At 46.0% G+C, this 286,935-nt stretch overlaps 6 protein-coding genes and 1 pseudogene across 11 annotated transcripts; 4 read left to right on the top strand and 3 right to left on the bottom strand.

The window, feature by feature from the left end:
* Nucleotides 1-4,503: 4,503 nt before the first annotated feature.
* Nucleotides 4,504-6,021, top strand: LOC307110141 (ATP synthase F(0) complex subunit B1, mitochondrial-like; annotated as a pseudogene). The gene is made up of 3 exons: nt 4,504-4,541; nt 5,015-5,385; nt 5,628-6,021. The product of its transcript is annotated as an ATP synthase F(0) complex subunit B1, mitochondrial-like (transcript).
* A 15,077-nt stretch (nt 6,022-21,098) lies between these two features.
* On the top strand, nt 21,099-22,064 carry OR2AT4 (olfactory receptor family 2 subfamily AT member 4; the record flags this gene model as incomplete). Its single annotated transcript, XM_079787972.1, has 1 exon — nt 21,099-22,064. One exon carries the CDS (start codon nt 21,099-21,101, stop codon nt 22,062-22,064), a length of 966 nt encoding a protein of 321 aa, XP_079644098.1.
* A 30,140-nt stretch (nt 22,065-52,204) lies between these two features.
* NEU3 (neuraminidase 3) lies at nt 52,205-64,378 on the bottom strand. 2 transcript variants are annotated; one of them, XM_079788907.1, is made up of 3 exons: nt 64,249-64,378; nt 59,431-59,642; nt 52,205-53,420 (listed from the first exon to the last, which is right to left on the bottom strand). In XM_079788907.1, the coding sequence occupies exons 2-3, from the start codon at nt 59,635-59,637 to the stop codon at nt 52,344-52,346; spliced, it is 1,284 nt and encodes a 427-aa protein (XP_079645033.1). In that variant the 5' UTR covers nt 59,638-59,642; nt 64,249-64,378; the 3' UTR covers nt 52,205-52,343. The 2 variants fall into 2 exon arrangements, with proteins under 2 accessions (XP_079645033.1, XP_079645034.1); XM_079788908.1 differs by having other exon boundaries at nt 59,437-59,642.
* A 12,609-nt stretch (nt 64,379-76,987) lies between these two features.
* SPCS2 (signal peptidase complex subunit 2) lies at nt 76,988-94,627 on the bottom strand. The gene is made up of 5 exons (XM_079787581.1): nt 94,508-94,627; nt 86,327-86,410; nt 85,580-85,739; nt 83,434-83,569; nt 76,988-77,722 (listed from the first exon to the last, which is right to left on the bottom strand). The coding sequence occupies exons 1-5, from the start codon at nt 94,616-94,618 to the stop codon at nt 77,536-77,538; spliced, it is 678 nt and encodes a 225-aa protein (XP_079643707.1). The 5' UTR covers nt 94,619-94,627; the 3' UTR covers nt 76,988-77,535.
* A 231-nt stretch (nt 94,628-94,858) lies between these two features.
* On the top strand, nt 94,859-153,108 carry XRRA1 (X-ray radiation resistance associated 1). Its single transcript, XM_079788999.1, has 20 exons — nt 94,859-94,980; nt 95,737-95,835; nt 98,053-98,108; nt 99,809-99,906; nt 104,801-104,982; nt 107,261-107,332; nt 108,620-108,692; nt 112,242-112,339; nt 117,702-117,835; nt 124,852-124,980; nt 125,663-125,880; nt 128,202-128,242; nt 129,592-129,717; nt 143,261-143,354; nt 144,094-144,209; nt 147,175-147,516; nt 149,765-149,966; nt 150,695-150,810; nt 151,026-151,125; nt 151,548-153,108. The coding sequence occupies exons 4-20, from the start codon at nt 99,813-99,815 to the stop codon at nt 151,790-151,792; spliced, it is 2,382 nt and encodes a 793-aa protein (XP_079645125.1). The 5' UTR covers nt 94,859-94,980; nt 95,737-95,835; nt 98,053-98,108; nt 99,809-99,812; the 3' UTR covers nt 151,793-153,108.
* A 5,410-nt stretch (nt 153,109-158,518) lies between these two features.
* RNF169 (ring finger protein 169) lies at nt 158,519-214,439 on the bottom strand. The gene is made up of 6 exons (XM_079789481.1): nt 213,923-214,439; nt 196,113-196,186; nt 179,878-180,024; nt 173,280-173,398; nt 164,518-164,611; nt 158,519-164,078 (listed from the first exon to the last, which is right to left on the bottom strand). The coding sequence occupies exons 1-6, from the start codon at nt 214,413-214,415 to the stop codon at nt 162,897-162,899; spliced, it is 2,109 nt and encodes a 702-aa protein (XP_079645607.1). The 5' UTR covers nt 214,416-214,439; the 3' UTR covers nt 158,519-162,896.
* A 14,939-nt stretch (nt 214,440-229,378) lies between these two features.
* Nucleotides 229,379-260,925, top strand: CHRDL2 (chordin like 2). Of its 4 annotated transcripts, none has more exons than XM_079788183.1 (12): nt 229,379-230,121; nt 240,797-240,909; nt 244,834-244,927; nt 246,872-247,014; nt 249,126-249,273; nt 249,999-250,054; nt 251,809-251,977; nt 252,845-253,039; nt 255,194-255,367; nt 256,238-256,292; nt 259,750-259,842; nt 260,768-260,925. In XM_079788183.1, exons 1-12 carry the CDS (start codon nt 229,473-229,475, stop codon nt 260,856-260,858), a joined length of 1,980 nt encoding a protein of 659 aa, XP_079644309.1. In that variant the 5' UTR covers nt 229,379-229,472; the 3' UTR covers nt 260,859-260,925. The 4 variants fall into 4 exon arrangements, with proteins under 4 accessions (XP_079644309.1, XP_079644311.1, XP_079644310.1 ...); XM_079788184.1 differs by having other exon boundaries at nt 229,384-230,121; nt 249,180-249,273; XM_079788185.1 differs by lacking the exon at nt 256,238-256,292 and having other exon boundaries at nt 229,381-230,121.
* Nucleotides 260,926-286,935: the final 26,010 nt, after the last annotated feature.

Raw genomic sequence — 286,935 nt, 5'->3', positions numbered from 1 at the left:
GGTCACCAGGATGGGAAGCCCCAGGTGCCCAACAACGGACAATCAATTGTAGGGGGGACCTCACCCCCCTCCACCCCAGGGTGACTTTTCCTCCCCCAGCATATCTCTGGTCATGAGGTTTAGACCCCCTGACCTTTCCTCCCTAGAGATAACAACTAGGCCTCAGTTGTATTTCAGCTCTAGGCCCAGAAAACCAATAAAACCAGACCAGTGACTCTAGGGCTGCCCTCAGGACCAGCTGCATTGAATAATGACCCCCTCCCCGGGTGCTGACCAATCAATCAGTGGAGACCACAATCCTGAAAGGACACACCTGGTTAACTACTGAACATTCTATGAACATTGCGGACGGATCACGAGAATTCTCGCTTCATATGACACAGTGTTTTACAAAGTATCATACTTTAAAAAGATATTAGCCTGTAAGAACATGTAATAAATAACTTCAAAATGCAATGGGTATTTAATTTTAAAGCGTGCCTTTAACATTTATGTAAAACGTGTTTTGTACTCATTCAATAGAAACTTATCTGGCCACTGGGTAAAGCTAGCAATAAAACTACTGGTCCACAATGTGTTAAGATCTTCCCCTGGGACCGGCCCTAAACTCTCCACCTTTAAACCCTTAGGAAGGAGGACCCAGTGCACTCTCCCTCCAGGGAGTACGCTTGAGCCTTTTCCTTCCCTTTACCTTTTCCTTTCCCCGCCCCCTCCCCAGTCGAGTTACCAATAGCTTCCTCACTCCCATGCTCCAAGGGCCCTTCTTTTACCTTCAGAACTTGTTTGCTAAGCTCATTTCTTCTAGGAATTACTTTTTCTACCTCTGTGATTTACCCAGTAAATGTTCTCTTACAGTTTGGGTCTGGACTTTGAGTTCTTTCCTAGCCCGAACCCAAATAATGAGGTTGCTGAACCCAGGTTTGGTCTGAGCCCCACCAGTCAGACACCTGGTGCCATTCCCTCCTACACTAGGACTAACTTGCCTGATAAAGTTCACCTCAATGCATAGCACCCCACGGGGCATGGAAGACACAGGAACGGTCTTCATTTACCACCTCAGCCTCCCCATGCTGACACATCCTGGTCCAAGAATAACCCTGAACTCACCTGTGGACTTGGAGCAAGGGTCATGTACCCAGGAGCCTCTGGGAGTTGGGCTGACAAGCCCTGGAATGGCTCTTGGGCTAATCCTGCATTGAGGCCCCACTGTGGGCGGCCCAGGCTGAGGTCTGACCAACGTGTTTGCACTCCAGCTCTGCCACTTGCCAGTGTGGTGTTCGCTGAGCCCTGTGCACTTTACAGAGCCCCGCGATATGTGCGGATTGCAACACCATCTGCGAATTCCCCAGTTTGCAAACTTGATGCCTTTTTTGAGTCCTGTGCTGTCGGCAAAGCCTGGCACAGCGTGCAGCTTCCAGGCCCCATGACGTTCACACAGTCCCCTGTCCTCGTGCCGAGCCTGACGCTGTTAGTAAAACCTCAGGGAGTTTGCAGAACCCAAGCCCTTCCCCTCTTTGCATCAACCCACATAAGAAAATGTTTTTTGATGTTTTGTTTTTGTGTGTGTGTGTGTGTGTGTGTGTGTGTGTGTGTGTTTTGCAAACTAGGCAAAATAGGAGACTTCATTTTCTAGAACTCGCTAAGCTTGGGTACAAGGGAAGAATCCTGGGCTCCGGGCTCAAGACCTCAGTTCTGGTCCCAGCTCTGCCACTGCCTTGCAGTGGCCCTTTAAGCAAGTCCTTTCTCCTCTCTGAGTCTCGGTCTTTGCATCTGTTTAATGGAGATTGTGAGGTCAAGATGCCGACCTTCTGAACTGTTATGAGAATCGCTGTGAGGATGCCCAGAAGAGGGGGTTGGGGGGGCAGGAGGAAGACTGGCCAGAGGCTCCTTCCTGAAAAGGTTCCAAACTGCCCGCTCAGCACCTTTGCTCCCACTTCCCCCTGGCCTGGCAGCCAGGGAGCGGATATCTATAAATGAGCCCTTGTCTGAGCAGACAAGTGAGAGCCTCAGCCAGAGCCTCAGCCTTCCCCACCCCCAGGTGCTGCCTGGGGGTCAGACCCCAAGCTGTGTAGACGTGCCCCCATGCATGGCTCTTTAAATCTGTCCAAGGAAGGCGAAGTCATCATTATTCCACTCATGAGGACTCTGACCCTCAGCGACGCTGGTTACTTGCCCAGGGCTACCTGTCAGGTATACGCACAGCAGAGGTTGGGATCTGAGGCAAGGACAGCAAAGATGGATGCACGGCACTCAGGAGGTCAGAGCTGGAAGGAACTTCAAGTTCATTTCATTCAACCCTTCCCTTTTTGAGATTGGGAGACTGAGGGCCGAGGAGAGGCCGGCTCTGCTGTATGTGTCGTGACTGTCTGTCCTTAGGTTTCAATTTCTCTCTGTGGTGGATGAGAAACAGACCCCGTCCTGCCAACAGTTCAGGACTTCCCCATCTTTGTTGGCACGCTTCTTGGGTCAGAACCCAGGAAATGTCCCAACCCTGTGAGGAGAAGCTCAGGTTGGCAGGCAGGCGGGTATCTGGCCTGGCTCCGCAGCCCCACCACCTTGGCTCAGCACAGCCAGCCCTGCACATCTTAACCCCTCTGGGAGGTTCCTCTCAGGAAGCCCTTTTGCCCAACTGCCTCCACTTCCCACCAGCCTCTCGCTCCAGCCTAGAGAGAATGCATATCATGCTAGAAGCTCTGGCACCCCTCCCTGAACATGGCAGCCCTGTGCCCCAGAAAGAGCATGAGCTTTTCCGTCAGAGAGTTCAATCCTAACCCAGTAAGAAGATCTGAGACTCCGTTTCCCCATCTGTAAAATGGAGATGACAGGAAACCTCCTGGAAGAACTGCACTAAATTCTATCATCTCGCCCTTTCGTCAGCGTGGTACGTGCATAGCTTCTCTCTCCCAGGAGAGTGTAAGCTCCCCGGAGGCCTCGCTGGGGAACCCGAGGCTGGTTACTTGCCCTTTCTGATCCTCAGTGCCCTTGTCTGTGAAATACTTCCCATGGCTGCTCTAAGGCTCAGATGAGCTGATGGATGGATTAGTCCTTGCTAAGTTCTGGAGAGCTGAGCAAACGCACGCCATTATTTATATGGAGATGATGACAATGGCAATGACTTATAATTCTGGAAGCAGAGGAAAGGGAGAAGTAAATCAGGGGTGTGCCAGGTGGGTCTGACCTCACTGACAATCCCATGAAAATAAGTCATAGGAAAAGGCCTCCTGAGGTGGGAGGGAGCTCAAGGGCAAGTTTGGGTTCAGCGGGCAGGTTGGGTATTAGCAGGCCATTGTTAGCAGCCATTGTTCTGTGGGTGCTACAGGGTGGTCCCTCTCAGAGGTCCAGACTCGCTGGCCTGTGGCCCCAGCCCCGGCTCTGCCACCAGCACATTGGCATTGGTCAGGTTCCACTTCCTGCCTGGTCCTCAGTTTCCTTATTATAAAATGTGTGTGTGGCGGCACGGTGCGGGGGGAGGGGGGGGGGTTAAGAGGAAACGTCTCATTGTGCTCCATCCCTGCCTTTTGGGAGGGACCGTGGGAGGTTGGCGTTTGTAAAGTGCCACGTTCGGGACGTGAGGGATTACAGTAATTAATAATTAAGCTCCTGGGAGAGAGGGCATGGGGGCGGGGATGCTGGGAAGGCTGGGAGAGAAGACCAGGAGCAAGCATATGCCCCTGGCTGCAGGTAGTTTGGAGCAAGAGCCCCAATTTCCTGAAGACTTTGCAACACTGCCCCCTGGGGGCCAGAGAAGAGACTTGTGCTCGGGCTTTTTCTGCAAGATGACAATCAGGGAAAGGGGGCTGGAAGGACTACAGTCAGAAGAGGCTGACATGGACAGGCCAGAAGCAGCCCAGGAAGAGCAATCACTGCCTGCTCCTCACTCTCCCTCCCCTCCACACAGTCTACTCCTCTTCACACGCCTCTCAAACCGGCCCACTTCCTCCCACCACCAGCAGCTCTGGCTGGCCAAGCCCCAGCCTCCTCTCCACCTCTGGCCTTACCTTCCAGCCCATCTTCTTGGGAACCAGGAGAAACTTTCCAGCCATTAAATCTAATCATACTCCTCCTCCCTGCTTAAGACCCTGTCCCTGCCCCCGACCCCGGCCCTCGGGATAAGCCCATCATTCTAAGCCTGCTCTAGAGGGCCCTTGTCCCGCTGTCACTGTCTTCTGCAAGTTCAGTGTCTTCACTTGCAAGTGAGGTGAAATAGTGGGTGGTCAAGAACAAGGCTTTGGGGCTGGACCATGAGGGTGTAACTCCTGGCTTCTCCACTTGGGAGCTATGCTACTTAATTCTCCATAGGTATTTTTGTTGTGGTAAATGCCCATAACATCAAATTTGCCATTTTAACCATTTTAAGTATACAGTTCAGTGGCATTAAGTACATCCACATTGTTGTGCAACCATCACCGCCATCCCTCTCCAGAAATTCTTCGTCTTCCCAAACGGAAACTCTATATCCATGTGTTACTTCATTCTTTATGCCTCTGTTTTCTCGCCTGTAGGATGGGGCTAAAAAATGGACATGCTTGGCACAGTGCCTGGTAGGTAGGTGCTCAACAATGAGTACTGTAATTTTTTCTATCTCTTTATCTTTAACAGACAAAATAGACTTTATTTTTTTACTTTTTTATTGAATTTATATAGAATTATATAGGTTTCAGGTGTACAAATCCATAATACATTATCTGTATATTGTATTGTATGTTTACCACCCTAAGTCAAGTCTCCTTCCTTCACCATTTATCCCCCTGTACTGTCTTTTACCTTCCCCCACCCCTCTTTCCCTCTGGTCATCATCATACTGTGGTCTATGAGTTTTTGTTTGTTTGTTTTTTGCTTAATCCCTTCACCCTTTTCACCCAGGAAACTGCTCTGGAAAGGAAGTGAAGCAGCACACATGGGTTATCTAAAGAAATCCAAAGGCCAGTCCCGCCCATCACTGGGACGCCAAGACCACCAAGCAGACCCTCGCTGACCTTGTTGTCTCGGCTGGGACTTCCTGCTGCCACCACAGCAGGCCCTCTCTGAAGAATGCAGCCGTCCTCTGTCCAGGGTATTTCAGGCAACTAGGATCTTTCAACTGGGCACCAAGTCTTGCCCCTGTGCCACCTCTTCCTACATATGGAGGAAAGGCTTGTCATGGGCTGATCCCTGAGGAATTCTTCCAGTTCCTTTATCCTAAAACCAGTGTACCAGGACCCAGTGTGCTCAGAACTGGGCTGAGCCTATATTTTCTGCTCAAAGAAATACATGTGATTACTCCAGACACCATCTCTGCCGTATCAACAATAGGGTTGATTGTCTGTGTGATTTAAAAATATGGCACCTCGATTGGGGGATTTACTGATAAACTCAATGAGCAAAAAACGCCCGACTGCTATAGACGTTGAGAAACAGGCTTCCATCAAAAACATCCAGGATGTGCCCTAACCGGATTAACTCAGTGGATAGAGCGTCAGCCTGCGGACTGAAAGGTCCCAGGTTCGATTCCGGTCAAGGGCATGTACCTTGGTTGCAGGCACATACCCAGTAGGGGGTGTGCAGAAGGCAATTGATTGATGTTTCTCTCTCATCGATGTTTCTAACTCTCTACCCGTCTCCCTTCCTCTCTGTAAAAAAAAAATCAGTAAAATATATATTTTTTAAAAACATCCAGGATGCAATTGACCTGGAGAAGTGACAGCAGGCAGTGCTCAAAAGCACCACTGCCTTTTTCATGTCCAGAGGACTAACAGTGCTATGGCCTGGAAAGGTTACTTACCGGAAACGGCTGCATCGAGTGTACAAGGAGGCGAAGAATCGCCTGGACTGTCACATCTCTGTGCAGAACACGGTGCGTCGAAAGGAACAAGAGCACATGGCACGATGGGTGGAGAAGCACGTGGTGCCGAGCATCTGGGCACAGCAGGAAAAGGGGCGGCTGCCAAGTGCACTGCAGTTCTGAAGCTGCTGGCAAAGCAGGCTCAGGCCAGCCAGTCCCGTAAACGCATCTATCCCGATGGAGACCGCGAGGAACAGTGACTAAATGGAAACTGAGCCTTGTGACAAAATCTTTCTGTATCACCGTTTTGCTGGAGTTACAGTTTACCCCACATAAAAACGAAAAGTTGGAGTTTCATAGACTCTCGATTCCAATAATTACAGGCTGTTGTTCCTTGTGTTAAGCCCCTATCCCAGTGGTCAGCAAACTCATTAGTCAACAGAGCGGCAAACCGCGGCTCTCGAGCCGCATGTGGCTCTCGAGCTGCAGTTTGCTGACCGCTGATCTAGTGAGAGAATTAAAACAATCTATTGGCCAGTGAGCAAAAGAAAAAAAGAAATCCATAGGCCGTTACTGCCTGATTCATTGCTGTGACGGGGGTGTTTAGGAGAGCTGCTGGGGCAGCCTGCCGCATGCTTCATCCAGCAAGATGAGTCACTTCCTCTCCTGGTGGGGCTGTGAGCCTGAGATGGGGAAGGTAGGAAGCAGAGTGCGTGTAGGCAGCTGCTTCTCCGCCAGGCTGGCCCTCCACCAGTGAGAAGTGCGCGGGCAGGGAGAATTCTGCCTGGCATCGGGCCCAGGCTGGGCTGGTGCAAGACCCCCAGCTTGCCTCTGTTCTCTTTCCGGAGTGGCTGGAACAAGCTAACTTGTTTTCATCAGTGTTGTTAGTTGGAACATTGTCAGCTTGCATTTTGCTTAATTCTCTCCTTCCCGTGTTCCACCCCAAACACTACTCCCTCCACTCCACACACACTATTCCTAGATTTGTTCACTCCAGCTGTTCCTGGCACTCATGTCTATAATCTTCTCACCATCCGAGTGGTTCCGCCCTTGTGTAAATGCCTGCTTTTTTCTTTTTTCCTCTGGATGGAAGATAGATCTGTCTATCTAGGGGCGGGGAGAGCCCAGGCCCAAGGTGCGCCATGCGGAGCAGGCCTGGTCTCTGGCAAGGGCAGGAGTGGATCTCTCTAGCACACAGGCTTCCTGGTGGTGGTGTTACCAGACAGGGACTGGGCTTGGAGTGGGCCTGCCTTGGCTGGCCTGTAGTGTGTGGGTTCCTCCCTTTGTGTAGGAAAAATTTCACAGCACGAGTCCAGGTGATTTTGAGAGTATGTTTATTACAGCTGGGGGCAGTGAAACAAAAAGGGCCGAGGATAGAAGCTACAGGAGAGAGCTCTAGCGATGTTAGAGGAAAGAAGTGAGCCACACTGGGCTGCGTGAATTCACTGAAAAGTGAAAGTCACAGTGCAGAAGTGAGCCAAGGGGGGCTGCTTTTAGCTCACTGGAAAGTCAGAGAAAAAGGGGCCTGGGAGACAGGTTCAGAGGATAAGCCCAGGATGAGCTGCTGCTGCCCATTGCTCCCCTGCTTGAAAGTCTTGCGGGGAACCTTAGTGTTTAGGAAAAGAAAGTAAAAAAATTGGTGCCCAAGTAAAGGCGTGGGTGTGCTCCAGAGAGAGCCTGTGCTGGGTCCTTTGTCCTGAGGCTTTTATCTCTCTTCTGAAGGGCATCCTAGGGAAGGTCTCCAGGGAGGGTGATAACGGAATATATTAGTTTTTCAGGTGTGTCCTTCAATATGTTGATTCATCAAAATGAGTGTATAGAGGAGTCAGGGTCATTCTCTGGTTAGTTTTATCTTTTTATTTTATTTTTTCTGGTTAGTTTTATCTTTACAGAGTGTCATTGGAGAGGGATGGGAGGAGATGGGCCTGCCCCTGCATGGTCTAGAATGTGAAAATCATTGCTACTAAGTGTCCTTGGTTAGGAAAGGCAGCCCTTGTGATTCACTAGCTGACTGCAAATTACTTACATTGATGGGCTTTATTGAATTATTTTGTCTCAATTTCCCTCATTGCACTTTCGAAAGAATTTTCCTAGCTTCTTACCATCCTGCCTCACTGTCAGAATCAGAGCTCGGCCCTGACAGGGAGCCGAGAGGGCCACAGAATCTCCTCTAAGAGTCTTTAAGTTGGGTACTCCTGTCTCTTGAGTTAAAAACACCAACCATCTTCCAGAAATGACCACAAGAGAAGGCACTTCCGCATAAGCAAACCAATGCAGTCTTTGGAGTCACGCAGGCCTGAGCTGTGCCAACTGTGTGGCGTTGGGCAGTTAGTTCACCTTTCTAAGCCTCAGTTTCAACTATAAAATGGATACGATATTAGGACCAACATTCATATATGTCAAGCACTGTTCCAAGTATTTTACTTGCATTAACTCAGTTAACAATTCCCAACTACCCATTATATTTTCAGGCTTCCAATAACATCCACTTTCCCCTTCAAGATGGCGCGGTCTCTGCTTCTGAGCCGGTGGCTCCGGGAGGGAACCCACCAGCAGTGGGGGCTTCCCGGTCAGGGGAACCCCATCCAGCAGTCCCCCACCTTCTCCTGGAGTATAGCTGTCCCTTAACTCGCCAACAAACACTCCCTGTGCGACCCTCAGCTGTTCTTTCTTTCTTCTCTGGGAAAAGGCTCGGGACCCGTCTATCTATTCCGCTGCCATTTTTTCCGTCTCCCCAACTACACATTATAACCCCCAGTTTACAAATCAGGAAGCTGAGGCACGCAGAGGTTAGGAGACTTGCCCCAGGCTACACAGCTGGTAAGAGGCAGAACCAGGATTTAATCTAGACACCCTGGCCCTAGAATTCATGAACAATGGGGCTTCGCTGTCTCCAAGGTCCTAGTCATCTGCCCCCCAATCCCTGAGTCATGGGGTTGATACGGAGTTGAGTACTAAGCTGAGCACCTTCAGCTGGGTCCCAGGCCTCTTCTGCGGATGACCATCTGAGTGACTTTCGTACGTCACTTTCTTCCTCAAATCTCATGTTTCCCTCCCACAACAGGAAGAGCCTGAACCCCAGCTGGTGACTCCTCGATTCTGCTCTAGCTGACAGCCTCCTGATGTCCACTCCTGTCTTGGTGCTGTATGTGCAGTTCCCCCTGGTCAGATGCCCTTCCTCCCTTGGTCAGAGAATTAGCACTTACCCTTCAAGGACCACCTCCAAGTCTCCACCAATTCCCCCTGCCCCCGAGTGTTTCCTGACTCCTCCAGAAAGAAAACGGACAAGGTCAGGATCATATCCTAGTTTTCTACATGGCCTTGGGCAGCGAGCATTGCACAGGTTGACCAGACTCTCCGGGAACTTTTCATCAGCCCGTTCCTCTGCCTCCAGCCAAAAGGCAGCCTTGAGGGTGAAAAACCACCGAGGTGAAGAAAGACATCCAGGGGGTGACTATGGTGCTGATGACAATGGAAATCTTCACAGCACTTCACGGTTTGCAAAGTACTCTCACCCAGAGTATCTTAACCTTCACGCTAGCCCATATTGCTGGTACCTTCACCCTATTCACAAAGGGAGACAGCAGCAGAGACAAGTGAAGTTACCTGTCGAAGTGGAGCTGGTAAATGGAGGAGCTGGGATTTGAACCCCTGTGTTTGGTCCCCAAAGCTGATGCCACTCTGCCTCCTCATGGCAGGAAGGATGATGCCAGTGATGAGCATGTGGGAGGCCCCAACAGTGGTCCCTGATTTTAGACTCCTCTCCGCAGAGCTCCGTGGGCCGTCTGCCCACAGCCAGGAAGGCAGTGTGGGCTCTTCCTGGACGTTTTTATAACTTCCCTTTCCTCCTTGGTACTTTTCTTTCTAGCCTCTCGTGTCCATTGGAGCCTCACGCTGCTGAGGATGAGGAGCAATGCTGGTGAGATGGAGAGGGACAGAGCGTCACCGATGACTTTGCAGGGCAGGCAGCTGGCCTCCACTCTGGTGGGACCTTCAGAGTTGTTTTCTGTTCTGAGCTCAGAAATGTTCCTGAAATACACGGATTTCCTCCTGGAGCCATTTCTGGACCTCCCCATTCTCTGAGGAGGGTGAGACCTGGACTGTGAATGCTATGGACCTTCCATGACCCCAGGATAGAGAGACAGGGCTTGTCCAATTTCAGTGGGCAACGCTAATGACACCTGCTTGTTTCCTTCACTTTTTTTTCAACCTGCACCACACTAGCACAGAGCTTGCTCACAAGAGATACTTACTCAATGAACAAACCCATTTTACAGATGAAACAGAGTCTTCAAGAGCTAAATGCTAGGCTTGGATCTATATCAGTCTGGCACTAGGATCTGAGTATGTATTTACCATACGGCCTCCCGTTAGGTGGAGAACAAACTCTCCTACAATCTCAGCATCTTCACAAAACCTTCCCACCACTTCTGTCTTAAGTGAGACTTCTCCTCAACCTGGGCCACTAGATTTACAAACTTGTCTTTATCCCCCCCCCCCCCGCCCCACTTTTTTACCTTCTTCTCTCTCACCAGACTCATGAGAAGTCTAGATTCTGGGCTCAGAAGCTTCTCTTCTTCTCTGTTAACCATCCCTTCCTCTCCCATTCCTTCCACTGGCTAATTCCCATCAACAAATGGTGGGAAATCTGCTCAAACATCTCTGATTTAAAAATACAACAAAATCCTCCCTCACTCCTCATTGCCCTACAACCATTCACTTCTCTTCACAGCCAAACATCTTGAAAATGTTATCTACTCTCTCTCTATCTACTCATTCGCTCACCTTCCATACCCCCCTTTCCACTGGACCTGTTCACCAGTGACCAAAGCAGGAGGGACCAAAGCAGGCTTGGTTACTTAACCTCTCTGAGCTTCCTCATCTATAAAGCAAGAGTAATAAAAACCACTGCTCAGATAGACTGACATGAAATATGTGACCACCTGGACACAGTCATTAGCATAAGCAAGCACTCAGTAAAGGGCAGCGGCTTCTGTTATCGGAATCATGATTACTTCTCCCTGTTCCTCGCCTTGCTATCCAGCTCTCTGCTGGGTTTTCCTATTTCTAGAATCCTCTCCCACTCACATTTTTTCTCATTTGTCTGGTTAGTTGTTTCAGAGCTAGACCGAGAGTTAGCAAATCTGAGACCAGATCCTGCCCTGTCCTTGGCTTGCTGTGGCATGGGCCATTCCTTTCACATCGGAGCCTCGGTTTTCTCATCTGTCACATGTTGAGATACCAATTGCTGCTCAACAGGTGGGAAAGGCTTCATAGACCACAGAGTTCTGTGCCCCAGGGAGGACTATTCATCTTGTTGTTCTAATATCAGTAAATCCCAGTGGTAGCTGCTAATCAGCCACTTGGGAATCCCCAGAAAAACATTACTCAGGGCCCCAGGAGAAGGGGATGTCAATGGGCAGGGCCCCAGCAGGCTAAGGATGGGCAAGGCCTAGGGGTTTAATGGGACCTGGCTCAGCCCCACTATGCTCCTCCCCATTGAGGCTGCGTTGGCTTGGGGAGAGGAGGGAGCAGCTGGAGTGGCCTGGGTTGCAGGTGAGCTGGGCCACCTTGCAGAGATCTCGGGTATGAAAGCTACTGAGAAAGTGCCCAGAGCTGGTCAGAGCCCAAGGAGGGACAAGGTTCTGGGAGAGCAGGGTGTAGGGGGGCAGTTAAGGACCCTCACACCACCATGATAGGAGCTCTAAGAGAAGGGAGATGGGCTGAAATAGTTCTGCCCCAATTACAGCATTCTGGCTGGCTGGCTCTGCTGCTGTCTTGCTAACTGTGATGTTGGCCAGGTCATGGCCCCTCTCTGGGCCTCCCTCACCCTGTCAGCAACAGCAAGGAAGCAGGACCAGAAGCTCTCCATAAAGTCAAGCATTGTCTCCCTGCAGGGATGCTAGAGAGGGAGGCCTGGAACCTCAGGCCAGCCCTGCTCCCGTCTCTGCCTGTGGAAACACGGAGAAGCAAGGTGCCCCCCTGCGACTCCGGTTTTATAGGGGAGGAGGCAGAGCCAACCTCCAGCCCCAGCGAACCCCCAGGCAGGTGAGGGGAACACTCAGAATGATCTGTGCTGCCAGACAGGGCTGCTTCAGTGCCTCTCCCACGGTGGGCCCTCAGGAGCCCTGGCTTCTCGTGCAGCAGCTCTGCCAACAGCTCCCTGTGTGACCTTGAGCAAGTCACTCCCTTCTCCAAGCCCTTTTTATTTGAAAAATAGGGGAAATGGGGATTGGACGACATTGCCTGCAATTTAAGGACAATTCTGGCTCTGACACTGTGATTGCCCAGCAAAGCCTGCACCACCAGCTTCATGGGCCCAGTGAGTGGAGGGAACGGCCTCTCAGGGAAATGCAGTTTGTGTCCATTTAGATGCTAAAATAAAAGAAAATAAAAATCCCTTCTGACTAGTCCACTAAGGGGGAAAGTTCAGTTTAACCCAGGTTAACCCATTCATTCCTTAATTGATTTACTTAAAAATATTTGCTGAGGGTCCATTGTGAGCTGGGTTTCCCCGGTTTTTTAGAAAACCAAGTAGAACTGCTCCAGGGTATGTGGGGGCGGAGAGGCGGTGATCTGAATGTCAGCACAGCCTGGCCCTGGATCGCTCCATCAAGGTAAAGAATGAGTCACACTCCCCTCAGCTCAATTCCGTGGGTTGGAAAGTCTCACTTCGGAGGTCTTGTGCTGCCACGATGCGCGGGGACTTCTTCACTGCCGAGCGCTTGGTCTTCTCTCCTGACACTGGTTCTGGGACGTCTCAGTTCTCTGTGCTGCCCTGTGAGCTGGGGCCACTGCAGGGAGTGGGCATGAAATGGCTAAATAGTAACACCTGCCAAGCTGCAGCAGTCGGGAGAAGAGAGACATATGGAGTGACGCGGGAGGGACCCTGGAGTCTGTTTTTCCCCAATAGAAGGAGAATGCACCTTCAATTTGGATTCCATTTGGGAAATGTCTCCTTCTGCCAAAGGCATACACAATGCCTCTACCCTCCCAGGGTGACCAATATCCGGGTTTGCTGGGAACCGAGTGATTTCTTGGAACATGGGGCTTCCAGTGCTAAAACTAGGCAGTTCTGGGAAAATCAGGATGGTTAGTCCCTAAATATTACCAAGAAACAGAATACAAACACAGGTCACAGGGCACCCAGGTTAGACTGAGGCAGATGGAGAACCCGGCAACAGCTTAACTCGTTCTGTGCTAAGCAGACAGCATCCTGGTGAACTCCGTGGAGGAGGAGGCCCTCCTCTCAGCACCACCACATCATATCACAGAATGGGAACCCTCAAGTGAATGGGAATGTAGAGACAAAGAATGCTGATTCAGGAGACACGGCACCCTAGCTCAGAAGGAGTGGGACGAGAATGGCCTGGGGCATGGAAGAGGAACTAAATCCCGAGCTGCACAGGGTGGTTCTTGCAGCCATCCCTGAAGAAGGGTCCCACCGGCACCTTGAGAGCTCCCGAGCTGGAAGTCCTTATCAGAGGCCACTGACAATCACCTAGGCTCAGAGGTACATGAGTAGAGTCAACAGAACCTTCAAGTACATGGAGTTTTCTTTCACTCCTGGGATTAGCTTCATTACTCTCAACCAGTCATCCTGGTGTCTTCACCAGGCCTCAAGTTAAAGAGCTCCATCCAGGAACTGCTGTGTAGATATATCTGGACGGACTGGACTGGTGCCAAAGGACAGCAGTCAGGATTCCGGTGCTGATAGCGGACAAAGTCTGGTAAGTGGTCCATCAACATTATCACACCCAGAGTGTTCCTCTGCCTGTGGGAGCAGGAACGAGGCTACCACATCGGACATCCTTAAAGGAGCCACATGAACTAATAAAGAAGCTACTTGATTTTTTACATTTGAATTTAAATGGGTGCTTCTCAAGAATATTTCTCTCAGATAGAATAAATTTGTCCCCCAAAACCTGCAATCTGATTGATGTGGTTCATTTATGTTACTTAAAAAAAAGAGAGAGAAAAGAAAAAGAATCAATGGATCCAGGTTTAGAAGGTTGCTTAAAGGTCTTTACTTTGGCTCCTATCCAAATATTGAACTTCCTATGTAGCATTTCAGTCAAAAAGATCCGGGCCTTCCATACCTCTAGGTACATGAAATTCACTAATTTTGAAGCCACTCTTTTGCTTAATGGGCTAGTTCTGATGATAAGAAACGTATCCATATCTGGGCCCCTAGAGCTGCTAATCCTGGCTCTAGTTCTCTGTAAGTGTCGTTCCTGCCCTTTGACAGCCCTGCAGGGGTTCACCAGACAGGACCAGCTCTTGCAACCATTGCTCACTAGACACTTCGCTATCCTGGGCACCTCAGTTGTGCAATGAAATTCCAGGCACAAAGAAACTGTCAGGATTGAGATCCAGGCGTGGAAAGAAAAGGGATGCATGCTCTAGTTCATGTTTCCTGGGTTGATCTGACTTCCAGATGTGCTGATGTTCCAGTAGCTGATTTAGGTTCCGTGGGATTTTTAAAAATTCTTCTTCTTTTTTTTTGTTTAAATCCTCACCCGAAGACATGCTTAGAGAGAAGAAGGGGGCTGGGGCGGGAGAGAGAGGGAAACATCAATGTGAGAAAGAAACATCGATTGGTTGCCTTCCATACATGCCCTGACCGGGGACTGAACGAGCAACCCAGGTATGTGTCCTGAATGGAACTGGCAGCCTTTCAGTGCACAGGACAACGCTCAACCAACTGAGCCACTCCATCTGGGCATGTCATTTATGAATAACGACTTTTATCTATTCCTTTCCGATACTTACGCCTTTTATTTCTTTACTTACCTTTTTTGCACTGGCTCAGACGTCCAGCACAATGTTGAATAAAAGTGGTGAAAGAAGATAGACTGTCTACTTCCTGGTCTGAGAGTAAAAGGCATTCAGTTTTACACCATTAAATATGCTAGCTGTGGATTTTTCATATATGCCCTTTATTAAGCTGGGGATGTTCTTTTCTATTTCCCATTTTTCTGAGAGACTTTAATATGAACTCTACTTTGGAATTCTAATAGGATATCTTGGTGAGTATAAAATTCTAGGCTAGGAGGGTTTTTTTTCTGTTAACATTGTAATGATGTTATCCCATAGTCTGTTGGCTTCCAGAGTTTCTATTGAAAAGACAGCTCTCAGCCCTATTGTTGCTACATTAAAAGAAAAGTTTCTTACTTTCTGTGGCTATTTTTTAGTTTTTCCCTTTCACATAGGTTTTTAGAAGTTTGACTATGATGCAATGTGGTTCCTTTATGGGTTTTTGTTGGTTTATTTTTTTGGCTTGGGATTTGCTGAGCTTCTTAAATCTGTAGGTTGATTTGTCACCAGTTTTGGAGAATTCTCAGACATTATTCTATACAAATTGTTTCTGCATCATTCTTTTCTCTCCTACTCCGGGGACTTAAAATGCATGTATGTTAGATCTTTTGAACAGGTGCCACAATCATTTGTGCTCTTTTACATTTCTAATTATTTTTTTCTCTGTGGTTCACTTTGGTTATTTTCTATTTATCTGTCTTCCTTTCATTGATCCTTTCCTTTGTATACCCGTTCAAAAAAAGTGAAGTTCACATATTATATTTTTCAGTTCTGAAATGTTCATTCATTCTTTTCTATAGATTCCAATTCTCTCTTGAAATTCCCCATTTCTTATATTTTGTCTATCTTTTCCTCTATGTGGTGAAGGGGAAGACTATATTCATCACAGTTCATTCAGGGGCCCTGTCTGCTAATTGGGATACCTAAATCATCTGTGTCTTTGCTCCTACTGTTTAATTTCTCCTCATTTGGTCTGATTTAACTTTTTTAACCTTGACTCATACTTTTTGATTGGGTGCTGGACATTGAAGATGAAAACGTTTTAAAGCTCTAAATGATTTATCTTCCTCCAAGAAGGATTGTATTCTTCTAGCAAACTGATTACCAATAGATCATCCTTGTTGTGGCTTGATTGTAGGCTATGTGATGCCTCATCTACTCTAATTTGGTTTGTATATTTAGGGTTTAGCCATTATTCCTAGAGTCTGGCATTTCCAGGGTCTCAACGGAAGTCCTGGGGAACTTACCAAGGTCCATCCACTTAGATAGGGCTTGGGTTCCAACCTCTGACTCTCCAACATCATGTGGCTGCTCAAATCTTTCTGCAGCTCTGTAGCCTCCCAGCTGCCATATTCTCCTAGTTTCTCCAGGTCTTTCCCTATACATGCACTTTAGGAGTTGGTCAAGGACTTGAAGGGAATTTGTATACAGATTGGAATCTTCTTTCTTTCTGTAAGTACCCTGCTCTCCAGGATTTTGCCCCTCAAGCGTCAGTCACTTAGATTACCCAAATTCCAACTCCATATCTCCTCATCAAGGGAGACTTCCCTTGTCTAATTCAGCTCTATTCTCCAGTCCTGCAAATTGGGAAATGCCCTCAGGTAAAAAGCTGGAGTCCTCTGGAACTCACCTCATGAGCCTTCCTTCTTTCAAGGACTGCAATTCTTCAAGACCTGCCCTTGGTTGTTCTCTGAAGCCTTCAAACAATTGTTTTATATCTTGTCCAGCTTTTCTAGTTGTTTTCACCAGGAAGGTTAGTTAAAACAAGTTATTCTGTCATAGCCAAAACTTTAAAATCCTCTTTGAATTTTTGAGGTAACACATGCTAGTAATAGGAGAATCATAGCACTGGACCTAGAATTTTAGAGTGAACCCGCACTTTTTTCTGTAGACAACTATTCTCCATTTGAAAAATAATTCCTGGTGCAGACTGAATGCCTGACCAGGGAACACTTAATGACTATGGGACCCTAAGCTGTCCCTTATGTATTGGGTATGAATTTGAACAAACAAAGTATAAAACTGGATATATACAGAAACATCCCATCATCAATTGCAAATAATAAATGTTGTATTAGGTCAAGCAGATCTCAAAGGCATAAGTAAACTGCATGAGCTGTTGTCTTAGACTCCCATGACACACAATCTTGCTATTTTGACACCTTTTCATCAACTCTAACATACAGCCTCATGGAAAATATCCTATAACCAACTCCCTCAAGAAGAAAAACATTCAGGCCTGACTTACAGTTTTTCAAAATATGCTGAATCCACCCAAAAGCGGACTGCTGCTGCATTATGGCCCCATTCAGAAGGGCCTGAACGATCAACAAGAAGGTAAATCCTGTCAGTGGGCAGAATCTTGGGCAGTGCATCTGGCTTTTTTCCTGGTAGGTGTAGAAGGTGCAATGGAAAGAGGTAAGGCTCTATACAAATTTATGGGCAGTGCCTAATGGTTTGGCTGGAATATGAAGGAACTTGGAAAGAACAAGATGAGAGGATTCATAAAGAGGGAATCTGGCCCTAACTGGGTTGGCTCAGTGGATAGGGCATTGGCTTGTGGACTGAAGGGTCCCAGATTCAATTCTGGTCAAGGGCATGTACGTTGATTGCAGGCACATCCCCAGTAGGGGGTGTGCAGGAGGCAGCTGACCGATGTTTTTCTCTCATTGATGTTTCTAACTCTCTATTTCTCTCCCTTCCTCTCTGTAAAAAATCAATAAAATATATATTTTTTTAAAGAGGGAATCTGGAGAAGAGATAAGGTATTAGATCTCTCAGAAGGGGTACAAATTGTGAAGATACTTGAGTCCTATTTAGATGCTAAAATAAAAAAAAATAACTATTTACCAAAAGGTATCCATGGTAGAAAAAGCTCTCCAAAATCATCAAGAGTAGGCAAAGTCAGGTAGACAAGATGATTGTCCCATGGAGATCAATCAGACTCATAATGAGAATGAAGGTTACACCATTGGAGTAAAGTGTTGGGCCACTGAGGGCTGTTAAAGATATTCTCCTCATTATCAGCAAAGCCTGGGGACATCCTTGCCCCCTCTCATTAGGAGATGTGAGGGAGTCCATCCCTGAGGAATGGTGGGTGCTGTGGCCCATAGGAGCATCATCTCAAGGGAAGTACCCCAGGAGGCCTCCTCGAAAGGAGGGGCTGTGGGTTGAATGGGCTATGACTCAGCCTTCAACAAGGGCTTGCACAGAGACACCACCGGGAACACCAGCATGGACAAAGCTTAACAGGTGAGAAGAGTTAGGGACGGAGTGCCCAGAGATAGGCAGAGAAAACTGGGGTGGGGAGGCAGGGGCAGGGAGGCCAGAGCCTATAAACCAGGGATCAAGAAGACTTATTGGGTGTGCACAAAAGGCAGGGAACTAGGATCCAGGGTGGCTGTGCATGCATGGGCTGTGAGATCTTAGACCACATATTCTGGCAGGTCTGAGTAAGAGAGGGTGCTCACCGGTGGGATTCGAATCACCTTGGCCAACAGCTTCCCACAGGAAAGCAAGACTGATGACAGTGGTAACCATTGGAAACACTAGCAAACTTTGCACTCTTACATGTTCCAGGTTCTGGTGTAAGCTTTGTCCAGAACTCTCTCTGTAAAGACTCACAACAACCCCAGGAGGTCACAATGAGGGAAACGGGCTGAGGGGGGGCGGGGGGGGGGGGAATGGCTTGCCCAAGGTTACACAGCTGAAGGCAGGAGTTGGGATTGTAATTCAGTCCTTTCTGACTCACAAATCCACACCCTTAAGCACTAAGGTCCACGTGACATAATGAATGTAAAGAACCCACTGGCGGCAGATGCTCACTAGGTGGACTTTTCCTCTAAGCTCCTCACTGAACCAATGAGAAGACCAAGGCTCAGGGCCCCAAAGTCACAGCAATGAGTGGCAGAACTGGCTCAGGAGCCAGCACTCACAGCTGCCAGGCGGGGCTCAGTCTCTTACAGCAGGTCGGCTAAGGAACAGCCTCTCCCCAGCCATGGCCTTGGACAATTGCCTGTCATTTTCTGATCCCTAGTTTCTCATTTGTTGAAGGGGGATAACGACACCCTGGCAGGGCTGGATGAGAAGCGATGATGTACATAAAGTATGTAAAGTGCACACTCGGGTGATTGGTTGTCTGTCCTTCTCTGTCCCCACCAGCACCGGAGCTGGCTCACAGACCATCCTGACGAGGAGAACCTGCTGGGGCAAGTTCTGTGCCCTGAGAAGCAGCGCCCTTTAGGCCCTAAGCACGGGCTGCGTCACTCAGGTGCAGTATGTAATTCCAAATAAAACAAGAATGGTGCTTTGAAATATCAAAAGTGAAATTCTTTCAGGAAGTGTTTTTGGTGCCCCTGCCTTGTGATGCCCCAGCACATGTCTGCTCTACCTGTTGGGTAGTCCAGCCCCACCTGGCAGTGAGTAGCATGTGCCACCTCCCCATCAGGGCCTCAGCATCCCTACCTCCATCTATAAAGCAGTGGGACAGAGGAGGCAGGAGAGAGGCAGAGCTGGACTGGATGGCCCCTTAGGACTCCTCTGGCTTTGGCCCTCTTTGTTTCTGCCCCTCAGACCCCCTACTCTGCCTCACCTGGAACCGTCAGCATGACTGCCTCTCTGAGAACAGAACTGTCCGGGGCAGGGCAGTTTGCACCCCTTTGGGTGGGAGTCAAACCTGGTCACGAACTTGTTGGATGGGGTTTGGTTAACTAAGGGATAACCCTTTCAATTTGGGACAAAGCAGCTTCACTCTTTTGCTAGGTCTGGAGGGGGAGCCGACTTCTGGATCATTGTTTCAAACAAGGATTTGCATTGTCAGGTACCGATTCTCAACTTAGTACTTACCATATACAGACTCAGATAAAATTCTGAAATAGAGATTTGTCTTATGTTATCCATGGGGAAAAAAAACACACACAAAAACACACAGGAAGGGAAATAGAAAACCTTGGTCCTAATATTTTCTCTCCTGTAAACTTGAAATTCTGGATTCTCCGGGGGGGGGGGGGGGGGCGGGGGAGAGAGAGTGGGGGGAAGGGGAAATGACATAGAAGAAAGAGTCCTGTCCTAAGAATCAGAGACCTGAGTTCTGGTGGTGACTCTGCAATGCAGGTGGCACCCGAGAAAGACCCTGCTCAGTCCCTGGCCTTCAGGGGAAATTGGTTGGCCTTGAAAATAAAATAAAATAAAAAAGATTTTTCCATTTTTTACGTTGGTGGTTTTATGCATAAGAGGTGTTGTGAGAAGAGAAAGAAATTAGAGGTGACTCCAGGAAAATCACAGGGACACTGCTCATGGAATCACCAGGATCAAAGAGGCAGTCATACCACTGTCAACATGAACTTGCCGGGGGTGGGGATGGGGTAGTTGCTTAGTCTGAGGGACAAGTCTAAAGTGGAGGGGGGTGGATCAGCACTTCCTTTAGCTCAAGTCCCCCAGGTCTGTGGGTTGAAAACACTCCCTTCTGATTCCTCTGGGAAGAGTTCTTTGGCTTTGAGCAGCTACTGCAAACGGATCTTCAGTTCCTATTAACCATGCCTCCCAAGCCTTCCCAGGTCACATGACAACTTCTGACCAGGGACTTGGGAAGCCTGCTGGGCAGTGGGCACTCGATGGTTAAACAGGAGCATCTGCTGGGCTGCAGCAGCCAGTAGGGAGGTGAATTCAATGGAGCAACACAGACATTGTCTTGGATTCTCTGTTGCTACCCAACTGCGGGAGAACCCATTCTGAGTTCAGACTCTAATCAGAAATGACCCTTCCCACCAAGAGCATGTTCATTGTCATTCCCCTCACTGTAACATGACAAAGGCCCCACACCCAGAGACAAGATACAGAGTACTCAACTTAGATGGAGACAAGCAGAGCCATAGCACCAAGCAAACGAGAGAGAAAGAAGCCATTCCCTGGTTAGTAACTACGGTGGGAAGGCAACATGTCGCTGTAAACCTTGGAGAAATCAGCCCTCCCTAGCAACGTGGTGACAAAGATGTCACCTTTTTTAAAACTTAAAGTAAATGCCCAAAGAGAAAGGAGTGTAGAGGCCTGGTTTAAGAGATCTGATATCCCCAAAAGGATCAGATGGGATGTGGAAAGAGGGCCAGTGGAAGTTCTTCCATAACACTTAACACAATTGCAGTTAAGTAATGATGTAATTTATTGCTTAATGTCTTTCTCTGCCACTAGAATTTCAGCTCCATGAGGTTGGAGCTCTCTGTCTTGTTCAATGTGACTACTACAAAACCATGTGTTATATGTGCCAGCATATAACACATGGTTTTGTATATCATAGGTGCTTTTTCCATACTGGGTTCAAAAAGAAAACAGAGATTCTGGGATGGGATGAAGAGAAGGCCCATCATGTTTCCTTGAAAGTCACTGTAAATAAATATGGTTACATTAACTATACAGTGATCATTATTTAACTCTCATTCCAGAATCACTGATTATTCTGGTTGCCAGATGTGCCTGGCTCCCACGTTTTCACTACCCGCCTTCTGGGCATCCAGCTTAACCCATCATGCAGACCACAGCCTGTAATGGATCAGAGGATTCCTCGACCATCTTCTACCTAACAGGCATCCCCTCTCTGCCGAAATCTCTCTTCCTTCCTATCTTCTGTGTCTTTCTCCTCCTCTATCTGCTCATTGTTGCAGGTAACACCCTGATCCTGGTGGCTGTGGTGGCAGAGCCCAGCCTCCACAAGCCCATGTACTTTTTCCTGATCAATCTCTCTGTCTTGGACATCCTTTTCACCACAACCACCGTCCCCAAGATGCTGTCCCTGTTTCTGCTTGGGGACCACTTCCTCAGCTTCCCTGCCTGCTTCCTGCAGATGTACCTCTTCCAAAGCTTCTCCTGCTCTGAAGCCTTCATCCTGGTGATCATGGCCTATGACCGCTATGTGGCTATCTGCCGCCCACTACACTACCCTGTCCTCATGACCCCACAGACCAATGGGGCACTAGCAGCCGGTGCCTGGCTCACTGCCCTCCTCCTGCCCATCCCAGCAGTGGTGCAGACATCCCACATGGCTTTTAGTTCTGTGGCCCAGGTCTACCACTGCTTCTGTGACCACCTGGCTGTGGTCCAGGCTTCCTGCTCTGACACCACGGGCCAGACCCTCATGGGCTTCTGCATCGCCATGGTGGTGTCCTTCCTGCCCCTTCTGCTGGTGTTGCTCTCCTATGCCCATATTCTGGCCTCCGTTCTTCGCATCAGCTCCCGAGAAGGACGTTCAAAAGCCTTCTCCACCTGCAGCTCCCACCTCCTGGTGGTTGGCACGTACTACTCCTCTATTGCCATAGCCTATGTGGCCTACAGAGTTAATCTGCCCCTGGACTTCCACATTATGGGCAATGTGGTTTATGCTGTTCTCACACCTGTCCTCAACCCTTTCATCTACACGCTGAGGAATAAGGATGTCAAAGCAGCCATCACCAAAATGGGATGTCCCAAGGGCCTAAAGAATGCTGGGAAACCCTGATTCATAGGTACAACTTGATCTATTCACAAACACCAATAACAATAGAGGGAAAAGTTGACAATTGAAGCAGCCAGATAGTTAGAACAATAATTCTCAAAATACAGTCTTAAGTATTCCTCCGCTGTAATAGAATAATAATTTTTTTTCCTTAATTCACAGACAAAATGGATGGAAGTTTTCTATTTCATTTTTAAGCTGTGAATCCCACCTTCACTAGATTGTGAATACAATTGTGGTCACATTTCCATTAATTCAAAGTATTTTGATTCTCTGAGACTCCAAGTATTTGACCAGCAATAAATTCAGTCTTTTTCCTTGTATCCCTTCTTCCAGTATTTCTAAACATCCCCAGGATTGTTGACACCTACACACGAATCTGTCTTGCCCTTAGTGTTAGAACGGCACCTTAGAAACCCCCTTCAGGGATACAGTCTGACTGCTACCATTTCAACCCTTGTTGCCTAAAAATTCACTGCCACTACCAATATTTCAACACCAGTCACACAAGATATTTACCTCTAGACCCTCATGGGGTCATTCAAGAGCAGGCCCTTCCTTTAGCTTATGCTTAGGCAAGTGGTGTTCCCCTTACCAAACCTGTGTGGGCACCAAAGCATTACAGTTCTTTTGGTTCTCAGCCACACCATAGTTTTCCCATCCATGACAATGGGAGGCTTAGTAGAGAAGTTTGCCCTTATCAGTAGGATCCTGGGTCCAGGACCTCTACTCTTTCTCAAAACACTGTCCTACAAAGTCTTCTGTCTGGCTTAGTGGCCAGCCCCGTCTCCTTGTTCCCTTCCCCTATGTCTCATTTCCTCTTGAAAACCTGTTGAATTTAACCTAAGGGCTTGGAGAGAAATTGTTTCGCTCTCTCCTCCACTACTACCCAATAAACAACTTCAAAAGTACCCTCACGTCACCACTGAAGTTCTGCTTTGTGCAACTCTCTTCTGGTATCTATTTCCATTTCAATTCAGGGATTTGGTTTCCTGGATGAGCCTCATGACATCCTTTCATGTTCAGTTCCCTTTCTAGATGGAACATGAGTTAATCACATGAAGACTGGATCAGAGCAACATGGAATCCCAGGCTAGTTCCACCCCACACACATTTTCCATGAGTGGACATGAAATAACAACAACAATGACAACAATAATAATGTTTTTAACCTGGAGCTTTATCTGCTAATTGGCAAGTCTCTCTGTATTTCCAAATTTTAAAAAACTGTTTTAACTTCATGCATCAAAGGACACCACCAAGAGAGTGTGAGAAGACAACACACAGAAAGGGAGAAAATACATCTAATGTATTTTCTTGCAAATCACATATCTGATAAGGTATTAATATCCAGAATATATAAAGAACTCCTACAACTCAACAACAACAAAAAACAAACAACCTAACTTAACTCTAAAAATGGGCAAAAGACTTGAATAAATACTTCTACAAAACAGATATACAAATGCCCAATAAGAACATAAGAAGATGCTTAACATCACCAGCCATCAGGTAAATTAAAACCATAATGAGATACCACTTTGAACCCATTAGGATGGCTATTATAAAAAATAGAAAATAATAAGCATTGGTGAGGATATGGAGAAATTGGAACCCTTGGAAAAAAATGGTGCAGGCACTGAGGAAAACAATACAGAGACTCCTAAAAAAAACCCCAAAATAAACATAGAAATACCAAATGATCCATCAATTCCTCTTCTGGGTATATATTCAAAAGAATTGAAAGCAGGGCCCTATGAGATATCTGTAAACCTATGTTTATAGTGGCTTTATTCACCATAACCAACTATCCATCAACAGATGAACAAATAAGCAAAATGTGGTATTATACATACACTAGAATATAATTTAGGCTTAATAAAATTTGAAAATATATTAAAATAATAAAATCCTGATACATGCTACAACATGGGTAAAACCCAAAGATATTATGCTAAGTAAAATAAGCCAGACACAAAAGGACACATCATATGATTCCACTTTTTTGAGGCGCGAGGAATAATCAAATCATAAAGACCGAGAGGAAAACAATCGTTACAGGAGCTGGGGGTGGAGAGGGGGAGGGAGAGTTCCTGTTTTATGTCTATGGAGTTTCCATTTGGAATGATGAAACGCTTCTGGAAATAGTGGTGATAGCTGCACAACATTGTGAGTGGATTTAATGTCACTGTAGATTATATTAAAAAACTGTAAATGTTATGTTACATATATTTTGCCACAATAAAAATATATTTAAAAAAACAGTTTCACCAGGCCCTAGGTCCCAGGCCCCTGAGTAGCCGGGGGTCTGGCTGCTCGTTGTCAGATGCCCACCCCTGGGTCATAAGCTGTGGCCAGAGGGAGGTATGCTGTTCAATCACATGGCTTAACGCGGACACAAACAGTAGAGGAGCAGCTTGCCGTAAAACGTGGGGTGGGAAGAAAGGCATTGACACCTGCTGCACTTAGGGGAGTCCTTTCCCCACCTGCACCAGGAGATTGTTGTGAAGATCTGAGTGAGAGCAGGTAATTTCATCCCCCCAATATCTTGAGGCTGCATCTGCTCCTCTCCATCCCCACTTCATCAACCCTGGGGCAGATGTTACCACCACCTTCTCTCTCCTGAATGAGCACAACCGTCTCCTCACTGTTCCCCCCGCCTGTGTGCCCGCCCTCCATTCCATAAGTGGGCAGAATGGGTTTTCCGACAGACAAATCTGGTTACCTGACCACCCTCCACATAACTGGAAGGCTCTCGCTAAGGTGGCCTGAAACGACCTCTTTGACCCCAAATCTCACCATTGCCTCTCTCACGGCAATTCTGAACTTCCTTCAGTTTCTCCAACACACCAAGTCCTCATTCTCACCAATGACTCACTCTTCTCTCTCCCCAAAGCCCTCTTCCTCTTTGTCTATGTCAGCTGGAATTTTTACTCGGGCTTCTCCTGAAACATCATCTTCTCAGGGGAGCCTGCCCTGGCACCTCACCCTGAAATGCGAGGTGGGTGCCATTCACATGTTCTCCCTCAGCAGTTTATAACTCCCCCCGCCTCCCCCCATGTGGCACTTTTTCATTTCTGGACCTTAGGAGAAGAGAGCTCTGAGCACATTATACCCATTAGTCTGTGCACGCTCCTCGCTTGTTTTATTCGTCTTCCTCTTTATCTCCATCCCCCCAATTCCCATCCCATTCTCCTTTCCCCATTTACGCATCCATTCCGATGTGTTGGATGTACATCCATAAATATAAACACATCTTTGTAAAATATGTAATGTGCTATGTATGTATGTACACTTTTAATTTATATATGATGTTACACACCTCAGCTTATTTCTTACATTTGCATTCAGTTGCAAGTTTTAGATCTGCCTATGTTGCTGTTTATACATCTAGTTTCATTGGTACCAATTGATGTATAATATTTCCATAGTATGATTTCATCACATATTACTTCTCTCTTCTCCCAGTGGGGGACACTGAAACTACCTCCAACGCTTTGCTACTGCAATGTCTTCATAAATGTCCTTGTGTATGTCCTTTCACGGACCCCTGGAGGGTTTTCCCTGGAACATAGGACAAGGAGTCGGGTTAGTCATCGGGTATGCATAGACTTGAGCTAAACATAGTCTCTCCTCATTATTTGCAGATTCTGTATTTGCAAATTTGCTTACTCACTAAACCCAAAACCAATACTCACGACACTTTCAGGGTCACTCATGGACATGCTCAGAGCAGCAAAATATCTGAGCCACCCACGTCCATGCTCCCAGCTGAGGTCTAACAAGGCAACACTCTGCTTTCTTTTTCAGCTTCTACTGCATACAAGTGTCCTTTTCATAGTGAATTTAGGACCATGGTTTTTTGTTTTTGTTTTGCATTTTTTGTGCTCTTGGCGTGGGGTTGGTGGTGGGGGGGGGGGGGGTGATTTTGCTATATAAAATGTTACTCAAGCATAGTACTGAAGTGCTGCCTAGTGTTCCTAAGCACAAAAAGTGTGTGATGTGCCTTATAGAGAGAATACACGTGTTAGGTAAGCTTCATTCAGGCATGAGTTACAGTGCTATTGGCCGAGTTCAATGTTAATGAATTGTAGTGAACCCCTTTCATGTCCTGCGTGGTTCAGGGTTCAGGTTCAGGGTTTGGGCTCTGGAGGAGGCTGCATACAAATGAAAGAGACTAGACAAGAAAGTATAAATTTGGAAATATTGGGGGCCAGGCGGGAGCCCAACTCAAGGGGAAGGACTCCACCCCACTCTGGCCTTGCTATCCCTTTTATTAAGACTATGGGATCCACCCAAAGCCTTTAGGCAGGCAATTCCAATAATAGCCAATCAGCAGGAATTTACATAAAACTAGAAGGTGGAAGTTGCTTTAGCTACCATTGTCTCAACTAAACAGTGTGTGGTTGGCTCTGACCTTTCAGAGCTTCAAGGTTGACCAGCCTTCTGGGTTTCTTGTCCACACCTCTCTGCTAGTGAGGACAATGGGCGGCTTCCAACAATGAATCAACAATATATTAACTAAGATGCTTTTAAATAGAAACACACATAAAACAAGGGTATGTATTTGATCAGCTGATGATGTTGTGACCAGAGGCTCACAAGAAAATAACCCTGTATTTTCCCTAGAAGAATAATTCAGTATTCACTAATTCAGTGTTCACTGCTACTTTATAGCACGTAACTACTACAAATAATGAGAATTGACTTTACTTTAATATTGTTTTCTAGAATAGTTGTACCATTTACACTCGCAGCAACAATGGACTATGAAGTTCCCATCTTCCCACATACTGACATTTGGTATTATCCAACTTTCTCATTTTTTGCCATCCTTATCAGGCTAAAGTGGTACCTCATTCCATTGAATCTGCATCTCTATAATTACTAATGCATCATCTCTGTAAATACTTGTTAGCAACCAGCATTTATCCTTACGTGAATTGCTTATTGAGAACATTTGCTCCTTTTCTTTGGAATTCCTGTATTATTTTATTGCCTTCAGGACTTCTCTATGTTTGTTCCTTGGTAACTTTAAATATTGCAAATATATTTTCAAATTTGTGATCTGTCCTTCATGTAGCAGACATTCTTAATTTTGATATATTCAATTCCATCACATTTTTTACCTTTTGGTATGTGAGTTTTCGCTTTTTTTACCACTATTTCACCAAGATATTTCCCAATGTTTTCTTTCATTAGCTTCCTAGTTTATCTTTCACATGTATACTTCAATCCATGTGGAATTCCTGTCTGTTTAACATGTAAGGTAGCAATTCTGTTTTATTTTTCCTCATGCTGAAAGCTATTTTTTTTCCCAATCTATCTTTAAAAATATGTTCTTCCTCATTGTTGTATAGTGCCATCTTTATTAATTTCAAATTCCTATACACCTTGTCTACTTCTGAGCTATTTAGTTCTATTATCTATTTGCCTATGGCTAGACCAGTACCATATTATTTTATTATTGTAGCTTTGCAGTATGTCTTTTTACCTACCTGATTCACCATATACATATTTAAATATATTTTAATTTATTTCAGAGAGAAAGGGAGAGGGATAGAGAGAGATAGAAACATCAATGATGAGAGAGAATCATTGATCAGCTACCTCCTGCACACCCCACACTAGGGATCGAGCCTGCAACCTGGTCATGTGTCCTGACTGGGAATCGAACCATGACCTCCTAGTTCATAGATCAACACTCAACCACTGAGCCATGCCAGCCAGGATACATATAAAATCTTCTTTTATGTCTTTCCTTTAAATTTCTAGATTTTTTTCAACAAACATGGTAGTCATTTTTGACTTTATAACATTGTTACTACTATAAAAGGCATTACAATTTTTGTTCTAGTTAATATGCTAGAAAAAGAACACAGTTTCTAGCTAATATAAAAGCTTCCCAATCATAGCCCTTATCACAGTGAATTATAATTCCCTTTTTGTTACTTGTATGTATTCTTCATTAGACGCCAAGCTACATGAAGATTGGCACGGGGCCTGCCTTTTCTATCTTTGCATGCCCAGCACCTCTCAGAGGGCTGGCACACAGCAGCAGCTTAACAAATGGCTCAGCCCTTGACACATGCTGTCATTCAGCAATAGTTCCCTTCCACTCTCTAAACAATCATCTCATCAGATGCCACGTTGTGGAGATGGATGGCCTTACAGCCAGAGAGAGGGGGTGTATTTTCCAAGGACTCAGAGTAAATGAAAGGAAAAGCCACAGCCCAGTTTCCTCCCTGAGATCCATTTAGCTGATCCATTGCGTGCCCTTCTTAACGCCGCGGGGAGAACAGACAGCAGATTCTTTGAAAGATGGAGCAAAGAGAGCAAAGTTATCACTTGGATCCCTAGGTCAGCCTCACCAGAAGCCAAACTATGCCCTTGGACTTCCTGGCTAATGGCACAACAGACCCACGTTTTATGCAAGCTGCTGTGTCAGACATGTGTTATTATGTTGGACAGCAGGAGAACGGGGTTCCAATGGCACTTGTCACAGCCCTGCTATGTGCCCCTCACCAAATCCTTACCCATCTCTCCTCTCCCTGTAAGACGAGGGGATTGGACCAAGATATCCTAAGGGCCCTTCTAAGGCAGACCCTCTACGATGCTAAACATTGCTTAAAGTTCAGGGGATCTCAATGCTTTGAAAAGGGCTGCCTTCAGGGGACATTCTGAATTTACTACTTTCCTCACTGCCTTTTCCTTTGGGCAAATTGGTAACATTCTTTCATTCAACAAACATCTATGAGGAAAAGACTATAGCTAGGCATTGGAAACAAAGATGAACAAGAAAAAGTTCTTGTCCTTGTATAGTGCACATTCAAGTGAGAGCACACACAAGAAGTAAATAAATAAACAAGATAATTACAGTTTATGTAATGCTATTAATAAAACAAGCCATCAGACACATAGGTGGCAGACCTAGCTAACAGTGCGTCTTCAGGTAAGTCACTTTCCCATTATGGGCCTTATTTCTTTTTCTGGAAGGGGGCAAGGGGAGGGCATGAGCACAGGGTGAGTTTCCTGCTACACAGCTGTGAGAGTGGGAGGGAGAGAATCACAGTTGTTGGAAGGAACACACACATGCTGTGGTTAAGGAGAGCACACTCGTTCAGGACGCAGAGGGAAGAGGGAATGGGTGGGGGAAGAGGGAGAGAAGGAGAAAGAACCTATAACGAATGTCACTGAGCACTTGCCGGAGTTTTAGGTCATTGTAAGTCTCACAACAAACCAGCCATGTAAGCATTGCTGTCCCCATTTTACAGAGGAAGAAACTGAGGTTCTGAAAGATGATGTGATGTTACAAAGTAGCAGAAAGAGGATTCAAGATCAGGTTTCTCTGAAGCCAAATCTGATGCTGATTCCGATATGACAACTGTATTGAGATGAAAAGAGGTATGATATTGCAACTCTACATTCTGTGGGAAGAGAAGAGAAGAGATGTGTGAGGGCTGAAAGGTTAGGAAAGTCTGGAGTAAGTGGGTTGTTAGCTGTGCCTTTGAATGTGAGTGGGTTTGAGAAAAAGAAGAAGAAAGACGTAGAGAGCATGGGGCATTGAACTGAGTTCTGGGTCAAGTTATGGGTACATAAAGGTGGTTCAGGAAAGATGAGGCTGGGAAGGTAGACTGGCCCAAATAAAGAGCCTGGTGTGCCTTATTGAGGAGTGTGGTCTTGGTTCTTGGGCCTTCGGGAACTGCAGGAGACATGCAAACAGGCGAAGGGTATGGCACAGGAGAGTAGATTTGGTGTCAAAAGACCTAGAGTGGTCCTGATTCTCCACTTATTAGCTATGTGGCCTTAGACAGTTTACTTCATTTCTCTGAGCCTCAAATCCCTCATCTAAAACATGCCTGACTTAAAGAGTTGTATTCATCATTGTATTCTCAAGCACCAGGATCCATCATTTAGAAGGTGTTCCATAGATGTTTACTAAATGAAGTCAGATTAAAAACTGCCTCTCCCAAAGACCTAAACACAAGAGCTAAAAGTATAAAACTTTTAGAAGAAAACACTGAAGAAAAGCTTCGTGACACTGGATTTGGCAATGATTTCTTTCATATGACAGCAAAAGCATAGGCAACAAAAGAAATATATAGATAAATTGGGCTTCATCAAAATGAAAGTCTTTTCTTCATCATAGGATGCTATCAAGAGAGTAAAAAGGCAACCCACAGAACAGGAGAAAATATCTGATAAGGCATTAATTCTCAAGATATATAAAGAACCCACCACCATCAACAAAACAAAACAACCCAATTTAAAAGTGGGCAAATTAATACACATTTCTCTAAAGAACATACACAAATGGCCAATGAGTACATAAAATGATGCTCAAAATGCAAATCAAACCACAACGAAATACCACTTCACACCCATTAGGATGGCTAGTATCAAAAAACAGAGAACAACAAGTGTTGGTGAGGATGTGGGAAAATTGGGACCCTGTGCATTGCTGGTGGATCAAGAATGTAAAGGACTAGCCCAGGGCTTGGACCCTAGTGAATGCCCATTACAGGATTACGGAGGGGAGGGTGATTTCTGTGGTGAGGACAATGCACTTCATACAGTTCTTAGATGATGAAAAGTTCTGTGATTATCTTTGCACTTGCACGTTTCCTCTAAGTGGACAGGGTGCCCCTGAGGCCTACTCTCCCCCGAGAGGGACCCAGGCCAGCAGAGTGGAGATGGGTCTGCCTCAAGCACATACACACATACCCCGCCCCCCCACCACCCAAGTTTCCAGATATCCTAATTGGCCTCCAGAGAGGAAACAGATCTCATTGGCAGGCCCTAATTAATTCCTAGGGATCTGGGTCCCCACATTCTCCTCTCATTCCACTCCAACTCCCCAGTGATGTGTTTCAGACAAGAAAGGAAGGTTGCAGACTCCCCAAGGAAAGAGAGGCCTTGGGAGGGTCTCATGTGTGGTCTGTGCCGACTGTCATAATGAGGCCTCAGGAGAGCCTGCCTCATCAAGGCAGACCCAGAACTTGGAAAGTAAATGCTAAGTACCCTTTCCTTCCCAGCACCTGTTCCAGTTGCACGCCCACACCCACCTTTGCCCCGTGTTATAGACATGTGTATTCTCACCTGGCTTCCCCAGGGGCATCTAATTTGGGCATCTCTGTTCATATAGCTCTTTCCACCCCATGGTTCTGGAGCCATGGTCTGGGTCACTGCCCTGTCTTGTTCTTAGGGACTCTGATTGCCTCACCGATCCTGTGCAGAAATCTTACAGATGGGGAAACTGAGACCTGGAGGTGGCCCTGTCCAAAGTCACACCGTGAGGTAGTGGTTAAGACTGTTCCGTGTCCAGGCGTCCTTTTCCCCACAATAGCACAAACAGCAGTAGGACCATGCAGGTCTCACAGAGCCTTGAATGCCAAGCCTGTGAATTTGGGCCATTCTCATGAGCAATTGGGAGCCATGGCATCTTCTTAATATTTGGCAGCATTCCCTTCCTTCCTTCCTTCCTTCCTTCCTTCCTTCCTTCCTTCCTTCCTTCCTTCCTTCTTTTCTTCCTTCTTTTCTTCCTTCTTTTCTTCCTTCCTTCCTTCCTTCCTTCCTTCCTTCCTTCCTTCCTTCCTTCCTTCTTTTCTTCCTTCCTTCCTTCCTTCCTTCCTTCCTTCCTTCCTTCCTTCCTTCCTTCCTTTCTTTCTTTCTTTCTTTCTTTCTTTCTTTCTTTCTTTCTTTCTTTCTTTCTATCTTTCTTTCTTTTGCCTTCCCCCAACAGAAGCTGGGTGTCACTACTAGAGATCTTGTCCTCACAAGAGCTATTTCTGCTCATCCTTCGAGGCCCAGAACAAACATTCCTCCATCAAGTGTTAGCCGAGTGCCAGGCCACCTGGTCTACCCTGGGGCACCCATTGTTTCTGGCTCCAGGCAGAGCTGATAGCACTGTGGGCCCTGCAGCAGAACTGGTCATTTGCATATCATTCTTCCTGGCCAGACCCCAGATCCACAAGTGAGGAGAAGCTGGATCGGAGGCAGAGGAGGCCTCAGGCTTGGTTCTACTCTACTATTGTCTTCACTCCAAAGTGGATGTCTGCATAGTGTCATGGCTGTTATTGAAAAACAGGTTCTGTCATCAAATAAAATTAGGAAACGAGGCATAAAGGTTTACTTCCTGCAGAACTCCTCGGAGCCTTCGCTATGTGCATGTCCATGGTGAATCTCTAACAAGGCTCTGGGGTGCAGCAGTCCCTCAACATTTTTGACTACAGATCTTTTTGACTCCTGCACGTCTTATAGGACCAGTATTCTGTAGAAACACTCTGGAAAATTCTGACCTAGATTGCAGTTCACATGTACACAGTCCAACTTGGGAAAATCGTTTTAGAGTTTCGCTTTATATCATATGCCCACGTAAACCCTAAGCGAGTTAAAGAACGAAATATCAAATGAAATGATAAAAACTAAAAGAAATGAAAGCATGGACTGTGGGCCCCCCCAAGCCTGGCACTCAGTCTCGCCCACGGTGCTCTCATTATTTGCAGAATGAACACAGGGTTCTGATTCACGGACAGACATGCTATGTAGGTAACATTTGATTTTGCATCTTGAATAGGCTGCTTCAGCTGTTGGCCATATTCTCCCTATGAAATTACATCTAGGAAACTAATAACCTCACACTTGGAAAAGCTCCCTAACGGTGTCACTTAATGCAACCATCACATTGGGCCTGCATAAAATAGCCTTCCACGCAAAGCAGTGACTTCAGCCCCGAGACAATGGCTCCCGGGAAGGTGGAGAGGGGCCTGGGAAGAACCTGCCAGCCCTTCCCCTATTGGCCAGTTTGGGGAAAGCCCAGGCCTGGTGTCGGAGCTGGAGAGAGGGCAGGGAAGGGTGCAGGAGAACAGCCTGAGCAAAGGCGTGGAAGAGGGATGCGGAGGCCGGCCTGAAAGGTGCAGACAGTGGTGGGGATAGAAAGACAAGGCAGGGCCAGGTCCTGCAGGATCTTTAATACCAGTCTAAGGAGGTTGACAGGACAGTGAGTCGCTGAGGAAGAGCTTGGCACAGTGAAGGGGGCGGCATGGGCAGATATATGCTTTGACTAGAGTATGGACTGGGGTGGGTGGAGACCCTTTGCTATGAGACCAGCAAAGAGGCTACTGGCCCGGGAGAAAAGAGGAGTGCTGAGGGAAGGCACGGCCATGATTGGAGGAAAGGGATGGAGTAGGGGACACTTGGAGAGACAACAGAACTTAGTCATTGACTGGTTCTTAGGGACCCTGATTGCCAGGGATCCTGTGCAGAAATCTTACCGATGGGGAAACTGAGACCTGGAGACGGCCCTGTCCAAAGTCACACCGTGAGGCAGTGGTAAGACTGTTCCATGTCCAGGCGTCCTTTCCCCCACAATAGCACAAACAGCAGTAGGACCATGCAGGTCTCACAGAGCCTTGAATGCCAAGCCTGTGAATTTGGACCATTCTCATGAGCAACTGGGAGCCATGGCAGGTTCTTAATATTTGGCAGCATTTTTTTTTCTTTTTTTGCCTTCCCCCAACAGAAGCCTTCCAGTGTTGTTGCTAAAATGCACAATCTGGCTGCTTGTAGGCCAACCCAACTCCCTCAGTCTTTCTGTAGAGGAAAGAGTCACCCTCTCCTCTTTACAAGGAGAAAGCACAAAGTCCAGAGAAGTACAGAGATTCACCTAAAGCCACACAGCAAGTTAGCAGTCCAGACCTCCCCCACCCTCAACACAGCTCTCCCATAGCCTGGTTTTAAAAAAGCAACACCTGGGAGCCTGAAATTATGGGCTTGGAGAGGAAGGGTCTGATCGAGGTCATCACAAATGGTGGCAGAAGCAGGACCTGGGTCTGGGTCCGAGGCCTGGGGCCAGTGCAGCCAGCTATCTGCCTTCCCTTCTCTAGCCTCCCCTCCATGGCTGCAGTCCCGTGAGGCGGTCTGTGTCCTGACTCCCTCCTTCACAGTCATTGTGCCCATCTGTCTTGCTGGGTGCCAGTGCTGGGACGTCTCCAGGCTGCCTTCAATTACGAGCCAATAAATATGGGATGTGCTGTGCCACAGCAGTCCCGCCCCCACGCACCCCTGCCAGCCTTTGCACCAAGGAAGATTGGATTTTGTGTCGTTCATTTTTCATCTCCAGTCCATGTCGGATGGGAAGGTACAGGACGTGGGCAGTGGATCATTTCATCCTTCCCCCACTCACCAGGCACAGCACTGAGATGAGGTGTGTCATGTCCTCAGGTCGCCTGCTGCCCTCACGTGGAGAGGTTCTCCACCCCAAGCCACCCACCCTGGGCTCCTGCTCTCTGCTGCGAGGAAAGAGTCCGGGGCAGGAAGACAAGGGACCTGGGTTCAAGCCTGGGTCCTGCTGCTCACCGACTGTGTGACCATGGGCAAGTGTCTGAAGACATTCTGTGAGGCCCTTCTCTGAGCCAAGCCCTATGCCGCCAGGCGGGGGCCACAAAGAAGGATCCAGCCTGCTCCCTGTCCTCAAGGAGCTGGCCGCCAACTCCAAGGAAAGGGACACCCCAGGGGGGTAGGGGGCGGGCGTTGGCACAGGGCATGAGGGTGGGGATTTTCTAGGTAGGGTGTGAGTAAATGGAGGGAAAGAAACATACAGGCAGAGGCAGAGGGAGTTGAATAAAACATGGCAGAAGGCAGTGAGTGGCCGTGTGCTTAGAGACCTGAGAGTATGGCTGGGGCATAGGGCAAGACGAAATGGGGGAGAGAAGAGGTTTAGGCAGGTAAGTGTCATTATCATATTTGCATGTTCAAGAAATAATCTCTTCAACTACTTTCTGAGAAGCGGATTTGGGGATAGTGATGGAGAATGAAGGCAGAGGGTTCAGTGAGGAGGCTGATGCAATGGTCTAGAAGAGAGAAGATATCCTAGATTAGGGCAATAACAGTGAATCCAGAAATAATAATAATAATTATCATCATCATTATGATGATGAATACCATTATTAAGTGTTACTATTGGACAGGCACAGTGCTAGGTATTTACATCATTGTTTATAATCCTCACAACTCTTCAAAGTGGTTAGTACCCCATTTTGTAGATAAGGAAATTGAGCCCTGGGTAAATTAAGAGAGTCACCAAAAGTCATATAGGCAATAAGTGACAGGGGCAGGATTTCAAGCCAGGCCTGTCTAACCCTAAAGCCCATACTCTTTCTAATGTGTTGTTCTTCCTAGAAAGTTTGCAGAGTCCAAGGGAGTGTGAAATCCATCTGATTTCTGATCTTGGTTGGATGTGGAAAGCAAAGGACAGAGAGGATTCAAGGAAGCCATGAAGGCTTCTGACCAGGGAGGCCAGGTGGAGAGAGAGAGCACAGGAGGAGGAGCAGGTTTGGGAGCAACAGAGGGGTGTGGTCTTGGCCGGTTGAATTAGAGCAGGCGTCCTCAAACTACGGCCTGCGGGCCACATGCGGGTGTTTTTGCCGTTTTGTGTTTTTACTTCAAAATAAGATATGTGCAGTGTGCATAGGAATTTGTTCATAGTTTTTTTTAAACTATAGTCCGGCCCTCCAACGGTCTGAGGGACAGTGAACTGGTCCCCTGTTTAAAAAGTTTGAGGACCCCTGAATTAGAGGGTAGTTGAACATCTGCATGTAGAGGCAAGGCCTAGCCTGGAGAGAGACTTGGGAGTCATTCACCAACAGGTAGTCACAGTTGTGTGAGTGGAGTAGATCATTAGGGGGAGTGTGTACAGTGAATGGAAGATGGAGGCTGGAACTTCAGAGAATTCCACCCCGTAGAGGAGGATAGACAGGGAATTAGAGTGAGGCAATGTGCCGTCAGCCCAGGGGGAATGGAATTGCTTCAGGAAGGTCAAAAAGTAGGTGGTCGCTGGTCTGCCCAGCGGTCAGTCACATGAAAGCTAAAAACTGGTCCAGGGACCAGCAGGCACCAGGGCAGTGGGTGCTCCGTGGAGCAGTCACTGGGAACCTTGGCAAAGCAGTTTTCAAGGGCCCAGTGCAACCAAATGGTTGATAGGACCTATACCTGCCCTACCCATGGTCCTGAGTTATCTCTCTGACTAGGCTTCAGATAGCCAAGGGTGGTCTTTTGACCCTGGCACACTAGTGATTCTTATCCCACCTCTCACAGAAATCCCAAGCCAGGTGAGGAAAAAAAAATGTGAAGGGAAGGAAACAATAAGATTATAGGAGGAAGAGAGAAAGGCTGAGGAATGCATACCAACGGTTAGGGAGGTGTGGTAGCCGAGAACCCACAAAGAAAAGGGGACTTTATTTTTAGTGCTACTTTCTAATAATTTTAGTTAACAAGAAAGAAGCCACGATCCACCATGGCTGGATGTTAAATAAGTGAAGAAGAGTAAGACCTGTGTGTACGCAGGGAAATAGATCACTCCAAGTGTCAGTTCTGTTGCTTTTAAAGACACTTGGGCTGTTGCCTTTACACTTGAATGACACATTGGCTGGGTATAATATTAGAATGCATGTGAGCAGAAAAGCAAAACTTGAGCTAGAAGGAGAAGACTTGGCTCCAGTGTCATCATCAATTGAGTTATGCCAAAGTACTCAGTGTTTGTCTTTGCAACTCTTTTCAATCTTGATGAAAATGTTGTCTAGCAACGTAACATGTTTTACACTTTACATAGCTGATTTCATGCTTAATTGACAGTTCTTTTAGGCTATTGATGGGCATACAATTTTTTTCCCTACAATCTACCTATGCTTAGGATGGAGTTTAGGTGGAGTGGGAGGGGTGGAAGCCAGTGTGAAGAGGGGTGAGGAAGTGTAGAGAGCATGTAGAAAAACCCAAGAAAAATATACTGTGCTGTGACAGTGAGGAAAGAGTAGCTGTAGAGTAACATGGGATGGAGGCCATTTCTGAGATGGGAAAGGTATAGAAATGTTGAATGCTAAGGAGCCAGTGGAGAGAGAGAGCTTAAAGAGGCAAGGCAGTGATTGGTGGAACCAGTTCCTGCAGGAAGTGGGCTCCAGGGCCCTAAACTGGAGTGGGGGCAGCTTTGAGGCCACTATACTATATAGCATGTGCGTAAGAGGTTGGGGTGTGTAGCAGATGATCTGGCTTGAAACCTGTTTCCATCAGGATGGCGTGGCTTTAGTCAAGTTACTTAAGCTCAGGCTGAAGTTAAGTATTCCAAAATGGGGATAGTGACAATACTGATCCCATATCCTATCTAATAAAGAGGGAATATGCAAATTGACTGTCATGCCATAACAAGATGGCTACACCCACAGCAGAGGCCAAGTTCCCCTAAGGAGCATTAACCCTTTGCACTCACTTGCTTTTTTCTCGATTCCTTTATTCTAATGCTAACCGTGTCAAGTCACACTCGACATCCGAGTGCAAAAGGTTAACAAGCAATCAGCAGGGACCTGAGGCTGCATGGCACTGGGCCGGGGCAGGGGACCTGAGGCTGCGCCCCCTGCCTGGTGGGGCTTGACAGGGGACCTTAGGCCACGCCCCCACCCCGGCGCCAGGCCGGGAGACCTCAGGCCGCACCCCCCATCTGGCGGAGCTTGACAGGGGACCTTAGGCTGCACCCCCTGCCCCAGTGCCGGGCCGAGGGACCTCAGGCCGCATCCCCTGCCCCGGCACCAGGCCAAAGGACCTGAGGCCACGCCCCCCACCCAGTGGGGCTTGATGGTGGACCTCAGGCTGCATCCCCACCCCAGTGCTGGGCCAGGGGATCTGAGGCTGCACCCCCACCTGTTGGGGCTTGACAGGGGACCTCAGGCCACGCCCCTGCCCTGGCACCAGTCCAGGGGACCTGAGGCCACGCCCCCCACCCAGTGGGGCTTGACGGTGGACCTCAGGCTGCATCCCCACCCCAGTGCTGGGCCAGGGGATCTGAGGCTGCACCCCCACCTGTTGGGGCTTGACAGGGGACCTCAGGCCACGCCCCTGCCCTGGCACCAGTCCAGGGGACCTGAGGCCATGCCCCCCACCCAGCAGGGCTTGACAGTGGTGGGGCCGGCCAGGTCTGGATCTAGCCCAATGGGGTGGGGCCGGCCGGGTCTGAGTCTCGTGTGATTTCAAGGCGCACGTGGGTCGGTGGGGACTTGACTCTGGTTCCTGTGGCATGCCCCAGACTCTGACAGGAGGAAGATTTTCATATACATTTTACTAATTTTCTTTTATCTCTGACACTTCTATTATAGAGAAAGGGCAAATAGCAATATTAAAATATTTCCTCTAATTAATTCCCTTTTAATGTGCACAAATTTCATGCACCAGACCACTAGTAGTTATTATAAAGATCAAAGGAGTTGATACATGAAAAGTGCCTAGGACAGTACATGGTACATATTAAGTGCTTGATCAAAGTTAGCTGTTAGTGGTCAACAAAATTAGCTGTTAGTGAACTCATCTTGTAAAGCTATAGAAAGGGGGAAGTTGGGGGGTGGGGGTAATGGGGGAATAAGGACACATATGTAATACCTTAATCAATAAAGAAATTAAAAAAAAGAAAGGGGGAAGTATTAGCATGGCCTATGGAAACTCCACTTAGAAGGTAGGAATGATGACAAAGCTCACACCTTATCTCTTGAGCCAAGTTTTGGAGATAGAGCTGGGTTCACCCCATTTTACCATGCCAAACCTCAGTTCCTTCATCTGTTCAGAGTCCATCCGAAGGGGGATTGTGAGAGCCAGGCACTTATAGGTGTTCAATGAATGGTAGCGACTTGCAATTATCACCTACTTCCTTCCCAGTGACATAGACTTTGGGAAGAGGAAGAGCAGAGCTGGGGTTTGGAGCTTTAAGTGTGAGAAGGTTTGTGGGGGGTAGGGTGGTGAGTGCTGGACCCTGCAGGGGGTCTGCATGGGATGATCTCCAGGATGCCAGGAGAGGAAAAGAAGCCAAGGAAAGTATCAGAGGTGAAGGGATCCAAGGCTCAAGACCTTCATGAAGGTGAAGGCAGAGGAAGAGGCCAGGAGAGGGGTCTATGGTGTGGGAGGAGGGTTACTGAGCTTCACTCAGTCCAACTTTTCTGAGCACTTACAAGTACAGCACTTATGTACATGAAGTCATCTAACCCCAAATCCACCCCCACCTCCACCCAGGACCAGGCATGTCAGTAAGTCCAGGGGCCTATCTCTCCCACAGATCTGTGAGGGCCTTCTGACCCCCTGATCGGGTGCAGACCACAAAAGATTCTACAGTGTCCGGCAAGGATGGCAGGACAAATGAACAGGGCCAATCAGATTCCCTGTCATGCATATGAATTGGGGATGTTGGGGCATCTGGTAGTAAGACGTGAGAACTGCAAGGTGGCCCAGCGGAGGAGGCATGGAGTTGAGTTGTAGCCATAAAAGGTCATGTGTACACAGAAGCCGGGGGGTGGGGGGTGGGGTACAGGGCCTCTGAGGAAGGAGAAGGTGTGAGGCAGAGCGGAGAGTAAAGGAACCAGCCAGTGAGTCTGGGAGGTAAGCAGAGAGCAACAGAGACCCACTAAGAGGTGGGGAGAAGCACCAGCTTCCAAGTGGCCTCGGTTCTTCTCAATGTTTAGGTCCAGTTCCAGCCCCCAGAGCTGGCTCCTTCCCTAACCCCCTCCCTGCTTCGTCTAAATGGACTCAAGTGATTTTCTGTTCTTTGCAACTAAAGGAATCCCCATTTTAATGTGCAAATAAAGTATATCCCATTTTGTAGATGAGAAAACTAAGGCTGAGATAGGAAATGAATTGTGAAGTCACACACAGCTAGCTGGCTAATGGGCAGAGCTAGAATTAGACTCCACGAGACTTCTTTCTCCAGAGCACACTGCTACTCCTTCCTTAGCCCCGAGTAAGCCAGGCCCCTTCTCTTTATCGCCCGCTCTTACCCTCAGACCCTGTTACTTCTGAAAGAGGGGGATGACAAACCCCTGTAAACCCAGCCAGAGTCCTGCTGAGAGAGCGACATCTGCCAGCAAGAGGCTTGCCTACCTGGGAGGTTCTCTAGATTTGCCTTCCCCCCAGGGCCTCTTCTTGGGATCCCCCAAGCCCTAGTCCCTTTTGGGTTACCCCATCCCACTGGGAACATTTGCCATTCGTATAGAAAGTGCCCAGAGTGGCTGGGCATCACATTTTAGGGCTCTGGGGCGGGGGGGGGGGGGGGGGCGGGGAAGGGGGCTTGCAGGACCCAGGCAGGGGGGTCAGGGCCAGATCTGAGCGGTGGGAGTGAAAATGAATTTCCCCAGAGTAGATCCCAAGTCGACATAGGTAGATCCCCACAATCTCCTTCGATCCTCACAACTTCCATTTGACAGCTGGGGAAATTGAGGCTCCGAGATTTCCTCTCTGGACTCAATGCCCAGGCCCCCCGCTGCTGCTGTCGCTGCCCATCTTTCCCAGGAACCAGGCCCGCTCGGAGGAGAGCTCTCACCCAGCTCTGCTGTGGAAAGGCTTGGCTCGGGGCCAGTCGCCTCCCTCACTGGGTCTCAGCTCGCGTGGGCAGGGGTCCATTGATTTCTGAGGTCTGCCCGCCTGCTCTCCGGATGGGTGACAGTCTCCACGGCCGACACCACCCAGGCCACTCCCCCTCCTCCCCAACAAACTCGGGCAAACAGCCCCAGCTGCAGTGCTCTCCTCATCCAATTACCGGAGGAGCTGGCACAATACATCTTGGTCACACAGATGCAGGCAAATCTGCAGCTATTTTCATGGCCATTACTGTGCATAGGACATTGAGACTCAGGTCATTTGCCTTTTGGATGTGGAGTCTTGCCTGCCCCCTCCTCCAACCCCATCAATCCCCATCTTCCCTGCCTTCTTTCATTTCTCACTGGTAGCTGCCCCATCCCCCATCCTCCGTCTATCCCCCCCCCCCCCCATCCTCTCCCTGAGCACACACACTCCTCTCTTCCCCTCTCCTAGCGTAGGCAGTGGGGCCAAGATCAGAAGACTGTGTGACCTCAGCCAAGTCAGTTCATCTCTCTGAGCCTCTATTTCTTCACCGGGGAAACAGAAATAACATTACTCATCTCGTAGGGTTTTATAAAAATTAAATAACCGAAGTGTGGTATACACCTCACTGGCGGTACATAGGATGTTTGTTGGTGGTCTCTGCTATTTCTTAAATACCTACATATTTATTTTAACGTGTATTAGGAAAAACGTGACTAAGATATCAAGCCTGTGATCTCCTGAGTACCTAAGAGACAATGGCATTGGGTATATACATAGAATAGGTTAAAGAAAAATATGAAGAATAATACATGGCTTTAGCTACAATGGTGGGAGAGGAATGAGACTAAGAAAAGCTTGGAAACCTTGAAATAATGGCTGTGCGATGCTTACCTCCATAAATATTTGTTCCGCTCTCCACCCCCTTCCTGTGGAGGGGAACGTGGAGAACTACGCTGAGGACAAAAGGCTCTAAGACCACACACTGTAAAGAGATATAAAGGAACACACACACACACACACACACACACACACACACACATACACACACACACACACACACACACACACACACACACACGCGGGAAAGGTCGGCCGGAGCCTCCTGAGGAGTGCCCTGCTCACGCTGAGAAGTGACTGCCCTGAGGGAGGGCGGGGAGTGTTCCCAAGCTCCTCACAGACCCTGGGCATGCCAGCCAGGAGCACCGCACCTCATCCAGGCAGAAAGCTTGCTGAGCTGGAGCCCAGGGGCACGCCCTAGGGCTGCCACTGAGCAGCACAGGGCCTGGGCCGGTTTGGGGAGAGCTAGCCCGTGCAGCACTCCCACCGGGAGGAGGGGGTGGGGGTCCATTCCGGCCCGGAGCAGAGAAAGGAGCACGGTGAGGTGCTCCCCGTGTTTCCTGGATGCAGCAGTTCCCACGCTCCACACAAAGAGCACGCAGGAGAACACACACACACACACACACACACACACACACACACAGAGGAAAACTCAGCTGCCATCTCTGAGCCGGGCCTTGGCAACAGAGGGGGCCGAGGGGAAAGAATTCTGTGCCAAGAAAATCTTGCCCGTCATCTCTCCGCTCATGCACACACACAGAACTCTGTCCTCTGGAAAGCCATGCCCCCTCGCTGGCATCAGTTTCTCCTTGGGGACAACAAAACTAATACACGATGCCTGGGGCAGTATTGAAAGACTGACAGATGGCGGCTCTGTCACCAACTCCAGGCGCTTCTGTTTAAGCTTCCAGGTTGTCTGTGGCCAGCAGGGAGTTGGGGGAGATTGCCACCTGGTGGTCAATGTTGGCAGTGCCACCGAGCTACAGGCGAAACTCGTATTGGAAACCCCAAGCCTGACTTCAATTGAGTGAACTTGGGCAAGTCACTGCCACTCTCTGAGCCTCACATTTCTCATCTCAAATGTGAGACAAGTATGCCAACCGCGCAGGGCGACAGTGAGCATTAAACTAGACAATTTCACTGATGTACCTGGTCTTGGGCAAGTCCTCTGAGTTCCGGCAGAACTGAGAGCAAGGGTCAGCCCCGGGAGACAGAGGGCAGGGGAGGCACTCACAGAGATCCCGCTCCTGGGGTTCCCTCGCTGGCCCCTCCAGGATTGCCATTCTCTGGACCTAACAGTTCATTTTAGGGAGCTGTTCGTAAGCCACACCCACACAGCTCCTGGGGTTACAGAAGTTCAGAACATTGAAATTCGGCTCAGACGGTCTCTGGACCACCTGGTTCCGGCTTCAGCCCACCACTAAGTTGTTGTGTGACCTTCAGCAAGGCACCTGGTCGGTCTAAGCCTCCACTTCCTCTCTGTACAAAGCAGGCAATCACTCCTGCCCTGGAGGAGCAGCGAGGAGGGATTAGGCAACCCTGACAGGACATGGTGGGGCCCGCAGCCTTCTGGTGCCAGGGCCCCCCACAGGGAGAGGGAGGAGGAGCCCACCCGGGTCTCTGTGCCTTGCATCACATAAGCACACTCTGAATCCTCATGTTATTGTGTCCACTTTACAGAGAACAAAGAGGGGATATTCAAGTAATGATATTTTCTTTTAAAATGGTATTTCTTCTTTTTTAAATCTATGCTTCAATTACAGTTGACAAACAATATTACATTAGTGTCAGGTATACAACATAGTGATGAGACATTTATATACCTTATAAAGTAATTACAATAAATTGCCCAAAGTCTCACTCAGCTGGATTTTTTAGTTTGTTTTTCTTGTGTGTGTGTGTGTTTTCTTTTCTTTTCTTTCTTTCTTTCTTTTCTTTTCTTTTCTTTTTTTTTTTTTTTTTTTTTTTTTAGTTAGAAAGGAAGGCAGGAGGGAGGTAAGAGAGGGAGGGCTAAAAATGAAAGAGCCAGCACCTAATTTAGCCTCTGCTCCAAGCTGCCTCTTGATTCCCAGTCTAACCCTACTCTACTATCATTTTTGCTCTATTCAATGAATTACATTTTCCTAAATGTCACCTAAGTGTTACCCTCCCTACTTCTGAGTCTTCAAAGAAAAAATGTTTTACTTATCCCAACCCACAAGCCAGAGGTCCCATTGTCAAGTACAAAGGCCTCTTTTGAGAGTGGTCTAGAGCACCCACCTTTAGATACAAGGCAGGCAAATCCCTGGCCCAGGACAACCTCAAACAGGGCGAGGAGGAGAGCCAGCCCGTGGCCCCAGCTCCCCAGCCAGAGCTTAGCCCCACCTCAGACACCCAAACCCAAGCTTTCCCATGGACTAATCTGTGCTAATGAGAAGAAGATGCACTCTCTGGGCACCTATATGTATGGCTTGGGGAGCTCCATGTGGCTGGATGTTGGGCCCCAGTTGTCCCTTGCCCAGGCACTTTTGTATGGTACAGCCCTCCCTAAACACATCACCTACCTGAGCTCTGAATCTGGAACCCATCTGTCCCTGGCTGGCAGGATCGGCCTCAGCTTCCCAGCAAGTGTAACTGCATTTGCATTGTGGATCCTTGCCAGGCCTTGCTGGGCTCAGGGAGGTCTGAGGAGGCTCTGCCCCACCTCCTGACTCTGGGCTGTGCCTCCCACTCTGAAACACTGGGACACCCACCAGCCTGGAAAGTAAATGTGAAGCCCCACCCCCCAACCCCACACTCCCCTCCTGAGTTACTTTCCTACAAGAGTGACTGCACGTGAGAGGTAGAAGGTAGATGGCACACCAGGCTCTGACCGCACTTCAACTTCCCCTTTAGAGCTTCTCTCACCGAGCCCTGCTGCCACCACCAGGGTGGCCTTTGAGAAACTCGCCCTCCACTGCCAAGGCCCCCGGTCAAGTGCGCCCACCCAACCACCCCTCAATGCCGACAGCGCCGTGCACACCAGGCCGCAGTGCGCTGGGCAGGCTGTAGGAAAGCGTGTGAGGAACAACAGGATGTGGAATGAACCTGGATTACTGAATGGCAAAGGTGTTCCTCCGCACAAGCCTGGAATCCTCTTATGGTCCCTCCCTAGGTCCAGGGTTCACTGTAACTCGGGCTACCAGGGATCGCTCCTTGGGTCACTTGGATGCCACGAAGTTTCAAGCTAAAGAAGTGAGGTTGGGAAAAGCAGGAGTGGCCCATCTGCCTAAGCCACTTTCCCAAGTGATTGAAACTGGAGTGGCCATTGGTTCATTAACTCAAAAATACAGGGTGGGGCAAAAGTAGGTTTACAGTTGTTCATATGGAAAAATGTAATAATTAATAAATAATACAAAGAATAAACTGTGTTTCACGTACTCACAACTGCAGACCTACTTTGCCCCGCCCTGTATTATTAAGAACCTACTATGCGAGGGGATAAAATAATACCAACAACAAATGGGCATGGCACCCTCCCCTCAAACTCCAAGTCTATAATCATGGCCTTAACCCAAACTCCATGGCCTATAACCATCATTTAATTGCAATTAAAACAAACAAAATAACCCTGCCCTGGCTGGGTGGCTCACGATGGGCTAATGTGATTACTACAGGGAAAAATAACAATTATGGCCGCTGCCATTTTTTACTATCTATTATGTGCCAGATATTTTTAAATTTGTATCTACTTTTAATACATGATCGCATATAACCTTCACAACAACCCCATGAGATACTTTTCTTGTCCTAGTTTTTACAGATGAAGAAATTATAGGTAAGATTCTTGCCCAAGTTATTTAACCTTTCCAAGGCTCCGTTGCCTTGCCTGTGGGTTAGGGACAATGATGCCTCGCTCCCTGGTGGTTGTGAGGTTTGTGAACAATGTGTGGAAGACCATCCACATTGCATAAAGGCTGAGGCAGAGTTGCTATCCCCAACTTGTGGCTCAATCAGAGACCTGCCCGGTGCCTGCAGCCTCTGACCTTCTCACTTAGCACTCAGCAGCTTCACCTGCTATCAAGTTCTATGTTTACCTCTCAAGGGAATCTGTACTCTCATTTCTGATTCTATTCCTAGTGGGTGACAACAAAGTCTATGTTTAGGATAACTCTGGGTCTTGGAAGGAAAATGCCTGAAGGTTGGGGGTACTGGAAAGTAATCTCCAGCTGGGCTTCCAAGGAAGAGAAACTGTTTCTTGTGGATGAAACAGAAGGGGAAGAACTTGGTTGGAGACGCCACCCAGTGCAGCTGTGAGACATGTTCCTATAGGGAGGATCACCAGTCTCTCGCCAGCTGCTGAACGCCCCCATGTTGCAAGGACTTAGGCACTAACTTTGCCTCATCAATCTACAAGGTCTTACCCTCAGTCTGTCTCTTAGCTGCCATGTGACAAAAATATAGGTTTGGAATCATATCAGGCTTCATCGCTTACAGGTGTGTGACATTGGGAACATGGCATGTAACCTTGTTGAGTCTCAACTTTCCTCTCTCTAAAATGAGCTGTTGAATTACATAACAGTACATATAACTCACAAGTAGGTACTTTTAAAATGTTACTCCCCTTGCCCGGCTGGAGTGGCTCAGTGGATTGAGCATCGTCCCATGGACCAAGAGGTCCCGGGTCCGATTCCTGGTCAGGGCACATGCCCAAGTGCAAGCTTAATCCCATGTTGGGTGTGCAGGAGACAGCTGATCAATGTGTCTCTCTCATCGATGTTTCTCTCTCTCTCCCTCTCCCTTCCTCTCTGAAATCAATAAAAATATATATTTTAAAAATTAAAAAATAAATAAAATGTTACTCCCCTTGCAGTCTTCTTTCCTATACTGTGCTATGTATGCATGGCTATATGGTGGGCACAGAGAACAGAGATGACTCAGACCACGTCCCTTCATGCTTGCGGCTAAAATTTCCTTCCTTTATACTCAGGCTGGGTCATTCCTCACAGTAAGGGAGTAAAAGGTCTGGGGCAAAGTCAGAAGGCTGCGCAAAATCTTAAGGCCTGCAGTTTGCTAAGGACATGGTGGAGGTGAGGCGAGGCGGCTGTCCAGACGTGGACTGCCCTCCTCAGTGGGCTCTGCCTTCCTGCTCTCCTTTCTATCCATCATCCTTGTTTTCAGCATTCAACTGTCAGATGTTGCCAAGACTGATGGATAATGAATGGAGTTCAATGGGTGAAAGGTAATTTATCTGCTATTTACATTACACTGCACTGTTTCCTAAACCCTTTTGAGAACTCACTAGCTCCGTGGTCGACAAACTGCGGCTCATGAGCCACATGCGACTCTTTGGCCCCTTGAGTGTGGTTCTTCCACAAAATACCACGGCCTGGGCGAGTCCATTTTGAAGAAGTGGTGTTAGAAGTTTAAGTTTAAAAAATTTGGCTCTCAAAAGAAATTTCAATTGGTACTGTTATTTGGCTCTGTTGACTAATGAGTTTGCCGACCACTGCACTAGCTCATCAAATCCACACCACTCCCTGTTGAGGGGCAGGGCACGGATCATGCTCCTGCTATAGCTGAATAAATGGGTTCCCAGAGATGGTCAGTCACTGGCACAAAGTCGCCCATCATACCAGTGGCACGCTCTAGAACAAGGACCCTGGATTCCTGACTCCTCCTAGTCCAGTACTTTCTCCATTTGATCCCATTGTCTCTCCTGTTAATGTATCCTTTAGATAATAGTTGATCAAACTTCAGTAGACTGAATTAAGAGTTAATCTCTCATGGTTGTTGTGCTGCTCCACATCGTGACTAACAGATTGTAGTACTAATTAATCAAATTTTCTGTAAAAATGTGTATCTTCTTTCCATATACATCCAACTCAAGCTAGCTTAAGAAATAAAAATTAAGTAACAATTGGGGTTTATAGTTTCCCATGAGGGAGGACCTCAGTGGATATCATAAGGGCTGTGTCTGCCTGGCTCCACTCTTTCAGGCTTCTGCTGCACACAGGCATCTCCACCACCGAGGACAGCCTCCCAGTTTAATGCGCCCGTGGAGAGAGCTGGTCTGAAATGGCGTTCTTTTTCCTTTGGATCTGCTATTACTAAATCCCTGGGAGAGCAGAGGGGAAAATCTGGTAAAGACACCAAAACTCTAAAGAGTTTAAAAGCCAAAAGTCCCAAAAGGTGTAAGGATAATAAGGAACAGTGTTAAATCCATAGCATCAACTCTTTTAGCTCCATTTGTATGTAAGCTTGTGTTTTATAATCATTGGATGTATATGTATATGTTTTATCTACTATGTAGGGTGTTTGAATTGTTCAAAAGACCAGCTATACTAAATTTGTAACTGGTATTTATGTTTAAGGCAGTTTAGTCAAATGTTATTGTTTGAATACGCGAGAGATTTTCAATGTTTTATTGAATATGAGTTTAATAAACAGAGCACTAAAATTTACGTAGTGGTGCATATTGCTTTCAAACCCAGAGGTTCCTCAGACATTAAGCAATCTAACAAAACACACAAAAAAAGATCATTGGATTTTAAAATATAATTCTATAATTATTATAAAACTACTTTTAGAGGCAAATTCGCAGTTCTCTCAACTTCATTCTTTCATCATTGTAAGACTCTCAGTGGTACGACAAAAGATATGTCCATTTGAAACTTTTTCAATAGTCAATTTTTTTTTAAGAGGCAGCTGACCTAGTGACAGGACTGGAATAGTTATGCTGAAACATTTGGCGGAATCAGTTGTGCCTTAAGCTCCCAATGTAACAAAGAGGAAGTCAAGCAAAAAGCTATCACCCCACTTCATTGAGGTAAATATTTGTGGCCTCTCCAACTGTACTTTGAGAGTAATCTCAAGGTATTTTTGAAAAAAGAAATTAGACGTGGGTGACAAAGCACTGAGGCTGGTGCCAGAGGGGGACTCTGTGCACCCAGGCGCCTCCACTTAACAGCTAATGTGTAATCAAACCAGCCATGGTCACCTCTGCCCTGCTGCCCTCAATTGATGACTATGTTCAAATAACAGTGTGTAAAAGTGCAAAGGATTATTATAATAATGTTTTCTGAAAGTTAAAGTTCGTATGAAAAGCAAGAAAATGCCTCAAATCCAAAAAAAAAGTTGGGTATAAACTAAATATAAGTATTAGGATGATTATGATCTCAGTTTCCTTAACAACAACAAAACCAGTAGTCGCCAGAATTATGCTTTTTATTCGTCTTCGTTTCAAGGAGTCATGGTAGTTTTCACAGTACAGAGAGCATTTGTGGCACCTGGTATCACAGAACCAAGATATGCATGGAACATGCTGAGCCCCAGCATCTCCCTCTTGAGTCCTGGAGGAGTGGTAGCTATAGAAAATCCAATTAGATGGGGGGGGGGGGGGGGGTTACTAGTGAAATGAGAACCCCAAGTCAAGGCTTTGCTTTGGGCTTAGGCTATGATCCTTGGGATGTCCAGGCAGCCAGAGAAAGCTCATTCCCAGGAAGTCCTGTGACTGACGTGGAAGCGGGCCAGCACAGAGAAGACCCATTTGGAGTGAGTGCTCAGCACCTTTAGGGTGCTATGAATCCAGAGGGGTGCGACGTGCTCCTCCGACAGGGAACTCACCCCACCCTTCTCAGTTAGCCTTGAAGGCCAAGGGTCTTTAACTCCTTTAGTAACTCAGCATAGCTTCACTGTCGTCCATTCTGTGCCAGGCCCTGTGTTGGGTGCAGAGGACAGAGAGGACTCAAGAGTCCTAAACAGGGAAATAAAAATAGGATAGAAAAAGCATTTGTTCTATCATATGCTAGAACGAGGCATTGTGATTCAAGGTAAAGAGGATACAGTGAGGAGTCAGACGTGGCCCTCAAGGAGTTCAGGGCCTAGCAGAGGCCTAAAGGGCACAACAGACAACAACACAGGGCAGCCTGTGGTAAGGCCCGAAGGGAGGCGCAGACTGCACTGTGGCAGCACAGGACACGACACCTACTGAATAGTGCAGTGGGGAATTCACGGCCTCCTCAAGAAGCCTGAGCAATTTACTCTGGCCCAGGTGGAAGTCTTGAATCCCCTGTCCTGGGGCAGAGGCTGTGGCCTCTGTGGGTCCCTCGGGCTACCCCACGGGCAGGCTGCAAGGTCTCTTACCTATGGCTGTAGTTACATGATACCCTGTGGCTATCTGAGGGGAGACTGGTGACCAGGAAAAACTGATCCAAATAACAAGAGCCAAACAACAAAGGCCTGAGGTAAATATTAGGAGCCTGCCTAGGAGTGAGGAACCAAGAGTTAGGGAGCATGAGCAGGACCAGCAGATTGAATAGATATCAGCAGGAGGAGGCCACTCACTACCGGTGTTCTCTTGCACTTCCGGGGAGGGGCCACCTTTGCTAGATAGATACTTACTAAGGGTTCAAGGACAGGATGGGGTATCTGGGAGCACAGGACCACAGCCTGTGCAGTCCTCTCTTCATGTCAGAGGCCTTCAGTCTTTCCTCTTTTCTTCACAGCTGCCATCACCTGCCCTATCTTTTCCTTCTACCAACCTGAAAGTGGCTGAAATGGGCTTAGTTAGGACACCAGCATCACGGTGTCGGTCCCAGGGCCCTGAAGATCTGGGTAATTGGCACAGAGTTGAGTGCCTATGGTGGTTTTTGTTGGTCAAGTAGAGCCAGCTTAAAATTACAGGGCTGGGGAGGAATTTTCCTGCTGCCTGTGCAGGCCTCTGTTCCCACACATTTCAGGAACAGCTCCAGCCGGTTATCATTTCTTCACAGCACTACCACCTACACCATCTCTCCAGCTTAGGCCTCATGTCTGTCCTTTCTAGCTCGAAGGTGCCAGGACTTCTACCTGCTATTCTTTTTCTTCACAGCTGCCAACACCCATCTGTTCCTCTCTCTAATCCTCATTCTGGGTTATGCCTGCCCCAAAATGTGCATATAGGCCCTTTGCCTATTAAGGAAATTTCTCTCTAAGGAGAAGCAAACATGAGGCAAAGTGGAAGGAGAAAGGGGAGGGCAATTTAGAGCTGGGTAAGTCTTTAGGAATACCCATACTGGACATCTGCGGTTCGCACTGGCATGTGACTGAAGTCCCTCCCTTCTTGGATAGTCCCAAGAAGTCCTGATATTCTCATTCTCTCCACCCTTTAGCCCTGATGTAGAGTTTAGCCATCTTGCCTATTTCTATCCATTTAGAGTACAGTGCTCAGGAAAGCTTTGCTGAACAAGAACTCAGGAGGGGGATGCCCTTTCAATCCTCCCCCTACACCACCACTCTGTCCACCTCACCCCACCTGCCTCCACGTGCCAACTTGACAATGGGCTTGACAGTGGCCTTCACATAAAGAAGTAGAGATAAGTAATCATTATTTCATCCTACATGCCAGGCTAATTGTAGCCTTTAATAGGCAATGAGGAGCCACAAATTATTTTCAACCAGGGAATGGCAACAGAAAGCACCTTACATTATGCACAGGAACTCAAGAAATAGCTACATAAATGTATAAATGAGTGAATGATCATAGCTGACTACTGAGAAGATAATGGCGAATGTATGACAGGCCACCCTAAGACATTGGCTTAAGCTACATGCTGAAGTAGGTGAAGTTAATCCCTACTTTCCTCCTATAGGACTTCTCCACCATCTGACAGGTGCATCCTAGACTATGCTCTACCATAAGACTTGCTCTCTGGGCCATTACCTAGCACCATATATACAGGGTAGGACAAAGTTCTAAGTACATGAAACACAGTTTATTCTTGTACTATTATTTATTAATTATTGTATTATTTTCCATATGAACAACTGTAAATCTACCTTTGTCCCACCCTGTATTTAGCTGATATACCGATTTAAGAGGGACAAAAAAGAAACATCTCATGATAGAATTTCCCTCAAAATAACAGGCTACGGGGGAAACAACCTAAAATAAGAGCAACCAATCTGGTATCATCTGAGAGACCCAGTATTAGTAAAGTTGAACCCCAAAACTATTAGACAAGGGTCATCTCACTTCACAAACAGTGACTTCAGTAGGTCCAAACAGGCCAGATTCAGTGGTTTGGAGGGTCCGAGACCTTCCTAGAGGTGAAGAGTTTCTCCACTGGCAAACAGAGTGGCTGGGCCAGGACAATATTCTAAGAAAAACAAACTTAGGGGGAAGCTAGCAGCCTGGACAAGCCCTGGGGCAGATGACTCCAGACACTAAGATAATGATCTACAGATATGCAACTTAGAGCCCAACATCTACTAACTATCCCACCAACTGCATTTTTAAAAATTTTTCTCCCTCTTCTAGCCTCATAAACTGTGAGCTCCTTGAGGGCAGAGACCGTGGGAAGTTTTGTCCAATGTTTTAAAGCCCTAAGTCATGTCTTTTTCTCATCAGGAACCATCCTAGTAAATGAACTTTAGGTTATCTTTCATAGAAATAATGTCATCAGAAACAATATGGACTACTGGTATTGAGTCTCTCATTTTCTCCCTAGGATATATTGCATTTTGGATGCGTAAGCGCAGGTTGAGCAGAGTTGCAAAGCTAAAGAAGGTAGGTGACCTCATGATTCTGTTTTGCCCAACTCCTCTTAGATTGCCTATAGAGCTCATCTATTACTGAACAAATCATCCAGATCCTTCTTCATGACATGATACCTGCTTGGAACCTCACACCTGGATGAGTAGTGAGTCATTTGAAAAGATGAGTCCTATGATTTCCATTTTCATACCAGAGTCCTATGTGCAGCCAGGACTTGATGATCATGCAGCAAGCAGGCCCTCTGCCTTCCCTAGGGATAGGAAGGAGAGAGATCACAGACCAATCCTCTCATTTTACAGATGGAGACCTGAGGCCCAGAGAGTTCAAGGTCCCAGAGCCAGCCATGGCAGACCCAAGCTCATATCATGGTCTCCCAATTCACACAGTTCAGTGCTATTTCGGCTACAGTAGCTATGGCAAATTGTTCATTATCTTTGGAGAGGTGAAAAAAGGTAGGGAGCAGAATATTATGTTTTGGGATTCCCTGTAGGCTTCCGTAACCTCTGTTATCCTGGCCTCCATGATCCTGGCTATCGTTGCCTTCTAATGGCTTCCCTTCTATGGAAAGTTGGATCCTAAGCCAATTAGTTTTGAATTGGCTCAGAGTTCCTACCATGGCTGGTGCAGTCACCTTGCACATGGCTCAGGATCTCTTGGTCTGTAAACAAGCGGAAGGCAATCTGCTCACACTCCCGCCTGATCCCACACTCAAACAAACACCCAAACAAGCCCTCCTCCAGAGCAGCCAAATCAGAGTAGCCACAGGGCCCGCAGTGCAAGATCCAGGGGGAGGACCAGCAGGCAGCCTCCAAGGGGGTCCGGTTGACGTAGATGCCTAGGTTAACCCTCCGTTTCTTACTGGTTGGGTGTGAGTACAAGAGCCATGATTCTGACAGTGTACCAGCTTCCTGCTCTAGCCTCAGAGAACTGCCCCGCAGAGGGTTCTGCTGAATGGTAGGAGCATCTTTGCCATTAGGGTCCTGGCATTCATTTGGAATCTCCAGGGGCCGGAAACTCACCACACTACCCTGGCAGCCATGCGGGGGCTCACAGAGCTGTTGGCTCAGGGCTGGTCTCTGAAAACATTCACCATGGTCAGTGCTCAGAGCCTCTGCCCGGCATTTGTTTGGTGTTCGGGCACTGCAATACAGCACAGGGTGGCCGGCCCTCCCAGTCACCTCTGCCACTTCGCACTCCACTGTCACCATAGGCTTAATGAGCCTGCCATGGTGCCATGTGGTCCCTAGGTCATCACTGTAGATCATCAGGGAATGAGGCCTGGCTTTACATGGTAGCCGGAAGCAAAAGAACCAGTAAGGGATGTAGTAGGTGTATGCAGGGATGATGAGCCTCCCGGACTGCAGCTGGATGCCATGACCTGGGCCCACAGCAAATGTGGCCCAGCGCTTCACTTCTGGCCCAATGACCTCCTCAGTCAGGTCCCTCACGTTGCTCCATGAATAGCCAGAATCCCGACTGCAGATGAAGCAGAGGCGAGCAGCATTCCTGCCTGACATAATCTGTTGACGCTCGGTGACATGGCCCTGCACACAAATGAAGAACAGGTACACACAGCCAGTGTTTCGCTCCCATACAGGACAGGGGTTCATGGTCCGATGCCCAGGTAACATGGCTTCCTTCAGTGGTGTTAGTGGTCCCCACTAGACAAGAGTAAGGGAAAGAGAGCGGGAGTGAGAGACTAATAGGAAGACATGAGGTTCATTAAAAGCATTGGAACTTTTCAGAGAAAATAAATAAATGGTATTAAAATCTATAAAATTGTGAAGGCCCAACTATTCACTTAATTCTCATGCTATCCCCTCTGTCCAAAACATTCTTCCTCACTTTGTCTAGATACCCAAATAAATGGTATCAAAACTCACCTCCTGTCTTATATCAAAGGCTTTCTCTTTGTATATACAAAACACTTAAGCAATTATAATATAACATATTTTATGTGACTGGCTCCCTCCCTAAACTATGAATCTTTTTAGAGTAGAAACCAAATTATTCCAATTTTGGTTTTTAGAGTAGAAACCAAATTATTCCAATTTTGTATCTCCAATGCTCAGTACATGATAGGAGCTACATAAATATTTTTAAAAAGAAAGGACTCACCTCAAAAAAAAAAAAAGAAAAAGAAAAAGAAAAAGAAGGAAGAAGCACAAAGTAAGACAGACAAACATGGAAATTTTAGGCATATAAAAGGAAATTTAAGACAAAGATTTTTTTCCTTCCTCTACTATCCTGGGGAGGTAATTCATAACATTGTCATTAAAAACTCAAGCATGGAGTCAGAGACACCTAATTTAACCCTGCTTTCATCATATATGTGACCTGGTGCAAGTTATTTAATCTTCCTTTGCTTCAGTTTCTTCATCAGTTAAATGGAGGATGCAATAACATGCTCAGAGAGTTGTTGTTGCAAGGATAAAATAAGATAATGCCTAATAAGACATATCACAAAGAGAGGCCTAATCACCTTAATATATATTTAAATATACACATATATTTAAATAAACACATATATTTAAATATATATATATATTTAAAACAATATTAGAAATTGATAAGAAAAGTTCAAAAGAGAAATGGACAAAGAGCAAGTTCAGACAACTCACAGAAAGAAAGAAAAATGAAAATATGTTCAACCTCACATATAAAAGAGCAAATTAAAATTAAGATAGTATTTAAAAAATACTTTTATTGATTTCAGAGAGGAAGAGAGAGAGAGAAAGAGAGACATCAATAATGAGAGAGAATCATCAATTGGCTGCCTTCTGCATGCCCCCCACCAAAAATTGAGCTGGCAACCCAGCATGTGCTTGACCAGGGATTGAACCTCAACCCCCTGGTACATAGGCTGACACTCAACCACTAAGCCACTCCGGCTGGGCAAGATAGTATTTTTCATCTAATGAACTGGTGACATATAAACTTTAACAATACTTTTCTGTTGGCAAAAAAAATGTGAGGAAACAGACACTCTCAAGTATGAATTGGAGTGCAACATGGTTTAACATTTATATAGGATCTATCAAAATTACACATGCATTTAGCCTTTGCTAGCATGCCCAATTTTGGGAAATTATCCTAAGATATATCTGCTCATCAGATTAAGTATATACTAGTGGCCCAGTGCACGAAATTCATGCATGGGGGGGGGGGGGGGTTGTCCCTCAGCCCAGCCTGCACCCTCTCCAATCTGGGACCCCTCGGGGGATGTCCTACTGCCCTATGGGATCGGGCCTAAACTGGCAGTCAGACATCCCTCTCACAATCCGGGACTGCTGGCTCCTAACCGCTAATCTGCCTGCCTGCCTGATCACCCTGAACCACTCTGCCTACCAGCCTACTGGCCCCCAGCTGCCCCCCCCCCCCGCCATCCTTCTCACCCCCAACTGCCCCCCCCCCTTGCCGGCCTGATTGCCTCCAACTGCCCCCCTCTGCCGGCCTGATTGCCCCCAACTGCCCCTCCTGCCAGCCTGCTCACCCCCAACTGCTCCCCACTGCCAGCCTGCTCATCCCCAGCTTCCCCCCCTGCTGGCCTGCTCGCCCCCAACTGCCTCCCCTGCCAGCCTGCTTACCCCCAACTGGACCCCCCCTGCTGGCCTGCTCACCCCCAACTGCCCCTCCCACTGGCCTGATCACCCCGAACTGTCCTTCCCTCCTGGCCTGATCACCCCTAACTGCCTCTGCCTTGTCCCCGCCACCATGGCTTTGTCCGAAGGACGTTTGGAAGGTCTCCCAGTCTAATTAGCATATTATCCTTTTATTAGTATAGATTATCATCCGCGAGCCGCAGTTTGCCGACCACTGAACTAGACTAAGGATAGGGAACTCGCTATCTCTGTACTGGAGCAACCCATTCCACAGCAGAGTGCCTTGTGCGCTGTAAACACTTCAAACACATGCGCCAAAGTCAATGTAATTATTGGACAGAAGCCCTCCTTCCTCTACAAAGCTCTCCCAGATTGCTAACTAACTGAAGACTGCTTCCTAAATCCTCCCAAATGGCATGTTACTCTCTGGAAACTCCCTATGCATACGAAGTTCACATTGATATCTGACTGCATTATAAACCCCTGGAGGCAGGACCTCAGTTCCCTGTGATTCTCAGGGAATCAAGGTCCAGGAGGCCACCAGTGGGAGGGTGCAGCCTTCCTGCCTTGAGGAGGGGAAAGGCACCCACCGAGCAGACTCCAGGATCACAGATACCATCAGATAAAGAAGAAAAAGCACCATGGATGTCAGAGAAGGAAAAGACCATGTGGAGAATCCAGGGAGAAACCTTTGGTTCTGCTCATCTTAGACCCACTCACTTCGAGAATCAGCTTTAATGCTGTGGCCCACACAATAACTTCTCCGACCCTCAAATGCATTTGCACTCCTTCTTCTAAGGAAATACCCGCTTCTGAGTGGACCTGCTTGTGACACTTCATGGGTTGTGTATGGGAGTTTTGGACAGTAACATCTGTGCACAGTTCTGCTTTCTCCATGCAATTCAGTTGCGCAGGTTCTTCACAAAGAGAGGCCAGAATCTGTCAACTTTTGTATCGCCTCTCTCCCACATCCCCCTTGACTTAATGTTTGGTATATGGTAGGTGCTCAATAAAGGAGGAAAGGACAGAGAAAGGGAGAGAGGAATGGAAGGTGGGGGGAGGGAAAGAGCGGGGAGAATATAAGGGAGGAGTGAAGGGAAGATTACAGAAATGCTCTCATATAGAAATAATACTCTATATAAACAATGCCCAGAGGCTCCTCTCCCTCCCAAGTGCCTAGAACAGGCCTGGGGAGCAGACTTAATTCCCTACTGTTGCTCTGAGGATAGAGCCCCTGTCTCTTCAGCACCGTGTGGACACCAACACTTTATGAATAGCACTGAACGTGTTTCCAATGAGAAATAACTCATCTGCTGCAAAGTCATTTGAATAATTAATATTGCTCAGATCAAGAACCTTGAGACAGATATAAGAAATCCATCAGCACTGCTACTCCCTTTAGGAATAGGAGGGTGGGGAAATTACTGTACTGGGCAAGCTAGTCATTGGCAAGTCAGAAGCTTAGCCATCCTTAGTAGCTGAGAGGAGAAAATGATTTGGACCAAATATGTCTAAAATAAAGTTTATATGAAGCTAGAAGAAACAGTAAACTAAAGATGAAAGCACTGGAATCCAAATTATATCATCCAGCTGCAGCAATGGAATATAAACAAGCTGAGGCTTGACAGAAATGTAAAATGAGTCTTGGGTTTAAAAGTCTGGATGGAGAAACATGAGTAAAGAACAAATGTAATAGCCAACAAGCATATGAAAAAATACTAAACATTGTTAATAATTAGGAAAGTGCAAATAAAAACTACAATGAGAAATCACCTCATATCCATTAAGATGACTACTACCAAAAAACACACCCAAAATACGTGTTGGCAAGGATATAGACAAATTGGAAGCCTTGTGCACTGTTGATGTGGAAAACAGTATGGAGGAATCTCAATAAATTAAAAATAGAATTACCATATGACCCAGCAATTCCACTTGTAGGTATATATCCTAAGAATTGAAAGCAATGTCTCAAAGATATATTTGCACACCACGTTCATAGAGCATTATTCGCAATAGCCAAAAGGTGGGAGCAACCCAAGTGTCCATCAACAGAAGAATGGGTAAACAAAATGTATAAACCAATGAATGGATAAACATACAATGAAATATTATTTAGTCTTTACAAAGAAGGAAATCCTGCCATATGCTACAAGATGAACCTTGAGGATATTATTCTAAAATCAGTGATTTTCAACCTTTTTCATCCCATGGCACATATAAACTAATTACTAAAATTCTGCAGTACATAGAAAAATATGTTTTTTGCAAATCTGACAAAACACAGGTTTAATTTTGATTCATTCACATCAGACAACTGTTGTTGGGTTGGCTGTTGTTATTTTTAAATTTGACAATGTGCGGGAAAAGAGGTCAGTGCCCCAGACTAAGTAGTCAGGTATTGCATGCTTTAAAAATTCACTGCTTAAATTTTTGAATTTTTAAAAATCATTGCTCTAAATGAAATAAGTCATCATAGAAAGACAAATACTGCATATGAGATACCAAAAATAATCAAACTCATAGAAACAAAGTAGTATAATGGTTATTAGAGACTGGGCGGGGGGGGGGGGAATGAGTTGTTCAATGTGTACAGAACTGCTGTCATACACAATGACAAAGTTTTAAAAAGATCTGTTGCACAATAATTTGCATACAGTTAACAATACCGCAATGTAAACTTAAAATGATTAAGATGGAAAATTTTGTTAGGTGTATTTTACTATAATTAAAAGTTTTTGTTTGTTTTTTTAAAAAAACAACAAATGTAAAAAAGACTTGGAAATTTTAGCTACTTAATATTTATTAGTCAACTGTGTTATGCAGGATCAAAAAGTAAATGCTACTTTACCTTAGGATGTGTGAAAAGGATACAAGATGGGATAGCCATCTCATTGGTGGGGTGGCTCTATCCTTGGGGTCCTATGTTCAATTCTGAGTACCAATCTTTTAAAAAGGACTCTAACATACCAGAGTAATCAGTTTTCAAGGGCCCAGAAACCAAATCCAGACCATGACCTAAGAAGACACTAAAGAATTCAAGTTGTGAGTCCCCAAAATAGAAAACTCAGTGGGCATGAATACCCACTTTCAGGTATCTCAAAGAGCAGACTCAGCAGAAGGGACTTTATATGTATAAACTGACAACCACAGAAGGCAGAACAAGACCAACGGGTAATTATAGAGGAGTATGGGTCATCTCATCCTCCAAAAAAAAGTTAACAGTAGCCACAGGATGAATTCCTTATTTGAGGAGCAAGCAGAACCTTTATAGAAGATGACTAACATTGAGTTCCTACCATGTAACTGCTATTATTAATCACATTTTGCAGTTGATGAAACAGAAGAGAGTCAAGTATCCTTGGTCACTGAGCCAATAGATAGGAGGTCTTGCCTGACTACAAAGCCATGCTCTTAACCACTAAGCTATTAGTAGCTACCAATGGATTACAGAGGATTTCTACACTGGAAAAGAAGTTGGGCTTATGACTCCTCTAATGTCAAGATTCTACAACTGAGTTAATCAGAGAATAAAAACGAATAAAGCATGAGGTAAGAAGAACAGTAGTAGGAGAGAATGATTGTTGTTATCATACACCCTCCAATCCATTATCTGCTAGTTGTGGTCTTAAACAAGCTACCTACCTTGCAGAGTACCAGGATCCCTCATCAGCAACCCTGGGCTAACAATGTCTACTTTTTTTGGTGACTTAGAAAGATAAAAGAGAATGTGAATGAAAAGTACATATGAACCATGGAGGCCTCTAGAGTTAGAGAGCAAGTCTGAAGCCTGCTTCTACTCCTTTATTGTAGCTGTGTGACCTTGAGCAATGATGGCAAGCTCTCTGAGCCTGTTTCCTCATCTGTAAAATGTGACTGACAATTCCTGTCACAGTGGCCGAGGGGACCAATGTGCCCCTGACACACAGGAAGTACTCAGTGAGAGGCATTGCTTTTATGGTTTTTTCCTCTTCAACTCCTACACAGGGTTTTTCTACACCGGTGGGAAAAGGCACAGAGCAAATGTGGAGAGAAACTGAGGCCCAGGCTCAGATCTGGGATGAGTCACCTGTACCGTGTGCCCAGTCCTCAACCCTCGTCTCAGCACCAGGTGGAGAGCATCCTCATCCCTGCATGTAGAGCGCTTCTCTGCAAAGGCCAGGAAGGTGTGGGTGGGGGGTATGTAGAGCAGGGCTGGGATCCGGTAGGTGACCCCTCCCTTGTCTTCTTGCTGGAACAGGGGGTTGTTGAAGGAGCACGATGTCACTTCTTCCATGACCTCTGCAAGGAGAGGAGGCAGCTCAATGTGTATCCATATCCAAATGCTGGCTTGTACACAAGTTCTGTTCTATCATTCCATTTCTGGAGATCACTGAGAGGCAGAGATGTTTATTTTTCTTAACATAAAAATAACATTATGGTCCCAGCTGCACAAAGCAAGCACTACGCATTCTTGTTTAACACATCTATCCTCCAGACTGTGGGAATCCTACATAGCCTGCGCCATGTGGGTCTCTCCAGAGATTCTGCTTCTGGTTCTGCCAAGCATCCAGGGCTATTACCACCCAGATGGCTTCTAATTCCAATTTCCTGGCTTGGAGTTTTTAGACCATTTGGGTAACATATACATAAACAAACCCAAATCCATATGAAGAAATGCCTGTGTTTATGAATTCTTTGGGGAAACTTTTTCCCTCTCTTTGAAATTGGATAAAAGGCAATTTTCTTTGTCATCTCTGCATCAGTAGCGATTTTTTTCCTAGTCCATCCACCCAATCAGAAGGTGCAGATTTTCAAGAGACATGATTTCATGCAAGGATCTCAGTGTCAACCAAAGTCTAGACCATGCAGGCCCATAGTTTCATTCACGGTAACAACATGTCTATTAAAGCCAAGCTTCAAGGTAAGACCAGGAAGCATCCAGGACTGCTGAGGTCAGGTTACGGGAGCAACTACTCTGGTTTTCAGTTTACTCTTGGTTTTTCAGCCCCTGGGGATTTCTCTTACTTTCTTGTAAATTCAGCTATATATTTTATAGTTTATCCACCATTTTACAGGTTATATAACTGGCCATAATCCTGAAAACGGAAGTCAGAAGATACATTTCTCAAAGAAAATCAGTTCTACTTTTCAGAGGCCCAAAAAGCGAATTAAGCCAGTTACACAGAACCAGGCTTAACATTATTTTTTTTTCTCTCTCTCACCTGTCATCCATGCCCTAGCTTATAAATAATTTACAAAAATTATCAGGCTGTAAGAACAAGGCCTGTAAGACCACATTCATTCATTTATTTAATAAATATTTCTGTGTGCCTACTCTAAGTTAGGCCATATGGTAGGTGCTGAGGAGATAGAAATCAGAGGCCCCTGCCCTCAAGAAACCCACACCCTGGTGAGGGAAAGAGACATAAACACGGACAATCACAACACCATGTAATAAATGCTACTTTAGAGGTAAACCATGAGAGCATGTAGGAAAATAGGAAAGGGCAGCTGTCCACATCGAGGCTGCAGAGGATTTCTGGAGAGCAAACAACATAGCTAAGGGAGCTCTGGTCTCATATATCCTTACTAGAGGCCCGGTGCACTAATTCATGCATGGGTGGGGTCCCTCTGGATGGCCTGCAGAAACCCGCAGTCCAATGCTGCCTGCAGCTCCTACCTGCCTCTCCTGCTCATCCAAGCCCTACTGTGCCTGCCACGTCCAATCAGTCCCGATTGGGAGAGGCGAGCACTGCATCTGGCGCCCTCCCAAAGGGAGTGGCCTGCAGGATCGGGGCTCTCCAACATCCCCTGAGGGGTCCCAGATTGTGAGAGGGTGCAGGCCAGGCTAAGGGACCCCACCAGTGCACGATTGGGCTGATTGGGCTGGAGAGGGACTGCAGGAGGATTCCAGGGTGTGTCCGGCCCATCTTGCTCAGTCCCAATCGGCCGGACACCAGCAGCAAGCTAACTTACCAGTTGGAGCATCTGCCCCCTGGTGGTCAGTGCACGTCATAGCAAGCAGTTGAGCAACCTTAGCATATCATTAGCATATTACGCTGATTGGTTGTTCAGTTGTTCTGCCATCTATTTGCATATTACCCTTTTATTATATAGGATATTCTTCTTTCAGATAGCCACATACCTCACTCCTTCAACTCCTTCAACTCTGTTATAATGTCATCCAATGGACAGCAGGAATATGTGTTTTATTCTCTGCTACACTTCTACACCTAGAACCATACTTGGTAATTGATAAGCACTTGACTAATATTTGTTGAGTGACTGAATGAATGGCTGAGCTGGATCTTAAAGGATAAATAGTGGTTTAGCCAACTGAAGGGTAAAAAGGAGGTGGGCATGGAGAGTGGATGTGAAAAGTCTATAGGTGACAGAAAACACAGTGAGCTGTGGGGAATCTCAGGAGTCCCGTATGACTATCCTGGTCAAAAGCTGTGAGCAGACATGGGACTGAATGATCAGCAGAGCCCAGATCCTGGGAGGCTCTGATACCTTATTAAGGTGTTTCTCCCACAGACAGAGAGTTTTGGCAGAGGAATGGCATGATCAAGTATGCATTTTAGATCAATGTCTCAGGTAGCCTTGTGGTCCATGAACTGAAGGGGAAAGTTACACTGCTTTTGGCTGCATCCTCCTAGTGTCAATCAAGACCAACTTTCATCAATAGTTTATGAAAGATTCACTCAGCCACTATTTCTAAAGAGAACCATGACTCACTATCATGAGAGATGTGGGGAGGTGGTCTCCGGAGCCCAGAAGAAAAGCCTCCCTCCTCACTCCAATTCTGGGCTCTCAATGGCACAACTGAAAGGCATGGGTGAATAGTCTTCTTCCCACAATACTAGAGCCTCTCTGTTTCCCCCCGTTCAGGCTCTCCTGCCAGGGAGAGGCAGGCTTTCTTTTAAGTAAAAATCAGTCCCTGACCAAGCTGGTATAAAGATTGAGAACATAGGAATTGGACGAGGCTAAGACTACATGACTTTGAGCATGTTATTTAACTTCTTTATGCTTCAGGATCCTCATTTATAAAATTCAATACAGTGGCTGAGGAATTAAGTAAAAAAGCTTAAGTGGCTGTTACGGAGCCCATGACAGTATGAGTTCAATATATGACAATTACTATTTTTAGATTGTCAATCATTACATATTCTAGTTTTATTCCTTGAAATCTGTGGATCATGATGATAATAATATCTACAATTACAACTCCCCTTCTTAAAAGCATTTAAATCCCTCTGTGCCTCTGGGAGAGATATTTTAAACTCTTATAAATGAACATTTCAATTCTGAGTTAATACTAACACTAATAATCATCAGCCAACACATGATTATTAGTTAACATTGAAACAAGAATTCTCTAGGTCAGTGGTCGGCAAACTCATTAGTCAACAGAGCCAAATATCAACAGTACAACGATTGAAATTTCTTTGGCGAGCCAAATTTTTTAAACTTAAACTTCTTCTAACGCCACTTCTTCAAAATAGACTCGCCCAGGCCGTGGTATTTTGTGGAAGAGCCACACTCAAGGGGTCAAAGAGCTGCATGTGGCTCTCGAGCCGCAGTTTGCCGACCACAGCTCTAGGTGATAAGAATGGAACACAGGAAAGGCACAGAATGGGAGGAAGGACGAGGAAAAAGAAAAGGGAGAGGAAATGGAGAGAGCTCCAAAGGAGAAGCACAGCTTGTCACATGGGACCAGATTGGTGTCCCCGCTTTATGTCTTTATTGTGAGACTTTGTGCTAGTAACTTAATCTCTCTAGGTCTTGGATTCTTTGCTTGTAAAATATGGGTAACAATAATACCTACCAAGATGATCAATATGAAGAACCACTGGAAAGTGCTTTACAAACTTTAAAGCACCATAAAGAAAAGTCTTTATTATAAATTTTGATGTTTTCAGAATTTCACTTATGGTCTTTGCTATCACTACAGCCATTATCGTCACTATCGTTAGTTTTTCTTGCGATTAGGCTGATCGTGTTGATGACAGTGTTAGCACAGACGGTGGCTCTGGCACTGACACCCAAACTATTTCACACCAACCCTATGCTGAGAACTACAGGTAGAGAAGAATCTGATACAGCTCTGCCTTGGAGATGCTCGTTTTTAGCGGAGAACTCCTATTATTAATTGCTGCTCCATAGGAACACCTCTCAGTGAAACCCTCCCTTACTGGGAGATAGGATAAGTGTAGCACGGCCTTTGAGGTGTCACTTGGCTTTGATACTTCGTAGCAAATTGCTTTACTTTTGGGTCTATTTCCTCTTGTAATGGAGGTAAGACCACCTATTTCTCAGGCTGTAAGAACTATGTAATTCCACAGGCTCCCAATGAATCCAACGCAGCCGTCAGCCTCCAGGGAACCCTAGAAGGAGACCTCCCTATCCCATTGGTTCACTCTTAAAAAAACCAAGTATTTAAGGAGCACCCATCATCTGTCAGGCTTCTGCAGATCCTGTAGGCCAAACCCTGCTCATGGTACCGATGGGAAAGCTGAGGCCACGGAGAGGAATAAACGGAAGTAAGGCCCGTGAGTGACCAGAAGCAAAGCCTGGACCAGGACCCGGGTCTCCTTTCAAGTCCCCGCCCAGGGCTCTCTGCGGCCCGCAGACCCCTCTCTCCTAAGCCAGGTTTCCCCGTCTCGGTTCCTTTCATCTCCAAAGCGCTAATTCTCGGGTTTAACTTTGGCTTCAGCAGAAGGAACTAGAACTAGAACTAGCCAAGAACCCTCTGGGTAAGTGGGAGATGCTAACCGACTGGGTGGCTCTGACCCAATAACATCCTCCCGAGACTGGATGTCCTAAGCCCAGAGGGTGCTGCGAACTCGTCCCCACAGCCGCTCTGCCCCACCTTCCGGGACCCCAGCCTCCCAGGCCCGCTCACCTGCGTAGGCCCTCGGTTCCCCCGTCTCTCTCCAGGCTGCGGGGGCGCGGAGGCAGGCCCTCGGGTCTCGGGCACCAGAGCCTGGGAGCTGACCGAGGCTGGGGAGACGGAGGCCGGAGAAAGCGCGGCTGCGGACAAGAAAACAAACCCCCGAAAGTGAAGAGAGAGGGGGACGGAGACATCGAGAGGCCGGGAGGCGGACAGACCCGGGAAACGGGCACCGCGGAGGCGCGGGGGGCAGGAGTGCGGCCTCAGAGGCCACGGCCGGTGGGACCGCCGGTCGGCGGAGGCCCGGAGCCAGCCCCGCCCCCTCGGACCGGTGCAGCCGAGGCCCCGCCCCCTCGCTGCCCGGCCTCCGACGTCCCTCCTCTCTTCAGTCCCCAGCCCAGTCCCAGCCGGGGTGAAGAACCTGACCTTTCCTCTTCCCCCAGGGCCAAGCTCAGTTCAGGTTTTGGCCTGCCACGTCTCCTAAAGGCTGCGCAGCTCCCTGGCTCCGCCCCCACCCTTCCTCTTCCTCCCCCCAGCCCCTCCTCAGCTTTCTATCCCCGCTCTGTGGGTGGGTAGGTATCACCGCCTAAAACTTCCCCGGACAGCCTGAGAGGCAAGCAAAGGTTCCGGACCTCAGAGGGGACTCCACAAAGAGGACCAGAGAGCCAGAGTATTGGGCCACCCCTACTCAAAAAATAAAATGTTTATATATATATATATAATGAAAATAATAGTATTCCATTATATGAGTAATTGAAGCCCAGCCGGTGTGGCTTGGTGGTTCGGTGTTGACCCATGAACCGGGAGGTAAGGGTTCCATTCCCCGGCAGGGCACATGCCTGGGTTGCAGGCTCAATCCCCACCCAATGGGGGGGCGTGCAGGAGGCAGCCCATGGATGATTCTCTCTCATCATTGATGTTTCTCCCTCTCCCCCTCTCCCTTCCTTTCTGAAGTCAATAAAAAGATATATTTTAAAAACACCTTATTATGTCTGAAATATTTCATTTTTAAAGATGAGCCTATACAAAGTGCTAGGGTTCTTCACCAGACTTCCCCAAACTCACAACCAACTCTGTGGACCACCAAGCCAATTTTAGAAAAATATCTAAAACTAATGCCAACTCGCTCTCAATTCTTCTTTGGCTGATGGGCTCAGTCTTATGCTTGAGGCAGTGAGGTTTAGTAGAAACCTCTAGATTTGGAGGTGAAGAGTGTTATGCCCAGAATTCGGAGTCCCCAAGAAAAACCACCAGGGAGCCAGACGAGTCCGATGCAAAAGCAAAGAGCCTGTATTCAAGCTAGCTTGAGCTCAGTCCCACACGCGCGCGCACACACACACCGGCACAGCGGAGAGGTGGGGAGAGAGGAGGAGCCTTGGGAGAACCAAGGCTTTAAAGGGGGTCCAAAGCTCTGGGCGGGGGGAACGTTCGTGGCCCCGTTGATTGGTCAGGGGGCAGGGGCAGGGGCAGGGGCCTGGTTACACGGGGGGTACTGTGCAGCTTGCCTAATTTGGACTGAGTCTACTTCTCTACATTCCTATTGGCAGGTTTATGCAACTGTTACATTCTTGTGGTTTTCTAAGAAAAAGGAGTCATATACATAGTTACACAGGATGGAGAGTACAGTACATTTTGTGCTGTCCTGCTCTGCCCTTTCAAAGAAATCTTGGCTCCAATTCTGACTTCCCACTTCCTAGCTGAGTGACATTGGCAAGTTATTTAATTTCTATGCCTCAGGTTCCTTATCTGTAAAATGGGCACACAAGACCTACTCATGATCTACTTCATGACGCAAATAGGACAGGTTTCACTTCCTGTTTAAGGACCTCTCAGTCCTCCATGCTAAAATAGTTACTCCTATTCAAGCCTCCACAGCACTTTGTACAGATGGCTTCTAATGAGTTTTCTGAGTATGCCACACCATCACTCTGATTAATCTGACAAAAATGGGGACCAAATCCATTCTAATGGTCTCATGCAGCATTTAATTAAGGATATTGTCGGAGAAACCAAGATGGCGGCATAGGTTAAACACCTAACCTACAGCCGGGCACAACAATATCAAAAACACAACTAAAAGTCAAAACGGACATCATCCAGAACCACAGGAAAGCTGGCTGACTGAAATGCCCACAATTAGAAGGAAAGAGAGGACCACAAGGAAAATCAGAGAAGCCGTAAAAGCTTGAGGTATGGAGACACAGGCGGAGACACGAGCCCGCGCGCGTGCGGGGAAGCCGGAGCCGGAGAGGAAGGGGCGGCTGGCCGCCTGGCTGGCGTTCTCTGGCGGGAAGGAGATAAAAGCGCCAGATTGTGCTGAACCCCAGCTCCGACTGCACTGAACCCCAGTGCCCGGCGAAACCCTGGGAAGCCGGGCTCATGCTGGGGGAGTCTGGGCTGTGGGGCGGAGACACAGAGGAGTTGCGCCAGAGCCGCGCACGGGAATGTGCGCAGAGGAGGGTCTGTTGCCTGTGCCGCTGGATTGCCCTAGCGGGAAGGAGACAAAAGCTCCGGACTGTGCTGAACCCCCAGTTCCAACTGCACTGAACCCCAGTTCCGGGAAAGACCCGGGGAAGCCATGCTCATACTGGGGAAAGCTGGGCTGTAAGGCAGAGATGCAGAGAGGCGGCGAAGAGCAGAGCACCGGAGGCGCACACAGGATTGTGCGCGGAGGATGGGCTGTTGACTGTGCCGCTGAGTCGCCCTGGAGGGAAGGAGACAAAAGCGCCAGACTGAGGTGAGCCCCAATTCTGACTACACGGAAACCCAGTTCCGGGAGAGAATCTGGGAATCCAGATTCATTGGGGGAGAAACTAGACTGTTTGGCAGCGCGCGAAACTCCAGGGCGCTTTTCTCTCAGAGGTGTTTGCTGGGAGTACAGAGGGACACTGAGACACAGGAACCTCATAGGGCGGGGCTGACGGGAAGCCAAGGCGGTAGGCTCCGCCCTGTAACTCCGCCCCATCCAAGCTGAACACAGAGGCTTTTACAATTTTGCAAGTCTGGTTGAATGGGGCTGTCTCCCGGCATAGACACAGCTGATCCTCACAGCCAATTGGACTGGAGGTCACATCCTCCCAGTGTACCAACAGCAATCAAGGCTTAACAACACCAAGACTTTGCACTCAGCCCACAAAGGGGGGTATCAAGAGCGACCACCTAGGGAGATTGGGGAAGCTGAGCGATAGGGAGGCAGCCAAAAGGGGAAGACACCGAAACAGGTCACGAATATAAGGGATGCTGTAATTCCTGCTGAGGGGCCACAGGCAGTAGCTGACCTACACTCCATTGGAGACCCAGAAACGAAGGCATCTAGTGGTCGGTGTGAGATGACATCAGATTTCGACCACTCTCATAAGGGACACATTCAAGAGGCAGACGCAGTGAGCGCCGAAGCCTTGCTGCACCAAGACCCGGCACATAGGCGTGTCTCCCGCACAGCAACTCTTCCTTTATAGACACAGAGGGTCCGCACGGCCAATAGGCCTGGAGGACAATTCCTCCCAGTGACACCAACAACAATCAAGACTTAACTATACAAACAAGGACCAAGATGGAGGCATAGGGCAGAAGCCTGATTGCTGCCTACCACAACCGTTTTGAGACTACAACGGGAGAGCGGAGCGGACACCATCCAGAACCACCGGAGGGCTAACTGAGCGGATGCTATACAACTAGAATAAAAGAGAGGGGTACGCGGGATGAAGCTGATGCCGGTGACCCAAAGACCACACTTTAAAAACTACGGCTCAGGCGACACAATGGCGGCCTGGAACGTGCTCGGCGCAGTTCCCCCAGCGGTCTCCGGCTGAGGGGAAGGCTTCACTCGCTGCCGAGCACGGACAGATGAGCCCCTGGGAGACATGGGGCGGGAGACTACGCGCTTGCTGACCTCCGAGTCCTTCAAGAATCTCAACGCCCCGGAAGCGGCCAGGTGCGCACGCTCGGCGACCGGCCACCGCTGCAGACCCAAGGGCCGACGCAGCCACCCCGGACCAGCCCGCCGCCGCGCACCGGGCACACCGGAGCTTTGCCGAGCCCGCCGCCCAACGAGTTCTGCAGTGGCTGCCCTGGAACTCTGAGAAAATGGCCGAAGGAATTGCTGAGAGGGAATTAACCAACAGGAATTGGGATCAAGAAGACGAAACTCCGCTGGGTCCCGGATCCGGGTGAAGCCGCGTGCCCCTGGGTCCGGGTGAGGCTGGGAACTGGGTCAGGGTGAGGCTGGGCCCCGGGTCCGGGTGAGGCCACGTGCCCCTGGGTCCGGGCGAGGCCATGCGCCCCTGGATCCGGGTGAGCCTGGGTCCCGGGTCCGGGTGAGACCGCGGGCCCCAGGATCAGGGTGAGCCTGGGCCCCGGGTCCGGGTGAGGCCGCGGGCCCCTGGATCCGGGTGAGCCTGGGCCCCGGGTCCGGGTGAGGCCGCGGGCCCCTGGATCCGGGTGAGCCTGGGCCCCGGGTCCGGGTGAGGCCGCGGGCCCCTGGATCCGGGTGAGCCTGGGCCCCGGGTCCGGGTGAGGCCGCGGGCCCCTGGATCCGGGTGAGCCTGGGCCCCGGGTCCGGGTGAGGCCGCGGGCCCCTGGATCCGGGTGAGCCTGGGCCCCGGGTCCGGGTGAGGCCGCGGGCCCCTGGATCCGGGTGAGCCTGGGCCCCGGGTCCGGGTGAGGCCGCGGGCCCCTGGATCCGGGTGAGCCTGGGCCCCGGGTCCGGGTGAGGCCGCGGGCCCCTGGATCCGGGTGAGCCTGGGCCCCGGGTCCGGGTGAGGCCGCGGGCCCCTGGATCCGGGTGAGCCTGGCCCTGGGTCCGGGTGAGGCCGCGGGCCCCTGGCTCCGGGTGAGCCTGGGTCCCAGGTCCGGGTGAGGCCGTGGGCCCCTGGATCCGGGTGAGCCTGGGTCCCGGGTCCGGGTGAGGCCGTGGGCCCCTGGATCCGGGTGAGCCTGGGTCCCGGGTCTGGGTGAGTCCGTGGGCCCCTGGATCCGGGTGAGCCTGGCCCCGGGTCCGTGTGAGACCGCGGGCCCCTGGATCCGGGTGAGCCTGGGTCCCGGGTCCGGGTGAGGCCGTGGGCCCCTGGATCCGGGTGAGCCTGGGTCCCGGGTCCGGGTGAGGCCGCGGGCCCCTGGATCCGGGTGGGCCTGGCCCCGGGTCCGGGAGGGGCCGCGGGCCCCTGGATCCGGGTGAGCCTGGCCCCAGGTCCGGGTGAGGCCGTGGGCCCCTGGCTCCGGGTGAGCTTGGGTCCCGGGTCCGGGTGAGCCTGGCCCCGGGTCCGGGTGAGGCCGTGGGCCCCTGGATCCGGGTGAGCCTGGCCCCGGGTCCGGGTGAGGCCGTGGGCCCCTGGATCCGGGTGAGCCTGGGTCCCGGGTCCGGGTGAGGCCGTGGGCCCCTGGATCCGGGTGAGCCTGGCCCCGGGTCCGGGTTTGACCGCGGGCCCCTGGATCCGGGTGAGCCTGGGTCCCGGGTCCGGGCGAGGCCGTGGGCCCCTGGATCCGAGTGAGCCTGGGTCCCGGGTCCGGGTGAGGCCGCGGGCCCCTGGATCCGGGTGGGCCTGGCCCTGGGTCCGGGTGGGGCCGCGGGCCCCTGGATCCGGGTGGGCCTGGCCCCGGGTCCGTGTGAGACCGCGGGCCCCTGGATCCGGGTGAGCCTGGGTCCCGGGTCCGGGTGAGGCCGTGGGCCCCTGGATCCGGGTGAGCCTGGGTCCCGGGTCCGGGTGAGGCCGTGGGCCCCTGGATCCGGGTGAGCCTGGGTCCCGGGTCCGGGTGAGGCCGCGGGCCCCTGGATCCGGGTGGGCCTGGCCCCGGGTCCGGGAGGGGCCGCGGGCCCCTGGATCCGGGTGAGCCTGGCCCCAGGTCCGGGTGAGGCCGTGGGCCCCTGGCTCCGGGTGAGCTTGGGTCCCGGGTCCGGGTGAGCCTGGCCCCGGGTCCGGGTGAGGCCGTGGGCCCCTGGATCCGGGTGAGCCTGGCCCCGGGTCCGGGTGAGGCCGTGGGCCCCTGGATCCGGGTGAGCCTGGGTCCCGGGTCCGGGCGAGGCCGTGGGCCCCTGGATCCGAGTGAGCCTGGGTCCCGGGTCTGGGTGAGTCCGTGGGCCCCTGGATCCGGGTGAGCCTGGCCCCGGGTCCGGGTTTGACCGCGGGCCCCTGGATCCGGGTGAGCCTGGGTCCCAGGTCCGGGTGAGGCCGTGGGCCCCTGGATCCGGGTGAGCCTGGGTCCCGGGTCCGGGTGAGGCCGTGGGCCCCTGGATCCGGGTGAGCCTGGGTCCCGGGTCTGGGTGAGTCCGTGGGCCCCTGGATCCGGGTGAGCCTGGCCCCGGGTCCGGGTGAGGCCGCGGGCCCCTGGATCCGGGTGAGCCTGGGTCCCGGGTCCGGGTGAGGCCGTGGGCCCCTGGATCCGGGTGAGCCTGGGTCCCGGGTCCGGGTGAGGCCGCGGGCCCCTGGATCCGGGTGGGCCTGGCCCCGGGTCCGGGAGGGGCCGCGGGCCCCTGGATCCGGGTGAGCCTGGCCCCAGGTCCGGGTGAGGCCGTGGGCCCCTGGCTCCGGGTGAGCTTGGGTCCCGGGTCCGGGTGAGCCTGGCCCCGGGTCCGGGTGAGGCCGTGGGCCCCTGGATCCGGGTGAGCCTGGCCCCGGGTCCGGGTGAGGCCGTGGGCCCCTGGATCCGGGTGAGCCTGGGTCCCGGGTCCGGGTGAGGCCGTGGGCCCCTGGATCCGGGTGAGCCTGGCCCCGGGTCCGGGTTTGACCGCGGGCCCCTGGATCCGGGTGAGCCTGGGTCCCGGGTCCGGGCGAGGCCGTGGGCCCCTGGATCCGAGTGAGCCTGGGTCCCGGGTCCGGGTGAGGCCGCGGGCCCCTGGATCCGGGTGGGCCTGGCCCTGGGTCCGGGTGGGGCCGCGGGCCCCTGGATCCGGGTGGGCCTGGCCCCGGGTCCGTGTGAGACCGCGGGCCCCTGGATCCGGGTGAGCCTGGGTCCCGGGTCCGGGTGAGGCCGTGGGCCCCTGGATCCGGGTGAGCCTGGGTCCCGGGTCCGGGTGAGGCCGTGGGCCCCTGGATCCGGGTGAGCCTGGGTCCCGGGTCCGGGTGAGGCCGCGGGCCCCTGGATCCGGGTGGGCCTGGCCCCGGGTCCGGGAGGGGCCGCGGGCCCCTGGATCCGGGTGAGCCTGGCCCCAGGTCCGGGTGAGGCCGTGGGCCCCTGGCTCCGGGTGAGCTTGGGTCCCGGGTCCGGGTGAGCCTGGCCCCGGGTCCGGGTGAGGCCGTGGGCCCCTGGATCCGGGTGAGCCTGGCCCCGGGTCCGGGTGAGGCCGTGGGCCCCTGGATCCGGGTGAGCCTGGGTCCCGGGTCCGGGCGAGGCCGTGGGCCCCTGGATCCGAGTGAGCCTGGGTCCCGGGTCTGGGTGAGTCCGTGGGCCCCTGGATCCGGGTGAGCCTGGCCCCAGGTCCGGGTTTGACCGCGGGCCCCTGGATCCGGGTGAGCCTGGGTCCCGGGTCCGGGCGAGGCCGTGGGCCCCTGGATCCGAGTGAGCCTGGGTCCCGGGTCCGGGTGAGGCCGCGGGCCCCTGGATCCGGGTGGGCCTGGCCCTGGGTCCGGGTGGGGCCGCGGGCCCCTGGATCCGGGTGGGCCTGGCCCCGGGTCCGGGTGAGGCCGTGGGCCCCTGGATCCGGGTGGGCCTGGCCCCGGGTCCGGGTGAGGCCGCGGGCACCTGGATCCGGGTGAGCCTGGCCCCGGGTCCGGGTGAGGCCGTGGGCCCCTGGCTCCGGGTGAGCTTGGGTCCCGGGTCCGGGTGAGCCTGGCCCCGGGTCCGGGTGAGGCCGTGGGCCCCTGGATCCGGGTGAGCCTGGCCCCGGGTCCGGGTGAGTCCGTGGGCCCCTGGATCCGGGTGAGCCTGGCCCCGGGTCCGGGTGAGACCGCGGGCCCCTGGATCCGGGTGAGCCTGGCCCCGGGTCCGGGTGAGGCCGTGGGCCCCTGGATCCGGGTGAATCAGTGCCCCTGGGTCCGGCCGAGACCAAACCAGAGGGAGTCGGACCTGCATTACCACCATTTGTCCACCATCCAGAGCTGAGGGGTCAGTGCCGACATGTACTCACAGGGAACTGGTGGACATTGATATTGGGTCTCAAAAGAACTGTTGGTCCAGAAAGAAACTCACTACAGACTGATTCATTTGCCTGTCAGCATAACTATTATTGCTCGTCGCACATTCAATTCTTATAAGTATATCTCTAGTGACACATGATTTCGCTCATCTAGGGGAAATGATGAACAACATAGACTGATGAACAAGAACAGAACCAGAAACAAGGAGGCATCGATCGGACTATCGGGCCTCAGAGGGAGGATAGGGGAGGGTGGGGGGAGGGGGGAGAGATCAACCAAAGGTCTTGTGTGCATGCATATGAGCCTAACCAATGCTTAAGCTCAACAGAGGGTTGGGGCATCCAAGGGGAGGGGTGTGGGATGGGAATGGGGGGATGAGGACAAATATGTGACACCTTAATCAATAAAGAAATTAAAAAAAAAAAAAAAAAAGGATATTGTCAACAGAACTCCAAGAAACAGGATGAGATCTGCAGACTTGACCTCTATCATACCCAAAGGTCTTGACCAAACCAGCTGGAAATACAAACAACAACAAAAAACCCACAAAGAAACAAAACATCCCCCCAAACCAACAACTAAAAGCCATCAGTAAGTCATCAAGGTCTACCTTAGAAAGCCAGATGGTATTCTCTACTTTCTTTATTGACCATGTACCTGGCCTAAGTATTCATTCTGGTACACAGGATACGTCGGCTATTACAGATTACCTTGGCCCACAAGGAAGTTGAGAACAATTCTATCATCCATAACCATACTGGCCAGTGAGTTGAGGCTCACCTGAACGTATTCCAGGGCTAAGGTAGTATCATTGATGGCTTCAGCTAAAGACAGGAACAAATTCCATAGCCATGTTTCTAATAGAATGAGCCTTAAGATAGGGATAACCTCCTGCAGAGTGTGCATGAGTCAGCACCCCTCCAGGAAGCTCCCCCTGTACCCAAGGGTAGCCTCGTTTTAGAGCATTTCCACAGTTATTTGATGACTATTTGGTCTATTGGTGATGCTTCCCTAAACACCTGAAAGTTGCTTATGACCCTCCCTATGGTGCAAGGCACCATGTTTTCAGGGAGAAAGGCAAGTTTGTGCCTGGCTTCCACACAGGGATATCCTGGGAGCATATATGATGCCCTGTTTACAATTATTGGGGCCTCCCAAATGGGACCTACATCTCTCAGGGAATACAGGTTGACAGTATCCCTGATGTGGCCTCATGGCCACCTGGTAGGCCTCAGAGCTCTCAGTTCACTTGGAACCGCTGCTGTAGAGCCTAAGACCATCGGAAAACACAGATATTTATATTACGATTCATTAACAGCAGCAAAATTACAGTTATGAAGTAGCAACGAAAATAATTTTATGGTTGGGGGTCACCATAACATGAGGAACTGTGTTAAAGTGTCACGGCATTGGAAAGGTTGAGAACCACTGACTTAGAACAATTGAAACCAGTCCTTACTTTGGAAAGACTGCCTAATGGCAATTAGTCCAACCTTCCTACATGCCTACACAACCAGCCAGGTGGCATTTGTCCTCCCCATAGGATGACTAAGAACTACAAGGGAGGTGGGAGGTTCTGGAAGTTGTGACATGATGTGCATGAAGTATAGGAGCTGAAAGTACTGATTTTTCCAATAGACTTCTCAGTAGATTAAAGGAAATGGCTATCAAATTGTGGTCAGTCATCTAGTGGGGATGGCAAAACCAGTAATCAGTCAAGTTTAGGGAGCTTACAACAGTTTGGGGGAGTTTATATGCCATTCTCCTCTGAGAGGAAGGCTCCAGGGGCGACTCTTTTTAAAATATTATATCTACAGCCATGTCAAACCAACAAAAGAATCCAGGTGGCTAAACCAGAATTAAATGTGAATACTTAAGGCCTCCTTTTGGCTAAGGTGCCACCTGAAGGGTGTGGCAACCAGGTTGGCCTGGGGACACTATGATGGCAAAGAAAACATACCCAGCAGCAGTCAGGGCATCAGAATACTGTATTTTCAAAATAAATCTATACTACACTCCCCAATCCCTCATTCTGATCATTACTCAGTAAGCAACTATAATTAATTCTATGTCTTAACTTGACTGGAACATGAGACCCCCAAATATTTGGTTAAGCATTATTCTGGATATGTCTGAAGAGTGTTTCCGGATGAGATTTGAATCAGTGCTCTCAGTGCAGCAGACTGCCCTCTGAAATGTTGGTGAGCTTTTATCCAATCTGTTGGAGGCCAGAACAGAACAAAAGTTAGGGTAAGGTAGAATTCACTCTCTGCCTGTTTGCAAGCTAGGACATCAGTCCTCTGCTTCTGGACTAGAACTTACTCCTGGTTTGCAGGCCTTCTGATTCAGACTGGAACAATATCATTGGGTCTCCTGGTTCTCCAGCTTACAGAAGCAGATCATGGGACTTCTCCAACTCCATAATCATGAGCCCATTACTTATCATACATCTCTTTATATATGCACACACATATCCTATTTGTTCTGTTTCTTCAGAGAACTCTAGCATAGCAGTCAAGAGGAAGTAATTGCTTTCAGTGGACAGGCATATTTAGTGACCAAACTGCCTTACTAAAATGTATTGACCAGGATGAGGTCAGAGAGGTAGAGTCAGAAATCTTCTGAGTACATTTTTAACTAAGCTGTTCCAACAGTCAACAATACTAAATTCCTATGGATGGAAGAGTTAAGGTCCAACAAATACCTTGGCCGACAGCCCACCATTAAGTGGCTTTTGTAATAACAGTTGCACCACTGTCCAACTGCATGTGGCCAAGATAACCAAAAACATGAGACAGATTAATTTGAGTATCAAAATAGTGTGGAGTTGACTGAACTAGAAAAGCAACACTAACCTGAAAAACATGTCAACAGTGGTGAGGTACTACTGATAACCCCCAGAGGGAGCCAAAGGTCTGATATAGTCAATCAGCCAAGAGTGGGTGATGGCCATACCCTGTGCTATGTGGTCTCACTCAAGGCTAGACAAACAGGACTTTGGAAAGGAGTCACAGTCTGGCATGCAGCAGTAGCCTCTGCATCAGAAACATAAGTGTTTTACTTTGTGCCTAGGCTACTATGGTGGGTGTAACGCCACGTCTGGTATGATAGATCCAGGCAACAATGGTGACAATCTGAGTAGTACAGGCTCCATCAGCAGTAGCTTGATTCCAGTTGGTCTCATCAAATAACGGCCCCCACTGAGGGCATCTACATGAGTGACCCAGACAGTTCAATTAATAGCAATAATTCATTTCTGGTTTGTGGTCCTGAAGAAGAGTGTCTTTGTTTTGACACTCTGTTGTCTTCCAAGTGGAACACTCAGGGCTCGTGACAGATTGCCTCTCCCAGCAGTTTCTCATTCGTCAGTGGATCACCTTCAATAGCATTATAAACCAAATCCACGCAGAGTACTATTCAATACTCATCAGTGGTTCCCAGAAGAGTCTGTCAAAGGGAACGCTCCCCCAAAGGGTCAAAGCTCCCTTACAGCAGCCAAGGCCCATTGCAAAAAAATTTTGAGACATTTACTCTTGTCTCTAAATGGATCTAAGGTTGACATATAGGATGGGGTTGGCTATGAGACAAACCAATAGTTGCCATTCTTCCTTAACAAGTATCATGCATTGTCTCTGTGATTTTCTCATTTCCTTCAATAGAAAGTAAAAGTTTTTTTTAAAAAAGTGAAGATAACATGTTTATATATGTAAAGAAAAAGGTATATCCAAGTATGCAAGACTCCAAGAAATCATCTTGGAGAGGGTTATTATCTATCTACAAATGCAAGTCTTGGGACCCCTGTGTCTAACAATAACTCTAACTCCTTCATTGTGAAAATACAATTATCCAATTACACTCTTTCAAAAGCTGACAGAATAGCTTACAGAATAGAACTATCATCTAAAAAGGGTTGTGGAGGTAGAGGGCCCTAGAAGCTCAGAGAATCACATGACTTACCCAGCTTGACAGGAATAAAATTCCCACCTGTTGATGTTCCACACCCGCTCGGTGTGACACTAGATAGGGGGCAACATTCCCAAGTCAAAGAGCAAAATGTGATAAGTGTGATGTTTTATAAAGTAAATATGGTTTTAGGTACTAGGTTCAGTGAGAATTATACTTTTGTAAGGATAGAGGGACAATATCCTTATAGCTCACAGGATCTAGACAAGTGCTCAGTTCTTCTCTACCACAGTAGGAAAATACTGGAAAAGAAGATGTTCACAATTTTGGAGCCAGACTACCCAGGTTTAAATCCCAGTTCTATCACTAACTTTTGTGTCTCAGTTCCCTCAAGCTATAAAATGGGGATAATAATAATAATACCTACTTCTTAGGATGGTTGTGAGCATTACTGAGTTAATACATGTACACTACCTGACAAAGTAAGTACTGAATGTCATTGTTATCACTGGGAAGCTACCAGTTCCTCACTACAGGTTCTTAGGGGTCTCTGACCAATAAAACAGTCTAGAATGTAAGAAACCTATGGTAGAGTAAGACTGTTAACACTTGCTGCTCTGTTCCTTCCATCAAAACTAACCATCAAAAACTCCATTTTTTCATATCTTCTTTCTTTTTATTGAAAAAAATTTTAGAAAATGGCAGTTAATAAAGGACACAAACAAATCAGCAAATCAACAGGGATATACTAGTGAAAAGCATAGACAATATAAAACTAAAAATGTCATTGGCTTCTTTAATCGGTTAAGAGCACACAAAATGTAACAGGCAGAGGATCTATTTTAAACAAATTAAAAAGCTGGGTTTTTTCCCCAATTCGCCTCGTCAGATATATACACACCACAAAAAATGGTGTGTGAAGATGTATACAAGTAATTGTATCCTGAATTAAGGATACAATTAAAACAGCTATTGAAACAGGAATTAACAACAGATTGACAATTTTAAAAACTGAGTCTTAATACGCTGCATGGCACAAAGCTATACTATTCTGCTAGATATGAAGGAGAAAGTCTGTTCAGTTTTTAGCAAAAATGCTTCTCCAGAAAAGCAAATGAAAACAGTGTAATCAGCAGACCAAGGAAGCTACAGCTAGATATCAGAGCTATAATTTCTCATATCTCAGATAGAAAATCCTATTTATCCAGAATGGACTAAATTTCAGGACAAAACAGTAACATTTAACATTTTTTACATTGCTTCTTTCCTTCTCACCCCATAATTTTGCCTGATCTTGCAAAAAGATGGCTGCTTTTAGAATTGGCTATTTTATTTTTCTTTCTGTGGCAAGACTGTCATGAAGTCTTGATATTTCAGGCTCATATGCATCCATGACCAGTGTCCCGCTGTGGTCAAAAAACTTAGCAATGGACCTGGTGAACTCAGCTTCCCGTTGCTGCTTTGTTCTCCCACTGATGAAGGTCAGCTTCAGAGTGTATTTGTCATCAAACCTAAGCAAAAACAATAAATCAACAATCATAAAAAAACAAAGGAAGAGATTCACCCAGTAATAGCAGAGTACCAAGTATTTTCAAAGAATAGAGGTGAGAAGCCTACACAAAGATTTCTCTCAAAAACTGCCTTCAAGATACAAATGCTGATTCATAGGTGTTGTTTTGTGTCCCTGATTTAATTACTGTGTACGTCCTTCATCTTTCTTGTCATAAACTGTTAAGCCATATGGAACATCTTCTCTCACCTCTGAACTCTGTTACTTGTTATGCTAGATGGGTCTTCCTAGTAGCCACTTCTCTCCAATCTCAACTGACTGGTTTCCATCCTATATAATAAAAGGCTAATATGCAAATCGACCGAACAGCGGAAAGACTGGTCACTATGACACACACTGACCACCAGGGGGCAGATGCTCAATGCAGGAGCTGCCCCTGGTGATCAGTGCGTTCCCACAGGGGGAGCACCGCTCAGCCAGAAGCCGGGCTCATGGCTGGCTAGCACAGCAGTGGTGGCGGGAACCTCTCCTGCCTCCAAGGCAGGGCTAAGGACCCCTTGGGGGATGTCTGCCAACCAGCTAGGCCTGCTCCCTGAGAAGGAGCAGGCCAGACTTAGGGGACACCCACCCCCAGTGCACAAATGTCATGCACCGGGCCTCTAGTTTGTTAATAAACTTCCTCAGGTCTTAAACTTCTCTGAGAAAGCCTTCCCAAATTAGGTCAGATGTCTTCCCCTTTGTCTTGCACAGCACCATCAATCAATAGTCAAATACTGAGTGCCTATCATATGCCAAGTTCAATGATAGGCTCCCATGCTATCAATAAAATTACCTATAGAAATAATGTATTTGTATTCTTTCTTTTTTTATTTTTTTGGTATTCTTCACTGGACTCAAAGATTCTTGAGGGCAAAATGTTTGTCTTTTTTGTATTCTATTCTTAACTTGGCACTTGCTGGGCAATCACATTTTTATAAGTAAATGAAGAACCTTTGTTTTCACAGATGCTCCCCAATTCCAGGCTGCTCAGTCCTTAGACTGTGTAATCAATCTAGCTCCATGTTCTACCCTGATGCTAGGCAAGGGATGTCTTTTGCTCCATGAACTCTTAGAGATTCCTTAGCTACACCTTAAGGCCTTTACTATCTCCATCCATTCAAAAAGGTTTATAACATCAAACTTTGGCGGGCTGACAGTCTTCCCCTATTTCCACCTGTTTCTGCCTCCATTTATTAGGGTAGATTCTGGATTGTCAGGCTAGTAGTATCTTTAAAGGAAGCAGTTGTTTTAGCCTGTTTCTATGCATTTAAAATAGGAAAACTACCCCCTACTTTTCAGGATCACTGTCATGGTTAAAAGTGCCTATCATTAACCAGTGCTGAAAAAAAAATCATAACTTAAAAACTGTCAACTAGCCAGTTATTTGTTACACCTGGAGAGCTAGGAGTGAAGACTTTTTTTTCAAGCTCTGACCAACTACTGCTGGTATCACACCAATATTTGGACTTTTGGATCCAGTTCCATTGGCAGTTCCATGACTTTGATGGCAGAACATGATCTGATGAGCTGTGATCTAATGCATTTTAGAAATAATCACTAATTCAATAAATATTTTATTCAGCCCCAACTATGCATGTCAGGCAGTTTTACATGCTAAGGATATAGAGCAGTGAACACAAGGACAAACCTGTCTTTGGGAATTTTAGTGTGTATAAGGAAACCAACAATAAAGTAAAAAAATACAATGCCTGAGCAAAGCCCTAAAGAAGGTAATAAAACAAGCTACCTGAAAAAAGACTATCCCAGGCAGAGGAAACAGCAAATGCAAAGGTTCTGTGACAAGAACATGCCTGGAATGTGTGAAGAACAGAAAAGAGACCAATAAGAAAGAACATAATAGAGTAGGAGGCTAAAAGCCACAAGAGATGAGGGGTGTATTTGCATATGTGTATGGGATGCAGAAAAAAATTTGTATGGATTTCTAAGCTATGCTTAAGATTTTAGTTTTTTTTCCTATGAGTAAAGGTTTTGAGCTGAGGATTGAGTTGATCTGCCTTAAGTTTTAAAATGATCACTCTGCCTGTTGTACTGGGAATAGACTACAGGCAGGGAGAGCAGCTGCAGAGGTCCATTAGGACATTATTACAGTAACCTAATTGAGAGATGATGGTAGCAGTGGAGATGTTAAGTGGTCAGACTGAATATATTTAGAAGGTAGGGCTGACAGGATTTGTTGGAAGAACTGAGAGAGAGAAGTCAAAATGATTCCAGAGTTCTGACCTAAGTAATCAGACGGATGGCGTTGCCATTTATTGAGGTAGATTTAAATGAGGGATAGCAGAGTTATGTTTTAGATGTGTTCATTTTGAGATGCTCATTAAGATCCAGTGTTAAATAGAAAGCTGGGATACATTTGGAATTCAGAGTAGAGGGCTAGTATGAAAACTCAGATTTAAAGATCATCATATAGATGGTATTGAAAGTATAGTAAGATTACACTTAGTGAGTGAATATAGAGAAGAGGTGCTAGGAACAAGCACTGGTCGTATCTCAAATTTAGAGAAAGGGAATAATGAAGAATTATAAGACTAAGAAACCGACATTACGGTAAGAAGAAAATTAGAAGATTATGGTATCCTAGAAGCCTATTTTAAAAAGAAAGTATAACAAGGAGAGAGTGATCGACTGTGTCAAATGCTGCTGATAGGTCAAGTGCAATGAGGAAAGAGAAGTGAAGAGGAACAGATCAGAAGATAATGGGAGAAGAAGAAAAGGGGACAGAGAAATGAGAACAATGTGCGAGAAGAGTAAGGAGAAAGAAAACAACTTTTTTAGTTGGGAGAAATTACAGCGTGTTTGTATGTTAGAAAGAATAATTCAGCAGGAGAAACATCAAGTCAATGAGAAGGGGTAAGAATCTAGTGGACAAATGGAGAGGCAGCATCAGACAGGAACTTAGAAAAGCGGAATATGATGAGCAGGAAATGATGCGAGACTTCCGGTTGCTTCTATCTTCTCAGGAACAAGAGAGGCTGAGAGTAAAGGTGCAGGAGGAGAGAAGGAGGTTCAAAGATAGAGAAGGTATGAAAGATCCTCTGTGAGAGAGTAACTGGACTATAGAAATGCCATGGAACCTAAGATGGGTAAAGAGAAAATGAGGGGAAGAGGGACAGTGAAGTGAAAAGGTGGCAGGCTCAAGGGAAGCCAATGGAGCTGAAGAACTGTTAGGACAAGAGAACTACAAGGAGATAGACTACGAAGCAGTGGCCAGAGAGTGGGATACTTAAAACTGAATTATTGAAGGTACTTACCTATCAGTAATAGCTAGGTCTAGTATATGACCAGGGAAATAAGTGCTTAAGACTTGGTAGAGCTGAGCCGGCACAGCTCAGTGGTTGAGCATCGATCTATGAAATTCAATTCCCGGTCAGGGCATATGCCTGGGTAGCAGGCTCGATCCCCAGTGTGGAGCATGCAGGGGGCAGCTAATCAATGATTCTCTCTTTCCCTCTCCGGGGGAAAAAAAAGACTTGGTAGAAAACAAGATAATCAGAAAAGAGAAAATAAAACTGAGAGGCTGAAGTACTAGAATAATCATCCACTAAGATTTCTGGAAAGAGCTATGTTAGAGAGAGTGCCAATGAACCAGAAGCTTTCTTCAAGGAAAGAGCAGTGGGTCTATATTTAACTGCAATCAGAAGGAAAAGAGGTGGCATTATTTCCTCTCCACAGGCACCAATAACGTGGCAGTTGGTAAAATTCAGCAGGGAATATGGAAAAATCAGAACCCTTATACAATGCCAGTGGAATTGTAAAATGGTGCAGCTGTTTTGGAAAACAACCTGTCATTTCCTCAACCAATTTTAAGAGTTAAAATTGGATCCAGCAATTCCTCTCCTAGTTATATTACCTAAGAAAGGAAAATGCATGCCCACACAAAAATGTACACAAATGTTTACAGCACCATTATTCATAACAGCCAAAAGATGGAAACAACTCAAATGTCTACCAACTAATAAATGGGTAAGCAAAATACATGCCGTGGGACATTATTCAGCATAAAAAGGAATGAAATATTGATACATGCTACACCACAGATGAACCTTGAGAACATTAGGCTAAGTGAAAGAAGCTTGTCACAAAAGAAAACACATGTTATAAGATTCATTCATATGAAATATCCAAAACAAGAAAGTCTATAGTGACAGAAAGTAGAATAGTGGTTACTTAAGGTTGTGGGGAATGGGAGGATAGGGTACAGGCTTTCTTTGTGAGGTGATGAAAATGTTCTAAAATTGATTGTGGTGACAATTGCAAATATCTGTACATACACTAGCAACCATTGAACTGTACATACTTTAAATGGGTAAACTGTATGGCATGTGAATTATATTTCAATAAAGCTGCTTAAAAAACACAAGTCAGAATGAAAATAATGAAATCAAGATGACATTAGGGTCTAGAATTCTGCAGCTATGTTTCAGTGGGCCCTGCCAGGAGGAGATAAGAACTCAGCTGCAACATCAGAAGGAAGGTCTGCTTCTCCTCACAGGCATCTCAACAAGTTGGTAATGAGAAGCTTTTTTACAATGATGCTGCACTTACCTTCTATTTGTGAATAACTGTACTTGTAATTTGAGAGCCTACTATATGCTAGAAACTGTACCATGTTTTTAGGATTATGACTAAGAGCATGAATTCTACCCTGGCTGATGTGGCTCAGTTGGTTGGACATTACCCTGTGCACCGAAAGGTTGCCAGTTTGATTCTCGGTCAGGGCACATGCCTGGGTTGTGATTCGATCCCTGGTAGGGGGCGTGCAGGAAGTAGCCAATCGATGTTCTGCTCTCACATTGATGTTTCTCCCCCCACCCCTCCTTCATCTCTAAAAAAATAAAGTAAAAAATCTTAAAAAAAGGAGCATGAATTCTTGGCTCAGGCGTGGGCTGGAATACCTGCTAGAATTCACTTTTGAGCTGTATGACCCTGAAAGAATTAACCGAACTCTTTGGGCCTGTATTCTTATTTTAAAAAGGAGTTGTTCTAAGGTTTATATGAGATAATGCACTTAGCACAATAACCACTACATGCTCAATAGAAATTTGCTATTATTATAACTAGTATCTCGTCTTCTGAACAACTCTACAAGTCATTTTTGACCCTCCTAAAGCTCATAGTTTACATGACATACCAGAAGTCACACAGCTGGAAATAGATGAGCAGGAATTTGAACCCTATTCTAGATACCTAGAAAGATCTCAGTTGTCAGCTGGACAAAGTTATACCTACTGCTGGTCAGAAACAGACTGAATTTTCCTTCTCTGAGTTGCCTGGCACATTGCTTCAGAGATTCCTGATTGCAAAGAAATGGAAACTAATGGGATTCTTCAAAGATAACTGACTTTAAACCTTTGGCCTTTATAATTCTGCACCCTAACTGACTCAGTTAATTAGCCACAGGAAAAAGAGAATCATTCTTCATTCTCCACCAAAGTACTTTTTCCCAGAGTTTATCCTCAGAGCATATCTGTGATAATGCAACATCAGAACTGCAATGCTAAGAAAAACTTTATAGATCATTCATAATCCTTCATTTTACATGACTAGTATGATCTGCATAGAGTAGGCATACAATAGTCTGTTGCTGATAATGACTCAATACCCAGAGAAAAGCCAACACCAGGATTTAAGAATCTGTGAGGATAGTCATACCTTTTGAGACTGGAGGACAGTTGCCAAATATCATCAGGATCCATCCCTGTAGGATCTTTCCTGTGGGCCACGAGAAAGATGCTCTTCTCCTTATATGAGGTATAAATGGTCAGGATCCCCATCATCACAAAATAGGTTCGAATAAGGTTAAGGGGAAAACACACAAACATATTCACAAAAGAGGACTAACACATATTGGAAAGCAAGAGCTACAAAAACTACTAGAGTTCTGTCTTGCTGTAAAAACCCTGAATATTTAGCCATTTCATTTTCATCCTTATGTTTATGTACCAAGAGAAGCAAGGCTCTCAGGTTAGAATACTTCAAAGGGGAACTTCAAAAGGGAAGAAAGAAAACCAGCTATCTTTTCTGTTCAAAGGGGAACTTCAAAAGGGAAGGGCATAAACCAGCTCTTATCTTTTCTGTTCAATGATAACACCTAGTTTGCCAAGACTTGTGCTTATTTCTCTCTAAAATACAAAACTAATAATCACAGTGAACTTAACCGAACTCAACCAATTTGATGAGGCAATAAAAGAGAAGTGACTTTAGATTAGTTTACTATAAGAACAATTACTTCATATACATAGAACTTATTATATTCAGTTTTTGACAGTATTAACTACTATTTTGAGAACCTATTATGTGCCAGAAATTGGCATAAGAGCTTTGTATACACTGTATAATTTAAATTTTATGACCATGAGGGGCAGGAAAGTATAGTGAAAAATTTCATAATGGGATGATTTGTAAATGCCACGTCTGGGGACTATGATTTGGGATCAATTTGGATAATACCATTTTTGACCAGAACCTGATTTATTAAATGGTTTGCAAAATACCTTTGAAGAGAAATTCCCGAAGTGAAGATTTTAGAAATATTTCAGATTGTGGTAACACTGTTAAGAAAAGTAAACTGCCTACCAAAATGCTAATTCTGAGTATATATTACCCATATTTACAAATAAGTAACATTCAAACAGTTCCAAAAAGGAGTTCTTATTAGCACAAGATTACAAAACAACCTGGATTTCAAACCTAGGTTTCTCTAGTTCCACAATAGGTTATTTCCACGGTTACACAAACACCACCTATATACCTCATGCTCAGTAACTCCCAGTCCAGCCTCTCAGCTTCAAGGAAACCTGACACAGATCTAACCTTCAAAATCTGATCCTTTCCTAATATCCTGGAATGAGTGGCTTAAAGCAACCTGGTCTAATGGGAGAAGTTCTAGACTAGAAATAAGAAGAGCTAGTCATCATTGTGTTTTGCTATCAGGTGCTCACACTTGGATTATGACCTCTATTAATAACTAAATAGAATCCTATCTAATAAAGAAGGAATAGGCTAATTGACCCTCATGTCGTCGCAAAGAAGGCAGCACCCACAGCCAATAAGGAGGGAATATACTAATTGACTGTGCCGCCCTCAAAGACGGCGGCGCCCACAGCCACAAGATGGCGGCACCCAGTCCCCTCAGCCCCGCCGGGGTGGCAGGTGCACAGCAAGGCCGGGCCCATCCCCAGGTGGGCCCAGCCGCTCCGCACACTTGCCTCCGGCCTCCAGAGTCCCCCAGTCTCCTCAGCCCCCCAGCCGCCCAGGGCCAGCTTAAGGTGCAAGCAAGCCTCGGATAGCAGCTGCCCAGCCGACGCCCGAGGCGCAGGCAAGCCTCAGATGTCGGCTGCCCAGGGCCAGCCCAAGGCGCATGCAAGCTTCAAATGGCAGCTGCCCAGCCGCCCAGGGCTGCCCAAGGCTCAGGTAACCAGGGCCGGCCGAGGCTTGCGCTGCCGGCAGTGGCAGCAGCAGAGGTGTGATGGGGCGTCGCCTGATCACCAGGTCGCCTCCCACCCTTGAGGGCTCCCAGACTATGAGAGGGGGCATGCCAGGCTGAGGGACACCCCCTCCGGTGCATGAATTTTCATGCACCGGGCCTCTAGTTAAAGATAAAACAAAACATATTAAATCTAAAATGTCAGTGATAATTACTAGATAAATTTATAGATTCCCATAGCTGATAATATTAAATTCTAACATTGGCAGACACCCAGATCAAAGTTTGTCTTTTGTAGGAAACAGGGAGGTTAAGAGTAAAGATTTTAAAATAGTCACTAGAAAACAAACCTGAGTATAAATAAAGGATATGATATGACGCACAATGCCAAAACAGGCTTGGACTCTGGAAAAGGGTGCATATAATCCCAAATCAAAGCCACTATGGCAAAGAAACAGGAGATGGTACAGATGGTGAGGCGACCGTCAATTAGACCAAAATTCTCCACATACTTGTACTTTTCCAGTAGTACCTAGTGAGAAGAACAAGGAATCAAGCTAACAGGAATGCTTCCTTCCTAGAATCTGCTTTTATTCTTAATTTCCATGATAAAAGTTATATTGGAATCATATAAATTACCAAGTAGTTCTTTCTAATCAGAATTTTATCGTTCCAAGCAAATGGACTCAAGCTGTTTATAACAGATCCCAGCGAAAAAGTTCATCAACTTCTCATACATTTTTTTAAAATCCTCAACTTATTCTCTGGAATGAAACTAAAATTTTATTTTCCCTTTTTAATTATAGAGATGACCAATCATGGATGAATGTGTTATATTCCCTCAACTTTCTTGGCTCTTAACTAATTAACCTAAAAACAACAGATTAGTAGCTTTCTGAAATTGAAATGTTAGAGAACTTGAAGAGGGGCGTTAGGTAACTAACATTTGTATTTTTACACACGCTCCCCCACATACACTGTAAGGAATTTAGAAACTGCTTTCTGGCTCAATTCCTAACACTGGAAAACTAAGGTCATTCCAAATGACAGAAGAAAAAGATCCTGCAGATGAGCCATCAGCTGTACACACACTAATAGACCCCCACCTCAAGAAAGTACCTTTTTGGCAGAATCATCCAAAGAATTTTTCACAGCTGATCCATCCCATTTGTCAATTTTTACAGGCTTATCATCAATCTTCCACTGTAAAATAAAGAGTTGTACATCAAGAAATATGGCATCTTACTGAAAGTAAAATGAACTACTTCCTTAAAGGCATTCTTAAGTATAGTACCATTTACTCTTTCTCTTCCGATGTTGGACATCTAAAAGACAGAACACTTAGAAATGAAGGTGAAGGAGACTAGGGTCACTAGAATCAGGTGATGCTCAGGATGTTGCCAGTCTCCATGCTGAGAAGTCAAAAATCTATAAGCCCAAAACCAGAACACTTACATGGGCTACAGAGTAACTACAGTGTGAACTCACATATCCCATTCCTGTTCTACCCAAATGTGAGCATAGAAAAGATCTCCACTTGGTTATCCTTTCATTTGTGACCACAAAATTCAAAAAATATATATCTATGAACTTTCAGACACAAATAAAATGAGGAAGGTCTCCTTTAATATACTAGTATCTTCATCAGCAAACAACTTTTATGTTTTACCAGTATGTCTTAACTATAGGAAAACAGCCAATCCAGTGTAATCTGTTGGAAAGAACATTTTGAATTAAAAACCAAGTTATATCACTAGTGAGTTGTGACTTTTGGACAAACCCTGCTTCAATTTCCCTCATCTGCAGAGGTTGAGAAAGGTTACCAAATACTGTGCTACTTAGAGGAAAGTGATTCTCTCACACATTGTTGGCAGAAATTCAAAATGTGACACCTATAGAAGACAATTTAGCACCTTGGATTCAAGTTCCCACTTCTGGACACTTTTCCATATCCACATCAACATGAAATAATATACAAGTCTATAAACGTAGCAGTATTTATAGCAGTAATTATTATATATTTACCATATACAAAATAGAAATATATATTAGACCATTTAAGTGGAGATGGCAAGTAGGCAGTTGGATATATAAGTCTAGGGCTCAGAGAGGTCCAGGTTGGAAATATAAATGTGGAAGTCATCAACTTACAGATTATATTTAAGCCATGATACTGGGTATCTCTTTGAAATGAGTGTAGATAGAGAAGAGGGCCAGAGACTTGCCAATATTTATAGGCCAGGAAGAAGAATAAATAAACAAACAAAAAAGAAATAAATGATAGAGACCAGTGAAGGTGGGAGAAAACCAAGAGTAATAAGTGTTCTTTAAGCCACATAAAGAAAGCATGTCAAGAACGAAGTGATCAATGAGTCAAATACTACTGAAAGGTTGAGTAATATGAAAAACTACTATTGAGATTTCACAAGAGGGAGGCCACAGCAGAGAAATGGTGCAGACAATAGCCAAAAAAGGGACCTGGGCAAATGGAAGTTATTAACTTCTGTGATATCACTGAGCTACAAAATGGTGAATAAGCAGTTAATAATAATATTAATAATTTGAAGCTTCATAGGTTACTCAGTAAGCACTATAAAGATTTTAAAAAAGAGTTTAAATTAAAATACAATTCACATACTATAAAACTCGCCATTTTAAAATGTACAATCCAGTAGTTTTTTAAATTATTCTCATAAGGTTGTGCAACTATCACCACTATCTAATTTCAGAATACATCCGTCACCCAAAAAAGAAACCTCATACCCATAAGCAGTCACTCCCCTCCCAGCCTCCCTCCAGCCCTGACAACCACTCATCTATTTTTTGTCTGCATGGAAATGCCCCTTCTAGACATTTTATATACTAAAAGGAATCATATAATATGCAGCCTTTTGTGACTGACTTCTCTCACTCAACATAATGTATTGAAGGTTCATCTGGGTTGTAATGGGTATCAGTACCTCATTCCTTTGTATAGCCAAAAATTCTATTGCATGGATATACAATATTTTGTTTATACATACTAGTACATCTGTCAACAAATACTTGGGTTGCAGCTACCCTTTGGCTATTATGAAGAATGTTGCTATTATAATTTGCATATGTTTTCATGCAAGACTTACATTTTCAATTCTTTTGGGTTTATACCTAGAAGTGGAATATGCAGAGTCATATGTTAACTCTATGTTTAACTTTCTGAGGAACTAATATGCTGTTTTCCAAAGTAGCTGAATCACTTGAAATTCCCACCAGCAATGTAAAAGGATTCCAATTTCTCCACATCCTCACCAACAATATATATATTTTTTAAATTATAGTCAGACTAGTGGGTGTGAAGTGGTATCTCATTGTGGTTTTGATTTGAATTTCTCTAATGACTAATATGTTGAGCTTCTTTTCATGTGCTTATTGGCCATCTATATATCTTCTGTGGAGCTATTCACATCTTTTATTCTTTTTAAAATTGGGCTGTCTTTTTATTGAATTATATAAGATTATATAGTCTAGACACTAGACCCTTATTAGATATATATTATGCAAATATTTTCTCATTCTATAAATTGTCTTTTCACTTTCTTGATAGTGTCCTTTGACAAAAATGCTTTTAAATTTGAAGTAAAAAACAAGGAGTTTTGAGATACTATTAAATTTTAGTTTGCAACACTATGTTAAAAAAGCCAGCACCTTGTTGCTTTTTTTGTTTTTAATCCTCACCTGAGGATATTTTTTCCATTGATTTTCAGAGAAAGTAAAAGGGAGGCAGGAGGGAGAGAGCGAGCGATCGATGGGAGAGAGACACATCGATTGGTTGCCTCCCTGACCGGGTCCAGGGGTAAAACCCACAATCCAGGTACGTGCCCTTGACTGGAAATTGAACCTTGACCCTTTAGTGTGTGTGGGCCAATGATCTAACCACTGAGCAAAACAGACCAAGACAGCACCTTACTTCTTTAAGCACAACACACTTACAGTAATGCCATAAAACTGTTCATTGTCTTTGTCAGAGCTGGGTCAGGACACAAGCATACCATGCAGAAGTTTGACAAACTAAGATACCATCACTGAGAGTAACAGAGGAAACCATCACTGAGAGTAACAGAGGAAACATGGTTGGTAGGTGACAAAGCCAAGGCTTAAGCCCAAGTCTTCCAATCTCAAAACAGATGCTCTTTCCACTACTACATTAGCTAGCACATGGCCTGCTCCAGAATGAGAGGCAACATACTAAGGTAAGAGAACTGATTGAGAACTGGGGAAGCCAGGTTCTGGATTGTTACTAACGCACTGTGTGGTCTTGGGCAAGTTGCTTCTTTTGCCCTCTCCAACTGTATCCATGTCTACAAAATGAGGAGGTTGGAACAGATGAGCTTCAAGATCTCTTCATTACAAGCATTTTAGAGAAAACACTATTGATTAAGCAGAATAGTTAATAAACAAATAAAAAAACTTAAGATGTCTGAACCAGAAGAGATTTAAAAAGTCATCTAGGACAGCAGTTCTTAACCCAGAATTGTTAAAATGTAGAGGAAATAAATAGTATGTGTGAAAACATGCAGATGTCCAGGCCCCACCTCTAGAGAATCGGATTCAGGTCCGGAACGAGGTTCGGAAATCTGTATTTTTAACCAGGATCCCAAGGGGGTCTGATGTAGACAGTCTCCATATCATGTTATAAAAAATATTTTAAGAAAGTGAATATACTCAGAATAACTGCTAGTTAGCAATAGCTACATGTATTTTGTTGAGTACTTACTATGTGCCAGACACCACCTTTTAAGGTAAATGCTATAATCATCCCCACTTTGCAGATGAAGAAACGGATATAAACAGATTTACTAACTTGCCCAAGAACATACCTGGTAAGTGGCAGGCAGGATTCAAAGACAGATGGCCTGGCTCCAGAGCTTGTGTTCTCAATTACTAAGATACAAAAGCTGGACTTTAAGATTAAGGTGATAGTCTAACCAAGAGACAGAAATCCAGCTATGAGGTTAAAAGGGTCTAGATATAGCTTCTAGAAAGCATGGTTTAATACCACAGTTTAATAGCCAAAACAAATCCAGTCAGGAGACAGAAAAGGGTTTAGTTTCTGGAAAGAATGATTTAATACAACATATTAATGTTAATAGTCAAAACAAATTAGGCAAGCAACTTCTCTTTATAGTCTACTAGGCAGAACAAAATGCTTTGGTGTATTTTGGGCAAAATAACTTTTTGCAATGATCTAAGTTATTCTGTGATGGAGTTTAGATTATATTTGCATACCTATTTTTAAGACCAGGAAACTAGAAGTGTTTTGTTCTTAAAGTCATTTTCTCTGGAACAGAAATTCACATCTGCCTAGGGAAGGCTGTAAGTACCCTTGCATTGCTTTATTATATTTGTTTATGGCAAGTGAAATTACAGCTGGAGGATATAAAATAAAAACCCTCCAAAAAATCAAGACAAATCAAAGATACTGTAAGCCTCTCATTCCCACATAGCAAAAGTTTCTCTAGTCATTCAGATCTGTTCCAGTGAGAATATTTTTCCTATGTTCTCTTCCACAGTACCCTCAGTTTTCAGACAACTTGAGGCACCATCTTCTAAGACTGTTTCTGAAGACTGAAGTGGCAGATCTGAAGTTTTTTCTCTGTTTAATTCACTACTGCAAGTACTTACTCTAGAACCTTTCATGGGAAAATGGACAAATACAAATTGGAATAACAATACAAGACAGTATGTCACATTAATTGACAGCTTAATACCCATGTGCCATGAATGCTAGAGAATTCAGAAGGGGAACAGCTCAATGTAAGGCAGCAATGAAGTTTTCCAAAAGGAAGTACCTAAACAACTCCTGACTTATTTTTTCATTCCCACGTGCCATGAATGCTAGAGAATTCAGAAGGGGAATAACTCAATGTACGGCAGAAAAGAAGTTTTCCGAAAGTGCCTAAACAGCTCCTGACTTATTTCTATCTCACTTCTTGGTTAATTCTGCCAAGTGTTCCTTTGTCTATTTTCGCCTACTTCTGTTATTCAAGTTGGGGGTTCTCATCACCTTGTCATTCTATTTTTATAGCCCTTTACAAGGAACATTTACCAATATTATACAATTTAATATTTACAACAAGCCTGTAATATGTACATACTAGAGGTCCGGTGCAAGAAATTCATGCACGGGTGAGGTCCCTAGGCCTGGCCAGTGATCGAAGCACAAGCGTCTGGCGTGGAAGGGCAGGTCCCAGCTGACCTCTGGGCTCTGGGCAGCACCTGGACCCCCCGGCCCCCCACCTGAGTCACGGTGCCCGAGTCCCCATGAGGAGATGCAGGCTGGGCAGTGTGGGCCTCTGGGCCACCCAGCGGCGCAGCACGGAAGCCAGGTGGGCAGTGCACTCTCTCCCGGCCTGCTTCCCAGACTGGCTCCTGAGCAAACCCACAGGAGCCCAACTGGCCCTGTGGTCCTGGTGGCTGCTGCCTGGCTCACCCAGAAGAGGCCAGAGGCCACTCCAGTGGGAGGCGGGCTCCTCACAGGCCCCTGGCACCTAAGCATGGGGCTTCCCAGGCACATGAGCCCTAGCGTCCTGGGGGAGGGTTGCAGGGGGAGTGAGAGCGAGCTCGGTGGACACCCCGCATCCTCACCACACCTCTGTCCCCATCACCCCCACCCTCAGGTAGCCAGCGAGAGGTTGCAGAGCATCACCGACGCCTGCTATGTTCCGTGCTGCTCCCTGGTGGTCAGTGCACATCATAGCAAGGAGTGGAACTCCTGGTCTCCTGGGCAAACTCCCGGTCAAACGACCGCCCAAGGGGACAATTTGCATATTAGGCTTTTATTATATAGGAGGATGAGCATCCACAATATTTACATAAGAAAATTTAAGTTCAGGAATACCAAGTAACTTATCCAAAGCCATGCAGCTTTTAACATGCTGCACTAGAACTTAAACTTGTCTTTCATTTTACATTAAACCCTTTAAACTACTATGGTATAAGGCCTTACTAGAAGGCTTTTAATTTTTACCTCTCCAAACTATCTGAATAATTTTCCTAAACGCACTTTAGTCTCAAAAACCTTCAACAGCTTCCTGCTCCTACTTCAAACAATCCATGCCCTATTTATTTATTTATCTATCTGTATTGATTTCAGAGAGGAAGAGAGAGGGAGAAAGACTGAAACATCAATGATAAGAGTCATTGACTGGCTGCCTCCTGCACGCCCTCTACTGGAGATCGAACCCGCAACCCAGGCATGTGCCCTTGGCCGGAATTGAACCCAGGACCCTTCAGGCTGCAGGCTGACACTCTATCCACTGAGCCAAGCCAGCTAGGGCCCATGCCCTCTTCAATCCTGTCACTACAGGTTTCTTACAGAACTGTCCAATCAACTCACTACCTAAGAAACATCAGGCACCATCTGTGTACCTTTGCTCAAGGACATTAACTGGTATATGCCTTCCCTCACTCTCCCCCCAAATAAAGTCCCAGCTCCACTTCAGACAAGAGGTCATCCCCTGGGGCCTTACCCCCTTATCAATTAGATCTCAGGGATCATTTTCCCTCTCTCATTTGAACTTCTGTAAAAAGTACACAATTAAATACACCAAAAACTTCTATGTTTAATATTCTGGGTATCCCATGTCTGATACTCAGCAATACTGAGTACTTTCTGACAATAGGATTCTTGATTTATTCCTATGTCATCACACATTTGTATTAGACACTATAGGTTATAGAGATCGTTAATGCTTATCATTTGGTTCTCCCCAAACCCCTAACACTTCAGATGAAGAAAAGGAGGCTTAGTGAGGTTAACAAAACATTCATACAGTCTGAAAGTAGCTACTTCAAAGCCCAAATCTGATGACCCCCAAATCCAGGTTCTTTCAATAACACAATGATGCCATATATACTTTTCAGTAATCACTACCTTAGCAGAATGCCCATGCTTAATGTTTGCTGGTGGTACTCCGAATACAGGGAAAGGCAAAAGCAGTCAATAGGGTGAGCACAGGCAGTAAGGTGCTCACCCAGCAGGAAGGCAGGATTTGTGTGTGAAAATGACCATCAATTCCCAACATTTTCACATGTTTCAGAGGAATCTGCTCTGAACCCAACCCGCAGAACACATTCTGTCCCTTAAGAAGGGTTCGGAGTGTGAGAATTATGTAATTCAAATCGGATGACACCAAAAGAGAAGCAAAAAGATCAGGACCCCTCGATTTGATATGTATTCATTTCTTCAGCACCTACCATGTGTTAGGCACAGGGAAGTCTGAAAGCTGTTTTCAATGAAAGTAAAAAAAAACACCACTGACTACTTACTACATTAAAGACCCAGGCTTACCATTTCTCATCCAACTGGCCCAGGGCCCTACAATGACAGAACTGAAGGGAACCTTCAGGCTAGTAAACCCTCCTTTCACAGATGAGGAAATACATAGGAAGAATAAGCATATTTCAAGGTCACACAACTAATTAATCGGAGGCAGAACCAGTACTAGGACGCAGATCTCTATGCAACTGTTTCTTCCAAGATGCTATGCTATGCAAAGGACAAGAAGGAACAACCCAAGAAGAGAGTTTTCCCTTTTTTTTTTTTTTTCTTTTCTTTTCAACCCTTGTTGCTAGGACCGTAGTTTTTTAAGACGTGGCTGGGCGGAGGGGGAAAGAGGCAAAGCAGGAACAAGCAGCAAACTCGCGAATTCGATTCACCGGGCACTTGGAGGCAGAAAGAGGAGGAAATGGGGGGGGGGGGGGGGGGAAGATGGCGAGAGAAAAAAATAAATCTTAAAGGCTTCCTGTCGGTCCAGCAGGGGAAGTCAATACTCAATTAAGTTCAGTATTCGGGGTATCTGTGATAAAACGCCTAGAAACTTGAATCCTTAGCGATACGCAAGGGTGGCAGTCGTGGTGGGGAGTTTAGGGACTATGGACTTCCAGCAGATGCTTTCATTCCTTCGGGCTTCAGTTTTCCCCATCGGTGAAATGGGCACATGGAACAGGAGCCCCACCACCACCACCGAGGAAAAGCGACGGCCGCGTAGAAACGTGGAAATAATCAGGTGATCCTAAGAAGCTGTGGTGACCAGCATTAAGGACCAGGAGCACTCCCGAGAAGGAAAGCAGACCTGAAGAGGAAAGAGCCCGCGTCTGGAGCGAGCGGGCTGTAAGCGCCCGTGGGGTTCCCATGGTGTGCCGGACCAGTATTCCCCCCCGAGAAACCTCTGAAGAAAAGGGGGGCGGGGATGGGAAGGCTGGCTCGCCGCCTCCCCGGCCTCCGCTGGCCTGGACTGTCCCCCAGAACTGTGTCCTCACCTTATCCAACAAGCCGCTGCGGCCACTGCCTGTCCCGCAGCTAGAGCCACCGCCAGCCCCACTACCGCCTCCGCCACCACCAGATCTCCCGCCCTGTCCAGCCGCCGCCATCTTGTCTGCCTAGGCGTCTCCCTCCCACTCCTACTTGTCCGAAGCCGATTGGCTGAAGCCCACGGCGTGACGTGTCGCGCGGAGCCCGTCGGGATCCGTAGTTCGCAGCTGGCTGACGCGAGGTGGCCCTCAGAAGTGGCCGCGGGGCTTGCTGGGATTTGTAGTAGTTAGACGCGCTGGCTGCCGGTTGCTGCCCAGAGGGCTGGCCGCCGCGTCGCGGTTACTAAGGAGTAGAGAAGGTAGTGGCAGGCGCCACCGTGGAGCGGCTCCGAGATCCCCGGGAGACTCGCAGGCGCGCATCCCGCCTGACCGGGAGGTCGCCCCCTCGAACGCCTCGGAGGCGGAAGCGACGCCGGAGGCCGGTGCGGCTTGGAAACTTAGTTTGCGTGAGGGGGTTAGAGCCTCCCCCGTCCCAAATGCAGTGTTTCCAGAAGGCGGGCGGGAGCTCGTTCTTCATCTTTTTCTAGGCCTGTTGGCACCAGTTATTCTCCCAGGCGACTGTCCTCTTAGCCGTTAGTAATGTTTTCGTGTGTACTGTCAGAGAATTATGGAAAACTCCTTCACTGACTGCTGTCCGCCAGGCAGTGTCCCGTGTGCATTTACTTATTTTCCTATTAAGCATAGTTGATATATGCTAGTCTATTAATAGTTTCCGGCGTATAATGTAGTGATTCGACATTTACATGCCTTACAATGTGATCACCATACAGCCTAGTAATCATCTGTCACTGTGCAAAGTTATCACAACATTATTGACTAGATTCCCCTTCACCCTTTTCACCTATCCCCCTAACCCCTCCCCTCTGGCAGCCATCAGTTTGATCTCTGTGAATCTGTTTTTGTTTTGTTCGTTTTTGTGGGTGTTGTTTTTTTTTAGATTACACATGTAAGTGAAGTCATACGGTATCTTTCTCTGACTTAGCGTTTAGGTCCATTCATGTCGCAAATGGCAAGATTTAATTCTTTTTTTTATTATATATATATATATATATATATATATATATATATATATATATATATATATATATTTTAAATGCCAGATGGAAGAATTTTGTGGTTTTATTAAACTCAAATACAATGTGCACATAAGCTGTCTATTCATTTTCTTCTCCGTGCAGCCTGGCTTTGGGACTGGTGACCCTGGTGGCCAGCTGGGCCGTTCTTTCCACAATGGCTTTGCAGTTGTGAGAGGAAACCTCGGGAACAGTCTCCGCAAAGTAAGATTTGCTGGACGTCAGCAGCACTCCAAGCTCCTTGATATTGTGGGCCGGTGACTCTCAATAGCCACTGGGCAGCACGAGCTCTGTTTTCTTGTAGCTCCCATAACCAGTGCTGGACATCAAGGTCTGGCCCTGAAATCTCCTGTGCACCCTATTGTCCATGCCTCTGGGTGTCTACCAGTTCCACTTAATTTTGACACATCTGCCCGACTGGTGATAGATGAGCTTCTTGGTCCTCTTTCTGATGATTGATCTTGGGTTTCTTGAGGGGTCTGAGGGCTGCCATGAGGCAGAATAGGAAATGGCTGCCTCCTCTGCAGGCAGCTCTGAAGAAGAGAGCTCATTCTTTTTTATTGCTGAGTAATACTCCAGTGTGTGTGTGTGTGTGTGTGTGTGTGTGTGTGTGTGTGTGTGTGTGTGACTTGTGCCACACCTTCATTGCATCCATTTTGTCCCCTAACAGCCCTGTCAGGTGAGGAAAGTAAGGAACTTACCCAAGACTACATAGCATGTATCAGAACCTGATTTAGAAGCCAGGTGTTTTTTAACATCAAAACGCATGGTATGTTCCCTCTGCTGCTCTGCTTGTATAATTCTAGGATGTAATAGTATTCTAGATTTTTACTCATTCACTTTTTTTTTTCCACAAATTTTTTTGAGCAGCAACATTGCCCAGAACTATACCAAGGGATACAGGGGGATCAAGACAGATCTGTCTCCTACTCTCGTAGAATTCCCATTCTCGCGACCCAGAGTTATCACATAATGCTCTGTTACATTGCATCACGTGTGTGATTTTTATTTCCATAAACCCCTAAGTGTCCAAATGATTAAACATATATTTATTGAGTGCTTACTATGTAGCAGTCACTGGGGATATTTTGTTGAATAGAGCTGACAACATACCTGTCGTGGCAAAGCTAACATTCATCTGGTAATTATCACTAAATAATATTAGATGAGATGTCCTCATCTCGGTGAAGATGCCCCTGTAGCGTTTTGTTGTTTATCTTTGATAACTTCTCATTTCTCATGACCCAGCTCTAACGTCACCTGCTCTGGGAAACCTTCCCTGACCCTTCCTTCTTCCTTCCTCCAGATAGAATGAAGTGCTCCGTAGCATTGTGTTCATGGTTCAGTTTATTTCAGTGAACGTTCATTGAGCCTCTTCAGTGGGCTGTATGAGGTGCTGGTGATGGAGAAATATGTAGGACCCAGGCCTAGCCTTAGAGCGGCTCACAGCCTGGGGTTGGGGGATGGGGTGTTTGGAGTGGGGACAGGCAGTTGAGCAGACCATTATAATATACTTAATGGGGCATTGGGCCTCCATTAAGAGGCAGGCCTTAGATAGTAGCACAGAGAAGGGTCAACCTGAGGAGAAGACACCTGCATGAGCCAGGCAAAGAGGGCCACGTGTGATAGGCCAAAGGAATAAGACAAGCAAATGTATGCAGATGAAAAGCGTGTGTGTGTGTGTGTGTGTGTGTGTGTGTGTGTGTGTGTGAGTGTGTGTAGCTGAGAGGCACTACAATTAGACTGATATTAGCTCCTTCAAATGAGACCAGAAGTAACTGAAGCTAACTAGGCAGGCAGCCTCTAAATCTGGAACTTGAACTTTATTTTTTCTATCCTGCAGGTAAAGTTCCTTTTTCTCTTTGGGTTACTTTCTAGACAATGTGACCTGGGGGTTATGTGCCCTTTCTAGGTCATTAGTTGTAAATCCACACCTTATCACCTAGGGTTCCACATAGGGAATTGGAATTTCTATGATTAGTTGTGTGCAGGTCTGTATATCCCCCGTGAGCATGAGTCTGATTCATTCTTTGTGTTATGTGCATAGCAAATGTCTTTTCCCAGATTGTATCTTATCTTTCAACATTGTCTTTGCTACTGTTGCTATGCATAAATTTATCTTGTGTAAATGATTATATAAACTGATTCTTACTGATTTGTGATTTGCACATCTTATTTAAGCACTCTAGCCACATCCCATTGTCATAAAATTATTCTTCTGTTCCACCTTCCCATCTAGGTCTCTGTCTCTGTCTCTACATATGTATCAACCTACTTCTGGGCTTTTTAGTCTATGGTATTTTTCTAGGCCCTAGGTGAGACACATTTTGGAGCAGAAGAGTAATAGAAGAATATAATTAAGGAGCAAGGTCAAGAGCTCTGAATGGCAGGCTAAAAAGGAGTGTAATATCTATTTTACAGGTGAAGAAACACAAAAAAAGGGAAGTAAAGAGACTTTTCCCAAGATCAAAGATCAAGTAAGTACTATGCAGACCAGAAGCAAGGTTCCTGTGTTCTATAAGTTACTTGAGCCTTCTCCAACAGTCATCATCTCTATCATTTCCCATTCATTCATTCATTTATCTATCTGGCAGATAGGTGTAGTTGGTCACAAGAGAGATTTCCTAAAAGATAGATTGAGTAAATTACTGTTGATCTTTCCCCATCGATCCATTCATCTTCCCAACACGTTTTTAGTGAGTTCTAGGCTCTAAGCTAGGCTCTGGGATTACATAGGTGATAAGGTATCATAGGCTCCACAGCAGGTGGAAAGTTGGTAAGGGCAGCAAACAATTATAGTAAAGTAATAAGTACTACACTAGAGGTATGGGTTGTGGTGGGGACACATAGGAGGGGCCTCCAATCCTTTTGGGGGTGGTAAAGAATCAGGAAATTCAGAGTGCCTTGTGGTGGACCAACGAAGATACCAACATCACTCACTCATTTCACAAATAATTGTGGAATCTGTTATGTGCCAGGTGCTGGGTTAGGTGCTGGGGATAAAGAGATGAACATCATAGATGCTGCCCTTCCTCTGGAGGAGCTTAGAGTCTAATTAGGGAGCTCAGAAATATGTACAAAAACTCTTGGGTCCTGGGAATACTGCCGTATCCTTCATTTGGCTATTCGGGGGCCTTAAGACGAGGCTCAAACATTTGACCTTCATGCTCAGTGGGAATCCACTCAGAAGACTGTTGCAGTATTGGGGGTGAGGCGGTGGGGGGGGGGGTAATGAAAGATTTAAAGCAGTGAGAAACAGAAAAGTACATTGAACAGTATTTCTGAGCTGGAAGTGTCATGACTCAATGACCAGTTAGTGGAATCCCATTTTTTCACCTAGCATTATTTTTATCAGATCTCTCTTTCTGAAGCACGGCTTGGGTCATAGCTCTCCCCAGCTCAGAGATCATCCATGGCTCTCAGTTACTTACATGGTGAAACCCAAGCTCCTAGCCTGGTACTGAAGGCCCTTCAGGAGCAGACACCACCCTTCCTGTCTAGCCTTATTGTCCAAGACTTGCAAACACTCATCCTCTTCCTGGGTCAGATTGTTTCTTTATTGCACCAGGAATGCCGACCACCATGTCCTCAGTCATATGGCTTTTCTGTTTAGAAGGCTTATCTTTCTATCAGTAAACTCAATTCATCCCTCAAATTTTACTTACCCAGTTCAAATCTCATTATTTGCCTATCACCTTGCCGAAATGTGAGCCCCCCTCTTCCCTGAACTCTGTTAAAACAAAGAACATTTCTAGTGAGCACTTAATGTGTACCAGGCACTACCTTTCTAACGTGATCCTTTTATCTGTCTATGAAGGTAGGTGTTATTACCCACATTTTGCGGGTGAGGAACAGGCTTAGAGGGATAGAGTAACTTTCCCACTCATGGAGCAAGGAAATTCACAGCCAGTATTCAAACCAGGTCTGCCTGAGTCCAAAGGTGATGCTCTTGCTGGGTTAGGATTGATTTGAACTAAAAAAAAAACAACCCCCCCCCAAAAAAAAACTAACCCAAGGCTTTGTCTCCCTCTTCATGTAAAGCCCATTTCTGAAGCAGGGCAGTGGGCCTCTCGGCCCTCAGAGATAGGGTGTAATACTGTGTGGTGGTATGAGATGAGAGAGCAATGCCGCACCTTCTCACTCTTCTACTTCCTCTTTTTCCTTGCTTCGCTCTCAGGGTGATGGCCTCCTCAGGAATCTACAAGCTGGATGAAGGGAAGCCTTACCTGAACAACTGCTTTCCAGCCAAAAATCTGCTTCGGAAACCGGAGGAAGGTCAGGTGACTTCTCCAATTTGCTACCTTTGCCTCACAGCCAGCTCCTGCTTTAGAATGTCTCTCATGTCCATTTCTTTTTCTCCAGCCCCTCGACTTCTGTTCCCTGCCCCACCGATTCCCATCCCTTCCAGTCCATCTTCCCCAGCAGCCTCAGGGAGCCTTCTAAAGTGCATGTCTTACCATCGTGTTCCCTTCTGTTCAGTGACTTCCCATTGCTGGCTCCTTCACCTGCTGTTTTGTCTTCAGAGTCTGACCTCCCATTATCCTTTGTGCAGCCCCATTCCTTTATTTATGCCCTCTTCCATAGTGCTCTCATTTCACATAGTTGTTTATATTTGCCCAGAATGTTCCAGCCCTCATTCCAGTTATCCATATTCTTCCCATCCACCAAGCCCAGCTCTTCTCCCACATGCAGCTCCCACAGTGCCCACCCTCTCTGGCGAGCCATCTTCCTCTTTCTGTTTCCTGTTTAATGATGAATTATATTCTGCCAAGCTCCTAAGTAAAATGGCTTAAACTTGACTCTGCTAAGTAGTTTTTCAAACTTTTATCTAGTTAAAAACACCTCTGCGGCAGGGACTCCTCACAACACGAGCAGAGCCATGCAGGTGGAACACTGCCAAAGCAGTGTGGCTTCACTGGACTGGATTTGTTGCTTTGAAAGAGTAGAGCAAGGAGGAGTACCCCTAGTTTACTCTACATGAAGTGACTTGCTGGTCACTCTGTGCATTGCATTTTGGAAGAACCATCTTCTCCTGTCTGTCCTCCCCACTTCTCTAGAGTGATTTCATTTTTCACATAGAGACCTTCTCTGGCTCCTATCTGTTTCAAACCCTCCCATGGAATTCTCAGTATGAAATTATGATGTTATACCCATTACCCACCCCCCAGAGAGAGAGAGAGAGAGAGAGAAGTAAATATACTCAGATGTATCTGCATGTGTTAGTATATGTGTGTATATTTCCTAGTCCACTGAGAGCAGTGATACCTCAGTCATGAAGTGCGTACTGGCACCTACATTGTGGTTTCTAAATACTATTCTCCAATAAAAGAAGCCAGGGCCCCTCAGAGAACAAGTTGTTTCTAGGGCTGGGTCAGGGAAAAAACAAGTTGAGCCTAGAACATCATGTGGTGCCAGAAAGTAAAGAAGTGGTCAGAAAAGTGATAGGTTCATGTCAAAAGGACTTGAAAGCCAACTTAAAAGAGCTTTCAATAGCCAAAGCTGGAACATTCTGAGCAACAAAATAGATAAAGGTAGATTTGGGTTATAAACCATTGAATAAATATTCGTCAGCACATAATTTTATATATATATGTATATACACACAAATATATGTATGTATACGTACATTCACATATCATACACACATATATATTCCTATATAATAAAAGCCTAATATGCTAAGTGTCCGACTGTTCATTTGACCATTTGACCAGTCGCTGTGACACGCACTGACCACCAGGGGACAGATGCTCTGACCGGTAGGTTAGCTTCCTGCTGGGTTCCGGCTGATCGGGACTGGGCAAGATGGGCCAGACATGCCTTGGAGCCCTCCTGTGGTCCTTCCCTGGCCCCGATTGTGCACCGGTGGGGTCCCTTGGCCTGGCCTGCATTGGGCCTCTAGTATATATATGTTCATTATAAGCACACACACATTACACACATTACATATTTAAAGGAATAGACTTATAAAAATGATGGACTGGCAAGTCTAAAATCTATAGGGAAGGCTGAAAACTTCGGGAAGAGCTGATGCTGCAGTCTTAAGGCAAAATTCTTTTTCCTCTGGGAAACCTCAGCTCTTGCTTTTAAGTTCTTTCATCTGATTGGTTGAGGCCCATGCACATTATCAAGGTTGGTCTCCTTTAAAGTCAACTGATTGTAGATGGTAGCCACATCTACAAAATACCTTCACAGCAATACCTAGATTAGTATTTGATTGAATAACTCCTTACTATAGCATATCCAAGTTGAAACATAAAATTAACCATCACAGATGCTAGAATTAGTGGATCAACAAATTTGATGAGAAACAGATATTTGCATAGTCTCAAGCTATCTTTATTAATTGCAAAGAGAAAAATAGTAACTTTTCAGTAGAGAAACTATGCTGACACCACCTTATCCAAGTGATCAATATTAACATCACCAGTAATAAGACATATTAACATCATGTACCCCCTCTTCTGATGTGCTGACAAGGGCACAGCATCACTTCTGTGGTAGTTTTGTCAAAGTGCAAAAGCCTTAGTCTAATTATGGGAACGCATCAAACAAATTCAAATTGTTTTGGGTCATATCACAAAATAATTGACTGGTATTCTTCAGAAGTGTCAAAATCACTCAAGGAAAAAGAAAGATGGAAGAACTGTCACAAAATTGGGGGAAACTAAGGAAACATAACAACTAAATGAAATATGAGATTCTAGATTGAATCCTGGAACAGAAAGAGGACATCAGTGAGAAAACTGGCGAAATTCAAAGAAGGGTTATTAAGATTAGTTACTAATATTATACCAATGTTAATTTCTTGGTTTCAATCATTGTATTATGACTAAATAAGACATTAGCAAAACTGGATGAAAGCTGTACAGGAACTGTACTATTTTTACAACTTTCTGGGAGTCTAAAATTATCTCAAAATGAAAAATGATGAGGGGGAAAAAACCTTCCCACAGATACTATTTCTGCTCTAAGCTTACCCCGTTATAACCCAAGCTCTTTTTCTAGTCCTCAAGACCTTTTCTGATCTGAATCTGCTCACCTCCAAGCCTCATCTTTCTTCCCTCATGTTGATCTCCTGACACACTCTGGGCCTTCCTTCCTAGCAGTGTTGGGCGTTTTGGCATCAACTCAGACTGGAGTCTCCAGGAGTCGGGGCTGTTGGAATATGGGACAAAGGTCTATGCCTAAATGGGGACAGCTTTGGGAAATGGAGCGCTTGAACTTTCAGGCCCAGAATGGGAATGGGAACTGGCTCACACCAGACTTGGGCCAGGAGCTGCGTCCAAGAGGCAGGATTGGCAGCATTGGTCAGGTGAGCTGGGGCAACCCCCCAGGCAGGGAGCCAGTGGTCAAAGGCACCAAGCTGTTCCCATAGCTCCGTGCTGTTCTTTTGTGTGGTCCCAATCGTGTGTTTTTAAAATATATTTTTATTGATTTCAGAGAGGAAGGAAGAGGGAGAGAGCGATAGAAACATAAATGATGAGAGAGAATCATCGTTTGGTTGCCTCCTGCAAGCCCCCAACTGGGGATCGAGCCCACAACCTGGGCATGTGCCCTTGACCAGAATTGAACCTGGGACCTTTCAGTTCGCAGACCGACGCTCTACCCACTGAGCCAAACCGGTTAGGGCTGGTCCCAATCTTTTATACCTCTGGGTACTTGTGCTCTTCCCTCTGCCCAGACTGCCTGGTTTTTTCATCTCCACCCAGTCAACTTTCAACTTACTAGATCTAGTTCATACCTTAGGCTGGTAGCTCCCATCTTTGGACTTCCATAGCAATCCTTATATATATTTTTTTAGCTCCTTTGAGTCAGGGCCTCTATCTTATTCATCTCCATAGCCCCAGCTCCCAGCGCAAAGTAGATACTCAGGGAAAGTCTGAATGGATGATTATGGGGGGGGGGGGGGCTGTAGCTCATGGTTCATTCAGCAACACTCACAGTGTGGTAAGCTTGTTCCAGGCCTTGGGAATATTGACATGAATGAATAAATTCTATACTCTGTGGAACTACCACTCTAGAGAGCAAGAAAGACAATAAATAAGTGAATAAATAAAATAATTACAGATTGCCATGAATGTCTTGCAGTAAAAAAATTGCTGATGGAGAGAATAGATTCTAGAATGTTGTCATGATTTTTTTTTAATGCTCACCCAAGGATATTTTTTCATTAATCTTTAGGAAGGAAGGCGCGTAGGTGGGGGAAAGAGAGGGAAAAACATCAATGTGAGAGAGACACATCGATTGGTTGCCTCCTGCATGTGCCCCAGATACCCTTTGGTCTATGGGCCAACTCTCCAACCACTGAGTAAAATGGGCCAGGGCATGATTTTTATTAAGTGAGTTTACTAGTAAACATCTCCTCCTCCTCCTCCTCCTCCTCCTCCTCCCCCTCTTCCCCGTCCACCCTCCCCCTCCTCCCCCTCCTCCCCCTCTTCCCCGTCCACCCTCCCCCTCCCTCCCCTTCCCCCTCCTCCTCCTCCTTTTCACATTTATTCATTTTATGTTCTTCTTTTTTTTTACATCCATTTTCTAGTTCTTTCTGCAGTGAACTTGTGTTATTGGTGTGTGTGTGTGTGTGTGTGTGTGTGTGTGTGTGTGTGTGTGTTTTAATGACAGCTGTTCTATCATGTTCTTACCCTGAGCCTCTGAAGCAATTTTCCCCCTATAATGATGGGGTCCTGGGTAACTTCTGGGAAGATGGAGCCCATTGAACGATGCCACACATTGAGCTTTACCCAAGAGATGACAAATGGGCCAATAACTAGCCGGCATAGGAAAGAATGATCAGCTCTGCTGAGGGGAGTCCGTAAAGGTTTTACAGAACAGGAGATACTTGATCTGGGGTCTTGAAGAACAATTAGAGTTTAAAGGTAAAAATGTGGAGGAAGTAATTAGGCAAATCATTTCATCTCTTTGAGTCTTAGCCTTTTCATCTGTGCAATGGGGCAGTACCATATCTTCACTGGGTTTGGGGGCCAATTAATTGAGATAATTATGTAGACATCTTCTCCCTAACCCCCATTGCCAGTAGCAGTACAGTATCTGGTGCATGTTAGGTAATGAGAAGCCTTTTTGGTTTTAGTATTTTAGGTAAATAATCTGTAAGTACACTAGCTGTGGTTCTGAAAGAGTTTGCTCCTCACTGTTCTGATCTTCTCAACAGGCCGAGGACACTGGTTAGTGGCTCGGAAAAACCCCAAGAAGAAGCCCAAGGGAAGTGCGGTTGAGGCACCACCTGAAGGTCAGAAAAGCCAGAAGGTTTCTTCTGAGACCAAAGGGAAGAAAAGGTCTCCATGGAAAAACCAAGCAGACATTCCTGGACACGTGCTGGACCAGGATTTTCTGGTGAGAGTAAATGCATCCTGGAATGGCTGGCAATATCAGCTGGTGGCTGTCCTGGCTGCTCCACTCTACAACTACTCCAATCCACCCCAAACTTTTAGAGGGGCAAATGGAGTACAGCCAGGATGATGAAGGAACCCAAAGATTTGTGTATAAAGCTTTCTTTACGCCTTGTGAGATTTATCCCTATTTTGTTGTTGCCATTGTGCAGATGGGAAATCTGAGGCCCCGAGGGTTAATTTGCCTTGGCCAAGGTAAATTATGGCTAGTAATTAGAACTCTGGTCTACTCAGGATTAGAACTACTCAGGGTTAGAACTCTGGTTTACTGACTCCAAAACCTGTGCCTTTACATTATATCAGGTAAAAATTCTTAATTGAGTTGGGGAGGCAAATGAGTAAATCAAGGGGAACAGTAAATTGAAAATCCCATTCCAGCACCTAGTAGGGTGTAGCAATTCCTGCTCTGCTCTGGGGAGATCTCTCTAGGAGCAGGGTGGCTTGGGGAGCACTATCTACACTCCTCAACCTTTGTCCTATGGATGTAGTGTCTGGCTGACGGCCGGGAGAGGTGACCAGATATCACCCAGTGCCTGGGGCAGGCTTTCCAAAGAGGACTGGGGTCGCTGTGTTGCAGACCAGCCAGGTAATTTCATGTCTGCTCTGTGCAATGCCTCAGTGGCTTACCTTCTGTAAGCAAATATTAATGCACAGTCCAGTTCTCACAGTTCCCTACGAAGAACTCTCTGGCAGCCTACTTTGTTCCAGGCTCTCTTGTGGTTCCCAAGAGATGGGTTTCTGCACAGATCAGATGTTGAAAGAGAGCTTTGAGGAGATAGGTAGTTGAATCTTACCTCAAGTGGTGAGGTGTAAGCTTTTCACAGAGTCCTATGGAATTCCTTTCATGATTTGTTCACTTCTCATTGAGGGTGAGAAGGACTGAAACACTTCTCATTGTGGTCTTTTCCCCTTTGTTTCCAGCAACATATAAGGTCCACATTAATTGAGATGGCTTTTTATCCACGTTGCCACTTCGGATAGCATCTAATGACTGCCTCCCTAGCCTTCTCTTGTTTTCCATCCTCTCAAAAGCACCTTGCTTTTTCCTGTCTTGATAGCATTCACAGCCCCTGCCACCCACTTTCATGGGACCAACTCCTACTTAGCTCTTAGGTCTCAGTTGAAATATTACTTCCTTCAGTAAATATGGCCTCACTTCCACCTCCTATAATTGTTTCCCTTAGCATCTTGAATTTCTCATTTAAAATATTTATCACATTAAAAACTTGCTTGCTATTTGGCTCCATGTACTTGAAAGTTGTATGAAGACATGGATTATCTCTGTTTTCCTTTATTATCTTCCCAGTGCCTAGTTCCATGTCTAAACATAAAACACATCATAAATAAATGATTAACAGAAGAAAGGAATAATGCTCAGTTAAACAGAAATAGAAGCTCCAAAGCTGAACTTTTCTTCCAACGCTTTAGTTTTGAGGGGCAACATATGGTAGTCAAAAGAGCACTGAGTTTAGTGATTATAGATTTGGGTTTAAATCATAGATCTCTCACTAGCTCTTAGTCTTAATTTTCTCATTTTAAAAGCAGTATAATAATAATTAAGGTTAGAAGAAAGTTTGTTGATATATTTAACATAATGCATGGCCCAACATAGTGATTAATAAATATTCAGTGAATGAATGGATGGATGGATGGATGGATGGATGGATGGATGAATGAATGAACGAACAAATTATGACAAATGTGTAAGATTGGTAAAGCCTCAGAAATAGATTTTTTTAGAACCAGGTAGAGAAAATGGGGCCAAAAAGACAGAGAAGGAACAGAGAGAAAGGAATCCTCCTAAGAACCCCATAAAGTCAATGTTACTATGCCCATCTTACAGATGGGAAACTGAGAGGTGGAAGAGCTGAGATGGCAGCTCAGTTCTGAACAACTTCAAAGCCCATGCGCTTCCCACTGTACCAGGCTACCTTCCTCTACAGCAGTGGTTCTCAACCTTTCTAATGCTGCGACCCTTTAATACAGTTCTTCATGTTGTGGTGACCCCCAACCATAAAATTATTTTCGTTGCTACTTCATTACTGTAATTTTGCTACTGTTATGAATCGTAATGTAAATATCTGTGTTTTCTGATGGTCTTAGGCGACCCTGCTAGCGGTTCTCAACCTGTGGGTCGCTCTACAGGAAGTCATTTGTTGCCCTGGCCAATTAGATAAACTATGTTGGGACCTGGAGAATTAACTCTCTGCACTGTGTTCCAGCTGAAGCACCACTGTGTGAGGAGCCCGTCAGAACTGTGCACCATTAACGTGAGCGGCCTGAAGTTCTCTAAGGTGAGGCCACACAGCAGGGATGTAATTGGGGTGAGCCACACCTGAGGTGGCTCCTGGCTCTTTGTCCATTGGACCTCCAGAGTCCCTGGGGCATGGGGATCTGGTCACAAGGGAAGGGGAGGATCAGACAAGGACTCATGAGTGGAAACAATATTAAGACACAATCTTTTGTTCTAAATTTGGTCTTATCATCGTCCCATGTGAGGAGAATTAAAGGAAATAGCCTTGTAGAAGTGTGTTTGAATTGGCCATCAAATTTTTGGGGGGCATGATTCATTTTGTTTCCATCAAAAGAGCCTACAGGAGAAATTTCTGTAAGGTTTCAGTGCCAGAAGTGGTAATGTTTCTCCCAAGATGCTGGTTTGTTCTTAACTTATAGATACTGTGACTCATGTACAGACAGTCCTCAGGTTATGTTGGACTCGACGTACGTCGTTTCATGGTTACGTCGCCATCTCCCATTTATTTATATATATAAAAAAAGTTCCATCATATGTACTTTATGTTTTTTATTATTTATTTACCACAAGTAAAGGTCAGGAATTGTTATCTTTCTTTTAAAATTTTTTTACTGTTTTACTTCATTACTGCTGTGTATGTGCTCCATGTGAGTGACATAGGTTCTTATATAGGTGGGTTCTGACTTACGGCGAAAATCACGTTACGTCGTGCTGTAGGAATGGATCTCCGATGTAATCCGAGGACCTATTGTAATGAATCCTGTTTCTTTCTTGCATTGGCTAATAGGTATCTCAGAGCCAAATGTGTGGCCTACCATTAGCCAATGTATATACAGGATATTATGGCATGCATTTTTTGTTTGTAGGCCTTCCTTGGCATACAAAGAGAGATTGCTTATATAATACTATACAGCAATTAAAGTGAATGAACTAGAACTACAGTAGTAACACAAGTAAATCTCAAAAACATAGTATTGAGCAAGAAAGGCAGGTTTCAGAATATCTACAGTATGATTGCATTTAAGATGGTTTTAAAAATGTAAATAATACTATATATAGTTTATGGATACATATGTAATATGTAATACAAGTATGGGAATGATAATCACCAATTTAGGATAGCTGTCATCTGTGGGAGAGAGGGAGAAGAATGCGATCAGGAGGGATATGAAAGGAGGGGCAACTCTGAAATGTTTTTCTTTGAAGAAATTTGAAGCAAAGACAGCAAAATATTCAGATTTATTGAAGGTGGATAGTGGTTACATGGGTCTTCAGAGTATCATTCATTGTACTTTTCTGAACATTCTTTTGAAATGCCTTTCTGCAGGCTAAGGAAAAGGACTTCAAGCATTTTAATTCCGTGATTTACATCAATGCCTCAGAAAACTTGCTACCTCTAGGTGAGCTTTTTCTTCCTGGAAACTGTCTTCTGCCTCTTGGCTGGCACAGGCAGTCACTCAAGTTAGAACCTGCCTGTCAGCCCATCTGTGACTGGCCACTCATCTGTTTTTTGTAGTACAGTAAGCTGGGTGCTGGAGAACACACAGATCTGGATTGTAACCCAGAGCGGGCACTACCTACTGAGAACATTTTTCTGTGAGCTGATGCTTCTCTGTCTGTAAATGGAGATAATTTGCTTCCATTTTCCTCTCCGAGACATGATGCCTGGTAGGCTCAGATGAGATGGGTATTTAAAGGTGTTTTTGAGCCAGTAAGAGCTCCTATTGGAGCATAAAGCCTTCTTATTTATTTAGCAAATCCACAGCGACCCCTGCTGGATGTCAGGACTGTGTGAATGCTTGGCTTTTAGAAATGAATGCAGCCACGTTCTATTCTGCTGAGTCTTAGTTTAGTGGTAGAGATGGGCTCAGACACAGTTATAGCAGAAGACAGTAAATGCAGTGATAGAGGGAATCACAAAAGGCTATGGGAGAATATAATCAAGACATCAAACCAGGCCAGAGTGTCTGGAGAAACTTCTGAGAAGAGGAGCACCTAACTGAGATCTAAAAAAATGAATAGAAGAGACTCAGGAATTAGAAGGTAAGGTTGACTGAGCAGATGTGGATGGCAGTGCCTGATCAGGGTCCCTAAAGAAGCTTTGTATGTTTGCAAGGGATGCAGGTAGTAGAGAACAGAAACTAGAAAGCTTGGTAGGGAGTAGATTATCAAGGGCCCTGAGTGGCTTGGACTTAATCCTACAGGCAGAAAGAGAACCTTGAACAGCTTTTAAATAGAGGGGCTCAGTGGTGGTTCAGAGGAGGGTGGATTACAAGAGAAGAAGAAGGTGGAGACCAGGAGACCTGGGAGATGGTTTTATTTTTCCAAGGGAGGGGAGGTGAGACCTGAATCAGGGCAGTGGCAATAAAGATAATAGGGGTTAAGAGAAGGAGGTCCAGGAGGAGGCAGAGATAACAGGACTTGGTAACTAGTGGGCATATGGAGAGGGAGGAACAAGGGGATTCACTGAGACAGCACTAGAAGAGAGGCAGGTTCGGGAAGAAATAGGATGAGTTCCCTCTGAATGCGTTGTTTGAGGAGTGATTTTGAAGAAGCATGTGATGAAGTCCCTGCCCTTGAGGAAACAGTGTAGTCTGTCAGGAACATGGGCTTGAATACAAAGGCCAACAGGAATATGAAAAGATGCTCAACCTCACTCATAATTAAAACAGCATCAAAATACTATTTTCTACTTATCAAATGCTGGCAAAAAATGAGGACTGATGACAGTTGGACCACATTGGTAGGGAAATGGATACTCTCGAATTCAACTGGCAGAAGTGTAATAAATTGGTGCAGCATCTTTGGAAGGCAATTTGACAGTTTCTCTTAAAATAGTCATTGCCTTTCATCTAGTTGCTCCACTTGCAGGAATTTATTCTATAGAAGCACACTTGTTCAGGATGTTCGTTGGAAATATCCTGAAATATCTACTTTTTAAAAATTTAGGCTTTACTGAACATTCTGACTTACAAGACCACCATAGGCCACACTTGACACCATGTTCACTTAGAAGGATACAAGTAATTCCACACAGCCACACAGCATCACCAGTTCCTCTTCAGTGAAGGCCTCAGCATTTCGTGTAGCAGTCCATGCAACCATCTGTGAGTCATCTGTGGCAACCAGGTCAGGTCCAAGACAATGACACTCTCATTGGGTGGATGTAGGAGCCATTCTGGCTTAAAAACATCATTTCCCACTGGAACAAATAGCCACTGTGAAACTCCATGGACATAGCTCCTAGAGCAGTGGTTCTCAACCTTTCTAATGCTGCGACCCTTTAATACAGTTCCTCATGTTGTGGTGACCCCCAACCATAAAATTATTTTCGTTGCTACTTTATAACTGTAATTTTGCTACTGTTATGAATCGTAATGTAAATATCTATGTTTTCCAATGGTCTTAGGCTCTACAGAAGTAGCAATGAAAATAATTTTATGGTTGGGGGTCACCACAACATGAGGAACTGTATTAAAGGGTCGCGGCATTAGAAAGGTTGAGAACCACTGTCCTAGAGTTTCTGCAAAGGACATATCCAATTATAGGAGTCACCACACACAGGGAAGCCCAAAGTTTGGTGTCTCCACCAGGTATTTATTGTTCATTTATAGTTTCTCTTAGTCCAGGTGTGATTTTTATCACAGCGATATTGCTCAGTAACATAGTTACCATACCATTTGTTTCAGGTTACAGGAGAACAGACTAGAAAGTAAACCCAAGGTCCAGTTGTCATGCAGAAGGGGAAAGTGTTTTTACCTTTTATCCAGATAGCCTAAAAGCTGTCAATAGGGGAATTGTTAAATAAACTAGGGTATGTCTATATTGTAGAACATAATTCAGACATTATGCAGATTATAGTTTTGACATGGAGTAATCCTTAAGTCATATTGTTAAGGGGGAAAAAAGCAAGTCACAGTATAGTGTGAATGGTATAATTCCATTTCTGTAAAAAGAAGTGTGTGTGTGTGTGTGTTTCAGTAGACACATGAGAAAAAGTCTGGAATATATACATGAAACTTTCAATAGTTATCTTGGTCTTGAGATTAAAGGAAACTATTATTTTCTGTGTTTTTTACTTTTTTGGTGGACATGTTTTACTTTTATGATCAGAAATTATTTTTACTAGAGGCCCAGTGCACGAAATTCATGCACGGGAGGGGGGTGTCCCTCAGCCCAGCCTGGGACCCCTTGAGGGATGTTCAGCTACCCATTTAGGCCCGATCCCATCTGGTGGTATCGGGCCTAAACGGGCAGTCGGACATCCCTCTCACAATCCAGGACTGCTGGCTCCCAACTGCTCGCCTGCCTGCCTGCCTGATTGTCCCTAACTGCTTCTGTCTGCCAGCCTGATCACCCCCTAACTACTCCACTGCCAGCCTGATCGATGCCTAACTGCTTCCCTGTCAGCCTGATTGCCCGATTGCCCCTAACTGCCCTCCCCTGCCAGCCCGATTGCCCCTAACTGCCCTCCCCTGCTGGCCTGGTCACCCCTAACTACCCTCCCTTGCCAGCCTGGTCCCCCCCAACTGCCCTCCCCTGCTGGGTGGTGGCCATCTTGTGTCCACATGGGGGCAGCCATCTTTGACCACATGGGGGTGGCCATCTTGTGTGTTGGAGTGATGGTCAATTTGCATATTACTCTTTTATTAGATAGGATTTTATATTTTATTATAATGTTTAAAATGGGCTTTGGAGTTAGACAGTCTTAGAGTCAACTTTTGGCCCTTCACTTACCAGAAATTCTATTTTAGCAAATCACTTAGCCTAGCGGAGCCTCTCATTCCTCAGCTAGTTTTCAGGATTGTTAGAGACTTAAAGGTCATGCATGTAAAGCACCTTACCCAGTGACTGGCCCAACCCCCTGGGAACTTAGTAAGTGACCACTGTTAATACCTTTATCTTAAGCCCTTCACCAGCTGAAGATTCTCTTTCTCCTCCCCCTATAGAGGCATTTCACACGTTTCCAGCCTTAAGGGAACTGGAGCTTGCGTTTAACGGCATCAAAACAATATACGTGAAACATGGAGACTTTAAGTTCTTGGAAGTAAGTTGGAGGTAGGGAGTTTTTGGTACCCACCTGTCTCCCTGTAAGGAATGGGTGTAGCGGTCTCTCTTTACTGCTTACAACTGTTGGGAAGGGGCTTTCTGGGCCTTGAAAGCCAGACCCTGGCTTCTGGGCAATCCTCTGGGGAGGGTAGTAGGGTTGATGGGAGTGATGGGATTGGTGGTGGTAGTGGTGGCAGCAATGGCAAATAGATGAGAATATATTATTCCTATGGCCATGGTGCAGGGCCCTGGAAAATAATTGCCAAAGGTCAGATCCAAAGGAGTCTATGCAGAAAAGTGAGTTTAAACAGAGTATTAAAGGAAGGAGAGCTTGAGGGGGTCCTGGATCCAGTGGGGGTTGAGGAGCCATGAAGCTAAGTGCTAGGTACAGCAGATTGGACCAGCTGAACTAGAGGCATGTGGACTGATTCCACAGACCATCCTGGTGTGAGTGAGCCAGATTGGTTCCACCGGGCTTAGATAAGGCTGGCTATAGGCCTAGTCCACAGGCCCAGAAAGGAGTATGAAGTAAAATTGGACTTCTATCAGTTCTATAGCAGGCTCTTTACATTTGAACATCCACAGCTGTTCTCTAAACCCCAGATTCAAAAATACAGAAAAATTAGCTTGCATTCTTGGCTTTCTCTTAAATTAAATTTCCTGTAGTCATGCATTTTCTGTGCATGTTCTTGTACTTCAAGTTAATCATCTCTTCAACTTCCACGAAAACTTGAGTGCCACTTTTCACAAAGAAACAGCTTTTGTCACTACCTGAGAGTCAATGTATACTTGGAGAGTAGAGGACAACAGAGCTGGAGCGAGGTGTGAGGCTGGGCATCTGGCCAGGCTCACTTGCTGAATAACGGACTCTTCCCCACACTGGCCTTGTAGCAGAAGTGTTTCCGACTCACACCTCAGCAAAATGTCTGTACGTCATGAGCCTTGGGGTTCACTCCAAATACTTGGTAACTTAAATTACTTAATCTTCAAACATCAGTGGTCAGCCTTTCTTCATAAAAGCCCCCACTTAATCTGGGGAAGGGAGGAGGAGGGTGGCAGCAAGAAAAGTCCTTCCACAGAGTGAATTTTTTAGGAAGTTGATGTCCTTTATATGTCAAAGTTTTGACTGTTTGGGATGGCAGTCCTCCTAAAATGGATTAAATACAGTTATATCCTTGCATTCTTAAAGCATGCCATACTGAATGTAATGGTACCTCCTCTCCGTGTTATATTGAGGATAACAGGGATTTCTATGATTCAGAACAGGAGTGGTCCTCAGACTTATCCTAAAAGTCCAATAAAACAGTAAATTTACAACAACTGATGCAATCGTGTGTGCTATGTTAGAAACATCTTATGCTAGATTTCAGTATAGATAGTGGGAAACAGGTTCCAGGCACTCTAGAGATACAGGGAACCATTACCCTGACCTACAGGCCCGTGAGCTTCTTATGAACTTCCATTTATTCATTATTTTACTTTTAAAAAGGTAGTTACTGAGCTCCTTCAAGTCATGCATGGAGCCAGGCATCTTGGTTTCCTTACCTACTATTTTAAACCCCTGTTTCAAGTGCCAGTGGGCCATGGGGAGGGGACATGACTAGGGGCTCTGACCCCACAGCTGACTAGCTTGGCTCTACGGGTTGATCATGACTGACTTCTTGGAGGCTCTACTTTATAGTTTGACTAAAGGCCTGATGCACAAAAATTCATGCAAGAGTAGGCCTCCCCCCCTCCCCTCCCCGGCTGCCAGCACCGGCTTCCCTCTGGCACTTGGGACCCGGGTTTCCCTCCTCTGGCCACCCGCAGGCACCTGGGACCTGGGCAGGCTGTTCTCCTCCCCCGCCCCCGCCTCTGGCTTCATCAGGAAGGACGTCCGGAAAAGATGTCCAGAATAGTCTGGTCTAATTAGCATATTACCCTTTTATTATTATAGATAGCTTCTGATGGATTGTATTTATCCAGCAGACCCAACCTTACCCAAGGGAATTTATTTACATAAGAGAGCAGACCAAAGTCATGATGCAGAGTATAAATGAGAAGACCAAATCTCTTGGCCAGTCATTTAAATTCATCTCTCTTGGAATTGCAAGGGCTCTCTCTAAGAAAAAGAATAAACCTGTCAAATGTCCTGAGTTTGCAGCTCACAGTAATGAATATTTTGAGGTGTGATAAAACTTGATATGACTCAGCAGATATAGTAGCCAGGTTAGGAATCTTGTTGGCCAGAAAGGCTGCCACCCAGAGTAAAATTCTTCAGGAGTCAATTTAGAAAAACTTAATTTTGTCATAATTTGATTATCTGCAACCGGATCTGAAAAAGGGTCAGCTAGAGCCCTGCCCTGAGAGTCAGGAGAACTTGTTTCTAGTCTTGGTCCTGCCACTACTTTGGCATACCTCCTTGGCCAAATAATCTGGGACTTAGGTTTCCTCCTCTGTAAATTCTGGGCCAGCTGTGAAATTCTGTGACCTACGATGCTAAGACTATTCATTTCTTCGAACTGCCCTTAATTCTGTGGAAAGCAAGTTTGGACCCAACATTAAATGGCTAAAGAAGCTAGGACAAGGGTCAGCAAACTTTTTCTGTAAGAGGCCAGACAGTAAACATTTTAGGCTTTGTGATCCATATGGTCATACTTAGTCAACTCTGCTGTTGTGGAAGGAAGAAACCATAGACCACACAAAAACAAATGAGGAGGGCTGTGTTCCACTACAACTTTATGAGGCTGAAATTTGAACTTCACATAATTTTCACACAGTGTTATTCTTCTTTTGATTTTTTCCAGCCATTTAAAAATATAGTGACAGGAGAAGATTTGACTTTGGGTGATGGGCACATGGTGCAATATACAATATACAATATTACAATATCTTGTAACATAGAAATCCACACCTGAAACCTATATGATCGTGTTGACCAATGTCACCCCAATAAATTTAATTGAAAAAAATAAAATAAAAATCATTCTTAGCTCATAGGCCAAGCAAAACAGTCAGCAGGTTGGATTTGGTTCACAGGCCTTAGTGTGCCAACTCCTGAGCTGCAACACAGGTGAAACAGCTCAGTATGGTTGGAATGGAGAGTGAGGAATGGTAGAGTGTGGGTAGATGAGCCTGGAGAGGTAACAGAAGAGAAACTGTGGAGAACCTTCGAAGTCTTGCTAAGGAGTTTGAACCCTATCCTCTGGATACCAGGGATCCACTGAGGGGTTTGGGACAGGAGTAATAGGATCAGAACTGCATTGTAGAAAAACTACTATGGATACTGTATGAAAAATGGGTTGGAGGGAACAAGTTTGAGAGATATTAAGGAGGTAGAATCCATTGTTTGTTGACTACCCACATATGGATATGAGGGAGAGAATTTTCCCCACCTTTACCTGTGCTTCTCCGAGCTAGCTTTCCAGGTCTTCCTCCTTGAAGGCTTGCTTCTCTGCCAAGTGGGATCACCCCTTTGTGTGAATTCTCAAAATTTGGAATTTGCTGCTGAAGGCATAAACTTGGCACTCGTTAGGTGCTTGGCACCTGTCATGGCCTGTCTAGTCTTATCAAGATCTCTCTTAATAACATGGACTCTTATTATAGCCAGACAATTTATAGCTCTCAGAACAAGCAAGGCTGTCTCCTGCCTCCTGGCTTCTATACGTGCTACTTGCTGCATTGCATGTTTTTTTGCTTTTAGCAATTTGGTGAATACCGACTAGTCTCCGAGGACAGCTTAGGTGTCACCTGCTCTGTGAAGCTTATCTGGACTCCTGGTAGGGCTGACCATTCCTTCCTTTGTGCTTCAGACCTCTGTCCCAGCAGCATTGCTACTTGATACACATATATGTATCTAGCTGCCTAACTAGGTAGTGAACTTGCAGAGGACAGGAACTGGTTCAAAGTAAACCTTCAGTATAGGAGCCTTGAATGAAGGGATGGTGATGATGATGATGATGACAGTCAACATCAACTAAGCTTTTCCTATGTACTAGACTCCATGGTAAAGGCTTTACCTATATAATTCCTCTTAAGAGTTCATTAGTATTTCCACTTCGTAGGTAAGGAAACTCAGATTAGGTAATTTGCCCAAGATCACACAGATTGCCAGGATTTAAACCCAGGTCTACAGAGTCCATCAATTAATTATTAATGGAGTCAGACCAAACCCAGTCCTCCTCTGGCCATGACCTACAGTCAGTTGTATGTGTCTGACCGACTATGTAATCCTTAAGCCACCAACCAAAGACCTTGCTCCTGCACCAACTGGATAAGATGCTGAAACTGGCCCCATTCGACAGGCTCCAATGGGTGTGTGAAGGTGGAGGGGAAGGGAAGGGAAGGGAAGGGAAGGGAAGGGAAGGGAAGGGAAGGGAAGGGAAGGGAAGGGAAGGGAAGGGAAGGGAAGGGAAGGGAAGGGAAGGGAAGGGAAGGGAGAAAGACTCATACATAAGAGCTAAAGTGAGTGAGTATTTAGAGAGGCTCAGAAATGAGAAAACAAAGACTGAACTGACATCATTTATCCCAATTGCCTTTGTCTTTGTTGAGAGAAACTCAGTTTCCTGACTGGCCTCCTGACCCCCCAAGTATCTCTTAATCTAGTGGCCAGTTAAAAGGTGGTTGATGATAGGGTGACAAGTGGGGTCATTATCCTTATAAGCCAACCGAATAAGCCAGTTCATTCAGCTTTTTTTTTACGTGCACCTACTTAGTGCCAGGTCCTAAGCTAGGTTACAGGGATACAGAGATACTGTGGCATGGCCCTTAACCTCAGAGGGTTTGTGGTCTAGTCCACTACTGTGTGCCAGGACTCTGCTAGGCACATCCATGTACCAAGATCCTTATTCCTCAGACATATATCCAGCTATGGCAGATACCTAGCCTACTGTGAATAAGACCCCCCCCCCCCCCCCCGCCCAAAGCAGTCTAGATAAAGCACTCAAAGTCAGAGGAGAGCGAGAGAGATTCCATCTAGCCAGAAAGTTAGGAAAGGTTTTATAAGGCAGCTTCTGACCTGGTCTTTGGGGCTTAGATTGAGATACATGGAGACAGGGTGTTCCTGGTTGAGTGAAAAGCTGAAGCTAAGACCTTAGGTAAAGTGAGGCAAGGAATGTGGGGGGTAGGGTCACTTTGGCCAGCACCAAAGGATAAATAAAGGTTTGCAGTGGGAGCTTAGGCTGACAAATAGGTTGGGAACTGACTCTGATAGACCTTAAATATTAATCCAGAGAGTCAGGATTGTTTTAGCTTGTGGGTGATACCCCTCCCCCAGAAGTTTAAAAAACAAAAAAAGTAGCTAGCTAGCTCCCACCTCAGGTATGAAAATTATTGTCCTGCATCGTGCTTACGTTCCCCCTTCTTTTGTCTTTGCTCCATAGTTCCTGGACCTTTCCTTCAACAGCCTGAATCCGGAGGCCATCTGTGACCTTGGGATTCTGCCACGCCTCCGTGTCTTGCTCCTCACAGGCAATGGGCTTACCTTCTTGCCAATGAATTTGGCTGTCACAGAGCAGTAAGTTCTACAGTCGAGGCTCCATCTATGTGTCTCTTCCTCTGGGTACAAGTAACCTGTTCAGTAGTCTTGTAAAGACAGGCTCTCAGTAAAGGCAACCATGGGAGCAGGACCCCAAAGGATAGGGAGGCCTCCGATGAGCGTCCCCACTCCTTTGTGTTATTAGGAGAGACACAGTGTCTGGCAAGTTGCTCTACTTGCCTCTGATTGGTCACTGGTAAATTGTGGCTATTGCTCTTGCCAGGCTATTCTTCATGAACCCTCTAAATAAACCTTGCATATTCCCATTCCACACATTTGCTGAGGCCATGCCTTTTGGCCAGAATATACTGGTTCTTCCTTTCTTAATAATAATAATAGCCCTAGCCAGCTTGGCTCAGTGGATAAAGCGTCAGCCTGCAGACTGCAGGTTCATTTCTGGCCAAGGGCACATGCCTGGGTTGCAGGCTCGATCCCTAGTAGGGAGCGTGCAGGAGGCAGCCGATCAATGATTTTCTCTCATCATTGATGTTTCTATCTCTTTCTCCTTCTTCCTTCCTCTCTGAAATCAATAAAGATATATATTAAAACTAGAGGCCCGACACACGAAATTCGTGCATGGGTAGGGTCCCTAGGCCTGGCCAGCGATCAGGGCCGATCGGGGCCTTCCTTCTGGCTGCCAGTTGGGGCCTCCCTTCCCTGGCTGCTGGCTAGAGCCTCCCTTCCCTGGCTGCCGGCTGGGGCCTCCCTTCATTCCGTGCCACCCCCTGGTGGTCAGAGCATGTCATAGCAAGCAGTCGAACTTCCGAGGGGACACTTTGCATATTAGCCTTTTATATATAGAGATAATAATAATAATAATAATAATAATACATATGCAGTACTAACACATATTAACTCATTTAATCTTCACACCTATGAGTAGGTATCCAATCATCCCCACTTTATAGACAAGGAAATTGAAGCATAGCTAGGATAAATAACTCACCTGGAGTTACAAAGCCAGTAAGTGACAGAGCCAGGTCCATCTGACTCCAGAGACAACACTTAAGATCATTATATCCTCTTCTTACGTAGATTTTATATATATTTCAAGGGTTAGCTCAGACCCTTCTCCGTTCCCTATCAGAAGCGTTCCCATCTTAACCATTTTTTTTATAGTTTTTAAAATATATTTTATTGATTTTTTACAGAGAGGAAGGGAGAGGGATAGAGAGTTAGAAACATCGATGAGAGAGAAACATCGATCAGCTGCCTCCTGCACACCCGCCACCAGGGATGTGCCCGCAACCAAGGTACATGCCCTTGACCGGAATCGAACCTGGGACCCTTGAGTCCGCAGGCCGACGCTCTATCCACTGAGCCAAACCGGTCAGGGCCCATCTTAACCATTTTTAAGTGTACACTTCCATGGCATTAAGTACATCCAAATTGTTGTGCAACTATCACCACCATCCCTCTACAGAACTCTTTTCATCTTCCAAAAATTCCAATAACTTTGACTACTGAATCAAACACTTTAAGAAGAATGCCAGATAACTCCCTAGATTCCAATCATATTCCTTTTTGCCGTCAAGGTATACCAACAATCATATCTACTTTTGATAATTAGTGTCAACCACCCAGCCAATATAATAAGCCCCTCTTTTCCTGCCGATTGGTTCAGTGGAACAGAGAAGCCAAGTGGCCAGTAGTAAACTCAATCTCCGGTTAAGTGGAACTGTGCTTGTGGCCCCTGTAAAAGTATTCCTCCTTAGGAAACTAAGACCTCTAACTCAGAAGAGCTCAAAGTTGCAGGATGAGAAGCAAAGATGCTGCATATGGAGTGTTAGGTACACTGGTAAGAGGAGCAGCTCTCATTTTCATTCCTTAATTCCTAGATCCTCTGTTCTGGTTGTGAGGCTTTCTCAGCCTCTGCCACTTCTGGAGTCAGCACACAGCCCTAGTGGAAAAGTGGCCCTTAATATTGCATGAACCCCTTTGCATCTCTTCTTCTAAATACTGACCTCCCCAATTTTTTATAGGTGGTTAATTCTAAGAAGCCTTAAAGAAGATTGTTTTTTAATATCTATATCTATATCTATATCTATATCTATATCTATATCTATATCTATATCTATATCTATATCTATATCTATCTATCTATATCTATATCTATCTATCTATCTATCTATCTATCTATCTATTTGGGTCTGTATTTTCTTTCTTTTTTTAATATATTTTATTGATTTTTTTACAGAGAGGAAGAGAGAGGGATAGAGAGTTAGAAACATCGATGAGAGAGAAACATCGATCAGCTGCCTCTTGCACACCCCCTACTGGGGATGTGCCCGCAACCAAGGTACATGCCCTTGACCGGAATCCAACCTGGGACCCTTGAGTCCGCAGGCCGACGCTCTATCCACTGAGCCAAACCGGTTTCGGCTGGGTCTGTATTTCCTAATTTATACTCATTATTTAGTCGGCAATACCATGAACTTTTCCATTTATTTTGGCCAAGTTCCTAGGGGCACTCAATATGGAGCCATTTTAAACTACGTTAAACTAGCTGGATATTTTCTGAATCACTCTGATGATACAAATTTGGGCTACAGTTTTGTGAGAGTACCAGTCTGCCCTCTGCATTGCCCTTTTCTGTTCACTCCAAGGCAGTCTTCCCCGGCCATGGGATGAGGGGAATGGAGGTAGTTCTGGTGCACTCTCTCCCAAGGGTATATCCCTTTAGGGTCCCAGATTCATATAGGGGGTCTGCAAGTACAGGCCCGTCCTTCTGTTTCAACAAGACCAGCAAATGTCCTCAAGGCAAAAGTGGCGTCTTGTGCTCAGTTCCTGTCTCTGGATTTTTAGATTTTGGCATAATATTTCCTTACATGTTTTTAATTGATAGGTCTTTTTTGTTTGTTTTTATATTTTATTCATTATTCCAATTTCAGTGGAAAGTCTTGTTACATAAATTAAGGCAAGTCTTCACTACTTTACACTTCTATTTCCTTACATATAAGATGGGGAGAATAAATGCACTTCTACTTACATCAGAGTAAAAATTGAAATAATTGTGCTTTAAAGTCTGTGAGGCTCCAGACAAATGTTATTGTCATTTTCTTCCCACTCATCTGTCCACACCCAGTATGCTCTGTGGGTCAACCTCTTAAATGTTGGTGATCCCCAGTTGTCCTCTCTTAACCTGCTATTTTTCTAAATCTTTATGCTCTTTCTTAATGTTCTCATCTTATTCGGTCTGTTATTTCTCTGCCTCACTTCTAGCTTCTGAGCTGTAATCCCATAGATCCTGTTTATCATACAAACTCATCACAGACATGCCCATGCCAAGTGGGCCTCAGTGGTGGGCACTGCTCTCCATGCTAGAAACCTGGACATATGCCTGCATTCTTCCCTCCCTCACACATCTATCCAGTCATCAGATGCTTTGAATTGTACTTCCTAACTTTTCCTCAAACTTGCCCATTTCTGTTTGGTCTCAGTTTCCAGTTTCTTACCTCCCAACCCATCCTCCTTACCATCAGCCAAAGTGATGTTTCTAAAATGCACATCTGTTTCTACCACCTCCCTGCTTAAAGTCCGTTAGCAGCTCCTCACTGTGCTAGATAAACTCCATTAACATTGATTGTCAGGCTACATGAATTGACTCTACCTACTTCTCCATCCTCTTTTCTCTTTACCTTTCTCCATTTCACCATATACCTCATTTATTCGGAATTATTTGCATCTCCATTTCTGGATAGATCACATTATTATCTTTGGGTGCGTGAAGAGAATCATATTTGACCTACTCCATCTTTTGACTGTTCTCATACTTGTTTTGACTGACAGCTGACACTTGAGCTCTCCCATTAGGCCTATTCCCTTTCCCCACTGGACCACACAAGTCAGCTCTCTCAGGCTTGACCAGCACAGATCAGAGGGGGATTGTTACCTCCTTTTTTCTAATCACTGTGTTCCCAGCACTACCTAAAAGATCACTAGCTTTGTAGCAGCCACATCCTAAGTCCTCTTCTACTCAAGTAAACTGTTAATCCATGCCTCCCTCATCCTGTGTTTGGCCTGGTGGGTTTTCTGTATCTTATCACAGGCGCTGATCTGACATTTGAACATACCTTAGAGCTTGCTAAATCTCATTTTGTTTGCCACAGCCCTTGGTTCAGTCAGTTGAACGATAATTTTAGCCAAAGTCTTGCAATGTAAAATAAAAGAAACCCCCTTTCACCAGGCACATAAAGGAATTGACCAGAGATGCTTGACACCACCTAGAACTGACAGCAAGCAAAGCAGCAGCAGCCCGAGAATCAGAGCTCAGGCCTCCTGATCCCCATTCCCATGCTGCTTCTAAAGGGACACACAAAAAAAATTAAGTTAAACCTATCATATTTTAAATGCTATTAATTCCTTTGGCCAAGAGAAGGTATAATAAAAATAGCACCACTCTGAACAGCTGGAAACCTCGGCCTCTCCACTACGAACAGACTCCTCCCACTTCTAAGAGCGCTTCTCCCAGGATTGCCCTGGGAAGGGCTTAGTGGGAGAGCCCGATGCTTTCTTCCGAAGTCATGCATCTCATCCTCCTCACCCACCTATGGACTGTCCCCCTATTTTAAAACAAACTTTTCTATGTTATAATTAGGGTGAAACTTTTAAAAGGCAAAGCACTGTAACTTGTCACAAGAGACAGGACAAAGCCAGCTTCTCCATTATGGTGAGGAATTTATTTGAAGGCTTATTTCTTAGCTGTTTAGTATTTCACTGGAGTAAAATAAAGGCCAGTTAGTTATAAATCAACAGAGCTGCTGTGCACCCTCCTGTACTTCTCTCAGGTAGAAATTTAAATTCAGTACATGAAAGTTGGTCCTTTCAGAAAGGAAAAAGGAGTCATCAGTGACCTTGAAATTCATGAACAGAGGCTTCTTTCCTTCTCTGTTGTCTCTGGTCTTTGGATGTCAAGACTATTTCCCTTCACACTTGCCAGGGCTCTTTCTGAAACCATATCTGACTGGTTCCCTTTCTAGTCAGAGCTGTCATGGTCATAGCTAGAACACTGGGGAATCTCACAGCCATGCCTTAGGACCATACTAAAGGTAGGTCCTAGGCATTACGGAGGAGCCAGGCAGTTCTGTCAGCTTTCGCATCTGCTCCTCTCTGACTTGCCTCATTTTTCTGTGCAGGTGAGCTGCCTGGGTCTCTCTGACCCCGTGATGGGAAACATGACTTCCCAGAGCTTCTAAATACATTACAGTTCAGCCACAAAGAGATCCTTTTCCTCCCTCTTCCTTTCCCTCTTATCACTGTGGTTAAGAGCACGGCAAATTCCCTCGGCATTTTTCATGGTGTAACTTAAATATTGCCTTCCCTGGGCCTTCCTCACCGAGCGGGTAACGCCCACCTGCTTTGCACCTCTGTTGTCGCCTTTGTCCCACTGTGCGCAGTGTGTGCTCCTCCTCCACTAGACTGTAAGCCTCTGGAGGGAAAGGATGTATTTGTTCTTTTTCTCTTTGCATTCTCAGTGCCCAGCTCCATAAATGGTTGTAAAAGAAATTTCTGAGTATGAATGGATGAGTGAATGACTATTATACCCTCTCTAAATTCACCTTGGAAATATTCCTGACTCTAAGTGTACTGTTATAGTCCTTTTGGACTTTTGAACTCACCACCTATCTTTATCAAGCTCTCTCTGGCACAGGCAACAAATACCCTTCCATCTCCCCACCCTTGAATCCACATGGGCCTTGAAGATGTGATATGAGAGGTGAGGGCTGCAGGACAGGGCCTGGGGTTTCGAGTCAAGTTTGAGCTCTGCCACTTTCTAGCTTTGAGACTATAAGCAAGTCACTCTGAGTTTGAGTTTCTCATCTGAAAAGGAGATAACACTTGTCTTCCATAGTGCCGTTCTGAGAGGACATATCTAAAACAGCTAACACAGCCCTAGCCGATTTGCTCAGTGGTTAGAGCGTCGGCCCTCAGACTGAAGGGTCTCAGGTTCCATTCCAGTCAAGGGCATGTACCTTCACCTTCGTTGCAGGTTCAATCTCCGGCCCAGTTGGGGTGCAATTAACAACAACAACAACAACAAAAAAAAACACCTAACACAATGCCAGGAATGCAGTAAGCTCTGAAGAAATGTTACCCTACCTTCTTGCTATTTGTGGCTTATATGCATCTATATGTCTTTGTGACTGGATGTCAATGTGTTTGTTTATGAGTGTATGGAGGAGACGGAATGAGAAGATGACTTGAGTCATCTTCCTTCGTGTACTTAAAAAGAGTTACCTAGACCTCATCCACCTGGGGACAAAAATGAGGTCACATTAATGGTAGTACCTAAAATGCCACTACTTCCTGCCCCATCTGTGTGACTCAGGACCTCAGCCTGTTAGATCCCACTTTTGGGTGTTTCTGGGAATCCTCCAAGGGTTTAAGTTTAAAAAGAGACTTCTCAGTTTTTCACTGATGTGTGCATTTTATGAAGGCATGTTAGCCTTACTGCAGCCAGCCTACCTTACCCCACCTACTCAGTGGCAAGGCTGTGGTCCATGTCAAGGGCATTGTCTCCTGGTGCTCTCATGGTGAGCATCCTTGGGATGAGAGAGCATACCAGGGTGTCTGTCCTGACCCCAAAATGTGCAGTGTTCTCCCTGCAGAATGCTTTCCCCAACTCAGTCATGCCTCATTCACTCTGGTATTTTCCATGAGAACTACAAGTGCCCCTCCCCCCCCCCAATCCTGCCCCAACCCATGGGGGGGGGGAGGGGCACTTGTAGTTCTCATTCCGTCTCCTCAACCCAGTCTCACAGAGCCTATCAGTGAATGGATGGAACCTTTCTCCATACAGAAGACTGTATGTATGAGTGAGGTTGGGGGAGGGAACAACATGTTCTGGTCCTTCTCTGAGGGACCTCTCTGGGCCACTAGAGAAGTTTCCAAGTTGGTTAGACTTCTTGATTGATTCCTTATCCTCCATTTCTTCCTGGGGATGGTGGAGTTTGTCCCCTGCCCTTGCTCATTAACCAGGATCTTTGCACTCACAGGGAGACATCTGTAACATCGCTGACAAGCAAGAGGTACATCCTGAGGTTCCCAGCACTGGAGACACTGATGCTGGATGACAACAAACTCTCCAACCCCAATTGCTTTGCCAGCCTGGCCGGGCTCAGGAGGTAACGCCACAAGCCTCTCTCTGCAGGGCCCTCTATAACCCCCAGCCTAGCTCACACCCTGAATGCCACTCTGGAAGCTAGAAGGCCTGGGTTTCCATTTCAACTCCACCACTTATCTCTGCTATGTGGCCATGGGTAAGTCATTTCTCCCCTCTGAGCTTTAACTCAGCCATAAAAGTAGGGTATCAGTAAAGGCACTTCTGATCATGTGACTGGATTAGAAGCCACAAAGAGAAAGGGGGAAAAGGGGAGATATTACCAGAGACAGGATCCTGTCCCTGAGAGAGGAGAGAGAAGAAAAGAAAAAAGAATCAGAATCAGAAAGATAAATTTAACGCTTTTTTGGTTGAAGTAATGAAAATGCTGGCACTTAAATGGTTAAGCTTAGATCCCCGGAAATTTTACTTTGGATTCAGCTACCATTTACTGAACACAACTTTGTTCAGTAAACCATTTACATTACCTCATTTAATCTTCACAAGAACCTTGAAAGGTTAATAAATATTATTCCCATTTTAGAGGTAGGGATATTGAGGCCCAGAGAGGCTAAGCCACTGGCTCAAGGTCACACAAGAGGAGTAAGTGTCCAAGACTGAGTCCATATTCTTCCCTAAAGTTGCTTGGTATGTGTCCCTGAGGTATAATATTGCCGAGATTCTGTATTCACTTTCCTTAATTGAAGACTGAAGAAGTTAAGCCTGGACCAAAACAAGATTTTCCGGATCCCGTACCTACAGCAGGTTCAGCTCCGCAACGGGTCGGGGGATTGGGTTGGAGACAGAGGGAGTCCTCGGAGAGGGCCCCCATCCATTCTGCAGCCCAAATCATGGGTATTTGAGGCCTCAGATGAACATCCGGATTATACCATACTGCCCATGAAAAAGGATGATGACCGGACAGGTGAGTGATGCCCCTTGTTCCAGAGACTCTAGCCCCATGGGGAGAGTATGCTTCTGAGAGTTTATTCTGAAAGTCGGTGGCTCTCTGGGGAGCTGCTACACTTCAGCTATTGGGCCTGGGGAGGTGGAGGTCTCACATGAATTATTTCAGTGACTTTCTAGCTAGTTCTCAGTTAAGATGCTTCTAAAATCTAATCAAAAGTTGATTAAAAAAAAAATCTCAACAGGAGATTCAGAGGTAAAGCTTTCCGGAGATGGTTAATTCTGGGGGCACTGATGTCCTCAGAGGACTCAGGTTCTTTCCAACCTCTTTTTTGCCGTCCTTGGCCAGCTTGCTTGTCTTTGTAGGTTGGTTCCTGTTGAGGTCTCAAGATGGCCACCCCACTGCCAACAAAGCCAGATGGCAACAAACATAGTTTCCTTTTGTGTGTTGCTTTTCATTTTGCTGTTTAAATTACTCTTTCAAAGAGGGTTTACAAGTAGTAGACTTTCCTGAGTTTCTAAATATTCAAAATCACCTTTATATTTGAATGCTAGTTTGGTTGAATAGAGATTGCTAGCTTTAAAATAATTTTTCCTTAAAACTTGGATGATATTACTCCATTGCCCTCTACATCCATTGTTGCCAGTGATGCCAGTCTGATTCTCATCTCCCTATAGGAAATCTATTTTTGCTCTCCAGAATTTAACATATTCCTCTTATCCTTTGGAAGCTTTACTAAGGTGCATCCACATGTACACCTCGTTTTGTTTATCCTGTGAGGTACTTTAAAGGTTCTTTCAATCAAAGACATGTGGTTTTCTTCACCTTGGAGAAATTTCCTTTCTTTTCCCCATTCCATTCTCTTTGTCATCTCCATTTGAAATTCCATAATTTGCTTAAAGCTGGATCTACCTTCTAGTCCTCTTTTCTATTATTCTTTATATTTCTTTGCCTTTTTGCACTGCATCCTGAGAGTCAGCTTAGTCTTTCATTTTATGAATTAGCTCTTCAATTGGGTCTGCTCATTTATCCAGCACATTTATTAAGTCTTTTATTTGATTACCCTATTTTAAATTCACAGAATTGTTAATAGCTTCTCTTCCCTGCTTTTGTTTTAGGAATGAAATAGCCTTTCAAATTTCTCAGAGGATACAATTATTCTATTTTAAAGTTTTTCTCCTTTTTGTTAACTAAACTCTCTTGTGGTTTTTCTTTCAGATGCTAGTTCTTCTATTTTTCATATTTAATGACTTTTTTATAGTGTTAATTTTCCTAAAATACAAGAAGATTCTTAATTGTCCATCTTTTTGGTGAACAATTCCCAATCAGAACCTGAGGATGCAGGTTGCAATGTCTGGGCTGCTTCCTGAGACTGCGGAGAAGGGTAGGACGTGCATTCAGGCAGTACTAGTATGCTGCAGCTCATTTTCTAGATGTGGGGGGGGGGGGCTCTCTGCCTCCCCAGAGGATTGCTCCTCAGCACCCACACCTGTGACCACAGTCCTTCCTCCTGCTAATTCCTACTTTGTTCCTTGCACAAACCTTTCCCAGACTCCTTTCCAGCCCGAGTCACAGGAGACGTTATTTATGCCATGTGGTATTCCACCCTATCATTGTTTATGTTATTTCATGTAACCTTTTATAGTATATCATTAACATGTGAAAAGGGTCTCATTAGCTGGAGCAAAGGTGAGTGGTGCCTGCACAGGATGTAGTCCCGGTCAATGCTCTGATTTATTAGGTTGAACTCAACTGTTTATTGGCTCATCTCTTTCTGATGGTCCCTAAAATGACGTCACTCTGCAGCCTCTCCCTTACTACAGTGCTGCTGGTTATGCTTAGCCTTTCTCCTGAATTCACTGTCTTAACACATTCAATTTCTACTAATATAACAAATAATATTTTTAAATCCTCTGACATAATATCTTTTATCCACATTTCTCTCTTCTAAGACACATTGGTTTGTCTTCTGATCAATACTAACTGCCCAGTAGTTCTGAAGCTAAAAAGAGCTTGTACGTTGCAAAGTCAAAAAGAAGGTCTAGTGAGGGGTGCAGGGCAGCATGAGATAAGATTGGAAAAGTAGGCAGGGGCCAGGTCAGGCAGGACCTCAAAAGCCTTGCCAAGGAGTTTGGATTTTATTTTAAGTGCAAAAGGCTTATTACCTGACAGATGTCACAGCCAGCTCCTCCTCCCATTTAGCATTGGCGCTAACCACCAGTGAGGACCCCTCTAGGAGGCAGTCTGCTGTACACAGTGGGTGGCTGGCCCAGACTCTGGCCTCTCTGGAGTCACTTCATGCTCTCACCAACCTTTGTTCTATTTCTCTTTTGTTTCAGAGGTTGTGTTCTCACCTTACCCTGGATTCTCAACCTCAGAGGTAAGCACTGTTTATTTTATATTTGTGTCCTTTATTAATAAACAAAAATGAGTTATTGGAGCCATTTGGAGAGACATTTATACATATCACATTTGGAGTTAAGGAGAGACATTTATACATATGACATTGAAGAAACTGATTCATTGAACAAATATTTCCCATGTACCTATCACATGCTGGGCGCTGTGCTGGCCTGTGGAGATGCAGTGATGGACTAGGCAGGCAGGTCCTGGACCACCTCACACAGCGCACGGGCCCATTCACTATGCTCAGATGCTACTCAATAAGTGGAGGTTACTGCCTCAAGTGATCAAGCTGGCATTGAAGTAAAGCTGCCACCAGATGGATTTCATTAGCTCCTAATGAGAGTCCCCCAAAGCGAGTGGTCCTTGCCAGTTACACCAATCCAGGGTCTAATCCTTGATGCCACTGGCTTAGACACTTTATTTTTGTTAGACCAGAATACTGGTTTTTCTATCAAGGTAAACACTTACTACCCAAGCTCACGAAGATTTATGCACTAAGTGTTGATTTATTTTATAATATGAAGTACAACTACACATTAGCTAATGGAGCCTGGAAGAGAATCTTGTTCATTTGAACCCAGTCAGTAGCCCAACATCTACCTTGTAATTTCCTTGGGTTCCATCTAACTCAGGAACCAGTGAGTGAACTGAGTTAGGCACGGTTAACCCAGCTATTTCAATTTTCTGTTTGATCAAACATGTTGACCCTCAGGCAAGTGGGGTTGTGCTGAGAGGCCAAGACCCTGCAAGTTACCCAGATGCACACTGGGCCACGTTCAGGCCCCACGGCCTGCCTGAAGTGATTCAGGACTTAGCTGTTGTTCCATCCTGCCATGAAGAGCCTCCACTGTAGGACGTGAGCTAACCCATCAGCCAGGTGTTCAAGGTTCAGGTCACTCTTCTCCGTCTCCCCACTAGCAAAAGTCCCCTTAACAATGCAAGCAACTTCCCTTTGTCCTCTGGAGAAATTTTAGCCCAGTTGTGTAGAAGGAGGGTCCAGTGCTGTAGGATAGTGTGGGAGGTGGGGACAAAGAACCTCTGATGTCTACACCAGTGCTACTAGCCTTTGGCCTCAGAGAACTTGAAACTGGAACTTTGGGTGCTGGAGAATTCGCTCACATGTGACCTCAGAGAACTTGGAACCAGAACTCTGGGCCCTTGGAGACATCTTCCTTTATGACCCTAGATGTATCTTCTGTCCAAGTTTCTCTACAATGGCTGTTCTTTTCACCACACCCATAGGAAGGGCATGCCGGCCCTCGGTGGCTGTCAACTCCTTTATCATCAAGGCACTTTGACTTGGACTTTTTTTTTCCTTCTAAGACACCCAAGGTATGTGCACTTCCTCCCATATTTGAGATTCTTCCCGTGAAGTTACTGAAGGCCAGGAACCAGACGCTGGCCCCACCCTTCCCAGAGCTGAGGTGCCTTAGCCTGGCCTACAACAAGGTGACTTTTTGCTTCTCTACCTATTCCCTCAGGGGCACAGATGGGGGAGGGGGCGGGGATGCCAGCTGCTCTGGCCTAAAGGCCAGCCCTCTAATTCCCTGTATTATAGGTCTGAATTCTCAGGGTAGAGGAAGTGGAGGGAGTTTAGGCCAAGGCAGGAGTCCGTCCATTCAGTTACAGATATTCATTTAGCAGTTGTCATGTATCAGGCTCTGTTTTCGGCTTGGGTATACAGCTGTGTAAAGAAAGATTGGGTCCTGCCCTTATGGGGTTTGTCACTGTAGAGAAGACTAATATATATATATTAGTCTCTCTCTCTCTCTCTCTCTATATATATATATATATATATATATGTGTGTGTGTGTGTGTGTGTGTGTGTGTGTGTGTGTGTGTATACATATATATATATATAATCACAATATAAGCATGTTTAGTGTTACAAAGAAATTGATAGTGCTATGAAGTATATGATGGGAATGGGGAAGGGTGTCTAACCTAAAATTTGGGGTTAGGGAAGATTCTGGAGAGAGAGGTATTTAAGTTGAGCTCTGAATCAATGAATTTAATGAGGTGAAAAGTAAGGGTAGAATATAGAGAAATGTTCTAGCCCTAAGGAACAGCAGATATAAAGTCCATGGGACAGATTTAACATGTGTTTCCTTAACATGTTTTATGTTAATATATTTTGCCAATATCCATGCCCTGTTTTAATTCCTGTAAACCCCACTAACAGAGCCCTACTCAAGTCTGAAATGCAGACAACTTTCAAGGTACTCTGCTTACATTCATCTAAGGCAATCAGCTAAACCCCCCAACTGTTTTCTTCTAATGGTTGTATCATTTTAGCTTTGAAATTTAGGTCTTTGATCTATTTTGAGTTCATCTTTGTATGTGGTGTGAAATAGAGGTTTTCTCAACATCATTTATTGAAAAGACTATTCTTTCCCCATTGAGTGATCTTCTCACCCTGTACAAAGTGGACCATAAGTGTGTTATGGAATCCTCTTTCATTTTTGCAATTGGTAATTTGTGTCTTATTTTATTGATCCAAGATAGAAGTTATCCCTTTTATTGAATGTTTTATTATTAAACTAGCTGCTGGTTTCACTGTATTTCTCTTTTATTTGTCTGTTTTCCATTTTATTAATTTCTGCTCAAAACTTTACTTTTGTCCTACTCAATGAATTTAATTTGCTCTTCTTTTTTCTAGTTTCCCAAGTGGTATAATTTTAGGCTATTGATTTAGACCTTTTTTCTTCTTTTTAAAAAAATATGTTTTTATTGATTTTTAGAGAGAGAGGGGAAGGGAAAGGGATATAGAGATAGAAACATCGATAAGAGAGAAACATCATCGAATGGCTGCCTCCTGCACACCCTCTACTGGGGATCAAGCCCACAACGGGAGCATGTGCCCTGACCAGGAATGGAACCAGTGACCTCTTGGTTCATAGATCTATGCTTTACCATGGAGCCACACCAGCCGAGCAGACCTTTCTTCTTTTTAATATAAGCATTGTTTTAGCTGCATCCTATAAATTGTGATTTGTGTTTTTATTTTATTTTAAATATATTTGTATTGATTTCAGAGAGGAAAGTAGAGGGAGAGAGAGTCAGAAACATCAATGATGAGAGAGAATCATTGATCGGACCCCTGCACGCCTCCTACTGGGGATCGAGCCCGCAATCCAGGCATGTGCCCGGGATCCTTAAGTCCGCAGGCCAAACCAGCTAGGGCATGTTTTTATTTTCATTCAATTAAAATATTTAAAAGTTTTATTGTGATTTCTTCTTTGACTCATGGGTTGGGTAGAAGTGAGTCAATTTCCAAATATATGGAGCTCTTTTATATGTCTTATATTTTTTTGTTTCTAATTTAATTCTGTTGTGGTCAGATAACATAAGCTGTAGGATTTTATTCTTCTGAAATCTGTTTAAGCTTGTTTTATGGTCCACCCTATATTCTATCTTCATTGACATTCCATGTTCATTTAGGAAAAAATGTGTATTCTGCAGTGTTGGGTTTTTTTTTTGGGGGGGGGGGTAGTGTTCTCTCTCTCTTTCTCTCTCCATATATATATATATATTAAGTTAAAGTGGTTGGTAGTATCACTCAGAGCTTTTCTGTACCATTGTTTTGTCTAGTTGTTCTATCGGTTATGGAGAGCTGTGTGTTAAAATCTCTAGTCATGATTGTGTATTTGGTTTTAATTCTCCTTTTAGTTTTGTCAGTTTTTGCTGCATGTGTTTTGAAGCTCTATCAGGTATATACACTTAGAATTTTTATATATACCTGTATATGTTGATCCTTTCATTATTGTGACTGTCACTCTTTGGATCTAATAACATTCTTGTCTTGGTGTCCATTTTGTCTGATTTTAATAGAGATCCTTTTACTTTCAACCAAACTATAGTTTTATATTTAAAGCACTTCTCTTTGAGACAGCATATAGCTGGTTTTTGCTGGGGTGCCAGAGCATTTTTCTCTGTTCCCACTCGGGCCTCAGCTTGCAGCCTTCCCTAGGTTCACTTGAGGGGTTTATATGCACACACTTGTTGCTTCCCCATCAATAGACTGGCTTTTCTTATTACTTAGTGCTGGCTAGTCTGGTGGTAACATGGGTAACATGGCCAAAGGGAGGGTCCAACCCCAGTCTTAAGTAGGCCCTGGGTCCCTATGTCTCAAGAATGGGCCTTTCTCATAGTCCTACCCCTCTCTCAGCTGTAGAAGACCTCTATCTAATTCCTGCCTCTCCTGCAGTGGCAGCTGCTCAACTCCTCCAGGCCTACACCCTGAGGAGGGCGTTCTCTAGCCTCCCTTCCTGTGTCCAGTCTTTCACACACAAATGGGTGTGAATTCCCCTTGTGTCTGCAAAGGGAATTTCCCTGTTCTCTTACTCTAGCCCTCACTTGGCCTTTAGCAATTCATTAAATTTTTTAGCTGATTTCTTCTTTTTATTTATTTTTTGGTTTTTTATTTATTTATTTTTCTTTATTGATTAAGGTATTACATATGTGTCCTTATCCCCCTATTACCCCCACACACTCATGCCCTCACCCCCCTGGTGTCTGTGTCCATTGGTTATGCTTATATGCATGCATACAAGTCCTTTGGTTGATCTCTCTCCCTTACCCCCACCCTCCCCTACCTTCCCTCTGAGGTTTGATGGTCTGATTGATGCTTCTCTGTCTCTGGATCTGTTTTTGTTCATCAGTTTATGTTGTTCATTATATTCCACAAGTGAGTGAGATCATGTGATATTTCTCTTTCTCTGACTGGCTTATTTCGCTTAGCAAAATGCTCTCCAGTTCCATCCATGCTGTTGCAAATGGTAAGAATTCCTTCTTTTTTTACTGCAGTGTAGTATTCCATTGTGTAGATGTACCACAGTTTTTTAATCCACTCATCTGCTGATGGGCACTTCGGCTGTTTCCAAATCTTAGCTATGGTAAATTGTGCCAGTATGAACATAGGGGTACATAAATCCTTTCTGATTGGTGTTTCTACTTTCTTGGGATATATTCCTAGAAGTGGGATCACTGGGTCAAATGGGAGTTCATTTTTAGTTTTTTGAGGAAACTTCATACTGTTCTCCACAGTGGCTGCACCAGTCTGCATTCCCACCAGCAGTGCATGAGGGTACCTTTTTCTCCGCATTCTCTCCAGCACTTGTCATTTGTTGATTTGTTGATGATAGCCATTCTGACAGGTGTGAGATGGTACTGCATTGTCATTTTGATTTGCATCTCTCAGATGATTAATGACTTTGAGCATGTTTTCATATGTCTCTTGGCCTTCCTTATGTCCTCTTTCAAAAAGTATCTATTTAGGTCCGTTGCCCATTTAAAAATATATATATTTTATTGATTTTTTACAGAGAGGAAGGGAGAGGGATAGAGAGTTAGAAACATCGATGAGAGAGAAACATGGATCAGCTGCCTCCTGCACACCCCCTTCTGGGGATGTGCCCGCAACCAAGGTACATGCCCTTGACTGGAATTGAACCTGGGACCTTTCAGTCCGCAGGCCGACGCTCTGTCCGCTGAGCCAAACCAGTTTCGGCCGTTGCCCATTTTTTTATTGGGTTATTTATCTTCCTTTTGTTAAGTTGTATGAGTTCCCTATAAATATTGGAGATTAAACCCTTATCGGTGATGACATTGGCAAATATGTTCTCCCATGCAGTGGGCTTTGTTGTTGTTTTGTTTATAGTTTCTTTTGCTGTACAGAAGCTTTTTATTTTGGTGTAGTCCCATTTACTTATTTTCTCTTTAGTTTCCATTGCCCTAGGAGCGGTATCGGTGAAGATATTGCTTCGGCATATGTCTGAGATTTTGCTGCCTGTGGATTCCTCTAATATTTTTATGGTTTCCCATCTTATGTTTAAGCCCTTTATCCATTTTGAGTTTATTTTTGTATATGGTGTAAGTTTGTGGTCTAGTTTCATTTTTTTGCATGTATGTGTCCAATTTTCCCAACACCGTTTATTGAAGAGACTGTCTTGACTCCATTGTATGCTCTTGCCTTCTATGTCAAATATTAATTGAGCATAGTGGTTTGGGTCTATTTCTGGGTTCTCTATTCTATTCCATTAGTCTATATGTCTGTTCTTGTGCCAGTACCAGGCAGTTTTGAGAACAGTGACTTTGTAATACAGATTGATATCTGGTATTGAGACGCCTCCTACTTTGTTCTTCTTTCTCAGGATTGCTGCAGCTATTTGGGGTCTTCTTTTATTCCAGATGAATTTTTGGAGAGTTCATTCTAGGTCTGTGAAATATGCCCTTGGTATTTTAATGGGGAATACATTGAATCTATAGATTGCTTTGGGTAGTATGGACATTTTAATGATGTTGATTCTACCAATCCATGAACTCGGTATGTTCTTCCATCTGTTTATGTCTTCCTCTATCTCTTTTTTCATTGTCCTGTAGTTTTCTGAGTACAGGTCCTTTACCTCCTTGGTTAAATTTATTCCTAGGTATCTTGAGGTGTTTTTTGGTGTGATGGTAAATGGGATTATTTTTTTAATTTCTCTTTCTGTAAGTTCACTATTGGTGTATAAAAATGCCATAGATTTCTTGGCATTAATCTTGTATCCTGCTACATTGCCGAATTCATTTATTAACCTTTTGCACTCGGATGTCGAGTGTGACTCGACACGGTTAGCATCGGTAGCAGCTTGTATGTCGAATTGTATTGAATGTATCAATAATTTGAAATATAAAAAAATCCAAGTAAATAAGTTTATATGAAAAGAAACTCCAGTTTTTTATTCTACTGCCATGCTTTGTAAAATCTGGGGTATTTAAAAAATTAAATCCCGAGTAGAATAAAGGAATCAAGAAAAAAGCAAGTGAGTGCAAAGGGTTAAGTATAATCATTTTTTTGATGGAGTCTTTAGGGTTTTCTATGTACAGTATCATGTCATCTGCGAATAATGACAGTGTTACGTCTTTTTTTCCAATTTGGATACCTTTTATTTCTTCTTCTTGTCTAATTGCTATGGCTAGCACTTCCAGTACTATGTCGAACAGGAGTGGTCAAAGTGGGCATTCCTGTCTAGTTCCTGTTCTTAGGTGAAATGGTTTTAGTTTTTGCCCATTGAGTATGAGGTTGACTGTAGGTTTGTCATATAAGGCTTATATTATGTTGAGGTATGATCCCTCTATTCCTATTTTGCTGAGGGTTTTTATCAAGAAAGGGTGTTGGATTTTGTCAAATGCTTTTTCTGCATCAATTGATATGACTGTGATTTTTATCTTTCAATTTGTTTATGTGATATATCACGTTTATTGATTTGCGGATATTGTACCAACCTTGCATCCCCGGGATAAACCTACTTGGTCATGGTGTATGATCTTTCTGATGTAATGCTGGATCTGATTTTCTAGAATTTTGTTGGGGATTTTGGCATCTATGTTCATGAGGGATATTGGCCTGTAATTCTCTTTCATTGTGTTGTCTTTATCTGGTTTTGGTATTAGGGTAATGCTGGCTTCATAGAATGAGTTTGGAAGTGTTCCTTCCTCTTGAATTTTTTGGAATAGTCTGAGGAGGATAGGTTTTAGTTCTTCTTTTAATGTTTGGTAAAACTCCCCTGTGAAGCCGTCTGGCCCCGGGCTTTTGTTTGCTGGAAGCTTTTTGATGACTGCTTCAATTTCCTCCATAGTTATCGACCTATTGAGATTTTTAGATTCTTCCTAATTGAGTTTTGGAAGGTTGTATTTTTCTAGGAATATGTCCATTTCCTCTAGGTTGTCTAGTGTGTTGGAATAGAGTTGTTCATAGTATTTTTAAACAATCCTTTGTATTTCTGTGGGGTCTGTTGTTATTTTGCCTCTTTCATTTCTGATTTTGTTTATTTGTGTCCTCTCTCTTTGCTTCTTGGTGAGCCTGGCTAGAGGTTCATCAATCTTGTTTATCCTTTCAGAGAACCAGCTCTTGGTTTCATTGATCTTTTGTATTGATCTTTTTTTGGTCTCTATGCCATTTATTTCTGCTCTAATCTTTATTATCTCCTTCCTTCTGCTCACTCTGGGCTTTTCTTGTTGCTCTCTTTCTAATTTTTTTAAGTTGTAAAGTTAGATGATTTATTACCATCTTTTCTTGTTTGTTTGTTGTTTTTTTTTTGAGGTAGGCCTGTCCTCATCCATAGGTGTACGATTTTTGTCCAGTCTCTTCCTGCACCCCCATACTCCTTTCCCCCTGAGAATTATCAGTCCACTCCCTTTCTATGCCCCTGATTCACCAGTTTATTCTGTTCCTCAGATTTTTAATTCACTTGATTTTTAGGTTCACTTGTTGATAGATATGTATTTGTTGTTCATAATTTTTATCTTTACTTTTTTCTTCTTCCTCTTCTTAAAGAATACCTTTCAGCATTTCATATAATACTGCTTTGGTGATGATGAACTCCTTTAGCTTTTTCTTATCTGTGAAGCTCTTTATCTGACCTTCCAATCTGAATGATAACTTTGCTGGGTAGAGTAATCTTGGTTGTAGGTTCTTGCTATTCATCACTTTGAATATTTCTTGCCACTCCCGTCTGGCCTGCATAGTTTCTGTTGAGAAATCAGCTGACAATCGTATGGGTGCTCCCTTGTGGATAGTCAACTGTTTTTCTCTTGCTGCTTTTAATATTCTCTCTTTGTCTTTTGCTCTTGGAATTTTAATTATGATGTGTCTTGGTGTGGTCCTCTTTGGATTCCTTTTGTTTGGGGTTCTGTGTGCTTCCTGGACTTGTAAGTCTATTTCTTTCACCAGGTGGGGGAAGTTTTCAGTCATTATTTCTTCAAATAGCTTTTCAGTATCTTGCTCTCTCTCTTCTTTTGTAACCCTCATAATTCTGATGTTGGTACACTTGAAGTTGTCCCAGAGGCTTCTTACACTATCTTCAAATTTTTGGATTCTTTTTTCTTTTTGCTTTTCCAGTTGAGTGTTTTTTGCTTCTTTGTATTTCAAATCTTTGACTTGATTCTTGCGTTCCTCTAGTCTGCTATTGGGTCTCTGTATAATATTTTTTATTTCAGTCAGTGTATGTTTAATTTCTAGTTGGTCCTTTTTCATATCCTCAAAGGTCTGGCTAAATTCATCGGCCTTTTCTAGGAAATTCTTGAAAAACTTTATAACCGTAGTTTTGAATTCTATATCCAGTAATTTTTCCCTCCATTTCTTTCGTTTGTGATCTGTTACTTTGTCTCCACATTTTCACTGCTTCCCTGAGTTGGTAGGGTAGCTTTGTGTGCTAGGTTTCCTATATGGCCCAGTGGGTTGGCCTCCTCAGTCACCTGAGGTGGACACTATTGGTGCACCCCTTTGTGGTCTGTGTGTACAGCCTTGTTGTAGTTAAGTCTTGATTGTTGTTGGTATCACTGGGAGGAAATGACCTCCAGGCCAATTGGCTATCTGTATCAGCTGTGTCTACGCCGGGAGACCTGTGCTGGAGACAGCCTTATAGGACCAGACTTGCAAAATTGCAAAAGCCTCTGTGCTCAGCTTGGATGGGGTGGAGTTTCAGGGCTGAGCAGACAGTCTGGGCTTCCTGTCAGCCCTGCCCTTGCGCGCTCGCCTCCAGACCTCTGCCTTCCGCGGCTCCCCTGAGTTTTCTGCCTAACAGCCCAGATTCCTCCAGGCTCGCCCGGAACTGGGGTTCAGTGCAGTCGGAACTGGGGTTCAGTACAGTCATGAGCTTCTGACTCCCTTCCGCTAGGGAGAGCTAGCAGCAACCTCAGCAGTCAGTCTTCTCTGCATGCGCGTGCCTCCAGACCCCTGCCCACCGCGGTTTCCCCGAGTCTCCGTGTGCCTTTCTCTGTACCTGACAGTCCAGACTCCCCGAGTATGAGCCTGGGTCCACGGGGTTTCGCCCAGAACTGGGGTTCAGTGCAGTCAGAAATGGGGTTCAGTGCAGTCGGGGGCTTCCTTCCCTCTCCCGCTAGAGAAAGCCAGCCATGCACTCAGCTGCCCTTCCTCTCTGCACGTGCGTGTCTCCGTACCTCAGTCCTTTGCGGCTCCTCTGATTTTCTGTGAGCTTTTTTCTTTCCTTCTAGTTGTAGAATTCCACTCAGCCAGCTTTCCTGTGGTTCTTGATGATGTCCATTCTGTCTTTTAGTTATAGTTTTGAAATTGTTGTGCGAGGCAGCAGTTTAGGTGTTTACCTATGCCACCATCTTGGTTTCTCCTAAAGTTATTATTAATAGGTACTTGTTTGTAGCCATTTTTATTTTTTTGTGCCTGTGTTCCTTCTTCCCTTTTTATTTCTTCTTTTTATACCAATCCCTTTAGCATTTCTTGCATTGCTGGCTTGGTAGTGATAAACTCCCTTAGACTTTTTTTTTTGTCTGTGAAGCTCCTTATTTCCCCTTCAATTTTGAATGATGGCCTTGCTGGATAGAGTATTCAGTCCCTTTCTTTGCATCACTTCACTTTGTAAATTTTCTTCCATTCCTTTCTGGCCTGATGTGTTTCTGTTGAGAAATCATTTGATAATCTAATGGGAGATCCCTTGTATGTAACTTTCTGCCTCTCTCTTGCAGCCTTTAAGATTTTCTCTTTGTCCTGAATGTTTGCCATTATAATTATGACGTGTATTGGTGTGGGTCTTTTCGGGTTCATCTTGTTTGAGACTCTGTGCTTGTGTGACTTTTTTCTTCCCCACATTAGGGAAGTTTTCTGACATTATTTCTTCAATAGGTTTTCTAACCCTTGTTACTCTTCCTGTCATTCTGGCACCCCTATCATTTGTATGTTGCTTTGTTTCATGTTGTCCCAAAGCTCCCCCTTAGGCTCTCCTCCTGTCTTTTAATTTTTTTCTCCAATTGCAGTTCAGTTTGGTTGTGTTTTGCTTCCCTGTCTTCTAATTTGCTAATTTGGTCCTCCGCTTCTCCTGGTCTACTGTTGAGACTTTCCATGGTGTTTTCTATTGCAGCTTATATCACTCTTTATTTCTTCTTGATTCTTACATAAGTTGTTGATTTTTTCATCAATCCAGTTTATGAACTGTATGACCCTTATTCTTTTCTGACATATTCCATGCCTCTGTTTCACTTAGCTACTTCTCTGACAATTCCTCCTTTTCTTTCCTTTGGGGGCTTCTTTGTCTCCCTATTTTTGCTCTCACTGAAGAATCTAGGTGTCAAGTAGTGCAGGAGCTGCTCCTCAGGTGGTGGCTGATCCTCAGGTGGTCATGGCAGTGGCTGCTCCTCAGTTGGCAGTGGCTCCTCTGGTGGGTGCTGCTCACAGCAGTGGTGATTCCCCTGGCTGGTGGGGGCAGACTGTTCGTGCAGCTGCTGCTCCTCGGACAGGGGTGGGCTGCTCACGAGGCTGCTGCTCCTTGGATGGGTGCGGGCTGCATGCGGCTGCTGCTCCTTGGATGGGGTGGGCTGCTTGCACAGCTGCTGTTCCTCGGATAGGGGTGGACTCCACACAGCTGCTGCTCCTTGGACAGGGGTGGGCTTCTCGTGGGGGCTGCCGCTCCTCGGCCGGGGGCAGGTTGCTCGCAGGGCTGCTGTTCCTCAGATGGGGGTGGGTTGTTCACGGGGCTGCTGCTTCTCGGATGGGGGTGGGCTGCTCATGTGACTGCCACTCCTCAGACAGGTGCTGGCTGCATGCGGCTCTAGCTGATTTCTTCTTAAATGCTTGTGTGGCACTTGTATTCTGCTGCAAGTAAGCCAGTGTTTATGTCCCATCTCTCCTTCGAGTCGCCCATCTAACTTTAGATTTCAGGTCACTTGATTACCCTGAGACCTTAACTCTCTGTTGGACTTAAGAAAAGTTATGATGTAAGTTATTCAGGTGTTTTTTTCTCACTTGAGATTTTAAGTGATGTTTTCCTTTATGGCAGTAACCACCTAACATACTTATATTTTTGTCTGCTACCAGTTGTCTACTGCCAGAATGTAGGGTGGGGTTTCTTTTTTTTTGAGATCTAAAACATTGTTTTACTTACAACTATATCTCCGTTATCTAGAATAGCACCTGATACATGATAGATAGTAAGTTTGTTAGATGAATTAATGATGTTTTGATCATATCAAATAATACTGTGCTACCTGTGTTGAAATTAACATTCAACATGCTAAAGTTACAAATTTTAAAACCAATTTTGCCTTGAAATGGAAACTTACGCTCATAATATTCTCTCAGAAGTCTAGTAATTTTTGTGTCAAAAATAAAATAATCACTTTCAACTTTTTTTACTTTAAATAATTACAGCTTGACATACAATATTATATTAGTTTCAACTAAAAGTGATTCTTACATTTTTAAATGGTTGTGAAAAATCAAAAGAAGGATAACACTTCATGATGTTAAAATTATATGAAGTTCAAATTTTAGAGTACATCAGTACAGTTTTGTTGGAAGAGTCACACACTTATTTGTTTATTAATTGTCAATGGCTGCTTTTGTGCTACAACAGCAAAGGTAAATAGTTACGACCTGCAAATCCTAAAACATTGATTGCTTGGCCCTTGACTGAAAAGGTTTGCTGTCCATGGTCTAGATCAGTGATTCTCAACCTTTGTAATGCCGCGACCCTTTAATACAGTTCCTCATGTTGTGGTGACCCCCAACCATAAAATTATTTTTGTTGCTACTTCATAACTGTAATTTTGCTACTGTTAATGAATCGTAATGTAAATATCTGTGTTTTCCGATGGTCTTAGGCGACCCTGCTAGCGGTTCTCAACAGGTTGAGAGGAACATGAGGAACTGTATTAAAGGGTCGTGGCATTACAAAGGTTGAGAACCACTGGTCTAGATGATCAAAGCCCACCCCTAGTTCCTTTTCTTCTCTCACTCTGTACTCTCAGAGGATGCATGTCATAATCCTCCTAGGGGTGGCTTCACATACCCATTGGCCCACTGACTCACAAATTTATAACTCCCATATGGACCATTCCTCTTTACTCCAAACCAGGGTATCAACTACCTACATGAATATCTACTTAGAGGTCTCAAAGGTACCTCCTAAGTACATGTATACAAGTGCATTAATGATCTTTCCCTTCAAATCTGATATTCTTTCGTTACTCCATACCTTAGGGAATAGCTCCATCATCTACCCCATTACTCAAGCCAAAACCTGGTCGTCATCCTTATACTTCTTTCTCCTTTACATTGCTCCTCCCTATCATATCTCCTCCATTACCAAATCTTGTCAAATTTAGGTCCTCATATTTCTAAAAATTCATTTAATGGGTTCCCCAAGGACCAAATTCTTTAAATAGCTTCAGTCTTGCTCATATTTGCATCATCGGCCTCATTTTGCAGAAGCAACCTTTTTCTCTGCTTTAGTCACACTACTTTCTTTAAATCCCCCCAACAGGCTTTTCTCCTCCTTGCTGTTAGGCCTTTTACACATTTTTTCTTTGCACGGATCACTTTGTTTCTGCATTAATCAGAGTAAGTAATACCAGTTGCTGCAACAAACTTTTAAAAATCTCAATGACTTAACACAATAAAAGTTGCTTTATTGCTTTTACAAAATCCACTGGTTGGCTGGTGATCATTCAGAGACCAGGTCCCTCTGGCTCTGGCATCCCATAGGGCCATAAGAGTACTTTATTGGATCCTAGGCATCTGGTAGCTAGGTGGTTGAGAGATGTAGAGGACAAGCAGGAGGTTTTGAACAGTTTATACCTGGAAATGGCATTTATCACTTCCACCGAGATTGCATTGGCTAAAACTGAGTCATATGACCACATCTGGCTGCCTGGGAGGCAAGAAGATGCACAGTCTAGCTGTGTGCCCAGAAAGTAGAGGAAATGGTTTTTGATAACACAGAGGTTTCTCTGCCACATACTTTATCCCCCACTGCATTCACTAATTACCTTCTACCCACCTTTCAGATCTTGGGATCACCTTATCTCCCTCACTAGTCACTAGGTCACATTACCCTAGTACTTCATATGCTTCCCTTTTATGCCACTAATCAGAATTATAAATCTACTCTCTTTTATGTTACTGGTTCTTCCATGCTTGTTTCCCACTAGGCCGTGCCCCGTGATGACAGGAGTTATTTCTCTTTTACTCATTCCCAGCCCAATGCTTGGCACATGTGTGCATTCAGTAAATATTTGACTGAGTGAACAAAAATGAAAGACAATGACTGGTTAGTTGCCCATTGGGCATGTTCTGTTGCTAATATATGCCTTCCTAAGGTTATCCCCAGATGTTCCAGACACTCTGCTCAACAAGAATTGTGTATTTTTTTGCCCTTCAGAGGCTGGCCTCACAGCGATAGAGCGGCCTCTGGGCCCCAAACAGCCAGGAGGTCTCCCTTACCATGGGCTCTGCTTATCCCTTAGATGGGGGGGTTCCCTGACCTCCTGTCCCCTATCCCTCCACAAATTAGTACCCAGAACAGGCCATCAGGATTGCTATTGAGAGGGTGTGTAGAGGTTGCTTTGAGGAAGATGAAGTGTCAGACAAATTGTATACTGAAGTCAAAGTCAATGCTCTGCCTACCTCTCAGATTCCTTGCAAGACAAGTGCTATATGTGTTTGTTATTATTTTGTCACCAACATCCTCAATACTTGGTCTAGGCCAGTGTTCGGCAAACTCATTAGTCAACAGAGCCAAATATCAACAGTACAACGATTGAAATTTCTTTTGAGAGCCAAATTTTTTAAACTTAAACGTCTTCTAACGCCACTTCTTCAAAATAGACTCGCCCAGGCCATGGTATTTTGTGGCAGAGCCACACTCAAGGGGCCAAAGAGCCGCATGTGGCTCGCGAGCCGCAGTTTGCCGACCACTGGTCTAGGCTATATAACCAGTGTGGAAAAGGGAGAAAAATTCTTAGCTTTCAAACATAAAACAGTGATGATGGAATTTTGGACAGAAGGGGCAAGGTGTTCTGGGTGTGAGCAGGTGAAATTACAGGGATCAGAGGCTGCTCAGCATGAGTTCCATCCACAGCCGCATCACCCCATCCGCACCCCAATCCTAGCAAGCATGTAACTCTGCAGTGTGGACCCGGGGGCACTTGGCAGAGGTGAGGAACGGTGTTGACCTGGTGCTCTCTCCTGCATGCCTCACAGATTGCGAAGGAAGATGCCATCCTGCCAGTAGCTCTCTTCCCATCTCTCTGTGAGCTCGTCTTTCATAACAACCCTCTAGTGGCCCACAGACGAGGTATGGTGCATGCAAAGCTTCCCTCCAACCCGGTGCCCAGGAAGCATAGTGGGCACCCTCATTCCCACCTCATTGATGCCAAGCCCCGGGCTCTGCTCTCCATCATGGGTGGACAGGGGGATGGAGAAAACATCAGACACTGCTGAATACCTGTCATCCTGACAGTAACCCTGTTAGGCAGGCATTACTGTCCCTGTGCACAGTGGAGGCAACTGAGAATCAGAGAGGTTTGTGACCTACCCAAGGTCACACATCATGAAAGAGGCATAGTTGGGAATGGAATACAGAATTATCTAGATCTGGCATGAGCTATTTAAGCGACACCCTGCTTTGTGGAACAGGTCTGTTGTGACTTCGTCTACCTGTTGGGGAGGGTGCAGGTGCTGGGCTGTCCCCTCCCAGAGCTCACTGAATGCAGTGGATGCTGTGTCGGCAGTGGAATGCACTGTCCACGTTGAGGCAGCTGAAGGCGTTTTAGAGTCCTGGGCCCTGGAGTGACACCAGTGGAGTTCTAATCCTTGCTCCACACTATCTTTGTTGCTTTAGGCAAATTCCTTAACCTCTCTGTGCCTCAGTTTCCTCATCTATCAAATGGAAATAATATGGGTACCTGCCTCCTAGGGTTGGTGTGAGAAGTAAATAAGTTAATATATGTACAGCTATTTGAACAGTGCCTGGCACATAGTAAGCCCCAGTAAAGGTTAGCTAACTGCAGTCTTATTTTCCCATCATGGCCCAGGGGTCCCTCCTCTGCTGAAAAGCTTCCTCCAGGAGCGGCTGGGAATCCACTTAATTCGAAGGAAGACATCAAAGGCTAAACATCATATTTTTATGCCTCGGAAGGCCTCAAGGAAGGTAAGGCTTCCAAGGTGGGACCCCCTGCCCCAGAGGGAGTGGAGCCTATGTCAGTGTAGGTGGACTAAGCTGGCGGTAGAGCTGCACTCTCCCACAATGCCCGGAATCCCTCCAGCAGGTTTGTAGTAGCAGCAGTGTCTTCTCCTTTCCTTGCTCTATTAATACAGATAAACCCAAGAGGGATGAGAGACAGAGAGACCCAAAGGCAGAGTCAGGAGGAGCCTTGCAGGTCATTGAATCTGGCCCCCTAATTTTACAGAGAAACTGAGGCCCAGAGAAGGAGCTGTGAAGATGTGGGGAGAATCAGAAGACCCAGGTATGAGCCTGGCCCCATCACTTCCCGTAGCTGTCTGAACTTGGGCAAGAGTTTCACTCTCTGAGCTTCAGCTTCTCAACTCTAAAACCTCTCAGAGCTGCTGAGGGGACTGGATGAAGCAACAGATACGAAAATACACGATAAACTCCCAAACCCATACCAATGCGAGTCATAGTCACCTACGGCAATCACGAAGGCTGTGCCAGGCCTAGAACACACACCTCCTGCCTGAATGCTAAGAAGCATTTCCTTATGCCGAGAGCAGTCGGCTCTCTCTGTACTTTCCCCAGCCAGTGCTCGTAGACTTGCCTTCTGGGATGCCGTAAAGTAAATTAAATCCCTCTTTCATCGGATGGATTTCAGAAATTTCTGTGAAATGCTCCTCCGTCCTTGAACTTACGTCTTCCTATAGCCGAAAGCTGGACTAGGGGTTGCTGGTACCAAAAGTTAAGTACAGTTTTACCATTGCCACGGCTCTACAGCCTGCCTCTGTTCAGCCAAGCTCGCTCTTGTCTGGAGCCCTCATCGGACCAGAGTAGCATTTAAAACTAGAAAAAGAAATTCAAGGGGTTTCCATCATCTTCCCCCTGTCTGTTGCCTCCTCTAAGGATCTTACTACCTCCTTCCCCATCAGCAGCTGGGGACAGGCAGAATCAGAGTGAGTCGAATGCTAACTACATAATCCTCTCTCCCATGTACAGAGCACCCATGCCCAGTACTCTGCTGAGCACCTTCACGTGTGCTGTCCCATAATCCCCCCAGCAGACAGGGAAGCAGGCTCAGAGAGGTGAAATAATGTAACTTAACTTGTTAAGTTAGTGTTCAGGTCCAGAGGAACCTCTAAGGTTCTGACTGATAGAGAATAAACACAAATCCAGTGACCAAATGAGAAGCAAATCAGTGCTTTGTAAAACTAGGCAAATACCATCTAACCTCCAATGCAGACAAGCCTGGAGAATGTGGCTAGACCTTTAGCTGGATAGGAGATGCCTATATGTCCCAGTGTGCTCACAGAGATGGCCTGACGTACACAGCAGACTCTGGGCCTTTTACTCAGTTACATGGACAAAGACTGCTGGCGCTCCCTCAGGACTAAGCATGGACAGAACTGGGGGAAATGAGCAGGCCCAGACCCACCCAACATGTAACCAAGACGCTGTATGAGCTCTTGACATGCAAGACACAAATGGAAGACCAAACAGCCTGCCCTTGGCCAATCCAGCTCACCAGGGACATAGGGTCCAGTGACTGTCAGCCTCTGACCAATTACATTATCTGGTCTTTCCTCGAGAAGGAGCTGGGAAAGTGGTGGAGGCCTAGACAAAGAGCGTCTCTCCCCCAACCCCACCCCGGCTCTCCAGCACAGACCGGAAAGAGACAGGAATACCTGCTGCCCGGCTCCTGCCAGCAGCAAATGACAACGCTGGGTGTGGTGGGCGCTGCAGCAGGGGTTCTGAAAGAAGACCCTAGATCCTTAGGCTTCAAGTCTAAACAGTAAAGCTTTATATATTTTAAAAAGGAAATATTGTTTTTAAAACGCTGTCTTCACACTTTTTAGTTTGTTAGTTAGTATGCCTGCATACGTCATCTCATTTGCAGCATAGGCAGGGCAGGGACTGTTCTCCCATTTCACACGGAGGAGATGGAAGCTCAAAGGGTAGGACTGCATTCCAGCCCATATTTTTATAAAAACAGTGCTTAGGATCTTTCCATTCCCCTACATTGTCTGTCAAAGTATAGATCTAAGTGGACCAAATGCCTTCGACTAAGAATAAAATCAAGCCCTCGTATAACCTGGGAGGGAGGAAGAACTAAGCCCAGCTGAGGGCACTGAGCACATGGCTCCCTCCTGGCAGCTGAGGTGAAGGAGGAGGGTGGAAGGATGATGGGCTTTTGCTAATTAAGGAAGCTGAGCAGTTCAACAGAAAAGAAGTTATTTCCTTGGTCCTGAACCCTAGAGAGATTTGCCTCATGGATCTTTTTTATTTATAAGTATATTTTGTATTGACTTCAGAGAGGAAGGGAGAGGGAGAGAGAGATAGAAACATCAATGATGAGAAGGAATCATTGATTGGCGTGTGCCCTGAACGGGAATTGAACTGTGACCTCCTGTTTCATAGGTCAACCACTGAGCCAAGCTGGCTGGGCTACCTTATGGATCTTTATATAAGGTGCAGGAGCAGCATCCTGAATAGGCCTGGTGCTGCTGACTTCCAGAAAAGCAGGACCATCTCCCCCTTGCCCTCCTAAGAGACCCTGAGGAAAGTCAAGGGAACTATGTTAAACCTTGGACAGAGGCTAAGGCTCCTGCAGGCCATAGTAGTATGGTCAGGGGTTTATAATGAGGCCTGGAGCCCACAACAAGCTCTGCCACTGAATAACTCTGTGATGCTGGACAAGTCATTTTACCTCTCTGAGCCCATTTCCTCATCTATAAAATGAGGATAATTATTCATTGGGTAGTTTTGAGGTATGTCACGCTTAGGGCACATCGTAGGTGCCCAGTAAATGTGATTTTGCTCCCTCCCTCCCCCTATGAGCCCTCACCCAGTGCTCCGATCACTGTACCAAGTGGTCTTAGGCTGGTGAGGGTCCATGGGAGAGATTCCAATTAGGAAGCAAGCCAATATAGCCCTTCTCCCATGACAGGTACAAACCCAAGTTCCAAAGGTGCCAAAGCAGCCTCTGGTGCTCCATCAGCCACCTGATACCACAACGGAGTCTCCCTCGGAGGAGACATTGGAGTCACAGATGCTTGACGTGCTGCCGAATGCCAAAGACTCTCCTGTGAAGCCAACGATGGCCATTGAGGGCCTGGAGGGCCTTTCCCTGCACCGCCGGCCCTTCGTGCCACTTCCTCCCATCTGCTCTGACTCCACCGTGCATACTGAGGAGACCACGTCTCGCCCAAGTGACACTGCTGGCCACCTCAGCCCAGAGCACCCATCAGATGAGGATACCAGGAGCACAGAGTCCATCTTCTTGACGCAGGTGCCTGGATCCACCTGCCCCTGCCCACTCGTTCCCCATTCCCACAGCTTCCTGTGCCGCCCTTAGATGGCTGGACTGCTATAGGCAGCCAGAAGCAAGCACATGGCGGGTCTGGAAACCAGAAGGCAACACCTAGCAGGGCCTGCCAGTGACTAATCCATGGGTACTGGTAGGGACACCTGTGGGGACAAGTCACGGTACTGTGGTAGAGACAGCACCTGGGGTTAGGATACGTTCTGAACAGTTTTTAGGAAGGGTTGCTGCTGCCTCTGCCCATCTGCTTAAGGTCACCTCACTTCTGATGCCTCTGAATCCTGGGAATACAAATGGATGAGACATGGTCTTGCCCTTGAGATGTCCTTAGTCTAATGGGGGAGATGGACAGGAACAATGCACACAGCCAGTGTTGAGAGTGAGAAACCCAGGAGCTGGAAGCCTAGAGGAAGAGGGGATGGCTCTGTCCCAGACCAGGAGGGCAGGCTTCCTGGAAGAGGTGCAAATGAGATGAGCTTTGCAAGCTGAGTAGGAGTTAACATAGTGAGGACGTAGGCAGCAAGGGCAGCATGAAGCAGGATACAGAGGAAGGAAATTAATGGTATGTGCAGGAACCATGAACAGTTCAGCGGCAGTGCAACAGAAGGGTTCCGTGTAGGAAAAGGGGCATATATGGCTGGAAGAGTTGGCAGGGCCCCCTTAAACTTTATTATTGTGCCATTGCCCTCCCCACTTCCAGTCTTGCCCCTCCAATCTGCCAGATCTTTCCAAGATGCACATCTGTCCACACGGTTATGTCTAATTCTCTATCCATCCATTTCTTACTCCACAGAGGACTTACAGCAGCATACATATTCATATAGTATAAAAGTATCTTTTTAAAAATATTTTTTATTGATTTTCAGAGAGAGAGGAAGGGAGAAGGATAGAGAGATAGACACATCGATAAGAGAGAAACATCATCAATCTGCTGCCTCCTGCATGCTCCCTACTGGGGATTGAGCCCGCAACCCAGGCATGTGCCCTGACGGAGAATTAAACCGTGACTCTTGGTTCCTGGGTCAATGCTCAACCACTGAGCCACATTGGTTGAGCTAGTATAAAAGTATCTTTATGAACTATAATAACAGTTTTGGAGTAGAGTATAAGCAAATAAGCATTAAAAAATAGACAGAACTAAGATGGCAGCGTAGGTAAACTCCTGTGCTCGCTGACTCCCACAACCACATCAAAATTACAACTAAAAGACAGAACAACCATTATTCAGAACCGCCTGAAAGCTGGCCAAACGGAAGTCCTACAACTAGAGAAGTAAAGAGGAGACTGGTAGGAGGGGCGGAGACACAGAACAGGCTCCTCTGACACCCAGGTGTGCCGTTTTGTTTGTTTGTTTGTTTTTTTAATCGGGAGGGAGATCATCTCTGCGGAGGCCGCCTGTGAGGAGCAAGGGGTGTTTTCTGCTGCCTTCTCCATTCTTCTTTAAATATTTGGTAGAATTCACTAGTGAAGCCATTTGGTCCTTAGTTTTTCTTTGTGGGAAGTTTTAAAATTACTAATGCAATCTCTTTGCTTATTATAGGTCTATTCAGATTTTCTATAAATCATCAGTTTAATAAATGAGTATAACTACATCCCTAGATGAAATACAGGTTTCATAAAGTTGTTTCTTATAAAACCAGTTGGGGTAAGCTAAAATGTGAATTCAGTTTCACTCACCCCCTTCAACTGCATTGCCATGCATCACAGTGAGGATAAAAAAAACCCACAAACACAAAACAAACACCCTCGGCTTGGCATTTACAGTCCTTCCTGGTTATTGCCCTGCTGCCTACTTCTTCATGATGCACTCCAACTATACCCATGTCAAGTTTCTCCTGATGCACCTTGCTGTCTTACCTGTGCACCTTGCTATGATTGTATCATGCTGTTCCTTGCTTGCAACAGTCCTTCTTTCTCATCTCTTGCAGCCCTGCCAGGGAATGGCTCTCCTGGTTCTTTAACACTTAGTTCAGGCTAAGACATCACTTCCTCCAGGAAGCTTCCTGTCACCCCAGGCTGGCTTAGGGCTTCCTGTGGGCTCACCTGGAGCCCTTGTGTGCTTACCAGGGAACATGGTCACTGTCTATTTTCATGTCTGTGTTCTCTCTCCCAAGTCTTGGTTCTTGTCCTTAACAGGGCCCCGCATGAGGACACACACAGCACTGATGATAAATGTTAGTGGAATGAATGAATGTGTTTTCTTTTTTGGACACAGGTGAGTGGGCTGTCTTACTCCGTCCTCCATAGGGATGATTCAGAGGTGGATAAAGACCAAAGACCATCACCACCGGCCTCAGCTCCCAGAGAGGTGAAAAAGACTCGGAGGAAGCTTTCATCTGCCACACTCTCCAGCAAGTACCGTGGCTATGAGGAGCTGCTGACAGCCAAGCCTGACCCGGACTTCATTGAGCCAAAGGGTATGAGGAGAATGCCTCCGAGGCAGGGAGCCCTCTCCATAGCCCAGGTCAAGTCAGGGCAAAGCCAAGGCTGGCGCCACGACTCTTTTCCAGACCTGGGTGCTGTCTTCTATCTCATGTCTGTCAAGGGGCCCCTGTGGGTATCCTGGTTTGGAGTCCCACATGTCAGGACCCCTGGCCTGGGCCTTACTAGGCTTTGGGGAGCCACAGCTGTTCAGAGCTTCCAGCCAGTCTGGGCCCAGCTCTGGTTGGAAAAGTGTCTCCAGGAAGGGTTTGATGAACAAACACTCAGACTGGCCAGATTCCCAGTTAAACCCCAAATTGAACATCCAAAATCCTCCCTATTTGGTTTGAGGCAAGGGAGGCAGTGCCCTCTCTGAGCCCCTTATTTCAGACTGATGTACGAATAGTCTCGGCACGTTCACAGGAAGTGCTGTGCTCTCTGGGTGTCAGTCCCTGCAGTGTGAGCCCTCTGAGGTTAATGTGGTTACACTGGGGCCAGCCCCTTTCCCCTCCCCAATGCTGTTGTCCCATTGGGATCTTTGCTTATAGGGGACGGGCTTTCACTGAATGAATGATGGACCTCTGACACAGCAGCAGACCAGGGAGAGATGTGGGGCTTCACATCCTTTTACCCAGGGCCGCTGTTCTATGGGGAATGAAAAAATTGGGGGAGGCATGTGGGAGGCGGGGGAAGGCCTGGACTCCACCTTGCCTTCCTGCCCTAGGAATCCAGAAGAATGCACAGGCCCTGCAGCACATGCTGAAGCACCCACTCCTGTACGCCTCCTCCAGGCCCAAGCTGGGCACTCCTCAGAAACACTACGTCCCCAAGGAGAAACGGGTAACCCTGCACCGCACCGAGTACACAGATGCCCGCTCAGGCCCCCACGGGGACAGAGGTGGCTGTCACCGCCCGGCCTTCTAAGGGCCGTGCTTCCCCAGAGCCCCCAATTGCTTCCCGGCCTATGGCTGTGATATGGTGAGGAGGTGAGGCCAGGAAAGTCGGAGCATAGGACTGGGATAACACTCTCCTCTCTCACCTTTTGTCAAACCCAGAGGATCCCCGTTCCACCTCCTCGGAAGACTCGAGCCCAGATGCTGGATGACATCCTCATTCGCATGCGGGACTCCCGGAACCTTACAGAGGCTCCGCTAGGTATGACCCTGGCCCCCAGTCCTCAGCTGCTATGACCCGAGATAGAGCGGTTTACTCACCTGCTGGCATAAGGCAAAGGGCTGTGTCAGGCAGGAAGAGCCCTTAGGAGCATGTGCCCCGGTCCTTCCCAGGTGCAGATGGAAAAACAAGCCTGAGTGAGGCAGGGAGTTGCCTAACGTCACACAGCATGATATAGACTAGAACTAAGGCCTAAGATAGAATCAGGAGGGGACGCTGCTGGCTTCCTAAAGCCCCAAGCTGGAGAGGCTATTTTCAGTCAGTCCCCTGAACACCCTTCTCTTTCCCCCTCCCACTTTCTGGGAACTCTGGATCCAGCCCCTTCCACCCTACCCCCCACCCCCACCTTGGACTGGGTGAGACCCAGAGCGAGCCGGCTGCCCCTCCTGGCTTCCCTCCTGCAGGAGCTGTCCTGCGCCAGCGGACGGAGCGGCGGGGGCTGGTGAACCAGAAGCAGTACCTGGAGGCCAAGCGGCTGCTGAAGGAGTTTCAGACGCGCTACCGGGAGATGGTGCGCTGCTCGCTGAGGTCGGTGTTCAGGGCACCGGCCCTGGCCCACCCGGCCCTGAGCGGCCCCAAGTTAAGCCGCTTCCTCCAGTTCGTGGATGAGTTCTACCCGGAGCCCACAGCCAGTGACTCCAAAAGCTAGAGCTGCATACAGGGCTATGGGCGCCACCCGGCCTGTGCCCCTCGCCCTGCGCCTCTCGCCCTCCCTGAGGGCTCCGTTCCCTTGATGGAGCTGGAACCTTGGGGCTGGCTCGGCTGGGCACAGGCCTCAGAGCTAAGCCCAGCCTTGCTGGCTGGCTGGCTGGCTGGCTACAGAGGGCGGAGCTCCCCTTCCCAGGCCCGGCAGGATCCGGCGCCTGGCCCAGCAGCAATAAAGACTGGGTGTGCAGAGCAAGGTAGGCCACGTTCTTTCTTGGAGCCTGTACCAGGCTGTCACACTGGGGAAAGATCCTGCCACATGTGTCCAACAGAGCTTCATGGACCGCTAGGATAGAAAATGGAGTTGATGGAATAGAGAAGTAGTACAGAACCTAATGCTCCGAGAAGATAACTCACCCACAGCTAATAAAGTGTGTTTGGGGGCATGGCGGTGGGGGCAAAATTGAGGCCATCAAGCTCCAGAAATGGTACTTTTTCTATTGGGCAGCTTTTTCTATTGTGAGGGTAAATGTGGGAGAGGGAGGAAGGAGGATTGGGAATTCCCTTATCGGATAAGGACAAGCCAGGCCATAAAATTGGGACAAGCTTAGGAGAGGGCTTACATGGAGTTTCCCAAGGTACTCTAATCTAGGACACAAACTGAAGTCCCATATGTAAGCATGATGGGCTGTGGCTCTAAAATGGACCCTGGGGCTGTGCAAGGTCAACCTGGGCTCATGTAAGTAAACTAGTTCTGGCCAAGGCAGCCGGTGGGATTGTCCTATTCTTGTGAGTGCCCAGTAGTCAGCACCTGCTGCAGAGGAGGATCTGGAGAAGGCCATGGGGCTGAATTCCAGAGATGTGCATTTGAGGTAGATGCTGGGTGTCACCTAGCAACCGTTGCTCCTAAGGCTATTCCCCTGCAAGTGCCTATAATTCAGACCTGAAGAGCAGGCTGCAGTTCCCAGGGTCCAGGAAGCAGTGGCACAAGAATTAAGGATCCTCAGTGAGATACAAACTTCCACAACCTAAGTTGTAATTACAGTGATTATAGAAATATAGTCTTGTAGCCACAGCTGACAAGACAAGCACAGAGTATATGCTGTATTTCAAGTGTGAGATTCTATTAGGACACAGAATATTTGCATCCTATCATACTCAACCAGTCTCACATGTGACCAGTTAAATCCTCATCGTATAGAATACAGATATATTCTCATTCATGTCAAGTCCAAAGTCAGTCATATCTCACTCATTCACACAGGCACCTGGGCAGATACAGGTAATGCAGGTGTTAGCCATAGCAGCACTCCTGTGCAGGAACATGTGCTGACTCATCACCTTAGACCTCCTGGGGCCCAAAACCACCCTTCCCCTAATGTCATGAGGGAGAATCACTCCATCATTCACACCAAACCTGGCTAAGTTCCAGTTCCAGTTCTCTGCTGCCAGAATCATTCTACATTCCTGATTATTAGCTTTGCCCTCATGGAGGCTATTTACAGAATGAGTGTAGACAGCTGGCCCCCTTTCCCTCCTATGTAACCAAAGCGTGCCAATGTAGAACTCCCAGGAAGGAAACCACTAGGAGGCTACGCAGTGACTACTACTCATCTAGGAAGAGACCTAGGTAGGGACACATGGGAGCTGATGTTTCTTATTCATCCTTTCAGCCTCAGCTCAGGTATGTCCTTGAACTCTCCTTTCAAGCTGAACTGGGCTTTCCTTTTTTGTTTATTTTGTTGTTTTTTTTACCTAGTATGACATCACTGGGCACCACATGGTGCCAAATGACACCTCTGGTGCTAGGCCCAGGGTCTGCATCCAGGAAATACTCAGTAAGATTGAATTTGTGGATGAAATGGAAAATAGCTCAGGCTAGCTGTCTCAATGGGATTACACACAGCTATGGCTAAGACACTCGAAGCCAGTGCTGGACTTGTTCCCACAGGCACTGCCTTGGACTTCCCTTAAAACCACCATGATCAAGAAAACACAGCACTGCAACCTGGCTGCTATTTTAAGGCAGGGTATCAGACTACTGACCCCTTCCCATACAGTGAACTGCTGCATCTCTGAAGCTATACGATCATTTACCACTTGTGTCGAACTCTTCTCTATCTCAGGAGTAATCCAGACTTAGTCACATTACCAGGGTTCAGTTTTTAACCTTCTTATTTGATGTATCTCATAGGGCAGCTCATTTAACCTTACCCATAACAGCAATGGAGTTTTCAACCCCTATGGGTCCTTCTGTGTTAAAAACACTCTGAGGGAGGGTTCTTCACAGAAATTTTCAGTTGCTTGGTTTCCTGAGTTTTGTGCTTTGGAAGAGACATGGCCTAGTCCTATCTCAGTGAATAAAGCCTCAGACTAGATTTGTCAAGTGAACCAGTATTCATGACTAATCCAGAAGGCCTTTGGGGTGATAGCCACCCTCCCTGTTGTCAGGATAGTCACTCTCCCCAGCACATCTGATCTGTCATTAGATTCTTCACCCCCCAGGCTGGCTCTCACCCACAGCCCCCTCTCCATAAGCAGATGGGAAACTGGCTGCCACACTCTTCTGAGCCTTCTCCAACCTTCTAATAAGAGCAAAACAAGACCAAAACAGAAGAAATCGTTTCTCCCACCAATTCTTCAAAATTAGGCCCATCTGTTTTCCAAATCACTAACCCAGAGCGCCAGTGAGTACCCTGGAGGGTCCACTGTGGCCACAGGAGGGAGAGAGGACCGACTTAGATGCAGTTTGTGTCTCACCATACTTGCTACTTCAGGATGCCTCCCACCCCTGCAGTGGGTGCAGAAGGAAGACTCATCTCTCTAGCCCCGTGAGGCACCGTCCCGGAGGAAAGCCAGCCCAGAAAAAGCCATCAGGGGCTTTGGAGTCAGAGGACCCAGCTTCCAGGCTGTCAGGTCAGTTCCATCTGTGAGTGAGGGCCACCCCTTTCACAGCACCAGGCTGTGACCAGGCTATCAGGTAATTAGTGAGTGTGGTGTGTAGAGCTTTAGGAGCCAAGAGACAATCAGAGATACTGACCAACCGCATTGTTTCTTGAAAATCATTTTAACGAACCTCTTTGGAAGAGGTTGGGCCAGATGATTTCAAAGGTCCTTCAAGTGCTGGCTTACCATGTATGGCATTGAATCGTATATCAGTTCTTCAAATTGGTTTTACAAGTTTAGATGAAACAGGGATATATTTGTTCTCTGTTGGATAAACTGACACCAAGCCTATTTTGATGAGTTCCTGAGCAGTGATTTCAAAAGAGGGTATTTTAAAAAATCAGATGGCTCAGTTGGTTGGAGTGTTGTCCTATACACCAAAAGGCTGCAGGTTTGATTCCTGGTCAGGGCACAAAACCTGGGTTGCAGGTTGGATACTTGGTCAGGGCACATATGGGAGGCAGCTGATCAATATTTCTTTCTCACATAGATGTTTCTCTCCCTCCCTCCCTTTCTCTCTCTCTAAAATCAGTGAACAAGTAATCCAGTGAGGATTAAAAAAACATATCAGATGTTCTGAGTAAAGCCCTAATGTGCAAGGAAAATGTCATCCTATACATTAGTTCTTTACTCGGGTTCTTTTTTTGGTGCATTCATTAGAAGAGTGGTTGAATATCAGAATAACAGTTGTAAATTGGAAACTCAGAACTCAGAAGACATAGTTGTACACTACAGGAACTCCATCTTACTTAATTTCCCCCATAATTCTGAATGCCAAAGCAAGACATTCCAACATGGGGCATCTCCCCGAGGAAAGCTAGCATCAAAAATCGCAGTCACCCAGCCAACGTGACTCAGTGGTTGAGCGTCAACCTATGAACCAGGAGGTCATGGTTTGATTCCTGGTTGCGGCTCAATACCCAGTGTGGAATGTGCAGGAAGCAGCCAATCAGTGATTCTCATCATTGATGATTCTATCCCCCCCTCCCTCTCCCTTCCTGCCTGAAATCAACAAAAATACATGTTTTTAAAAAATCACACACAGTCTAAACTTAGCCCAGATTTGCCTGAGATTTTTTACTAGAAACAGAGTATTTACTTTCATGAGTTTGCTTTACTATTCTCAGCTTGGGCTTCTCCTCGAGAAGGGAAACATCCATTGAAGAATGCTCTGTGGTACTGTTTAAATAAACAACACATCATCCCATTTGATTCCGTGCCATTTCCTTGTTGGCAGAAGCATCCTTGACAGGGCATGACCTGTTCTAAGTCCTCTGTCTTTGTCAAAATAGTCTCTGCATGTGCGAGGTGGCCAGCAGTGGCAGTCCACAAGGATCTAGACCCCTTGTCCAATTCTAACGCACACAGCAGGTTGAGTAAAACCAACCCATTTCCTATTTCTAGGTGGGAGGGGGAAAGGCCCTAAGGACAACTGTGTTTATGTATAAAGAACTGAGAGCAAACAGCGTGTGCGCGCGCGCGCACACACACACACACACACACACACACACACGGGCATTTACGATAACCATTGTTTGCTTTGTAGTTACCCATTCTCTCCTTAGGACTTGAAGTGTTCTGCTGGAGGCTAAGGGATGACCCCACCTGCTCCCATTGGTGGCACAGCTTGGAGGGTGAGCGGGAGAATCTGACTGTTGCCTTCCGTAGCCAGGGCCCAAAAGCTACTTAAGTTGTGACAGCTTGATCTTTGAGCAGTCACTGCCTGTTTTTACCCCTTCTTGAATGAGAGAAAAGGAAGGTGAGCAAGCCTGGCCTTACCTTGGCTTTGTTCTACCAGTTCTTGATTTAAGACACCAGGAAAGGCAGAGAGGCAGCCTGCTCCAAGTTTGAGGTTGCCTCCCACACTTACTGACAAGGCATTAAGGAAGCATTTACTCACTCAAAGCAAAGTGTGTAAATATTTTTCTTAGGAAGAAAAAGAAATACTGATAATACATAGAACAATGTGCACATACAGTCTTGGCACTTTTCCTTCATCCAGTTTAACCAACCTCTAAACTGGTGACCTCTGTATATCTTGAAATATCTTTTTCTGTAGAACAATCCTCTTAAGAAAGTTACAGTGGGTAACACTGATGTATAAGGATACATTTCTGGATCCTCTTTGGAGGAAAATCTATTCAGCAACCTCTTTCCCTAGAATCCCACTGCCCTCCCCTCCTCACCACCTTTCCCAAAGCAGACCTGCTTTCTCTTTGAGTCCCCAGAATTCATAAGCAGCTATACTTACTTTTAAAAACCAGGCCCAAAGACCATTCTATAGGTTAAAGGAAAAGGCTGGCGAAGAGAGATTTAAGTCCCTAAGTTCTCAATTTTTTTTTAAAAAAAATGAAGGGCTGGCTGAGTTTTAACCCTTGGTAGTTAAAATGACTGTTCCAATAAACATATCACTTCCCAAGATTCCATATTCACCTTACACTATGGAGGATTTTCCCTACCTGGGTATATATTCAGGGGGATATAGGTACCTTTTAAATCTAACTTAAAAAATCAGGAAGAAAACTGTTAAAACCAAAAGCCTTCTAAATCATTTGGTTGTCCCCCTTATTACCAAATAGTGTGTGTGTGTGTGTGTGTGTGTGTGTGTGTGTGTGTGTGTGTGTGTGTAACTTAAAGGACTATTTATTCAGACCCTAGAAAACTATAATATAAAACTAGAGGCCCGGTGCACAAAATTCGTGCACTGGGTGTGTGTGTGTGGGGGGGGGTATGTCCCTCAGCCCAGCCTGCACCCTCTCCAATTTGGGACCCCTTGAGGGATGTCTGACCACCCATTTAGGCCCGATCCTGTAAACAGGCAGTTGGACATCCCTCTCACAATCCAGGACTGCTGGCTCCCAACCACTTGCCTGCCTATGCCTGATTGCCCCTAACCACTTCTGCCTGCCAGCCTGATGACCCCCTAACCACTCCCCTGCCAGCCTGGTCACCCCTAACTGCCCTCCCCTGCCAATCTGGTCACCCCTAACTGTCCTCCCCTGCAGGCCTGGTCGCACCCCAACTGCCCTCCCCTGCTGGCCCAGTCACCCCTAACTGCCCTCCTCTGTTGGCCTGGTCACCCCTAACAGCCCTCCCCTGCAAGCCTGCCCCCCCCCCAACTGCCCTCCCCTGCAGGCCTGGTCCCCCCTGCAACTGCCCTCCCCTGCAGGCCTGGTCCCCCTCAACTACCCTCCCCTGCTGTCCTGGTCTCCCCCAACTGCCCTCCTCTGCCGGCCTAGTCACCCCTAACTGCCCTCCCCTGCTGGCCTGGTCCCCCACAACTGCCCTCCCCTACAGGCCTGGGTCCCCCCAACTGTCCTCCCCTGCAGGCCTGGTCCCCCCCCCCCCAACTGCCCTCCCCTGTAGGCCTGGACCCCCCCAACTGCCCTCCCCTGCAGGCCTGCCCCCCCCCAACTGCCCTCCCCTGCTGGCCTGGTCTCCGCCAACTGCCCTCCCCTGCAGGCCTGCCCCCCCCCCCCAACTGCCCTCCCCTGCTGGCCTGGTCTCCGCCAACTGCCCTCCCCTGCAGGCCTGCCCCCCCCAACTGCCCTCCCCTGCTGGCCTGGTCTCCGCCAACTGCCCTCCCCTGCAGGCCTGCCCCCCCCCCAACTGCCCTCCTCTGCAGGCCTGGTCCCCCCCCTCCCAACCGCCCTCCCCTGCAGGCCTGGTCACCCCTAACTGCTCTCCCCTGCAGGCCTGGTCCCCCCCCCCAACTGCCCTCCCCTGCAGGCCTACCCCCCCAACTGCCCTCCCCTGCAGGCCTGGGTCCCCCCCAATTGCCTTCCCTTGCTGGCCTAGTCTCCCCCAACTGCCCTCCTCTGCTGGCCTGGTCACCCCCAACTGCCCTCCTCTGCTGGCCTGGTCACCCCTAACTGCCCACAACTTCCCTCCCCTGGAGGCCATCTTGTGGTGGCCATCTTGTGGAGGCCAATGGTGTCCACATGGGGGCAGCCATTTTTGACCACATGGGGGTGGCTATCTTGTGTCTTGGAGTGACAGTCAATTTGCATATTACTCTTTTATTAGATAGGCTAGGACACAGGGTGCTGGATAATAAGTTCCTAATTTCTTAAAAAAGAAGAGGGATGGCAAGGGAGAGAGTTTGACTTGATTTCCATGCCTGCCTATTCCAGCTACATGATATTTTATGGTTATGATCCAGCCTTCAATTGTTCTTTCCTTCCTCTCCTGCTGGCCCTCCATCTGAATGAAAAGCCAGGCAAGAAAAAGGAAAGAAATGCCACGTTGCTGCCAGCTCCAGTTGAGCGGTTCTGATTGGGGAAGAAGTTAGGAGGTTACTAAGTTGAGATGTGGCCATAGATGCTTATGCTAAAAGCAGCTTCTGAAGAGATCTTATTGTCCTATGATCACTGGAGGATAACATTCATTCTCTTCTGGCAAAATTATGTAGGAAATGGAAAGCAGTGTTGCAATCACACCACAAATACTGATGGGAATATCTAAAATGTTCAAGGCAGCCTGCTTGGTGCTAGACAGTATCTTGAATGGCACCATCCAAGAGCATCTCTATGGAAGAAGTGGCCTTTCATAAGACCATTAACAAACTCTCCAGCCACATATACATTCAAATACATTCCATTAGACACTGAGCTCCACAAGAGCAGAGACTGTCCTTTCCGTCTTTGTATCTCCACGACCCAGCACAAGTGGGCACAACGTTCGAAACTCAGCAAATGTCTGTCAAATGGAACAGAAAGGATGAACAACAGCACAGCCTTCGGTCACCAGCTTCACCAGTCAAACACAGTGGCAGCTTCCGATTTTAGTCAGTTTGTAATCATACAGCAATTAATTAAGCAGCTTTAATCTCTTAAGAGCATTTTAGGGAAAATGAACAAAAAACACAGAGAGAAGGCATTCATCACCAGTGCTCTCTCCAGGCAAAAATTTTAAAATTAAATTTACAAAATAAATGAAGCCACTTACAAAAAGTTTTCCTGGGAAGCCTCAGCCAAAAAGAATTAACCCTTTAAAAAGAGGCAATTACATGAAAGGGGCCAAGGGCTGGATACACACTACCCTGATCTGACACCAACCCAACAGGCCCAGATGATTTCTTCCAACAGATACAATCAACAGAGTCAGGAACATGTTCCCAAGTATCATTCCCTCTTCAAGGAAAAGGGCTAAGAACCCCCTTCTCAGGGTACCACATTTCTTAGATTTCCCATTAGAATGACCTCCATCCTTCATAACTGTCCCTTTAATAAGAAAAAAAACAAAGAATGCATATACACAAGAAACAAAGATAGTAGGACATGAGAAATTTGTACGGTGAATCAGATTCCAATGATTTGTGACAAATACGTTTTCTTTGTGAAATAGTGCATCTCTCATTCTAGCTGATAAACCCTCCCCATTATTCTATTTCCCTACCTTGTTGTTCTTTTTCTCCAAAGAATTCATGTCAACAACTCCATATGTGATCAACTTCACAATCAAGCAACAGGAGAGGGGAAATTTTTCAGAAAGAAAAAGTGTTCAGGTTTTAGTTATTAAGTATGGGAAGAATCTTAAAATACAGATAATACCTTAGTGATTTTGCCTCCTCTGAAGCCAAGCATATTAAAAATTAAGCCTCATCCCTCCCTAACCTAAACTGCTTTGCATATATTTGAAGTACTGCTGCTCAGCTGAAGTATGGGAAACAACAACTGTCAATACCATTGTAGGCACCACAGCAGGGCTAAGGGGGAAAGTCAGTAAAAGCTGGATCCATAATTCTCTTACCAACAAGTAGCTTTTCACTCTGTACCTGAAGCTATAACTTGTTGCTACTACTATGTAATTTCTTAAAATGAAAGTATTACTCTGGGGAAATATTTAAAATATATATCTTTTTCTATTAAAAATATTTATCTTTTTTTCCAAAAACAAAAATCGGTTCCAACTGAAAAGTATTTTTTGAATTATTGGAGATATAGAAAAAGGTGGAAAGTGGAAAAATAAGTCTTTCCTACTGTCAATGAAATTAGCCTCCCAATAATACTAAGATCAAAAAGGAACTATCTGAAACGGCAGTAACTGGTGTTTTCTCTGTGGGCATTTAGTAAGTCACCCTCTCTGTCTTCTGCAGACCAGTGCCAGCTCTTCTATCCTGGGTACCAAGGTGCCCTCCAGCAGCCTTTGGAGGGCATATGTTGCTGGTAGGACCTAGAACTGAAGTGGTGTGAATATAAAGTAATGAGACTGATGTGTTTTTTAAACACACATCTGCGTGTGTGCACGCACAGAGAACACAGGATACATACATTCAGGTGAGTGATACTCCCCACCAAAGTAGTCACTGAGGAGGTTCCACATATCGCAATGATCACCAAAATACTTATGACATCGCTGGAACTTATCTCTGGGAACTGTTTATGAGCTGCACACGAAATGGCTCTGATGACTTTAAAGGTGCACCTCATTTATTATTCCAAGCCTTCTTGTTATCCCACCTTCTCTTCCAGAGGTTTCAATAGCTTCTGACTAGTCTGAAATGTAAAATTCTCTCTCCTATAACCCTAAAAGATTACAGATTTTCTCAGAGAAGGGAGACAAGTCTCCTGAGAAGAAGCAAAATAAGGGGACAGATAAATCCCTAGTGACCCTGATCAGTGAGTCATTGTTCTGGATCTTAGCTTCTGCCTGAAGAAGAGGAAGAAGTTGGAATATTTGGCCATTAAGGTCCCTTCCAGTTCTAACATTTTAGGAGTCTATGTTTCCAGATGTTTCTAGACTTTGAGGACAGTTCCAGACATGTTTTCACCAATGGCAACATCATTGGAAAAATGATGCAGTATCCTGTTGGGGCCACTCAAAGGGGACAACATACATTGGGATATATAAGCTCTGAAAGGTTTGTTAAATGCCAGTCATATGACTTTATAGTAACAGCTCATACATGCACAGGGAATGTCAGCCCATCTGAGATTCCCTAAAATCACATCTTAATCCCTATTCTCAATGAGCCCAGATGGGCAGAAGCACCAAGCACCACCAGGGATGCAAAAGACACATGGTGTCAGCTGCTAAGGAAAATAAACCCCAAAGGTCCATGGGACTGAATTTACCAGCTGCATCCAGCTAGATACCTTGTTTCCATAGTATGGAGTTTCAGCATTGTTCTTGCCTGACTTCTGGGCAAAGTTTTTGGACTTTAGATCAACATTGCAGATAACCCTTGGCCACGTGGAGAGTAATAATGATGTCCAACTGCCTTTTATCTCACAGCCTGGAAAAAAGGAGGCTGTCAACTGTGGGGGTGGGACTAATTGCACAGCAAAGGTTTATAGTTCCAGTCAATCTCATTATCTGCAAAATGGGTACTCAATGCCTAGCCAGCTTTCCCTAGGCTCCCCTGGCATGACCTTGGGTTGTAGTCCATAGAAACACCTGTCAGTGTGGAAAATCCATGGGATTTGTTGTCAGGAGACCCAGTGGTCAGTCTGGGCTAAGCCACTTAGTTGAGAGAACCTGAACACCTGCATTGCAGTTTCATCATCTAAAAATGGGGTTAATCCCACTTACACGTTAGGTCTCCTGGTAAGACCAAGTTCAACAATGACTGAAATGGTCTGTCAACTATACAGCATTAATCAAATGTTACTTTTTCACAGGGAATGTTAATTAGCTTTTGTAGAAGCATAAACTCACTGATCTCATTAGGAATATTTACTTGTGGCAAGGGTCAGGAGAAGGGCTACATGATCTTTTGGAATCTGCCAAGGAATTATATTGTTCCACTTCTTTGGAAAAGATGGAACTTATTTTTATCTGCAAGGTCGATTTAAAAATACACTCAGTTAAAAGAAGTCAGATCTATCGGTTTGAGAAGGTATCCCCTCTTTCCGCTACCATTTCTACCTCTGGCCGTTGTGCTCCTGAATCTCATTCCAAGTGGGTGCTGCCAGATTTGGCCCGAAGCCCGCAGGCCTGGGTCACCTAGGAGGTGGGGAGTGCTTCTGGCCTGGGTCACAGGGAGGCAGAGACACAGTTCCCTTGGATACAGACTACAAAGGCCCTGGAACCTCTCAGAACCACATCAGGGTGTTTTGCCATGAAGAAAAACCCCAAGTCAGAACACTGCGCTCTTCAGTATAAATGACCAAGCCCCAAACAAAGACCTCTTCAAAATAGGTAACACTGTCCATGAGGTGCTACTTGGCCCCGGCCACGCTGCTGGACCGTAAGAGATACTGATCCACACTTCCTTTTCGCCGACTCACAGTCCGCCTCTCATTGTCAAACATGCGCTGCAATTGCAGAGCCAGCTGCCTGTCTTCTTCCTCTTGCTGCAATTTCTGCTCCATCTCTCGCAGGACTGGGTCCGCTGGGGCCAGACCCAACTCACCACTGCTTTGTCGCAGTTTCTTAAGGGACCCATTTTGTTCCAAGTGCTTGGTCTTACAGTGTCTTTTCCGGCCCCGACGTAAGGCAGGAAGTGGCTCCTCACCTAGGTTGTCTGCCAGAACACCATTGGGCAGATCAAAATGATTCACTGTCTTCAGCTGTCTCTTTGTTTTGAGGACCCCACCTGAAACACTGTTTTTGGGTATCACTGAATTAATCGCTGAGATTTTCATGGCTGTGCTTACACAAGTTTTGTCTAACTTGGCATCTGGGGTTGACCCTGACCCTTCAAACTTTTCATTCAAAGCAGTACCACTGGCTCCCGCTCTGAATTCTGAAGAACAGCAGGTTTCCAATGGGACCTCAGTGCTCCTTTTACTGTCACTGCCCTGTTGTGCTTTTGTTTGGCTAACAGAGGGGAAATAATCCGGGTCAGCGGGGGCGGGTCCAACACACTCAGAGAGCACATGTCCCCTGGACAGTCTTGTATTTAAAGCCAGACGCGGCCTCTCCTTGCTAGAATGGATAACTTCAGAAACGAGCACGTCTTCCCCTGTTTCTGGAGCCAAGGAGGTGAGGGTGGCTTTCGAAAGGGTTTTTTTGATCTGTCGCTCCTGGAAGATCTGTTCCCACTTTTTGAGGATCCGTGGACTGGCCTCATAAGAAGTCTGCTTCTGTAGACTTCGGTTTAGGTTGCGGGGTGTTGATTTGATGATGAGGGGACTTAGCACACGGCCATCAGGGAGTCTCTTGGGAGGAGTACATGGTGAGCAAACTATGGGCTTGAAATGGTTGAGTTCTTCGGAGATGCTGTCATTGCTCTCAGGGCTGATGGAGCGCTCGGGCTTCTGCAGGGAAGCCAAGGATGAGAGGGAGCTGAAGGGCAGACGCTTTTCAATGGTCAAGTCCGGGGCGGAGAGGCAGCGGTTGTTCTGAGTGGACAAGAGGACACCGATGATGGGGTTGGAGGTTGGGGTTATAGTTGTGACCTGTAAGAGGTTAAAAAGATTATACATACATACATATATACGGGTGTTTTTTTCTTCATAATTCCTTCATAATGGTAGAGGGATAGGGGGGGAAAGGGTAAGAAAAGGGATAAAGAGTGATATAAGCCTAAGAAAAGGGGAAAATCCCTAACCTAGAATGTACAACATTTTCAGAAATTCCTAAAACTTGAAACAATACAATTAAAAATCTATAGGGAAAAAGTCATCTACAACTAAAAACGTTCATCTACCAACCCTCATGCCACCCATCTGGCTACCAATTCAAACTGTCTTTCCATCATTGCTATTTATAAAATTCCCCCACATAACTAGTCTGCCCAGGACCCTGTGCCTCTTCTCATGGAATGTTTTCTTTCCTGGCCTTGGACAGGAGGTGGCGGACGGGACTGGACGCCCAGGGCCTGTGTCTGAGGTGTACCTTGGCTTTGCTGGTTGGGGCTGCTCGGAGTCTGCTCCTCGTTCTGTCCTGAGCAGTGTCACTGCAGCTCTGACTCCTTTCTACCTTTAGGTTCCTAAAAAAGAGTAAATAAAAGACAAATAGTCAAGCGTAGCCCATAATGCTAGCTAAGGGGAAAAAATGAAAATCTCTTCTGTCCTTTCAAAGCCACCCACCAAGAAAGACAATTCCCTTGGGCAACTGCAATGGAAAATGAGTTAATTTAGTAACAAAACACATTCAAAGAACAAAACCTGTCAAAAGAAAAGGAGTTCTCCAGAGAGGACATTTGGTTTACGCTTTTGTTTCCAAACTAGAACTGCTTCAGTAACACAAGACCAATGGCTGTTCTGCTCATGCTGTGAGAGATACGGGGCTACTTCACCTTCCTTGATAGAGTGGACACACTGTCCGATCACCTGTGCAAACAACAGATTTTCCCCCTTCAAACGTCTCCACAAACAATCTAAACCAGCCATGAAACAAGTGCCTACAAATATGTAAGTACCCAAAAATGTCACTCACTGATGAGCATTATCTGGGCAGTGAAAACACAGAGAAGAATAAGATACCGTCTAAGTCTTCAAGGAATCAGAGTCCAGTGAGGCATACAAATAAATAATTCAATACCATACAGTGAAATGGTACAACAAAAAAAGTGTGCCTAAAAGACAGACTGGCATAAAAGAGGGGGTTATTAGTGACTTGGATGGAGTGAGAGCAGGGCAGGAAAAGCCAAAAGTCAAGGTGGACACAGTCATGCAGATGATTCCAAACAGAAATTATTTCCCTAAATAGTTTTACTTAGCTTTGGAATGGAACACATCATATCTATTTTTTATAGCAAACGACCTACTTTTGAAGTTTTACTATGTCAGAGAAAATTTATAAAGGTGGTAATGAGGTATATTTTCAGGGCACCTCTCCTCTTCCTACATTTCTAGCAAAGGCCTGTCCTACCTATGACTTCCATTCCAGCATTTCTGTGATATTCCTCCCATTCAAAACTTCTCATCCTGTGTCTGAGGGCCACATCACCTTGCTAGATGGCTTCAATCTGATGAACAAATCTATGCTGTGTTATCAACAGGAGAAAGTGGTGGCCAACCTGCATTACATGTCTGCACCTCAAGAAAATTCAACACTGAACCTAAACAATGTGAGAGTTGTACCCTCTAGTGTGAGATTTACTTTGGAACAGGTGGTAAACTTCAACATCACCCTATAAAGGCAGCTTGGAAGTCAGCTTGGTTGGTATTTTACCTAGACCAATATTGAAATCCACTTGTACTCCCAGAACTTACACAAACTGTCAGTGTTGTAAGCCACCCAGAGGTAAACTGGATTGCAGATTAAAATGCTGCAGTGAGTAACATGTACTTTGGGTCAGGGGGAATGGATACGGAGCTGAAAAAGACAGCATTATTATTTCAAATATATTACTTGTTTGGCATGATTTCATCGGAGAAAGAAGTAGACACTTAGACACTCATCAACCTAAGAAAGAACTTTGTGAGTTTCAATAGAGCAGTTCAGTGACAGCCCTAGGGGGTACTAAGCTCTGTCATTAGGTGTCCAAACTGAGGCTACACCTACACTTTAAGGTCCAAACATTCCATAATTGAGAATTAGCTTAATATAATTTTAAGAAACTGTTTATAAATCCATTTCATCAGCAGTAACAGAATCAAATTTAAAGACACTGATTACATGCCCAAGTTATCAGAGGTACAAATGACAAGTACACAGTGCTAAGGAGAACCTCTTTACATACACGCTAAACATGATTTGTGGTAAAAATAATAAAAAGGCCCAGGAAGGAAAGCCACACTTGCATCACTCCAGCACACCAGAAAGACACCGAGAGCAGTTTCTGATCATTTAAAATCTTTTGGGTAAGCCTCAGTATAACTGAAATTGTCATTGCTTCTTCTATTCATTTGTTCAGCAGAGTTCACTGAGTGCCAACTCTGCAAAGCACTAGAGACAGACTGACAAAAAGGTAACCTTGACCAGCAAGACCATCCAGTCACTGACGTCCACTGCACCATAGCATGACAGCGCTATAGGAAAGCAGTATTTTGTACTGCTAAACTCTCTAAGAGTTATCTTCTAAGCGGTTTATAGTTTTAGCTCTTACATTTAGGTGTCTGATCCAATTTGACAATTTTTGTATATGGTGTGAGGTTGGGGTCCAACTTTATTCTTTGGCATGTGGGCATCCAGCCGTCCCAGTACTATATGTGAACAGACTATTCTTTCCCCTATCAAATGGTCTTGGCACCCTTATTGAAAATCAGCTGACCACAGATGAATGAGTTTATTTCAGGACTCCCAATTCTATTCCAAAGATTGATATCTCTATCCTTATTTCAGTACTACACACTTTTGATGGCTGTAGCTTTGCAGTAAGTTTTGAAATCAGAAAAGTGTGAGCCTCCACTTCTGTTCTTTTTCAAGACTGTTTTGGCTATTTGAGATCCTTTATAATTCCATATGTGAATTTTAGTATCAGCTTTTCATTTCTGAAAAATAAAGGAGATTGGCATTTTAATAGGTATTGCAATGAATCTGTGAAACCAGTTGGGGAGTATTGGCATCATCACAATAGTAAGTCTTCTAATCCATAAGCACAGTGGTGTTTCCCTTTATCTAGGTCTTCTTTAATTTCTTTCAGCAATGTTTTGTAGTTTCGAGTGTCAAGTCTTACACCTCTGGGGTTAAACTTATTCATAACTATTCTATTCTTGTTGATGCTATTGTAAATGGAATTGCTTTCCTAATTATATTTTCAGATGGTTCACTATTAGTGTATAGAAATTCAACTGATTTTTGTATCCTGCAACTTTGCTAGTTTATTAGTTCTAATAGTTTTTCATGAATTCTTTAGTATTTCCTATGAATAACATCAGGTCACTTGTAAATAGAGTAATTTTACTTCTTTCTTTGCAATCTAGATGCTTCTTCTTTTTTCTCAACTTAACTGAGATGGGGCAAAAGTAGGTGTACAGTTTTGAGTACATGAAACACAGTTTATTCTTGTATTATTATTTATTAATTGTATTATTTTCCATACAAACAACTGTAAACCTACTTTTGCCCACCCTTATTATAAGGTTGTGTAAGTTTAAGGTTATTTTCGTAGTGGTCACCCTGGGGATTACAATTAACATCTTAATTTATAACAATCTATTTCAAATTATTATGAACTCAACTTCAATAGCATACAAAAACTTTGATCCTATATATAATTCTATCCCCCCATTGTATTGTTACAGGCACACAAAGAATCACAAAAATCATGAATGTGAAAAATATTGTATAAATAATAAACAATATACAGATATTATTATTGTAGTATTTGGTCACTTTAAGAAGCTTCAAAATGCTGGCTGGAAATTGTCAAGGACAGTAAACTTGATATTATTCTTAGGCCTGAAAGAGCTTGAACAATAACTTCACTAAAAACAGGGAGGTAACCTCTCCTCCCACCTTTGTATACACCAGTTTCTGTATCCCCAAACCCTAACACAGTGCTGGGCACACAGTGGATAGAGTCAATAAGTTTCTTGTAAATGAATAAAAATATTGTATAGAAATGCCTCTCTTTTCTTTAAGGAAAGAAAACTTTAACATTTATTAGGAATCTTATCTGTCGGGCACTGTGCTGGGTGTTTTAGATATAGTGTATCTCATTTAATCCATACGGAAGCCCTATGAGATAGTTATCACCCTCCTCAATTTATGAAGAACTTAGGGACGTTATCTTTCCCAGGTTATAGAGCTGAAGTCAAGATTTCACCCTGTATCTCTCTGATTCCATGCCTGAGCTCTTTCTACCACAGCATACTGATCTTACACTCTGCTCTATTTTGCCATAGAACAAAACCAGCACATCTAGGAAGCTCTCTCTCCCAAACACATCATTAAATCATAAACAAGAGAAAGCAGCATTGTCTGAAAGGCAACTCGTTTAAAATTTCCGCTGCCAAGAAGCCAGATGGTTTCTGGGATGTCTAGGTAGGCTAAAAATGCCCATAACCATAATGATTTACAAACAAAGAAAAGGAGGGACAGCCAGTATAAACATGCAGCTGGAAAGCTAGAAGATTTAATCCTTATAAAACACTGCTTTAAAAGTTTTGAAATGTTAATCCATGATATAAAACATTAGACAGCTCATACTCTCAACTGCTCACTCATCACTCTCACCCATAACCACATTAGTTTTTTTTAATCAAATTCTCAGGTCTGTCAGAGCTGAGTACCACCAAGAAGCTAAAGGCTGGAGTGTGTGATCCCGCTTTACCGACCCCCAACCCCCAACATACACACATATTTGAATGAAACCAGCTACTTCCTTAGGCCTAGTTGTAGCTGCCATACAACTAGAAATGTGTGAAATTTTGTTACAATCCTTCCCTTGTGTGTTTATGATCTGGGTTATTGGACTTGTACATACCAGTATTCTTTTTTTTAAAAGTGTACAATTACGTTTTTAGTATATTCACAGTTACTAAGCATCACCACAATCAATTTTAGAACAACTCATACCCTTTAACTAATACTCCCAAACCCCACCCTTCTCCTCCTTAGCAACCACTGGTCCACTATGTCTCTACATATTTGCCTGTTGTGAACATACACTAGTATTCATTTGCAGATGGACAGAAACACTGCTTCCACAGCATAATGCAAAAGGATTTGAGTCTCCTCAAACAGCATGATAACTGGACAGCTTCTTAGATCTCTGTAGCAACCTGGTATCTTTTTAGAACAAGCAGGGTATAAATTATCCAACAGAAAGAAGAAAGGCAGCTTTCTGCTGCAAAGGTAGATCATTTCAAGGCAAAGATCCAAGCACAGAGCCTTTTAGCACAGGGTTCTAAGAATGGTTTGATAGAAAGAGCATAGATTTACAGTCAAGAGTTCAATTCCATCTGTCACTCTACAAAGGTGATACATGCTTGGGTGAGTTATTTAACTTCCTTGAACTTCATTTTTCTTAGCTGTAAAATGAGGATAATATTACAAATTTTGCAGGCTTAATGTGAGAACTAAATGAAATGTGGTAAAGCCACTCAACATGGCAGGAAGCACTGGGAAAAAGCTAGCTCACTCACCATCTGGCCAGGCGCCCCCCCCCCCCCACCCCCGAAAACTACTACGATATTTGTATCCTATTATATCAGAGATATTACTGACACCTCTAAAACCTGCCATTCTTCTTAAGTTCCACATCACTTCTCCTTAAGTTTTTGGTGTTTTTTTTTTTTTTTTCATTTTCTAGCCATATTCCATTACTTTTAACAGCATAGGGATCTTTAAGAAGGTCATGAGGACAACCAGTTTTATTTTTTATTCTAGTAGAGAAGAAAGTCATTAGGAGTAAAAAGAAATAAAATTTAAAAGCAAACAAACCAGTTTTTTAGATATTTAAAATAAAATTTAACTTTACAATTGTACATCAAGTTATTTTTTTTCAATTAACATATATTTGTGATTAACTTAGAAGTGACCTAGGTTTAACTATTACTCTGTCTGCCTATTTAGAAGAAGTTTCATTTTCGAAGGGCTGTAGAACTTCATTAATAGTGCTGCAAAGCCCTCTTAAAGGCTTTTAATTTCTTAAATAAAAATAGACCGAGCTGTTGGCAATATTCAGCCAGAATCTGTCGATGGATTCCTTCCAAAATAACCATCCTAACAGACCTACTAACGCTTACCTCCTTCATGCTTTTGGGCTCAAGAAATAAAAGTGTATAAAGTAGGTAAGTAAAACAAATGCAGACTTATTTGATTTAAATACAGTTGTAAAAACTTTAAAAGCTTTTACATATGAATACTCTTTAGGAAAAGAACTTGCAGAGAAAAACTTTTGTTGCTGCTTGACAGACAGAAAAAAATGCAATTGAAATATCCAAAAACTGTTAACACTAATTCTTTATTTTTTTAAATTGTGGTAAAATATCCTATATAATAAAAGCCTCATATGCTAAGTGTCCAGTCATCCAGTCAGCTGTTCAACCAATCAAGTCATAATATGCTAATGATATGCTAAGGCCACTCAACTGCTCGCTGTGACGTGCACAGACCACCAGGGGGCAGACACTCTGACCAGTAGGTTAGCCTGCTGCCGGGGTTTGGCTGATCAGAACTGAGCTAGATGGGCTGGACACGCCCTGGAGCCCTCCTGCGGTCCCTCCCTGGCTGGCCAACCTCCCGCATCCCTCCCTGGCCCCGATCATGCACCAGTGGGGTCCCTCGGCCTGGCCTGCACCCTCTTGCAATCCGGGACCCCTCGGGGGATGTTGGAGAGCCAGTTTCAGCCCACCGGCGGAACAACCGGTCACTATGACACGCACTGACCACGAGGGGGCAGACGCTCAACGTACTGTCCTTCAGTGGCAGTGCTAAGGATGTCCGACTGACGGACATCCCCTGAGGGCTCCTGGACTGCAAGAGGGCGCAGGCCGGGCTGAGGGACCCCCACCCCCCGCCGTGTGCACGATTTCGTGCACCAGTCTAGTATGTAACATAAAAGTTACCATTTTAAGTTTATGGTCACATTGTTGTGCAACCACCACCAAGCTAATTCTTTTTCAATATATCCATATGCTACAACTCATTGTCAGCACTAACAACTCTCTATTGTTTTCCTAAATAACATTTGCAACTAGAACTCAATATTTTCTTAAGGACAAAAGCATGTTGACTAAATAAGAGATGCAATCCACAGTATTACCATAATAGATTTTCCAACCTAAGGTTTCCATGACATTAGTAAACTATTTCCTAACAACCAAATCCAACTGTTTTAATAACTATACTAATAACTGAACTTAGCCCACAACCTTGGATATTGTTAGAAAATGAATACCAAAATCCAGAAATGTGTAATACTGATCACAAACATTTCTTATCAGTAAATTTTAAGTGAATATATTCCTATAAATTAGACCCGTTGTGGCTCAATGATATAGGATAAAGATAAGGATGGGCCAAAGAGCAGGAAAAGAAGATATATTCCAGATGTTCCAGAGGCACACATAACCAAAAGCACACCCACCATATAGGCTTTGGTTTGCCCTTTAGAGAAGAATGTTCTAAGTTCCTTGATAGGCATTTCTAGGTATTGACATATTAACCTGCAACTAGCTTTAAAATAATGAATTACAAGGGTTGACACCGGAACTGGTGATAAATAATTCATCTGTCTAAATAGTCAGTCCAATTAATTGGGGAAATTTGGCCTTGGCATCATATTTGGATATTAATAAAAACATTTCCAAGTCATTCTAAATTATGAAATACTGATTAATCACAGATTGGCTAAAGCAACGTTTATTTGTTTCAGGAAGTGTTTATTGTGACTTGATTGGAAGAATGACATAACCTTTATCTCTTTTCAGTAGATTCCTCTTACAATCATTAAGATATGCCTGCTATGAATGGGGGGGTCCATATACACAATCAGCAACTGACAATTCTCAGTCAAGCAATCTTTAACTTTCGAGGGCGTCTGCAGTTAACTCATCTACACAAAGCAAGCGTTTCATCCTCATCATAAATGTGAAGTACAGTGGCTTACATCTTACATCCTACCTACTGCGTCCTGATTACATCAGCCAAGCCTAAGTGACAACAATACAGTGTCCATTCAACAAATAAATGAGGGAATAAATATTCTAGGAAAGGGTCTTCCTGGAACAAAGAGTTACCGTTACCTAGAGAAGGGAAGGCATTTATGGGAAGGGGAAGGGGAAGTGACTTGTACTCTGAGAAATAACAGGAAATCAGACTACTCTAAAAGAATATATACAAATAGGATTCAGATACAAAAACTACATCAGCGATCACAATAGTACATTCTTAAATATGGTAGCTTTTTGGGTCATATTTATTAGTGACTAGCAAGAAAAAGCCTTCAAATAAAAAGGGTCCAGGTGTATGTCCATAGGGGCAGCAAGAGAGATCTACTTCGCAGTGTTGCTGGGAAGGAAAAGAGGAAGACTAGAAATAAGGGTGAGCAATGCCAGCTTTAAACAACAAAAAAAGAGATAGCAATATAGGTAATGATCGTCTTTATCATCTTTATATTAAAACATCATGGCATGTAGTAGCTGCTCACAAAATGTCTACTGAATGAATGATTCCTTCCTACCTTCTTCCTCTATTTGCTCTTCCCTTCCTGTTTCCTCTGTCCTTCCTTCCCTCCCTCCCTCCCTCCATCCAAACCGGCATTATTCCCCAATCATCCAACATCCAATTCAATTACTCCCTCCTTTCCTCCCACGGGTCTGCAAAATCTTAACGATCAAGAGGTTTCTTTGGCAAGGTCTTAAAAACTTTTCAGTTTTCCCTCTTGAAACCTATCAAGATATATTGTAGTTCTAGGCACTGAAAATAAAGTCAACTCTGGTCTTCCTACTAAGAGAAAAGAGTCCACAGAGAGAACAGAGGACACTGTCCGCTGAGGAAGGATGGAAAGTTCACCCTTTGCAGCAGAGCAGTTAGCACAGTCTTATCCTGAGAAGATACCAGACATGGGTGAGATTCACTTTCTTTAAAAATGCAGGTCAGCCCCTTGTCCCTCAACCATATTTGAAAACCAGTTCCCACCTCTTTTCCCCACTCCCACCTCCCCCAAAATAGCTACCACAAATACGTTTGCTCCCCCAGTCCCCTTTGTCCCATCCCCCAACATGAAAGAACCCTGACTGGATGCAGCATCAGCCTCTTACCCTGCCAGGAAAGCTAAGGAGTAGGAGCTGTTCTTAGAAACAAATGCAGAGCGGTGTGTCTGTGTCATCTTGCCTCGGGAAGGTTCTTCATTCTCTGAATCTGAGAGGCGCGCAGGGCACTGGCAGGAGAGAGAGGAGACAACAGTGTCCATTAGGGGTTCCCATTGATTCTCCCGTAGCTGCTGTTTCAAATCTCTCCGTTATGTCACTTCTACCTGAGATCCAATCTATGTTTATGTTCCCAACTGCCTCCTGGAGATCCCAATCTGGAGAACCCAAATGTAGCTCAAACTTAATATATCCAACATCAAACTATCTATCTTCTTTAAGCCACACTACCAACCCCACTGGAAGCCTCAATGTCATCTACGACTCTTTTCTTTCCCTTTCTTTGAAGAAATAACAAATTGTATAGAGGTTTTGAGTAACCCAACATTTCTAAATATTTTGTTTCAGTTACTGTTTATATCAGCTCTGTTGAGAAGGGATTATTTTACAGATGGAAAATTGAGGCTCAGAGTAGTTAATTTGCCTGGAATTGTAGAGTTAATAAGTAGCTGACACTGGTTCTTAAATCCAGAACATCTGTCTCCAAACTACCTCCATGCTATTTCCACTCTACTCCATTCTACTGCTAAAATGTCTCTCATCTAACACTTCCCATGCATACTCAATTGTCATTGCCTTTCCTGAGAATCTCATCATCTTCGGCCTGGACTATTGCAATACTCTACTTGCTGGTCTCACTCTCTTCAGCCTTCCTTCCTTCTAATCCCCTTCATACTATCAAACACACAGAATCCTGCTTAACTATTGGTAACCTCAGGAGAAAGTCTAAACACCTCAGCATACTTCAATAATCTTCAAAACTAGACTCAACTTGCTTTCACAGCTTTTCTCATACCAATTCCCACACTGGGAACTCCCTGAATTCTAGTGCAACCGAACTACTTTCTTCTCTCCACGTGAACCACTCTAGTCTTTCAAAACCTCTGTTCTTCTGGACAGGCTGTTCCCTCTGCCTAATACTCCCCTTCCACATGCTCTGCCTTTCAGAGGCATCTTAAACGTCACTTTCTCTGAAAGAGCTTCCAAGTATCCCCCTTGTTGATATTCATTCATTTACCTTTGTTTTATTTTGGAATCTTTTTTTTTTTGAGTCTTTCAATTTACATTTGAAGTTTCTTTTATATGTGCCTTTTGCATACAATATATAGTGAGTATTTATTTGCCTCATGATTCAGTATGAAAGTCTTCTTTTTAGAGGGAGCAAATAATCTCACTGAACTCTAGTTTCTTATTTAAGAGTCTGTCTTCTGCTTCAGACAATAAACTCTGTGAGAGCAAGTGACCATCTTTTCTTTAAGAATCCCAATGCCATTATAGAGCAGGTAAACAAAACATATGTGATCATTTAATGATTAACCAGTTATATAATGATCAAATGACTACCAAAATGAGAGTTAGGGACAGAGGCATGCAAGACATCATCTTATGGCTCAGAGTACCCTGCATTCCTGAAATGCTTTGTTATGTTTTTTAGGTTGACGCATACATACATACTAGTACAATAAGTTATGTTTCCTAATAGTTAGTCTTTGAGAAATAGGATTACAAATTACAGGGACGCTTTTCAAATTTTGTAGGGTACAACTCCTTAACTCTGTTGTACAAACTGTTCACTGGAGAAACTTTTAAACAGTACTAACCATTATACAATTTTATATAATATTCTCTTTTCAACTCTGAGGAAAAAAAAAAAAGCTTTGACATCTATAGACTCGACAGGGAATAAATAATGGCAATTTCTATTTAGGTGTTTCCACATAATCAATTCAGTACCAAATAAAAGAATGTTCAAATCCCAGCTCTATTAGTTAACTATCATGGTCACTGTAGGTTAGTTGTTTATGTTTCTGAGGTTCAGTTTCCTCATCTATAAAATAAATGCTCCATCTACCATTAAAAGGAGTTAGTATATTAGTAAGTAGTAAGTGCTCAACAAAAGATATATTTTTATGAAATTAAATACTATTAATCTTTTAAGAAAAAACTTTAGCATTATAATAGATATCACTAGGTTACTTTTAATTATTGAAAAATACATTTACATTATTATGAACTAGAAGCCAGGTGCACGAAATTCGTGCACGGAGGGGGGTTGTCCCTCAGCCCAGCCTGTACCCTCTCCAATCTGGGACCCCTGGAGGGATGTCCGACCGCCCGTTTAGGCCCGATCCTACCAGGATCGGGCCTAAATGGGCGGTCGGACATCCCTCTCACAATCCAAGACTGCTGGCTCCCAACTGCTCACCTGCCTGCCTTCCTGATTGCCCCTAGCCGCTTCTGCCTGCCAGCCTGATCACCCCCTAACCACTCTGCTGCCAGCCTGGTTGATGCTTAACTGCTCCCCTGCCAGCCTGTTTGCCCCCAACTTCCCTCCTCTGCCGGCCTGGTCACCCCTAACTGCCCTCTCCTGCAGGGTTGATCACCTCCAACTGCCCTCCCTTGCAGGCCTGGTCCCTCTCAACTGCCCTCCCTTGCAGGCAGGGTGCCTCCCAACTGCCCTCCCCTGCTGGCCATCTTGTGGTGGCCATCTTGTGTCCACATGGGGGCAGGATCTTTGACCACATGGGGGCAGCTATATTGTGTGTTGCAGTGATGATCAATCTGCATATTACTCTTTTATTAGATAGGATAGAGGCCTGGTACAGGGGTGGGGGCCAGCTGGTTTGCCCTGAAGGGTGTCCCTGATCAGGGTGGGGTTCCCTTGGGGTGTGGGGCGGCCTGAGCAAGGGGCCTGTGGTGGTTTGCAGGCCAGCCACACCCCCTGGCAACCCAAGCAGCGGCCCTGGTATCTGGAATTTATTTTCCTTCTACAATTGAAACTTGGTAGCCTGGAGCGGAGCCAAGCCTGGGGCTCCCTCCCCGGCAGGTAGCCATTTCTGTGGCAGTTAATTCACCTTCTATAATTTAAACTTTGTAGCCTTAAGTGGAGGCTGGGCCCAGACAGGGTGTGCAGAAAACTTTGCTTCCCCTGTTGCCGCTGGCAACCCTGGCTTGCTCTCTCAAGCTCCGTTCCACCGCCATTTCTGTTTGAATTTGTTTACCTTCTATAATTGAAACTTTGTAGCTTGAGTGGAGGCTTAGGCCTGCAACAGCTCGAGGAAAGCTTGGCTTGCTCTGTTACCTGGGAAACCTTGCTCTCTGTGGCTGTAGCCATCTTGGTTGGGTTAATTTGCATACTTGCTCTGAATGGCTGGTGGGCGTGGCCAGTGGGTGTGGCTCGCGGGTGTGTCGATGGTACAGTCAATTTGCATATTACCTTTTTATTAGGTAGGATAATTATATAAATAGACGGCACCTCCCCGCATCACTCTATATTTCCATCCCCAAAAAACCTAGAACCATAAGAGAGGAAAATATTTACCTCTCATCTTTCCCTTTAGGTAAAAATAAGCCTATTGCACTACAAATTCCTAAAATGGTATAAAACATGCATAATAAAATCCCAAAGTGATATTTTTTAATTTACATAAAAAATTTAAAAGAATGATAATATCTAGAGTTGGCAGGGTGTGAGGAAATTAGTTTAGTACTTTCTTAAACTACTAGTGGGAGGATAACTATATACAAACTTTCTGGAGGTCAAATGAATAATAAGTACCAAAAGTCTTAAAAAGGACACTCCCCTTGACCTGGTCATTCCACTTCTGATTATTTATTTATTTGAAGGAACTAATCAGAATGGTGGTTCAAGATAGCAAAGTATCAACCGTTTAATTAATTAAATTAATTCTACTGTAAAGAATACCAAGAGACCACTAAATAAGGATGTAGGATTCTTTATTTACATGGAAAAACATCCATAATTTAATAGTTTATAAGAAAAGGTTTAAAAGAGTATGCACACTGGGTTCCATTTTCTAAAAAGAAAATATATATACTTAGTATATATGCACTTAGAAAAGAAGTTTGGCAAGACATTTACTAAAATGTTTATAGAAGTTATCTCTAGGTTGTGGGATGACAAGCAATTTTTCACTTTCTGCTTTATAATCTTTGGTATGACTATAATTGTTTTCCAACAATTCACATTATTATTGATATGAATTGTACCATAAAAATAATAAATTAAACACTGCCAATTTTGTTTCCATTCTGAGCAAATAACATGATAATTTCTGATTCTGGAATAAGCACTTTCCTTCCTCCATTTGCATTCAACTTGACAAACTTGCATCAAACACTTGTGACATGCAAGGTACTGTGGGAAATTTTAAATCAGGTTAAGACATTTCCTATACTCAAGAAACTTACAAATCTAGTAAAAAAGCACAAATACACAAATCACCATAAGATAAGGGAGAAAGAAATAAGTCCTATAAAAGTTATAAAGTAGAGGGAGGGGTGCTGGGAAGGCAGAATGGAGTAGAGAGAAGCGAGTGGGAAATCCCTATAGGTTCCAGGAAGGCGACAACTTTTGAACTGGACACGGAAAGATGAATAGCCTGTCAACAGGTAAGTTGGATGAAGATGCGAGAGCAAAGACTCTAAGGAGGGAAAATACAGAGTATATACTTGGGGGAAAGCAAACAGCTCCATTTCTTAGAGTTTTGGGATGTAAGCAAGGATGGAAATACAAGCTAAAGTAATACCAAGGACCTCAATGTTGGAGTGAAGAATTCTCACTTAATTTCACAGGAAATAGGGAGTTCCTGAAGTTTGTGGGACAGGAGTGAAATAATCAGTCCAACTCTAATCATAACACTCTCTATATAAAATATCCTTCATCTGGCTTCCCTCTAAAATCTATTGAGCTTCTCTTTGGTCTCAATTTGAATGTAGCCTTGACTAAACTAAATGAAATTATCCATTCAACACCAAAAATTCTTAACACATATTTAAAGAAAAATCAGAGCCACTTAAAAGGCCTCAAAAATATAAAAGCAAACAGAAAAATGGTAAAAATCACAAAACTCTAAAACTTGAAGTGTTCATATTGTATTCAATGTGTTTTTGCACACAAAATTTTCATAACTGGCTATTACCAATAAAAACAGGTCTAAGAATTTGTACTTCTTGATTCCTTTTAAGATTAAAAGTAGTTTTATGCAACTGATTTCTATTTCAAAGATGATAGTGGCAAAAGAAAAAAAAATCTTAGAGCAATTTCCCAGTCTTGACATGAATTAATACTAGAGATCAATTCCTGGAGAAAACCTGGATCTGGCAAGGCCAAAACAGCAGCAGGTAATCTTTCCACCCAAAGACCATGGCGAAGGTAAGCGAGCTTCTGCGTTGTTTTGCCTGTGGCCCTAATGGACTGTCCTGCTGGGGTGAAGTCACAGGCAGAATTGCAGTCTTCAGACCACAGACCATAGTTGGGCTATTAGTCAGAAGACATACTATATGCACAAGACTATCACATATTTCATTCCCAGCCTCTCTGATAGCAGTCTTTTTCTTTTTGTAGTTCCCAATAAACAGAGCATTAAGAGTACAAAGCATTTTGTGTTTGTTAAACTGAATCTTTTAGAAGGTTGAAACCCTATAAAATGCAAGTAGTTGTTTTTAATAATAATTAAATAATAAAAATTATTATTATTATAACTGGATTCAAAAAGCCCCACATGCCTGTTGACAATCAACAAATACTATCAATCCAAGAAAGCTTAAATAATTGAACTTTTTGAATTTCAGGAACAATATCTTTGCAAATAGTATATCAAAAACACAGAGAAATTAAGTAACCTGGCCAAAGTTATATAGTCTGTTTTAATATTGGGACCTGTTCAAGAGGCTGACTTCTGAATCAGGGATTTTCCCCCCCTCTATTCTGCTATATTGTCTGTCTTCATATATGGTAAAGCTTTATTAATTCTAGTTAATTAGAAAGGTAACTGAAATACTAACAAGCCTGAATCACAAAATATTTTAAAAGATATGACTCTATAGATATGTTAAGCACATACAGCAAGCAATAAAAAATTTCCAATCTAATAAAACTTACTAAAGAAAAAACTCACTTGTAATTACCCATTTGAGCTAATCAGTGGACCTTGCAAAAGTACTTTAAATATACCACTTATAACCTTTTCCAGTAATTTGCTTGGTAAATAAGTAATGAAAAAATTTCAGGCAAGATTTAGCTCAATTAAAAGTCTAATTAGGTTAAATTTAAACTAAGTAATCTAAGACCTTATTCCTAGTACTGTGTTGTTTAGAATAAAGAATAAAGGGAAATTCAAGCTTTAAGGAAATCTAGTAGAAGATATAACACATATAAAACTCAAATATGAAATAACACAAGTCAAAATGACAATATATGTACAAAATTTACCACAAGTAGTCTACTGCACTAGGTTTTTCCTCTCACCATTCTCTCCCACCATCCCCTTAACCTTTCCACACAAGTCTCATTGTCCCATTCATAAATTATTTTCTTCAGCTCTCATCTGGACGCTAAATTCTCACTACACTTAAACTGCAGTCAGTGACTATTACGAGTTCACCAACACAGGCTTTTCAGATCCATACCACCTGCACTAATTGCTGATTTTGAGGCAGATGTCCATCAAAAAAGTGATCTACTTACACGCTCCAGATTTGTTTTCAGTACTAACGGCTCATCTCTTTTTTTCTGTTCATCCATTTTCCTTTTCCCTGTTTCTGTATCCTCTGGTAACAGCTTGTGGATTTGATCTTCGGAAGTTTTCTCCTCCTGTAACTTTTCTTCTTTCAGCTAAAAATACAAATCACACTGAGACAGTAGAATTTTAGGCAGCTATAAACTTAAAAATATCTTTTCCTCAGTAGTCTATTAGAACAAACATCACATGGCAGTTTTGAGACTATTTTCCTTATTGGATATAAAACCCTCTTAATTTTTAATTAAGTTAGTTTTTACTTGACTCTTGCCAAGCATACACTTCATGGCTTAAGATTTAACTGCTCTGCATTCTTGAGCAATATGAAACCACACAATCAAAAAATAAAGTTTACTCATTTAGTAAAAAGAGGCTGAACATAAAAACCTTCTTATTCCCATAAACCAGATATAAGTGTACTGGACCAAGAGAACAACAGAGATGTAGGCCACAGAGGGTCAGAGAAGCTAGGCTAGGCAAACTGGGTCTGTAGGCCTAGTAGCAACAGATTCCAATGTCCTACAATTTATGCTATTAACCTTGCAGGTGCAGAGAATAGGTCAAGACACATGACCTACAAAGAAATTTAAGGCAGAGTTATAGCTCCTCATTTGGGGAAGGTGGCATGGCATAATGAAAATAAGATGGGCTTTGGAATAAGATGGGTTCTAATGGTTCTGTCACTTATTTACCAGCTGATCTTTGGCAAATGAACCATCATATGCTCACCTGTATAACAGATCATGCTGCCCTGGCCTGTTTTTCTCACTGGTTAGAGCACCAGCACACAGACTGAAGGGTTGTGGGTTCAATTCCAGTCAAGGCCATGCACCTCGGTTTCAGGCTCAATTCCCAGCCCAGGTTGGAGTTTGTGCAGGAGGCAACCAATTGATGTATCTCTCTCACATCGATTTTTCTCTCTCTGTGTCTCTACCTCTCCCTTCCACTCTCTCTAAAAATCAATGGAAAAATATCCTCTTAAAAACAGATGTTACTTACTTTGCAGATACAATTTTAAGAAGTAAATGAGAATAAAGTACTTAATGTTGTGTCTTGCTGTGTACTTACAGTACATCAAGAATTTCCTTTCCTAATCTCCTTTTTATTCTATTTTCACTGCCCAGGTTTTTAATAAAATTTAAATGACAATGTATATCAAAGCAATTACAGGATACTAATATTTTTAATCATACTTGCAAAAAAATATAAAACTAAAGAATAAATATTTTTCATTGGCTGTTACCTCAGGGTTAAAAAAAAAATAAATATTTAATTTTATCTTTCTAATTTCTTTAGGCCTGATTCCTACAATCTGAACTAGTCTTTAACACCCTGAGTCTAATTCAAGGTGATAAATATTAAAAGAACACCATACACAATGTTGTATCAGGAGGAGATTCAAATGAAATAATGTACTCCCAACTCTCCCAAAGTCAAACAACACAAGAGGAAGAGAAGCAAATCCATATCCAGGGAGAAAGCATCATAAGCGATGCTAACTGCCCATGTGAATGATCAATGTTGATGATTTTATATGAGAAATTCTTGTTCAACAATTTGGCCATAGGCTACACATATGGGCATTTTACTTTAAGAGGATGAAGAGGTGGAGTGGCTCAAAAGAGAACCGGTTTTAGCAACATAATAATTGTTATCATTTACTGAACTCTGTGTGCCAGGTGCTGAGCTATCTCTCTTAAGAAAACTAAGGTTTAAGAGTTAGGTAATGTGTTCAAGTTCACAGAGTCATAGCCCTAGAGCTGGAATTTTAATCTAGGTTTATCTCAGTGGTTCTCAACCAATGATTTCACCTCTCCGGGCACATCTGGCGCTGTCTGGAGACACTGTGCTTACAAGTGAGGGGTGGAGTGTGTGTGCCACTGTCATCTAGTGTCTTGAGGCCAAAGGTTGCTAGTAAACATCCTAAATGCACAGGAGAGCCCCAATAATATATACATACACAGAAGTCACAATTTTAAAAAAACTAAATATTAAATTTCCTTTAATATATTTTAGTGTCAATGTGTTTAGTGCATAATGGTATTTACATACTATGCCCTATGGCTTTAAATATGTGTTTTAGAATTTATCCTTATGCCTCCTAACAATGTTTACCTCTGCTTTCAAAGTTTTTGACAACAGACTTGTGTTGCTGTCAAAACGACCTTTTCATTGCAGTGCTGAGTCTCTGCTAACACAGCATCATCTTAGCAAAGCTAAAAATTTACACAGTTGAAAAACCCATATACCCATTTAAATCTTCACATGGATCATGTTGGCGTTTTCTCTATGCTGAGTTCTGTAGAAGTTATTTTTTTGTCCTTTTGGTGGTTATTTATAAGGACTTGAGAACTTGGTCTCTAGGAAAGAATTTTTATACTCACGGAAAATGACTGAGAGTGTTAGAAAGCAGCATATAAACTTGAGTAAGAAAAATCAATAGCTGTTGTTTATTAAACTCTTCTATGTTCCAGGTATTAAGTTTATAGAACTCACCTCATTTAATCTTTAAGGGCTCTGTTTGTATATATCATTACCATTTTATAGACACAAAAAAGTAATACTCAGTATTTCCCAAAGTCACCATGATTGAATATTGAAGAACTTGAATTTTATAGTAAACCATTGGTTTCAGATACCAGGGAGTCTCAACCTCAGCATGACTGGCATTTTGGGCTAGATAACTCTTTGCTATGGGACCGGGGATACTGAGCAGAATCTAATAAGAAGGTTTATGCATGAATACTGGCCCAATCATTGGCTACAGAGGACAAAATGAGAAATTCATCAACTATACACTGAGTGGCCAGATTATTATGATCTCTGAACGCATAATAATCTGGCCACTCAGTGTATATCCTATATAATAAAAGGCTAATATGCAAATTGTCCCCTCGACCAGGAGTTCAACCAGCAGGCAGGCTGGCCAACTGCCCATGTCCCCTCCCCCTGGCCAGGCTGGCCAGTACCCACCCATGCACGAATTCATGCACCAGGCCTCTAATATATCCCCACCCATGCACGAATTCATGCACCGGGCCTCTAATATATATGTGAGTATATATATTAGAGGCCCGGTGCATGAATTCGTGCATGGGTGGGGATATATTAGAGGGCCTCTAATATATATGTGAGTATATATATTAGAGGCCCGGTGCATGCACAAATTCATGCACCGGGCCTCTTATACACACACACACACACACATACACACACACACACACACACACACACACACACACACACACACACACTGAGTGGCCAGATTATTATGCGTTCAGAGATCATAATAATCTGGCCACTCAGTGTATCTCAAAACTGTCAGTCTGAAGTGAGAAAAAGGGAAACATGTATCTATTTAACTCCCACCTCTCAATGACCAAAGTTTGCTCCACATAGTGTTAAATAACCCTCACATTGGCTTGTACAACTTAAGTGCCCAAGGTGGGTACTACAGCTACTACAAGAGAAAAGCCCTAGAGCTAAAAGCAAGAAGCAAGCTGCTGGCCCCTGAACAAGATCTCAGGTTGTACCAAAGTGAAGCTGCCCACTTCTGTAAGTGGAATGATTTTTATTGCTTCCTTTTTTAGATGCTAATCACTAGAGGAAAACTATTGACTTTTGTACATTAACCTCATACTCAGTCACATTACCAAGAATACCATGAAAATTTTCCTGAAAATGGCTTTACTTTGCCCTAACATTTAAAAATAAACTTCAGCAAACCAAAGTATTATACAGTACACAGAAAAGTATACAAATCATAAATGTAAGGCGTGGTAAATTATATTAACTAAGCATATCCACATAACCATCACCCAGATCAAGAAATGGTATATTACCAGTACCTCTTGTGCATACTCCTCACCCAAAAGTAACCACAATCCCACCTTCCAACACCAAAAAAAAAAAATCATTTTACCTATTTCTGAATTTTACATAAGTGGAATCACATATGCATTAATTCTGTCTTTCTTCAGTCAACATACTGTTTGTAAGATTCATCCATATAAGGTGCATATAGTTTGTTCTTTCTCATTGTTTTATAGTATTCTATTGTTTGCCTACAAAACAATTTAACTATTCTACTGTTAATGGATATTTGAGTAATTACTAGTTTTCGGCTATTTACACTTAAACTGCTATGACATTTTTGAATATGTATCCTGATACACATACTGCTCTGTGGGGTATATTCTAGAACAGATACTGTTTACTCATAAGGCATGGGTATGCTGCCATGGTTGTCCAAACTGGCACATTTACACTCCTACCCCCCAGAGAGGCAGAATGACAGGTGCTCTCAGTCTATTTGTCTATCTCAGACATTCCAGTAAGTATGTATATTAGTATTGCATTATGAATTCAATTTGCATTTCTCTTTTAAAGATGTAGAGGAGTTTTTCATATGTTTACTGTTTGGAAATCCTCTTTCACACAGTGCCTATTCACATTGTTGCCCTTTTTTCTTTTAGATATTTGGGTCCCTCCCCACCCCCTAGTAATTTTTAGGAGCTATTTATATATTTTTGGATATAAGGCAATTTTCAAGGGAAAAAAATACATATACATACAGTAGTCCCCCTTATCTGCAGTTTCACTTTCTGCAGTTTTAGTTACCTGCAGTCAATGATGGTCTAAAAATATTAAATGGAAAATTCCAGAAACAAACAATTCATAAGTTTTAAATTCTGTGTGGTGCTGAGAAGCGCAATGAAATCTCACACTTTCCTGCTCCATCCCATCCCAGGACGTGAATGTCCAGCAAATCTATGTTGTACATGCTCCCCACCTGTTGGTCACGTGGTAGCCACCATCTTGGTTATCAGATCGACTGTCATGGTACCATGGTGTTTGTGTTCAAGTAACCCTTATTTTATTATAATTGCTCTATTTTAACACTAGTTATTGTTGTTAATCTCTTACTGTGCCCAATTTATGAATTAAACTTTTTCATAGGTGTGTATACATAGAAAAAAACATAATATATGTAGGGTTCAGTACTATCTGTAGTTTCAGGCGTCCACTGGGGGCTCTTGGAACATATCCCCCACAAGTAAGGGGTACCATCATACAAAAGAAATGTATGTATTGATGTATGTGTGCGTTCATATACCTTTTCCCCCTCATACAGTAGCTTGCCTTTTTCACTCTCTTAGTAGTATCTTTTGAAGACAAGAAGTTCCAGGTCTTAATGCAGTTTAACATTAGTATTTTTATATCCGCTTTAGGAAAGTCTCCTATGTTATCTTTAAGGAGCTTATTATTTGACCTTTCATATTTAGATCTACAATCCACTTAGAATTAATTTTTTAAAATCAACTATGCTAAGGCACAGTCTACATATAATAAAATGAACACTTACAGAATGTATAAACCTCAATGAGTTTTGACAAATGTATGTATCCATGTAATTATCTCCCTAATCAAGATATAGAACATTAAAGTTTTTTAAATTTTTTTTATTGATTTCAGCAAAGAAGGGAGAGGTAGAGAGAGATAGAAACATCAATGATGAGAGAGAATCATTGATCAGCTGCCTCCTGCTCTGCCCTCACTGGGGATTAAGTCCACAACCTGGGCATGTGGTCTGACCAGGAATCGAACTGTGACCTCCTGGTTCATAAGGTTGATGCTCAACCACTAAGCCACACCGGCTGGGCACTATAGAACATTTTTACCACCCAAGAAAGTTCCTTCAAACCAGCTAGCAATCAATCTCCTACTTCATTCAGCCCTAGGCACCCCCTTAATCTGATGAATATGACTACAGATTAGTTTTGCCTATTATAAAATCATATAGCATATTTTCCTTTGTATCAGGTTTTATTCACTCAGCATATCTTTAAGATTCATCCACAATACTGAATTTATTATTAAGACATTCCTTTTGTGGATGAGTTATATTCCATTGTATAAATGTACCACAATTTGTTTATCCATTCAAGTGTTGGACATGTGGACTGCATTTAATTTTGGGCTACTATGAATAAAGTTGCTATGAACATTCATGACTTGTGGACAGATGTTCCTATTTTGCTTGGCTAAATATCTACAAGTAGAATTGCTAGATAGCACAGTAAGTATATGTTTAAATTTATAAAGCAACTGCCAAAATGTTTCCCATGGTGGTTATACCACTTTACTGGCATACCTCAGAGATATTGCAGGTTTGGTTCCAGACCACCGCATAAAGTGAGTATCACAATAAAGCAAGTTGTAATGTTTTTGCTGGTGGAGAGTCTTGCTTTCAATTAAAAAAAAAAGCAACATCTGTGAAGCACAATAAAGCTTAGTGCAATAAAATGAGTTATGCCTGTTTACTGTCACTTAGCAATGCATTGTGTCAGAACTATATTCTGTTCCACTGATCTAGATGTCTTTTCCTTATGCCAATATCATACTATCTCAATGACTAGCATTATATGTGTCTTGAAATCTGGTAGTAAAGTCCTCCAAAAACACAGCCACAATTCACAGACAATATAATCCATGTAGAAAATCTACTAGAACCTACAAAAGGCTACTAGAACTACTAAATGAGTTTAGCAAGGCAGTAGGATAGAATATAAAAATGTAAAAATCAACTGTATTTATATACTTGCATGAACAATTAGAAATTTAAAAAATTTTAATGCCATTTATAGTAACATCGAAAATATGAAAAACAAGATAAATCTGACAAAAGATATGGAAACTGAAAACCACAAAACATTGTTGACATTAAAGGAGCCCTAAATAAATAAAAGAATATATATACCATGTTGGTGGGTCTGAAGATTCAATATTATTAAGATGTCAATTCTCCCCAAATTGATCTGTTGATTCAATGCAATTACAATCAAAATCCCAGTAGGCATTTTTGTAGAAATTGGCAAGTCAATACTAAAATTCAAATGGATATACAGAGAACCAAGAATAAGCAAAATAACTTGGAAAAGAAGAACCAAGAGGATTAACACTACCAGATTTCAAGACTTATTATAAGCTACAATAGTCGAAACAGCATAATATTGGTGTAAAAACAAACAGATCAATGGTACAAATAGAATATAGAGCCTAAACTCACAAATATATGGATGGATGGTTTTTAACAAAGGTGAAAAGAAAATCCAATCGAGAAAGGAGTCTTTTCAACAAATGGTGCTGGAACAACTAAGACATCCATATGCACAAAAAGGAACTTGGATCTATTCCCCAGGCCAGATATCAGAATTAAGTTAAAATGAATTAATGGACCTAAACATAAAGCCTCAAACTCTGAAACTTCTAGAGGAAAGCATAGGAGAAAATCTTTGTGATTTTGAGCTGGGCAAAACATTCTTAGGAAAACATTTATAAACTTATACACTCTAATTCTGAAAAGCTAAAAACTTCTCTTCAAAAGACGACAAGAGAATGAAAAGACTGACACTGGGAGAAAAGTATTTGCAAAGCACATCCCTGATAAAAGGCCCATATCCAGGATATATAAAGATCTCTCAAAATACACACCCACTTTTAAAAAAGAGCAAAAGGTATGACCAAGCATTAAACCAAGGAAAATACACAGAAGGCAAATACATGAAAAGATGTTCAACATCATTAGACACTAGGAAAATGTAAAGTTAAACCAGAATGAGATACCACTACACACCAATTAGAATTGCTAAAATTAAAAAGATTGACCATCACCAATGTTGGCGATAAGTGAGAGAAACCAGAACTTTCATACACTACTAGTAGGAATTAAAATGGTAAAATCACTTTGGAAAAGTTTGGCAGTTTCTTAAAAAAATGAAACTTACACCTAACGTATAATTTAACCATTTTACACCTAAGTATTTACCTAAGAGAAAACAAAATACCTATCTATACAAAAACTTGTACATGAATGTTCATAGGTAGCTTATTTATAATAGTCAAGAACTGAAAACAACCCAAATGCCTATCAACAGGCAAATAGATAAACAAACTGACAAAACCATATGGTGAAATACTATTCATCAATAAAAAAGACTAAACCACCGATACATGCAACAAAGTGAATGAATTTCAAAATAATTATGGCTGAATGAAAAAGCCAAATAGAAAAGCATAAGCAACAAAACAATACAAAAAAAGAGATAAATTGGACTTCATAAAAACTAAAAACTTTTATCACAGAACCTTAGCAAAAAATGAAAAGACAACCCACAGAATATAAGAAAATATTTGCAAACCATATATACATCTGATAAAGATTTAATATTCAGACTACATAAAGAACTCTTAACAATTCAACATAAAGACAACCCAATTCAAAACTGAACAAAGGACTTGAATAGATACATCTCCAAAGAAGAAATACAAATGCTCAATAGCATATAAAAGATGCTCACCATCACTGTTCATTAGGGAAATACAAACCAAAACCATAATGAGATACCCACTGGATGACTATTTAAAAAAAGAAAAGAAAAAAAGAAAAAGTGCCAGCAAGAATGTGGAAAAACTGGAACCTCATACATTGCTGGTAGGTGCAGCTGCTGTGGAAAACAGTTTGACGACTTCTCAAAAAATTAAACACAATTATTGTATAACCCAGCAATTCCACTCTTGGGTATACACTAAAATAATTGAAAACAGGGACTCAGACAGACAGTTGCATTCCAATGTTCACTGTAGCATTATTCACAACAGCCAAAAGGTGAAAACAACCCAAGTGTCCATCAAGAGATGAATAAACAAAATTGTACGGAGTATTACTCAGCCCCATAAAAAAGAATGAATTACTAAAATATGCTACAGTATGGATGAATCTTGGAAATATTATGCCAAGTGAAATAAGCTAGACACAAAAGGACAAATGTTGTATGATTTCACTTATATATTTAAAATAAACAAATTTATAGAAATAAAAAATAGGTTAGAGGTTATCAGGGGTTGGGGGAAAGCAGAGTGGGAAGATATTGATTCAAGGGTACAGAGTTTCTGTTTGGAGTGATCACAAACTTTTGGGAAAAGATAGCAGTGATGGTTGCATAACACTGTGAATGTACTTAAGGCTACTGAATTTTACACTTAAAATGGTTAAAATGTCAAAATTTTTAACAATCCTAACTTTATTCTTTCACAGAATTTTATAATTCTGCTTTGATATAAACAGGAAAAATAAAGCTATTTTAATTTACAAAAACTCTCCCTAATCAAATGTTTTAACAAGATATTTTATTTTGTGCTAGAGATAGAAGAGGTGCAACTGCTTCTGGAAAATTCTCTAGTTTGGCTTACAACTAGCATTGCAATGATTTGAAACTATTCTCTAAGCCATAAAAACTATTACACTGATACAGTATTCTTATAACTACTGATCCTCTCCTCTCATAAATAAAAGAGACAAGGAAAAACAGCACCTTGTAGAAATAGCCTAAATAACCTACTATTCTAATTAAATTTAATCATGCTTTTAATTTCCCAAATGTATTATTTTCTTTAAAAAGCACATTACTTGATAAAATTGTTTTTCCTCGTCTGGGTAATTGTAAGTAGCAAAAGGAAAAAACAATCATGTTTAACATTTTTAGATTTTGAGCATCCTACAAAACAACTGTTCTTCCCTCATGCAGTCAAAATTGAAACTTATTCTTTTGCGTTTTCCCTTCCTGGTACTATACAACTTACCTGCTCTTAAAGATGTAGAAGATTCAGTATCTATTTTCTGGTTCCAGAGAGAGACAATTTCAGCACATGCCATAAATAAGCATTCCTCAAAGATTACATAACATTTCAGAGGGAGAAAAAATGTAGCAAAAAGAACTCTAGAAATCTTAAAATACCACTAGTTCTATCATGACCAGCTATACATCCTTACACAAGCTATTTCTCTTAAAAGAAGTGGCTCTGAAACTATTTAATCAACAGTTCAATTCAATCAGCATTTGATGACTACCTATGTGCAAGATATTCTATTAGGTGCAGTGGAGAGTTAAAGAGACTAAACAAACAGATCCATCATGAAAGATTTTACAATCTAATAGGAAAAAATATTTTTAAACAAGAAAATAACCTGCTGCTTCTGCGGTGTGACAAAACATATTTTAAATTTACCAGGTAAATATTAGCTTCTTTTAAAATGAGTAAACTTTTTTTTTAAAATGGAGGGGTCAGGGGTAAGGCCAATTGAACATTCAGCTAATGATTCATTACATAGCCATATAGATTTAAGTGAAATGTTTAAGTTTTAATAAAGTACATTATATTTTACAGTTCATGGCAGAAAGATAATACAAGGGACGTTAAAGATACATAAGTTCAAAGATAATTAGGTCCTAAAAGTTTACTTACCTTTAAAAAAATTCCTTCACAAAAGTCAATGTCTGCATTATAGAGACATTATTCACTTCAGTAACTCATTGACCATATCTGATTACTCTGCACTCTGGCTAAGGACTAAGAACTGCATGCTTACTACTTGAATAATTTAGCCAGCAATGGGGAGAAAATACTCCTTAAAAAAGAACCAGCGGGGAGGAGAAAAAGAAAATGGATAGGTCAGTAAACCAATTCAGAGAAAGCCTAAACCACTCATGTGATCCACAGAATTATCGAAAGCAGTTCATCTTTCCCACTACAGAAACCAGGGAGATAAGCACTCTAACCAAAAGGTGTTTTTCCCCTACCTTCAACCTTCCAGAGTCCAATGATGCAAAGACAAACTAGAGCATGCTGGATCATATGTTTCCCAACTCTAACATAAAGCAACGATTATTTAACCATGTGGTCAAAGTTAAGTACCTAACACACTGTATAAACAGAATTACTAATGGTGTAAATAAGAAGCTTAATACAACAAATAAATAGAATTTAAAGAGACGAGTCAATTATTTCAAAAGATAAAAATGCCTAACAATATCATATAGAATGGAAACATAAAATGAAATCAATATTAAAATAATTTCTCACTGTAAATGATATTTTCATTTCAACATATTGAATGCAGACAACAATATAACAAGAATATACATACATGTATTTTTTTCAAGAATGAATAATTCCTCAAACAATAGCAAGATGGAGGACTGGGCACATGCTAATATTTTCCCTCCACTTAAAATGCCATAAAATGTCATAAAACTTATTTTTAATACACTACATCTATAAAAGCACAGAAAAGCAACAAAAAAATCATGTTACTGGCAGTCAAAATTGCAAATACCCAAAAGATGGAAATGGTTTTCAGTAAAGATTATAAACAAGCAATTCAGAGATAACACATAAATGGCCAGTAAGCACAAGATGCTCCTACTCTCTAGTAATCAGAAAAAATGTAAATTAAAGCAATGAGATATTTTATCCAGCAGATTAGCAAAATATTAAAAAGAATGATAACAGTTTAGAGCACGGATTTGAAAAAAAGGGAGGCTCTCATTTACTAGTGGTGAGAGAGTAAGCTAAAAAAGTCTTTTTAAAGGGTAATTTGTTGATATCCACCAAAATACAAAGTGTATATACCCTTTAAATCTGCACTTTCACTTCTAGGAATCTAACCTAACAGAAGTATTTGCTCATATATGTTGATGTGTGTTCAGTGCAGCATAACTTTTAAATTGGGGGAAATGAGAAACAATTTAAATGACCAATGACAATGGAATGATTGAATTATGCCTCATCTATACTATAAAATATTCAGATGAAAAAGTATCTATATAAAAGCCCCCCCCCCAAAAAATCATATTGTTAGTGAAAAAAGCAATGGATCATATTATTCATCAAAAATCCAAGCTTCTTTCAAGTATTTACCATCAGACTGACATACCCAAGACCCCTCTTTATGGTAGTCGCCTACCTACCTCTCTGTCAAGTCCCCTGATTCACAGAAAAACTTATCATCTAAGTTTCTCTCCAACTACTTCAGTGATCATTCCTGAAGATTTCATTATCAGTATACTCTCTCAGTTCCTTCACCTCCTTCTAATAAATCTTTTCTTCCATCGTACTTCAGTTACACACTCCCATGCTCATACCCTAAACCTTGTCACGTCCAATAACTAACTCTCTTCCCAGTCTCACTTTTAAGCCTCTCCCATTTAGACCATCACTTCCTAGCTTTCCAGCTTTACTTGTATGCTAATATCCTTACTTTTACAATTCTTTACCACCACTAAAACTTTCAGTCCATGGGTCCTACGGCTCTTTCACTATCATGTATCTCAATTCCCTCCTTAAATAACCATGGTCCAAAAACTGTAACAACTTCCTTGTATACACCTTATAGTACACTACATCTCTCCCTCCAACATACTTCTGGCAAAACCCTAACCCTGGTTAAACTCAACATATTCCTTATTCCAAACATGTCCTAACTGGTCTTATTTCCATTCTTGATCCATGAGGCAGAGACTGCTAGATGCCCACCCAATATCCATTCTATCCTTCCTTAATAAGAGAACCCTGATTCCACTTAGCAAGCTAACGCACCCAGGTAAAACACTATGCTGCCGATGCCCCTGGCAACTACAGGAAGCCAGGGGCACTGGAATATAAAATAAAAGTGAAGTCACTGGTGGAGCGTTTGGAGAAGGCTCTTTAAAAGGACCCAAGGCAGCTGGCATGCGCCTTTCTGCCTTCTGTCCAGATGTGATCCTAGAGAAGGATCTGCCCACTTACCGCACAATGAGATAGGTACACTTGAAAATGTCGAAACAGAAAGACAAAAGGAGCCTGAATCCCTGATGTCATGGAGCTGCCATATCAGTCCTGGACTGCCTACCTACAGTTTTTTGTTACTTAATAAAAATAAAACTTCTAATTTGTTTGAGTCATTATTTTGTGGACTCTATTATTCACAGTAAATACAATTCCTAACTTCTTAGGCCCATTACAGCTTATTCCCCACAAAGCAACCAGAAAACTTTTAAAAGTATAAGCCAGATTACTATCTTCCCATCACATTTTAAATAAATGTAGGTTCCTTACCAGGTAAACTAGGCCTTCTTTGATCCGGCTCTTCTATCTCTCCCAGCTCATCTCCTACCAAGTCCCCATGCCATCCTTCCCCTCAGCTCTGGCTGCTCTGTTCCTCCAACAAGCCAAACTTGTTTCTGTGTCGGGGCCTTTGCATTCGCTGCTCCCTTTGCCTGGAATGCACTTTCCTCATACCTTAACTTGGCTTGCGCCCTCTCTTCTTTCAGGCTTCAACTTAAATGGTGCCTTCTCTGAAAGACCTCCCTGATCACCCTTATCTAAAACAGTCCCTTCTACTGACTAGCTGTGTCCACAAACACAAAAACAATTCAAAAATAAAACAGTCCCTTCCACTCCCCTTAATTTTTCTTATCCTGCTTTGTGCACGTGTGTGTGTGTGTGTGTGTGTGTGTGTGTGTGTGTGTGTGTAAGGACCTAGGAAGAGACTGGAAAATAAGGAAAAGAGAAACATTCACCTTTCGCTCTGCATATTCCTGCATTATTTTTTTAATTTAAAAAAGACAATTTTGACATATGGCAGGAAGAAAATTTTAAACAGACTTAAAAATATAAATCTATTCATAGAATCATAAAATTTAGAAATCCATAGTAACCTCGGTAGGCATAACTATCCCTTGGGTAGGATAATCTATGATTATTAAGGAAACATCTTTTAAAAGAACCAGAATTAGGGGAATAAAATTTCTTGTTAACTTTTTATAGCCCATATAAAGGTTTTTACTGCCACTTACACAAAATAATAAAGTATACTAAATAAAAAATATATTAGTAATATGTTATACATCAAATTAGTAATGGGGAGTCCTATAGAGTTCATTTCCACTTACCATCCCTTGCTCAGTACCAATTTTTAACCGTTTGCACTCGGATGTCGAGTGTGACTCGACACGGTTAGCATCGGTAGCAGGAATCGAGAAAAAAGCAAGCGAGTGCAAAGGGTTAAAGATATTCCTCCCCTAGAGATTCACCCAGATAACTATATATTTCTTTTGTTCCAGAAAATATGCACTCTGAGACATCTTTTTCTCTATCAAGGTCTCCATAAAATGTCTAGTGCCTTTAAATTTTTTTTACAACTTTATTGAGGCATATTTTACATATTATATAACTCATCCATTTCAAGTGTATAATTTAATGATTTTTAGTAAATTTCTCAAGTTGGGGAACACACCATAAATCAGCTTTAGAAATGTTCACTACTATAATAAAATCACTCACACCCATTTTTCATTAATTCCCATTCTTACCCCCTACTCCAATCAACCATTAATCTGTTTTTCTCTATACATTTGTCTATTCTGAACATCTCTTATATAAAAGGCCCGTGGCCGTCACACCGTAACGCCGTCACGACCAAACGAGCAGCGGCTCTCATGGTGGGCGGGCGGGGCAGCGAGCTAGGAGCGGCGATGGGTGGGGTGGCCAGCTGAGGCAAGCGGAAGTGAGCTACTCGGGCATGATTTCATGCGTGCTGGGCCTCTAGTTTTCTGTAATGGAATTATATAATACATGGTCTCTTGTATCTGGCTTCTTTCACTTATCATCTTTTTGGGGTTCATCCATGTGGTAACATGTACCAATGATTCATTCCTTTTTATTGCTGAATAGTATTCCATTGTATGGATGTGCCATTAGTGACTTTGGATTTTATGACTTGAATTTTCATTTTCCAGGTTGTACAATGAATGCAGGATAACTTTGGTATTTGGGTATAGATCCCATGGGAGAAGGACCTATAGTTAACTTTTATTTATTCCAAATAACACAGGTGTTTTTCAAACACAATTCACTTTATACATGATGAGAATGTCCTAGCTTCCTTCAACATTATGCCATCAGTCCCTTTTAAAACCATCTTCCTGCACCTCCCTCCTAAGAGGAACAAAAGTAACTCAAGGTTTCTTTTCTCTCAAGGCTTATAAAAACCTCTACTCTTACTATGCCTTCTGCTTTAACTCCTTTTTCTATCTCTAACTCCTTGTTTTCTCTTTATCTTCAAGCCAATAGCTTTAAACCATATTCTCCATGATCCCTGCAACCCAGGCACATGCCCTTGACCAAGAATCGAGCCCAGACCCTTTGGTACGAGGATCAATGCTCTAACCACTGAGTCAAAGCCAGGGCTATGTTTTTGAAAAGGAACATTAGAACTAAGTATCTGTATATTCTAGAATTTTTTTAAGAGGAATCTGTGGTTATTTTGATGTGGCCCTGAGAATAATTTCTTACTATGTAGGAAAAGCTTTGTAAGTGATTTTTTTAAAACACAGAATACAAAAAAAACCCTCACAATACTAATATTAAAAGAGAATGATGGCCCAACTCAGCATATGACATCCTCCTTTTTAAAAGGGTCAAAGAATGTATAGTAATTAAGAACAGTTTTCTATTATCTTTTTAACATGGCCTTGTTAATACTGATTTTTTTTATTCAATATAAAATTCTACAAATAATCTTACTGTCTCGCCTCTGCGTTTGAAGATGCCTGATTCAGATTAAGTGGATTACTCATCTTTATAAAATAGTAAATATCCACAGGTAGAATGATTATCTAATCATTTATGAAGGTGGGGAAGAGATGGTGCTGCAGGAAGAGGGCTGGGGAAGGATGATACAGATCTTGTAACATACTTCTTATTACTAGCCTTTTAAAAGTCTTAATTGTCTAAGTGATTCCCAGACAATTAGCTTGAAAACATCCAAAATAAGATGATGTGGACACAGGTAAAAGCTTTCCCAAGGGTGAAGGTTCTCTAGGAAATTATTTCATTACCCTCTTACTGGCCTAAGTTACAGTTATTCTGGAGTACTTAACAGAGTAAAAGCAATAAAAGATAATATCAGTTACATGCAATTAGAAGAACCTTGCAACATAAGGAAAAATAATACAAGCTATTATTATTAAAGCTTGAACGTTAGTGTTTAACTAACATTTAAATGCCAAGAATACCTCTCTTGGTGGCCAGTTATTGCAGCAGGTATGTGACAGGCGCTATGAGCTACACTTTCATCTTTGAAAGGACAGCTTAGAAGGAGTTCTTAGTTAAGATTTACTCTACTTCCATTATAGCTACAATCTAACTGTGCTCGTATAAAGTAAAGTGGAGAAAGACAGGCTTTGTATTGTAAATTTAAAAAACCCCTAGTGTAAACCAAAACTCCCACTAAGCATTCTTTAATGCCATTATTTTAATTTACTTTTAAAAAATGAATGGCATGATAACATGTATACTGTACCTTTCTCAGGCTTTCATATTCCTCACGAAGTTCCCCAGGCTTGCTTAATTTGATTGGTGTTCTGAATATAAACTCTGGAAGAAAGGGAAAAGAAGATTTTTTAAAACATTTTTTTATTGATTTCAGAGAGGAAGGGAGAGGGGGAGAGAGATAGAAACATCAATGATGAGAGAGAATCATTGATCAGCTGCCTCCTGCATGCCCCACACCGGGGATTTAACTCACAACCCAGGCATGTGCCCTGACCAGGAATCAAACCGTGACCTCCTGATTCATAGGGTAGAAGCTCAACCACTGAGCCACACCAGCCGGGCAAGAAGATGCTTTTTTAAATAGGACGTTCTAGGAAGGAACCAACCAACTCCTCATCCTACTGCTGTCCCCACATTGTAAACTACATTAAAAGTTGTGGTCATACTAACTTGAATATTCATTCATTCATTTAACAAATAATTATTAAAGGGTGTAAACCAGGCACAGTTCTAAGCACCGTAGAGAAGCAGTGAACAAATAAGGTCCTAGCTCTCATGGAGTTTGCAATCTGTGAAGGGAAACAGTCAAAAAACAAATAAATGTGTATATATAATACAACTGGTGGTACTAAGTGCTATGGAAGAAAACAAATGTAAAATGGGAGAAAAAGATTACTTTATATAGAGTGGTCTGGAAGGGCCTGACTGGTAAAGTTAACATATTAAAAGACTTTAAGGAAAAACTATATTTAAAGGTCTTAGTTCAATGTTACCAAGTAACATTTTAAATGAGCTAAAGTTTTATTCATAATACTGTATTTTTCTATTTTTTAAACACTGTCACCAGATTGTTTTCCTATACACAGTCTGTAAATATTTCCAGTATATAACCAGATTTTTTTTTATCCTCAAAGACTTCAAGTAGTTTTGATCTGCCAAAAAGTAAAAACTCTTCAACATGTCATTCAAGGTTCTCCAGAGACTGCACATAACCATCTTTCTAAAGCACTGTGTCTCTTGACCCTAGTTACAATATATATATATATATATATATATATATATATATATATATATATATATAATATTTTTAATCTGTTATGTTGGTTTTTTTAGCTAAAATTCTGAATCCGAGATACTCAGGCCATAGAAGGCACACAATACATGTTGGTTATATAAATAGATGATTAAAATCCAAGTTAAGAACAGGAATAAAAGATAAGTTCTAAATGTTGTCAAAAAGGAGGGGGAAAGTACACATAAACTCCTTAAGTGTACATGACACTTCTAAATTCCCCTATGTATTTATTCAGTGATTGAAACAGTATTTATTTTGACTTTCTAATAACTTTACATCCCATTGAGTTTGATAAATACTTGTTGCAGAAAAGCTGACTTAGTCATTTTTCAGTTGTCTCAACTATTTTACAAAGACTCCTATTTAGTACATCTGAGAAGAGTGGAAGATACTTAGAAACATTGCATCTAAGGCAGACGTAGAATTACAGTAACTTAAAGGTCTACCAAGTACTAGAGAACTGTTAGACCCTGGGTATGGGAGATAAGACATTCCATCACCTTCATCCACTATACAATGGTGTTGTACGTGCTGTGGATTTTAACAAATGTATAGTGACATGTATCCATCATTATAATATTGTACAGAGCACTTCTCTGCCTACGAATCCTCTGTGCGCTGCCCACCCCCGTCCATCCGGGCAGTATTTGGCAAATGTAAATTGGTACTCCCCCGCACCCCTGCTCATTTTTGTTACTCTCAAATAAGTCAAGGCATAGTAAGATTTCAGTCAGTATGTGGAGTACCTACTTGGCCTTATTTATGAACTTATTTCTTAATAAACATTTCAAAGTGAATTTAATGAACTTCGGGTGCTTACATCATTGTAGGTTCACCCTTGGTAACAAATCTACCATCCTGATATTGATAATGGGGGAAGCTATGTATGTATGGGAGCAGGAAGTATATGGGAAATCTCTGTACCTTTCTCTCAATTTCATTGTGAAGCTAAAAAAACAAAACAAATTATTTTAAAAAATAATAATAAGCAGAACAACAAGATGCCAAAAGAACCTTAGTCCAGAGGAGTTAGTCCCAAAAACAACCACTCGCCCTTCCTTCACCTCACAGAGAAGTGCTAGCAAGGATTTCCGGTGGCATGGAGATGCTGAATGTTTTGGTATTTGTAAATGAATCCAGTGGTTCAAGTACTTTCTTGATGTCTGTCCTCTGACTATGATGTTTAGCAGGAAGGGGAACTCTAACAATATGATGCCTTAAGAATGACACAGACCTGTGGCTAGTAACCTAAGCTGACTATTGCATTCAGTGTAATGTAAACTGTAGGAGCAGCTATACTTCCTTGAAGGTCCTTCCTAAAAAGGATTTTCTCTGGGGCGTGGTTACTGGATATTAATAGAGGCAAACAAACAAAACAAACTACAAGACAAACATTTTGCTAATTGCACCAAACCCTCAGGAATGAAGTGTCATTCACTGTCAAAGCATCCACACTCAATACAAAATTAGAAAAAGAACCTCACTGAACGTTAATGGGAAGATGCTACCCTGACAACTATGTGTGAGTTTCTTACTCTGTAGGCTCAACTCACCAGTGCAGCAGAGTGACGAGGCCTTTATCTGAATACGCCCACTGACGAGCTATTTGCCCTTGGGCCAATAAAAAAATCTCTTTAGCTAATTTCCATCTCTGTCACCACCACCAGCACCATTATGATAGCCGGCAGTTATGTATCACATTATACCAAGCCCAATTCTAAGGACTGTATAATTATTAACTCATTTAATATTCATAATGATCTAATGGGGAGATACTATTATCCCCAGTTTACAAATGAGGAAACTGAGGCACAGAGCCTTTAATTTGCCCAAGGCTACACTGCTGTAAGGGAAAGAGCTATATGACTTAAACCCAGGCAATCTAGCTCTAGGATCTGTGTTCTTACTCACTATGTCTTATTACCTCTTTGATAATTTAAAAGCCTAATGACCTCTTTAATAATTTTTTAAAGCCATATAAAATGGGCAAAGGACATTTTAGATTATTTATAAACATATTAAAATCTGTTAAATTTCATTCATATTTCAAGATATTAAAACCTTTTAAACCAAAATGCTTTTATGTATCAGTAGGCAAAGATTTAAAAAATGTTTGATAAAGGCAAGAGTTAGCAAGGGCATCCTTTATCTTAAAGATAAATATCATACAGATGTACAAAGATGTACATATAAGAATGTTCACTGCAAATCACTCAGACTGGAAATAACCTGTCCTTCAACTAGAGACTGATTGAATAAATTATCAGATAAAATGATACTATGAATATATTTCTATACTGTCTGTTTTTATGCCTGACATGGTTTCTTGGTTTACCTGGAAATTTTCTTAGAATGTCGTTCACTGTGTATAAAAAACTGTAGAGGCTCTGGATGATATTATATTCCTACAGAGGATTCACCGTGTTCTCTGATAGGCAGTTAGAATGGGGGCGGGACATGAGCGATTCAAGGCAGGCTGCAATCTTTGCAAAGCTTGTAAAGCTCCTTCTACCCTGGCTTGTAGCCCTTCAAGGGTCCAAATGAGTCTGGGGTGTTTACCAAGCCTACCTTCCTTAGAAGGTCCTAACTTTTTCTCCTCAACACTGAGGAACTGCTAAAAAATGCTTTGCTTTTCAGTATCTTTCTGTGAAACCTCTTAGCCTTTTACTCTGCGCAGTTGAAGACTCAGCAAATGCCTCCAGAGAGAAAAGCAGGTGGAGGGGGCAGAGGGAGGGGGATGCACCTCCTTTCTCTCTGGCATCTGGCCTCTCAAGTTCTGGTTGCCTTGGCAGCCCTGAACCACAATTTTTTTTTTTTTTTTAATCTCTAGCTCCATGAAGAAAGCTGTGCTGGCTCTTCTGCTTCTTAATAGCTGCACTCTCCCTTTGCCAGAACCCACAAATGTCTGAAGGTCCTGGCTGCCTTGGCAACTTACCAATGCCTTCGTATAGACTTTTTTCTAAGTCAGGCTTTTCTAATTATTCTCAGCAGTAGTTTTGGTCTGCTTCAATCTGTTCCATCACAGCCAGAAGCAAAATCTACGTTCTTCATAAGCAGTGGAGAATGTAAAACTCTCATCATGAAAGCAGAAACCATTGCTCAAGAGGAATGAGCAATGAGGAAGAAGACAAAAGTAGAGACTATTCCTTTAAGAAAGTCAAGAAAGGTAGATAATAAAGGTCGAACACAAATGGTCCAAGTCCTAAAGAAACTTACAATCTTACTAGGGAAGAAAAATATATTTGCGTGAAACAACTATAGAATGTCAAAGAGTTGTAAAACTAAACACCCAAGTGCTGCATAGAACACCAAGAGACAAAACATACCTAAGTGCAGGGGTACACAGGAAACAGGGGCCATTATCCGTGTTCATCTCAAGGTTACCTGCTCCTACTACCAACTAATCTTCCAAACAACCACTGTCAAGTGGAGTATGCAAAAAGAGAAATCTGAATGTTACATTAAGCATACCAGCAGTAAAAAGGTAGAAACATAGGGAGTGAACCACAAATGTGTTTTAAAATCAAAGTGGTTTCTATTTTATGTACTGTTTTTTGGTTTATCCCTAACTCTCCAAGAGTGCAGGTGACAGCCAAGTACCAACTGTCTCCAACTAATGCAAGTGCTCATTGACCCACTTGCCCAAGACAAGGAACAATTTACAGTTGGTAACATAGAGTGTTTACCTGGGAAGAAGGGGAAGTTCACAGAGAAAAAGGTAAAATCTAATAAAATATTAACATCAAATGTTAAGACTGCTTACTTAAGTACCATAATAAACACCACAGATTACTACTGCATTAACTTACACTATTTGTTCTTTAAAACTATCCTTTGCTTCAGAGACAGATGCATGGAACAGACTGTGGAATCTCAGAGGGAAGGCAGGGGTGGGTGGGTGGGTGGATGGGAAGAGATTAATTTATGTGCATATATGCATAATCCATGAACACAGACAATAGTGTGGTAAAGGCCTGGGGTAGGGGGTGAGGGCGGGTAGAAGGAGTCAATGGGGAAAAAGGAGACATCTGTAATACTTACAACGGTAAATATAAATTTAAAAAAAATAAAACTATCCTTTGGCAAAGAACTAATCAAAATGTTACAGCCCAGATACAAAAAAAACTTATTAAATGTTTGTAGACACTTCTCCAAAGTGGACATAAGGATGGCCAAGAGACATGAAAAAATGCTCAGTCACTAATCATCAGAGAGATGCAAATTAAAACAACAATGAGGTACCATCTCACACCTGTCAGAATGGCTACCATCAACAAATGACAAGTGCTGGTGAGGATGTGGAGAGAAGGGAACCCTAGCGCGCTGCTGGCGGGAATGAGACTGGTGCAGCCACTATGAAAAGCAGTATGGAGTTTCCTCAAAAAACTAAAAATGGAACTGCCACTTGACCCAGTGATCCCACTTCTGGGAATAGATCCTAAGAAACCTGCAACATCAATCAGAAAGAATGTATGCACCTCTCTGTTCATAGCAGCACAATTTACAATAGCTAAGATTGGAAAACAGCCCGAGTGCCCATCAGCAGATGAGTGGATAAAAAAGCTGTGGTACATCTACACCATGGAATACTATGCAACTATAAAAAAGGATCTCTTACCCTTTGACACTGCATGGAGGGACCAGAGAGTATTATACTAAGCAAAATAAGACAGTCAGACAAGTATCACATGATCTCACTCATATGTGGAATCTAATGAACAAAAGAGATCCAGGGACATAGAAGCATGAAACAGACTGACAAATCTCAGAGGGAAGGTAGGGGTGGGGGGAGAGAGAGAGAAACGTTACCTTGAGAGAACAAGAGATTGGTTGTCCGGTGATCTAACCACAACCCAGGTATGGTCCCTGACAGGGAATTGAACCCACTACACCCTTCAGTGTCTAGGACCACGCTCCAGCCAACTGAGCCACACCAGCCAGGGCTTGCGGTTTTATTATAATAACTAGGAGCCCAGAGCGCAATTCGAAATTGCAGGCGCCGCCCACCCTCCAGTCGCCAGTCTGGCCTTGCCTCGCTCTCCGGCCCCCGCAGCAGCCATGGCCGCTGCTGATCAGCCCCATCCCCAGCGCAGGTGCACGGAGGCCTCTGCCGCCCTGCCCCCGACCCTGCGTGTGCAACCTCCTCCTGTCCGGCCAACCCATTACAATGTCCCTGTTAATTAGTATATTTCTCTATTTTATATATAGACTAGAGGCCCGATGCACGAAATTCGTGCAAATCGTGCAAGGAGCTCGGCCCTCATAGCCACGGCTTCGTTTGGAAGGTTGTCCAGAGGATGTCCGGAAGGTCGTTCAGCTGTCTGGTCTAATTAACATGTTACGCTTTTATTATTATAGATTTTATAGAATGAAACACTAGACAAGCACAAGAGAAATGATAAAATTGAAGGAAATAAGTTCACTGTTATATGTTATCTTCAGGCTTAAAAATTTAATTGTACAGACATGTAATGAGGAAAACTGGCTTAATAGCAGTTCATGTGGGCGGGGGGGAGGGGAGGAAGCAACTTTGTTTCTACAAATTCAGTATGAGCAAGGCCAATGCAATTTTTGGTAGTATTAATAAGAATTTAGCATCCAGATGAAGACACAGTAAGCTGCATTATACCTGGCATTAGTCAGCCATTATTTAAAGTATATGGGTCAGTTCTGAGTGGCATAGTTAAAGATGACCAGAAGGGTAAAGAAATTATGACATAGGACCAAAAACTTAAAGGTCTTTTTTAGGAATCTTTCCCCTTCATTAAACATTTACTGAGTATCTAATACATTCTAGGTACCACATTAAGTGCTGACTACACAAAGACATAATCCCTGGCCTCAAAGAGTTCAGTGTACTGCCAGAGACAGACAGACAAACGCAGAACTAAAATCCACTGACATGGCAGATGCATATACTCACGTGGTGGCACAAAGGATGGTGTGACTCATATTTGAGTGAGGGAAAAATCTCACAGAGCACTTGTTTCACCTGGGTTTAAAAGATGAATACTTTGACAGGAGGGTAAGAAGGAAGAGTATCATAGGTGACAAAAGGTCAAAAGGTTTCAAAAAGCAGACTCTATTCCAAGAACTCTATGTGGTCTGACCACAATCTTGAGAAAGGGAGGAAGAGGACCAAAGAGATGAATTTGAGAACTTTAACCTAAAAATTTAGGCAGAAATAATCATGACCTTTAAATACTTGAACACTGGCCCAGCCTGTGTGGGTCAGTGGTTGAGTGTCGACCTATGAACCAGCAGGTCACCGGTTCCATTCCAGGTCAGGGCACATGCCTGGGATGTGGGCTCAATCCCCAGTCCGGAGCATGCAGGAGGCAGCCGCTCAGTGTTTCTTTCATATCGTTGATGTTTCTCTCTCTCTGAAATCAATAAAATTATATTAAAAATAAATAAATAAATACTGAAACTGGAGAAGCAGATTTTGATTCACTAGAAAACTTAACTTTTAAACTTAAAATTGTCCAAAAATAAGAGAGTAATAAGTACCTAGTCACCAGAATGGGAGAAGTATCCCCTATTCCAGTGAAAGATCAATCTCCCCTTGGTGTTCCAGATCTCATTTCTCTCACCTCTTCATGAACATAGCTCACTCAGTTTTCCCCCCCTCTCTCCAGCACCATTGATTTCTCCCTCTCTGCTATAATAATATACAAACTTAACATCCACAAATGACTTATAATGCCACCTGTCATCTACCAAATTCAAATATATGACGGCATGTTACTGGAGTGTACTTTTTTTTTTTTACTCTTTAATTATTTAACACTGGTTATTCAACTATGCTGACACCAATACCTGTTTTAATATTTATAATAGTTTAATTTTTGATAATCAATGTGTTCCAAAATCAGCTAGGGCAGAAAGGAACTATTTTTAAAGTAGAACTTATCAATAAGGACGATTAGTGGCTAAGAACAGTTAACACCATTTTGGAACACACTGTTTATCAAATATTAAACTATTATAAATATTAATTAAAACAGGTATTGGTGTCAGCATAGTTGAATAACCAGTGTTAAATAATTAAAGAGTCCAAAAAAATCAATTATTTGCCAATCTTATTAAATCTATTCCCTTAATCATTACCTGCCCCCTCTCCCTTTGAATGATTTTGAAACAAATTCCAGATATCATATCATCTTACCCAGAAACATTTTAGCCTCTCTCTTAAAGGATTCTTTTAAAATATGTAACCAGAAAACTACTGTCACTCAAAAACTTAATAACCTTTAATAAAAAAAATCCAACCTATATTCAATTCCAATCAAATGTTTTTATAGTTTTTCAAATCAGGATCCAAATAAGTTCATACACTTAAACTGCAGATTTCCCTTCTATTGCTTTTTCTTCTTCACATATTTGTGGAAGAAAATGGGTCATCTGTAGTTTGCATAAACTGAATTTAGCTCATTGTATCCATGTATTACTTAGTGGGTAGATTTTGCTATTTACTCAATTTGTTTTTTTAGTTCATTTCTATTCACATTTTCTACTTATTTCTGAGTCAGGTTATATTTTTTTAGGAAATTGACTATTTTATATAATTTTTCAAATCCATGGGCATCAAGTTTGCCATATTCTACATTTATGGGCTTTTAAAAATCTTTATCTTATCTAGAGATGTATTACCTGTTTCACTCCTAACATTATATATGCCTTCTTGCTTTTTCTTTTTCCTTGACCAATTTTGCCAGAGACTTGGCTATAATATAGACTCTATGTTAATTCCTCAATTAGATTTGGTTTTGATTATCTTGTTTTCTATTCAGTAATTTCTGTTATCTTTCCGATCTTCTACTTTCTTTAGGTTTAATCTGCTGTGAGTTTTCTAACTTCTTCAGTTAGCCACTTAATAGTTTTCAGTCTTCAATTCAAGTACCTTACAGATTCTAGGACATACATTTTTCCATATTAACATCTCTGAACTTGGGATGCTTCCTACCATTGGAATCTTATAATCACTGCCAGCCAGCAGCAGTGACGATGCCACTCTCATTGCTTACACAGTTATGAACATAAGATAATTAAAGAAGCAGCTTACAAAAACTATATAGTGATTTGCCAATTATCCCTGGTGGCATGATTGGACAATTGTAACCTCTCAATGTTAACCAATAAAACCTTTACAGACCATCTGAGGAAGAGCTATGAGTCTCATCTAAAAGACTTTTGTGGCTACCTTCTGGCAAGCTCAATGAAGCATTAGCATCAAAACTTGCTGGGAACCAGAAGTTTGAAAGAAGATGCTGGAGACAGCTGTGGAGGACTTTTAAGAAGTGCTGTCTCACCTGACCAGTGTGGCTCAATGGTTGAGCAATACTATGTAGAAAAACAAAAACATCTATGACTCAGTCAAAAAATGATTTAGAAGAATCAGATCCTGAATATGAGGAAGTCACAGGAGTATTCTAATTCATTACTTCATTTTCTTTTATAAATATATACATGTGACATATTAAATCTACATCTAAATAAATGTATGAGCTCTTTTATAAGTATAAAGTTAAAAAGTCTAAGCTGTAGGAAAGCATTGTATTTGGAAAATAATAGCTCATCTTATAAACCAGAGCATCTTAAGATTCAATGAAATATGATATAGGCACTTAAATTTTCCTCTTAGTATGGCTTCAGCTGTATTAAATTCTAAATATTTTCCAATTCCCATGATTTTGTTTTTCATTTGTACTTTATTTAGAAGTTTTGGGGTTTGCTTTTTAATTTTCAAACAAGGACTTGTAGGTGGGGAAAACTGATTATATGTGTTATTAATTTCTAATAGTATTGTATTGAGTCAGATAACATGGTTTATACATCAATCTTGAGTATTTGTTGAAACTTCCTTTGTGCTTAATTATGTCAATGTCCCACATTTGTTTTAAAAGAATATATACTAGTATTCTCTAATTTGGGAGGTGTATCATTCTATGTGTGTACAGTAGATCAAGTTGTATATCATATTTCTTTTCTTTTAGTGGTTACCCTTAAATTTTTAATATGCATCTGACTGAAAGCCTAAAGTTAATCAATATCTCTATCCTCCTCTTGAACTATATATAGACAATTAGAACTCTTTAATGCTGACCAATCCCCAGCTTACATTTTATCCTTGACTGGTATTTTAGTTCCACTTTGGTTTTAGCTCCCATAAATTGTCATAATTATTTTTGTTTTATGTAGTCAATGTTGGCTAAGTTTACCTACCAATTTTTGTTCACCAGGACTTCTTGTATCCTACTCTATCCCCTAAGTTACATTTCTTTCTTCCTGAAGTACTTTGTTTAGTATAATAGTTCTTTCAGAAAGTGTGATAAATTCCTTATATTTTTGTTTATCTAAAAATATTTTTATTTTGCACTCACTCTTGAATAACTAAGCTGAGTATGAAATTCAGATTTCTCTCAACACTTGGAAGATAGTCTTTCATTTTTCTCAGGCCTCTCTTGTTAAGAGAGGTCTGCTCACATTCTGTTGCTCCTTTCTGGTAGCTTTTAATAGTGTCTTTGGTTCATTGCATTGTATTTAGCTGTGAGGTTTTGTTTTGCTCATTTAAATTCTGCTAGGGAATCATGAGTCTTAAACCTAAAAATTCATGTCTTTTTATTAATTCCAAAATATTTTCAAGTCATCATCTCTTTACATTCCACATCTCCCTCATTCTATTTTTCTCCTTCTGGAATTTAGATGTTGGGTCTTCGTGACCTTTTATATCTTCCTTCATCTTAACTGTTTTGCATTCTTAGGATTTCCTCAGATCTACCTCCCAGGTTACTGATTTTTTCATCTATGTATTGTAGACTAATGCTTAACTTATTCACTGAGCTTTTTAACCTGCATTTTTCATTGTTTAATTCTTTTTCAAATGTGCCTGTTTCATAAAGTCTTATTCATTTCTTTGGATGCCAACTAATCCTTTAATATATTCAGTCACTTAAAATATGCTCATTTAAATTATCTTTCAAACTGCCATTCTACAATCCCAATTCTTGGAGCTATAATCATCTTTTTCTATCTGCTGACTCTTATTTGTGGTAGAAACTGTTTTTCTTGTGTGTAATTTTAAATTATAAATTCATCTTCAGTTGGGCTTATTTCTTCTGTAAGAATCCCTTGTGGCCTGAGATATGGGAGTTCCCCTTGAAGTCTTGTTTTTCTGTTCTCTGGGTGACCTAGGGTTATCATGAGCTTGGAGCCAGCTTTTTATTTTTTTAAAATACATTTTTATCGATTTCAGAGAGGAAGGAAGAGGGAGAGATAGAAATATCAATGATGAGAGAGAATCACCAATTGGTTGCCCCACACACCCCACACTGGGTATTGAGCCCGCAACCTGGGCATGTGCCCTGATTGGGAATGGAACCGTGACCTACTGGTTCATAGGTCAACCACAGAGCCATGGGTGTGGAGCCAGCTTTTATATTAATTTCTCAACATGTGGATACCTGACGCATATAATATAAATTCAGATCCCAAATTTGAGTGAGGCATAAGTTTCATGCTTCAATTTCTCAGGTAAGCTTTTTTCCATTTCCTCTTTGCATAAAGTGCAGGCAAATCAAGACAGATTTCTTTTTATTGACTTGTGTCAGTGGGAAGATTTTTCTCTAGCCCACCCTGTCTCCTAGGATGCAGCACATCAGATCCCAGGTATATGCAGAAGTCTTAGTTTTGGTTCCTTCTTCCACTTGGTTAATACGCAATCAGCTAGAAATAGAAAACGAGAAATAACTCCTCACTCCACCCCTTCACCCTGCTCCAGGGCAACACGGCATGAGTTCAGGGCTTACTAAAGTTTTGGGTTTTAGTTTCATTTTTGTTTCTGGAACCTGGAGATTTTCCTATCTTTCCTACACGCTCAGGAACATACTTTAAAGAATTGTTGTGTTGTACCACCCAGCTTTTTGTTTGGTATTTGTAGCAGAAGAGCCTTCAGCTTACCTCAGCCATCTTGCTAAAAGAGAATTTGGGCTCTCCAATGCATTTGTTACATTACACCCATAGTTGTGATCTCCCTAAATGCAAAGATGAACTCCTCTTTAAAACTCTTGGTGGGTCCTCATTCCTTAGCATGGCATCCAAAATCCACTATTATCCAGTAACTACTTATTTCTACCAATTCCACTTCCTTCCACTCTCCCTCAAATACTCTATACTTTAACCACTCCTCCTTACAATCCCTAAAATTCCTTGTTTCATACTCCTATGCTTTTAAATATAGTACTGTTTTCCCTCATCCTTATCCTGCCATCATCCATTTACCGAATCTAAGTGTCTGCCTTTCACTGCAACTGGGTTCTCTTTTTTTTTTTTTTCCGAAAATAGCTAACATTTGAGCTAAGCATTCTAATAATTCAGTCTTAAAATTAACCTTTCAATTTTGCTACTATTACTATCACCATTTTCATAATAAGGAAACTAAGGTACAGAGAGGTTAGGCAATGACACACAGTTATAAATGGCAGAGCTGGAATTTGAACACAGGCAGTCTGTCTCCAGAACTTGCTCTATTTATACTATACTCCCTCCTACAGTTATATCTTGCATTTATTACAACACATTTCAGTTGCACGTTTATATACAACCCTCCCAACGACACTGACTTTGAGAGAATCATGCTTCTATCTGTAGCTCCATGCCTAGCACACAGAAGGCCTTCAAATGGTCACTAAGTGAAGGACTAAAGGAAACAGCCCCCAGCCACTGCGCTCCTCCGGTCCAGCCCCTCCTCACCTCTGGCCTGCACCACTGAAGTAGCCCCCTGACCGGACTCCCCTCCTCCACTTTCTGCTACATCTTTCCTTCACATTCCAACCAACAGTATCTTTCTAAAGCACGTTTATGATTATGTAGTTCACTACTTAAAAACCTTTAAGACCTCAACACTTTCTATAGGATAAAGTCCCCAACTCTTTTAGCATGACATGCCACGCCCTTCATGACCTAACTTCATGGTAGAAGAAAAAAATCTCTCTTCTTCCCCATTCCATCTGTATTTAATTTCTTGTCGGTCTCTGAACATGTCAAGTACCGTATGCCTGCACATGCAGGTTCCTCTGCCTGGCGTGGCCATCCCTTCCTCCCTACCTTGGTGAATTCTTACTCCTTTGTCAACATTCAGCTCAAATGCCTTCGTCAGGTTTCCTCCTGACTGTCAATTGTCCCATTCATATACTCTATAGCAATTTTCAACTGGTGTGCCACAAGAATTTTTAAAACATGCAACACCTGACTATTTAGTCAGGGGCACTGACCTCTTTTCCCTTAAATGGTTAAAAAAAAAAATAAAAGCCAACACAACCAAAGCTGTCCGGTGTGAATGAATCAAAATTATAGCCATTTTTTTTGTCAGATTAGCAAAAAATATATTTTTTGGTGTGCTGCAGAATTTTAGTAATTAATTTATGTGTGCCATGAGACGAAAAAGGTTGAAAATTGCTGCTATACTCTGTTGGCACCATGCATTCACTTACCACTTTGTATTGTTATTTGATAAGGTGTGTTTTCCCAACCAGACTGTGGAATCTTAAAGAACAGGGACCATATCTTATTCATTATCTTTTTATTGTATTATCTTACACAGTATAAATGTAAGATTCAAAATGTTCATTGAATTAGTGAAATGAAATTTGACAAACATATCCTACATCCTACATGCAAGTAAACTTATATATAAACAAATTCAAGGTAGGCAACTCTTCCAAGATTAACTGGAAGTTAGACAAGAAATATGAATGAACAAAAATGAATACCTTCTAAATTCCTGCTGCTCAATCCTGAATTCTACAGAATGGAACTATCCCTTCTATGGTGATTAATGCTTACTTGGTGAGGTGATCTCATCCTGAGTTTTAAAAAGCACACAAGTACATGGCAAATATTTCCTGCATTAGTATAACACATAAGGACACTCTCAAAGTCTGGAATATGAGTCAGTAAGAATAAGAAGTTGAGTCATTTTTATACATTTTAAAACAAATCCATACAGGCCAGGGAAATTCCTGTCCTTTTACACTACAATCACATGACTTAATTATTCATTAGTCCTAAATGCAATTTAGGCTGCACACATAGCAAACATTGTCTGCCAATTGAGTAATAAACCAGAACCACTTGTTTTTCACAGAAAGAGAAAAATGCTTAAATGTATAAATGCTAATCCGAAGTGAACAAGGAGTTTGGGGTGGGATAAAGGGAAGGGATAAATGAGGTACTATTCAATTTTTTTAATCTATTCAATTTTTGAAATGCACTTTTAATACTACAAATAGTTACAAATTTTAAACTGCCAATTAAAAAAATTCATCATCCTTTGTCTAGCTTTTCTCTTTAATGATTACCCATGGTAGAAGAAAAAGAACTGTCCTAAAAATGTCTTGTTTCAAGTTCAAAGGCAGTATAATTTAAAATGAGCATGCTTAATTTCAAATCACAAGGCTAAATGAATTCTTAATATTCATTAATTATTAACAATGGGGCCTGTTACTGTTGTACACTGTTGCAAACCTACCTATGTACACCTGTGTGGTAAATTTTCTTTTTATTTAAATCAATGGATCAGGACTGTCTCTAAATTTAGAATATAAGCTCCAAAAGGGAGAGATCTTTGAATATTTCAACCTTCAATGTCTCCCAAAAACCTAGAACAGTGCCTGGCAAAGAGTAGGCATTCATTACATACTTGCTGGATATTGCTCCAGATGGTACAAATGCTTTGTACGTCAATATATACAATGAGCTGCAGATGCTCAAAGAACATAAAGTTGAAGTCTGGGTTCATCTTAAAATGACCACTTAGCCTTCACACACAGTGTTGTACAAACCAACTGATATTATATCCAAAAGCAAATTGACAATATGTATAAGAATAAAAAATTTTACACAGGAATCATTAAGGTTCTGAACTTGAAAGCTTGCCAAGAAGCTGGCAAAAAAACAAAATGTCACCTGCACAACCAAAATTTTCAACAATCAAACTCTTCCTTTCCTTTTTTTTAATAAGATGGTAAAAATACAAAAGAGCCATGAGGCTTCAACATTTTTAAATTGTAAGAATTTCACTTAACACCAGTGTATTTACTACAAAATTTCATTCCCAGTAATAGAAAGCAGGCCTGACCTTTCTTCTATCAATTGACTATGCCAAAAGAACACTAAAAGCAATACTTCTTAATACACCTGAAATTGCTAATTCTGTTTGTTTCCCACTCCTAAAAGTATAATGTAAATATTTATGAAACTGGTATTTTTAGCTTTCCCTATTAAAAGCCATTATGAGCACTTAACTGTGAATTAGACTATATTTTAGCCTTTATTAATGGGTTACCCTCTCAGCCCTTGTTTATTTGTTACTAACTCACGATGACCTGTAGCTGAGCACTCTCTTTTCTGGGCTTCATTTCTCTTTTCTGTAGAATGAGGGACCTGAGTTAAAGCAATGATTCTTTTAACCTTCTCTTTGCAAACACATGAGAATCTAAGAAAAGCTACCTCTTCATAAAAATGCACATATGCACTTATGTAAAAATTTTATAAGCAATTATTTATAATGGTAAAAAATTGGAAACAACCTCAATGTCCACCAACAGACAGTTAAGTAAACTGTTATACCCATTCAATGAAATTCCTTGCAACTGTGAGTAGAATGAAGAAATTGTCTATGTACTAATATGAAAAAATTTCCATCATTGTTACATGAAAAAAGCAAGTTACAGAACAGTGTGCATAATATATAACCTTTTGTGTAAAAAAATAAAAATATAAAATATATTTTAATTTTCATGTATAAACATAAAGAAATTGTGGAAGAATAAACAAGAATCTTTGGTGGAAGTGGGAAATGAAGATGGGGTAGGAGGAACCTTTTATTGTATACTTCCTTACATTGTTTAAATTATGTGAATGCATTGCCTATTAGATTTTTAAATTAAAAAAATATTATATATAACCTAAAGAGGTCCAGACAACCTGCTGAAGCTAGAAGGTAATTCCTGCCCAGCAATATTTTTCTATAATGCATTGATTTAATAAGCATGTAATTATATACACTTAATGATCCAACAACAAGAAAATTTAAGGAAAAAATATTTTTCATTGTGGTACTCATATAAACATATAAAGTAATTGGATACTCAATGGATACTAAGTGACTCAATATATCCTAATTTGGAATCTTGTTTTATATAATCTCCTTAATCACGGGTACACTTTGATAAATTTCTTCAAGGGAAAAAGTTTGCATAAATCATCAAGCCAAATTCCTCCTCATGATTCAAATTTCAGACTGGATATTTCACAAGGGAGTCCAGGTTTTAGAAATAAAAATAGAAATTTCTATCCTATTTGACCATATAATCAAGAGTACTAATACGGGGACCAGAGAAATACTGTCTTATTATTTGGACATAATCTCAGACTTTGAAGCAAATTAAATAGCATATGAGGACATCACGCAGCATCCACAAATTAGATGACATCTGAGGAGTCCTTCATCTCTGATTTGAGCAGGAATCAGATGGATATGGTTTTCATTCCTAGGCAAGTTACTTAACTTCTCTGGGCCTCCATTTCATCTGTAAAATGGAAATAAAAGCGCCTATCCCATAAGGATGTTGTGAAGTTTAAAAGAGGAAACACAGAAAGGCAAGGCGCAGAAATAAAAGAGTGGCAGGTGTCTGACGGCTTGAATCAAAACAAGCTGCATCCTGGGAGCTGTAGTTTCTAGGGACTGCACTCTCCTACACAAGCAATGCCTCCTCTCCCGCTACTGAAAATAACACCTGGCACAACTCCCAACGAAAAAGGCGCACATATCTAGGCTTTCCTGATTATGTCTCTTGAAAATCTCCTAGGTACGCATTTTTTTTAATCAAAGCAGATGCGTTGACTGGGTGTGTCCCAGAGTCCTAAATTGAGCGACAACAGTTTTGTTTTGTGTGTTAACAGGGCACCAGGTCAAGAGTGGGCAGGCTGCAGGAGGTAAGAAAGGCAAAGCTGAAGGCAACAGTCCCGACCAAAACTTGTTCACTGCCAGGATGATAGCAGGAAACTCCACTGCCATGGAGATCAAAGCAGCCCCCGCCAGCCCATCTGTTCCCCAAGCCTCGAAGCCCCATCCAGCTTCTTCTTTTCCCGGGGTACCACTGGAGCTGGGTGTTAGTGTTATTGTAGGGAGACGAGTAAAACCCTGTCACTGGCTGTGTCCTATGTGCCAGGCTGTGCTGAACATGCATTTTTTTAAGATTTCGTGAAAACTGCACGTAAGGGCTCATTCCCTTCACTCGCTCTGATCTCAAGGCTGAAAAGCTGCCCCCATCACATCCTCAAATTCAACCTGTTCCCAAACTCCAGATACTCCACAAGCAAGTCGACCCCTAGCTCTTCACCCAACACCAACCGAGCACCCCCGGGCCCTCCAGGGCCCCCGAAGTTCAGCGCCCTCCTCCCACCGCGGGTCCACCCTGGCCCTAACTTGTTCCAAGAAATGCGAGGGCTCCCTCCGAACTTCTGGCTCACGTCGGGCGCAGGGGCCCCTCCAAATCCATCCAGCCCCCTACTTTCTTTCCCAAGTTCAAAATTCGGAAACAGATCATGCACTCGGGCAGAGCCCTGCTCCCACCGCAGGAGAACTCTCCGCACCCGCTCCCGTGGGGCCTGGGACCTCCCACCCCCGAACCAGGCCGGGCTGGGGCGCCGGGCGCGCTCGGCCTCGCCCCGGACCCCAAGGAGAGGAGGGGAGGCTGCACCTGGCTCCGCGGGCGCGGCGCGCGGCTCCGGCTCCGGCCTGGGCCCCGCGGCGGCCGCGCCCCCGTCCCGGCGCGGGCGGCAGCGCTCCGGCTGGCGGCGGGCGCGCTCGCCCGGCACCTCCGCGCTGGCCTGGCCGTCGTCGCGGGCCCGACGGCGGGCCCAGCCCGGGCCGCGGGCGCGGCAGCGCGGGCAAGCTGGGCCCGCTGCGTCGGCGGCGCGCTGGGCGCAGCCTCGGCACCGCGAGTGGCCGCCAGGCAGGGCCGCCGCTTCCCCCGGGGTCTCCAAGCAGCCGGCGCAGCCCGGCTCCTCCGACCGCGGCGGGGGCTGCAGCAACGTCTGCGGCAACACGAGCAGCGTGGGGCCCGAGGCCCGGCCCTGCGCCCCAGCCTTGGCCGCCGCCATCTCGTCACAGCGGCCCCGCCGGCTCCGCCGACTCAGCGCTGCCGCGGCCGCCGCGGAAGAGGCCCGAGTGCTCGGACCTGCCGCCGCCATCTTGTTTCCCGTTTGAGGGCGAGTCCAGTTGCGAGGGAGAGGGGTAGAGGGCGGGCGGGGAGCGGCGGCTCATCTGCATATTCATGAGGGGGCGGGGCGGGCCCGGAGAAGGTTCTTCCTGGACTTGGTTGGTGGTAGGGGATACTTCATTAATATCCTATATAATAATCCTATATAATAAAAGGCTAATATGCAAATTGTCCCCTCAACCAGGAGTTCCATGGGGAGTTTGACCAGGGGGCGGGGCAGGGCGGCGGGCCAACCGCTTGCAGCCACTCCCCCCCACCCCACCCCCAGCCTGGCCCGACCCCACTCGTGCACAAATCTGTGCACTGGGCCTCTAGTTCGTTATAGTTTCTATAGCCGGTCTTCAGCCTCCTTCGGCAGTCTTTGCAATTTCCTTTTATGCACCCAAAGGAAGGTGAGAACTGAGTGGTTTATTGGGAATTCTGAGTGATACTAAGCTTTCTGAAGTAATTACACTTACTTATCCTGCAAGAGCCTCCAAACTGACGCTAAAGTGCGTGGGGAGTATGTGAATTACCCAGAACCCTGTCTCTCTCCGGGCTTCCTTTGACGTGCGGGTAGCTTTTGTGACCGAGAGCAGGCCTGCTGTGACGTGAAACTAAGGGCCAAAAATAACAGCTTCTTGTCAGTCCTCATCTCCATATCCTTCTCCAGGTCCTTCCTGGAGCTCCCCTCTTTTAGCTGGAAAAACACTTTCCCGGTTTTTCTCATTCCCTCAGCTCTTTCTCGGACTCCTTCCTTTGAGTCTCCTCCCCCTGCCCCCCAACACACACACACATACCGCCCCCCCCCCCTAGTTTGGGGCTTACATGTGGGTGTTCCTCTAGGTCAGGCCTCAGCCTCTTCCCACTCTGCCCCGCCCCCCCCCCCCCCCCCCCCCCACCTCCTGCGCACGCGTTCTTCCAGCTGAGACTCCCAAGTTGTTACTTGCTTCTGGACCTGAGTGCAGCCCTGCATGTCCAACTGCCCAAGGAAATGTCATCTTGGACGTCTGCATCTCTGACGTGCAAAGCTGAAGTCACCGTGTTGTTGTTTCTTCCCCACCCCCCTTCCAAAACAGCTCTTCTTCTTTTCCTCATTCTCTTAAAGGGACTATCCTCCCAATTCCTCAAGCTCCAAACCTAGTCACCTTGACTTCTCCATCATCTCCCACACCCATCCGTTTCTTGGTTCTGTCCGTTCTCCCACCATCACGGCTATCTTCTCACCTATCCTCTCTTTATGCCTCCCCCGCTGCTCAATTCGGGTCTCGTCATCTCCCACCTAGACGATGGCAGTAGTTTCGATAGATTGTCTTCCTGCCCACAGCCTCTCTCCCTTCAATCCATCTCCCACAGCTCTTGGAGTTGCTTTCTAAAAGACAGCTCTGACCACATCATCCCTAGCTGGGCTCGTCACTGGGGGGTGCTCAGAATCGGGTGCCAGTCCCCATTCCGGATGCAGAGAGTATGGGAGAAAGACTGGCTCCCCTCTGATATACCTCTGCTCTAGCAATTCTCCCATCCTTTGTTTTTTTATTTATTTTTATTTTTTCGTTGTTGTTTGTTTTTTTGCACTAAAGTAGTTTTGGAGCAGGAAGGCATTAAGAAAATGGCATTTCCTTTTGGGAATCTTCATAAGAAAACACAAGTTTTGTAAGGAGAGCAAAGTCCAAAGAAGCAACACAATTGCAAGGAAAGGCATCAGAGGCCCCGGGTTCCACGGGATTGTCCGGAAACAGTGCCTGGGGTGGTGGTAAACCAATCCAAGGCGGAGAGCAGGAAAAAAAAGAACGAAGTGGATTCCCAAGATGAGAACCAGATGGCTACAGAACAAGTCAAGAATTGAAGAAGGGTCAATGAGTAATTGAAACAGGGCTTGTGTTTACAGAGGCCCAGACAGTGAGAATCCTGCCAAACACAGAAGGATGGCCTCGGCTGCACTGTCCTTTGTCCAGGGGTCCTCCTCCTTTCACTCCCCACTGGCAGTTCTCGAGGACTCTTCGCCCAGATTCTGACAGGGGAGGCCTGTGGTCCAGAGATCAAGCCAGCTACCATCGGAAACGGGGCCCTTGGAGTGGGCGGGTCGCTCCTGACCGTTGGGGGCTCTTCATCTGAAGCCTGTTTGCTGTTGGAGGAGCTGAGCCACAGAAGTGTGGCGTGCCTTCTCGGAGACAAATACAGACAGGAAATGTCACTTTGCAGAGGGAAAAAGCAAGAGGTCTGCATAGCGCTCTCTCAAAAGCCAGGAGATCTGGGCTTGGTCCTGGCTCCATCACCCCTTTCACTAACTCATTGTGTGTAATGTCAAACAGGTAACTTTTTTTTTACCTCTGGGCCTCAGTCTCCTCATCTTTAAAGCAAGGCTGTTGGAACTCAGCAGTTCCCAACCTGGGGTGCACCTCACAAAGACACACACACACACACACACACACACACACACACACATTCACACATATGCCAAAGTCCCACCTCAGATCTACTCAACAGATCAATTCAAAGATCTCCTCTAGCCCTAACATTCTAGAAGCCTGACTCCCAATTTCCAGTCCCTTCTCTCCTCCATTGCTGCTGCCAAAGTCGTCTTACAAAGGCAGGTGCAGTGAAAGAAGACAAGGCCACTCTAAGAAACCTGGAGAGTTATTCACTCTGCGTGGAAATGAGGGAGACGGGGATGGTTCTAACACGTCAAGCCCAGAAGCCTGAGATTATGATCCTCATTGACAACTGACACAGAAAAGGAAAGGCAGTCTTAAAAAGGGAGGACGTGGTCGGCATTTTGTTTCGTTTCGTTTACCATCAGCACCTAAGCCTTCTTCCTATTTGGGAGAATGCCCCATTCTCTGCCGAACTGCTGAGACCAGGGAGGCTGAAGCAGGGAGATACTCGTCTCCCTGACCCGAAGCAGCCGGAACGTGACATCTGACCTAGGCTCAGCCGCCTGGCCGCTCCTCTCTGAACTTTGGATCTTCAGAGAATGCTGCAAAGACATATGGACAAGTTTAGGATTATTCAGAGCGACAGAGGCAGTGAGTGTTCAAATACAATGGGCCGCTCGGAGGTCGGTGTTCCTGCCGGGGGTGGTGGCCGGGTCCGAGTGTTTCTGACGTATGACCTTGGTTGTGGTGCCTGCTGCCTGGCCTGTCTGGGTTATCACCCGTTTTCCGTATTCAACTCCTTCCAGCCTTCCCGTCAACAGTTTGTATCCTTTCGGTAAATTTCCCCTTTTCTTTTCAATGACAAATTCTGTTTGTTGTTTGCATCAAAGTACTCTGCCCGAGACATTGGTTTGTTGTTTTTGAAGTGTCACCTGAAAATGCTTGTCAAGGCTGCGTTGTAAATTATAAAACGAGCCGAGAAGCTTGGGCTGACGGCCTCCGATAGAACAAGCCTGCGTGTCCTGTGTTGTCTCTTTCCCGAAGCCTTCCCCTGCAGCACAGGCCGCCGGGACGAAGGGTTCCCGGACTCACTTGAAGGCTGCCATCCAGGATGCCAGCTGGGACAGGTAGCAGTGCGGCCCCGCCTGCCCGTGCTTCCTCTCCAGCCGCTGTCGCTCTGCCCCTCCTGTCATACTGTCTGAGGATTGCTGTGCTGCCGAATTTCCCCCCCCCCCCCCATCCTTCTCAGAGTGTCTTCCTAGATAGATAGCTCCCCGTGGTCCATGCCACCCCTCTCCCTTCAGCACTCCTCATCCACAGCACCGCAAACCTTCCCTCTTTCCTCCTCCCGCTTCCCTCCAGCTGGGGGCGCCAGCTTCTCCCTGCTGGATTGAGAAACGCCCACGGTGAAGACAGGCTGTTCTCCTGGCTCAGACCCAGGAACCCCTTCTTGCCAACCGGGCACTGAGTCCATCCTGAGACCTCACACATCTAGGAAGGAGGGGGCTTCGTCTCTCAGACCGCACCGGCACCACCTCTCCTTTCCCTTCCTCATCTCTCCTGGTGGCATCTTCTTCCTGTCCTCTTTCTTCCTCCAGCCAGATTTCCCCTGGAGATTTGGCCCCTTCCCTTCTGCTTTCACGATTCTTGCTACACTATTACTCATCTTCAGTTGCTTCCCTTTCGTTGCAGAGGAAGAAGTAGTTCTTTTTGCAATGCTAAACCTCCTAGCCATCACCTTTCCAGCCTCCTCCAGATTCTCTCCAAACACTCTAAAAGTACAAACAAGTCTTGGTCCCTGGCCCCCTGAAGAGCACAGTCTGACAGAGAGGCAAAGGTATTAATAAATCATTGTAACAGGGGGAAAAAAAAGAATTGTAACAGAATTGCAAGCTCTATAACTAAGACACATATAAGGTGCTATGGAGGCAGAGAACAAAGTTGGGGAGGGGGGGTGGAGAAGGTTCACAGAGGAGGGGATATGTGAGCTCTGATTTGAAAGAAGAGCAGGAGTTCACCAGGCAGACAGGGGGAGGCATTCCAGGCAGAGGGAAAACAGGGGCAGAAGCACAAAGATATAACCGTTCAGGATCTGTGTGGTAAGGAATTCAATGTGGCTACAACACCGAGTTGGACAAGAGGCTAGAAAATTGGGGAGGAAAAGAAACTAGGATATATTGAGCAACTACCATGTGCTAGTGCCTGCTAAACAATAATATATCTAATTTAAACCAAAAATAACCCTGTAAGGTTGACGTATTATTTCCATTTTATAGAGAAATAAACTCGGGGTATTGGGGGACATTACAAGGTTTAATATTTGGACCAAGGGAGTGTTACATATGAATTTGAATTTTATAAGAATAACTCTCAACCCTATAATTATCAGTGATGAATAAAAATACTCTAAGCAGACTTCATCCCACCCCCATGGAGTTGAGATATCGTTGGAAAAAACATAGTGCAGCTAACAGTCATTTATTTAACAACTATTTATTGAACACCTACCATGTTGCAGGATAAGGCAGGTGCTGAGAATTCAGCAGTGAACCAAGCAGGCAAGGTATGGATGCTGAGCCCAGCTTTAAGTACAGTATTTGACACATTCCAGATGCCGTGGAATGAATGAATGTCATCTCCTTAGTTATGCCTTTAACATCTAGCAAGGTTCAAAGTACAGTGCATTGCCAAAAAGAAAACTGTTTAACAAGCACATTAGTGGAGAAAAATAGTTCTTTAATTTCTTTAAATGTCCCCTCTAGATAACTATATATCCACCTAGAATCTGTCTGCCTGCACCTCCCTCCCATCCCCTTGGTCATCCCTCCTCTCTCCCCTACCCTCAGAGTCTCTATCCTTCTTCCTCAAGGCTCTGGCCAAGTATTTCGAGCAACCAATAATTTCTTCTTTGACTTCGTGGCTCTTTTTTTTTTTTTTTTTTTTAAGAAATAGAGGTAACTTTAAGAAGTCGTTCTCAAAGATCATACTTATACAAGAAAAGAAAAAAAAAAGTCCTTTGAGTTCAACACACAGAGATTGAGGAAATAAATGGGCAAATGGCCCTCCCTAAACCCACTTCAGAGAAACGGCCAAAAAAACAAACCTGTCTCTGCTAGTTTGGCCACCTGTTAGAATGTAAAGAACACGCCTCATTCTAGTGGAGTCTATCTCTTTTTCCCATCTCATCAAAGAAATGCTATTTCCTTCACTTTGCCTAGACCAAGTGCCCCACAAGGAAGGGCTCATGACCCTACTCCAGGAGAGAGGGGGAGGGAGAAAACCCCCACTTTGTCATAAATAAATAGATATTTATACTGACCAGGATGAAGAATTGGCCTCAGATGAGAGCACTGTGATGGAATCAGAAGAACAAGTCAGGAGGGGGGGGTCACAAAACAGCCTCCCAAAGATTGACTTCCTCTAGTGAGGAAATAGATATAAGGTGGACGCTGCTGGAGACTGAGCACAGAGAGCATGGCCTCCCAAGTTCCTTCGTCCTGCAGGAAGACAGGATTCTATACCAAGTGACTAGTGAGAACCCTGACTGGATCTCTTCTGCAGCGGTCATCGTCCCACAGTGCCTTTTGTCTCCTGGGCTCCAGGCTCTGCTGTGGTCCTTCATTCCTGACAAAAGCCTATGGGCGGCTCCCAGGGCTGTGATGTCGCCGAGCGACCACCAGGGGGCAAGCTAACACTACTGAGCTCTCCCCACGGTCTCTTCTACCCAGTTTCCATGGAGCCAAACTCAGAATGTCAGAGCTGGAACCCGATTTAGAAAAATTGCAAAGGCTTCTGATCAAACCTCTTCATTTACAAAGAAAAACAAACAAAAAAACCGAGGTCTAAAGGAGGGAAATAATTTGTCAAAGCTGCATAGTAGGAGCTAGAAACCAAGTCGGCTTCCCCAGTCCTCTACATGTTCCATCACCCCTAGCTACTGCTGTCTCATGTTTAATTTTAGAATACACTGGTTTTTAACGGTATCTTGTCTATGTAATAGACGTGTCGCTACAACTAGATTTTAAGTCCTCAGGACCAGGGGTCATGCTTTGACTCGTATTGTACATCTTCTCCAGCTCCTAGCACATGGCTGGCTGTAATACCAGATGGAGGATTTCAACAAATAATTGTGAAACTGCTAAGTGGAAAGCCTGGAAACAGTTCCTGAGAATACGTGGGTGAAGATGTACTGTCCCTGCCCTCAAGGAGATTACTATCTAGGGGAGAAAACAGATATGTCAACGAACAGCTATAATTCAGGAAATGAGTTTTTAGCAGTGGTGCAGGCAAAGCAGTATGGAACCACAGAAGAGGAAGTGGATACAAAACTGGGCCCTAAAGGAAAAACGAGAACTCAGCAGAGAAGGCATGGGAATTCCAAATAGAAGGAATAGCAGAATAAGTCAAAACACAGAGACAGGAGAACATGGTGAAAATGAGTGCTTCTGAGTAGCTGGTGCATAGTATGGACAAGAAGCTGGACTGGGAAGGGAGTAGGAAATAAGGAAGTTTGAGGTCAGCGATAAAGTTGATGTCCATTCATTTACTCAATAGTAAGTACCCCCATGTGCCATGTAGCACTGTTGTTGGTAATGACGGTTGTGAGATGAATAGAAATGAAGGTAGTAATAATAACTATAAAAATACCACTGTGATTGGATTCCAAGGATTTGGAGTCTTGAGTTTAAGGTTTATTCCTCACGTAAATCAGATAATCCAGATAAATATTCTATCCTCTATTTATTTTCATTTATTTAAAAAATAGTAAGCCTCTACTATGTGCTAGGCACTATTCTAGGAACTAGTAATATAGCAGTGATCAATAATTAAGGTCCAAGCTGTCATGGAGCTTTTATGCTCATGGGAAAGGCAGGTAACATACAAGTGAAGAAATACATTTCTGATCATGGTAAGTGACACGAAGGGAATCAAACAAGGCAACATGTCCTGGCTGGGTAGCTCAGTTGGTTAGAGTGTCGTCCCCATATGCCAAGGTTTCCGATTCTATCCCTGCTCTCTCTCTCTCTTGCGCTCTCTCCCTCTCTCTAAAAAAAAAAAAATCAATGAATTTTTAAAAATCCTTTTTAAACAGCACAAGGCAATATGGCAGAAAATGATGGGGACATTATGAGATAGGTTGGGCCAGGGAAACCTCGCCAAGGAGGCGGCATTTGAGCCGAATGAAGTGTCAGTCAGGGAAAAGGCTGAGGGGAGAACATTGCAAGCAGGAGAAACCTCAAGAGCAGAGACCCTGCAGAGGATCCAGACAGCTTGGTGCACCAGAAAGAAGGCTGGCGCGTTAGAGCAGAGCAGGCACAAGGAGGACGGCCGAAGTCTGAGGGTAGGCAGAGGTCAGGTCATGGAGGGTTTTACAAAATGTGGTATAGGGGTTGGATTCTATTCCGAGTGCGATGGAGAAGTTTTAAGTAAGGGAGTGACAGGTCCTGATTAGCATTTTTAAAGCTGACTCCGGTGGCTCTTCTTTCCCACCTTCGGGTGGGTATAGTACCTGCCGCCATCAGGCTGTGGGGCCCAAGGAATTTGGCACTGTTCTCTGGCACTCTAGCTCCATCTTCACAGACCCGTGGGAAGAAGTCTCTGAGGACAAACTGCTTTTGGAAGTCCCCCTGCGCGTGGAGGAGGCAGGAGCAGGAGCAGGAGCCGAAGTTCTATTCTCGGTGCTGGGTTAGTGGTGACACCTGCAGTGGAGGAGACCTCTGGTTGGTGGCAGAGCTTAGGACCTGGATGAGGGATGATCTCACTCCATGTCTTCCACGGAAGACACGTTATGCCCACGCAGCTTCCCTCATCGGGGCTCTGTGAAATTAAGGGCTCTGTGTTCCTTCATCCTGGTTCCTGATACCTCCTCCATCAGAATTTCTGTGTGCAGTTTGCCCTGGGAAGAGAGGGCCCATTGAGAGAGAAAAAAGACTTGGGAATATTCACATAGTCACAGAAGAACCCATACAAATCAATACAGGATCTTCTTAAAGTGAACCTCGCTTTAAGAAAATCCATTAACTCGTTCATACAGATATTGAGTACCCACGATTTACCAGGCATTACTTGGGGGTGTTGAGGTCCATTCACCATTCTACAGACATTTATTTAGGCCAACTATATGCACAATATCTGGAGATCCAAAGGAAGATGTTCTAAAATAATAGTATGTTTTAAGTAAACTAGAGGCCCAGTGCATTCTGTACTGGTGGGGTCCCGTCCCTCAATCTGGCCTGTGCCCTCTCGCAATCTGGAATCCCTCGAGGGATGTCGGACTGCCGGTTTCAGCCAGATCCCCGCAGGCCAGGCCAAACGGGCAGTCCGACATCCTCCAAGGGATGTAGTAGTGTGGGAAACTACAAGGCGGCCGGGGAGAAGCCTGAACACTGTCTGGGTGCCTCATTGCTCCTGCTCATCCTGGCCCCACCGCGCCTGCTGCCACCAGCCACCACCGCACTAGGAGGCGGGAGAGGATCACTCCGGGCAGCCAAGCTCCCCAGCCATGAGCCCGCAGTCTGGCACCTGTCAGTCAGCTATGGGTACACACTGATCACCAGGGGGCAGCTCCTGCATTGAGCATCTGCCCCCTGGTGGTCAGTGTGCATCATAGCGACTGGTCAAATGGTTGACAGGTCAACAGTTGACCGGTTGCTTAGGGTTTTATATAGATAGATATTTGTTACATGGCTTAGTAACTCTGACCTGGCTGAAAGTTGGGAATAGAATGGAGATTGTTCACTTTACAAATAAATTAACTCTGACAGCTCCTTTAAATAAAACTTTCTTCCTAATGTATCTAAATTGTAGCCAGCTCTAAGAGTCTCCCCTTTCAGGACATCATCAAGTAAAGGCAGTATATGGCACCTATCTACCTAATAAAAGAGTAACATGCTAATTGACCATACCTTCGTGACACCCACCAGCCAATCAGGAGTATGCAAATTAATCCAACAAAGATGGTGGGTTAATTTGCATACACAGGCGCAGAGCGGTTGGGGGTGGGGCGGGACGCTTGTGTCGTCACCATGGCGACAATGCAAGCGTTCCACACCACCCTAGCCGTTCTGGGCCTCTGGGCCGCGTGGGAAGGGGGAAAGGCGGCTACAGCCAGAGTGAAAGCAGTGCCGGCAGCCAGGGGAAGGAAGGCCCATTCTTGCACGAATCTTAGTGCATCGGGCCTCTAGTAGTTAATAATAGTGTATTGCATATTTGAAAGTTGCTAAGAGATTATATCTTAAAAGTTATCACAAGAACCCTGACCACAGTGGCTCAGTTGGTTGGAGCCTCGTCCTACATACCAAAAGGTGGTGGGTTCAATTCCTGGTCAGGACATACACCCAGGTTGCAAGTTTGATCCCTGGTCGGGGCGCCTATGGGAGGCAACCAACCAATGTCTCTCTCTCTCATATTTCTCTCTCTTACATCTCTCTATCTCTATCTCTATCTCTATCTCTATCTCTATCTCTCTATCTCTCTCATTCCTCCTTCCTCTCTCTAAAATCAACTTACAAAATCATATCCTCAGTCAAGGATTAAAAAATAAAATAAAAAGTTACCACACACACAAAAAAATTCTTTAACTGTGTGTGACAAAAGTTAATTAGACTTATTGTGCTGATCATTTCACAATATATACATATATTATGTTATGCACGTGAACTAATATGATGTTGTATTAATTAGGCCTCAATTTTATCTTTAAAAAAAGTAACCAAAACTGGCTTGTAAAGGCTCAGGACAGTTGAATGTTAAATTTTCAGGAATTTTGCAAGCTGGTTGTTACACACAATCATTACTAAACATTAAATTATATAAACGTAAGTCAAAACAGTCAAACTCATCACCTCCTAATTATTTTACTATATTTCAATATCAGTGTTCTTAAAATTGTTTATATCTGTTGTACCTGTATGATGGAAATACTACATAACGGTGTCCTACTGTACATCTCTTCTCAACTTCACATTCAATGATGTCACATTGGTAGCTTGAAATTGGCCATGGTGGGAGTATTTATACCATGGAAATTGGCAACTGCTATAAAACAAGGGCTTTTTTTCCCCTTAAAAAGCTGGTTGTTAAACACACCACTGATGGAGAGTCTCTATTATGTAGTATTAGATTAACTCTCTTGTGGTGCATCTGCTTTTATTTTTATATTTTAAAATATTTTTAAATTGATTTTAGAGAGGAAGGGAGAGGGAGAGATAGAAACTTCAATGATGACAGAGTTATTAATCAGCTGCCTCCTACATGCCCCACACTGGGGATTAAGCCCACAACCTGAGCATATGCCCTGACCAGGAATCTAACTGTGACCTCCTGGTTCATAGGTCTATGCTCAACCACTGGGCCACACTGGCCGGACGGTGCATCTGCAATTAGAACCTTTCAGAATTAAGTGGGCTGGGTTAAGAAGTCTTTTCCTCAACACTGATCTCTATAGCCTATTGCCATGTTAATTTTACATAATCAAGCCTGCAGCCCAAGAGGAGGCATTTGACCCACAAATAACATGTCTCAAGAGGACTATTTGAAGGAACAAGGACATTTTTCATCAAGCCTTTATTTAATAACTACTGTGTGCAAAGCTGTGTGCTGAAGACTAGGGAAGATATTAGATAAATAGTACTCCTTCAGTCTATGTTCTCAAGGAACTCACTTTAGAGTAGGTGAGTGCAAGCAAAAGAGCTCAGCACATTTGAAGAAAGAGAATTTAATGTGGCGTGAAGGCTCCAAGGACTAGAACTGGGAAGGAGGAGAGTATGGAAGAGGGGCTCTCTGCCTCACATCTCTGTAGAACTCTCAAAAGACAGAAGGAGTTGGCTTGCTCTGTGCAGCCCTGGGGACAGAGCTGGAGCGGATGCGGGGAGTCCAAGAGAATCAGATTTCAGTTAACTTTCTAACAGAGCTGTCCAACAGTGCAATGGGCTGCCTTGGAAGGCAATGAGTGAGTTCCCCAAGGGGGAAGCAAGCAGGTCCCGGACAAACCTGGTGCAACAAATTGCTATGCATAGATATGATTTTTTGGAAGAATTTATCAAATCTCATTGCTTAAAGGCTATGAGATAATATGTGGACAACCATTTTCAACAGCAGTTGTACAGAAGACACAGAAACTTTCCTCAAGTGCTTGTTTATGTCAATCATTAATTAAAACTGAAGGCAATAGGGGTGCTGTAAGCCCTCCCATGAAAGAATAATATCTTTCAAATCACTGAGGCCTACACTCATTCGTGAAGCAATTATTTATTCAGTATCTTTGTGTATCAGGGACTTTGCTAAGTGCTGGAAATATAGATAGAAATGAAAGAGACCCCTGCCCTCACAGTGCAGGGTAGAAATGCAAGTAAATATTTACACTCCAGTAGCTACAGTACAAAGGGGTACCAAAATATCACTTTGCTAAGGGGATTCAGAGAAGGCCTCGGAGAGGAAGTGACTCAGAGCTGACCCAAAGTCTAGGCTCCTTGTATTTGACCCCCTTTGCCAGAGGGGAATAGAAGGAGGGTGGAGGGGGATGAAGAGAGTTGACTTTGAAAAGTAAAAAGGGATTCACTTAATGGAGGAGGAGAAAGTCAGGCAGAAGGAAAACACAGAAAGCTATGGAGGCATGAAAAGGGATGTCGTGTGGGGAGGTGAATGGTTTGTACAGTGTAGTGTGGGTGGTGATGGTAAAGAGGAGCCAAAATGTGCATGGTTTTTAACCCAATGCTGATGATTTGCTTGTTAGCTTTTTTACATGCTTTTATTGATTTTAGAGAGAGAGGAGAGGGAGGGAGGGAGGGAGGGAGGGAGGGAGGGAGGGAGGGAGAGAGAGAGAGAGAGAGAGAGAGAGAGAGAGAGAGAGAGAGAGAAAACATCCATCAATCGGTTGCCTCCCACACTTGCCCTGACCTGGGCAATCTGGGTATGTGCCCTGACCTGGAATCAAACCCAAAACCTTTTGGTGCGTGGGAAAATGCTCCAACCGACTGAGCCACACGGATGGCCAGGGAGACTGTTTTCCTCTAACATGGAAGTCATAGGAGGCCAATGATGTTTTCTTCTGTTATTTATTCACTTAAAATTCTTATTTTGGAAGAGTTTTAGATTGACAGAAAGTTGCAAAGATAGTACAGAGTTCTTATCCAAGAACCATTCAGGGTGGGGTAAAAGTAGGTTTACAGTTGTGAGTATGCAAAACAGTTTATTCTTGCATTATTTATTATTGTATTATTGTATTATATTCCATACGAACAACTGAAAACCTACTTTTGTTCCACCCTGTATATCTTTCACCTGCTTCCCCCAGAGTTAACATCTTGCATAGACATGGCACATGTGTCAAGACTAAAAAACCTGCATTGGTACATTACTATGAACTAAAATATGGACTTTATTCACCAGTTTTCCCACTGATGTCCTTTCACTGTCCCAGAATTCAATCAGGACCACATTGCATTTAATATTATTTACTTTTTATTTCCAATGATGGAAAAGTGGAAAAGTGATGTGATTAGATTTGTCTGTGGAAATGATCAACATAATTTTTACGGCAGGTGCGAGAAAAATAGATTGGAGGGGCCAAGATTAGGGGCAGAAGACATGTTAAAAGGCTGTTGGGAAAGTCCAATAAGGGATGATGATGGCCTGAACTCTAGGGTAGTAAGGATGGAGAGGCAGGTTGAGACATTTCTGGTCTCATGGTAGAGACCTTTCCTGCAGTAGAATGAGCAGGATATAGGGGAGGCCAATCTTAATCCACCTCTTACATCTAAGAAGTGAATATATAACAACAGCAGATTTTAAACAACCTGGAGAAAGGAAAAGATCTGTGTCCCAGATCCTTGGGATGAGATTACTTCTGCAATTAAGCACTAAATTTAATTCTTTTGTTGTTGTTGTTAATCCTCACCTGAGAATATTGTTTCTGCTGATTTTTAGAGATAGTGTAAGGGAGGGAGGGGGGGGGGAGAGAGAGAGAGAGAGAGAGAGAGAGAGAGAAACATTGATGTGAGAGAGGCACATCTGTTGGTTGCCTCCCATATGCTGGATGGAACCTGGAACCCAGGTACATGCCCTTGACCTGGAATCCAACTGTGACCCTTCCTTGAGCAGGCTGATGCTCTCACCACTGAGCAACCTGGGTCAGGGCTAAATTTAACTCTTGAACTCCCTGAAAGCCAAGACAAAAAAGGAAGCTTGATGGCATACACAGTGTACTCAATGGAGAGGAAGGGACTGGCCAGACTGGTCTAGGAGAAGTTAAGCCTGAAGGGCACTGGGGAGACAGATCATGTTGTCCCTGGTTCTGAGAGCCCTGCGGAAGCTGTCTCTGGGGTCACTGGTTGCTCCCAGTGCCCTCTGTTCAGGAGGGGGCAGACTAGCATCCTCCTCTCTGTTCTGAGGGGGGAGCCTGGCCTCAGAACAGGAAGATATCTTTACCGATAGCCAGTCAGAAGTGTTTCAACCTGGAAATGGGATTCCCTACCCGAGTGGGTTGTGGTTCAATATCCCATATCATTTCTGTCTCCTCTCCGTGTTCTGCCCTCCAGCTCTCGCTGGAGTCTCCAGTAGCTCTGCAGGAGAAGCTGGGCAGGAAGTTGAGGTCCAAAGCAGGAATGGGTGTACTTACCCAAAATGTCCCAGCCAGTGAGGGAGAGCGCCCAGGTAAGGACCCTGCCCTTTTGATGTCCGAGTCTGAGTGCTCCTTGTCTGGATAGAGCTGGTGGTTCTCTTCCGAGGATCCTACTAATTCAAGTACTCCTTCAGCACCAGGTATAAAGCACCAGGCACAGGCTGGGGGTGAGCAAGCAGCACTTTGACAACCAGCCCTTACTGAAGAGGACTGAGCATGGCCAGCACTCTCCGAGAGGTGCAGGCCTTCCCTGTGGAGGCGAAGGAGAGATTGTCCCGCGTTGGGAATGGAATAGGGACACAGAGGACTGCCAGAGGGAGTGTCAAGGACCCAGCGGTGCTGGTTTCGGCCTGGTCCGGGCTTGTGTGGGGGAGGAGGGGAGCTAGCTGGTAAGGGTATTCTAGGCTCCTGGAATCAGGGCCTTTACTTTTTCAGATGTGAGGGCTGCGACGTTCATTTTCTCAGTTCACTTCGTTGGTAAAGTGTAGGGTCGTTGGCAATGGTAATTCGGAGCAAAAACAATTGTGGGAAGCTATTAAAATATTAAATATATGAAGATCCCCAGTTCGGAGATGGGAAAACCGGCTCTGGGGTGGAGAGGACAGTACTGCAAACGTAATTAAGAATAAATAGCAAGTGTCCTGATTCCGCTGAGAGCCCGAGCTCTGTGCACGCACCGCCCAGCTCGCCAACCTGAGCGCCTCCGGGTTCCGCAGCCGGCGGCCCCTCTCCCCCTCCCTCCCTCCCTCCCTCCCCCGAAAGTTCCACCAGAAGCCCGAGGGCGTTTCGCTCTCCTGCACGAACTCTGGGCGTCGCGGGAAGTCAGGGGTTAAAACCCCTGGCCCCGGTGGCCCCTTCCCCCTCCCCAGCCCCCTCGCCTCCTCTCGGCGCCGCGCCTGGAGCGTCCGTCCGGGAGACCTGCACGAGAGAGGAGGGGAAAAAGTGGGCCTGTTCCTCGGGTGGCCAATCCACCGAGCCCGCGGTGCCCCAGAGGAGGCGCCAGCGCTAGGCCAGCGCCAGGCCGGGGCTGCCTGCTTCCCGCGGCAAAGTACAAATGCGCCCGAGCGCGGCGCCTGGCGCCCTTGGCGTGCACAGCCGGCCCCGCGCAGCCTCCCCCCGCGGCCGCCGCGCCGTCTCCGCCGCCGGGACCGCCGCCCCGCCGGGCCCCAGGACCCCGCGGCCCGACCGCGAGCCCACGGAGCAGGGGGCGCCGGCCGCTCCTCACCCGCGCGCCCGGCACAGCCCCCCGGTCCCGCGCGCCTCGCCCAACGCGGCGCGCTCTGCAGACCCCTGTCCGCGCCCGTCTTTCTTCGCCGCGTCTCCCCCTCACCTTCCCCTTTGCTGGAGCTGCGCTTCCCCTTTGGCACACCTTCCCCGTCTCTCCGTCTCCTCCCTCCTGCCCTCTGGTTCTCTCTTCACCTTCCTCTTATTCCCACCTTCGGCATCCCTCTCGGTCCTCACCGTCTCCTCGACCCTCCTCTGCCTCTCCAGCGGTAGCAGCAGCCCTGCCCGGGTCTGCGGGTTGCTTTGTGCCCCGGTGCCTCCGTGTCCCTCCCACCTCACCCCCTCCGACGCCCGTCCCGGCTCCGCACCTGGCGGCCCGGCCCTGGGGGAAGGAAGGATGGTTCCCGAGGGAAGGGTCCTCTCTTCCTTGTTGGGGCTCGCGCTGCTCTGGTTCCCCTTGGACTCCCACGCTCGAGCTCGTAAGTAGCGGGTGGGGGCGCAGGGTGGGCAGAGGAGGAATGCGAGCCCCCGGGATGGGGATGCGCGGGCAAGTGCCAGGACTGGGGACCCCCAAGTGTTGTGCCTGGCATCCAGGCAGCACCTGTGCCTGAGGGGTGGCGCTCCTCGGCGGACAGGTATGGGCTGATGCCTGGGAGACTGGGGGGGGGACCTTGGCGAGATGCAGAGCCACGGGGGCGGCTGTCCTGGATCTGAGGATGGAGGACTGGGAGCAGCTTGGGAGAGGGCTGGCGTTGTGTTTTGAGGATGGAGGTGGGGGGACACTTATTCCTAGCGGAGTCCCCCGTGTTTGGCTGCCAGGGTGTGACGAAGAGGAAAAGGCTACTGCATGTTAAAGAGAGCTGGTGGGCCCTTAGCCGGTTTGGCTCAGTGGGTAGAGCATCAGCCTGCGGACTGAAGGGTCCCAGGTTGGATTCCGGGATTTCAGGCTCGAACCCCAGTAGGGGGCGTGCAGGAAGCAGCCAATCAATGAGTCTCTCTCATCATTGATGTTTCTATCTTCCTCCCTCTTCCTTCTGCTCTGAAATCAATAAAAATATATATTTTTTAAAAAAATAAAATAGAGAGCTGGTGGAAAGAAAGAAGAGCTAACTAGGATTACCTTCCCCTTCTGTTCTCTCTCTTGATCCTCACAACACTCCCTCGAGGTGGGTGTCATTTGCATTTTACAGATGAGAAAACTTAGGCTGAGAAAGGAAACTTGCTCAAGTTTGCAGAGCTCGTAAGCCATCCGAAGCCAGAACTCTACAATTCCAAATCCTGTGCTTTCCCCTGCCCCACAGGGTCTGGGAGGAGCCCTGATTTGGACTTGTGAGAGTCTGGGAGGCAGCAGGCACAGTGAGAGAAGCCAGTCTTCATTATCCCAGATATGCTGAATACCAGCTGGTGGGAGGCAGGCATAGAGGGCATCTTTCTGAACCTCAGTTTCTTAACCTATAAAATGGGAGTAAAAACAACAACAACAACCCCAGAACTGATGAGAGGATTAAATTAGAAAAAGAAAAATATGTAAAGCAACTAGTTGGCATATGGTAGGTATTTTAAGTATATCAGTCCTCCAATTCATGCTTTTCTACTTAGACACAGTTTATATGATCCCTGAACCTCAGTTTCCTCACTGTCCCCAAATGGTGGACCCCTCTCCCCATCCCTTGCCAATCTCTTAGAATGCTGTGAAGATATAAAACAGAACCAAAGATGCTCTTAATAAGAAAGAAGGAACTTAGTTCACGTCCTGAAGTACCCAGTAAAGAAGCTGAGGCCCGGGAGGGGCAGTGATTTACTCCAGGTTAGACAGGGCAGAGCCTGGGATGGAGACCCCCGTTCCCCACCTCGTGCTCTTTCCTCTCCACGGCCCAGCTCCCCATCTCTGCCTGTCTTTTGCATGTGACTTTTTGGAGCCAGTGGGGCTGGATGGTGTTTCATTCTTGTCTCTGCTCATGAAGGCAGGCTGTGTGTCCGGCTGCCCCTGGGCCGCCAGCGGCATGAGCGTCAAGCAATGGAAAGAGCTCAGTGTTGGGTTCAAGTCCCGGCTCTGCCCCTCAGCAGTGGTGTGACTTTTCATAAATCACAACTTCTCTGAGACTCAGTCTCTTCATCTGCCCAAGACACATGCTCACCTGGAACCCAAAGGGTTCTTGAGAGGATGAAAGAAGGTGCCTGTGTTAAAGTGCTCAGGACAATGCCTCGTACTCAGTACGTGTCTCCTCCCCCTTCTTGAGCCCTGGAGGTTTCCTCCTAACACTTACCTGTTGTTTCTTAAGAGGGATTTAGCACAGGATGCCCGCCTTGCCTGCCTCTCCCACTTGGCACATCCTTCTTAGCCCCCAGGGTTTTTCTGCAGATATTGTTGCCCTTATTGTATCTTGGAAAGATGCCCTAGAATCAGATCACTTTTCAGGGTTGCTCATGTCCAACCCACAGCACTCCTCATTGCCTTCCATACCTTGTCAGCCCTTCGCCTTGCTGAGGCATATCTCTTTTAGCAAACCTTCCCTGGCCACCTGACCCACTCTGACCTCCTTCCCCTGTTGCTTCCACTGGCCTTCAGGTCTGGACCTCTCGCCGGGACCTGCCAGTATTCAGTCTCTGCTGCAGCCTGGAACTTAGCCCCAGGAAATAACAGAGCAGACTTATTGAGTTAGGTGAGGTGTTCAGATTCTGGGATGTCAGAGGTGGAACAGCCTTTGAAAACCATCTGCTTCTACCCCTCAATCTTCCTATCCTTATAGTTACACTAAGCCCCAAAAGGGTTAGTGACTTGCCCACAGTCACACAGCAAATTTATTAAAGGGAAGAATAGAGACCCGGCTGGTGGTGTCTGACTTGTCACTTACAGGTTGTATGAATCGGGACAAATCACTTCACTTCTCTGAGCCTTATTTTGTCTACTGGGGACAATTTGTAAATCCAGAAACAACCCTGTAGTCACTGGTCAGTGGCTATGAAGTCTCTTATGAAGGTCCTTGTCTTGGTTTAAGTCAGATCGCAGGCCTGTTGTGGGTAAGAAACCCCTTGGTGACATCTCAGGTGCTTTCAGACGTGGTGCCAACAGATGGAAAGCCTCAGGTCTGCAGACTCTTGAAGTGGCCCAGCCCTGCAAATGCCAGGGGCCAGTGAGCGCATGTGGCAGCTATTCAAACAAAGGTTATTCTGTCCTTAGCTCTATTTCCCAGCCACAGATTGAGTCCTTTCCCCAACCCAGACTGAGTCTCAAACCTTGACCACAGATTGAACCCCGATTTTGTATCCCTGACTTGATCGCTGAGCAGTGCTGATTCCAGCCCCAGGTGGAGTCACCTGCACGCATATTGGTCATGTTGGGCACTCACCTCTCTATGGAACAAGAACCTGTCTGGTATCTTGACTCCCTCTCCAATGCTCTCCCCCCGCCCCCATGAGCTCCTCTTTTTTGTGCCCTTTCCTTACTAAATTTCCCCTCCCCTTAAGGTGTTCAGCATGCTCCTCCTCTCAATTCAATCCTGCTTTCAGGAGAGTCAGTTATGAAGTAAAAACATGGATCTCTCTATTCTTCCTCCATGGGTTATTGTGTTATGGGACTTGAAGCTTCTGTTCCCAGGTGACAGAATCCCAAACCCCAGAAGCAGAGATGGGGTGGCAAGGGGGCTCCTATGGAATCAGAAGGCCAGGGCTCCAGCTCTGGCTCTGCCACCAAGTCTAACTGTGACACAGGGCAAGTTCCCTTCCTTCCCCTCGGTTTCCCCAACTATAAAGCTAGATGGTTGGACCTAAATAGATAATCACTGAGGACCATTCTGGCTTTAACATCCTGTGATTCTTAGACTCTAAGATCCAAAGATGCTGTTGCCTGGGTTCTGAGTTTTCTCAGACCTTTGGAAAAGGGAGTTTTGGTGAGGACGGGGACGGGGGTCTGCAGCCTGGTACTCCTGCCCTGCCAGGGAAGAGTAGAGTAGATACCCTCAGAGAGTACCTATGGGACAGTGGGTGTAGAGGGAGACTCACCAGTGGGGACCCTGCTTTTCTCTTCAGCTTAATCACATCCCCATCCACCTGTCCAGATGTACAGGACGGGGGAGGGGTGCCTGAGTGAAGGCCTGACATCTGGCTCCAGGCAGGCCCTCTGTAGGTCTGTCTGGGCAGTTCTGCACCTCCTCTCTCCCACCAGTAGAGGGCTCTGTCTCACTCACTCGCTTGCATACTGCTGAGCCAAAGTCCGGCAACAGCTGCGCAGTGGCTCCAGCTGTTGCACCTGTTCTAGGACTGGCCTCTCAAGTTCCCCAGCCACTGGCCATGGCGCCTGGCTCTGGGAGAGGGACCTTGAATCTTTTGGACCCCCAAATAAAAGGACTGTCGTGAGAAGGGTGCCCCTGGGAGGTGAGGAGATCCCTTCAGGCATCCCCTGCCTCTGGGCAGGACCCCATCCGGAGAAGGCTGCTCCACAATTTTCTTCTGTTACTCATTCTTCTAGTCAGGATCTTCCTATGTCTCACCTGATTTCTTTTGTTTGCAATTTAAAGCCATTTTTTCTGGTCCTGTTCCTTAGGAGATGGGTATTTCTATAAGCACCTCCCTCAGATATCTGAAGACTGGCTTTGGCGTTTGTGCTAGCACAGTGGTGGGCAAACTCATTAGTTAACAGAGCCAAATATCAACAGTACAATGATTGAAATTTCTTTTGAGAGCCAAATTTTTTAAACTTAAACTTCTTCTAACGCCACATCTTCAAAATAGACTCGCCCAGGCCGTGGTATTTTGTGGAAGAGCCACACTCAAGGGGCCAAAGAGCCGCATGTGGCTCGTGAGCCGCAGTTTGCCGACCACGGTGCTAGCATAAATCGATGATCTTGGGCAAGTCCTGATTCCTCTCTGGGACTTAACTTCCACATCTGTTAGAGGATTGGACATCATCTCCCAGTCCCCACATCGTTTTAAGATTCTGTGAATTTAAGTGTGATATGTCCAAGGCAGAATGGACCATAAACAGTCTCATCTGCCCGTGACCCTTTCCTGATTTGATGATCCTCTCCGCTGAGGTTAGTCTGTGCTTCTGAACATCTGTCACGGGCCAGATGAGAGCAGTCAGGTCCGGAGAAGCGAGGGCCCTTTCCCTAGAGCTCCACCTCGGAGGAACGGAGGTTCTCACTTCCGGTTCCCTTAGGCGGCCTCCCACATTGGGTACCAGTGCTCATAGCTTATGTCTGAGAGGGGAGCAGTTTGTTAGGGCAGAAAGGGGACTATAAATAGAGTACGGTGCGAGGGATAAGCTGTAAACGTTCTCACACTCCTGTGGAGCCTGGTTCATGCAGGACTCCTGAGTTCTTGCAGGCTGGGGGCAGGCCAGCCACAGTTCCAGGCCTCTCTCTTCACACCCCAGCCCTTCCTAATCCCCTCCAGCCTCCCTTGTAGCTCAGAAACATCTTTCTGGTTGTCTCTTCTGCTTCCTAGTGGAGGAATTCCCAACCACACTGCCCACTACGAGCCCTTTATCTTAGCACGAGCGTTTCGAGGTTTGGAAATGTTGACTCACATGGGAATATCACGGACTTATTCATCCCCTACCTGCCCAGGCTCTTGACCTTTTTGTACATGGTGTTTGGTTTGGTAGGTGGTTTGGTAGTTCAGATGGTGAGATCTGGAAAGGGGAAGTCAAAGGCTAATTTCTGTTAGATGGCAAAGCCAAAGTGCTGAGAGAGAGAGATTTGGCTCTCCTATCACATAGTGAAGTTCTCTTTTTGTTAAAGAAAGCGGTTTTAGGGAATACTGGCCACCAATCACCTCTTCTTCCAGAACCACCCCCTCCATTGACTCCATCTTTCATCATGCATTCACTTATGAGGCATCCCCTCTCTGTGGGCTCTGCATGGAGCACCGGAAATAGTCATTGAGATCTGCTTCTTTTTTAAAAAAATACATTTTTATTGATTTCAGAGAGGAAGGGAGAGGGAGAGAGAGATAGAAATATCAGTGAGAGAGAATCATTGATCAGCTGCCTCCTGCACACCCCCTATTAGGGGTTGAGCCCGCACCCTGGGCATGTGCCCTGACCAGGAATTGAGCCATGACCTCCCGGTTCATAGGTCGACGTTCAACCACTGAGCCACGCCAGCCAGGCAAGGTCTGCTTCTTGCTTTCAAGAAGCTCATAGTTGAGTAAGGAAGGAGAACCCATTTAATAAATACTTCTAACCCAGTGTGATGAGAGTAGTAACAGAGGGCTGAACTCAGTTCTGTGGAGCCCCGAGGAAGGACTGGCCGTGGCCTGGGAGGCTGAGGCGGCTTTACAGAAAGGATGGCACCTAAGCAGGCTTTTGAGAATGAGAAGGAGTTGGACAAACATCGGAGGGGGGAATCACAGGTGAGAAGACACAGAAGTGTGAAGGAGCCTGGGGGAGGGGGTGGGGGTGGAAGAATGAGAAATTCAGCAAGAGGAGATGAGGCTGAAAATGCTGGCAGGGCTATCACAGAGCGTTTTTCAGGAAAAGCAAGAGAGAGCCAGGTTATGACAGACTGGGCAGCCTGATAACATTTGGATGCTGTCCGGTAAACACTGCTGCCCTGAATTCAGATTAGGTCAACTAAGTCCAGTCACTGTACGTCAGTGTCAAGCTGGGGAAAGAGCTTTGGCTGTGGCTTATCCAAGTGGATGCTTCCTGTGGGAAGGGGAACTAGCACCCAGGACACCCCAGTCGCCTGCAGTGGCCTGCAGGGACCATGGTCACCCCACCCCTGAGCCTTTGCACAAAGCTGCCGCCCACCTGCACCTTCTTAGCTCCTCGAGACTCAGCTCAGGCATCTTCTCAGGGAAGCCTTCCCTGAAGAGCCAATGCTCCCGCTATCGTAGCGTTGGTCAAACTGCACGCAGTCCTGTTAGACTGTGAGCTCCCTGAGGGTGGGCACTGTGTCTTACTGTCCTGTACCAGGCCCGTGCACATGTCTAAAACTTGAACCATAAAAAGCTCATTCAATGAATAGCGGGAAGTAGTGTTGCTCTTACTAATGATAATAGCACGCGCTGCTTATTGTGCCAGGTACCCCAGTTCACCTATTGGCTCAGCCCTGAAGGCCCACTCCCATCCTGTCTGCTCCTTCCCCCTCTCCGCCCGCATCCAGGCTGTCCCAAAGCCTGCCCACTGTTACTACGAAGTGTTCCTCAGATCTGCACTTCTGCCCGTGGGCACTGCTTCTTCCTTGGTCCAGGTCCACATGATCTCAAAACAGGTGACTGCAGCAGCCTCCCCCCGGCCTCTCTGCCGCGCGTCGTGTCCTCCAATCCACGCTCCATTCCTGCGGCCACAGTGCTGTTTCTAACATGCAAACCTGGTCACTGGCATGCCCTGGTGTAAAGCTTTTTCTGTGGCTTCCCTTTGCCCCCAGGCGGTCAAGGCCTGCCTGAGTCCCTGCCTCTCTCCCCAGCCTGATCTCTGGTCTCTCACCCCTGCCGTCCCACCCGCTCCTCTAACTTTTCTGGCCCACTTTCATCTTGCATCCCATCCCAAGGTCCGAGGTCTGTGTAGACATCAGGTGGGGTCGAGAGAGTCTGGCTTGTGAGTTGGGCTAGGAGAATACCAGCAGCCCCCAGAAACAAGGTTGGTGAGGTTGAAAAGGAGATTTGACTTAGGTGGCAGGTCCCATGATGTTCATGCCCTAATAGGTGCCCAGGGCTACTCATAGAATTCTGGGAATAAAAGAAATACCGTAAGAAACAGACTGTCAGAAATTTTGGGGAGCAAATTTTTACCAACCATTTGATTGAGCATCTAATATGTATCAGGCACTAGGCATATTACACATATTATCTGATTTAATTCTACAATAACCCCAAGAAGTAGAGATTATTACTAAACCCATTTAATGGATGTGGAAACTGAGGCCTGGAATGGTTAAGTAACTTGTCTAAACTCAGGCTGCAAATGAAAGCCAAATCCAGTTTGAACTCTGGCCTATCTGACTCCAAAGCCAGAGTTCACTGAGTGAGGGGTTTTGAGAGGGTGAGACCTCTTTAACTTTAATTCTTCTCTGTCTCTATGAAGCCTAAAACAGGGCCAATAACTCTTTTCAAACAAAAACTTCCCCCACTAGCAATCTTTTCCCTGGTCTGACATCTCAGCCAGGGGCCATTAACTCCAAAAGGCCCACGTGGCCCTCTGACTTGGAGAAAGATGTGGTACAGGTGGTGGGGAGGAGATTTGGTGGTGGGGTGGGGAGAAAGCAGGGCAGGCCTAAGGTTAGGGCAGGAGTGGGAGGCCACAGAGGACTAACGGGAGTAGAAGGAAGGGGACGTGAGAGACAAACTTTGCCTCCTCCATGTCACTCAGGATACTCCCTACTGGCTCCCTGAACCTGGTCGTACCTCCCCAGGGAGCCCCTGGGAGTCTGGGTGTATGGGATCATAAACACATGCTAGCTTATAGAAGCTTCAAAAGGTAGAATCTTAGAACCACAGAATTGTACAATTCTGGAGGCTTCACATTCTAGTGAAATGCAGGCTCTTAGAAACATGGAATTTTCAAATCTTGAATCTTAGAAACCTAGAACCTTGGAGTCTTAGAATTTTGAAATCATGGATTTATAAACTATCTGCAGACAACGGTTGAACACACACACACACACACACACACACACACACACACACACACACACAGTCTCAGATGGGAAACTGAGACTCAGAGAAGGGAAGAGTCTTCCTCAATGCCCCCGTGAAGTGGTAGCATGAGGACCTATCGCTCCTTCCATCAGCCATGTGCAAGGGTCGGGGCTAGTGCCAAGACTGTAGGGACAGAGGCAGAGACCACCCCCTGCTGGCAGTTAACCCTCCTGCCTGGTTTTGACTTGGCCTTGGGCGCTCACCTCCTTAGAGGAAGAGGGAGCTCCAGGCACTGTCACCCTTCCTTGTGCCTCTCACCTAGGAGGGCATGGTGAGTGGGGACTGTGGCTGCAGTTGGCCTCCTGGGGTTGAGGGATGGCCTGCCAGGCCCCCCACACTCTCAGCTGCTGCCAGGTCTGTAGGTGGGGGAAGGGGCCTCCTGGCCTGGCCATGGGCTGAGACATTCTCTCTGTCTTCATGCTCTGTGCAGGCAGTGAGCAGACGGGGGTGCCAACTGGCACAGGAGTCAGGCTACAGGGCTGCCCCAAAGAAGGTGGGACAAGGTTTCTTCAGCCACACGGCTGAGATCTAAGGCTGTGGTAGTGTTGCAATCGCCCCTCCCTGCTGGAGGAGGGGACTGAGGAAGAAAGACATTATTCAATCCTTGGAGAGTTGGGCTGGCTCCGACCAGGACCCCAGCTGGGCCTGTGCCCCGCCCTCTCTGCCAGCGGAGGCTGAGAGATAAACACTCCTCGTTTGATACGGGCCAGCCGGGGCCTTGCTGGGAACCGGATCTGCTGTCTGATCCCCTCTTCTACTTTGGGGGACTGAAGAGGGGTAAGGAAGGAACTAAGCCCTGTGTTCCTCAGTCCCCAATGGCCATCGAAACACAGACTCTGAGGCCTCATGACCATGGCCTCAAACCCTTGTTCTGGGAGGCCCAAGAGGCAGAGCAAGAGCAGTACGATGAGCCAGAGGGAAGCCGATTTCAGCCTCTTTCAAAGGAAATTTTCTGAAGGTTGGGAATGGTCCCTGAGCACCTAGGCTCTGGAGCTGTTGTGCCTGGGGTTGAGCGCCAGCCCACCCCTGCCCGGAGAGGGAATTGTGGCATTGTGTGTGAGCGCCCCCTACATGTGTACTGCTTCCGGTACCCCGTGATTCCGTAAGTTTACATGTCTATTCAAGATGATAATGTCCATCCTGCAGGGTCATTGTTACCCTAATTATCTTAAGTCAGAAACTGAGCCAAGTAAGCACTTTACCAGCACTAACCCATTTAATTTTCAAAACCAGAATGTTAATGAGGTAAGTAATTTATGTAAAGAGAAGTTAGTTAATAAATGTTGGTTCCTTTCTCTATATGTCAATCTCATTTAATTCAACAAAGCTCTGTGGACATTTCGCTTGTACTGAGTCTCCTGGTACCTCCCTAAAAGAGCTCAGATGGTTCTGAAGACAATGGAGAGCTTGCCTATGGGAATGATAGCATCTCCTTCGGGTTGTAAAAATCAGCAGGGACCTGAGTGGAGGAGGGTTGGAAGGACAGGGCAAGAGGCAGAGGGGTGGGGCCAAGAGCTTCAGTCTGACAGGGAGCCCTGACCTGCTGCTACGCAGTGAGAGGATAAGAGGTGGGGGCTGGTGTGTTCTAGAAAGAGCCCAAAGGACTGAGTGAATGGTTGGCTATGGGAGGTGAGAGAGGTGGACGTTTCAAGAAAACAGGATTGCAGGAGAGCTAGCACACAGGAGAGCTAACTATTGCAAACATTCTTAGAAGCATTCATCTCCATATTGACAACGAACATGCAAATGACAAAAATAATTGATGTTCAGTCACGCACACAATCATCAGTTGACAGTTCTATAGGACCGATGACTATTTTTAAGGATATTAACGTCAGTTTTCTAACCTTTCACTAGGCAGTACTTTATTTTCCCAATTCAAGCACTATCCATCACAGCTGTCTGAGATATAGGGACACAGTATTGTATGACATCAAGAAAACGGCTTTGAGTGACTTTATTCAAAAGGGAGGTCAGAGAGAGAGATGGAAGGGGACCAGCAGAGGGCAAGCGAGGGGAGGATAGAGATATAGTAAATAAATAAGCAAAATGAGACAAAGGAAAGGGAAGTAAGTGTGATTCTGAGGGCAGACGGAGCCAGTTAGACTTAGGCTGTCATCCCTGCTTGGTGACTGGCTTGCTGCGTGACCTTGGGAGTGTAATTTATCCTCTCTGGGCCTCAAATTATTCATCTAGTCGTAACTAGCATTTATACCACAATTTGAATCTTTAAAGCTCTTTCACTGCTTCATCCCTTAACTCACCCATGAGAGACGTGTTCAAGTTCAGAGAGGGGCCGTGGCATGCCTGAAGTCACACAGCAAGTGAGCGGTCAAGCTGAGATTCAAGCTCAGATGCTCTGGCCCCCTGACTGGGAGAGCATGTCCAATGGATGCTCTTTTGCCTGAGTGATCCAGATGACATTCTTCCTGGAACCGGAAGAAGGAGGGGTGAGGCAGGGTCTCTGGTTGGAGCCTCCTGGAACTGACAAAGCATTGGTTGGTTTGCCAGGCCCAGACATGTTCTGCCTTTTCCACGGGAAGAAATACTCCCCGGGCGAGAGCTGGCACCCCTACTTGGAGCCACAGGGCCTGATGTACTGCCTTCGCTGCACGTGTTCCGAGGTAGGTTCCTCTGGCCACCTGGCCACCTGTGTCAGGTACGTCTGGGAGACCCCGAGAGAAGTCAAGGGCAGGGACTCTGGAGGTCAGGAACACTCTGGAAACAGGCTCCCTAGGAACTTGGGAGTACACAATACCTGCCACCACTACTCACCCCTTTCAGAGAGGTCACACAACGGGTCAGCAGCTAGGCTGGGCCGGGACGCGGCTCTCCCATCTCTCATCCCAGCCTTCTTTCCACCTCCGCCGGTGCCAGCCTCCCTGCTTCCTGGGTACCACAAAGGAGCCTTTCTGACCAGGCCCCCCTTTCCTTCCTGTCCTCATGCTGTTTCCTCCAGCCCTCTCTAGCCACCCTGCCTTAGGATGCATCCCCCCAATCCCCTGGTCCAAAGGGCTGTTCTTTAAGGCATTGGCCAAATACCACCTCTACCAATAGCCTCACTTGATCCCTCACCCACAAGCATTTTCTTCTTCTGGGTCCCACATACGTTTCTCTGTCCCTTTATCCTGATCACTGTTGGCCAGGTAGAGTAGTTATCTGTGTCTGTCCGTTACTGCCCCTCCTGGGTGGAGCCTGAGAGCAGGTTTTCCTGGGTGCTCTCTTATGTCTACTTCAGTGTCCTGCCGAAGGCTGAACAGATTGGGGCAGGACCCTGTCTTTTTGTTCACCTCTTCCCTCCGGCCACCCATCTCCCACCCGGCAGCCTTCACAGGGCCTTGTACAATCAACTGGGTGGAATAAATGAGACCTCCACGTGGTCCAGAATCCTCAGGCCAGGAATAAGGTTGGAAGGGTAGGGAAGGAGGGAATGATTTAGGAGGCTTGAAACATCCCTTGGTTTAGTTTAGTTGCTTGGAGCCCAGCCTGATTGGCATGCTGTCCTCACCAATCCCTGTCTGGTGCTGGTGCTTGGCGGGAGGGTGGACCTACCTCCCAGCTGGAGCCAGTACCCTAGGCTCTCTTTTCCTTCAAAAGCCCCGAGAGGAGTGTAGAAGGCCAGTAAGAGCCTCCCTTGTTAAACAATCCCCAGCTTGGCGGGAGCAGAGAAGAGCATCGGAGGGGACCCTGGCCAGTAGATGGTCTGTGGGCCAGCCCCTCTCCTGGCTCTGATCACTGGGGTCTCCCTCCTCCTGGGGCCTCTCCCTCTGACTCCCTACTACTTCTACCATGTTGGCCCAGGTGGAACTCTGCTGCCCACAGGGGCACAACCCCCCAAGACTGCCCCCCCCTCTTGGTTTTCCTTAGCACATCTGAGGCCAATCAGCTTTTCAAAAAGAACTTTATGAAATACAGCCAAAGAACAGGAAGGAAACCCAAACAGAAAATTCCAGACATATTATGTGGTCCAGTTGACAAAGTCCAAGTTTTGTGATCCACGGAAGCTCATTCATTTCTCCCTCCCCAGAGTTTACATACCCAGTTTTCTCAACCCAAAGAGCTATAGCCGATACCCCTGAAATATACCCCGAATCCCTTCACTTCTCTCACCATCCTGCTCCCCCTAATCTAAGCATCTTCATCTCTCACCTGGATGCTATGCAAGGCTTCCAATGGGCCTCCCTGTCCCTTCTATAAAACCATACCTCACATAGGAGCTAGAAGGATCTTTGCTGAACATGAAACTGATCATGTCATTCCAAAGTCCCTGAAACACTCCAATAGCTTTTGGGTGCACCTAAAGTAAAATTCAACCCCCCGCCGTGTCTCTGTGTGATCTGACTTTCGCCTTATTTCTCCAAACTCATTTCCTACCTGCACTAACACGCCAAACTCATTCCTACTTGTTCCTCCACCTGGAATGTTCCTCCCCTGGATCTTCTCACAAATGGTTCCTTCTTATCTCACAGTTCATAGCATAAGTGTTGCCTCCTTATGAGGCTTTCTAGGACTTCTGTTTCTAAAATAGTCTAGCCTTGTTAACTCAATCACATTACCCTGTGTGATTATTATCATCAATTTAACATAGGAAATGATCTTGACTTCAGAGAGGAAGGGAGAGGGAGATAGAAACATCAATGATGAGAGAGAATTATTGATTGGCTGCCTCCTGCATGCCCCCAACTAGGGACGGAGCCTGCAATCCACGTATGTGCCCCGACTGGGAATCGAACTGTGACCTCCTGGTTCATAGGTCGATGCTCAACCCCTGAACCACACCGGCCGGGCATGAAATGATCTTGTTCCTACTTGTTTGTTTTTTATGGTCTGTCTCCCTGCAAGGATGAAAGCTCCATGAGAGCAGAAACCTTGTCTGTCTCATACACTGCTATGTCCCTGGCTCACAGTAGTCATGCAGTGACTACTGAGTGAAGGCATGAGTCCCCCGCCCCGTTCACCAGAGACAGCTCAGCATCATGGAAAGTGCACGGCCCTGGAGGTGTGTTTACCTGCTGTGGCATCTCGGGCAACATAACCTCTCAGAAGCTCTTTTCTCATTTTGAAAGTGTGGACAATAGGATCCACCTCTAGGGTTCTTGAGAAGATGAGGTGAGATAATACATTTCTGTTTCACATGAAGCCCCTACCCAGTAGTCACTCAGTACACAGTAGTTATGATTTCCCTGAGAGGCACCTTTGGCTGCAAGGCCCCCTGCCCTTTCAACCCCAGGCCTTTCTCCATCTCACTTCCTGCTGCATGTCGCTGATCATCTCCATCCCTGGGATCCTTCAAGGACAGAATCGAGAGAGAGATTCTACCTCTTCAGGCCACTCAGTTCCTCGCACTCTACCCTGCCTTCTCACCTGAGGGCTCAGTTCACCCTCTGGACATTTGTTAAGCACCCCTGTGTGCCAGGCCTCTTGAAGGCCCCCTATGGAGCTCAGACCAATTCTGTGGACTCTGATGCCTCAGCCCAGCTTACTCCTTGGGGGGCAGTGACTCCAGAGGGCCTGGGCCTGGGTTTTCCCTGGGGTAAGAGGCTACCTCTGGGACAAGTGCTGTCGGGCACTCCGATGTGCAAGGAGACAGGAAACAAACTTGCCAACTTCGAAATTTGAACAAAGTTGGCTCCATTTCTCTAAGAGAGAGACCATCTATTCCTCCGTTCCTGGCTCTCATTCATTCCCTCACTCATTCATTCAAACTCCAGCAGGTAGTAGCCTGGAGCCAGGCCCTATGATGACAATTCAGAGATGAATGGAATGAGACTTGGTTCGTGTTCTTGGGAATTCGTGGTGAATAGATGACACAGTTGTACATGGTTCATTACAACACAGTACAATGACCCTCCCAACAGGGGATATAGGGTGTGGGAAGCCTAGGAATGGGAAAAACCTACAAAAGGTGTGGTGGCTTCTCTCTCTCCATCTCCTCACCTCTCTCTGTCCTGTTTCTCTGCTCCCTTCTCTTTCGTTTGCTGTCCTTGAAAAAAGCATTAGAACTTCGGGCTCTTCCATCTCTGGTGCCAAGGTCACCGGACCTCCCAGAGATTTAGGGAGTGAATCCCAAAGCCCTGGGCCTGCTCCACATCAGGTGTCTAGTCTTGTTCCCATCCCTGTCACCTGTCCTCATATGTCACATTCCTCTCTTAACCTTCATGAAGTTTAGGCTCAGAGGACAAAGAACAAACCCCTGGAGTTAAAATAACACTGTCAGATCAATGTAGAAATTGATCAATGTAGAAATTGATCAATGTAGAAATTGATCAATGTAGAAAACGCCAGGCTTTCCCTGGTGTGTCTCAAACACCATGAAGGGGACACAAGGTCTGCTCAAGCCCATGCACACTGTGCCTCCCTCCGTGGTCAGGGAGGAACATGGATGGGCGAGCCACACAAGAGAGCAAGGGAAGGGGAGAGACTGGACACACGAGTCTATTGTTTGTATCCCATCTCTGGCTTAAAATGAGTGGGTTTGGGGAGAGGACGGGTTCAGGCGGGAGGCAATGGCTCTTTGGAACCAGGACCGACCCCTGTGTCCCCTTCAGAATGCCCATGTGAATTGTTACCGCCTCCACTGCCCGCCTGTCCACTGCCCCCAGCCTGTGACTGAGCCACAGCAGTGCTGTCCCCGGTGTGTGGGTAAGTAGCCTCGTTCATCCCTTGTACCCCCTGACCCTTATCTCACCTCCGATGCAAGCCTCCGGCAGAGGGAGGCCCCTGGAATGAGAGGGGCAGTCTCTCTGGTGAGAGGTGCTGAGACACCAAAGTGCTCATGGGAAGAAACATCCTGGATACCCGGTGAGGGCTGGGGCAGCAGCAGACTGCTCATTCTTAAGTAGCTGTGCTTAGCAGGAGCGGGGAGAGACGGTGGAGAGTAGCTGAGGGAAACAGGGGCATGCTTGGCCTGTTGATGGCACATGTGGGCTCCAGCCTCTGGCTGGCCAGAGCCGAGGGAGTGGACCTGCCTGTCCAAGTGGAGGTGAGTGATGTGGGGCTGGAGGCCCTGCAGGGAGCCCCATGATTACAGCTCTGGGCCTGGGAGTGACCAGAGGAGTTGGAGTATGTGTATTCTGAGATTCTTCCCAGCACTGTGGTTCAGGGACTTTCTGTAACGTGATGCTAAATGTCTATGATTCCATGAGTTTGAGATTGTAAGAGCCTCTAAGATTGGGATTCTATGAAGTAAAGGTAAGAGAGGGGAGAGGTAGCCAGTGGGAGGCCAATTGAGAAGAGTGTGGGTGGGGAGATGTTGAGAGGAGAATCCCTCCTTAGAAGCATCAGGAAGGGGCTGAGGGAGGCTCCACATGGCAGGTCAGTCTAGGCTCTGAACCAGGGCTCTCCTGGGAAGCTAGGGGCTTGTGTGGAGTGGATATAGAGGGGCTCATTTTCCACGTGGGACTGTAGTGGGATCTGACCATGGCTCTGCCTTGGGTCACAGAGATTCTTGGCTCGGGATTCCCTCAGGGAGCAGGAGCTCTGAGCCTCGTCCTGCCTAGTGAGGGGGCATCATGCCTCCTTCTGTCTGAGGTTGACTCCAGGAATCCTGACCACTCCTTGCTGACTATGCCTTGGCCCAGGCCCCTTCTTCCTCACATGCTCCTCTCTCTCTCTCTCTCTCTCTCGCTCTCTCTCTCTCTCTCTCCCTCCCTCCCTCCCTCCCTCCCTCCATCCCTCTCCCTCTCCCTCTCTCTCCTGCCGCTTTGCCTGCCTGGCTCTACATATTCTTCATGACTCAGCTCAGACCATCATTCCCTGACTACCCCACCCGCATGTCCTGGCTGAGTTAGTGGCTACCCCTCAGTGCCCTAGCCCTTACCATGCAACAGCATCACTGCTTATGGAATGTCTCTTTACCAATCAGATTGTGCGTTTCTTGATGGGCAGGGCTGAGTCTTGTCAGCACTCCATTCCCAATGCCTAGCACAGTGCCTGGTACAGAGGTGTTTAGTAAAGGTGTCTGAGAGGATGAGTAGGTTCTCTCAGGATGGGAGCCTTAAAGGCTTGCCCCTCTACCTGACAGGATGGACACTGGCTAACCGGTAGGTGATGGGGAGGGAGGCTCTGGTGACCAGTGAATGACAGGAGCTTACCCCAAGCTCAGGGACAGTCTAGATCATCCCAGCTGACTCCACTAGGATGTCACCCCACGAGGGACTTCGTTCTGTTCACTGCTGTGTCCCCAGCACCTAGAGCAGTGGCTGGCACTGGGAGGTGCCCCATGGACGCTCACTGAATGTTAAATGAACTGACACAGGTCCCCACCGAGTGGGGCTCAGTGGAGCTGAGGTTTCCGACCGGGCCTCTGGCTCTGGTCGGGACCAGCTCAGACAGTGGGGGGCTGAAAGGCCATGGTGAGGAGCCCTGGGCGGGAGTGACAAGGTCAGATGTAGGTGTCAGCAGGACCTCTTCTTGGTTAGCTGACAGGGGGACCTCTGGGAAGAAGAAGGCCAGAACTCAATTTAAATGCCAAGATATGCTAAAATCCAAAATCTTCAGAAAAGTGGCCCAGTTAATTCTGGCAAAGTTCTTACATCCATATGGCGCCTCATTTTTCTTCTTCCTCCTGCCCCTCCCCACCCGCAGAACCTCACACGCCCTCTGGGCTCCGGGCCCCCCCAAAGTCCTGCCAGCACAACGGGACCATGTACCAACATGGAGAGATGTTCAGCGCCCATGAGCTGTTCCCTTCCCGCCTGCCCAACCAGTGTGTCCTCTGCAGCTGTACCGTAAGAAGCTCCCGCCTTCGCTTTAGCCCAGGCCCGCGGTCTGGGCCTGGAAAGCGTGGTGGGGTGGGCTGGGCGGGCGGGAGGTGGTTCTCCCTGGTCAAAGCAAAGTGAGGGTGAATGGGCTCAGGAGCACTTCCCCTCTCTCTGGGCTTCTGCACCCTCCGGAGCTGCCTGTTACAGCCCGGGTCACCTTGACTGACGTCGGCTCGTTTTTGTTTCCTCCAGTAGACTTTGTACTCCTGGAGGGGAGGGAACATACCCAATTCATTTCTTTATCTTCCGCTGCTCCTGGCCCAGGGCCTGGCATACAGAGGATGTCTTGAATGATTGTTGAATGAATGAATGAATACGTGAGTGAATGATCAGTTATCCGTCCTGGGGCACAGAGACAGGGCCAGACTGCAGCAAGTGGAATTTAATCCGAAGCTGCCTAAACGGCCCCTGCTGTCGTCAGAGCTGAGCCTAGGAACAGGCCAGGCTGACTCTGCAGGTTACAGGGTGCCACGACTGAAGCCCAACAAGGCCTGATCTGGAAAGCCTTCACCCTCCTCCTTTGGGGGTTCTCAGTGTGGCCCTGCCCCGGGTTTGCAGAGGTTTTCAGCCTGTCCCTCAGCTCCTTGTCTGTGCCCCGTCAGGAGAAACTCCTGCTCTCCAGATTTCCTTACTATCTGGTCACCAAACTTCTCTGGGCCCCAGTTCCTTTGCATGCATACGACGTCTGACCAGGTGATCCCCAGTGTCCTCTCTGTTTAAAATAATCATCAGATTTAGTAGTGGTGCAAGGGGAGGCGGTCTAGACTAGTGTTGGACACCCCAGTGGGAGCTCTAGCTCTCCCATGGTTCCCTGTGTGGCCTTGAGTGAGTCACTTCTCTCGGCCTGCCTCTCCATCTCCTCAGTAAGGCTCTGACCCTTTAAGTGTCTGTGCTGCCGAGCAAACAACTTACAAATGAGGGTGACTACTTATAAGTCAACCTAGAGAGTGATTATTTTTGCAGGGCCAATGTTATTTTGTAGTACTCCATGGTACCTACTAGATTCATAGAAATGTCTCATGTTTGTCTACAAGCTCCCAAAGACCCTAGGAGAAGGATCTCAGATGAAGAAATTGAAGCTCAGAGCAGTTAAGCAACTTCCCTAACGTCACCCAGCTTGTCAAGTGGCAGAGCCAGAATTCAGACCCAGGGCCACATAACTCCAAAACCCACGTTCCTTTTCCTGCATCGTGCTGCCTCCTCTGAAGGGACAAGGGCCTGCCTTAGGAGGGGGCTGTAGGAAAAGACGGAAATGATGATGGTGGGGTGGCGAAAGCATTCTTGTGATTTCTTGTCCCTTCTCCCTGAATACTTGGGTCTCCCCTTCCTTCCTCTCACGCCTGTTTAAATGGGTCTGACTCCTGGCCTTGTCTGAGGGATCAGAATCCTTTTGAGACTCACTGGGAAAGGTATTAATAAGGAAAGGACTTGAGGTAATATCACTTCCTCCCATTTTAAAAATGCCTTACATTTTAAAACGGATGTTCACAACTGTCCCCTCACTTGATCTCACAGCCCAGATGGGTGTGCCCCCATTTCACAGAGGAGGAAACTGAGGCCCAGAGAAGTGACTCATCAAAGGTTACCTGACCTCCTGGTTCCCAGAAGGCCTTTTCCCCGGCAGTGTTGCCTTTCTGGGCTGAGTCCCAAAGTTCCAGATGTAGGGTTTTTAGTGAGAGCAAGGTGAGCCCAAGGTATCCCCCACCAGTGTCTCTCCCTTATGCTGGGTCCCCCTTTCCAGGCCAGGGGAGAGGACATTGATTTCAGTAGGAAAAGCCCGAAGACTGGGCTCTGGTCCATTCTGTCCGGCTGTGTCTCTGACTTAGCAGTCTGGGCGCCCCTGCAGGCTCTCCCCATCTGTAAGTTGGAAGGGTCTCACCTCACCGAATGGCTGTGAGAGTCTACAGAGAGAAAGGCTTTAGCAGCCGGAGGATGATGCTACCTCAGGGCCTGGAGCGGGAGTGGGAGGGCACAGAGGACCCTTCTTCTGAACTGGCTGGGCCTTGCCCACACCACTCTGCTGCTCCCTCCCTCTCCCACCTCAGGGGAGACCTCAAGGCCGTATGCTCCCACGGCAGGGGCTGATCCTCATCAGAGCTCATCTCCCAACTCCTGCTTGCTCTGTCTGTCAGGAGGGCCAGATCTACTGCGGCCTCATGACCTGCCCGGAACCAGGCTGCCCTGCACCCCTTCCACTGCCCAGCTCCTGCTGCCAGGCCTGCAAAAGTGAGTCTGCCCCTAGATATGGCAGTGCCCTCCCTCCCCCCCCCACCCCCCCGCCCCAGGGACCCAGCCATGGACTGTTAGAGCAGGGGGAACCTCAGGGACACTCAGCATGTAGCACACCATTCCGTCCTCATGGGCGGGGGCTTAGCCCAGCGCTCCCAGAAGGCTGAGCCTGCGCAGAGGCTGCTGTGCATTGGTTATTGCCTTCCCAGGGAGCAGGAAGGAGGGAGACACAATGTAAGGATGCCTTGGGGAGCTGCCTCTGCTTGATACCCAGTGTGACCCGTGCTCTAAGTCACCTTCTGCTTCTCGGGAAAGTCTGGGGCTGTAGAGGAAGAGGAAGAGGTTGTCCCCCAGCCACTAACTTCCATCGGTCCAGTGGCTGCCCAGGGGACTGGGACTAAGCGGCTGCAGGGATGGGGTTCTGGGCCGTCCATGATGGGCACTGAACAAGAGCTCTGGCCCAGCCAAGCAGTTCAGTCCTCATGGTGACCAGGAGGTCAGTGTGTGAAAACTGGGGCAGCAACCCAGATGGGAGGAGACGCGATGATGAGAAGGGGGAATAGGTCTCCTCTGGGGCAGAGGGCCTTGCTGGTGTTTGGGGGCTGCAGAAATAGCAGTAGGCGCTGGAGGTGGGCAGAGCCTGGAGGTGGAGGCCTGCCTGCCGGTCCAGCCAGCAAGGCTGAGGAGGCAGAGGCTAATCCGACTTCCCTCTGCATTTCCAGATGGGTCAAGTGAGAAGTCAGCTGAAGAGGACACCGCACAGTCACACCGTGGGGCGGTGAGTACACAGACACGGACAGGGTGGGGAGAGGAGGTGAGGTGGGCTGGTATCCAGGGCCCAAGTCTCCATGACGGTGGAGCAAGTAACCCTCATTTCTCCTCTGTCCCCTGGGTCAGCTCCATTAGCCCCACCATGTCCAGCCCCTCTCCTCAGCCTCCTATCATGGCTCCCATCATGGCTGATGGGCCAGGAGGGGCCAGGAAAAAGCACCAAACATGCAGGCGCAGGCCCCAAACGTACCGCTGTCCCTCCTGGGAAACCCTTTGACCCTGTTCCATCCAGAGCCCGTGTCTGTCCTTACTCAGGCCACCTCTGAGCAGCGTGTTCCCTGGTGGCGTGGCCTCTCATTTAGGTCAGCCTTCCCCACCCGGCTCCTGAGATACTGGTTCTTTGTCTGGGGGCTACCCCTCTGTGTCCCCCCTCTGTCTTGGCCCCTCTCAGTCTCGGTCTAGAGTGCAGTGAACTGAACTGCCCAGCTCTCTCTGGAAGCAGAGGAAAGAGGTGGGAGAACGGGCTCATATACTGACTCGCGTGTCCCCCCCCCCCCCCCCCCCCCCCCCCCCCCCCCCCGCCATCTGTGCTGCCGACAATGTGAACAGCTCCACCTGCCCTTTCTGCCTGGCTCACCTGGAGGTGGGGCTCCCTTCCTGGGACTTCCCAGGGCTCTGAGCCAATGAGCTCTCCCCTCTCCTCTGCCCGCTCATCCTCCTGCCCGAGGCTGGGCCTTCTCAGGTGGGGTCTGGGTGCCGGTGCCGCAGGACCTGAGCCAGGCCATCCCCTTTCCTTCCATCCTTTCCCTGGGAGGCAGTGTGCTAGCGGGTTGGGCTCTTCAATTCCTTCTTGCCTCTATTCCACTTGACAAGCATTCCCTAGGGGCCTCCTAGGGGCTTGGGCCTGAGCTGGGGCCTTAGGTAGGGTTTCTGCTTTGGGAGGTCTTGTGGGCTCAGCCCAGCCATCAGAGGACTCACTGAGACTGAACAGAGCAGGACGGGCTGTGGAAGAAGGAAGGGGAGTGATTAGGGTCAATGAGGTGGGTTAAAGCTCTGCCACCTGCCCCAGACCACTGGCTCCTCTCCCGTGGCCTGGAGCTGCCAGTCCCCAGACTACGCAGAGCCCCTGCCCCTTACACTGCCCTCACCACACAGCTGTGCTATCCCTGCCAGCTTCCCCATCTGGTCTGGAGCTGAGAGTCTCGGGATCTTGGATTCCAGGGGCTCAGGAAGGGGGTGGGGGCTGGAGCTCTGGGGACCCTCTGTGTCCGGATGGGGCCGGCTCCTCGTCCTCCTGCCCCATGGGGTGCTGGTGGGATCGTCAGAGGCCTGTCTCCTTGTCCCAGCACCTAAAGCTTCTCAAAGAAGGACTTGCTGACATTCATCCTCACTGCATTCTCACCTTCTGTTTCTTAAACATTAAGGTCTCCAGGTCCCTGATCACTTATGTCACCCAGATAAGGACCCGAACCCTTCTGCCCACCCAGTGCCAGGGCCCTGGCTCTGACAGGCCTAAGAAGGGCTTGTTGGAGGCTGGACTTCCAAAGTCCTACCTTCCGAGTTCTCAAAGATCCGTTGTCTGAGAACATCTTAGATCCGTTGTCTGAGAACATCCAGATCTTCCTGCCCTAGCCCGGGCCCCCTCTTCACTGGGAAGTCACGCTGGCGTCCACCCTCAGGCCACTCGCTGCAGCCCGTGCCGTGCCACTCCTTCACTGGCGGTGGCCTATCGGTGACCTTTACCCTTCCTGCCATTTGCAGAGACATTCCCAGGACCCGTGCTCAGGGGACGGTGGGAGAAAGAGAAGCCTGGACACCCCAGCCCCCACTGGGCTCAGCTCCCCTCTGGGCTTCATCCCTCGCCACTTCCGACCGAAGGGGGCAGGCAGCACCACAGTCAAGATCGTCCTGAAGGAGAAACATAAGAAAGGTGGGATGGGAACCTCCTCCAACCCCTGAGGTGGGAAAAGCGGGGGGCCCCCGACTGCTCCTACCTCCCATTCCTACACCCTGACTCAGTGGTTCTCCAATCTCAATTTGGCTATGAGCTTATAGAAGCATAGAACACCAAAACGAAGCTGTCCTTAAAGGACGTAAGGTCTGATTCCCCCCTTTGACAGATGAGGACACTGAGGTTCAGAGTATTGAGTTAGAGATAGAACCAGCATCTGCTATGTCTTTCCTGGGAAATGAGGGGCCCAGAACAGAGATATGAAAAATGGTCCCTGTCCTTGAGGGGCTCCAGACATGTCAATCAATTACTCTAACTTAAGGAAGTGCTGAGGGGAAGTTCTTGACAACGGAAGGAGCGAACAGAGCTGGGCTGCAGGAGGACAGTCAGGATGGACTGGGAAGGAGGCCACCTGGACAGCCAGAGTGGGGAGGCACCCCGACTGAGGGAGTGGGGATGGGTGCAGATGGGACACTGAGGCTGAGGAAGGGGGAGGGACCTGCCAGAGCTTGCACAGCAAGGTAGTGACAGACCTGGATGTCCTTTCTCCCACTGTGAGGCCATCGCCCTCCTTGCTCCACCACAGGGGCCCGTGAGGGTGGGAGGAGGACTCTCCATCTCCAGCAAGTCCCTACTGAGCATGTCACAGCCCTGAGTGCTGAGATGGGGCGGGGGGTTGTCAGGGATGTGGGGCCCGTTTTATATTCTGGCCTGCACTTTGCAGTCAGTGTGGCTGCGCCAGACTGTGGAGCAGGGGCTCTCCGAGGCTCTACCCCCGCCTATTACTTGACTCTGGCTGGAGTCCAAGGCACTGACCCTCCTGTCTCTCTGCCCTCCTTGGCCCAGCCTGCGTGCATGGTGGGAGGACGTACTCACACGGGGAGGTGTGGCATCCAGCCTTTCGCTCCTTTGGACCCCTGCCCTGCATCCTGTGCACCTGTCAGGACGGCCGCCAGGACTGCCAGCGGGTGACCTGCCCCACTGAGTACCCCTGCCATCACCCAGAGAAAGTGGCGGGAAAGTGCTGCAAGATCTGCCCAGGTACAAAGAGATGCTGGGGGCAGGGAGGGCACTTGCCAGGGCAGGGAGCAGCTCTGACGTGGATGCGGCGTGGGCGCCGAGCCACAGAATGCAGGGTTTTTAGGTCCACAGAATGCTGGGAGCACAGCAGCAGAAAGTGCCAGACTTGTAATGCATTATCTGTAGAACCATCTACTGTTACAGAGACAGAGTCAGAGGCTCTCAGACATGTATACATAGAATCAGATAGTGTTCTGGACTCAATGAAGTCATAACATCTTAGGATATTAGGACTTTTAAGAGAAATAGCCAATGTTTATTGAGCTCTTACCATGTGCCAGGCAGGTATTTTGCATGCATGGATTCATGTAACCCTCACCACAACGGACAAGGCAGGTATCCCTGTTTTACAGAACGAGGAGATAAATACCTGTCCCAGGTCACACAACTGACTGTAAGTGACAGAGCTGGGGTTTGAACCCTCATCTGTCTTACTCCAAAGACCATACTTTTGACCTCTGTTGTTTTCCTTCAACCCTCCTCTACATATGGGAAAACTGAGACCCAGAGAAGAGAAGGGACTTCCCTGTCACACAGCAAAGTGGTAGTGGAGCTGAACTAGAACTCAGGCCTCCAGACTTGCCGGCTGAGTTTTTTCAACAATGTCATGTGACCCTAGGATTAATGAGTGTGCCGAAGGGAACTTTGGTCGGAGTATGTCATTGAGAAGCACAGCCTGTGCGTGTCAACAGTAGCTGATGTGAGGGGCAGGCCTATTCCCTGCAGTCTAGAAGGAAAGCAAGGGGGTAGGAGGTGCAAGGTGAGGTTGTGCCCTGACCACATCTGGTTCGAGGGCTGGGTTGGAAAAGCTGAAAGGAGAGGAACGGAGAAGAAAAAGAGGAAGGAAAAATGCATCAAGAACCTGCTAGCATCAGGTTCATTTAATTCTCACAACTCAGTTACTTCACAAATGAGATAACTGAGTGGCTGCGATTACCCTAAGTCTCCACCTACCCCAGCATTCACGTCAGGATATTTGAGTTTATGTTAGCTTGCTTACTGACTGACTTACTTAACTTACTGTTGTGAGCTCGGACAAGTTACTTGACCTTTCTGAGCTTCAGACACAGCGTTGATGAAAATGCTTTATGAATTGTAAATCAACATCCAAACATAAGGCTATTATTATTTATCAGAATAATATGCTGTTGGGACAGGCTCGGGGGGAGCATGACAGGATGGTGCCTGGAACATGAGGGGTGGGGGTTCAACTTGAATTCTCTCTGAGATTGGCTGAGGCTCACTCCTGAGCTCCTTCACACACATACCTGGTCTTGGGCTCCGCCATCAGCATCCAGTCTATTTCCTTTTAAAAATATTGAGACTGTAACAGCTCTTAGCTGGATATCTCTGAGGGCTTCATAACTAGTAAGTCTAGTATGTCTAGGGACTTAGTCCTTCGGTCCCTGAAAAATAGGGAATGTTGGTACATGGAGAGCTCTGGAGAATGTTCTTGGAATTCCAACATGTCAGAACTTAAACACTGTATCCAATTTGGCACCAAAAAAAATTTACCACCATCCCCACCATCTCATCCTCACCCCCACACCCTCCCACTTCCGCCACTACAGTCACCATCATCGTGAATCATCGTGATCTCTCTTCCACCACCACTACAATCATCATCATCACCGCCATCATCACTTAAGCCCTCTCAAACCTTTCATTCTGTGTGTGTTCACTGAGAGCCTGTGCTTGGTGTGAGTGACTCAACAAGACTGGAAGGACATGGTTCCTGCCCTTCACCTTTCTCTTTTAAAGAGAAAACACACCCGAGTGAAGCAACTACAAGGCATTGTGGGATTAAGGGCATGAGTGGGAGTCATGGGAAGTCATGGAACGTTTTAAAAGCTGTGAGTGGGAGGGAGCAGTGGGCTGCCTGGGGGGAGGTGGGAGATGAGCTGGGCCCTGAACGTGAGAAGTTTGCCGATATGCTGATCAGCGGGGGTAGAAGGGGGAGATGCCCCTCCCTTCCCCAGAGACCTCCTCCTCCCAGGGCACCAGAAGTTTCGCAAGGACCAAGAGACCCTGAGGGGGATTCAGACCAGTGGCCCCTCTTTTTGAGCCTGCAGGGGTGGGGAGACAGAGCATTCACAAGCTCCTTGTGTCTCCCAGAGGACACGGCAGACCCTGGCCACAGTGAGATCAGTGCCACCCGGTGTCCGAAGGCGCCGGGCCGGGTCCTCGTGCACACGTCAGTATCCCCGAGTCCAGACAACCTGCGTCGCTTTGCCCTGGAGCGTGAGGCCTCTGAGCAGGTGGACATCTACCTCTGGAAGCTGGTAAAAGGTGAGCATTGGCGTCCTCCCAGCTGGGCACACCTCTGATCGGTCCCCTTTCCCGGGCTCCAAGGCCCTTTAGGGGCCTTTCCGGCATGTTTTGTTGATCAGGTGCCTTTGGCCCAGGAAGACCTGCCTATGGCAGGCCTTCCAGGTTTGAGTCCCTGATTCCAAGATAGAGGGAGACACCGATTCTGTCTGATTCTCTGGCCTTTCTGATAAGCTCACCTACTCTGAGATGCCAGAGCCTGGAAGTGCTCCCTCTCCTGGGGAGAAGGGGTTGTTGCACCTTGCAAGGAGTCAGGGCAGAGTAATGCCTACCCTGATGAAAGAGGTATCTCTTAGTGGGATTCCAGCATCTTTTCAGGCAGGAGGGCCCGCACAGCGTCCTCACAGCAGGAGGGCCTTGAGGCTAGTCTCATTCAGCCTCTTCTGTATGGTTGGTTCTATCACTTCACCCTAAGTTAAAACCAGAATATATTTCTCATTCTGTGAACAACCCATCCTATTCAGCAGGCTACTCATGTCACCAGATGAAGGTCAAGAGAAGTTTTCATTGATGAGGACATTGCTGAAAGTTCTGTTTTCTGATTCTCTTGAGAAAAATAAATCCCCTGGGTAGAGTAAAACAAACGAAACCCTTTAATTGTGAATTAGTTCTAAGGTCACTTTTCACTACAGAGGGGTTTGCCTGGGGGGCGGGAGGGGGTGGAAAAAGAGGGGACAATCAGAAGGGGCCAGTAAAGGGATGATAAGAATAATGACGTGATAATAACCAGTGCGTGTAGCACTTTAGAGCTCACAAAGTGCTTTCACGTTCGTTATCTCATTTGATACTCAGCGATCCTGAGAGTTAGGTATTATTATCCCCGTTTTACAGATGAGGAAACTGAGGCTCAGAGAGGTGAAGTACCTGGCTCCAGGCCACACAGCCAGTAAGTGGAGGAGCTAGAGCCCGTGTCTTGTGACGTCAGATGCGGCTCTTTCCCTGCTCTACTCTGGCCCCTGTCGTAGGCGGAATGGACGAAGAAAGCGGAGCTGTTCAGCCTGGAGAAGAGAAGACCCAGGGGGACAGGACCACTGGCTTCATGGCTCTGCAGGACTGACTGCTCCAGGCAGAGGGAGCAGCTGTGTTCTGACTGACCACAAGGGTCCACAAGCAGGGGCTTTAGAATCAGACCTGGGTTTAAACCCCGTTCCTACCATTTCTTAGCCGTGTAGCCTGGGTCATTCACTTGACCTCTCTGGGCCTCAGTTTTCTCTTCTGTTAATTGGGGAGGAGGGTGTATGGAGGGTTAATGAAATAAGGTAGGTACAGCCTCTGACCTGTAGCAGGTGCTAACCATGTCCCTATCCTTCTCCTCTTGCCTCGTTGACTCGGTCAGAATTGCGGTGAAGCAGGTCTCAGCCAATAGAGAAAGCACTTTCTCATGCTTAGAGCCTTCCTGTAATGAAGGGAGGGAGCAGGCTCCATTCACGGGCTGGGTGGGGATTCTGCCAGCAGCTGGCGAGGAAGCCTTACAGTTCTTTTGTACCATGAGATTCCATCGGTCCCTGGACCGGTGCTGGCTGTATGTTTGTTCTGGGACTCCCCTCAGCCCACCAAATGCTGGGACCACAGAGAATAGTCTTTCAGCGACTTGGGTGCAGCAAGAGCTCACTGGGAGCTGAGCTGATCAAGGAAGGCTTCGTGGGAGATGGGCCTGGGGCTGGACGGGATTTAGAAAGGCAGGGTGGTAGCAATGGCCTTAAACTCTGGCTCTAGAGCAGTGGTCGCCAACTGGTGGTCCGTGAGGTCCGAGAGGTTGGCGACTGCTGCAGAGCCCACACTTTTATGCCCCGTGCTCTGTGATTGGTGAGTAGCAGGCACCACGTATAATGTGCTTCATTTAATCCACATAAGAAACCTGAGGGGTATGTATGAATGCCCCATTTTGCAGATAAGAAAACTGAGTCTCAGAAGTAGAATAACTTGCTCAAAGGCATACAGTTTAAGCAGTAAAGACTCAAACCCAGTTCTGACTGTCCCCAGGGCTGCCTCCACAGAGGTGAACTATTGTTTTTTAGGGAGGTGTCTGAGGAAGGTCAAGGGGTGCCCAGAATGGTGCAGAGGGGGACATTGTAGCTCCAGGCCCATCTCATTACCACCCTGCCCCTCAGAAAAGAAACAAGGTGGTATGGTGTGGGGGGGCTTTTCAACTTCACAATGCCAGGCCCTACCGTGCTGTCACTCACAAGCCTCCCCCTCCTGACCTCCTGGGTGGCCTCAGTGCCCCATCCACCTCCACTGCCTCCCTATCCCTGACCATGGGAGTCACACACTCCCGAGGTGTGATTGTCAGTGGGAAACGCACTGTGCTCTCGTGCAGAAGCGTGGAAGCTGCAGGCCTCGGAGGCTGGGAGAGGGAGGGGAGGATAGGCCTGGAGACAAAGGGAGCAGGTAGATGAAACCTGGGCTAAGTGTGGCCACACCCCAGGGCGGGAGCCCCAGGCTCCAGAAGCTGAACAGAGAGTTGGCTTAGGGTTAAGGGCCTTTTATATTCTGGGGTTCCAGAGTAGAAGGGGTCCCAGATCCTACCCCCACTTCGGAGGGAAGTCCCCCTGTGGTCTCACTGATGGTGTCTTGTACACACACGCCCACCCACCTCCACACCCACCTGCATCCCTGTTACCTCCTCTCCATTTGTGTTTTGGGGGTGTGTGCAGTGGCAGGCCTGGAGCACGAGGACCCATCCCCATCTCATGCTCACGATGTAGCCTGGGCCTTTGGAGTTGGTCTCTCCCACATCCCGCTCCTTGACGTCTGGGCTGGGGTTCCCAAGGACATTTCTGGCTTCCTAGACCTTAATCTCAGAATCTGTGCTGTCCATTGCCCTTGGTGAGAACCCACTCAGATTCCCATAAGCAAGGCCAGGTCTTGGTTTCCTTGAGGGTGGGACTGGCCTACCAGGGGCCTTGCTGTCACATCTGTTCTTTCTGGCCACTGACCCTGGTGGTAACAGCTGGTGCGACCTCACAGCCCATGTACGCAGGGCTTCAGCACCATGTGGTGCCAGTGGCCCATGGAATGCAAACAGTAGGAGATCCAGAATAATACCTCATCTTCCTTCAGGGCCTGGCCTAGAATGAGTACACATGTATTTGCTGATCCCTCCCTCCCTCCCTCCCTTCATTCATTCATTCATTCATTCTACATGCCTAATGTGGGCCAGACTCAGCGGACCCAGAGAGGAAAGCCCTCCAGAAGTTCCCAGTCTGGTAGGGGAGGCAAGAATAGACACAATGAACCTGGCCGGCGTGGCCTTGTCTGTGCTCCAATTGTGACACAATGAGCATCGACCTATGAACTGGGAGGTTCAATTCCCAGTCAGGGCACATGCCTAGGTCGTAGGCTCAATTCCTGGTGTGGGCTGTGCAGGAGGCAGCCAATCAATGATTCTCTCTCATCATGGATATTTATATCTCTCTCCCTCCCTGAAATCAATAAAAATATATTTAAAAAAAAGAATAGACAATGAGAGCGCATGAGAAATGGTACAATCATCAACAGGAGCCAAGAGCTATGGTAGTTATAACTTCCTCCTTGGGACCCAGGGCAGACCTGGCGGGGGGGCGGGGGGCGGAGGGTGAAGGAAGACTTCCCAGCCAAGGCCTGGAGGATGAGTAGGAAGGAGTTCACTTGGTGGTGATAGGAGAAGGCGCTCCAACAGGTAGGGTGGCATAGTAAAGGCCTGGCCCCTTGGGGGTCTTCAATAGTTGGTTAGGGCTGGAACACAGGCAGTGCCACTCGGGGGGTCTGGTGAACTGCACTGAAAGGGGGCCTACAATTCTGACGCTTGTTAGTGTTTTGGTGTCTGAATAAGCACACCTATTGATTTTTATCATACATTCCTTCTTCCTTCCTTCCTTCCTTCCTTCCTTCCTTCCTTCCTTCCTTCCTCCCTCCCTCCCTCCCTCCCTCCCTCCCTCCCTCCCTCCCTCCTTCAACCCTCCCTTCTGTATTGTGGACATGTGGTGGTATGAGAGCAGGAGAGTGATGGAAACCAGAGCAGGACCAGCAGAGAGGTGGCAAGAGGTCAGGGAAGGGGAATGACAGGGAAACGATATTTTCGAATGACTGCAGGTAGGATCATAGGTTAGAAGGGGAGTAAAGTGGTCAGAATCTAGTGCAGTGACTCAAGCAAGACATGAGGGGGCCTGAATGGGGAGCGTGGCCGTGGAGGCAGGAGAACAGACTCCAAATACTTAGGAAATTTAGTCCACAGGATTTGGTGTGCTGATCAGAATAGGAGAGGGGAGGGAGGTGACAGGGTCCATTCCAAGTCCAAGTCACCCCGTTTCCTTGATCCACAGCCCTGCCTTGCCTGCTCATGCCCTTGTCTCTGCCCTCAGGAATCTTCCACTTGATTCAGATCAAGAAAGTCAGGAAGCAAGACTTCCAGAGAGAAGCACAGAACTTCCGGCTGCTTACCGGCACCCACGAAGGTGGGCCCTGGGGCTGAGCCGGGGCCTGGGAAGAGAGCCTGGCTAGAGGCCAGGGCCTCTCAGGGAGTTTCAGGCTGCTGGTGCCGGGAGGGGGGTTGTGAGCCACAGACGTCAGTTCCCGGCACAGGAATCCAGTGGGTGTCTGCGCCAGAGATTTCTCAACTCCAGTGCTTAGGAGCTGGAGGATAAAGCAGAGCCTTGCTGGATTTGGTCTTGGGATGGGGGACACAGGGCTGGAGAGGAGGGAGGTCTGAGCCTCAAACCCTTGTGCTGCCTCTTCCCTCCCTACTGGAACATTTCCCCTTGGAATCTCTTAACCCAGTGGTCGGCAAACTGCGGCTCGCGAGCCACATGCGGCTCTTTGGCCCCTTGAGTGTGGCTCTTCCACAAAATACCACGTGCGGGCGCGCACATACAGTGCGATTGAAACTTCATGGCCCATGCGCAGAAGTCGGTTTTCGGCTCTCAAAAGGAATTTCAATCGTTGTACTGTTGATATTTGGCTCTGTTGACTAATGAGTTTGCCGACCACTGTCTTAATCACATCCTCCTGATGCCCTGAATTTGCTCTACACTCCACTGAGGAAGACTGGACCCAGGTGGTGGGGAAGTCACAGATGGCCGTGTCACCAACAAGCATCAGGAAACCAGCCCAGCCCCCACGTATTGGTTGGTTGAAGGTGGGGTCATGTGCCAGAATTGATCTGGATATGGGGGTTGTTGGAGACAAACCCTCCTCCTTCCTCCCTGTGGGTTCCAAACCCAGGTCCACACAGTCCTTCTTGCCCTGTTTTTTCTACACCAGCCACTAGCCACCAGCCACATGCATACACACACACACACACACACACACACACACACACACACCACATACCCCAGCACACACATACCTACACACACAACTCTTCTGCTTTCCTCCATGCAGGTCACTGGAACGTCTTCCTAGCCCGGACGCCGGAGCTGAAGGTCATGGCCAGTCTGGACAAAGGGACCAAGACCTTATAACAAAGACCTAAACTGTTGCAGATATGAGCTTTATTATTTTTGTTGTTATATATTAATAAATAAGTTGCATTACCCTTCCATCCTGCCTGCTGAGTTTGTGTTCTCACAGTGACTGCAAGACAAGCCTGGTAATCCATTTACATTTAAAGTGATTATTGATAACTATGTCAATATTGCCATTTTGTTAATTGTTGGTTGTTCTCTGTTTCTTTCTTCTTCTCTTGATCTCTTATGGTTTGCTGAGCTTCTTAAAAAAAAAAAATCTTTATTGTTGAGATTCTTACAGATGTCCCTCTTTTTTCCCCCATTGCCTCACTCCACCCGGTTCCCGCTCTGCCCCAGACCTCCATCACCCTATTGTCTGTGTCCATAGGTAATGCATATATGCATATAAGATCCTTGTTTAATCTCTTCCTACCCCCACCCCCTTCCCTCTGAGAATCGTCAGTCTGTTCCATTTCCATGCTTTTGATTCTATTTTATTCACCAGTTTATTCTGTTCATTAGATTACTTACTTGTTTATTTTGATTTTTAGATTCAATTGTTGATAGGTATGTATTTGTTGCCATTTTCTTGTTGATATTTTTTATCTTTTTCTCTTTTTTTCTTCTTCCTCTTCTTAAAGAATACCCTTCAATATTTCATATAATACTGGTTTGGTGGTGATGAACTTTAGCTTTTTCTTGTCTGTGAAGCTCTTTATCTGACCTTCAATTCTAAATGATAGCTTTGCTGGGTAGAGTAATATTGGTTGTAGGTTCTTGCTATTTATCACATTGAATATTTCTTACCACTCCCTCTGGCCTGCATAGTTTCTATTGAGAAACTGACAGTCGTATGGGCACTCCCTTGAAGGTAACTAACTGCTTTTCTCTTGCTGCTTTTAAGATTCTCTCTTTGTCTTTAGCCTTTGGCATTTTAATTATGATGTGTCTTGGTGTGGTCCTCTTTTGTTTGGGATTCTCTGTGCTTCCTGGACTGTAAGTCTATTTCTTTCACCAGGTAAGGGAAGTTTTCTATCATTTCTTTAAATAGGTTTTCAATATTTGCTCTCTCTCTCTCTTCTGGCACCCCCATAATTCTGATGTTGGTACGCTTGAAGTTGTCCCAGAGGCTCCTTACACTATCTTCATATTTTTTAATTATTTTTTCTTTTTGCTCTTCTGGTTGGGTGTTTTTTGCTTTCTCATATTTCAAATCATTGATTTGATTCTTAGAATCCTTTACTGTTGAATCCCTGTATATTATTCTTTATTTCAGTCAGTGTATGCATAATTTCTAACTGGTCCTTTTCCATTTTCTTTTTTTTTTTTTAAGTTTCTAGAAGATTCTTGAGTAACCTTATAACCATGGTTTTGAACTCTATATCCAGTAGTTGGCTTTCTTCCATTTCTTTCATTTGTGACATGTTTCTTTGTCTCCACATTTTGGCTGCTTCCCTGCGTTTGTTTCTATGTATAGGGTAGAGCTGCTATGTCTCCTTGAGTTGGTAGAGTGGCCTCATGTAGTAGGTGTCCTGTAGGGCCCAGTGGCTCAGTCTCCCCAGTCACCTGAGCTGGGCACTCTAGGTGCACCCCATTTGTGGGCTGTGAGCACAATCTTGTTGTAGTTGAGGCTTGACTACTGTTGGTGTCACTGGGAGGAATTGACCTCCAGGCCAGTTGGCTCTGAGGACCAGCTGGGACTACAGTGGGAGAGTGCTGTGCAGGAGACACCCCTATGGAGCAGGACTTGCTTCAGTGGGGCTTTGGTACTCACTGTGTCTGCCCCTTGAGTGTGTCGCTTATGGATGCGTAGAGTTGTAATCTGGTGTGGTCTCACATTGATCACTGGGTACACTGGCTCTTGGGTCTCCAGGGAGGTGCACTGCCTGCGGCCACCCAGCAGGAGCTACAGAGAGATCTGCAGATTCCTCCTCTTTGTATAGGGTTTGAAAGTACCCAGATGAGGCCCAACTATGAAGCAAGGCAGGCTGGTGCTGGTGCTGGTTCTTGGGCCTTTTATTGATAGTTGGGTCTCCCTGACCCAGCTGCAGCTTGTTGAGAGATTTTAGCCTGAGCAAGGACAGGCCATTCATATGCAATGGTGGGATCCCAGCTTGGGTGGGATTGTAAATTGGATGAGGTGGGGTTTTAGGGCAGAGCAAACAGAAATGGCTGCCAGTTAGCCCTGCAGCTGGGGAGGTCCCAGCATAGGAACAATGATCCTGGCAAGCACCTCTCTCTGGGAGATAACCTCTCCTGAGTTCCTGCCCTGATGCCAGACAATCCAGTTCCTCCTTGTATGTGTCTGTGTTCTCCAGAGCCTCACCCTGGTGCTGGAGCTCAAAGGAAGCAGGACCTTGTAAGTTCAGTTTGTGGTGCTGGCCTTTTAAGAGGAACAACTGGGTCTCCAGCAGCCTCTGTGTCACTGAGCCCCAATCCACATTGGATTTTATAGCCCGCAGTTCTTACTGCCCGTAGGGACTGCTTTTCCCAGCTCTTGGACCCTGGGCTGGAGGTCTGGTGTGGGGACTGGGACTCCTTGCTCCTCATGGGAGGCCTCTGCAGAGATGATCTCCCTCCTGATTAAAAAAGCGACACACATGGGTGCCAGGCCAGCCCGTCCTACACCTCTGCACCTCCTACCAGTCTCAGTGTGCTTTCTTCTGTACTTCTCTAGTTGTTGGATTTCCATTCAGCCAGCTTTCCAGTGGTTCTGGATGATGGTTGTTCTGTATTTTAGTTGTAATTTTGATGTGGTTGTGGGAGGCGGCGAGTATAGGCATTTACCTACGCCACCATCTTCTGCTGGGCTTTTTTGTTAGTTTTGTTCTTAGTGTTTTGTTTGGATTCCTTTCTCTTTGTTCTTTATATATCTTTTTTAGGGTTTTGATTGATGGTTACTATGAAGTTTATGTATATTATCCTATATCTATAGTTGTCTATTTAAGGTAATAGTTATGGCCTTTCCTTTTCTGCTTAAAGAAGACCCTTTAACTTTTCTTGTAAAGCTGGTTTAATTTCTTGTAAAGCTGGTGATGAACTCCTTTAGTTTTTGCATATCCAGGAAACTATCTCTCCCTCAATTCTGAATAATAATCTTGCTGGATAAATTACTCTAGGTTGTAGGTTCCTTTCTTTCAGCACTTTAAAGATATCCTATAAAGTAGCTTCTGAGAAATCAGCTGAAGGTGTTATTGTGTTTCTTTTGTATGTAATTTGATGTTTTCCTTTTCTTCCTTCAAGATTGTCTCTTTATCTTTAACTTCTTCCATTTTAATTACACTATGTCTTGGTGTGGGTCCCTTTGGGTTCATCTTCTTAGGAAGATGCTTCTCTGCTTCTTGGACCTGGATGTCTATTTCTTTTCCCAGGTTAGGAACGTTTTCAGCCATTATTTCTTTAAATAAAGTTTCTCTTTCTCTATTTTCCTTCTGGGATCCTTATAATGTGAATGTTTGAGCTCATCACGTTATCCCAGAGGTCCCTCAAACTGTCCTCATTTAAAAATTTTTTTCTTTTTTATGTTGTGATTGGTTGATTTCCACTAGTCTGTTTTCCATTCTTCTGTGTTAGCTAATCTGCTGTTGATTGTTTCTAATGTGTTTTTCATTTTAGTTATTATATTCTTCAGTTATGCTTATTTCTACATTTATTTTCTAACTCTGTGTGGAAGTTCTCCCTAAATTCTTCTATTCCCCTCTCAAGTTTGCTGAGCACCCTATGACTATTTCAGTCTTTTATAAGGCAAATTACTTATCTCCATTTCCTTAGGGTTTTCTGGGGATTTTTCTTGTTCCTCTATTTGAGAGGTATTATTCTGTCTTCTCATTTTGTTTGACTTTCTATATTTGTTTATATGAATTAGACAGAATAGCTCTCTCTCTCTCAGCCTTGATAAGGTGGCCTTATGTAGAAGCGGCCTCTCTGTAGTAGGCTGTGTGTGCCAGTGGTTTTGGCTGGTTGTAGGAGCCAAGCGGGTGCTTTAAGGCATTCAGGGCACTGCCTTACCAAGCTGGAGCAGTTCCAGGTGGGGAGGCCAGGTGTGTCCTATTGATTGATGGCGCTTGCTCTTTAAGCGTGGGGCCAAAATGGGCTTGGAAAGTGTGGCCAAAAGACGGTGAAGCGACCCTGCAGGTAGGCTAGAGCACCTGGATAGAGCCCCTGCCCACCCTAGGGAGGTGGAGGGGGTCATAAACAATGGTTCTTACTTGCCTCTCTGGCCTAATTCCCTGGCTCTCAGAGAGCTCCCACAGCTCTCCAGCCCTCGCTGTACATTCTCTCTCTTGTTTGTTACCAAATTGGTCCCGAGTAGAGGCAGCCTCTGTGTAGGCTTTCTGTGCCGGGTAGCTTTGGGAAGCCGGTTGGAGCTGAGCAGGTGGTTACAGTGCCTGGGGCACTGCTTTGCCTTTGTGCTTGCTCCCTTTGTTCAGAGGCAAACAGCTCGGCATCATAGGTGTGGTGACCTTGCAGGCAGGCCAAAGTCACCCAGGGAGTCACCCAGTGAGCTCCCAGCTGCCCTACAGAAATGGAGGGGCTGTAAACAATGGCGCTCAAGGGCTCCTCTGGCCAGAGTTCTTGCAGCTCTTGGAAGGCTCCCGCGCTTCCCAGCCTCCTCTATCGGGTCTCTTTCTCTGGATTGTTGGTCAGAGCTGTTCATCCAGCTCTCAGTTGTCTCTCAGGAATAACTGCTCCCTACACCTGTGTGCATCTGAGTTTGCCCATGGGAGGGGCTAGTTTAGTGTCTTCCTTCAGGGAGTGGCCACCATCTTGGGGCCTCCCTGACCCTCATTTTAGAGAGGAGAGAACAGAGGCTCAGGATCAGCCAGTGTCTTACCAAAGCCTCACAGGGATGAATGGTGAAGCCAGGACCAAAGCCCAGGTCTGCTCACTGCCAGAACCCTGCCCTCTCCCCAGGACAGCCACGCCCCCCCCACCCCCACCCCCAAGCCCGATGAAGCCATGGAAAGATGGTGTCAAGTGGCCAGTTGGCTGGCGTTAGGGTGCCCTGGCTACTGTCTCTGGAGCCTGATCTTGTATGTGGGTGTCTGAGGTCTGGGAAGTATACTGAGCATCCTACCAATACTGCCCTCACTGAGCAGGGACGGCTGTCACCCTCCCGGAACCGTCCTAGGGGCTGCTTTGCGCCTAGGGTTTGAGGGTCATGGCTGGAATCTTCCCCTCGTTCTCTGAGTTAGAAGAGCCTCCTCACAGGCTCTGCCTGCCTCTCCTAAAGAAGACACCATCCCTGCCTTGCTTGCTCACCACGTGGGGTTAACCTGGAACTCTGGGGATATGTTCTTGCATTTAAAATGTAGGAATCTGAAAACGCAGCCATTCGCATGGTGAACTCTGGTCATCCTTCAGCCTCGCTCAGATGTCTCGCTCAGATGTCTTCTCATGAAGGTGTCCCTGCCACCCCCATCCCCCCCCTGCCCACTGCACAATGGCCCCTCCCCTCTGCTAGAGAAGGAGGTTGGAGGCAGGGCTCTGCAATCAAAGGCAGCTCTGGGGCCTCAGGACAGGAAGGGACTTCCGTGTATACTTTTCCTGGTGTTGCAGGCCAGCTGCCTTCCTGGTTTCTCTGATGGGCTCATCCAAAGCTTGTGGTGTTCTTCCCAAACCTCCTCCACCAGGGGAGGCATGTTTAGCACATCAGCACCTCCTCACTCTGGTCCAGACCTTTCTGAGGGTGTAAACGCAAGGCTTGCCTAGGGAATCTCTAAGCAGCTCTCCAGGATTTTACACCTGAGGTTGTCTCTTCCATGTACTCATTCATAAAACACTCTCCAAGCTACTCGGGGGTAGGACATATACTAGGCCACCGACAGTGTAAGGAACCAATACGGCCCTGCCTGTCCTTAGGGAGCCAAGTCTTAATTGGAGACTGAGAGAAAGCATCCCAGCACCAGAGTGCTAAGGGCTGTGACAGCAGGGCCATGGGAGCACAGCCCTGCTCAGACTGAGGCCATTTCAGCAGGCTGTGAGGGATGAACCTGCTGAAATGGCCTCATTTTAGGGGACAAGTTAGAAGAAAAGATGGAGGGAGGGAAGAGCGTGGGTGATGACATGGAGGGAGGGAAGAGAGATGCATGGAAGATGAAAAATAGCACGTTATAGGTTGAATCAAACAGTGTGGTGTTGCTGGATAAGCAAGTTTGAGTCAAGAGGCAAAGGAGGTGAGGCTGATACCCAGCCAAGAAGCTTTGGCTTCATCCTGAGGGCAGCTTGGAGCCCTGGAAGGGTCAGATTTGAGTTTAGAAAGCTGGCTCTGCCTGATTGGGGTGTGGGGGTGACGGACGGTGTGGTGGAGTGAGGTACAGACCAGGTCGGACGCTGTTGTGGGAATCTATGGGATGACAATGGCCTGGGCAGGAGAGGCGATGGGATGGAAGGGAAGGCAGAGCTGATGGCAGACTGGACGTAGGGGCTGAGGGAGAGGGAGGGCTGAGAGTAGCCGGTGTCTCGTGTGGTGACTGGGGAGAGCCCACAGGTCCAGCTGAGCACCCAGTGAGTCTCAAGAGGCACCCCCCGGGTATGTTATGGGTCTGGAGACAATGCTGGGCCAGAGATGGGGATTTGGGAGCTGTTGGCCTGCGGGTGGCAACTAAAGTGAGGAGATGATAGACATTGGCCTGGGAGAGACTGTAGAGTAAAAAGGGGCCCTAGGACAGAACCCCCCAAAGGAACCACCGTGTGTGCCAGAGAGAAGCCAGGAGAGTGCGGTAGCCGAGAGCCAAAAAGATGAGGCCCGGAAAGGGTCAAGTGTCTGCAGGACAAGGGGCTTCTGGTGCCTGCGGCAATGGATGCTGTCAAGAGAGCTGGGAGACAGGGGCAGGTTTGTGGGGTGAGGAAACAGACACGTCTTTGAAGAACTTCGGTGGTAAAGGGGAAAGAAGCAGGGCAATGGCTGACAGTGGACATGGGATGGAAGAAGAGGGTTTTGCAGACAGAGGAGATTAAAGCAGGTGTTGAGGGTGAGGAGGCCTCACCGAAAGGGGAAAAGTAGAAGAAACAGGATGAGGATGGAGGAAGAGAAGGGACAAGTTAAAATCCATTTTCCTCAGCCACTGACTCGCTGTGGGTCTCCCCTGAGTATGAGGAGGGAGAGGAAAAGGGTGGACCCCCAGGGCTGCCCAGCTTTCCACAGATGGGGCTTCCTGAGACTCCAGCAGGGAGTCCTATGGGATTCACTGTCCTGCTTGGTGACCAGGCTCTGGCGGAAGTAGTCATGTCCCCTCCCACGTGCCAGGCCATTAGTTAACAAAGCACATTCAAATCTGCTGTCTCATCCCTGGGACAACCCAGTGAGGTGGGGATTGTTCCATTAAGAGATGAGAAAACTACCCGGCCCATGTTGCTCAGTGATTGAGTGTCGACCTATGAACTAAGAAGTCACGGTTTGATTCCCGGTCAAGGCACATGCCTGGGTTGCAGGCTCGATCCCCAGAAGGGGTGTGCAGGAGGCAGCCGATCAATGATTCTCTTTTATCATTGATGTTTCTGTCTCTCTCCCTTCCTCTCTGAAATCAATAAAAATATGTTAGTTTTTTAATGAGAAAACTAAGGCTCAGGGAGAGGACGAGATCTAATGAAGACCACACACTAGTAAATAGAGGGGTTGGATTCTAGCTAAGGTCTGGGATTTGGAGTTCTGATGGGTCTCAGAGCCCCGGCGCCGGGTCCTGGGCTGGGGCAGGCACTGCGGACCGAGGCTCAGAGCCTCTGTTGCACTTCACCTTCCCAAGGAGCTTCCTGGCCCGAAACTTGATCATCTTATTATAATGCCAAGCCTGGCCTCCAGGTTTCCTGGGGAAGCTTCCTCCTCTTTCTCCAGCAGCTGTGAAGACACCTCCCTCTGTGTCCCCCCCCCCCCCCCCCCCACACACACACACAAACCCTGGGCTCTGGGAAATGGTAGTGTTTCTGAGAAGTCGGATGGGGGCTGTGGTTTATGACTGGCCTGGGGGTGAGGGAAGGCCTGAGGCCCCAGCAGACACAATGGTAACTCCAGGGCAGGCCTAGTCACCTCCTTCCTCCCACCTGGTCCCTGGAAGCCACCTCCTGCCTGCCTTCTCTTCACGCAAGGTCAGATATGGAAGATGAACAGAACGTGTTGTGGGAAGTTGGCTGAGGTTGGAAGGGGGTAGGGTGGCATGAGTGTCTATGTTCAGGGAATCATCTCAGACCTTCTGGAATGGGAATGAGGGCCTGGATCTCTGGCCCACAGCTCAAGGCTGTTTGAATGGACACTTGACATGTGCTGTCTCACCCCAGCCCCACCACTGTCCACCGCACAGAGCTCATGGAACTTGCCCAAAGTCAAACAGCAACCAAAGGTTGGGGCTGGACTGGGACCTGCAGGGTCTGACTCTAAAGTGTGCCCCCTGTCTGTACCCCATGGTGTCTGGGCCGAGGATGAGATCAGCCTTCTCACCAGCAACCCTGCCACCAGCCGCTCCCGTCCACCACTTCCTCTTCCCCTTCCCAGACAGTCTTGCCTAACAATCCAGAATAATCTTTCAGAAACACCAACCTTACCCTGTCTCTCCTTCATTAAGGCCCCCCTTCAATGCTTTCCCTCTGCCCTCAGGATAACATCAACGCTCCCTCTCCTGGCCCTTTAGGATTTGGCTCCTGTTGTCTCTTCAGCCCCAATTCCCTCACCATCTCTCCCAGCAGCACCGCAGGGGCCAGTGTGCTGCTCTCTGACCAAGATGGAATGCATCTGGGCTCCAAGAAGACCTGAATCACAGACTGACACCCTCAGGACATTCTCTCTCTGTGGCCCCCTGCATATCAGCACTTTCTTTCCAAACTACTCTTTCAAAGGCTCAGCAAATGCCTTAATAGACCTCAATCAGACCAGGGATAAAGAATCTGCCCTTCCACTTCTACTGGAAAGATTCTGGGGAACAACTCTAATCAGTTCATCAACCCATCATAATCAGTGGTCAGGGATGAGGTACTAGAATCATGTGATTGGAGTGGGAGGGGGAGAAGTTACCCCAAATATGGGGGTGGGCAGCAAATAAATGGTCATTAAAGGGATCCCTGTTCCCAGGCTGCCATAGCTACAACTTCAGACCATTTCTTAAGCAAGTGTCCTCTTAAACCAGCGTTCCCACGTTCTGGAATGCCTTTCCCTGTTCTCTACCGATAGTACTCCCTCCTCAGAAAAGCCCTCCCTGGTCCTCTCTGTCACCCCAGCATTGTATGCTCTTCTGTAATCAAACTTACCCTTTTGTGCTGTAATGATCTGTTCCTAAGCCTTTCTCCCAGGGCACAGTAAGCTTCTTGAGGCAGGGTGGTCATCCTTGTATTTTCATCCTCTAGCGTGGCCCCTAGCCCACAGGAGGCATCCAATACATGCTTAATGAAGAAGGAAATGAGGGATGGAAGAGTGACATTGATGGTGAATACAACCAAGGTGAGATGTAGTTGATTGACATATAGTAGGTGCTCACTAAGCAGTTGTTGAGCCCTTGAATGATCACCATTACCATTGTCACTGCCATTACCACTGCCACCACCACCATTACTGCCACCTCCACCACCAGGACCACCCTTCACATTTGCAGGGTCCGGTAGGAATATAAATGGAGTCTCCATATCATATCCTAAATATTTAAAAGGTATAAACCAAACTAACAAACTATGAAATAAATAGCTATTTTCTTATCTTGACAAATACACCTTCTTAATGACCTCGAAGGCCAAATCCAAATTTGAAATGTTCACACTTCTCTGAATTCTTTTTAGAACATGGAGGCACTGGGAGACAACCCTTGGTCCCTGGCTTCCAGCTCTTGGCCCAACTCTCCTCTCACTCCAACTCTTCCCTGTACTGTGAGGGGCACACATGTGAACACCCCGGTCTGCATGTCTCTGGTGGTTTTAAAACATGTCTACGAAGGCTTTTATCTCCTTTCCTTGAGAGGTGTGGCTCATGTCCCTGCCTGTTAAAACTAGCGGTGCTGTAAGTCATTTGTAACCAATAGAATGAAGCAGAAAATATGCTAGGTGGCTTCCAAGGCCAGGAAAGGCAATGCAGCTACTGCTCTGTTTACTGAGATGCTACTCTTGGCACCCTGGGCAACGATGTACGAAGTCCAACTACTCCGAGGCCGCCATATTGTGAGGGAGCCCAGAGCACACAGAGGCCTCACAGAGATGCTCCAGTCTATAGCCCCAGCTGAGCTCCCATCCAGCTATCAGCATCAACCTTCAGATATGTGGATAAAGACCCCGCCACTGAGTCTCCCCAGCTGAGGCCCCAGGCATTGTGGATCAGAGACAAACCATCCCCGTTGTGCCCCGTCCAAGTTCCTCACCCACAGGAGCCATGAACATTACAAAATAGCGGTTTGAAGCTGCTAAATTTTGTAGTAATTCGTTCGGTAGCAATCAATGCTCAGGTTTTATCCAAGCACCTCTGCCTCCTACAAACTACCCCTCAAGTTTAGAGAACACATCTGGGGAAGAAGATTGTGCAGTCCTGGAAGCAGGCTTGGGCTGTGTGGACAGAGAATTCCAGGATCCTGGGTTCCCTGGTCTAGAATAGGGGGTAGGGGAACGGGGAACACATCCAATTGATCCCACAGATTCCTTGTGCTATGGGTAGGGATGCAGCTGAAAGCAAGTCAGAATGAGACGCAGGGTGGGGGTCCCTCTTCCCTGGATCTGAGTGGTCCTGCTCTCCATGGTCAACACCACCACTACAATCACCTATTGCTACCAGCACAGTGATGCAGCTTCCTCTGTGTCCCACTGGGTCCTCGAAACACACAGTCTAGCCCTGGCTGGTGTAGCTCAGTGGTTAGAGCATCAGCCTGTGCACCAAAAGGTCTTGAGTTCGATTCCTGGTCAAGGGCATGTAGGGGGTTACAGCTTCGATCCAGGGCCTAGTTGGGGCACGTGTGGGGGGCAGCCAGTCCATGTGTGTCTCTCTCATATTGATGTTTCTCTCTTTCTCCCCGCTTCCTCCCTTCTACTCTCTCTAAAAATTAATGGGAAAAGTATCTTCAGGTGAGGATTAACCAAAAAACAAAACAGCAACAGCAGCAGCAAACAGTCTGGCGAGGAAGAAAGAGACGTAACAAAAATTGAGAGTGGCAAACACTCTGAGAGAGAAAGCAGAGGGCGGCTGTGGGAGACCATGGTGGGGGGAAGGGGTGGTGGAGAAAGCACCCTGGAAGAGGGGGCACCCAAACAGAGACTTCAAGGAAGTCACCGAGAAAGTGGAGAAATCTTATTCCAGTTCTAGGAAATGGCGTGTCCAGACGCTTGGTGACAAGTAAGAGTGGTCCATTTGAGGAAGTGCCAGCCGGACAGCCTGGCAAGAGAGACAAATTGGGAAGTGGAGGGGGGTGGTGCCGGCAGCAGGGAGTGGCGGTGGCAGAGCGAAGCCTGGAGAGGTCGGCAGAAGCCAGCTCTTCCAGGGCCTCAGAACAGGGGTGATGTTCAGGGAGGGTGCGCTGGCATCGCTGTCCATACTGGCGCCTCTCTGATTGCCCAGGGCCTAGTCCAAACCAGTAGTCTTTCTGAATATTACCCCTATTTTTTTTTAACCTGGAAGTTTTTTTTTAGCAGGTAGGTGAGTCAATCACATTTGTGATTTTTTTACAAACATGTTCAGGTTTCTGTGAAAGAAAGGCTTGGAGCAGGCGTCCTCAAACTACGGCCCGTGGGCCACATGCGGGTGTTTTTGCCGTTTTTTTTTTTTTTTTGTTTGTTTGTTTTTTACTTCAAAATAAGATATGTGCGGTGTGCATAGGAATTTGTTCATAGTTTTTTTAAAACTATAGTCCGGCCCTCCAACGGTCTGAGGGACAGGGAACTGGCCCCCTGTTTAAAAAGTTTGAGGACCCCTGGGAGGGAGCCACGAATGGATGCGGAGTGATACAGACGGTATAGCAGCTCTCCACGAGAGATGATGGCCGTCTGGACCAAGTGGTGGCAACAGAGATGGAGAGAAGTGGAGGTGGTTAAGCGCTATTTAGAGGGTAGAATCAACAGGAGCCAGGGTGAGTCAGACACGGCCTCTGCCTTCAGTGAGCTCCCAGTGCAACAGAGAGACAGCGTGGACCTGCATGGCAATTAAACTCAGCGTGTTTAGCCCTCCGCACGAATCTCAGAGGCAAACACAATATTCCCATTTCACAAGTGAGAAAAAGCGATGTCTCGCGGCAAACATTGTTGCCTGCCCACGCAGGAGTCCTCCCCTGCCTCCTCTTTGCCAATGGAATCCTAGTTGAACGGTGTTCATCACTTGGGGCGAACCATGACTGGCCACAGCTACCCTCTGCTAGTGACAGCTCTCCTCTGCCAGTGACGGGTCCGGCCCAGTACAGACTCCCGTTCTGGTGAGGCGTGGAGGGGGAGGAGCCATTCCTCCTCATAGGAGAGAGGCACCTGGAGAGAAAACCTGTTTTCTGCTGCCCTCCCTGCTCTTCCACCTTCATTTTTTAAAATATATTTGTATTGATTTCAGAGAGGAAGGGAGAGGGGGAGAGAGATAGAAACATCAATGATGAGAGAGAATCACTGACTGGCTGCCTCCTGCACACCCCACACTGGGGATCGAGCTCGCCACCCAGGCATGGGCCCTGACCGGGAATCAAACCGTGACCTCCTGGTTCATAGGTCAATGCTCAACCACTGAGCCACATTGGCCGGGCCCTGTTCTTCTTACTTTAGATTAAGGGCATGAGACATGGACCTCTGACATGCATCTTGTGACCGTGAGGGTGAGGATTATGAAAGCCAGTAATGCTGCAGAAGGCTGTAAGGAGTTGAGTCCTCAATGACGTTAATAACCAATCTGGGAGCCACCTATGGTTTTTTGTTGTTGTTTAGAGAGAGACAGAGAGAGAGAGAGAGAGAGAGGTGGGAGAGACACATCCATTCGTTGCCTCCTGCACACGCCCCGAGTGGGAACCAAACCCACAACCTAGGCATGTGCCCTCACTGGTAATTGAACCCTCGGCCTTCTGGTGCCCCGGACAGGATGAGGCTCCAACCAACTGAGCCACTCTGGCAGGGGCCAGCCTACGTTTCTTGATAAGAAAACAACAGATGTCCTTACAGCGTATGCCACTGTGGCAGCACTGCCAATGGCCCTCTCACCACTTTAACATGCTGACACACACCGGCTCCCAGTCCCCGCGCGCGTTCCCTCCCCACAGCCAGCACCTGCTTCTCTTTGTCAGAGGACCACCCTCGAGCTGCTGGATCCCACTTGGCCTGTGAGCACGAAAACCCAGAAGGGCCTGGGAATTTATACACCCCCCCCCCCGCCCCCCGCCCCCCGCCAAGGGCGCCCCTTAACCAGTGACGGATACGGAGGTGTCAGTCCTCCAGCTGCCTTGCACTGGTCTGCACAGCTCTGAGGAGTGGCCGCACTGTCCCTAGACCTTCTCTGTAGGATGGAGCCAAAGTTCCCCTTTATGGGACTTGGCTTGATATCATACTCCCCCACCCTGTCCCACTTCCCTACTGCTGGTTTGTCTTGGGAACACGTCCTAATACATCACTTTCACAGGACTCCTCACCTCAAGTTCTGCTTCTAGGAATCCCAACCCGAGACAGCCACCATTAGTCAGGTTTTCTGTACTTGCAGCCTAAAGCATCCTTACAGACATAGCAGAGTAAGGGGGAGGTCTCATAGCAAGCTTGCTCAAATATGGCTCTTCCTGCCTGCAAAGCCTATGGTTCTTTTAAACACGCTACTTAATAAGCTGATGATTAAAAACATTTATGTCAAGTGCCATATTCTAAACATAATAACCATGTCAGTTTAATTACTGCCAATTACTGAGAGCATCTCCCAGGAGCCAAGCACCAGGCTAAGGCTTTACCTCAGTGACTTCATTTCATCTTTACCAACCATATAAGGTGGATACTACTTATATTAGTGCTCTGTGTGTTAGAGAGTGGTTCCTAGACGCCACCATCTGGTCTTTTCATAGGCCCTCTCACAACGTAACAGTTTACTTCCTCAAAGTCACAAACAGAGAATCTCTGACTCCAGGGAAGGTCCAAATCCTTTTTTAAGCGCTTTACATTATTAAATCCATACCCAGGAGACTCTCCTTTTAAAGTAATTCGAATCAACTGATTTGGGACCTTAATCACATCTGAAAAATCACTTCACTTTTGCCGTATTCCACTGGCCAGAAACAAATCACAGGCCCCCCCTCACTCAAAGAGAGGGATTATACAGGGCACGAACATCATGGGGGCCACCCTAAGGACTGTCTACCACACTATTATTACCCATACTAGAGGCCCAGTGCATGATTTATTTAATCATGCACCTGGTGCACCAGCGGGCTGGCTGTCTGCCGGTGCACCAGGCCTTCCGAAAGCCTCCGGCGAGGCGGAGGCTTTCGAAAGGCCTTGTGCCGGAGCAGACAGCCGGCCAGCTCCCCCGCTTTGGCTTTTGATCGCGGGGGAGCTGGCCGGCTGTCCGCCGGTGCACCAGGCCTTCCGAAAGCCTCCAGTGCAGCCATGGCACAGACGCTGAGCTGGCGCCGCGAGCTCAGCATCCTGCTGGCCCAATCAGCTACCCCGGCCACCCTGAGTCCCGCCCCCTGCGCCTCCTGCTGGCCCAATCGTGGGCGTAGCGGAGTGATGGTAATTTACATATTACCATTTTATTTTGTAGGATGGGAGAGTTGAAGAAACTGAGGCAAAGGAGGGTTTAGTAACCCTACCCAAAGCCATACTCTAATGAGAAGAGGTAGACTGTGGTTTCAAGCCCATGCACTCTAGTCCAGAGACTGAGCTCTGAACTGTGACCCTGCACTGACTGCCCACTGCCCCAAGTACGTTCCCATTTGTATGTTCCCGAGTCCCCTCAATAATCGAGAGGAGGAAATGGAGGCTCACAGAGGTTAAGGGACTTGCCCAAGGTCTCACAGTGGCAGCGTCAGGCCAACAAGTCAGGTTTATCAAACTCCCAAACCCAAGATTTTAACCAGTATAGAAAGCAATCAGTTCTTTAACAGAGGAATAGAGTGCTGGAGGAGTTCATAGGACACAGAGAACATCCCTAGTGGGCAGGAACGGAGGAGGTAGCCTTCCAACAGGGTCATAAAGAAAGAACAGAATCTGGCTATTTGACAATGGGGTGGGGGGAGGGAGAAAATATATATCCAAGGAGGGGACAGCTTGGGCAAAGGCAAGGAAGCAGAAAAGCACACGTGCTTGGGATGGGGTGGGGAAGGAAGTTTGTTTCAGACCAAGACGGGGGACTGTGAGAAAGGAGGCTGTAGATATGACCTGGGCCCAATTTGGAACACCGGTGTTGACCCTGAGAAGAATCTGTCTGCCCCATAGGACTCCTCGTGGTTCATGGGGCTCAAATTCATAACCAGAATCTAGCGAACATTGTTTACAGAGGCCCCTCACACATGCTGCATTTCCTCACGCAGGCTGCAACTCAGGGAAAAGCCACACAGCGCTCTGCCGAGCCTCCTGCACTGTGCGCCTGTATCTGCACCTTTATACATCCCCTCCTAGGATCACAATTCCATCACTAAGACTGAGACTTGCCCTATCCAATAGGAGCTGGGCAGCTATACCTTCCTTTGCATCCTCACAGACCAATCAGATGGTGTTATTTGGACCAATCAAACTGTGAGAGCTGGGAACCCTCGCTTGCATAGAAATGGGACAATGGGGGACCAGATGCAGACTTTCTTCTCTAACAAGCCAGCTTCCCCTCTGCCACGAGGGCGCATACTTTCAGTTTCCTTTGAAGACTGTGTCTTTGGGTGCAGCAGCAACACCACCTGGACTGTCTCACAGTTGTGCCCTTCCATGACGGAGCTGTTGTCACTGAATAAAGTCTCCCCATTCACCCCACTCCAAAGCGGGTCCTCCTGCTGGTGTCAAATTGGTGGTGATGACTTTTGGTGGACCCCAGAATAAAGAGCCAGAGCTTTATTTTGAGGGCAGTTGGGAGCCACAGAAGGATGTTGAGCAGCCGCCGCAGCCATACACGAAAAGGCCTTTAGAGGAGTTAATATCAGGTGTGGGAGAGGGGACTGTTAATAGAGTTTTTCTGCCTCCAAAGGCCATTCAAGGGCACCGTTGGTTCTCCCAGAGCCCTAAGAGGGAGGGTGGATGAGCAAAGCTGTGCCCATTTTATGGGCAAGCACACTGAGGTCCATTGCAAGACATAATGCTTTATGAGGGGAATGAGGCTCAGTAGTGGGGGGTCAAATGTCCCATTTCAGTCATGGTACTGGGGGAATGGGGACCAGGGATTATATATTTTTTTCCTACAGACGATGGCTCATTCATCCTTTGCACCAGAATCAACATGGGGAAATGTCTATTCTGGGGTCGGAAACCCAAAGGTTCTGATTGGGCAGGTGTGGCATGGGCCCAGGTATTGGCATTTTAAACAAGCACCCCAAGCGGACTGGAAGGGCCGGGCTACCCTTTAAGACTCCTTCCAGAGCAGAAGGGTCAAAATCTGGGTCGTCCCAACACCTTCTCCTCCTCCCCATTCCTTCGGGGGCCGCCTCCGCTGAAGCCAGACCTCCTCAACCCTCCAGGGGCATGTTCAGGGCCGGTGGGCTCAGCTAAGTGCTATCACGAGGGAACAAGACGAGGAAACTGAGGCTCAGAGCGTCCACGGCGCGCCCCAGGTCCCTGCGCTGCACGGGGTGAGATTCGAACCCGAGGCGGCGGCGGCTCCGGGCGGACTCCACTTCCCGCGGCGGCCGGCAGGGGTACGCGGAGCCCTGGGAGCCGGGGGCCGGGGGCGGGGGTCGGGGCGGGGGCGCTGGAAGAACGGGGGCTTTGATTCGCATCTCCCGGCGCAGACCCAGACGCTAATTAAAATCGCCTGGGCCGCGGGGGCGGCGGGGCGGGCACAAAGCCGGCTTTGAGCGGGCGGCGGCGGCGCTGGCGGGCGCGGGGCCGCGCGGCACAGGGGCCGCTTGTGGGACGTGTTTGTTTTTGCTCGTAAAGCGCAGCGGCCGAGCGGTGCCCGGGTGGCGCAGGGGGCCGAGCCGGGAGAGGGCCCCTGAGGCCACGGCGGCCCGCCTCCGCCCGGCCGGCTGCGCGCTGCGCCCGGCTCAGCTGCCCTCGCCCACCCGGGCGACCTTGGGCGAGTCCCTTCCCACGCGGGGCCTCAGTTTCCCTCCGCGTGTTACGTGGTAATGATGGTAACCGAATAGACTTGCCAAGAAATCGTATTGATTGCGCGCTCGCTGTGGTCTCTGTCCCGGGCTAAGGCTTTCCCCACTTCCTTGTACTGAATCCTCCCAACTCTTCCTCTCCCCCGGGTTAGAGCTGAAAGGCCAGAGAGGCTGAGCGCCTTGCCCAAGGTCACACAGCTCTAAATGAGAGCGCAAGGCCTGGGCTCCAAGACCAGCACCTCAGAAACTACAAGGGGATGCCTCTCAGCAGAGTGGGAGCAGGCGAGGGCCAGGTGGGGGCACACAGGACGGTGGGTTTCAGCAGGAAAAAATTTCCTGATCACAGTCTGCTCATTACCTATCAAGCTGCTCCTTGGAGTGAGCGCCCCAGCGCTGGGGTCTTCAAGCAAAACCCGAAACACCACTGGCGATGGTTCACAGAGGTCCCTTCAGCCCAGGTCTTTAAGCTCCCCGGCTAACCACAGTGGCACTGCTCTGTATCTTGGGCTGCATGGGAGTTGGGGGTGGGGGTGGGGTGGGTGGGGTGCAGGTCTGCCAGGATGATGGGAACCAGGGAAAGATGGGAGCCTCCTCCTTGGGAGCCCCCATGGTTGGTGGGATCCCCTGACCTCCATGGTCACAGAATCACTTAGGCTCCCGCTCGGGGCCATACACTCTCTGAGGAGAACTTGCTCCTGCCATGTGAACTTCTCTCCCACCCACTTCTCACCTGACTTCAACTCACGCTGCAGATGTCAGCTCAGAACAGGTTCCAGTGATGGCGAACCTCTGACACGCGTGTCAGTGCCATTTCTGATGACACGCGGCCGCTGAGGCGGCTGCATGCCGAGGATGAAACATTTATGTTATTTAAACTATAAATATCGTGAAATAATGTTTTTTCCTCAAAGGGACACACTACCTGAGTTATGCTCAGTTTTTTGGCGAAGTTTGAAACACCGAGCTCAAAAGGTTGCCCATCACTGGGTTAGACTCTTCTCAGCACCCACCATTCCACCTTGGGAATAGCTGTTACAGGGGTAGTGACCTGTTCAAGGTGGTTGCCTCCCCTGCCAGGCCTGGGCCCCTGTCTGGGCCTTGCTCACCTTTGCCACCAGTACCCTCTTGAGGAATTGGGCGGGGAAGATGCATTGGGTAGTATTTCCTCTGGTTGGAGTAGGCTCAGTTAAGGCCTGGCTGGGGGACTTGGGGGGAGGGTAGGCATCGTCACAGAGATACAGAACCTTGGTTGGGGACCCATTTCACTGCCTAAGGCCAGTGGCAGACCAGGCACGCTCTCCCATCCAATGACATGAATGCTGAGATGTCTGTGGCTGGAGGTCCCGCCGCCCCTCTGACACTGGGCCTCTGGCAACCTGCGCTCTCAGCCTCTCCAGCTTCCTCTGCCCCCCAACCCCCACCCCCTGTGTTCCCTGTCTGCAGGCTGATAGCTGGGAAGGGATCCGACCTGGATGGGATCTCCCACTAATCCCAGCCACCTGCGAGGAGAACTCGAGGGAGGAGGACAGGGAGGGAGGGTTTCTCAGACTCTCTCCCTCCCTGAGCCCTGAGAGCCAGAGCTTGGACAGAGACACTATTAACACAAAATTTGCAAACATGGCTTCTAAAAATAGCTCCGCTGGCAAGACCCACCTGGCACAGGCTGCACCTTTGCGGCTGCTGGCCCGGTCCCCTCAGAGCGCCGCCTCGGTCTGTCAGCAAGTGTGTCACTCTGCCTCCCCCCACCCACCATGAGGGCGGTCACAGCCGTGAGCCCCGTCCAGAGGAGAGACCCAGAGAGAAGATGAGGATTGTCCCCGTCCGAAGCGGGCCTGGGATGTGCAGGCGGAGAGGGAAGATAGCATTGCCCATAGGGAACTCCTAGATGGGGTCGGGGGTAGGAGACATATGTACAAAAAGGCCAAAGCAGGGTTTAAACTCCTGAAAATGAAAATAGCCCAATCAGAGTAAAAAAAAAAAAAAAATGCCAAGTGGATGAAGAAAGAAAACACGAAGGGAGGGAGGCAGGGCCAGGAGAGGGGTTCCATGGCCATCATGGACCCTGACAGGGGAGGGTCATCCTCAGCACCAGACAGCCAAGAAGCCAGCCGAGAGCTCCTCTCACCAAAGCCTGTCATTGAACAAGTGACGGAGCGAGGCCCGGACTGGTGATGTGACTTGCCCCAGGCACCCCAGCAAGCCAGTGGCCGGACTGGGCTGGAACTTGGGTCTGCTGGCCTAATGCCCTTTCCGGCAGGCCCCTCGGTCTCCCTCTCTACTGGCTGATGGGATGGTCGTCATTAACAATGAGTCTCAAAATGCCCTCTTTTCATTGCTGGTTTCTTTAGAAAAGATTTGCTGAGCATCTGTTGTGTGCTGGATACTGGGTACTCGAAAGTGAACTGGACAGACAGGCTTCTGACTTCCGGTAAGTTCCATTACCATCGAATGTCAAGAACTGCTCAGGTGTGCACAGAGCTCTGCTGTCTCAAGGCGCTTTCACCTAAACTCCCACAACAGAATGTACATTGTGTTTCCCAGGTTACAGTCGAGGAAACTCGGCTCAGGCTCAGCTAGTCACTTGTCCAAGGTCACCCAGTACAAGTTGGGACGCCAGCTTCCTCCGGTTGCCTCAGGGGCCTGGGGTTCCTGCTAAACCAGTGAGGATGGCTTGTAGGAGGCCAGCACTTGCGCCTGGAAGCCTCCTGCTCTGGATGCCCCCATGGATGAGGGTAAGAGGCACGGGGAGGCCCCATGGCCAGGTCGCCCCACAGATTGCTTTTGGTTGGATTCAGTGACTTCCCCGGGACACATTACGTACATAGATCCTGTCCCTCAGAGAGCCCTTGGGAAGCCTGGCTGCTCTCCACCAGGCAGCTGCTACCTGCTCTCCCAAGCCCTCCCCTGGACCAATCCAACCAGGCACAGATGCCCATTCCTGGGACGGGAAAGTAAAGTCAGCGCTGTAATCTTCCTGGTCCTCAGCAGGCCCCATTCAGGTTCTACGGTGGGTGGTCAGCAGCTGTGAAGGCATGTGACCTCGCTCTGGGCAGGGGGGACTGGCTGTGCTGGGTCCCTCACAACAGCCCCTGGCCATTGCCCCCTGTGGTCTCTAGATCCCTGGGCTCACCCGGGGCGGGGACCTGTGTACATTTCTTTCTCTTTTGATGCCACAGTGAATTCTGCTCTGCAATGGGCTCATTCCAGGTGAGCTCATCTGAGGCCTGCACGTTCACTCCAACCACTTCCCCACACCCACAGGGGCACATGCTTACATCTGCATCTTCCCACTTGCTGCCTAGAACTTTCCAGAACACCATGCTGCAATGCTTGCCTTGAGTCCCCACCTGTTACACACCTTGTGGGCTGGCAGGGCCCTGACCGTGGACCCAGGTGCTAACTGGCTGTCCCACTCTGCTCTGGGATCCGCTTACACGAGCGAGGCATCCCCTGCCTCGGAGAGTCTGCTACCCACACAGCATTGTCTGATCCAAATGGCTGCTCTAGACACACAAATTGCCAGTTTTGAGTTCTATCGCCCCTTCCACCCTAGCCACACCTAAAACAAAGGTGCCCATCTCTAGGCTGGACCTAAGAGAGAGTGGTGCTCTATAGATGGCCGAGCTCTGGAATACTGCCCCCTAGGGCACTCCAGGGTAAGTTGAGGCACTAAGGATGTACCTTCCCTGCCCAACAATTCCTTCTTGCAACTATACTACCATACCCTCTTTTTTTTAAAAAGTATTTTTTTTTTATTGATTTCAGAGAGGAAGGGAGAGGAAGAGAGAGAAACATCAATAATGCCCTTGCCGGTTTGGCTAGTGGATAGAGCGTTGGCCTGCGGACTGATGGGTCCAGGGTTTGATTTCGGTCAAAGGCACATGCCTGGGTTGCGGGCTCGATCTCCAGTGGAGGGGCTTGCAGGAGGCAGCCAATCAATGATTCTCTCTCATCACTGATGTTTCTATCTCTCTATCCCTGTCCCTTCCTCTCTGAAATCAATAAAAATATTTTTTTTTAAAAAAAGAAACATCAATAATGAGAGAGAATCATTGATCAGGTACCTCCTGCATGCCCCCTACCCCAGCATGTGCCCTGACTGGGAATTGAGCAGTGCCCTCCTGGTTCAAATGTTGCCGCTCAACCACTGAGCCATGCCGGCTGGGCCCACACCCTCTTGTAAGGAAGCGGTGCTGGGCAGGTGCTTGCCCAGGGAAGGTCACTGATGGGACCAGAGGTAGGGGAGCACCAGCTCACAGGTCCCCTAGACCCCCAATGTGGCCTCTGGGCAGAGTCGGCACCGTGAGGTGATAAGTTCGCCAGTGGTGAATAGCTCAGCCTATCTGGATGCTCCCGCCAGGGGTCCGGACTGAGGCCCACCAAAGCAATGGGCAGGGGAAAGTGGAGGAGGATGGAGTGTGCGGAGAGCTGTCTTGTTGTTTGAGACCTTCCCAGTTTCAGACCGTGTGCCCTCCCTCCCCCCAAAAAAGGATTCCTAAGATGGCCTGAGAGAGAGCCGGTGCTTCTTTCAACCAAAATGCTTGTCCAGCTGATAGATTCTGTCTCTCAGGAGGTTTAATGGGAGGCCCAGAGTCATGGGACCAGGAGTGGCTAAGGCTGGAGCTGAGAATGCACCCCCAGAGGGCTCTGGAGGGGAGGCTGGGCCGGCTGAGCTGCATTTACATACTGATATGGAAAAGGCTTGCCCAAGAGAAGTCCTTCTGTGCTCCCTTGCCATCCCCACGTGTCCTCACAGTGCCTCAGCGGGTCCCTGTTCCTTGCGACCTGAGCAATCCAAACGTACCCACGGGACTCGCGCAAAAACCCGTGAGCTGGAAGGGAGGAGCCCCAACCAGGGCATCAACTGCCCGGTGGCCCAGACATGTCACTCAGCCTCTCCCAAGCTCAATTTTCTCATCTGGAAATTGGGGAGGTCAATCCCAGTCTGTCCATATCCTCCCACTAGACATGATGTTGGCAGGGGGAGGGGTTGTACGAATGAAATGAGATCACAAATTGGAAGCCACACCAAGACTCAGCATCCAGTTACATGTGATTCATCATTTATGACCTCACCAGCTTGAAAACACCAAATGGCAAATCCTCGCCTTCTCCTCCACCTCCCCCCCACCCCTGGCCTAGGTTAGCAGATTATTCAGCCACTTGGTCAATGAACACAGAAAAAGCCCACTTGGGTGCCTGGCACCACTTGGGTCTGGGGAGCACGAGAGAAAAAGACCTCGGCACTGCCGTCCAAGGGCTCGCATCACAGTCTGTCTGGGAAGATGAGATCCGCACAAAGCATAATCGCTGCCATTTTCAGAAGCACCTCCCCTGTGCCATGCTGTGCAGTGTGCTCTCCACATGGCAGCCCACTGAATGGTGGGTGCTGCTGGCCTCAGTCTAAACATGAGGAACCTGAGGTTCAGTGAGCTGCTGGGGAGGCTGGTTCAACATCACGCAGTTAGGGCACTGGGCCAGAGCCCGGCAGGAGCGACCTCTGAGGCCGGGGTCTTTGCAGCATCCTGGCTGCCTGGGGATGCTGTGGAGCGGGGTCTGGGTGCACCAGGAAGGGCTGCCCCCTGTCACGCCCAAAGTCTGCTCTTGCCTGGCCCTGTGCTGGGCACTGACATCTACAGCACAGGCCTGAGCTTTTACCTCTAAAGAATACATGGTGTGGGCAGAACTGCTTCTCAGACCCTCACCTCCCAGTGTACCCACCCCTTCCTTCCCTAGCATGTCTGACCCTTCACCAGTAAGAATTGCAGCTCCTGTGTGCACACAGCTAGCTTCCAGGGAAGACTGTGAGCTCTACATGTGACAGGTTAGAGCAGCGGTCGCCAACCTTTCGGACCTCACAGACCACCAGTGGTCCGCGGACCACCGGTTGGTAACCGCTGGGTTAGAGAGAATGAATCCCCCTCACCTTGGTCTCTCTATGGGGTCAAGTCCTTGGTGGGGGCCTTAGCAAGGTCTAAGGCAGTGGTCGGCAAACCGCGGCTTGCGAGCCACATGCGGCTCTTTGGCCCCTTGAGTGTGGCTCTTCCACAAAATACCACGTGCGGGCGCGCACGTACAGTGCGATTGAAACTTCGTGGCCCATGCGCAGAAGTCGGTTTTCGGCCTGGGCGAGTCTATTTTGAAGAAGTGGCGTTAGAAGAAGTTTAAGTTTAAAAAATTTGGCTCTCAAAAGAAATTTCATTCGTTGTACTGCTGATATTTGGCTCTGTTGACTAATGAGTTTGCCAACCACTGGTCTAAGGAACTGCATGCAGCTCAAGGTCTTTTAAAAATACATATATTTTATTGATTTTTTTACAGAGAGGAAGGGAGAGGGATAGAGAGTTAGAAACATCGATGAGAGAGAAACATCGATCAGCTGCCTCCTGCACACCTCCTACTGGGGATGTGCCCGCAACCAAGGTACATGACCCCGACTGGAATCAAACCTGGGACTCCTCAGTCCGCAGGCCGATGCTCTATCCACTGAGCCAGACCAGTTAGGGCGCAGCTCAAGGTCTTAGCAACAGCGGTCCAGTATGAGCCCAGGGCATCTGCGGTAGTCATGCAGCTGCTATTTCCAATAGTTAAATGTGTGCCAGGCTCCGTGCTGGGTACCCACCCTGAATTATCTTATTTAATCTGCACATTAAATTTTATTGTCATCCAATTTTACAAATGAAGATATGGAGGCTCAGAGCAGTTTAGTGAGTTGCCCAAGGTCATTCAACTGGTAAATGATGGAGCTGAGCCTCCATCCTGTCTCTTGACTCCCTGCATCCCACAGCAGCCTTTGGGTGAAGATCCAATTCTTCACCTAGCATTCAAGACTTTTCGCAGGATGACCTCAGAACCATCCACCAGACAGGTCTCACTCCTCCCTGTACCTAAGCAGGCCTGTTCCTTCCCACCCACACCTGTTCATACCCTTTGCCGCCAGGATAGCTCGCCCTGCTCCTCCCCATCCTGCGCACTTAAAGGCTGGCCAGCGGGCCCTGAGGAGGAGGAGAGCTGGGAGGGGAGGGAGAGAGGAAGGTGTCTCAGAAAACTAGAAACAGGGGCAACATGAACACAGGTGGGGAGGCCAGCTCTCCTCTGGCCGGTGGGTTTCCTTCTCCCCCGCGGCATGCTGGTGTGGGCAGACACTGAGTCAGTCTACTGAAAGCCATCACTGTGCATGTTACCCTGGTCAAAGCCCAGTCTCTCCGAGCTCTACCTTCCGCCCGCCTGGGAGGAGTGGGCTCTGGATGATCGCTGAGACCTCACCAGCTCTGATCGCTCTTGAGAGGACGCAGCTACCAGGCCCTCACGCACCCTCTCGTATCCCTGCTCAGGTGCTCCTTGCTCCAGACACGACAGTGGCAGTGACCAGCACCCCACCAACCCGCCCAGCACACAACACACCAGTCCAATGGAAGCAGGCTTCGGGAGGGGCCCAGCCCTGGTGGGAGCTATCCAGTGGGAGGGGTCTCAAGAGCACGGACTGAGAGGCAGGACCCCCCAGATGCTGGTTCTCCTCTGTTGTCCACTGTGCCGAGTGACGTCAGGCAGATTAGTGACCCTCCCTCAGCCTGTTTCTTGGGCTACAGAATAAGGGGGTGGGGTGGGGAAGGGTGCTGGCAGCCCTGATAACGGGGGAGTTAGCTGAAACAGAGGCACTCCAGGCATCAGGGGGGAAGATGGGGAGAGCTTCCCATCCTTGGGCAGCAGTGCCCCAGGCAGGAAGCAGAACTGCTTTCTCCACCTGGGCAGCTGCTTGGCCTGGCTGAGCCACACGTAGGGAAGGGCAGGGACCTGCAGGAGGACAGGTGCCCGAGGAAGGACACAGGGATCACCGGGAAGGGGCTGACAGGCGAAGGCAGTGAGGCTGCGAGGGGAGAAGGTGGAGAGATGGAGACCGAGAGGGAGGATGGGGAGCACACAGCTCAGACACGGTGCGGGGAGGGGCCCTGAAGCAGGGCCACCGCTGCACACCCGGGGCAGGAACCACCAAGGGTAGAGTGACACCCCTGGGCTACCAAGAGCCAGATGTGTGAAGGGAGAGCCAGGCTAAAGCTGCTTTCTGTTTATCAAGAGGAAAAAAAAATTTTGGAAACTCTGATTGTGGGGATGTTAGGGACTTTCTGATGTCTTTCCTGACCTCTTCTGGGACAAAACTGTAAAATCACAGTGACATCAACCAAGTAAAAGCAACATGCAGAGAGACAAGTGTGGACGGACCTCTTGTCAGGGAGGGAGGCAATCAGGTGGAAATAGGTACATCAGACTTCAGTTACAGGTGTAACAGATTACTTCTTAACCTGGAGGGAGGGTTAGGGACATGAGTGTTGATATTATATTTATACTTTTTCATATGCTGAAATCATTTTTTTTTAATTCTTGTAATAAGGAAATTGGCCAAAATCTTAATAGTGATTCTTTGGAAGTACAGAATTCTCACGAGAATCTTCTATTCTATGCTGGTATTTTCCAAACATTCTACATTGAGCAGATGTGGAAAAACTAATGAAGCCTTCTATAGGTAAACTCCTCTTTTTAGGACCAACATTTCAATCTTCCATGGAAATTAAACGTATCTGCTTGAGCCACCTCCTCCTGATACCCTTTTGCTCACAGAGTCACAGGCTCAGTAAATCAGCAGCCCCCTCCATCACTCTCCATCTCTATTCTAAAGCTAATACGTCTCCAAAGTAGTGCTTCCAGTCCTCTTAGTTCCCAAGCCCAGCAGCTTCCTAAGTAGAGGTTTATAATAAGAAACTTAGCTTCAATGCCTCCTAGTTGGTCTCTTAACCACTCTAAATCTGCTTCCCTATTTGTAAAATGACCCAAGATTTTTTAACTCTAGCCGGTTTGGCTCAGTGGATAGAGTGTTGGCCGGTGGACTGAAGGGTCCTGAGTTCAATTCCAGTCAAGGGCACATGCCTGGGTTGTGGGCTTGATCCCAGGTAGG

Source organism: Cnephaeus nilssonii (assembly GCF_951640355.1).
Source record: "Cnephaeus nilssonii genome assembly, chromosome: 13".
Classification (NCBI taxonomy): Eukaryota; Metazoa; Chordata; class Mammalia; order Chiroptera; family Vespertilionidae; genus Cnephaeus; species Cnephaeus nilssonii.
This window is presented reverse-complemented; position numbering and strand designations above follow the sequence as displayed.

Excerpts from the sequence above, each read along its gene's own strand:
- NEU3 (XM_079788907.1), bottom strand. The coding sequence starts at position 59,637 with ATGGAAGAAGTGACATCGTGCTCCTTCAACAACCCCCTGTTCCAGCAA. Across the intron at positions 53,421-59,430 it reads GGACTGGGCACACGGTACAG|TGGGGACCACTAACACCACT; the intron begins GTGACTCATCCC and ends ACTCTTGTCTAG.
- SPCS2 (XM_079787581.1), bottom strand. The coding sequence starts at position 94,618 with ATGGCGGCGGCTGGACAGGGCGGGAGATCTGGTGGTGGCGGAGGCGGT. Across the intron at positions 86,411-94,507 it reads GCAGCGGCTTGTTGGATAAG|TGGAAGATTGATGATAAGCC; the intron begins GTGAGGACACAG and ends TTTATTTTACAG. Across the intron at positions 85,740-86,326 it reads TGGATGATTCTGCCAAAAAG|GTACTACTGGAAAAGTACAA; the intron begins GTACTTTCTTGA and ends TCTTCTCACTAG.
- XRRA1 (XM_079788999.1), top strand. The coding sequence starts at position 99,813 with ATGGCCTCCTCAGGAATCTACAAGCTGGATGAAGGGAAGCCTTACCTG. Across the intron at positions 99,907-104,800 it reads GCTTCGGAAACCGGAGGAAG|GCCGAGGACACTGGTTAGTG; the intron begins GTCAGGTGACTT and ends TCTTCTCAACAG. Across the intron at positions 147,517-149,764 it reads AGTCCATCTTCTTGACGCAG|GTGAGTGGGCTGTCTTACTC; the intron begins GTGCCTGGATCC and ends TTTTGGACACAG.
- RNF169 (XM_079789481.1), bottom strand. The coding sequence starts at position 214,415 with ATGGCGGCGGCAGGTCCGAGCACTCGGGCCTCTTCCGCGGCGGCCGCG. Across the intron at positions 196,187-213,922 it reads CGCCGCGCCCGCGGAGCCAG|AGTTTATATTCAGAACACCA; the intron begins GTGCAGCCTCCC and ends CCTTTCTTCCAG. Across the intron at positions 180,025-196,112 it reads AATATGAAAGCCTGAGAAAG|CTGAAAGAAGAAAAGTTACA; the intron begins GTACAGTATACA and ends TTGTATTTTTAG.
- CHRDL2 (XM_079788183.1), top strand. The coding sequence starts at position 229,473 with ATGCGCCCGAGCGCGGCGCCTGGCGCCCTTGGCGTGCACAGCCGGCCC. Across the intron at positions 244,928-246,871 it reads GTGCTGTCCCCGGTGTGTGG|AACCTCACACGCCCTCTGGG; the intron begins GTAAGTAGCCTC and ends CCCCACCCGCAG. Across the intron at positions 250,055-251,808 it reads CACAGTCACACCGTGGGGCG|AGACATTCCCAGGACCCGTG; the intron begins GTGAGTACACAG and ends TGCCATTTGCAG.